At 40.4% G+C, this 288,358-nt stretch overlaps 1 protein-coding gene and 1 long non-coding RNA gene across 20 annotated transcripts; one reads left to right on the plus strand and one right to left on the minus strand.

The window, feature by feature from the left end:
• Positions 1-19,896: 19,896 nt before the first annotated feature.
• SMARCA2 (SWI/SNF related BAF chromatin remodeling complex subunit ATPase 2) lies at positions 19,897-138,873 on the minus strand. 18 transcript variants are annotated; one of them, XM_068926530.1, is made up of 36 exons: positions 138,325-138,464; positions 134,919-135,028; positions 128,118-128,378; positions 120,819-120,942; positions 111,776-112,105; positions 110,770-110,871; positions 108,229-108,478; positions 105,035-105,161; positions 103,625-103,798; positions 103,226-103,399; positions 99,768-99,938; positions 95,843-95,896; positions 94,210-94,340; positions 93,941-94,001; positions 91,743-91,843; positions 91,284-91,431; positions 87,742-87,905; positions 86,143-86,209; positions 85,505-85,615; positions 83,272-83,514; positions 82,885-82,998; positions 80,744-80,851; positions 78,153-78,239; positions 77,185-77,231; positions 74,507-74,539; positions 73,138-73,304; positions 70,541-70,704; positions 68,226-68,453; positions 62,405-62,482; positions 55,886-56,104; positions 36,091-36,308; positions 26,981-27,086; positions 26,083-26,184; positions 23,169-23,301; positions 21,462-21,604; positions 19,897-20,810 (listed from the first exon to the last, which is right to left on the minus strand). In XM_068926530.1, the coding sequence occupies exons 3-36, from the start codon at positions 128,340-128,342 to the stop codon at positions 20,775-20,777; spliced, it is 4,740 nt and encodes a 1,579-aa protein (XP_068782631.1). In that variant the 5' UTR covers positions 128,343-128,378; positions 134,919-135,028; positions 138,325-138,464; the 3' UTR covers positions 19,897-20,774. The 18 variants fall into 18 exon arrangements, with proteins under 18 accessions (XP_068782631.1, XP_068782630.1, XP_068782638.1 ...); XM_068926529.1 differs by lacking the exon at positions 134,919-135,028 and having other exon boundaries at positions 138,325-138,493; XM_068926537.1 differs by lacking the exon at positions 110,770-110,871 and having other exon boundaries at positions 138,325-138,471.
• Positions 137,851-207,193, plus strand: LOC104140720 (uncharacterized). Of its 2 annotated transcripts, XR_011137617.1 has the most exons (5): positions 138,756-138,894; positions 190,820-190,965; positions 191,112-191,223; positions 193,063-202,393; positions 202,472-207,193. It is a non-coding gene; the product is annotated as an uncharacterized lncRNA (long non-coding RNA). The 2 variants fall into 2 exon arrangements; XR_011137618.1 differs by lacking the exons at positions 138,756-138,894; positions 202,472-207,193 and adding an exon at positions 137,851-138,090 and having other exon boundaries at positions 193,063-196,070.
• The last annotated feature ends 81,165 nt before the right edge of the window (positions 207,194-288,358 follow it).

The raw sequence follows: 288,358 nt of genomic DNA on the forward strand, positions 1-288,358 counted from the left end.
AAAGGATAGCAACACTTCAAAATTTGTCTGCAGAAGACATCCTGTAAATCAGACTTTTTAAGTAGATTTCAGTGTGAAACATCTGCACATAGGATGTTAAAAGTTACACCTCACAGCTTACTTACTGCTTTTCCCATTTAATTATGATGGTCAGTGCCAGTGCATGCTATCACTAGCCTGCCAGGAAATACAAAACAGCAAAAGCATTACACGTCATGCAATGAGCAGACTTTTCAGTGAAACGCAAACTCCTAAAAACTGTTCCTCTTTCAACAAAAATAAGGCTGCCAAAAAGCCTAAGGCTTGTTTCTTGCAAAGACAACAGCACTTATCAGTTTGTAGTGTAAAACAGCCAGTAGCCGGTATCCTCATCCAGGGAATACTGTGCCAGAAGAGCTCTTTGGAAAGCATCAGTATTATGTGCATTATATAAGCAGCACGAAGTCAAATCGTAATGTGGATGTGCATCGTTTTCTCTCCACAGTAACAAGCATATTATAACCTCCCTTCAATTCGCACATGCACTACAGATACTGGAAGGACAGAACAGGAGGCTTTCTTATATTCCCACATCTTCATTCGTTTGCTTAGATTTTGTGTTACGTAGAAGTTCTGTGACATTTCCTTTGAAATCAGTGTTTAAATTCTCATTAAGCTTGATGAGAGCAGCACTGGGTCCACCTGCCTTCGTTTGACAAGTAAGTCTCACACCAAACAACAAGAAATGAAGACAGACCCTGTACAACCTTCCCGGTTGCCGGCACGTTCGCACACTGCTGTCAGAGTCTGTGAACATGGTTGGGGACCACGTTAACAGAACGGGTCGTTATCACAGAATAATGGTCCCTGCTTGCTGAGTTAGCGTGAAACAATGTTTATGATGTTTGTTTTCAAAGCATAAGCCATGTGTAATTGTGGTAATGCTGCATTTTGTATAACTTTATCTCTTCACAATCATTTCTGCAGATGTTATCGTTTTTCTGAGGGATGTTAGTACAGTCATCCTTTCTCCTTCTTCCGCTCCAAGCATCAGAAGGGAAAGATGGAGTTTTGTGCGCCTCAGCCAGCAGGGTTGCCTCAGCTAGTGAAGCAGATTGACTTCCTAAAGGCAGTATGGCTGGGTGTTTACCCTGGATATGTGCTAACACATGTGGCGCTTTTGATCAACACGATCACGCTATATAAATGGACTACATTATAGGATTTACTATATTATATCATTGAGTGGGCTGCTGCTAAGGACTCATACACAGCTGTCCCAAGTTTAAACTGGGTTGCTGTGAATTAAAGGGTTTGGTATACCTTGTTTTGGCAGGAAAAGGAGCAATGTGTGTCTCTGAGGATATTATGTCCCCAGTACTGACATCCACAAATCCATGGACCCTAATGGGATGCACCCACGAGTGCTGAGGGAGCTGGCGGATGTTATTGCTAGGCCACTCGCCATCCTCTTGGAAAGGTCCTGGAGATCAGGAGAGGTGCCTGAGGACTGGGAGAAAGCCAATGTCGCTCCAGTCCTCAAAAAGGGTGAGAAGGAGGAGCCAGGAAACTGCAGGCCTCTCAGCCTCACCTCCATCCCGGGAAAGGGGATGGAACAGCTCCTCCTGGAGGTCCTCACTAAGCACGTGGAGGACAAGAAGGTGATCAGGAGTAGTCAGCCTGGATTCACCCAAGGGAAATCGTGCTTGACCAGTCTGATAGCCTTCTCGGATGGAATGAGTGGCTGGGTAGATGAGGGCAGAGCGGGTGGATGTTGTCTGCGTGGACTTCAGCAAGGCTTTGGATGCTGTCTCCCATCACATCCTCCTAGGTAAGCTCAGGAAGTGTGGGCTAGACAAGTGGCCAGTGAGGTGGATGGAGAACTGGCTGGATGGCCGAGCTCAGAGGGTTGTGGTGAATGGCGCAGAGTCAAGTTGGAGGCCTGAGGCTAGTGGTGTCCCCCAGGGGTCAGTCCTGGGTCCAGTCTTGTTCAATATATTCATCAATGACCTTGAGGAAGGGACAGAGTGCACCCTCAGCAAGTTTGCTGAGGATACTAAACTGGGGGGAGTGGCTAACACAGCAGAAGACTGTGCTGCCATTCAGAAGGACCTGGACAGGCTGGAGAGCTGGGCCGAGGGAAACCTCCTGAAGTTCAACAAAGGCAAGTGCAAGGTCCTGCACCTAGGGAGAAATAATCCCATGCAGCAGTACAGGCTGGGGGCTGACCTGCTGGAAAGCAGCTCTGCCGAGAAGGACCTGGGAGTCCTGGTGGACGACAAGTTGACCATGAGGCAGCAGTGTGCCCTGGTGGCCAAGAAGGCCAATGGGATCCTGGGGTGCATTAGGCAGAGTGTTGCCAGCAGGTGGAGGGAGGTGATCCTGCCCCTCTCCTCAGCCCTGGGGAGGCCTCACCTGGAGTACCGTGTCCAGTTCTGGGCTCCCCAGTGCAAGAGAGACATGGCACTCCTGGAGAGAGTCCAGCGGAGGGCTACCAAGATGATTAAGGGACTGGAGCATTTCTCCTAGGAGGAAAGGCTGCGAGAGCTGGGCCTGTTCAGCCTGGAGAAGAGAAGACTGAGGGGGAATCTAATCAATGTGTCCAAGTATCTGAAGGGAGGGTGTCGAGAGGATGAGGCCAGTCTCTTCTCCGTGGTGCCCAGTGACAGGACAAGAGGCAACGGGCACAAACTGAACCACAGGAAGTTCCATCTGAACATGAGGAAACACTTGTTGACCGTGAGGGTGACTGAGCAGTGGCACAGGTTGCCCAGAGAGGCTGTGGAGTTTCCTTCCGGGAAGATATTCAAAACCCGCCTGGACGTGATCCTGGGCAATGTGCTCTAGAGGACCCTGCTTAAGCAGGGGGGGTTGGACTAGATGAACTCCAGAGGTCCCTTCCAACCTAAACCATTCTGTGATTCTGTGATTCTGTGATTGTATATTACTCAGCTGGGTCCAGCAGAGCTATACCCCAAGAATGAACTGAACCTAATGCTTTCAGGTCACACATATTTACACTGGAGCATAAAATAAAATAAATAAAGCTGTGCAAAAAATGATGGCTCCTCCATTTCTTGCATTTTCCTACTCAGGAATGGATTTTTTGTTTTTCCTGAACATAATGTTTTCATTAGACACAAATTGCAAGACTCAGTGCAGACTGGCCGGGCAAAATTATATGCTGTACCTCAAAAAAGAATTCACTGAAAGTAACCTAATGCTGCCTTCTGGACTTAAGATCTATTAACACTAACTAAGAAAGAAGAGATGCATTACACTGCATAAGATGAAAAACCTTTGGATAAACATTATGCCTAAAAAAAAAAAATCACTAAATACATTTTTGTGCCCTTGATGACCAGTGAAACAAAAGATGCCAACAGGGATCTGTCTAAGATGACCATGACTTTGGCAGACTATATCAAATAAATTGCCAGGAAAGAAACTAGTCTAGAAGACAAAATTAGAAATAAAAATACACAGTTGGCACTAGCCTATCTTTTGTTTTATTCAGGCCTTTTCAGCACTCCTTGTATAACAGTATTACAGCCAGAAATTAATCTAATTCTCCTTATCAGGACCCTGCTTAACTACCCTGCACTGCTTCATTGTTCATTATTTATTGCTTTTCTCTCTCCTGCTTATGCTTACAGTGACAGCCGTACAATAAGGCTGGACTGAAGTCCCAGCTATGAAGCAAAACTTCCCAATGGCAGAACAGCTTGATCCTATCCCCCGCCTCATTCGGGTCCCACTGGCAGAGCGCACGTAGCCTCCCTGTGGGCGGACGGGACAGGAGGTCCTCACACAACCCACGCAGGCGAGGTCCTTCCTGGTAGCACCTCGTTTCTTTAGGTTGCAGCATGAGGAGCTCAGTGACTCCTCATTAAATCAGCCTCGATCATAAAAACGGTTGTCTTCTACACTGTATAGCAAGGTCAGGCCCTCAGATGTTTCCTGAAATCCGCTTCTTTCATAGGCGCTATCCCCTGTCTGCCAAATGCCTTTTCTAGCACAGAAAAATCCCCCAAAGACTTCCCGTAAGTGATCCTGTGAATTTTATCTATGCCTGTTTTGAAGATTGCAAGCTAGTCACAGCAGAAACAGTGTTTTATTGGTGTTCTGTTAAGGCCAAACACATTGTTATTGCTGAATAAATAGTAGTAGATAACATGTAATGGCCATACTGTCATCTCAGGATTAGGGTGAAAGAAATAGAGAAGTATGCTGGTTTCTCTGTCCCACTTAGGTTGCCCGGATGTGTCACAGAGATAAATGTATTCTCCAGAATTTGAATTAACCTAGTTTATAAATTGGACCCAAACCACCTACAAAGACAAAATGCATCAAGTTAATGCTTTTCTTTCAGAGTGGCAGGTGCTCTTTGTCATGAAAACCCGAGTGTGGGGAAGAGGAGAGCCAGCTATCAGGAACAAGGAATGTACTTCCACCACTTCACAAAAGTAACATCATGCCAAGAAAATGACTGCGGAGAACACTTTTTTAGATGCCACATTGAGGAAAGGGCTGCTGATTTGGGGGTTCCTCTGTTCTCAGTGGCCTGACCTGGAAAAACAACAGCATGGTTTTCTGCAGTATGCTGCAATCAGCACTTGAGCCTTCAGTGCTGCTCACAGTTAAGCCAGAAAGGCCACAGATACCCAGACATCTGCAGCCAAGTCATAGACCAACTGAGATTTTTTTATAAGCACCCAACCTAGCTGGGCTCTTGCACAGACTAAGCTTTTAAAAAGAAGCTTTTTAAGAAGAAAAAGAAGCACAGAGTGCCTCTCTGCATCGTTAGGTGCCTAAATTACCTTAGATATCTGGCTGTATGCATATTAAACTAAAACCTCAAAAATCCATTCAAAATCAGAGGTTGTGTATGAAAATACTAGTGTTTTCAGATACTTGCTCGTATACATTATTTGATGGTCTAGCATTTGGGGCTCTTTTCACTCAAATATGCTTTGAGACTTTTCTATTCAGAAGAAATAATACTGTTAAGTGTAGTGATAGTACTTTATGAAAACCATACTCGATTTTGCTCATACTTGATTTTTGATAAAGATTAAAAGGACTGAGAGATAGCATGTTTAGTAGAATTTCCTTCCAAGTGAGAGAGTCAGTATCTGGAGACTCTGGGGAGAAGGGTGTATGTGTTGTGTTTGTTTGGCCCATTGAAGTCAATGCTTAAAATTCTCCCTCAGCAGGATTTCACCCATGACAAATAAGAGGAATCCACACAGAGGTACAATATTAATGATAAGTTTAAGGAAAGCTCCCTGTTTATTTGGCCTTTATAATGCTAGAATAGAGATGAGCTGAAGAGCAAAGCATTTGAAATCAATACCAAGGAAGGATTTCATATAGATAACAAGTCCATATGGAACCTGTTGCCAAAAGTTAAAAGTAAAGCCAATAATTTAGGAGGACTATGGAAAGATGGAGTAACTGATCATGACAACATGGCATCCTGTTACAGCGGACAGGTGAAAAAACAATTATTACCCGAAAAATAATTGTCATGAGAATGATGAAAATTATAAAAGGCTTACTCTTTGGGCGGAGTAGTTAGCGAGATCCTTTCCTGCACAGTCTTCTAATACGCTTAATATATGCCTCTGTCAGAAACAGAGACAGGAGCAGGACAGGTCCAACCCGCTCTGGCAGTTTCTGTCTAGTTCTGTAGCTGTAACTCATGTTTTAGCCTTTCTTTGTTAAACAGGGACAATGATGAAAGAAAAAAAAGGAGCAGCTGAAGATGAGGAATCTTTGTCCAGTTCTTAAGTAAAGAACACCTCTAACCCCTGAAAACAGTCAATTCTTTGTGAAAGAGATATCACTTTGTGACAGTCAGTTGCATTACAGTTTCTCTTCAAAAATAAAGTAGATTTATTTTATTGTAGTTGTGGTGGGTGTTTGAAGATGCTGACACTGACAAAGCTACACCTCCTTTATCTTCATATTCTCCTCTTGATGTCTAGGTAACATCCCAATGTCAAATATTTAAAAGAAAATCATCTTCTCCCAATCAGTATATTTACTCCTGCAGAAATGCTAAGGGAGACTCAGCCCTGGGATAAGAAAGAAACACAAAAGGGGGCAGAAATGCCGCACTTTTATCTGCCACAGTAAGCAGCTGTCACCGGTAGTGTATAAATTACCCAACAGACAGGCATTAAAATGCTTGCTAAGTAAACAGTTCTTGAATCTATTATATACAGCAGAAACCTGATTTTTCTCTGGTCATTGTTCTAAGTCTTTCTTTCCCAGCCTTTCTTTCCCATTATAAGTATTACATGAGCCTACACTGGAAGAGTAGCTGAGACTCTGATTCAGGAAACTCATTTCTGTGAAGTTCTAGGTCTATAGTGTTCTTACAAATCAGCTTCCAAAAAAACAGTTCCCAACCAGGGCAACACAGTCCCATACAAGCATCAAGGCGTCTGCAGGAGGCCATGAGTCCAACAGATATTCAGTTTCTGTACTCCTGTTGGTGCTCTGCCTGCTAACCCTGACCCATCAGCTCTCAGTCAGCTCATCACCCATGCCCAGGCAGAGCTCCCCTCTTTCCTTTTGCTCTATTATGAAGCACAACCTCCTCCTTGCCTTCCCAGCCTGTCCTTCCTAAAGAGCCTCCATGGCAGCCTTCTGGTCATTTGAGCTATCCCACATTTCTGTAATCCCAGCAAGACCGTGGAGCTGCAACTGCACGTAGACCTCTCATTCCTCCTGTTTGTTCCCCATGCTTCATCCTTAGCATATAGGCACTTCAGAGGGGTGCCCAGGTCTGCCAATTTCCCAGAAAAGGCATGAGAGCTGTTCCAATGCTGCCTGCCCTGTAGGCACTTCCTTATTTGTGTGCATAATTATGAAGCGGGCCCTGCTCAGCTCTGTTACATTGATTAGGAGGCCTTTCTTGTTCTCATCACCCTGCACCCTTCGCTTGCCCACCTGGGCCACCACTTCCTCACTTGGCTGTGGTCATCATCTCTCCTCAGGGTCGCCCCAGGTTTAAAGCTGTCTTCAGCCTGTTGGCAAAGGCACCCTATTTAGCCAAGTGGATCCTATCTCTCCCAAACGCTCTTTGATCCTCAGAGAGCACCCCATGGTCATAGAAGTCAAATCCCTGTTGTTGAACCAAGCTGTGCAATCAGCTGTTAACACACAGGACCTGTCCACTTCTCTTCAAGGAGAACCCCAGCAGGATCAAGGAGACACAGCCTGGGCCCCCATGCCCTCCACCATCACCAACAGAGTTACATAGTCAGGTTTGATGTGTTCCAGGTCTCCCCTGCTGTCTGCTTGGCATACAACAACCCTTGGATTGTAATCGTCATAGAGGTGGTGCATGGTTGTCCTGAGAACATGTTCTGCCATAAACTCCGTTTTTATATTGAATCTAGCTGTTGTGAACTAGAGGAGCAGATAGATGTGATACATAAATGTGTTACAGATATACGTTAGTTAAAAGAACTAAGGCATGCGTCTGGCCAGGACTCTAGGACAGACGGTCCTAAAAAAAATGAAGAGAAGAAATGCTTGTTTTAACAAATGAGTCAGAAAAACTGAAGAGAACTTTTGGAACAACCAGGAGATATCCAGAGAACAGAGGATTTGGTCAGTGCTTTCCAGTGCATAACAGAAATGGCATTGAAGTCTGGAAGCCTATGTCAGGAGCTGCAGAAACAATCATGAACAGTATATAACTGTCGTCAGGAGGTGCACGCAAAGCACAGGTAACCTGACCAGCCTGACATTCATTGGGAGTAAACCTTAGTTTCAACTATTTCAATTGACAGAAAATACTAATTGATTTAAGGATGAAATTTCTTGAAGGGGTTATCCTTCCTCTAACTTGCTTACCTTTATTGAGGAAAAGAGCTGCCATATCCTTAGAGAAGTCTTACCAGATACAAAATGGAAGAAGCCTGAAACTCAACAGGATGCAGTAAGTTACTGAACGGGTTATACAAAATTCTAGTGGGAATCTAATTCTCTATTAAATGGTATTGAATAGGTAAGGGAAATCTGGGTGAAGTGCCAGGAAGGAAGTATGGCCTGGATACTCCTGCCGTTTCATTCTTTAACTGCTAAAAAGCACTCTTTCAGGCACTGCCAATTCCTCTAGACAGCAATGAAAAAAAATTGCAAGATCTGTGCTACAAAAGAAAATGTCTAAACATAGAGATATGGCGAAAGCAAGAGTGTCTTAGAATTTGCTGTATTAGAGGTATAATTCCCCCTTGCAGGACCAACAAGGGGCCTGTATGCAACAAAGCTTTTCAGTGGGTCACAGTCTGGTAACAACATTTAGCATATGCTCGAAGGACTTAGCACTAAGCCTGCTTGGCCCCATGCTGTGATGGTGACCAAAGATGCCAAATTAAATGAGTTAATTGCAAAGCCACTTCATGGGAAATCAGGAGAAGAGGTCAGAGCAGGAGAGAATATAGACTGAAAGAAGGAATAAAGGAAAAAAAAGGAGGAAAAAAAAGAATATCAGGCTTATAATGCCTGATTAAACAGCTCACAGAACTCTTAATAGAAAGAAAATCAAATCCTCTGAGCAAACTTGGGCAAAAACACGCCATAAAAATTCAGGGCTACTGTGGCTCCAAACAGAGCTGGTGGGTATGGAATTAATTGCATTTCTTAATGAGTTAATATCTACAGCTGCCAACATAAACATTCAAAAAGTCAAATTTATACAGAAAACAACAACAACAATAAGAGCAACAACTATGGACCTCCCAGGAGGACTTTAGTTGGTACTAAGGGGAAAAAACACTGCCACAAAAAACCACTTAATTTCACTGACTTGTTGTACCCAGAAAAGTAAAAGAAAACAGCACATCTATTCCTTTCCAGCCTGGAGGTCACTTAGGCAGGAAGGAGGTCCTTTCAGCCTGAGCAGGCTCTTCCAAAATTTGAATGTTAGCTGCCTTTGTTGTGTCAACTAATTAAGACATGGGCAAAATGAGGCTTTCCTGAAGCAGCAGGATCCAGCCACAGGACTTGACAGACCGTGCCAAGTCATGGGGGGTAAGACGCTGTGACTGCGGGTGACCCGTGCCCACCTGAAGGCTGGTGGCCCGGGGCAGGAACGACCTCAGGGGTTTTACCTTCTTATGTTTGGTAGAGCGCTGAGTAGAAAAAGGAACCTCCCCTTTCTTGGCTGACACTTCTCATAAAGCTCCTATATCATTAAAGAATTCAAAAGTTGTGTAGTTTATGATGATCTTTCTATGATGATCTATGGTGATCTAGTCAACGTCGCTGTGGTCGTTCTTGGTCACCCACCAATTCACCATTTGAAAAGTGCAATTCTAAAGTGGAAGAAACAGTTCAGCTTATGTTACATTGTCCTGGAAAAGAGGAAAGAAATAACATTTTATTTCTTTGGGTTGATGTCAGTAAAGCTTTGAGTTTCTTGGAAATGCAGTTGAGGTTTATACTGTGTGTGAGGAAAAAGTGTGCTCTGGTGAGATGTTACAGTCATTTGAACTTTATTATCTTGGTCAAGAACTAAATATGCTTTCATAGGCTCGCCTTTGCATTATGATCCCTATTGCTGCCTTGCTGCCGAAAGGAAAGGCCGCAAGGAGGAAAATCCTCTCCTTCCCGACCTGAGGACAAGCAGCAGAGGAGCAAGAGTAACCAGGAACAGCCCAAGACTGATGCAAGTTGATACTTCACAAATAAGAGACCCTGAATTTCATTTTTAGCCAGACATTCACCCTGGGGAGTTGTCCAAATCCCCACTGATTAGGTTTTTAATATTTTTGGTTTTTTATCTCCCCCAAAGGTTTATTTCCATTGAAATAGACCCTGCATAATGAAAACAAAGATGCACTTTCTAAAAACTGTCCTTTAAAGAAAATCCACTTTTGTGTACCTGTTTCTGCAGAAAGGCATTAGTTGAACAGCAGACTCTGCCTGCACAGTCCATCTGCTCACAGAGATGTAAAACTGTGGACCCTAGCAATCAGCCTGGTTTTATACACATCTGCCACCCACAAAAGTGTTTGTTTCAAAAAGGCTGTTCTCAGTTGGCTATTAGGACATTGCAATACCTCAAAGTGTGACCAGGCAGTGTGAGTTTGTTCAGAGGATACATGATTGCATCTCACTTCAGTGCTTAATCTGGATAATTTATGGACATTAAACTATTCGGTGCATGTCGCTGGGGTAGAACTCTTCAGAAGTTCAGATTATTCCTTCCAGCATTCGCAGTTCAGTTTAATTTATTAAACTCAGTTGTTTGCCTACTCTTCATGCTTTTAATAACTATCCTAAGCAAACTAGAATGGTGCTGTGACTGAGAGAGAAGCTATGAAAGGTTTTATGCCAGCAAGGCACTTTCAGTAGTGAAAAAGCCTTGAAGGTGCAGACTGAGATGCCTCCAAATGCCAGGTAGGTGCTGTAGAGGTGGTTTCTCCCTTTCACAACATTGACCACCTGGACAGGCTGGGGTTTCCCACAAGCCCAGGTAGCCAGCTACCACCTCCCAGGTCATGACTGTTCGTGTGTTTAAAATCAGGATCACCTCTGTCATAAAACCAAGACATTGAGGGATTGCTTAAGAAAGTATTACAGTAATAGCTCCCACTGATATCCAAGAAAGCTTGAGAGGGTAGCTTTTGTTTGTCTGAATAGTTTTTTTCCTAATATCTGTATTTTGGGATCATCCAAAGATCTCATCAGGTTTGAGATACATCAGTGCTAAGCCCTGTACAAAGATTCTGGGAGAAATGCTTCCTGTTCCTTGGCCTGCGCAAGTCTAGAGAAGAAATAGCATGCAATGGAAAGGGATGAAACATAAGCAAAATGCTCAAGCTGGCAACTGAGCAAACAAGTTTTTTAATTTTTTTTTTTTTGAACTTTTAAAGAAGTGTTTCTAAATCAAAAGGTATGGGTCTTTTCTAGCATCCAGTGATGTCACCTATGTCTCAGTCTGCATTTCCTCACATTCATTCTGTTTATATTTCTAGGAGTTTTGGTATAATTCTGTTGTCCCCCCCCCCCCCCCCCCCCCAAAACAGTGTGTGTATCACAAAATAAGGCAACTCTACAGCTTTATCTCTTTCTCACTGAGAAATGAAACTCTGTTTGGCTGGCCTCAATGTCAGTATACCCAGACTCTTGAGGCTATGGAGCAGCAAAGGATTTCTGGCCACTGAGGAGAACCTAACATTGAGCCAGTACCTTGTTACAACTGCCTTCTGAAGCTTAGCAAGAAAAGCAGATCAATGAATACCACTAGTCAAGACTTCAAGGTCTGTATAAGTGCATAGGAGCCTGAGAAAGGAAATCAAATCACGTGGCATTGAGCAAAAACATAAGCGGGGTCAAGGAAATGATATAAATCTGGTATCCATGGTGAGGCAGGACAATTCAGTAATGGGATTCATTTAGGCAAATAAATAGTACCATCTCTATTTGTGGAAACACATAGTTTCTGTATGATCTTCATATTTTTGAGTAAAAATTCAGGACCTTCTCCTTTCTATTACTTTTCAAAAGGATTTTTTTTTTTTTCCAAAAAGCCTTCTCTTCCTTTGCAGGTTTCTCCTACACAATTGATGTCTTCATTTTCAAACCTTGAGACACCTAGGACTGGTGTTTTTTGGATCCAATAAAACTCATTTGAAGAGCTAGTGCTAGCAAGAAGCCGAAATCAAAATTAAACCCTGAATACAGGGTTTAATTACAGTTACCAGTTAACAGGCAATTATAGTTGCCTTCTAAAACTGTTGTGTGAGAGTCCAAAAACAGTGCAGAGTAAAGACAAAGGTACAGAATGTCATACTTAATATAAGATTTTCTTCCAGTTAGTTTCTTCTTTAGTATAAGGCTGAGGGACAGCTTTGCTGAGCTGTTTTTCCATGATCACTGTGAATTCTTATCTGTAGGTACAGAGGCTTAATAGAAAATTCTGAGTAAGTGAGAGTAAATTCTGAGTATTCTGAGAGAAACAAGCACAAAGGGGTGCTGGGATAACTTTGAACATTAAATTATTTATTCTCTATCAGGGGAACCTATCATTGTGGACTTTATGGGAGAGGAATGTGAATTTCAGAAGAAATCTCAGTAACTGTGACCTTTCTGCTTTCCTACTAAGTGTTAAAAAAACAGTCTGCTCTCCATTCACTTTGCACTTCCAGTAAGATTGTATCAATGCTGGTACTGCCAAAATATTTCCTATCCAGAAGTTGAAATCTGGACTCTGCTCGTGCTACTTCACTAGTGACTTAAAAGTAGGATCAGCCAGGCAGCTGTGAATTAGAAGAAAACATTTAGTAAAAATAAAAAGAAGGTGCTACATAGCTCTGAGGAACAGTAATAAGCTCTGAAACCTGGCAGCTCAATTCCAGCTCAAGTTGGCAGGGACAAAAGTTGAGCTTAAGTTTATTCAGATAAGAACTGTAATCATCTCTCATCGGCTTGATGGTTTACATGACAGATTGACAGCATAACTCCAGTTCCTACTATACAGGTATCCTCAATGCAAACCTGGCAGTGACTTAGATGTCTGGAGCATCTAAAAAGACATCTTTGCATATCCTACAATATTTTGCCACCACTTTTTAACTAACACTAATAAATAGGATTAGGGTTTTCATTTAGCATTATTTTTACCTGCCAGCCTCCCAGCCTCGAGTCCCCCAGGCACAGGCTGGCTCATCTGCTTATTGGTTGTCTGCTGCTTGAGAAGGCAGATTTCCGGGGGCTGTCCTCCCCGCCCTCCCCTGCTGTGACAAAGAAACTCCTTGCTGGAAGGGGGGGGGGACCCGAGGCGAGAGATTTCATCCAGACCTACTAGGGCTTGACAAGGCTCTTTCAGAGCTCTCTGAAGGGATGTCTGCAAAACCTGTCATCAGCCTGAAATTCGTTTCTGTGTTAGAGATTAAGAGATGCTTCAGTACAGATCCTAAAAACCACCTTCTCAGTTATGAAAGTAGGTATTTTTTTAAATTCCCCACTCCTTCCTGGCTTACTGAGATTCAATTTACTTTAAAGGCCCCCCAGGATTTGCCCTTAGGAAAGTCAAATTGACCTAGCTTTCTAAAGTCTTAAAGGAAAAATCTAGTCTTCAGCAAACAGGGATCATTTAATACACAATTGACGGAGTGTTGCTTTTGACAAAATTATTTCCACTGTAAATGTCAACATTGACTACTGAGTGTAAGGCTGTCAGAAGGTAGCTAATACATTTAAGTGGGAGAGAGGGTATTTTCTGGCAAAACTTAACAGAAAAATAGGCCCCACCAGTGCATGCACAAAAAGATAATGCATGTGTGACCTTTCTGAAAATATTTACACCTGCAGGGAATGCAGCCCTCATAAAAGCATATTTTTCATGTGTAGCTCTCTGCACTACTGAGGTTAAAAAACGCACACTGAAATTTTACATCTATCTTTCCAATATTTTTCAGCACTAATTGTCCGAGTCCAGTCAAATAGTGACGTCATATGGTGTACTCCCAAACACTATGCTCTTTGAAGACAAGATAATTTATTCCATACTACTTTAGCCTAAAAAAATTTCAAATAAAGTAGGCCTTACTCAAATCGGGCAGTCATCTGACAGATTCTAACACTTATTATCAAAACATACGGTAAAACTGAGATGAGGTCTATTAGCTGAAAAGGATGACATGAGATTAGGAGTGCATGGTGTGCTGGAGACAGAGTTGCCTGGAATGTACTCAGGGAGGTTGTTCTATTTTTGAGCAGCAAAGTTTAAGCTTGTCTCTTATGAGGAACCTCTCTTTTGAAATGAAATATAATTCGCATTTCTGTATAATACGGTCAGGAGATCTGGGATTTTAAAATGCAGATATTTTCACTAAGCTGTCCCTATCTGGCTTTGTACTGATTCATCCTATGCTTGGACAGAAATAATTCTGGAAGAAATTAAAAAAATTTCCTTGTACAAGTTCATTTAATTTAAAAATAACGAAAGATCATTTTTTGCTCAATGATTTCAAAGGCTGGACGTGCTTCAGGGAGACCATCTAAGGGACCCAAAGGCAGGTGAGGTGGCTGGAGTTGAATGATGCACTCCTATTTAGTGTAGATGATGGAGGATATGCCTTTATGATTGTGTAGGAATAGTCTGTGAGTCAGTTTACCTATTTATGTTACGCTGCATGAGCCAGTAGAATTAATTCAAAGGAGGCTAGCAAGCATGTAGAAAGTAGAACAGTGACAGAGCTGTGCCCAGGAAGAATGCCAAGAGTTGTTACAAAACCACGAGAAGGCTAGCCCTAGCTGCCTGTTACCAGACAGGTGACAGGATTGTTCCCCAAGGCCAGACATCTCTTATCAGAAGGATGTTAAGCTGTTTAAAAGCAGCCAGTCTTGCGGAAGCAAGCAGTACTCAGACTACTGCTGAAGTCAGCAGGGCCTTCGCAGGCTAGGGCTCAGATGGCAGCACTCACCTGCGCTCTGAGAGAAGGAAGGGGCTGACCACCGGCACAGCTGGGCCTCCTGAACTTTTACTTCTGTTTTTAAACCCTGCGTACAGCGCAGGGAAATATGTTCACCTGGAAGAGCTGTTTTGAATTAAATAGCCAGTTACTAGCTCCAAGGACTCTAGGAACAATGCCTCCCAAGTGCTAACTTGCAGTTGGACCCATGATTAATACAGGTGGAAAGGCAGATAGTGCCTGCCCTAAACACAGACAGAGTAACGGAATAACTGCACGTCACCTATTGAGAAAAAATGTGTCACTTGAGATGAGCGCTTCCGAAGAATAAACTAAAGCCTCTCCCATTAACTCATAGCTTGGTGATTGCGTCTCAAATGGTCTGAACCTGGCAATCCTATTCCGGGAACAAGTGAGTTAGTCTGAGTGACATAGAAGAGATAGCAATGGTCCTTTCAGTAAGCTTACCCTCTAAGCAGAAATAATCATCTTGCCATAGAGATGACAAGTTTTTTTTTAACCTGACCATTTCAGGGAAACCACCTCTCTAATGTACCAAGGTCCTGGTATGGATGCTGTTAACACAGTGTTTCTGTATGTTTCAGTCTCCCAAAATGTAGGAAAAAATTTGTCAGATGCAGGATGCAGGGTAAATGACTTGCCTATATTGCCTATAAACACTCGGGATGACCAGGATTTAAACCTTCTTGACTCTCTCTCTACAGCAATATCCATTAGCTCATCCCTCCTACTTCAGCCCTTCCTCATCTGCTACTGGTCCTGAGACACAGCTTTTTAAACTAAGGCAGTGAGAAGGAAGGAGAGGATGAAGAAATGACATTGCAGATTAACAGCCAGTGGTGTAGCAAGGGAAATTAGCCTAACTAAGGCTTCCAAAACATTACTAAAATGCTCTTATATTGGTAAGATTGTTCCTTTACATATAGTTTTAAGGAATTGTGAAGTTTTAAATACCTATTTTAATTACTCCTTCTGAGTGCTTCAGTGCACTGCCAGGAGCACTCACAGTCCTTGGTGCATTTGCAGAATGTCAGACGTGCTCAGCTTCACTGCACTGTTTCTTGACCTTAAGAACTGCTCAAAGATACTTCAAGAATTTCAGTAGCACTGAAGTGTCCCTGGGGTTACACCAGCACACAACAATACTAACAGCTACAAGTTGTCTCACCCTCAGAAAATGAGCAGCCCTGAGCGAATGGTCAGAGAATGTCCTTTTCCTCCCTCCTCCTCTCACCCATTTCATGTGAAAAGGACAAAGGAGATGGGAAGTAATGCTACAAAACGTTCAGCAGAAACTGCTTCAAGTCCACCAGCTGTCAAAGTGCATATAAAATTGATTTCGGTGGGAAGTGATGGAGAGAAGAGCAACAATGCCTAAATCTCCAAAGGGTGAATGTATATAATAAATACTACTCCAGTAAAATGGGTTAAACAGCATCATATAATACAAGTAATACCAGAAAATAACTTCCACTAGCAGCTATCCCTCTGTCAGAGAAAGAAAATGACATTTGGCATTCAGACAGATACAGTGCACTCACATAACAATAGTGGGGTCCCCTCTGTCACCATTTATTTCCATCTCTTGGTGGGAGAATAGCCTATGTAACTTGAATTCTCAGATGGCAGATGATGCGAAACACTGCTTAAGAGTTAACCCCATGAAAAATGGTAAAAGAAATGAAGCAGTATGAGAGTATATCACTACAGCAATGGATTATGCATAAGACTATGACATTGAACGTCAAATACAAGCTCAGAAAGCTGCCCAGGTCTGGAAGCTGTCATGGAAAAGGTCTTTCTTTCAGGTATCATTTCCAAATACAAGTCCTTTGGTCACTTTGGGAGTACAAGACCTTCATGTTAGAGCATTACTTATGATTCAGTCTTTGACAGCAAAGTGGGCAAAAGTGGGATGAAAACACAAGCATTGTGTTCCTTGAGCAGAACTGTTCTTACCATGTCTGTTGGGGTTATGCTAAAAAAGGAATAAGTAATAATAACATACGGATTAAAATAGAAGCTTCTTTAATAGAGGCAGGTTAAAAATACTTTACCTCATAAGAGCGCCAGATCAAGGTGGGGAATTCAGCATGTTCCCCAGAACACAATCATTTTCCTGTGTGACAGTGAAGTCAAGAGTATGATCAAAATTGCCTCATTCACAACTCTCACAGCTACGAAGGAGGGGAAGACAAGGACTAATGTGTGTCTGGAGAAAAGCGTCTGGAGAGCTGGCATGACCTCTTCTGAAAGAAGTGGAGACACACCTGCAATAACCTTCTCTCATCAGGGCAAATGGTGAGCTCTGAGCTGTTGAAGGTAAATAGGGGAGTGGTGGCAGAACTTCCAAACTTCTCTTTTTAACCTGTTACGTATTGCACTGCAGACTAGATGACGTGTTCAATAAAACCTAATGTCTAAGTTTATTTTTTTGGGCACATCATTGGTCATCATCATGGATCACTGGTCACACCAGATTGTTCATTATTAATAAAGCTATTAATGTACTTCTTGGGTATTTGACAGTATTAAGCATGTACCAACAGCCTACTAATTGCACAACACGCTGTGGATTGTTGCTACATTAGTTTTGCCTTTGACTTACACTGTACACAAACTGAGACAGTATTTGCTATGACACACCTTGTCCTGCCTCACTGCCTCAGCAGTCAACGAATTACCAGCTTTATTCATGAGCTATGTGAGTGAAGAGTATACCTCCAAGGCCAGAAGGTGCAGGGGAGGAAGAACAGTCTGAGGCTTTTATTCTAAATGCAGGATGAACGACAATGAAAGCAAAACATATAGTATGAAAATTTATGTGTCCGAAAAAATAGCCAGGATACATTCCACTGAGGATGAGACACATTTAAGAAGAAAGCTATTTACATTAATAAAAGTAAATGGCTATGCATTTTGTCTCTTTCAGAAGGTGAGTAAGGGGAGAAGAATAAATATAATATGCAATGTACAAAAGCTGTAAAACGTTATTCATCCGGCCTACTTACAATGCTGCCTACTACCCAGGAGAAGATGCAACAAGCAAACCTCACCAGATTTCCTTCACTCTACTTACCTCCCACACTGCTCAAGTCACATTGCATCCAATTTTATTACATAGGTTTGCTTGGTACATCAGTTGCTAAAATTCAGGTAGAAAATGGATTAATTTCCCTCGACATGGGTTATAGCATTGTGCTTCTACTACATATCATCCAGAAGGTGTTCCAAGCGCTTTATATGTCTTCATTTTGTATTAGGAAGGGAATATTGTAAATGGGTAAGTATGCTTCCATATTTAACAAAGATTTATATTAACCTTAAAACAAAGTTGCTTCCTCCTTTTTTTTTTGTAAAGAATTTGGAACGTTACATATAAGAATGATTTAACTATGATAGCCTTTCTCATATAGTGATGCATTCAGATTACCAGGGAAAAGTTTGTCTTGAAAAATGCAGTTAAGTTAACACAGAATATTGCAAAGAAAAAAAAAACAAGCTGAGTAGGAACAGAATTCAAATCCTAGACAAAATAAAAGGACCAACTCTAGTGGAAGCAAAGATAGGGCTTAACAATAATAATAATAATAAATCAGTTTTAATCTAATGATAGAATGACTGCATTTTTTTTGAAATTCAGGGGGGAACTGCAGACATTTTGAAGCGATCTAAAGCTGATAATCAGAAACAAAAACTGCAGCTAAGAATTAGAATGTGTTGCTTCATGTTGACCAGCATCTTAATATAGCCTATAGTTACTGACTAAAATAAAGCTATTTTGATTTTAAACAGAAATGTCATGGCTTTTAGTTCAGTTGTTTTTCTCCGGTTGAATACCCATCTGTAAATAATGAGTTCTTGAAAAATAAATCTAACCGGGTCACTAGAAAGTCAGTAGGATCTCTTGGGATGGGCAATGAGACACTGTGCCTTTTATATCTAAGTTACCAGTTAAATTCCAGTCTAGGCCAGCAGTGACTGAAGCTTATTACCAGCTGTTTCTTATCATGTGAAGTGTGTTGGTAGGCTTACGATGGAAAAATCAAGTAAATATGACCTTCTGAAACTCAATCACTGCCGACAGTGCAGAAACCAAAGACAGAATGGTCTCTGCAGACAAAACTATCTCGTATCTGTCAGAGAGGGTACACAGAAGGGAGTGCATATGGGGAGGAACTATTTCTGAGAAAACTTAATTTTTCAGTGCCAGGAAACTCTGGGAAGTCCTCAGTTACCCTCTAGATAATGTACAGAATCCCTTAGGTTCAGAAGTCAGGAAAGCATTAAGTCCAACTAATTACCACCTAAAACTTACTTCTAAACTTGTTTTGCAGTTTCCATAAGGTAAATGACCATAGCTACCTCTCTTGTGGAAGACAAACAGATGTCACAGAAGGCAGATGATTTCCATCTCTTTTCCCATCATTCAAGGCAAACTTACAAGCGAGCAAAATTCTCGTACTTCCACCTGGATGCACTTGCCATACAAGACTATTACATCTCTAGCACAATAAATAAAATGCTTGAACTCACTAAAACTAAGCAAAGGTCAAAGAAATATTTTTCATGCATCAGTCTATGTAGTTCTTAGAAAATACACCATCAGCCTTGCAGAATAAGTTCAAGATTCTTAGAGGAGGGTAAACAATAGTCTCTTTAGTTTTACTTTGTCAACAAACACCTGTTAGATCAACTACCTAATTTAGTCACATCCAGTTCATTATTTCTACATGGGGACACACAGACGCGTGCCAGACAAATTTACAAACCACTCTGCAACTGAGGTAGAAAAAATAAAAGTATTTAGTATACAAGACAGCAGTATAAAGAGATGTGATGTAGGCACATACTAAAAATACATGGTTCAGGTAACTTAGAGATCTTTTGTTTACAACTCAAGTCCTAGCTGTGCCCATTGTATACTCATTTTATGTTCAAAAAGCAAGGATTATGATTTCCACAGGGAGCAGCAATATTAATAGTAGATATTACATAGTTGAAGTCTTTACATGACCACATCTCAATTCTGATATCTCAAGATAATACTTAACTAAGAAAATAAACTGATTTATAGATGGGGCGACTGCCTACATGACTGTCTGCATAACTACTTGTATTCACGCCCACTAAAGCCCATGGACATATACATTTCCTCACAGAAAAAGGAAAAACTACACTTATTTTATTACTTAATCACCTGAATTGTACTTAGGGAATGAATCACACTTTTATTTCAAGGTGTTATTTTTTAATAAAATAGTCTCTGTCTCTGAAGATACTTCTATGGAATTAGAATGATTTCTTATTTTTCCTGTTCAGGACAGACTATGGCAGAGCCATCTACAGGAAGCACTTTTGTCCCTATTGCAAAAAGGATTTCATGGAACTCATAACATAAGGCTGTATAAGCTGAGCTAAATTCTCTCTTTTTTAAGAAAGCACCAACACCACATTCTTCAAAATTACTGGAATTTTATTTGCCTCAGGCTTATGACTTGCAACCAAAGACATTGTGCAAAGAAAGCAAAGATTAAGTACACTTTAGGGAAAAGGTGATAATCCACATTGGTAACATAGAAGATCAGTCTGATGAAAGAAGCCATCCATTACACTATATAGATTGCAATATTCAATAGCATTTTTCAACCCAACTTTTTTTTAATCAAGGAGAAAAAAGTTAAGCAAAGTTTACAGTAGACATAAATTTGATACAATTCAAAAAGCATTGAAGATCTTCAAGCATAAAGTGGAAAAACATATATGGGACAAGATGGGTGAAGGCTAACTACTGTACATTTATAAGCTATTAAACAAAGTTGCATATATGTACCACAGTGTAAAAAAAAAAAAAGAAAAAAAATACAGAACAAATAAAAACTTTGAAAACTGCCTGATGAAAAATAAAATAACCAGTGGCTTTTAATGGCTTCTCCTGGTTATCAATGCTACAAAAGACATTGTTTTTGTCTTTCTGATGCTGCTGAAAAACATCCTATCAAACAATAAAACCAGGCACAATCAAATCATTACCAAGCTAAACCCAGCCCATAGAAATATACTATCAACCCACATTTTCCATCAAAAGCTTTTTTTGTTGTTTTATTTTTAAATCTTTGAGGCCGATTTGGTCACCATATGTTACATTTTTCCTTTTTTACACCATGATATCATATGTTTGTCTGGCACTATCCTAAAGCTAGTTTATAGAGAATGAGAATACAGAAACAACCCAATGTCTGTTTGACAAAATGAATTCACTGGGTGTAAAATAGGAGAAGGAAGAAGAGAAGGGGAAGGGGTCAATTCTGCCAAGAAAATAAACCCTATGGATCACTCATCATCACTTCCGCTTGCTTCCGACTGGTCCTAGGGGTAAGAGACACAAGAAAAGTCAGAAATTCTTTGCCAGCTATTCTACAGAATTTGCTAAAGAAGAAAGAAAGAAAAAGAAAGAAAAAAATGACAATTAAATTGACAAATCAAGATAGCCTTAAGAAATGCACTATTCTATCTAATATTTCTCTTTCATGACATTTCATTCAATTGCTGTAGGCTTCTTTAGAGAAGAAACGGCACAGTCAGGAAATACTAGCTCTTTCTGCCTATTCAAGCACTTTAAAAATGACTGGGAAGAGCTCTGTTTTCATTTGTTGCATTATTAGAAACACCCACACAAAAACAAACAAACAGACAAAAAGAATCAAACTAAGTATTTTTAGTGTGGGGACAAAAGGAAATGAACTATGAGGTTTAAACGTTCAATGAAAGCAGGAACAGCTTCAACAAGTAAGCTCCAAACAAGTATTAGACTTCTTGTCTTTCAGCACTGTGACCAAAGCTCATAAGCACACCCTGACATACTTAACACCACCCCCCGTTCTCTCAAGTTGACCACCACAGATTAAAACATGCTTAACGTTTCCAGGCATAAACAGGTGAGAATTCTGAAAGCAAGTAGGAGAGGGGAGAGTCGCAATCCCTGCAACCACTTCCACAGTCTCAGTCAACAAAACTTACATTTTCATCTTGATCCTCATCACTATCATCATCACTCACAACAGGCTTGGCTTTTGCTCGGCTTTGCCTCTTCTTGCCTTTGCCTTTCTCCCGACTTTTTTCATCCTTCTTATTTAGCTTGATTTTGACTTTTACTGATTTTGCTGCAAAAAGTGTAACAGCATTACACAAATGTAAGATTGTCTTTATTTACTATGCCACCACTTCCCAATAATCGAAAACCATCTATCAACTTTTAAACACTGTCCATGCTCACAGAAATTCAGCCCTAGTGGTAGCCTGAGAAGATAATCTGTCCATTCTATATCTAGACTGTGAAGAATTAAGAACAGATATTCAGATATTAGTATTAAATTGTGCAGGAAAACTTCAGGTTGACCATGTGTATCTTCTTTTCACTCTCAAAATGGATGGTGTCTATAGGTAGTATTTGGTGCTGTGAGTATGCTCAGGGAATTGTGAATGAAGGGATGCACATTTAACAATATTTTTTATTGCTTGCACATAAAAAATGTTTATCCTTTGTAGGAATGGGAAATTTTGTTATTTTAAACTACAGAAGCTCCAGGTGGAGGTGACTGGCAAATTTTGAGCTGATACATTCCTGATGAAAATGTTAAGTACTCGATTCCAGAATATCCACTCATTTCCAGACGAAATGATGAAGTTTCACACTTCGCACAGCTGCCTGTCATACCTTAAGAGTAGCTCAGGACAAAATAGTACAGGTTCTGTAACCAGACAGACTGGGTAGCTGGGGGGTATGGGTAGAATTACTGGGCAGCAGACAGTAGAATGAAGGGATCCCTCCTTTTCCACTCTATCATATTTCCAAGTCTGCAGGAACTTCAGGTTCAGAGTTTATGCTATGCTCCTAACTGAGGAAATGTGAATTGGTCAAGGCAACTGAGAGGCAGTATGGAGATTAGACCCTTTACATGGGCATTCCTGCCTCAATTTTGGCCATCAGTGTATCACAACAACTTGAACACACAGGTAAATCTGTGGAATGGCATATATGCAGCAGATTAAAGTTCAAACTGGAAGTAAAGATTTTCACCAATGGGGATAATACATTAGCAACATATTTCAACAATGGATGAGAGGTTACTTCTTGAAAGGAATGCTCCAGCTTTTCCTGCACCATACTCTGGATGCCAGCTGAATTTTCAGTCCAGCCCAGTCCTATCCCAAAGCAGGTTAGATGGGCTTCTTGAAGAATGGATGTCATTTCCTGCTTCCGAAACAACCTGAGTTTTACTTTGTCCTTGTTTCACAGAGGTACATTTGCTACATCTTCTGGTTCTTAATCAGATGACGATTTTTATATATGTTGCACCATGTTCAAAAGGTTGACCATCCACAGATAAAGACCGTCTCTAGCCTTTCCAGGCACTTTAATTTACAAGTAGTATGAATAGAACAGAAGGGTTTGTGAACACTCATGGCCAGTCAGATCTGCTCCCTCCAAGCATATCTGTGATTTGTTTCTGGCTTAAAAATAGTTAACTATACTGTAAGAGCTACAGCTGAAGTAGAATAGCCAAGAGATTTAAGCTGAACCTAAACAGCCAAACCAGCAAACCTTCTCATAGCAATGGCAAACATAACGTTATAACCGGTCTCAGTGCAGAAACTGGAAAAAAAAAATTACCTTCCTCCCCACCCCTGTATGTACTTCCCTTTCAGTTTTAGCAGGGAACTCACATTCTGACTCTGACTCTTCTTCATCATCATCATCTTCATCATCATTGCTTTCATCCTCGCTTTCTTCTTCTTTGGCAATCTTCTGTCGCGCACTTTTGAATACAGACTGCAGGACAATGGAATCCTCATAGATCTACAGTATGAACACAAGCTTATGTCAGTACTGTTAAGTCAAGCATCATCAAAAATTCACTGCATGAAACTTCATTTTCAATGCAAACCCACAGAGAATGTGGCCTTTTTAAATTACAAGTAACAATGCTTGTTGCATGAATTTTACAAGAAATGTCGACATTCATTTTTCATGCTCTAAATGAAGAAATTTGCCAATAATGAGTCTCAGAAATACTCTTAGAGTCTTTCCTGAAACACAGGTGTTTTTCTTCCATAGTTATTTTTATTACCACAGGAAATATGCTGTCTTTTCATTAGCTCATAACAGCCTTGAAGAACTGCCAAAGCTAAACTCTTCAGCAGTATGCGTCTTAATTTGGATTATAGTCTAACAGGACATGGCTAACCCCTCTGTTAATTATCCTTCATTGTTCTGAAATTCAAAGAAACTACAAAGAAGATAATTTACGCCAAGCAGCTTATCTTTTCCTTCCTCTCAGGTCTAAAAAGACTAAAAATCAGTGCTTACTCTGAACTTAGTGTTTATTCTCTAACATTCTGTAGCTTGCTAAATATCTTTGGTCTATTAGTTTTTATCTTAAACTCAAGCATTTATGGATGAGAGGACTACCTCTGGCTTGCAACGTATTTTTCAGATTCACACGACAGAAATATCTTTGTCTTGCTGAATAACTGGGACTTCATAATTGTCTTAATAAATGACATTATGTATTGCTCAGTAAAACGTGAGAAACAATGCACTAGATAATTCAGCATGTATCTCTGTAGTAAATAAGATTTCACAAATGACCCAAAAGCAGTTTAGAAACCCTACCTAAATTAACAGTAGCTAATAGAAGGCTACAGAGTTAAAGATGCAGTTAGTTTCTAATCATAATCATTTGAACTACCCAAGAGAAAGATCATACTATTCCCTTCGCTGAATTACAGACTTGAATAAACTGACATTGGATATTTCTGAGAACGACAAAGGAGGGATTTTTGGCTACCATTTTTTTTTTTAGCAGTTAAAACTGCTAAAACTGCCCTAACACTTTGTAGGTTCAGTAACAGGATTTTCATAAAACTTTGTTCATACAGGATACGACATACACAGTCTCTCTTTCTTCACTGACTGCCAGGTCCACTTTAGAAAAACAGCCTCTCAATGAAGACTGTTTCCCATTTTGTAAGCATCGCTATATTTTTTGTTATGTTTGACTGCTCTTGACCATGGTAAAACCTGTTTGTTTACACCTATGTTTACACCCACAATGACCCTGACTGGTTTGAAATAGCTTAATTCATGTTGGTACGTTGGAAAGGAAGATATTTCTGCATCATCCTGTCATAAGGGAGAGCAGAAATATCTACTAAATAGTCCTCCCATTCACAATCACTCTTGTCAATTCTACTGTCTCTGCCTAGTAAGACAGCACTACCCCATTAGTAACCAAACTCATTCTGATGAGAATAATTTTACTTTTTTCCATTAACTACTGCTTTTTCCCAGCATCTTTTTATCTCCTCTACCAACTTCTACCAATGTCTTACCTCAGTGATACCTTCTGATATCAGTTTTCCTTCTTATTCTTTTCCATTTGTTTTCATTATATATACAGGGCTATTTTACTGCTGCCACACTAAGCAGTAAACAAGTAACAGGCATTTGGACAACTAGTAAATTTCTGCCCCATACTTCCAATCACCGTTAACTGTTTTGCTAAAATAACTGTACTTGATTAATTTACAATGCTATACTGTTTCCATATAACTAAATGCAGTTAAAATATCAAACATGTACACGTGATAGAAAGTACTTTATTCTTTTTATACATAACAAAAATAATCATGTAAGAGATCAATTATATTTAACAACCTTTCACATTTGATTGTGTGCTTAATTTCATTTTTATTTGTCAATTTCCAACATTCCCGGGTTTAGCCAAGGGTCATCAATAGAGTTTAGGAATTTGGAGAATGCACTGGCATTGGCAGCATGAAACTTTCAGCTTCCTTAAGTCACCCATAACGTCATTTTTTTCTCTTGCTTATGGAACTCTGCGTTCTCTATTTCAATTTGATATTTTGTTTGCACTGTTCAGACCTCATCTATAAAAACAAGCATCCAAAACTCTGTTTTACTGTGTTCAGACACAACTTTCTCAAATCAAGATTTTGTGTTGTTTCCTTTTGCGTCCGCGTTTTCTGTTCCGAACTCGCAGGACTTCACGCATCCCTGTGTTCCTTTGTGCATTCTGAATCTACCTGCGATGACAGATTTTGCCTTCTATATCTTTTGAGAAACATTCAAGATTCATTATTACTGCCCCTCAAAACGGACACAGATCTTCCAACAAGAAAATAAAAAGACTCACCACAGTATTCAGAGATTATGAACTATACACACAAAACTTTACTGCTGGACAAACCTTAAGCCTCTATCTTCCATTAGCAGAGCTGAAGTTTATTACTAAGCATTTCCTCACCATGTGGTCCTAAGCTAGACTGTTACCTCTCTTCCTTCTGCAAAGCACTGTAGTAAGTCCAAACTGACATAGGACGCTATAGCACAGACATTTACCACAGATTCAAATGGTCCTGCAGTAGCTCTAAACTACACAGACCAGAAAAAAATAAACTCAAAACTGCAGAATCAAAAATAAATCCTTCAAAACAAATTCAAAATTCATTCATTTGTTCAAAAACAAATATAACTTTATATACATAATTATAGTAATCAAGTACTAAAAACATTATGTAAGGAAAACACGTTTAACACAAAGTGGTTCAGTCACACCTGTGATCCCTCCAAATTGAATGTCTGAGCATTGTGACACAGCAGCATGACATCTTTCTCCAAGTCACCAAGACTCCGATACTTATGGTTACGAATTCTTTCCTGTTAACATTTGTTGATGAAATGAGAAGCGTGGATGGGCAGAGGTGGGGAAAGAAAAATAGCAGACAGGACACTGAGTTAATATGGCATTTCAATACACTAAAAATGTTCTCTTTAACAATTTTACATAAGTTTCATGACAAGTGTCTGTTTAAAACAAACAAACTCTAAAATCTATTCTCAATATACTTCCGACAGAATACACATCACATTAATAGAGTAAAAATTATGTAATTGTTGCATGAACTGGAAGGGTGGAAACCAACAGAAATTGTGCTCTTCAGGTAAAAGGAGTTCCTAGTTTCTCCTTTCCAGCACAGAAATAGCATGAAGTAAAATGTGAACGAAGGTCAGAGTTATGACATCATCTAAGGTGCAACAAGTTGCCTAATCCTCAGCTGTCCACCTGTACTTGGATCTAGCCTGGTTATTCCAAAATGTGATGCTAGTTTAGGGATGATTATATTCACCTGCCACCATAGATTTCTGCAAGCACTACATTTTTATTAAAGATATGCTTATAGATTTATAGCAAAAAAAAAGAACACTGATATGTCATCTCTAAGGGTGTCATTTATGCCACACTGCTGCAATTTTATCTGGATATTGTAGTGAAATACTGTAATATGCATTAAACATATTCATAATAAGGTGTGTAACAATGTTTAAAATCTAAGCCATAAACACATGTACATTTAATATCTATGTCATTATAATTTTAATTATGACTTAATATTCATCTTTCCATATAACAAAAAGATACGTAGAAATGTCCATTTCCATATAAGGTTCTTACCTTTATCTTTTTGAAGTCCACTGGTTTCCTTATCAATTCATAATACTCTGGTAATTCTTTCCTAGATGGGAGCTGAATGAAGACTTCACTCAGCTGCCGTCCTGAACTGTTGAGAAAAATAAACCCACAATTCAAGGAATCACTACAAATTTCTCCCCCTCAAAATTTATACAATCCAACAACAAAAATTTCACCATTTTTTCTCTTCTTTCAAAGGATCAGAAATGGAATGCTACTTTGAATTAGTCTTACTGATTTGGTACAATCAATTTGCACTTTAATAAACATCCTCTATGCTGTTGTCCTAATACATCACCATCATTTTAGCACCAGGACTGGTATTTGAATTCTGTAGTTCTTTGCCCAAGTGCAGTATTATCCTTTTTGTTATTTTTGAGCAAGTATCTTCCTTATCATTCTAGGTTTATCTTCCTCTTGGTCATTTTATAGCTATTTTTTCTGCTCCTGGTCATAGCAGACTACTCGTTCATACTGGTTCCCAAACAGATGCTGTTTGCAACCAGAATAACTAGGTGTTGAAATAACATCATTAACTTCCATTAATGAACGTTAGGTTTCTGGGAAGATCATTGTAACTGCATGTAGAATATCAGTACAGTAGCTTCTATTTCTTCAATTAGCCAAAATAAAGTAATGGGTGATCTAAAATCCTTTCACACTCTAGGAACATTTCTTACGATTTACAGGCAGAGTCTAACACTTCCAGATTTCCCATTGCCCATCCTTTAGTTAATATTAATTAATAGTTTTTTAAAAAAACTGAAGAGGTTCTTATCTTCCAAATTGAAGAGGTTCTTATCTTTTCATTTGGGGCTTCATGAATAAAAGATTAAGTAAGTTATCTGCAGAGACACATCTGTTGATGGCCCTTACTCATTTAGGCATTTTTTTTGCCATCTATCTCAAAGACAAGATAGCAGAAGAAAGCACTTCGGAGAGGAACTGTAATCTATTGCAAATAGATAGCATTCACAGGCATTTCCCAATCTACAATCCCATCCTTCTTTTTCTCACAACTTACTCCAAATCAGTATGTTTTCAAATCTTTCAAATCACTTCTATCTTTAGATGGTAATTCAAACATACAAAACCGTCACAGGAGTTGGGCAAGGTGAAGGCTGCTTCCAAGTCCTGGACTTTCCACCTGAGCTTCTCTCTTGCAACCACCCTTCAACAGCGATGTTGCAACTGCAGAGATCTCATTGGACACATTGAACTAACGCTAAATCAAAGAATAACCAAGGCAATTGTACCACGGAGGAGGAGGATGATAAAAAGTAGAGAATAGCTCTGTCTTTTATGAATGTCATGAATGCCTTCTCTAACTTAAATCTCTCTTAATGCTTGAGATGGCATCAGAATTTGAGCAGATACTATTTTGCCAATGGACCTGGCGGACCAATGAACAATAAGGAATAAACAGAGTTTCCTCATTTCCTAGGTAGCTGTTGCTCACCTAATCCAAGATTTCTTAATATTCTTAGTTTAGGCCTGTGACGCTTTTGCTCCTTATACACCCCCTTGCATCAGGGAGACGGTCAACATAAACGTTCTAAGCACAGCTTCCTACTCAGTAGTCCAACCAGTATCCCGTGGGGCAAACCTTGCAAGTACATTGTTTTTCCATCCACTGTAAACCTAGAATCCACATGCCTCTGCCTCACCCTAATAACTTGGTCTGACCTGCAGCAGTAGTAGCCACTCCCGTCCCCTGCTTACCAATAACTGTCAGACTGCCTCCTAGATTATGGCAAACGCAGGAACATACTTCTGGCTGTTGCTGCTGCGTAGTGACATAAAAAGGCTGACTGACCATCTCCATTAGAGAAGGAGAGACTGAAGTGTTCTGAACCCAACCTGCTGTCAAGGCCCACACCGCCTGTACCATACATGAGAAAAACAGACACTAGGAAGTAAACTAGCAACTTCCCCAAACAGATCTAACTTACTTGGGAAGCGTCTTGATACTGAAAGAGAGGAAATGATAAAACGGCTAGATAAATTTCATCCCAATTCTTACCATTTTTCTACTACCCAGCAAATAATCATGAAACTGCCAGGCCACTGTGCCTCTCATACCCTTCAGTAACGATTCACACAGGAGAGACCAATTCATTGCTTTCCTAGTTCCCCTGTCAAAGGGGATGTGCTTAAAGGCACAATCTTGTCAATGATCTGTGTGAGAGAAAATGTCACGCCATGTGACAGAACTTCTTTCATCTCAGACTGCCCTCTCAGAGAAGAATAGGAAGTCACAAACAAAAGCAATGCATTAAGATATGCTACACCCTTTATTACATTAGAAGTGTTCCTCCTTTTCTGTAATGTGAAGACTATCTTTTTCGTTAATGAAGAGAAGTGTTGAGCACTCACAGCTGCAAGTGAGGTCAATGAAAGTTGTTTCAGAACACAAAGGATTTTAAGTACCCCAAAAAATCAGATCTCTGCTGCCCAAATGGTATCTATTCTTCATTTGTAAAATGAGAGTAATGCTTATTGAGTTGTTCTGAAAAATTAGCTACATATTTGCAAAACATGCAGACACTTTATACTGAAGAGCACCATAAAGAAGCTCAGGATGAATTTAGCCTTTCATTAAGCGATTAATGCCCATCCTGTGCTTGCTTGTCCCGTGGAAAACCAAAGCACAGCAAAACAAAGCACAGCAGTACACTGTCATGCCTTTATAGACCATACTGTAATGCATGCTCCCTGAGGGAATTACATGAGATTTGCACCTTTTCTCTGCCACATCCCGTTTTCTGAGTGCTTGACTTGGCAAATTTAATGTTCTTTTAATAGAAATCTGTGCAATATACACATATATGATGCAGCTGTAGGCTAATGCTTTATAAAGTGCAAAAAATTACATTCAAAACTCTTTGCGCAGTATGCATTTTGGATTTGCTATGCAGAAGAACTGAGTTATCACTGCTATGTGTGAAACTTCAGCAGCTTTCTTCTAACAGATAGATCTATGTGAGAAAAAAAAGGATTGAGTCCAAAGAGAAACACCAAACGGCTCTGATGCTGATGTGGCCCCAGTTATCCTTTGGAGTCTAACAACAAGAGAACTATCAATAACCTTACTATTTAAGTATAAAACACGCAGTTACTAATTATCTGCTAATTGTAATCAGGTTTTAAACCACATAAGCATATTTGTCCTATTAAAAAAGCCCCTAGTGACAAACAGCTTGTAATCTCACAGTGATATGTATGTGTATGCATATACATATGAATATATATTAAAAAACTATATGGTATATATATACATACCCTTAAATTTTACATTACTAACAATATAACAGAAATAAATTATTTAAAAGCTATATCCTATTTTTAAAGATAGAGTTCTATCCAACTGTGGCTTGTTCACACACTATATTAAATCAAAAATGCCTTGAAAAAACTGCAAGATTTTGCTTGGTATAATTAATTACTGAAAACCATTCAAGGCTGTGAAACAAAAAGCACCAAGGGCATGAAATATGCAACAGACAGAAGACTACAGTGTGATTTTTTTCTCTCCAGATCAATAACTTCTTACTGTTTTACCATTTTTATAGAACCTCCTCTCACAAAAAAATGTTATATTCTGTTCCCTTTGTATATGTGTATCTATAAAGTAAATGAGCATGATCTTTCCCTTAAATAATTCCAACCACTGTGTTGTGGGTAGAGGAGGAGCAAATTAATAATTACTAATATAACTCTGATTCTAATCCTTGTCCTCACTTTTTCTAATTAAAAAATAATAGCCACAACAACTACCACACAAAAAGCATGCGCAGTAAAATCACGGTTGCCTAGCAACTAGCAGGATACATGTTGAAGGGAAGAAGGACCAGAATAAATTAAGAGTTGACTGTGAAAGAACTATGAGTGACAGTTCACTACTACTGTATTAGCTCTATTTTAGTCTTACGTGTGTTCACACACGAATAATTCATACTGTACACGTTAGAACTCATTCAAGATTACCACTGCTTTTAAAGATATTTTTGCTTTGAAGAAAAATATCTGTACTCTCAACAAGAAATTAATCTTGTCTTAACTGCTTACAAGGTACATAAAAGCATATATACCTGTTATATAGTCAGTATTATCTTCAGTGGAAAAAAATATAGAAAAATAAGGCCTAATTTGTATGCTTTTTTTTTTTGATGCCTTGGAACTATGTGGCCAGAAGAAAACTGCCACTGACCTGGCAAAAGTGTTATTGCTGTCAAACACCCTTCTCCTTCAGGTATTTTAAACCAACGGAACAAAAAAGTAAAGACAACTATGAAGATGAAAATCACATTTCTTTGGCAAATTTCACACTTCTTAACAAATACTGAAATTCCTTTTACAGGTGTTGAAGACTTCTGCCTGCTCACTAAAGTCAGAGCGCTCACAACCAAAACCAGTGTGCAAATCACAGGTCCTCTTCAAGTGCAATTCACAATGATGATCTTTAAAAAGGAGAGAGACGCTTAAAAAGCTTGCAAAGTTGTCATAAACTTACTTATGATATCTCTCCCTTGAAGTTAGAGGATTTTGACCACCTCTCCTATCTCATTTCTGCTTTGTTCCAGATTTATTCTCCACTCTAAGCCATCACAGACGAAGCCTAGGCTTTTTTAACTCATATAGAGAAAAAGTAATATAAAAACACCCCTGCCCCACCAAATAAAACTAAAAGCAGTCAATAGCAGTCAGCAGTTAGTAGACAACAGGGGAGAAAAAGGAATATATTTAATGCTTTTGGAGATGGGAGATCTTCATATTTCCCTTAATTGCTTTTAAAACTCTTCACATATTGTCAGACACGTGGCTATAAATGAGGTCCAAATTAAATAACAAATATTGTTACTGAGAAGTTTCTTTGTACTCTACTATTTACTTTTCTGGTTTAAAAGCTGAGTATCTTTTCTACCCGGTATTCTGGACACTTTTACTAACACTGAATATATCACAAGTGGCCTTTCAAAGCACGAGACTTCCTGTTGCGTTTGGCCAATTCCTTCCAGAGAGAGTTTGACAATATAATAACAGGAGATAAATTGTGAATCTTGTTTCTAGAATGTGGCTGCAAACAAACTGTTTCTGTCCCAGGCACCAAACACACCAAAATTCAGTGCATCCTAACACAGATGCAGAAAAAAACAGAACTTTGGCTGTCCTTCTCAAACCCCTTCAAAAGGTACTCTGTCTGCAAATGGGCATGCAGCTTCTCTGCCCCCAGGGATTTCCAAAGTCTGTTATAAGCACTGTGGAGCTACTGTTTAAAGTAGTATTGTTTATAGTAGTATAGTATACTGTTTAAAGTAGTAGCTAAGGGCAGAGTTTCAGATTCTCAAGTTTTTATTTGTTTTGGCTCCATAACCTTTGCTGTTGGCAAATCAATGTAGAAGAAAAATTGCTCTGCATCTCCAGTACTGCTCTTTAGCTGTGGTTGATAGTATGTTTAGTGGTGTGATACTCAAAGCTGAGTAAGATACAGCCACTTGGAGCACACATGCCGTTTAACATATGTAGCAGTGAATGCAGCAAACTTCTTTACTACTTAGTGATTTGCAGCCCTTACCCCACAGTTCTGCAGAAGGCATGACTTTTTGTTTCAAGGTAAATGAAAATAAATACAAAGTTATCATAAAGACATGCCTTGCCCCTCCAAGAACAGCTTAAAGCACATAATTCAACACCGGAATCCAAAGCACAGCAGCCTGCAAGAATACAGTAGTGAGAACTTAACAAGGACCCCAACAGTGCTCACATCAAAGGAGTTCATGTATTCAAAGACAAACATTTAAACACTGCCTTGTATTTTTTTTTCCTTGTTCTTCTTTATTATTCTGTTGTTATTACATGGGAGACTCCCCAGGTATGAGATTCCAAGAAATAGACTTCCAGAGAAGTCCAGTACCAGCATGAACACTTAAGGTTTTCTCTCCGTGAGTGTTCCTAGTTTTGTAGAAAAACGCAAGGAAACCAAGCTGGTGGCTTAATAATTGCTATAAATTGCTCTGCGAGAAGTACTAAACTTCTGATTAGTGGAATGTTTCATTAGAAGCAGTACTTGTTTTGGGATGTCGGATGAGAAGGAAGAGTAATACGAGAGTTGCTATATAACACCACATAATATAGGGAAATCACAGGAGAAATCTTGAATGTGCACTGCAGATATGACAGAAATAAATAGCAATTTGACCTCAACGCTAACTTGAAGTGCCTTAGATAAACTGCGGTTTACAACTAGCTGGATATCTACCTCTGAATTTCCTTCTGTAGAATTTGGAAGAACCATATGCTGCCTTTTACTACACTGAACACTTATCTCAAATGTTGCTAATCTATCTAAGCCTTACTTTTTACTTCAATAATTGTATAACCAAAACTTCAATCCAGCAGTGCTTATTACTTGTATTATTGTAGCCTCCAGATTTCCTAAACACAGGCAATCCAGCTCATTCTGCTGGATACTTTTTAAAGAAGGACATCCAAAAATGTCTACAGAACTCAAATGCAAGAAAACAGTTGACAAGGTACATGGAAACTCCTCCTTTTCAACATTACACAGCATCTCTACACATAACCAGCCAACTTGTACCCATGATTTTTGTGAGTACCATGGAAAAAGGGATTTTTTTAAAAGAAAGATTTCAAACAAAACAGAGAAGTGGTTCTGTAAGTATTTATAAGGAGTTCTTCTCAAATGCAAGGGGAAATATAACAGAAATCTTAAATATTTCCTAGTTCAGTCTTAATAATGTATTCTTTTGATTTTCTTTCTCCTGGTTTGTTAACTGTAATAAAACTTATTAAAGAACTTAGATTTAGTTTTGACAAAATAACTCAGGATAGAGCCAGTAAGACTTTTGGATGGGGATCACCTGCTCACCTTCTGGGACAAAATCAACTCTCTGTGGTCTAGATTAGCCCTCCGGACCTTATCGTCAGGTAGAGATGAAACATTTATTAGCACTGAAAATCTAAGCTGAAGACGAGAACGGTTTCAAGCATTCAAATACTGAATACATGAGAAAACCTTTTTTTCCCCAAATGAAGCTCATGGCCTACTTTTCTTCCAATTAACCTGTCCCTCTGTACTTGCCCCAATTGCCTTCATACACACAGAAGCCCAGAGCTGAACAAATAAAATCCCCCACTAAAACCAAAAGGTTCAGATGCCTAAAACTCACTTAATTCCAAAACTGCAAGTCCTCAGAATGTTCCTCTAATACTAAAGGATCCTTAAACCTCCTTTTTTTTTTTTTTTTAAGATATTAAAGTACTCTGGAGCCTAAATTAGCAATTCTGTGCTCTCTTAACAGGATCCTTCACAGGATCAAGTGATTTGATGCTAGCTCACACAAAATCACAATACAAGAACATGGAACTCCTCTGCCTAATTCATTCCATTCAACAGCTCAATATACACACACATTTTTAGTCCCTAACAAATTAAGGCTTCATATATTTTTATAGGTGGAACCAATGTTATCTTTAAAAAATCTCAGTTCCTGGAATGGTATTCCTTTTCTCTATTTAACAGCACTGTAGTTACACTGTGATAAGGAATTAGATTTGAATTTCCCAGGCCACAAGCAAACGGCAAAAATCTTTTATTTCCCCAGTGACTGCTTTATGACACAGTGGAAGCCACAGGAAGTGTCTTAGGTTACTGTACTTAAAACGGGAAGCAGCAGCCCTGATCAAAAGTGCTTGGCTTCTAGGGAAGGTTCACGGATAAGGACCCAAAACGGAAAGAGATGCTTCCTTGCAGCTCTGATTGGCATACCTGAATTTTAAACACTTCTCTGCTTCCCTGTGAGCTGGAGGTCAGAGAAAGCTGAATATGCTGAGTTTCTAATCAGCTCCTGGCTCGTCATGTTCATTGTTGTGGATCCTGCTCTGACACAATAAACTTTTCAATGTACTCTACAGAGCTCCCACAGATCATAGGATGCTCCACTTCAAATGTTATGTGCTAAAAAAGTAAGACACCACAGCTTTGTCTCCTTCACTGGACGTTGCCCAATTTAAGCATGTGCCAGCACACCCAAAAGAGGAGCTGGAAGAATAAGTGCAACGTGCCATTTGGAGTCATGCAATCTGAAAGCCTGAGAAAACTGTACAAATTCAAGTTCAGACAACAAGTAGGCTACACTGATGCAGGTCACCTAATACAAACACTCCTCAGTTCTCTCTGAATGCATTTGGTATTCATGTAGCTTTTACGTGCTCTTTATATGGCTTATGTAATTCAATGTAGGGTAAGGCAGGGAGATGTACCCCCTGCACTGATTTTTTGTAAATAGAAGCTGGAGTTCAAACAGTACAAATTCCTCACAAAGAAGTCTGATTCAAAGAGGCTGTTAACTAATAGGCCAACATGAGCAGTTTCTCAACTTCTTTTGCATTAAATAAAGATGATTTACAGTTTGAAAACCTGCAAAATAGAAGTCTCCAAACTACATTTTGGATTAAAAGCTATACTTCCTACTTCCTAGCTAAGTGTTGAGCTATCTAACACTTCTTAAGGTTGAAAATTGGGTTTTCACAACAAACAGGCTTTTAACTCACCAGCGAACAACATATTATACTCATTATTACTTACAGTTTTTCTTCTGGGAGGCGAAGAATTCATGGTATGATCCCTACATATTTTGGATGATCTTACAGGTCACAGTGAGAACTTACATTAACAAATTTGAAGCTACTTATTGATATTACTAATACAAGCTGCACCATTAACCTAAAGGAAAAACCTTCTGGAGCTAAATGTTCTAAAATACATCTCTTGAGCAGAACGACTATACTTGTACGGAGGCACTCTATGCCTAGTTTTTAAGTTATACTTCAACAACTTCCTATCAAGTGGTCTTTAAAGGGTCCTCTATATAAAGGGAGACTTACAGGATCAGGTCCTAAATGGAATTATTTTTCAGAAACAAACTTGTCAGCAAATCCTTGTAAAGACTGAGAAAAAAGTGAAGCAGTTAAAAAAAAAAAAAGAGTTGGGGGGGAGAGGAGGGAGAAAAGGAGGAAGAGAGGGGTGGGAGAGAGGGTGGAGGGGGGAGAGAGAAACAGTCTCAGTTCACCTGTCTTTGTAGTTTATCACAGTATCAATAATAGCATTCATCTGTTTTGTCAGTTTGGGTGGGTTGGGTGACAACTTCTCTGCAGGAGGTCTGCCTCTTCTTTTCTTTGCTTTCTCTCCATCTTCTTTCCCAGAATCCTTATCCACATTTCTTCGTCTCTTCCGTTTTTTAAGCCGGACTTCCTCTTCCATTTCTTCCAAATTGCCGTCTTCAATCGCCTGACAACCATGGATTCAAAAAACAGTATTTTTAAACAAAATAAATATTGCAAAGAGAAATAATAAGCTGCATTTAAAAACTACAAAAACATAACCCAACAGGATGTAGATAATTCAACTCCAAATGTTCAGTTTATTTACAAATAAACTTCCAATAAAAAAACTGAGGTGCTGGCAAGCAAAGAGACACTAAACTTTAATTCCTTCTAAGAATCCCACTACCACCTAAACAGATGCATATTCTTTTGAACCTTACATTCTGCACCAAGTCATAATTTCATACACAATGAGGGCCTGTGGTATCATGTCAGATAGTGTACAAAAAACATTAATTTGTTGACCTCAGTGGCAGTTCTTGAGCATGTAGATACAAGCGAAATACAACTTTGATGTGCCCGCTTTCAAATAGGATAGTCTAAACTGTGCTTGGCTTCCAGTAAAAGATCACATACAGTTCTTTCGGAATACAAACACATAGACAATTTATGTAGTAACACAGTAGACTCAGCTTCTCTTCCAAATAGTTGAAGTGACTTACAAACCATCTAAGCATTAAAATCATCTCTAAATCTCTAATTTTCTTTCAGAATAGCAACTAACAAAGAGGCAGAAGCACTGACAATACAGCGTTTTACAGTAAAAAGCACTCATGGGATGAAAAAAAGAAAAAATCCACACACAGTCACAAATAACAAACACTAGTTTCAGTTACCTGCAAACGAGCACTTTTAACTAGACCCAGCAGCACTGTGCAGAGAGATAATAAAATCTCTACAAAAACAAACTAGGAATAAAGGGAACCTGTTCACACACTGACTATCAGATCCATGTGATAAACGAAGAAGCTGAACTCTTCTTGTTTTGGGAAAACCAACAAAAGACAAAAACTAAAATACTGGGTAGTAAAAGAACTGACGTTAAAAAGAAAAAAAAACTATAAATCTTAAAATCAGACTTTCTGATTAATGCTTTCTCAGAATGTAACTGATGTTGATATTTGTCCCTTTTGCCTCTCAATATTGCCTTGAGTACATGCAAATGCTAATCAATCCTTTCTGGTAGCTGAAAGAGCTCTAATCATAAGGCAATTACCTTCATTTCTCCACAGCACCAAACATGGCTAATATTTATGATCATGTGAGTATAACAATCTATATAAAAAGAGCGACTGCAGCCCAGACAGAATTGCGTTCAATTGTGTACAACGTCTCTTGAAAAACATTTTGTGAAAAAACCCAGTGCACAACACAGAACAACCTGGCATGTTAAAAACCAGTGGGATTTCAAAATCTGTTTCCTATGCATTCTCCGATGTGCAGATCCACAGAACAAACATGAACACAGAATCCTGAGGGACAGCCTGAAACTAGGCCTTAATAATCAAAAGACAATTTCCATCATGCTTCCACAGCGTTCAGATAACCACTATGAAGGAGGCTTGAGATCTGATGAGTTAGGAGGAAAAAAGAAGAAAAAAAAATCTACACACAAATTCATTAGTATTCATTTGGCTAAAGCAGGACACCCACCATACACCACTGCAGCTCGCGAAGATTAAGAAAAGGAAATTCTCTGCAAATCTTGGAAGCTAGAAATACTAATAATAAATACAGCATGCAAGGCTGTCAACAGTTAATGTCATTGCTCTCCTTAAGCACTCAGTTGTACATAGAAACACAGAGAACACCAGCTTTTGATGTGTTACACACCTACACATGCCTGTGATGTAGTTCTACTGAATCTTCAAGACGGCAATGAAAAAGGATATTTACCTTATCACTATCAGCAGGCCGGCTATCGGAAATCACAGTTAGTGGGGATAAAATTAACAAGCCAGCAAAGCAGCGAGCTGCTAGTCTCTTCATCAGCTGATCAGGAAAAAAAAGAGAGCTGGGGAAAGGCTATGTGTTCATATACGAGTAATTTTATTTTACTGAAAATTTAATACTGAAAGGATTGTGGATACTCAAATCTGCTGTTTCATTCTACCTACTACAAGGCCCGAAGCCTTCTTCCTTCAGCTGGCTTTAATATTGACAACTACTTATCTTATTTCTCCCCTTATTATTCCAGGCATCCAAATTAGATTTCTTGCTGAGTAGTTACTGATTCCTCTTAGCATTCTAATTAAAATAGCAAAATCAGACAATTGCATATATGATTTTAAAATGAAAATATCCTGTATGCATTTAAAAATGTGTTTATTTCAGAAAAAACATTTTTACTGCTCTGTAGTGAACAGATCGAGTTTTGGTTACTGAAACTGTTAAACTCTCAAACTGACTAAAAAATAAAGAAAAAAATAAAGAAAGATGGTGATTTTGATGGGTTTCCCCTCAGAAAATGGGTATGTACTGAATTAAAACATATTTATATTTTTGTTTTCTTGCCAAATTTTCCTCCTCTCCCCAATAACAGTGCTGTCACCACAGAATATACTAACACCTCATCTGAGAATTCTGTGTACAATTCTTACTTAGGGTATATACTATTTGGGCGAAAAAAAAAGGGATAGGAAGAAAAGGTAAAAGTGTTAAGAATTTTTTAATACTACATTTATGAATGTAGTAAAAATGAACAATAAAATTAAAAAAACCCAGAAAACTAACATATAGTCTTGTACTCCTCAAATTAGTGACGAGTAGATAGCAAATTAGTTTTTAGAGTACTGTATATTAGCAAACGAATATTAGAAGAAATTTATTACTTGGCTAGCAATGCATACATCATTACTATACTTACTTTCAAAGTTTACGTGCATGAACGTAAACTCAATTTTTCTTAAATTAAAACTTTAGTGTTAGTTCTAGAAAACTGTTATGACACAAACAGCAGACAAAACACGTTAATGTGACACCTAATTAACATTATTTCTCAAAGAGCAAATTTATCTTTTGGATATAAGCAGTAATATTTAACATCAAACTTAAAATTTATGCTGCTCCAAAAGATGCCTTAAAACTACTTATCGGAAGAGATGTTAAACCTCTACGCATGCATCTACACACACACACACACACAAATATGTGTGTATATGAACAACAAAATACTTATCAAACTAATTCGTCTGACTGAGCTCTTTGCTAGAAAAATTTACTATAGTAGTCCTTAAGTGCCATACCAAAAAGTTACCAGTAAGATAACTGACACAAATCCCAAATACAAATCTCTTGCTCCTAACAGATGAGCGTTGCGCGAGAGTGCAAGACACAACACAGATATCTCCCATGCTCAACTGCTTCCAGATTAATGAGATGAATAGAAAGGGAGTACAGTATATAAACGAAAATTTAACACCTTCCTTCCAGTAAGAAAACAGGACAAAAGACTACAAGTTTGGAGTCTTTTTTTATTTTGAAAGAAAATTTAAGAGTCCAATTTTGCAATGAAAGGCACAGGATATCTTCAGTTTCCAAAGAAACTTGGGGAAGTGTCAGGACTTAAAACATTAAGTCCAGAACTGACAAAATCCTTCTGCTCTCCAGACCCTTACTGTTGTGTTCTGCTTCATGTCTATGAAACAATTTTTTTGCTAAAGACCTAAGACCATAGAAGCTTCTCAAGACACCAGAATTTTAGGAAGGAGCATATTGACTATGGATTAAAGAAATCAGGCCTCTGTCCTCAAAAAAGATGCCCAAACTAAAACCAAATGAAAGTGGATTTTCCAGAAGGCAAGAAGTTGCTCCTGAGACAGTAGGCCTTCCTACTGCTGCCTGCAATTATATTTTCATCATCATAAAGGAAAATTTCTTAGGCTTTTTGGGGTGGTAGTATTCTTAGTAAAAATTAGTACTGTTACATGAGCACCACAAAAACAAAGTAAAGAAAGATCAACATGGAAACTTTTTTGTTTCCTCTTTTTGAAGAGTAAGGCATTTGAGATGTATTCTTAATTTCTTCTTGAGAGTCTGCAAAAAATGGCCCAATATCATGGCTGAACAACTTTTCAATTGAGAATTATGGAACTAAAGAAGCACTAAGAGCTACAAGCCTGAATTTTGTTTGACGATAATACCTTTTGTAAGCCAGTCCTTATATTAGTCCCTCATTAGATTTCAGATTCATTTGATATGAAACCAGAATCAAGTAATTTGAATTTGGTCATATAGTCAATAATGGAGGTGCTGAGCATAAAAATTAGTTCTGGTGTCCAATGCTGTACTTTAATATTTAGATGACACAACATTGTAAGAACTTTTTTATCCTTTGATCTGAGATCATTGCCATACTATGTGATAAAGCTAAAGTATAATGAAAGTTATTACTATTATGTATAGTTAAAGAAACTGTACACACAAAAATAACAAAAACAGTGGTAGGGAGCCATATGATAAGTCCACTTATCATAATGCTGAAAATCTGTTTGGATTAAATGAGACACTGCACAGAACAAGAGATCTAATCTTCTCTTACTGGAGTATCCCAAAGAGCATTAAAATAGCTTTCCCCATTCCCTTCAGATATCATGCCCAGTGTCTCTCCAATCTGTAAGGTAGAAAACACACAGCCCTTGTAACTAACTTCACCATGTGAATAGATTTGCAAACAGGCTAATTATTCAACTCGGTGCTTCCACGGATGGTATAAAAAATCCAGGTGAACAGAAAAAACAAAATATACCCATACAACAGAAATATGAACCCAACCGCACAGTGTTTCCTGAAGTATGAACTTCTCCTAGGACAAAAAATATCTTATCTAGGCACTACAAGCTCATCTTTTCCAAAAGATCCTCCTGTTTAAAATCCAGTTCCCCTTACAGTTTCTCAACACTGATCTTTGATGTCTGGGGCTGCTTACAACTTCCATATAACTGAATTATTTGCTGGCCCACTACAGCTACTTCCTCTACTCCATAATGGAATAGCTCTTGCTCTGCTAAAACACATACATCAGTATACTACTGATGAAGATTCTAAAGAAGAAAAATGTCAAAATACTGCATGCAAGGACAGTTAGATGACACGAACATAAGACACTCTATCAATAAATACAAGTAAATACAAGGTCAGTATGGTCAAAGTCACTGAATTTCCTTTCCTTGTTGGATAGCATCCCACAACAGATATGCAAGGCTGATTTTCCTGGGACTAAGTAACTTAAACACAATATATATTAAATTCTGTCAAAGACAGAGAATCAGGGAACACATCTAGTTTCTCCTTGCTCTGTTGACCCAGTCTGCTCCAGAAAACAACTGATTAGAGACATTCAGACAAAGAAAATTCCAAATAAATGTTCTTCTCAAACACATAGAACTTCCACAAGATAAGGAAATTGAATCTTTCAGCTAGATATTTAACCATGAGTGTTTCCACTTTCGCTTCACTAAAGTTTGTTTCCTTTTGACAGGTTGGGAGAAGGTACACTGTTTTTTGTTTTGCATTTGAAAACTATTCATAGATGCCTAATTATTAGTATAGAAACTCAAGGTGCCTACTTTTAGTTGTATATTAAGGATAATAATAATTTAAATCATGAGTAACTTTTCCTTCTTTCCATTTTGATTTAAAGGCTGATGCCAAAATTTGTTAGTACAATGCAAGCACATACTTACCATTAAAAAGAATGGCCTCATCCAAAGTAACATATCATATCAAAAAAAAAAGGTATCTATTTCAATTATTTATAAGATCAAAATTTTAATCTTTAGTAACTTGGTTTTGGTTTGGGATAAAAATTTCAGATAAAATACCTATTTAATGTGACAGTTACTAAGTAAAGCATCACCCTGAGCCAGCAACAGTCAATTTAATCTAAGTTATAACAAACTACATTGGCAACACCATAAATTTTCTTTCATTCAAAAGTGAAACCTTGTAAAAAAATTAATAATTAGCCCACCCACCCACTCACCCCAATGATTTTAAATGGAATCAGTCAAACCTCATTTTGCAGCTATGAGCTTTTTAGAAACTTTGGGGACAGACGGACTGAAAGGCACAATTAGAAATGATACTGGAACCCACAGACTATTAAAGGAGTACAAGGAAAGGTAGATCAATAGGGAGGAGAAAATGGGTGAGAAAAAGGAAGAGTTGTACTAGTTTTATCAGGTTGATTGTGAAGATGCTTTGCTTAGCCAACCCAAGCACTGGGAAAAAGCATACTCACTATATTACAGACAACTAACATTGAACTACCAAAAATCAGTGTTATTCTGCAGTTCAACAGCTACTCAGCCACACACTTAAAAGATCTACAGAACTATTTGTAAGGGTCTTCTGCAGGTTTTCAACAGCAAGTGTGATTCACCTCTCCCATTTTAAGTATATTTGTGCTTTATGTCTTGTTAGGAAGTCTTCATTTGAATAAACAGCTTGTTGACCCAATCCAACCTAAGCTGGGAGCAGCAGAAAGAGAAACAAACAGCCAAATCAGAAACTATGAATATCAGCTTCTCACTCTTTATCACTGAACAGTCTTTTTTTACTTTCTGCCTCTTCTTTTTAAAAATCTAGATCACATACGGAACAATTCTCATCACTTGATAAAATACAATGACAGAACTCTCTCACTCAAAATTGGAGGAGATATGCCATGGACTTGTGAAATACTACACGTGAAAGTTGCTAAATGATAAATGTCACATTCTGAAAGGAATGCTATGGCTGTCATTCTGAAATAGATGGCATCCTAGATAATTCATATTGTTCAGAATTTTCTAGTGTGTTGATGACTCAGGGTGTAACCCACATCTGTTAAATAGACTGGCAGTGGGAATATTTGCAGGAATTTCTGAAGCATAATTAGAACAAAAAATTAGTAGACTGAATGAGAAATAACTAATTTAAGATCTACACGGCCAGACTACCATTTATGTAAGCACTGCAGGCAAATTTATCAGAAAATAGAAAGTTGATCATTTATAGACTGTCAGTTGTAAAGGAATAGTTTTCATCTCACTCAAGCTACCTTTTAAGACTGCAACTGAAGTGTTAAAAATTAATTTAATTTTTCTCTTTTAATTTGGAAGAATTAAGTGATGATAAAACAGGAAATAACTATGATCAAGACAACATGCACTTCTTTTGAAAAGATAATATTACAATATAAATTTTTTCTATGCATCCTTATTCTTCTATGTTGCCCAAAGAAAAAAAATCATTTACCTACATGCATGCATGAAGACAGTATTCAGATCATAAACCACTGTTTTCACGCATCAAAATTAGCTCATTAGCCCATCTCTACAAGATTTATAACTAGCGCTCAGAAGTCATGAGAAGCTACACTTTCTCTTTACTTGCACAGATCTGAAGCTCAGGATGGAATATGAAGAATCTCTCAATAAGCACAGAAAACGTTTGTTTTTTCATGACTTCTTATAGCAAAGGTTTGCTGCAGGAGAAATGGATAAGCAGGAGATGCAGGAAATCCTCTGACGTGAATTCAGGTAGGGAGTATCTTACTTCACACTAAGAGAGGTCCTGTTTCGGTGAAATGGCTCTGACTGCAGAGAGGTTTTTCTTGCTGTCTGTTGCAGTCTTTTCATTTGTGAATCATCTACTGCATGTGATTTTTAGCCAGCACAGAAAAACAGTTAAAGGAAGATATACATGTCTCCTGGCTTCAGATTCACAGGTAATCCATCTTGAAGAAAAATCTAACATTTCTGAAATGCCTCACTTTCTTCCATTTATCTTGTTGAGTATCATAGAGATGCATGTTTGTCATATAGAGAGGATTCTGGATGCATTTAGTGCCTGCTCTTTCACTGAGGAAGGTGAAGGGCTTTTTCCCCCCTCTGCTTTTATCAGCATTTTCTCTCTGACATATCCACAATTCTGCTTCAGAAATTCTGCTTCTATTTTAGCAACGTAGAGCAGATTGTACTGACAAAGGTATTGCAGAACAATCAGTAATACAGTCATCCTTTCTTTTTTCTCCATTCTCTCCCAGTGGAGGGAGCATGGACAATTAATCCTTTGAGAAAATTACCTTCAGGGGGGACAGGGGAGGATTACTTTTCTCATTTTTCCTAAATGTCTTTGAAATAAAAGAAATGGAATGTAATCAACAGCATAACTCTTTTGTGTCCCACAGTAGAAGATGTTTTGTTCTTCTTAGTGTCTTATAACTTTGAAGGAAGAAAATAAGTGGTTTCCAGCCAGTTTCTACTGTGGATTTATCTCGTACTTCTCTCCTCCTTTGGAATAGATTACTTCTAAGATATATCTCTTACTGGTGGGACATACTGTTCTGCTGCCCTTCAGAGATGTAATTTTTCTTCTGCTTTTAATATTTTGCTAATAGAGTTGATTAATTAGCTTAGGACTTAAGAAAAGTGTTTAAGATACTTAGTAGCATTTATGGTAACGACCATATCCCTTTCAGGGTTCACAGACAAATGTCTCAAAGCAAGGGGAAACAAATGCATTGAAGTCATGAAGAGACTCAACAATGAAGACTAGATGATTATCAAAAATAGGAACTACCTCTCTTTTGGAGAAAAAGCGTGAAATATTCCCATTTTAATGTTACTGGCCCTGGCACACTGGCAGTGTGTCTAGTATTAGTATTAACATTAGTATTAACATTAGTATTAGTATTAACATCACAGTGTTAGGTACTCAAGAGAGACTTCTCACATTTGATTTTGTTCCTTATGAGTAAACTCTCAAAATTCATTCCTTCAGAATGAGAATTGTAGAATGATTTCTTAAGTTCCTCTTACCAAGTTTACAGGAGCTCGCCTCTCGTCATTCAGAGAGCATTGCCTCCTTTCTGATTTTGAAACTCTACTAATTAATTAAATCAGAAGACAATGGCATAAAGACAGAGCATATACCCTCAAGAGCTCAGTCCCCTGGAAAGAACCTTCAGTCTTAGCTCTTTCCTGGAAACTATTTGCTTGTAATGCAGCCCCCCTGCTCAAGCAGGGTCCTCTAGAGCACATTACCCAGGATCACGTCCAGGCGGGTTTTGAATATCTCCCCGGAAGGAAACTCCACAGCCTCTCTGGGCAACCTGTGCCACTGCTCAGTCACCCTCACGGTCAACAAGTGTTTCCTCATGTTCAGATGGAACTTCCTGTGGTTCAGTTTGTGCCCGTTGCCTCTTGTCCTGTCACTGGGCACCACGGAGAAGAGACTCGCCTCATCCTCTCGACACCCTCCCTTCAGATACTTGGACACATTGATCAGATTCCCCCTCAGTCTTCTCTTCTCCAGGCTGAACAGGCCCAGCTCTCGCAGCCTTTCCTCCTAGGAGAAATGCTCCAGTCCCTTAATCATCTTGGTAGCCCTCCGCTGGACTCTCTCCAGGAGTGCCATGTCTCTCTTGCACTGGGGAGCCCAGAACTGGACACGGTACTCCAGGTGAGGCCTCCCCAGGGCTGAGGAGAGGGGCAGGATCACCTCCCTCCACCTGCTGGCAACACTCTGCCTAATGCACCCCAGGATCCCATTGGCCTTCTTGGCCACCAGGGCACACTGCTGCCTCATGGTCAACTTGTCGTCCACCAGGACTCCCAGGTCCTTCTCGGCAGAGCTGCTTTCCAGCAGGTCAGCCCCCAGCCTGTACTGCTGCATGGGATTATTTCTCCCTAGGTGCAGGACCTTGCACTTGCCTTTGTTGAACTTCAGGAGGTTTCCCTCGGCCCAGCTCTCCAGCCTGTCCAGGTCCTTCTGAATGGCAGCACAGTCTTCTGCTGTGTTAGCCACTCCCCCCAGTTTAGTATCCTCAGCAAACTTGCTGAGGGTGCACTCTGTCCCTTCCTCAAGGTCATTGATGAATATATTGAACAAGACTGGACCCAGGACTGACCCCTGGGGGACACCACTAGCCTCAGGCCTCCAACTTGACTCTGCGCCATTCACCACAACCCTCTGAGCTCGGCCATCCAGCCAGTTCTCCATCCACCTCACTGGCCACTTGTCTAGCCCACACTTCCTGAGCTTACCTAGGAGGATGTGATGGGAGACAGCATCCAAAGCCTTGCTGAAGTCCACGCAGACAACATCCACCCGCTCTGCCCTCATCTACCCAGCCACTCATTCCATCCGAGAAGGCTATCAGACTGGTCAAGCACGATTTCCCTTGGGTGAATCCAGGCTGACTACTCCTGAGCACCTTCTTGTCCTCCACGTGCTTAGTGAGGACCTCCAGGAGGAGCTGTTCCATCCCCTTTCCCGGGATGGAGGTGAGGCTGAGAGGCCTGGAGTTTCCTGGCTCCTCCTTCTCACCCTTTTTGAGGACTGGAGCGACATTGGCTTTCTTCCAGTCCTCAGGCACCTCTCCTGATCTCCAGGACCTTTCCAAGAGGATGGCGAGTGACTTAGCAATAACATCCGCCAGCTCCCTCAGCACTCGTGGGTGCATCCCATTAGGGCCCATGGATTTGTGGATGTCAGGTTTGCCCAAACGATCTCCAACCTGCTCCTCCTCGACCAAGTTAGAGCCTTCCTTTCTCCAGCCTTCCTCTCTTGTCCCCAGGGTCTGGAATTCCTGAGGACTGCCCTTAGCAGGAAAGAGTGAAGCAAAGGCGGCATTCAGGAACTCTGCCTTCTCTGTATCCTTCGTCACCAGGGCACCCGCCCCATTCAGCAGCGGGCCCACGTTTTCCCTAGTCTTCCTTTTGCTATTGATGTATTTGAAGAAGCCCTTCTTGTTCTCCTTGACATCCCTTGCCAGATTGAATTCCAAATGGGCCTTAGCCTTCCTTGTCGCATCCCTGCACACTCTGACAACGTCCCTGTATTCCTCCCAAGTGGCCTGTCCCCTTTTCCGCATTCAGTGGACTTCCTTCTTCTGTTTGAGTTTCGCCAGGAGCTCCTTGCTCATCCACGCAGGTCTCCTGCCCGCTTTGCTGGACTTCTTCCTCAGAGGGATGCACTGATCCTGAGCCTGGAGGAAGTGACGCTTGAATATTAACCAGCTCTCTTGGACCCCTCTTCCTTCTAGGGCCCTACCCCAGGAGATTCCCCTAAGTAGGTCCCTGAAGAGGCCAAAGTCAGCTCTCCTGAAGTCCAGCGTTGCAATCCTACTCATTGCCCTGCTTCCTCCTCACAGGAGCCTGAACTCCACCATCTCATGGTCACTGCAGCCAAGGCTGCCCCCAACCTTCACCTCTCCAACTAGACCTTCTTTGTTTGTTAGTACAAGGTCTAGCATTGCACCTCTCCTCGTTGGCGTCTCCACCACCTGAGTCAAGAAATTATCATCAATCCTCTGCAGGAACCTCTTTGACTGTTTGTGCCTAGCTGTGCTGTCTTGCCAACAGATGTCAGGGTGGTTGAAGTCAGGTGGCCTGTAGTAGACCCCCCACAACCGTGTCACCCATGTTACCCTGCCCTTTAATCCTTACCCATAGGCTCTCAACTTGCTCTTCATCCACCCCGAGGCAGAGCTCCATACATTCTAGTTGCTCCCTCACATAAAGAGCAACTCCACCACTTCCTGGCCTGTCTTTCCTAAAAAGCACATAGCCATCCATGACAGCATCCCAGTCATGTGAACTATCCCACCTTGCCTGTGGAACTGCAATGAGATCATGGCCCTGCGACCGCACACAGATCTCTAACTCTTCCTGTTTATTCCCCATGCTGCGTGCATTGGTATACAGGCATTTCAGAGAGCCAGTCAAGCACGCAGGCTTCCCAGGAGAGGTGCAAGAGGATCCTCCATAGCCATGTTGCATGCTGTCTCCCCTGGCTGTATGCACCCGCTGGAGGCATCCTGACTTGAGCGGTGTTTTACTGACTCTCCTGCCACTATACCACTCCCCTTCCCCCATCTTGCCTAGTTTAAAGCCCTCCTTACCAGGCTGGCCAATCTGTTGGCAAAGACGCGCGTGCCCCGCTTGGTAAGGTGTTTCAGAATGCTACTAAAGTTACATAATGCTACAGAGTCATTAGGCTGTTAAAGAATTTACAGTAGATTTTGATCCTTTAATGTGAATGCTACAGCTTAAGAGGAAAAATCCAAAATGAACGATATCCATCTAGAAGGATTTCTCGGTCTTCTAGGATAAGCAAACAGTATTACATAAGCAAGGCTCACTGAAAAATACAAAGAAATTTCCTGAAAAGGCACAGAGGCTAAGAGGAACTAAAGTTTATCTGCGGAACAGAGGTTACAATATAAACATATATATGAAAAACTAAAGTGAGGCTGTAAGCAGCAACAAAGAACTATGACTCTGAGTCTGAAATCCAGCTGACAATATTTTATTATATTATCACCGACGCAACTGAAATGGATACCCAGTACACTAATCCATAATCTGTAACATTGCAAATTTAACACTTTTAGATTACAGGATGAAATTACAGGATTATGACTACTAGAAAGCTTTTAAACTAATTTCCATGTTTAAAAATAAAAAAAAAATCTATTCCTGCATTAAGGGAACTCATCATTCTATTCATTGAGCAGAGTACTTAAGATGAACCAAGAAGTTTACTGCCTAACACCTTCCACTTATGACATGCCTAAAGATGGGGTCAGTCATTTCTGAGATGTCCAGGCTAAAACTCAACTGCTCTTTCATAGTTACTACGTTAGTATTTCTTTTCTTGTTTACATATTAGGAGAGATAAACTTTGCTTTCATCTAAGTAGTTGTGGGCTTTTATAGAGCCAGCAGTATGGCTGTGTGTAACAAACAATCCATCAGAATGATTACTTTTGTCTGTCATGCCTGCTACACAGAAAATAATGGGTGTGAAGATCCCTACTACCTATTGTGGTCTGCCAACAAGAGATGGCACTTTACACTAGCAGTTTCAGAACTTGCTCCTGACAAGGTAAAAAATTAAGTGATTTTTTTTTCTCCTCCAGAGCAAGTACTTTGGCCAAAATATAGGCTTAGAGAAAAGTACAGGCAACTTCTTATTCATGTTGTAAATGCAAATCAGCCTAAGAAACTTTATAACTACTACTCAAAAGCCTGATAAGTGACGAAATATCCCAGGCTACTGTATAAGACTCATCATTGTTACTATCAGGGCTCCTAGCATCTCAGAAAAAATAAGGATCCAGCGAACACCAAATATCTAAGTGTTTGCTTCCTCTCCTTCAGACACCAAAAGCCTCTAGGGAGAGAACGGTTTAAAAATTTTAATGTAAACTTTCTTTTTTTGTGGATTTTGTGAAATTTTTAGAAGTTGTTCGAACTTCAGTTTGGCAATTGATTTGAATATTTACTTTCCACATGAATAGGTCAGGCATCGTAACTGCAGTGTCTGACTGTTTCATGCAAAATTTTGCATGCAAAATCTACAATAATGTAATAATTAGAGCCTGAAATCCAGAGTTTTAATACAGGATTACCAGGATATATAAACTTGGTATGTCAGATAAATATAGGTATTTCAGTGGAAATGTAGTTTATTTTAGTCTAATGCTCTCAACAATGCAATTAACATTTTTTAAAAATACAAAAGGATGCTTACATGATGCCATTATTTTAATGTTTTCTAAAGAAAAAGAATCCTATGAATGTATGGCAAGATGTTTTATTGATTGATATTTCTCTGAAATAGCTGTTCAGATTTCCTGCCTTCAGGACTTCTACACACAAGAACAATTTCTGCAACAGTTTACTGAGATATTTTTCAAATATGAAAGAAGCGTTTCAAAGCATTTTGGCAGACTCTGGCAGTGATACTCTCAATCCTGCCTCCAGATTCTGAATGACAAAGATAACGAGTGTAAATCAGGTTTGAACTTTTTTCTTTATAAACAAATAAAAAAATTCTCCTGCCAGAAAAGAGAACACAGAGTATAAGCTAGATACATTTAAATTCCCACTCATACATCCAAAGCCAAGAAAAGCTCCTTTCCTCATGGGTTTCAATTTCACCACACTTTAAAAGTCGTGGTTACAGTCTCATTCTTTCTTCTTTTCTTAAATACGTTCTGAACTGAATTTCCTGAAGGGGACATGGAAGATAAACAGATAATACTGTATATGGAACATAAAAATAGCTTGGCTTAAAGTTATAGAGCAGTAATGCTTCCTTCCTCAGCATCCTGTTAGCAAAATCATTATGGGGCGTGGGCACAATATTCTGCACTTCCACATTTCTTAATGGTAAGAAGCAATGCCCTACCTAACTTTCTAATCCTTCAAGAAATGAGCTTTCGCATATATAAAACTGACTGGCATCACCTTGCACAGTAGAAAATGGGGCTAGTGACTGGGACATCCTGATAATCACCAGTCATGAAATGGTCAACATCCTGGTCAGAGTTTTTGACATGTTTTTTAAGTTTTTGAAATGTATTTGCCCCCTAAAGCTTAATAAATTCAATCAGATCTGCAATTCAGTACTACAGAACACATAGTTTAGACCAGAATGCAATTTTCTTCAAATGCCCTGGGCATATACTCACTTATTCAGCTACTAAATAGGTTCAGCAGCACTTCAGGGAACTTTGCAACTGTAACCAGAAAGGGTATAAAGGAATAAGGAAGAGAGAAAGAACAAGCAGGAAAGAATCAGGAGCATGAACTATACATATAAATTTGTACTAAGTTTCACAAATACTGTTTTCTCCTCTTTCACAAAATCTCAGCCTCCTGCATGGACTATACTGAACAAATCTCCATTACAATTAGTTACATACAACAACCACTAGATGAAAAGTGAAATTAAAACAAATATTGAACACAATGCAGATATTCCACAGAGCTACTTTATTATCTAATGAAGACCACTGTAAAACTGAACTGAGTCCACATTCCCAATTTACAAAACAGTGTTTTAAATTATCTTCTTAGCACTGATACTGAAAGTTACAGGCATAAAAGCAAAAATGCCTCAAAACACAAACCCGAAGTAAAAACCACTTGTTAATTTATGTCAAGTTGTAGTGACAAGCTTACTACCTCTGATGCCAGAGCTGCCTCTTAGCAGATTATAAAAGAGAGTATGTAAAATTTAAAAGTTACATATATCAGTTCTAACTGATAAGAAAGCAGTTAAAAATATGCCTAACATTTTCCTAGCAGACAGTTTGATTTACTATATAACGTATTTACTTCAGCTAATAAAGCCAGAAAAAAAGATGAAAAATTTTTTACAGGTATGTTAAATAGTATCAATCAGATATTCTGTGTGTATGTAGACCAGTACTGACTTTTTTTCTCCTAAATTAGATTGACTAATTACAGACTAAATGCTTGAATTTCACTTTCATTTTATAGATCAGTAAAACAAATAGTCCTTAAAAGTTGGATTTTGCCTATCTGTACAAAGTAAATGAGACACTGCCCACTTTTGTGTCAAACATGTTTCACTGGCCATGAATTCAAATAATTTTGAATTCAATCTGCACATCTAAAGAACAGAACTTTATTCATTTCACCTAGTGAGTAACTAAGTTCAGAGAGAGGATGAATCCAGATACAAAATATTTCAACTGTCATGAGAGATTTAGCCTCAGAGTAACTGCTGGGAGGATGAGATAAAGAGCAACAGAACTAGATGACTGTCTTAGTCAAGCAAGAGTGGTCTTGATACCTATGCCTCAGTCAATGAAATTGGAACAAAGATGAGGACAGCATAAGTTTTTTTTTTAAATAGGAAATATGGTTGCCACGCCAACAGTTACAAAACAGCAGGCTGCAGCCACAGCTAGTGATGAAGCCTGCTCTTTTGTAACATTTTTTCCAGGGAGGCTGTTTCTCAGTTACAGGTTGTTCAGGGCAGCTGCACAATCTCACTAGACATTTGCATGCGTCTACCCTTCTGGCTTCTAGAATTATTTTGCATCCTGCTTTCAAAATCAGGCATCCAATAAGAAGGAAGTTGACATACTTTTGTTGGTATACATGCAAGCACGTAGGTCTTGAGGTATCGTCTTTCCTTTGGGCCTTTACCACATAGCCTATACTCATGAACAGGCACTGCTGACGAGCCAGCATTTGGAATTCCATGAAGAGAAAATCGGGGGGGCTTTTTATTTGTTTTTGTTTTTTGAGGCAACAAGAAGAGATAAGGCTTTAATGCACCTTAATTGGACCTTTTGCCTTTGGGATGTCAGCAGGGTCAAAGCCTTGTGGAGAAGGGGAGGTAGAGCTAATCTCCACAGTCTGGCTGCTGATCAGGCAAAACTCCTCAGAAAGGAAGAGATTAAGTCAACCTCCCCAAGACAAATGCAGTCAAACAGACAGCTAAGTATTGGAATTGATACTATCTAACCAGAAAGTCAGAAATGTGAAGTTTCCTTCTGGAAAGCCCTATGAGAAGATAGTTATAAAGCTGAATAGCAGCAAGAGCAAGAGAAAAACTAGAAGTAACCCTTGCTGCTAGCAAACAAATCCAGTTATTTTGTAACACCTCAATAAAGACAGAAGTAACTATAGAAACAAACCTCTGGAAAGTGGCTTGATAAAAATATGGGTAAGGGATGACTTGCGAATTAAAAGTACCATCCTTAATCTGGTAGGTATTGCCTCTTCTGTTTTTTTTCTTTTTTTTGCTGATATAACTAGTTTACTGCATCTGCGTTAACACGAAATGATTAATTTAAAATTTCCATACAAATATGGATGATATTGTTAACTTACAAGTTAACAGTGGCAAAGCCATGGGATATAATTGCTTATACACTACCTATGAAAATTCTTTATGCTTAAAATTCCATTGAAAATGTTGTGCAAAATTATCATCATTTTTCTATAATCCTCCAAGGATGTCATTTCAAAGAAAGAGAAAAACTGCTCAAAGAAAACCCAAAAGTGATTGGGGGGTGGGGAATTTCAAAGAACTCCCCATTTTCTTCATAGAAAAAATAATAGATAGTGAGAGCACTCAGAAAATTCTAACCTGATTTAGATTTTCAGTGTGCATACAAAGCAGAAAACTTTTTATTCTGAATCTGCATAAGCAGTGTCACAGCGCAAATCTAATTCCTCAAAATAAAGAGTTTAAAAAAAATAAGCAGTCACAACACTTGCATTTGTTTCAACACACTCTTAAGTATACAGCTGCCACCTGAAAGCACAGTTTAAAATATACACATATTAAAGTCATAGAAGTGCCTACAATGCACTGTAGAGATACGCGACTTAGCCTTAACTTACCTAATTAGAGACCATGGTTTAACATCTCAATAGCGCAGGAAAAGGAAATCATAGTTTTCTTCAGCAGGAAAGCAAGCAACATTGAAAACCTAGTAGTACATGTTGCATCTTAACTTTAGCAAGGCTTCTGACCTCATCTCCCACAACAGTCTCACAGGCAAAGAGTGAAAACATTGACTAGATAAAATTATTACCAGGTACATGGCAAAGTGGTCAGAAATTATATTCAGAACAGTTACTTAATGGTTCTTTATCTAACGGAAGGTTGTGGAAGCAATGTTCCACGTAGTCCAGTGCTATTCAGTCTTTTTGGTGATCTGGAAGATGGAAGAGAAAGTATGCCTGCTAAAGCTGCACACAACCTGACAGCACAAGACCACCTAAGAACAAGCAAAAAATTCAAAATTTTTTTGTTGAACTGGCACTGTGAACTCAAAAAAACTAGATATTTCTCAGCAAGGACATATGCTGAATCTTCTTATAAGGAAAACAAGATCAAGTGCACAAAACATGGTATCAAACAACTGGATACAGAATAGATCCACAGAAAAGGATTGAGAGCTTATACGGGATCATAAATCATACACTATACAAGTCAGTATCTTTACTGTTAAGAAAATAAAATACTGTATCACGAGACACAAACAAGATAGAAGTTATGTAAAAGAACTCCCCCTCTTTATTCAAATGAGGCTGCATCTGGAATACTGGTGTCTAGCTTTTGACCAAACTTGCATAAAGGCATCAGTCACATAAACAGCAGCTACATAAAAGCAATGAAAATAATTAAGAGATCTAGAAAACACCATCTATGGAAAAAGAGTGAATTAGCAGTGATCATTAACTTTAAGAAGAATTGCCTGAACAGGGAAATGGTAACAGTCTTTCACGATCTAAAGAGATGTTGTGAAAAGAAAGTAAACAGCCTGCTCTACATAACCACATTGACTAGAACAAGTTATAGGCTTAAAATCTAGCAAGGAGATTCAGATAAAATACTATTGAAAACTAAGCACTCAAATTGATTCCTTTGGAGAGTTCTAAATTCTCTGCTAGTGAAGGCCTTTAAGAACAGAATAAGTGAATATCTATCATGAATGACATAGGATTGGCTGATTTGCCTTGTGGTAGGAAGACAGATCAGACGACTTCTTAGGGCTGCCATTTTTTGACAGCAAAGACCTCAACATAAGTTACAGAACCTACCTGAGATGCAGAGTATGCAAGTCCAAGCTAATTTGTTGCAATAGCCAGAGTATTTCAGTATTAAAGATAACTAGTTTAAAATGACCTTGAGTAGATGTACTCTATACTGCAAGCACTTCCACAGTTGGAAAAGGTAAACCTAGAAGGATCTAGGGGCAGTTTTTGTCTCTAGGCCTTTCTTCCCCACTGACCACTTAAAAACCTAAATATCACACTCCTTTAGTCTGCTCAATTTGTTTAGATTTATAGGTGACGCATAATTCTCATCTTACACACAGCAGCTGAATCTGCATCAGCTCTTAGCCTCATCTCTGACAATCTCTCACAAGGTAGCCTTACTATGCTGTAACCATGCTCTTTAGTTACAAAAGAGATGTTAGTTACAAAAGTAGGTAGGTTTTCTACCTGTCTTTAGCAAGGTATACACATAAACGGCATTGTACATTAATGCTAATGCAAGTCTGTGATTATTCTCCCACAGCAGAACACAGTCGGTCAAATAATCTAGACTAGTTTTACATGTGCAGTACTGTATTAATACATTTTGAAAATCATAATGTAGTAAGACATCACTAAATTCCCTGATTTTGAAAAGACTTTGCAATAACCAGTCCTCACTCCCTTAGCACCTCTGCTATTACCACTCTGAGAAGGCACATGCATTAGTATTCATTATATTTCTATTTTTTTAGGCAAAAGAATGACAGCATGAGTAATGAGCGTAACAAAATCACAGATTTGATGTGAATAGGTTTTGAATCTTTACTTTCAGCTCTGGAATTTTCTAATATATTTATCAAAAGTTTTTGATCTCAGCAAAGTAAAGAAATGCTCAGGCACCTGGAAATGAAAAAGCATGAGAAAGGAGATTTATGTAAAAGTTTCTAAACTTTTAAAAGGGTTTTTGTTTGTTTGTCCGTTTTTAGGAATCTGCAGCACAGAAAGTTGTCACATACGCTGATCACTGGTCTGCTCTACTGTAAAAGAACTGTCTGTATATCGTAAAGATAGCATTTATTAAATGTCTAAAAATGTAAATGTGAATTATGTTAAGCACCATGGGAAAAGAACAGCTGCAAAAGAAAGAATCATGGTTCTAATTCATGGTTCTAATAAACCAACTATGACTTAAGTTTCAGCAGCATAGCTTTAAATTTTAACTTCTGACTTGAACACAGCTGTAAAAGCTGAAAAGTAAGAATATGTGGGCCTTGGCTGCTACATGGTGCTTTCCCTGGCACAACTATGCAGTCTTCAATGTGTAAAAAAAACAAACTGTAATAAACAAACAAACAAATAAATATCAACTTAAAAAAAAAAAAAGGAGCACCTACCCGCAGCCACTGTTTTTCTGTGAGAGCATCACTATAGTCTACGTCCCTGCGTTGACGGGACCCTCTTCCAAATATTTTCTCTTCCTCTTCTTCACATGTGAGTCTTTCAACTTCAGCATCATCTTTAATAATCCAGGATGGCAATTCATCCTCCTCCATCAAGCGAGGCTTGCGCTTCGGGTTTCTGGCATCCTCCCTACGACGGTCCATGTCCATGCGCTGCAACGGCAGTTCGGAAAGGACACAACAGTTTTAAGGGCCACTATTAAATAAATCATGGGAATTCCTGGCTATTTAATTATGCCTGACACTTCAAGTCACATCCTTTGGTGGTGTTTCCCTTCCTTCAGCCCAATCCTTGTAAAATGCAACTATGAAAAGGAATATCTACATTTGATAGTTGATGTTCAGTCATGCTCATGTCTCCGCAGTTAACTTTCACTAAAGTTCCTGGGACCACTAGATGGGCAGCACTTAAATAAAACAAATCAGATTATGAGAACACCTGTACCTTTCGATTAAACAACCGTCTTCCTTTTTGTACAATTTTTATGGTCTCTTTGTATTCACGACTGGTATTTGCAGATCATGTTTATTTCTTGACAACAGGCCCATATATTATTATTGTTATGTAACCAAAATTAGAAAAAACAAATCAAGAGACAGAGAAAAACTCACCTACTCAGTGCCAGAGGGCTAACCATCTTAAACACTGATTAGTTACTGATCTTACTGCTATATTATGCATAAATCAAAACACATATAAAAATATCAGATAAGATTAGGTATAGTGTTAAGAATATTAGAAGGATAACACTGTATTAAAACTCCTCTAAGAGATAACGGAAATAGTCGTGTAAGTTAATTTCATATTTGATGAGCAATCACCCCATAAAAAAAGATATGGGCATATTCTCACAAATGACTGTAGACACATCAGTGAGATGCTTTATAGTTCCCCCAGAACCGAAAAGCAGAATGTGAGACATGTGACTACGCTATGCAAGAAATAATGGTAAATGTGTTTTTTTCCTATCCGTCATGAACTCAGGCAACGATGAAGCCTTCTGTTTTTATAGTGGCTTCCTGCATTTTGCCTTTTAAAGAATGTCTCATTCAGACTGGACACATACATGATCTGGTATACTGGCATCTTGGCAACCAGCAAGCTGTATTCAGACAAGGCCCAAATGGGAAATATTTCTCTACCATTTAGTAGAGAGCTTCTATATGGTGTCCATAAATTGAACTCTAAAAGTACTCATTTTTATCCTGATGACCGTGTTTCTAATTCTAAGACAATGACTGGAAGCTAAGGTAGCGTATTTTAATTGCTGTTTTCTGAAAGCAAAGTGCTTAACATGGAAATTAAAGCCACTCCCAGTCAAGCAGAGAGATAAGCAAGACAAACAGGCATTTGGTTTTCCTCAGGATACTATTCAAATCCCTTTTATCTCTGAGAAAGCTCTGGTCCTGTCTTTCCATGTGTTAGCAAAACTTGCAGTTGCAAAACTGTCTTATTTTACTGTAACTAATACAGTAATTACACTTACAGTGTCCTCAATTACGCTTAAATATCAGAAATTAAAATATCCTATGCCACAAATGGTTACATGCAAATGAAAAACAAAACTGCTGGCAAAATCAGGGCATAAAACTTTCAGTTTCAAAAAAAAAAAAGAAAAAAAAGAAAAAAAATCACACGCTATTGCTGAGCTCTGAATAGTTATTTTGATCTTTCTAAAGGACAACTACAATAGTCCTCAAAAAAAAAATCCAATACATTTAGTTTAAAACCATTGCTTTATACAGTGAATTGCTGCTGCACTGCCATTTTGGATTCAAAACCAGAAAATATATTAGCACAGCTAAAGTGCTGGCTCCCATATTGGTGGGAGGCCTGTAATAACACTTCCATGGCATGGTTTTTATATCAGAAATCTTTTCTTTAAGTTAATGTAACTTTAAAAAATAATATTAAAAATAACTCCAAAGTCCTCCTCCTTATTTATTAATTTTAACAGGAAAAGTACCATTCATTGAAGTACACTACTAAGAAATGAGGTAAGACCTGTACAAACCACGTTGAAACAGTCACTTCTCACTCTAGATTTAGTCCACACTTGTTTAGGATGTGAAAAAAATTGGAAGTGCCATTATTTGCAATGAATGTAAAAGAAGGACAACGTGAGATCTGGGGCTATCTAGAGTTTTTACACATTAATTGTTGTCACATATGCACAGACATCGTACCACTGGTGAAAAGGAAAAAGTAGATAAAATACTGGAGGCAGGGGAAACAAAATCATTCGGAACATGCAGTGGAAGAAGATAGTGTTGAACCAGATAGAAATTTTTTGCTATCCCCTTGTTGTTTTAACTCCTAAACTCAAAGCGGTACGTCCCTGTTTTCTGAACTAGCTGCAGCAGGAAAAGTAAAAATTGAAAAAAACCTGTATTTCCTTAAAGTTCTTTCCTCTTTTTGCTGCAGAAATTTCATATCCTGCTAAACTAGAAGAATCTGAAGGAACAAGCCTGTCTATGAGGATGTTATGAAAGGCAGTATCAAAAGCCTTACTAAAGTAGAGATAAAAAACTGCTCTCACCTTATCCACCAATCTAGCCATCTCATTGTAGAAGGTAATCATGTTGGTTAGGCATGATTTCCCCTTTGTAAATCCATGATGAACTTTCTCAGTCACTCTCTTGTCCATCATGTGTCTAGAAATGGTTTCCAGGATTAGCTGCTCCATTACCTTCAGGTGACATGAGGCTGACCAGCCTGTAGTTCCCCAGATTCTCCTTCTTGCCCTCATAAAAGGGAAGAGTGACATTCGCCTCCTTCCACTTCTCAGGAACTTTTTCCGATAGTTGTGACCTTTCACAGATAATGGAGAGTGGCCTCACAATGACATTGGACAGCTCCCTCAGCACTTGTGGGTGCATCCCATTAGGGCCCATGGACTTGCATATGTCTAATTTGTTTAAAAGTTCCCTAACCCAATTCTCCTTCATCAAAGGTAAGTAAGTCTTCTTTGCTCCAGACTTTCTCTCTGCTTTCAGTGGCCTGGGATATATACATACGTACACACATCTATAAAATATCCCCCACAGGGCACTCTGGCAGCCAAAAACTTCTGTCCTTAAGAAGACTGTCTTCATTAATATCAGTATCTTCACTAATATTAGTATCTAATGCTTTGTTTGAGGAAGAAAAATGGTGGAATGTCTATGTCCACATCCACCCATATGCAAAAGCTATGTTTCACTACCAGTACAGCAGTAAAATCAACATCCCAAATGCATACAGCATTCCAATGTATTATCATGCTTCAAATACACAGAAAGTAATTGTCTTAACTTGCTGTGAAACTACATATGACAGTACTTGCCCTAAAAATAGAAATCCTTTCTTGATGCTAATTAGGAAAAATCAGATTCAGAATGGTAGAATAATAGGAAAGACAGGCCTTAACAGTAAGTACAAAAGATCTATCAGGGGTCATGTTGAAATAGTTCCAGGGTAGATATGGGTAAACAAAGCAATACAAAATGTAACAAATGTGAAACTAATTAAAGGGGTGGGCAGGTTGTACTGTGGTCATTTTAACAAAAGTGCCTAGTGAATTCCTGGTGAATGCCTTGGTTATGATTTAGACTTGCTACAATTTTCTGTGCGTATGCCACAGCAATGTATTATGGAGCAGAATGTAGTCATTCAGGACACCTAAGATCAAAACAGCTCATTTTCTGGGCTAACGACTCTGATAACGTCACACTTAAAAGACTATGGTATAAATCCATCCTCAATTCCAATTCAACAAAAATTAGAAAACATTTTTCAACATACATGGTTAGACAGTGAGCAAGGAATGACTACTGCGTATACTATCACTGCTGAGTACAGACCAAGCAGTTCCATGATTGAGACAATTGCCTCAGCAAGAGAGCTAGTTTGGTAACAAAATGTTTATCAAATTCCTTTCTACGAGGACCATTTCACAGACCCCTTAAGAAAGTTTCAATCTTTTAAGCCAGGGTCCCCAAAACAATACCTGTAGAACAACTAAGTATGCAGTGCCAAGATAGGAACTTACTAAGCACGCACCAACTGTGACAGAAAGAACACAATTCCAAGGGTCTGTGAAACAGTATCTTCACTCTTGTCCCTGGTAACAGCACAGAGAAGCATCCTCAGCCACTGCCTCAGGCTCTGCTTGCTTCTCCAAATCATGGTATGGAGCCAGCAAAAGACCACTTGTACACATCCTGCTACTGAACAGTGTTATTCAGCTCTGCACCTGCATCTCAGGATCTATGTGCAAGAATAGTTCTAACCTGAAAAACGACCACACGACAGCTTCTTGAGGAACCAACTCGTTCTCTTGCCTACCGTTTTGTAAATGCTTAGTTTAGATAAGCAAACTATGTGCTTTAGATAAGCAAATGACATGCTTTTATACTTCTAAGACTAGCTAAAACAACATGCCAAAACACCACTTTTTCTTGTATATTGGCTGAATATTTCACTGGTGGTTTGCTGAATTCTGATTACATCTTAACAGAGGGAATGATGCTGCACAGATACCACTGCGCTAAGGTGAAAAATTCTTTTATATTTCTGGTTATCTCTAGACTCAAACTTAAATGCGCAAGACTTGAGACCACAAGCCTTCTGTGCTCTTTAACTGGTTATATAAGACCTAGAATATTGAAAAAAAAAGAAGACAAAGAACCCTGACTACAAAACTTATTTTTCAGACTTTCCTTTGATGCGCTCACCGATACATGAAAAACAAATTCCTTTATCAATAATTAAGATATATTTATTAGGCATTAATATAAATCTTCATTATTTCTACCTAAAATATTTTCACACCCCTGGATTTCACAGCACATTAATTTTGCACCTTCATTTTTTATTGCCTAGCTCCTTACTCTTGCTTAGAAACCTTCAAATAGATTAATAAGAACATAAATTAATCACACACAATGTAAAACTGTCTTTACTCTAGGCCTCTCAACTGTTTTACTGATTGGCTCTTATAACTTTCAAATTTAATCTGAAAAGACAAGGCCTTAGAAATTTACTGAAAATAATCATAAACTAATCAACACGTTCAATCCACAAATTAATTCTTTCCTTGTTGGTCTGAAGGAACAACACTGAAAAGCTGTCTCCAGCAGCAGATCTGCATTCACAGAACTCTGGATACTTCATTTTAACCCTGATTTTTGATACAAAAGCACTCACATTGATCACTCTACATCTTGTACTCTCAGAGCTAGGGAAGATGGATATAGTTGCAGAAGATGCTACAATATGCACAGAAAAAACAGGTAATGGAGATCAGAAGGAGTACTTAGAGCCAAATATCTCCTTTCTGAATTCCAGATCAAATGGTCACCTCCTGGCTTCTGTCATGCAAATCTCCTTATACCTGAAGCATACTGAGGTAAAGATTAAAAAGACAGATATCTGTGAGCACTCATTTTCAGTGCATCCTATCTTTAGCAATAACATGAGGCATATATTGCCTTTACCAATCGTCCAATTTAATTTTTTTCACTTACATAAAAAGAGACCATGCACACTTATGTAAGGGTGATGTTTTGAAAGACAAACTCTTGAGCAGGAGATGGTGTAAGACTAGTGAAAACTAGTGGTCCTACTAGTAATGATTGTCTCTGTGGATACTACCTGATACGCTTTCGTATTCATGCACCCATGAGAGTGTCTGCATTGTTCCATCTTGTAGAACAAAGCAACTTCTGCAGAATGAGAGGGGATAGTGGTGTCACCTCAACAATTATTTAAGTGTTCTCCTGTGACTGTTTAAGTGATTATTATAGGTCCTCCAGCAATCTTCATATTGTACACTTGCTAAAAGGCAAGAGCCATGCCTGTGCTGATGTTTTAGTAATTATTCCATCAATATTGTAATAGCACTAATAAGAAGGGAAATGCTAACGCAAATGAATTGCTCATATTTGAATCACTGTTACTTAGCTCTGCTTCAATAACTGTTCATCAGTTCCAGCAGTAGAGATGCAGATGCAACTGTGCCCCTGACAAAACGATCACAAACCCAACTTAACTGTCAAAGAAAATAGCACTATTTATTTATCTACTATCTTACTAGCTTGTTACGTTCCTGTGGTTGCTCTTGCCAAAAGCATATCACAGAAGTGAGAAGAAATATTTAAAAAAAAAAAAAAGTATGATAGATAATCAGCAAGCCCAACAGTAACTACCATTTTTTTACTAAATTCCTCAAGCCATCTCAGAATCTTCCTCTGGATTGGCACTTGTTCCACTAAGCTGTCTCCAAGACTCTCTGAAGGCTGTCATTTGATGAACCCTCTGTTTAAACATATTGCTCTCCTTTCCTCAGATGAACATTGCAAGTAAAGGAAGCCTATTCCTCCAACACAGTTTTCCAACGTTTGAATCACAAAAGGTTAATGCCTTTGTTAAAAAGAATAAAGATATTTTACTAATGATCATATAGCCCTCACCATGAAGAGATCAAATTCTTCCTCACGTCGAGCAATCATCTGATTCAGAGTCTCATCATCAGGAACTTCATCTTCTTCCTACACATATGGATAAAGGCGTTAGTAAGAAGAAAGCTATATCTAACCTAAAGCAACAGCCTGCCATCAGGTCAAGGTTGCACTGAACATCCTTCTATCAAGATACTTGTGAAACACTCAGACCAGACAAACTTTTAGAGTGTGATTCAGAGCAACGCAAAACAGACTTCATCAAAGAGACAACTGGGACTTACTACCACCTTCAAAAACTGAGAATGAGGAAATGAGCAAACATACAACCAGGAAACGTTGGTTTGTGGTTTTCCTGGGTCACAAGTACAGCCAGTTTTCAGAACATTTTTCAGTTAAAACATATGCATTTCCGTTCTGCTTTTCTATAGTACTTCCCTAGAAATATCATTCTGCATTATGAGGTCTTTCCTGTCAAAGTAAGCAGAATGAAAATAGTCCTCATTAAAAATAAATGAAGAAACAAAACAACAACAAGAAAAGCCATACATTATACTGGAAGAAATGCCTGCTCAAACCCACTCTGTCTAGACCACAATCTGCTCACAAAAAGGGAATGGAAACCTCTGTCTTCAGAGAGAAAGAGTTATTTCATAAGAACAAAAATATTTATTCGAGAAACAAAACAGAACTCTAGAATTGAGTTAAAAAAAATAATGCTGAACAGTTATGATACCCATTTTTAACATGATCAGGCTCCGAAGCATTCAGCTTCCCTCTCCCAATTAGTTTGAAAGCACAGGGTGTTTCAAATCTGACAACAGAACAGGTCAAGTAAAACCACAGACTATTGACTGGTTCCTACATAAAAGTCTAAAAGACTTACTGAATCTATGTTACGTTATACTGCTGACCTAAAGTTCTTCAAGAAGAATCACACCTTCTGTTCGGTGAAACAGGATTGTAGAGTGCTGCATATACTGCCTCAAAACTAACATTCTGTAACCCTTCATTTCCTAAATAATGAAAAGAAGTCTGTATTTATACCTACACAGCCTATTTTCCCTCCATTGGTTAAGATTTTTACACTGCAGAAAAAAGTACAGTTCTTGCTACTGCAATTCCTAGAACGCCTGTGTAACTTACTGTACATACAATTTAAATTTAATTGAAGCATGAAACAAGCTAAGCAGCTGGTAAAATGAGAGTTAGTTCTTCCCACTTTTAGTCAATGCTCCTTCAGCATACAAGAAAAAGAAGTTATACAGTTAAACACACACACAATAAAGAAAAGAGATCTCTTTTGCATCTTTTATGATTAGTGAGAAATGTTACCTCATGGAAGTTTCACAAGCTTCCCATCACCTCAAACAGTGCAACTTCTAACCTACAATAAAAGGGATCCCACAACAGGAACAGTAACAAAAGTGGCTGACCACCTACAGCTAGTCTGAATATTCATGTTGCTGAACAGGTACCCCCGGTAGGAAAGGAATTTGTAAACACCTACAAAAACTGCCTTTACGAATGTTAATTCTATCTTCTCCGTCATACTTTCATATTACTAAAATGTATCTTTCTATCTATAAAAAGACAACCTCTTCACTGTATATAGTACTGCTAAAGAAAAAAAAGGAAAAAGGAGGGGAAAGGAGAAAGAAAAATTAGGAGTGTTCTTACACCCAATTTAGGGAAAATACTAAGAAAGTACAAGTAGATAATGATCTACGTAAAAGTGATAAAAGACTTGATACATTAGTTGAAAGCATGTTTAGCATGGGAATATTCAACCAGTTAGTCACCAAACAATCTATTAGATGTGTTAGTCCACATTTGCAAGGCAAAGTTGATCTGATATTAATAACTGTTAACTGGTGAGATGTACTTTTTTCTTGTCAATGTCTCGTTTCATATAGAACAATCTCCCCAAATTTTGTTTCCAGTGCTGTTGTTAAGGAAGAAGCCACAGCTGACCAGTGCAGGATGTCACAAATTTAATCCCTCTTATCTTCTCAGCAGTTTCAGCGTTTGGGTCAAGTTTTGCATAGTCTTTGTTGACAGAGAAATTTTACTTGAAAGCTGAAGCAAAGACCTATTCTACCATTTTTCAATTCAAAATATATACCTGTTTTACATTATACAATGAAAGTTTCCCATTGAAAACTGCTTTTAACTGACTCAAATTCACCAAAGGACAGTTTAGGGAGTTTTCTTTTAATTCCCCATAATATGCAGGACAGAAGAGTTCTAGTGGTATAATCTTTAGGGATTTTTTTTTAAATGTTTCATGCATCAACTATCTGGAGGAAAGCTGTTTTAAAACTCTCATGTATTCTACGAGTATATGTACACAGGAATATGTGTCTGCACAGGAGAGGAAAAAAGGAGAAGAAAAGGTGGTGGGGAATATATGAAATCTTAAAGTTAAACAAAAACCAAACAACAATCCACAAAACTGGTAAACTTTGATGATGTAAAGTATTTAAAAAATCGCCAGAGGTCCTACAAAAGAATGCTAGTAATCTAAAGTCTTTGTGTTCTGAACTAGCGCAAGACTCTCCACGTGTGTGTGTACTTACTATGATTTTCGTTACTTGGTATGTCTGATGCCTCTTTTACTGCTGTTTAATTTTAACATATTTTTCGCTACAGCCAGAGAAGTGCAGAAATAGAAGCAAAAACACACACAAAGTCACATAAGTATATTGAAAAGACGATACAAAGGATTCCAAATGAAAAAACTCTTCAATAACCTAAGCTATGAAGCTGCAAAAAAGGTATCAGTGCATGATATTTGGTTATTCTGTCTAATGAGGTGGGTATTATGCACTTGAAAATATTATCTTAACTATGGTAAGGCAGGGAACTGTCTTGACCCTCCCACTATTCATTACTTTCAACTATGAAAGTGACTGAAGTATTTGTTTCAATAAAGTATTTTTATAGATAGTATTTTTATTATGACTATATAATAATTTTCACTATGGACTAAACTAACTGCTCTTCATCCTGCTCCTTTCTAAATCCTTGCATGAAAAAAAATACTGAACTGTAACACTTTCTAATGCATATGTCACTGTGTCAATAATAAAGCCAAACAGCTGTAGGTTGCCTGGTCGAAGAAATTCTGAACACATTCAGCAACACAGAACATATTTAAAAGAAGAAAGATTTAATGAAAAATATTCAGAGACACAGAAATGTGTCTAGAAGTTCTGCTCTTAAAATAAAGCATACGCACAGTACACCAGCTCAAATTATTCTCCATTGTATTTTAAACAACAGAAAATACTTTGCTCGCTAGTTGCCGAGATGGTAATGCTTTTCAAACAAATATGATACTTTTCAGATTTATCTTCCTACAAAACTTGCATCCATCATGCAGGATACCAACATTAAGCTAGAGCCAGAAATATCTGGCTATGTTCCTGTGTTATGAGTCTGAGCTTATATGCAGATTATGGATCAGTGTTACTCTCACTGAAAGAATCTTGGAAAAAATTAATTAATAAAAACTGAATTGCAATAATTAGCTTATGCATAGTAAGAAAAAATAAACATTTTAAAAGTTTGAAAGAAAGTTTAGAAAGCTTATTAGAATTACCCAAGATTACACAGTTGTTCTCTATATTTTAAATAACTAAATGCAGTGTCTGTATAAAGTGTCTTTCTAATAAGTCCATGTATTTAAACTAGTCACTTACCCAGACTACCAGCAGACTCATCCTCTATAATTTTAACCTTACCTATTTTTGTGAAAGAACATTCCTAGCTAAGTTCCAATATGAAAATGCAAGTCAGTAAAACATACAATACAAAGTGATCGCAAAAAAAGCTGACTTTTACTATGCTACGTTTGGAGTACTGTCTGGTTAACTCTATAATCCACCCTTCCCTGCTGCCATATCTAATTTTCTGTAATGAGAAATTATTGACCACAATTATTATTTAACTTATTGAGCTGGCATAACCCCAAAAAAGCAATTTATGCACCACCCGATAACGTCTCTTCCCTCATGACGCTGAAGATCTAGTCATCACGAGAAAATGTAAGTATTGCTTGAGACATACATGTAAATGAAATCCTCATTATTTCCAGACAGGTTATGCCTCAATAGATTTCAGAATTAATTCAAACTTGTAAATACGTTCCCTTTCAGGTATTCTCTAAGCACCAGGCAGAGAACAAATAACTTTTTTTATTTTCTGTCAATAAAATGAGGCTACGCATAGCCATTACAAAAGAGAAAAATCTCTAAATATACTCTGAACCATTAAATGTTGTATTGGATGTACTTTTCGTTAGGAGTCGTTACAATACCAACGTTTGCTTTAAAGACTGACGTAGGGTTATGGCAAGAAAACCTTGACTAAATCCATGCGTGCTTCAGGACGGCACCTCAAGCGTACTTAAGCAAAGTACAAAAAGTAGATTGCTCTAATGTCATCTATCAAATGAAGCATGCTAAGTAAGCCTCAACTTCAGCCCTGAGCTTTTGAAGCACTTTCAAGTAAATATTTTCTAGTGCTTTGAAAGCACGACAGAACGTTCTAAATTTTCAAAACAAATTCAAAAGCTGCCTGAGAGAAATTTCTACTGTTTTCCAGCTAATTTACCTACTCAAGTAGATGGTGTTGGCTGGATGTGCACTCCAGTTTCATCTCATCAAAAATGGTATGTATCATCTTGTTTCAGAGTTTACAACGTAAATAAAAGATCATTCCTTATAAAATAGGCAGCTTATAGTATTTTTCCACTTCTGATAAAACAAATACTAAAACAGCAATGCAAAATAATAAGCATCCTCTTTCTTAATGAGGTACTACTTTCTAATGCACAGCAATGGTAAGAGTTTATACAGAAAGTTTAATTACTGCAGAATTAAACTGCCTGATCTTTGAAAATTTACATGGCATGATGAAGGATATCTGTAAAACAGAGCCTTTTACAAAACCCGGTTTTATTTCAGTACACACTATATGTAAAATCTAGAAAATATACTCAAAGAAAAATTAGGCTGTAAATCTCTATATTCTTTCACTATACGGAATATTATTCTAAGTGGGAAACAAAGTCACTAGAGAATGGATTTTTTTTGTCCATCTTTAATATAACTGATACATTTTTCCTCTCTCTCCCTAATGCAGAGTTTATCCAAATGATGAACTTTGTTTACATTAAGAGAATAATCTGCAGAGACAAGTAAAAGAAGGGGCTCACCATTTCAAGCCAGAAGTTCCAGAAAGAACACAGCGAAAAGACATAGACAAATGGTCAGTGATTCTATAAACCCATATCTCATTATAATAAAAAAATACTTAACAGCTGTTTTGAAACCGCTAAATGTTTCTCAAAGAGGAAGTAGCAAGTAGAATTCCACGCTGGATACAGGACTAGAAAGAAATGGTTATTTTGCTGGCTTGCCCTAAGCCCAAAGCACACCAAAGCAAATCTTAACTCTGAACACAGATGCCTAAGAAGAAGCAGGGGAACAGGGTCTTTCATGATTGAACCTGCCATGCCAACATAGATTTAGGAATTGTTTTACAACCTGTGTTTTGGAAAAATCTTTGTCTGAAGAACAAATTGTTGCCAAATTTAGGAAAGGGTAGCACGAGTCTAAGTTAAAATACCTAATTCTACACTAAGATCTGATCATTAACATTACAGTTATTAATATGACCAAAAGAGAGAGAAATGAAATTGTTTGACTGGATGGTAAGAATATGGTAACTTGTCAGATTTCAAAGCAGATGACAATCTTTGAAACTGATGAAAAATAAGAGTAAGCACATCCTAAAACCTCATCTTCCTGATTATTTCTAACCTTACCTCATTTTCTTCTTCATGCTCCAATATGGCCTGTAGGAAAGCCCTCCTTTCGTGGCTTGAAGACTTCTGATCAAACATTCCAGCCTGAATAACTTTTTGGTCCACATTCAGCTTATACTTGGCAGCAGCAAGTATCTTCTCTTCCACACTGTTCACAGTGCACAGTCTCAAGACTCGAACTTCATTCTGCTGACCAATTCGGTGAGCTCTGTCTTGGGCCTGCAAGTCCTGTTACGCAAAGAACACAGAGAATGATTTATAATGCGTGTGCTACATGGCTTACTTACTGGACATTGTAATGCTAAAATTCTCTTTTGGCATAAAAGGGAAGTGTTCAGCCTACAGCCCACCACAATTCATGATGCTCATTCCTGATTGCTCACTTTCGCAGAAGCTCGTCAGATCCGGGTAGGGGGAAAACTGAACGGGAAAAAACATGGACGTGTTCTGCACAGCATAAACACAGTAAGCTAAACACTTCCCAAAGGCATGCGCCGTAAGTGACTGAGAAGGGCTGAAGTATCTGTTTTTACCTTTCTACTCAAAGTTCATGGCCTTCCAAGCCAGAAGGAACCCTGAAGTAAAACAACTCTCTACTCCAAGAAAAAAACACAAGATTAGTAGTAGGATAAGTGTTAGATAAACTTGTGTACCTAACTAAAAATTATTTGATCTACTGCATAGGCTTTGAATTTGAAGATGCTTACACATGACCTCAATTAACATGAAACTGCCTAATTTAAAGTTCATTTTCAGAAGATTCTGAATCATTGAAATTCTTTTTTGATCAGGTGTTTGCCCTTAGAATTACAGATGTAAAAAGCACGCTGCGGGTCAGAAGGAAAGAACTGCTTTTATATATGTAAAATCCTATTTTCTGTGAGGGGAAAAAAAGAAAAAGAACAAACCATGTACTCCTAAAAATCATATGATTCTATTTCAGCACAGTCAGATAATGTTGGGCAGCTAACCTAAAAATGCTATCACAGTTTTGCGCCATAGGCTCTCAAAAAGCCATAGACTCTTTTACTAAAGGGGGAGAAAAACCCTCTTCCCTCCCACAGTTCCCGCAGAACTATATTTTAAGTGGCTGCTGGAGCCTAAAGGTATATGTGTTACTTGCATAACAGCAAAGATGAAGCTACAGAATGAATGTGTTTATATAACCATTTGCAGAAACACAGGAAATGGTAAAGTGAGGAAATGGAAATTTTTATTTCTGGAAATGTTTTAAGTGAAAAAAAAGAAAAATAAGTCTCCCCTTTTAGCATGCATCTCATTAAAATTTACAGATCACTCCCATCTCAAAGAAAGGAAGACAAACTGAATGCTCTTCTAATTTAGCCATCTGCTCAGTGGGCACTCCAGAAAACATTCTGTTACTTTTACCACACGACTTATTGCTATCCAGCTGTTGAAAATGCAATACCTTACATTAAAAAGGTCTGTAAAAGCAACCTAAAGATATCTTAAAATACAAAGAATGAAGAGCCTTCTGAGCTGATTTTAAAACACACAAATATTATTGCTCCAAATTTCTTAAGTCTGATTTTAATCCGGTCATTATGGCACCTATGCGAATGCTGTCTTAAGTTCTACATAAAACGCCTTTTAGTATTACTTCCTTCAGCTTTGCATGTGGCAATTGACTACCATGTGCTTTGCACATATTTCCATGACAATTGAAAACACAACTATAGCCAGGCACTTCCACAGATACATAATCCAGTGGGTTGTTTTTTTTTTTTTTTTAAGCACTAAGTAATAAAAACAGACTGCAGTTACCTATTCTGTCTTTTTTAACAAAATCCCAGCGGTGTGCTATTTTCTTTGCCTGGTGACCATATCCTGTACTCGCTACTATCCACCTACAGTAACGCTGCAAATACAATGAATCACAACAAGACTGCTACACAAGTACTGTCACTGAGTGCTTAAGATAGGCAGTGCTCTGCATAGCCTTTACTAAAATACTGCAATCTACTGAAGACTCAAAATGAGGAGCTATTTAATGGCACCCTAAGGTTAAAGGGTAAGCACAGTTATATTGATGAAGCAGGTCTATAAGGCTATAACTCTGAGGATTCCCTTAGACGCAGGTTAAACATACAGAGAGACACAAAACTGCTTTACTATTTCAAAGAAAAACATTACTAGATTGTAGCAGCTTGCTTTACAAATATCTCTCAACGCAGCACTTTATAATATACCTGGATCTATTCCTTCCACCTCAGCGTATCTCTATCTAAGAAGCAGCCTAAAAGAGCACCATGAATTCATTGCATATTATATGAAGACAAGTAAATAAAGATAACCTGGTGAGGATTCCAATCACTGTCAAAGATTATAACAGTGTCAGCAGCCTGGAGATTTAGGCCTAGACCTCCAGCCCTTGTACTTAGCAAGAAGATAAAGTATTGTGATCCAGGTTCATTAAACTTCTTCAGCAGAGCAGCTCGATCCTCTGATTTTGTTGTACCTGAGAAGAAATTAAAAGAAAGGTATAACAAAGATGTTACCTGAAATAATCTGGACATAATGTCAGTTACTAAAGCTGCATTTGGAAGAGAAATTTCAGCTCACTTTTCTTTGCCACCACAGCCATATTTTCCGCAATACAGAATAAAACATTGACCATAGATGTTTTGGTCAACTATAACACCTGAGAGAAGGGTGTTACTTCCTTTTTTAAGTACATTTGAAATTTCAAAAGTGAACTTTAAAAAGATAAACACATCTGTTATCCAAAATTCTATGACACACAATTTCAACAGAAGTTACTACCACACATACAGCAGAGCTCCAGTTTTGATTAAAGCCTTCGGGCCACCAGAGCCTCTAAATGTTTTTTAATAGTACCTACAGATTTACCAAAATGTAACTCTTGGCCTTAAAAGTCCTAATTAATATGAAAGAATTCTTGAAATGTCTTCTCTTAAAGGCAAAGCTGCACCATGACTGAGGAAGGGAAGGCAAGAAATTGAGGTGCGGCAAAAACTAAAAACTCAGACAATGTTCTAAGTAAAAACAAAGCACAGTGCACTCTGGCACTGGATGAATTTTGGGTACTTTGACAACAGCTTATATGGACCAGTCCAGTTTGATCTGCTGCTTTCCTTAACTTTTCACATTTTTGTCTGTAACTGAAGGCCAACAGAAGTTTGAAATATTTATTCAGGTATCCATATCCACCCTATGCAGAAGATGAAGTTTCTGTATTACACAGCCAAACTGCTGATCCACAAAAACCTAGTCCTCTAAAAAACACAAGGCTTGGGTAGAAAACATGTTACGTGAGAAGAGAGTTAGATAAAAATCTACATATGTTATTAGATTCCAGCATGGAGGGTATGTCTCATCACAAAAGTGGAAAAGAAGAAAGGTTCATAATCTCTTGAATTATTTGCAAAACATTCACAAAAACAAGGAGCTGTATTTACCATATTGTGTATTGCCACTAATATTCCCGAAAAAGAAAGAATTCTTTCTAAAATACATAAGGTATACATAAGGTAATTTAAAACATAAAAAATGTAATTTTATTCAGCTTTCTTAAACAGGAGCAGCAAATCAGCTGGAGGTCAGAGGTGCAAAGAGGGTTTTGTAGCAGGGTACCGTGTGTTTCATTCAGCTCTGACAAAGACGTCCTGTGACACATCAAGACAGCTTACGTGTGTTTCAGTTGCATTACCCCACTTCGCATTTGACATTAATGGTGTCTGATGGTTACGTTCATTAATATTTGTAAAGGACAAGAATATTGTTCAGCATTAATTCCTCTTCCAAATAAAGCATGAAGCAAAGAAATAAGTTAAATGCTCCAACAAGATTCGTCAAATAGATCTCAAGTAAATGGACCCTAAACTCATTTTATTCACGCTGTTCTTTACGTTTTCCTTAAATCATTGCTTTTCTACTCAAAAGATATTCTGGCAAAATGCTGCTCGCCCTGTAGAACATTGTAATGTTTGAGGTAAATGCAGTAAGTAAAAATAATTAATATTTAGCAAGATTAGTATTAAACAGAGACCATTCCCACCAAAGAAGGCTAAGATGGAAACTTCTTTCAAACAGGTTTAATCCTCAGATGGCATGTGGAATTTTAGTTGCATATTTTTGCATTTAGTTCCTTCTCCTTTTTATATTCCTCCGTTGTTTTTCTAAACCATCTTTTCATTCAGAGATAACAGTCCATTTCTACATATTAACTAATGGAGGCTTCTGAGCTTCCTGTGAAAGTTCAAAAAAATCTATAGGCAAAAATCTATAGGCATTACTTCACCTGTTACTGAACTACAGCTATCCTGTGGAGAACAGCAGTGGGACTTTAAACAGGCAAGAATGCATTAATTCTACTGCAATCTAGCAAAAACACTGGCATTAACATTTGTAATCATAAGAGTATTGTCAGGCAACTTAGGTATTAACAAACGATCAGGACCTTGCATTTTAAATCTGGTTTGAAAAAGATATGCCCACAAATACCAAATTTCTAGAATATCTGCATTCCAGGAACAGAACAGACCCGACTGTGTACTAAGACAGTCCCTATACCAAGATTTTACAGGTTAAACAGATTAAAGAAAACAAAAGGCCAGGGAGGCAAAGCAAAAAGCACACCCTAGTCAGCATCTTATCCCGTAGGTACTGAGAAAATTTTAGGAAGTTGCACCTTTAGGGTCTATGGCTATATCTTCATGACTGAAGCCCTAACAAATCTTCATGAGCTCTAATAGCCTTTTCCTTCATAAATTTGTCAAATCATTTTTTGAACCTGTGTGTACTTTTGTATAATCACATAATAGCACTGCTGAAAGCACTAGGAAGAGAACCCTGGTTCTCCTGCCACCCAAACTAATGAAGCACGCTGCTTTCAAACTTATTTTTTATCTTTTGTTCTCATTTAGCTTACCGTCGAGACGCAGGTAAAGGAAATTTCGAAATGCAAAGTAGTCTTCCATAATGGTCATGAGTGATGTCATTTGACAGAAAAGAAGCACACGATGGTTAGTGGCTCGTAGCTTTGGTAGAATACGATCAAGTAGCTCAAACTTCCCTGAAGCCCGATATAGTTCTGCTCTGTTGAAGAGAAAAAACACTGTAAATGCCCCAATGAGCCTGCATTTAGAAGAGTTTTTATTCGTTATTATGTCAGAGTATAAATACAGGGAGATTGACTTACTTAAGGGAAACAAGACTAATAGCACTTTTCTCTCTTTAAAATTGTTTATGTTCATTAAAATAAGAAGATAACAACCCACATGAGTTATTTGTGCATAACTACTTGTTAGAAATAATTATTTTTAATATAGAAACCCTGTGGACTCTGAATCACACAGAATACCTCCCTTTACAAAAATTGGTACTCTTTTTGGCCGTTGGCCATTCTGTGATTCTGCTTCACTATTTATCAAAACAAGCATTATTGCTGAAGTAGATAAGCATTTTATCAGTTAAGCAAAACCAGCAGGTGAATGTCTTTCAAACGATGTTTACTGCAGCAGTAAGTTGTATTCATCAGGTACATGTTAAAATCAATGCCCTTTCCATTCAACAATTATGCATGAAAGTGAATTATTCAAAACTGGGCCAATACACAGAGATAATGGGATAAGTTTGACCGGGGATGTACTCTATAATCACATATACTTAGCAGTCCAGCACTATATGTAGCCAGTCTGATTACACTCTTCTCTCTTCTGTGCTGTGAATAGCAAATCATACTCATAGCACGTAGGTTTAAGCCATAATTGAGAAAAATAATAAGAGTAACAAGGATGACTAAGTCAGCATGATAGTTATATGCTTTAGAAAAATAAGTTTCACATAACTTTTCTCTAATCCCGACTCTACCACAAAAATATAATTTTTCATTAGAAACTGTATACTTGGTCCAAAAGATAGTTGGCCTTCTGATAAGCATACACAAGTGCTCAGGAACTGGCAAAACTGTTTTAGACATAGATGGTCCGGTACACCAGTAAGGAAAAAAAAAAAAAAATAAAAGCATCATTAACATTTCAACAAGAAGGGATTAGGTGGAAGATACATACAGCCCTTCCATCCCTTGTTCAAGCTAGAAAGAATTTATTTCTAGGCAGTTGTACAAAGCAGTGCCAAGAACAAATTTAAGTCTGTTTCTATTTTTACGGTATCTATGTTGCTTTAAAAAAAAGGGGGAAAGGAATACATCAGTTAACCATATTCTTTGTCTGTTCTGGTTAGGGAGACAGAAAGTCATGAAAGCTTCATATAACATTTTTAGTGCTGGTATCTCTTACTTCAGGTGTGTGTCCTGTGCATCCTCTGCTTTCCTATAAAAGCACATAAAGGATAAAGTGATTGGCATTCTCCTCAAGTTTATCACAGACTAAAGCCCACAGTGCTGAGAAATGCTGGGACAAGATGGCATAATATAAGGCTGTAATTTGCCTCTGATCGGCAAGTAATCTAGATACGAGTACTCTTTAGACTTTTAAATGTCCTGCCATTACAGCCTCTCATGCTGAGAACCTCTGATAGTGGGGAGAATGCTCAGGTAGACATCCTGATTCCAACCAGTTTCTACCGAAAATCTGAAAAATCTCCTTTGATAAAAGAAAGGGAGTTTGTCTATGCACATCAAGAGCTAAGAACAGTCTTGACCTTGAACAGACAGAAGGAAGGAGGCAAATATTTTTATAAAGAATTGAGAATGATATACGCACTTCGATTCAGGCTGGAAGAAAATATTCTTTTCTTATTCAGAATCAGAAAATATCAGAACATTCTGCTAACTGAAATACTTTCTGAAACTTCAAAAGCAATGCGTTTCTATGTGAGACTGATCCTTAAAAAATGGACAAGGTAGATGCAGAATAAGGCAGTAAAACGTGGATGTGCATAAGCTAATCATGGAAGACTTCCTCTAAAACACTCATCTCCCTTTAGCCGATGCTATCCTGACAAGGTAGCCCCTTCTATGTTTGTATAAATTGGATGGTGCTGGTGTTTCCGGTAGTAGCAGTGTTCTGTCCTTTTTTCTTGGGATCTAATGTTAACTTTGAAGAAGTGCTTCTCACATAAAATTTTACATTTGTGTCTCGCAATGTGTGCATTTTGGCAAACATCACAACAGCGAGCATTCAATTCTCGCGAGGAAAAAAGAAAAGAAACACCTGCTTCATCCATCTTTTAGAGCCTGAGATTCAGAAGGTGACCTCCTAATTCCCCTTTAACCTAATATAATAGGAATTAGATAAATTAACTAATATAATGAACATATGAGCATCAAACTTTTGTCAATTTTTGGACTGAACAAAAGAGAAGTTGGCACGTGGGAAATCCACCACAACAGAGTCTTGCACAGGAAAAATCACAATAGTATAGCTAGATATAATCAGCTAACACAAACAGCTATGCAGAAGGAGCAAGAAGACTTTGGAAGGCTTTCAAGTTGACTTTTACGTTTTTTCTCATTGGTCTGGATTAGCAAAAGGATGGAAGAGGATAAAAGCACAATTAATTGTACAGAAACTACTATGAGAACTTCAAATCTCATGTTTCAAGCATATGGGAGTTTTCAGAAGGACCTTTACACATACTCTTATAGACTTTTTTAAGGTCTATACCTTAGGAAAAAAGTAGATGTTAAAAGAACCTGTGAACAAATGACAGAGGACTTGTTACCAGGAGATCTTAAAATTCAGTCATTGTTCATGAAGATAACTGACATTACTACATTACTTTGAACTATTAAGAACTGGATATAAATATACATTGACGTTTCTGCTTAAGCATATTAGTCACTGTTGATAACGTTTCATCTTGTTGTAACAAGTTGCTGGAGTAAATAAATACGTATTTGTGCTAAAAGTTACCTCAAAACTATTAAATAAGCAGAAGATTATTAATAGTTTACCAGTAAACAAATAATTTGGTTATGACCGTGTTTATTTAAATTACTCACAAACTAGGGAAATTTACAGGTGAACCGGTATCTTTAACAGAAAGCGTGATACGAAAACATTCCTCCACGTCATGACAACACCATATTAAGGCTTGCTGGAAAACAGTCCTAATTGAGTATTTTCACAAAAGTTCTGAGAACAAAGGAATTTAAAAGGTTCCACTAGAGAACGTTTGCTAGCACTTCATGAATTTGAACAGTAATAAAGGGAAAGAAGGGATGAAGGAAAATTGGAAATGGTAAAGAATGACAGTAAAGAAATACAGAAATGTAAACACCAAGAACCTCTGCAGTGACGGCTGGATAACGTCCTGTAGTTTGGCAAAGGTGTTAAACTTCTCCCTAATCTAGCATAGATTGGTGTACTTTTAGCAATAAATCAGTATTTAAAAATAATAGACCTGTATATGACTTCTATAATTTATCTTTACGTGGTGGGAAAAGACGAAGAAAAAGGCTTTTGCCACAGTAACGGAAAAGCTTTCTCCAGTACCAGAAATACTTCTTTCATGTTCAACTCAATTCCAAGAATTCTGTGAAAGAAAGTATCCTATGTACAAATCACTAGTTTGATGTTGATGAAAATCACTCAGAATCCATCTTCTTACGTTCTCCTAATCATTATCTGCTTTAGCTGAATGCTTTTCTTTAAGATGCAAGACTCCTTCACATCAGTCAGAGAAACAGCTTTCCTGCTCAGAAATTAGCGATGCAACACAGATCCAGCATCATTCAGAAGGAGAATCCAGATGCTCCTCATTAACCCCATGGATAATAACAATATTAAGTTGCTAATTCAGAGGAAATATCTGTTCAAGTAAGAGGCACCCTCTTAGACTGGAGGACTATAGCAATAGCTTTACATTGATCAGGCTCTTTTTAAAGCATAGCATTGCTATGACTGATTACATGTATTTTAGAAATCACTTAAATTTGGTAGCATATATCTTCTAGAAACAGGAGGTGATACAGCAGTTTCAACAGAACAGGAAGAAAAATAAGAAGAGTTACCCATTGATGACACCATTTGAGTAGCCTAGGTGTTCAGCAAAGGACTCCTGTAGAGTTATAAACAATAAATGAATTATTGGAGGCTACACAGTGGCCAACAATCATGCATCCTTTCATCAACTAAATACATGAACGTTGAGGTTTCAGTTCCATTACACACATATCTTTGGAATCTGCCTTATAGCAGTAGTGCTCTGCTTAACTTTTCCTTGTACTGTTATTACTTGAAATTCTTTGTTTACAGGAGTAACTTCTCTCAGCCTGCATTCTACTAGATAAAAATATTGTAGATCCTAATTAATTTATACTAATTGCTGGAAAATCCATTTGCAAGTTACTGAATTTCATGAATTAACATATAACAGAACTAACAAAAACTACAATGATAATAAATCATAGGAGGTACTTGTCCATTTATTCATGAACTGTAGCTACATTTTATACATTTATGATACATTTCTAGACACTTTAATATATTTATAAACTTTGAGTTCTAATGAGAAATGCCACACAGATAGTGTACTTTTGCTAAAAATAAATAAATAAATAAGTAAATAAAAAGTAGATACTCTAAAAGATCAGCAGTCTGCTACTATCCAGCATTTTGAAATAACATCTCTGTTTCATATATTAGGTTTAAGTACAGAGGTTTACAACTACCAACAGGCAGTAGAAAGTTGCTCTGGAATAACCTGAATCTGAAAAGCTTCTCTTTCTAAAGATAGTGCCTCCAAAAGAATAAGCACTTTAAAAATAAACTGCAGATTGACAATAAAAATCTTGTGGCAACTGATTTCCTCCCTAATATAATGGACTGGAATGAGTGCATTTTTCAAATGTATCCTTTCCAGTACAAATGATATGGACAGAGATGTTCCCCCTCAAATACATACACTACAACATTAGTTTTCTATTACGTTAGCCATTTGAAAAAGAAAGATTCTTGCAATTAAAAATGGCAGCCTTACCTCAATGTGCTGAAACATATATGGGTGGTTGCATATCTTTCTCAATTGCATGATAGTGTTCATAAGAGTCTTTGCCCCACCTTTCCCCTATGGGAATAAACAATGCAAATCCAGTGAATTTGTTTTCCTAGTTTTGAAACTTTTGAAAGACATTTTTTAATGAAGGCATAAAAATACTTCTGCGACAAACCTGAACACCAGAAGCTGAAAAATATAGTGCAATTATCTTGCTGTACAATTTCACCTATTGTAAGGATGATCCATAAAGAAAAAGAACATGAAGACCTGCAAGTAATTTGCTAAGTGCAAGGTATCTCATATCTATCTATTGCAATCACACTGGGAGGAAGCGCAACTACTGCCCTGCTTACTGCACATTTATACAGCTTAGTATGAAGCCATACAAATTACATTGGGTCTGAATACCCCTAGCAAGGAATGGTACTTGCCAGATGCCTTTCAACTCTCCACTATCTTCTCCTGCCAGTTAACTGAATGTATGGGTTTCTCTTTCCAGAACAGGTAAAATACAGGGCTCTAGGCAGCTAGAAATGACCACACTCTATGAGTCATCTTCATATCTAACAAAGAATAATCTCAAAGCCTGCCCTACAGTGAATTTGATTTGGAAGCGCAATAGATTTCAGACAATAGTCAATTCAGACATAATAAGCTATGCTATCTTAAAAATAATAAACATTACTAGGTGTTTGACAAGTGTTTGTCAAAGTTAATATGATATGGTGTTACCAAACCTGAATCTAGCAACAGTAATTAGATTGTAACTATACAGCTTAGTCTCTTTCAGGTGCCATTTTGACTTCCTGTAACTTTAGGACACTGTAGTTAGAGTGGCTGCAGTTTTCCAAGCTTACGGTACTGGACTCATTCAGATTTATTTTTAAAATCTCAGCCAATACGATTCAGCAATTTCTAAGAGTAAAACTAGGGAAAAGTACACTACCTGATCATATTACATGCTAGCAATATTTTACTATTCTCTGCAAAGTACTGTCAAATCTTAACTTCTAGAGCAGGCTGCTTACATTTGAAGGGGAGAGTCTACACATCTAAATCTTGCTATTCTTTTCAAAATCCCCTCCAATACACTCCAAAATGCAGTTAGCATTTGCTCAAGAGAGAATTCCTAGAGCTCTGCACCTTACTAAATTCTCACTAGTCCGAGCTGGTTCCAGGCCAGAGTTGTGGAATGACACAACTTTTTTCTAAGACCTGCACAGTTGCAGCCAAAAGTTCTCAGCAACCGCTACCCCCCCCCCCCCGCTGGCACCAGGTAGCATGGATAAGAGAGCCTGATGAAGTAGATACAGAAAATAATAAAGCCTGAAAGAAGGGGGAAAGATGGAAAAAATTTTAGACCTCTAGTGGGAGGAGGGAGGTGTTCTGAAGACAGCAGACAATTAGGTCTGATTAAGTAAAAATCTGCGTGGAGGAACAAGTTAAGAAAAAAAAGGAGAGACGATTCTGACTGGTCAGTGAGAAGAAAGAGAACAGACAGGGAGACAAGCAGAAGACTGAGATGCACAATGAAATCTGGAGGGCAAAAGGAAGCACAGTAAACTACAAAATTACGTTAAAAGCATAACAAAAGAACAGAAATTTATGTTTACAAAGTACTCAAACTACAGAGATGAGTGTGAGAGAATATCTGATGAGAAAAATACTAGCTTTGACCAGAGTCTGAATAATCAATCACAGAAAAAACACTTGACTGCACAAAATAAAGTAGTTAAAAAAGGGTAACATTCTGCATGGGAAATGCCACCCATTGTACCAAATCAATACACAACAGGATGCTGCAAAAACAGTTTGTGATTATGTTGTATCATTCATACAAACATAATGGAGCCATATTTTAAGGGCCTAGCACAAAGACAAGCTGTTACACATCAGCTGTTCTGTCGTGCCTGTGTGTTCTTACTCTCATGGTGAATTCAGGCTACCTCACAGTTATTGCAATGCTAAATGCGTATGCACAAATAAGCTGATGAATGGCAACTTGTTTTCTCTACATTAACTTAATCAAGTACCAATGTCCCACGCTGGTATAATCAACATTTACTTTGGCATACTCTAACATGTGACTAACTGACTTTGAATGTTATTGTTCTTTAATAAAACCTTTTTATTAGCAGATCTTACAAGGATGTATGAAGGCAGGCAAAACACCTCAGCTGGCTGAAACAAGATTTGTACTTAACTCATAACTCTGAAAGACAAGATGAGCAACCTGCATTAGACAGTGCTGCCACATCACAATTACTCAAGTTCCTGAACAGATTAAACTCAGGTAAGAGAAATGTTGCTTTTTCAAGCATTGTTTTTTCTCAGAAATGCATTGTAACTACAGTGAATACAAGTAATACATTTTTTTGGTGAATACACAGTGAATACACAGCACAAATTGCTGTTTTTTTAAAACAAAAGCATATCTGATAGAGGAGATTTCTTTTCCCATGAGAGAGATCTGCAGTAAGAACCTAAATATTAATTTTATAAAACTGAAGTCATACAGTTAACATTTAATCATATCGTATTGTTTCCGAGGTGTTCTAGTCCTCCCTTTTTACCTTCTTGTCTTTCTCAGAACCATCTGTAAGAAGGATTCCCTTGGCTTGCATGTGACGGTACAGGATCTTCTGAAGAGCTGACATATCGCATTTGATGACATATTCCACCTAGTGTAAAAAACAATACATAAACAAACTGTAAAATTTTGCCATGATATAATAATGTTAGTAGACTCTAACTGTAAGTTCTTTCCATCCAACGACAGTAAACAAAAAGCTATGCATCTTTTATCTGTATCCTAACAGCAGCTTTGATTTCTGTGAGCAGCAATACAGCAAGCACAGCAATGGGTAGCTCAAAACATTACCTATGAGATTCACAGTTACTACAAAACATGACTGCAGATTCAGTGCTGTTTTGCAACATACAAATATATTTTTTAAATTTCTTTCTGTAATTTTAACAAAATATTTTCTTTTTATGTTTAATTGAAATGCTTAATATGTCATTAAAAAAAATCTCTGAACGTTTAATAACCTGTGAACTCTTATTATGCTTGCAAAACATTATAAGAACATCAGTCATCACTGTATAGTTTGCACAAAACAAATAAGCATCCTTTACAGAGCCTAATTAGTATTTCACATAAGTTGGGATGGAAAAACGCTGTTTTCTGCATATCAACTAGAAATAAGGGGAATTAATGAAGTGGTGTGTGATCCCCAATGCAGTTCATCTTCTTGCTCAGTTTTGTAAAATTATACTTGTTACTGCAGGTTTTTACTGCACACCATCCTTAAATCCAGTAACACATAGATTTCATACTCCAATTTAATACATCTTTTTCTATTACCCAATTTCCAGATTACAGTAACTAGGTCTTTACTAACTAAAGTAAAATAATAACGTAATAAAGATAGACTAATAGCGAGAAATCTTGCCAGCAGTTACTACAAGAAACTGCCTCATGTTTAATAAACAAACTGAAAAAAAAAAGATCAGGTTATTTTCTACACAGAAAGACAGGAGGATGACCAGAGATAAGAGAAGTGAGCATTAATTTAATGGCTTATCAGGACTTTTCAGGTCAGATTGAACTGATTAACAGGCTTGGGTCAACATGTACATACTCTAGTTTGGACTAATATTTTTTTTCTAAGCAAGATACAGAAATGAATGAAACATGGTCCACTAAATAACAGTGTGTATGCAACTGGTAAATCCTTTTCCTCCAATATCTATTAATATATTTATGAAATAGAGTGTCTCCAGTTGGCAGAAATCTGAATAGCAATAAACATTTCAGCAATTTTTACATATTTAAATATGTTTCATTCCCAAATCAGTGCTGTATAGGAGGGTACCAGGAATTTGACCTTTGAAGAAAACAGAAAGCCACAACAGTAATAAGGTTCACAACATAAAGATGAGAATGACCTTTAATAACTACATCTATCCTTTAGATACTGTCATTGAGCATTTGTACAAAGAGCTCTTTGTTCATTCAGCCAGTGCTAGTCAACTCATAACAAACTCATAACAATTTCATTTTTGGAATGGTTTTAAACTAGTCGACTTAAGCACCAAACAGTTCCCAACCTGCCTTCAGATTTACTTTTTGATTTAGTTGCTGCTGGTTTTTTGGGAAGGGTGAAAGGAAAAGGAGATGTGGGTTTGCAGTAGCAGATGGACTGGGGCATGATGAATTGCCCAGTGATTAAAAGCAGTGATCTTTCAAATCAGAGATGAATTTTAGATTCTGAGATGCAGCCAGTAGTTAAAAAAAATATGGAGAGAATTTCAATAAAACACTTCATATAACTCAAAAATCCTAGAATGTTAACCTAGGACCAAATTCTGTTTGCTTTATAACATCAAGTAGTCCTTTTGGAGTTTCCATGAAACAATTCAGGTGCCAAAGGTTCTACTCAGCACAAGCAGGAGAGGCAAAATCAAATCCTCTATGTATGGCCAACCCAGTTACTTCTCAAAAACAAACACTAAGGAAATAAGCTGCATTTCTTACATAAACCATGGATGACAACAAACAAAATCAAAAGCTGTAGGACTGAAGAGGGAGTCTGAGACTGCAGAAACTTCAGGTCTTCACAGCGTTCCTTACCAGTCAGAAGAAGAAATATCACAATATGCTTACAAAAATAAGTACTAAACCCCTTCCACAACTCCTCTTATTGCAAACCTTTTCTGGCAGCTGAGACTCGACCTCCTTCTTCAATCTTCTCAGCAAGAAGGGTCGAAGCACTTTGTGGAGACGACGGATGATCAGAATAGTCTCTTCCTCATTTAAGTCCACCTACAGAAGTTACAAGACAACTCAGTGCATTATGTAACGTCTAGCCTCTTATAGAAGATAAGTATTTACAGTAATTACTTGTATGTTACAACCAAACCGATTCAGAGCCGAGAAAGAGACAAACTTCATAGACATTATAAAAGGTAGCTTTTAGTTATGTTAATTTCCTAAGCACAAGGGAGAGTTCAAACAGTACTCCTTCAGTGTAAACTCTTTTTTGCTTTTCAGAGTGTTTTTTTTTTTCCTGATGTTTTAAGAAAACTGCCATAGTACCCTTTCTCCAGTCATGGCAAACGGAGCGTTGAACCACTGTTCAAATGTGCTACAGCTCTTGAAAATGGTTGGAAGGAGGAAGTTGAGAAGAGCCCAAAGTTCAGGCAGTTTGTTCTGCAAAGGAGTCCCAGTCAGCAGTATCCGCCTAGGGGCCACATAGTGCGTGTTTAAGACCTGAGTCAGCTTGCAGTGATGGTTCTTCATTCGATGGCCTTCATCTACTATCATGTATTTCCATCGAATCTGTAAGAGGAAGAAAAGTTGGTAAAGTTTGAGCAGGACAGACTTGGATTACTCCCAACACATTTAAAACAGGAACATCTCAAACCCAAAACATCTGTCATTCTCATTTATGACTAAAGTCAAATTAGGCAGTATCCAAGTATCAGTGGCCTCACAAGCAAAAAATAGGAATAAAAATAGGTATGCTGAATCTGCAACTTGACTTGCAACAGCAAACAGCTGATTCCTCCCATTTTTGGAGAGGAGTTCAGGTGACTGGCTCTTCAAGGCCAGAATATATTTTACTGGGGAAGAAAAAGAGCAGAAGTAACTCCAAATAAACCTGTCTGAAACAAGAACATAGATAACAGGCAGCAGCATTTTCTCACAAAATAACTATGGTCTCAAAATGCGGCAACCCTGGATTTTGCTGTGTTTCAGCTAATCTCTACCTTTTATCTCAAGAATGAAGAATTAAGATCAACTCAGGGCATCCTGTTGTATAAAGTTTCCAGGTCTTAATGTGACAGTTTAAACATGGTCAGGGTAGATGCTGAAAGAAAGTTCTCCAAGTTCTCTATCACTTTCTATAGTATGACACAGACAGTTAACATATGTGCCACTGGATGAACTGTATGGGTCACTGCTTGAGTGCAAGTTCCATAGCTTCTTGTTTTCACACACTTGATGTCAGCTGTTTCTGTTTTAAGAGCATATGCTGCCTCACAATCTTCTTTGCAAGAAGGCTGTCAAGCTTACAGGTGTGAAGCTTTCCGCACCTCTTGCTGCTTTATACGTTCTCTCACTGAGACACTCAAGGCTGGCAAAGCGGACCAGATAAACAGCAGATAAGCATGTGTAACCTAATCAAAACAATATTTCCCTCCCTTGGATGTTAGGCAGATATATGAACCCCAGGCAATGTGACTTAAGTATGTAAGTCAATCCACATGCCAAGATCATACCCTTCTATACCCAGTTAACAAATCTGTTGCAGTTATGTGAAACATTTCAGTCATGTGATGGGGTATGCATATGCATCCGCAGCACCATAATAAGGCTATGACACACCGACTATATGACTTGGAAGACCTCAGTTTGTAGTCTTCAAGTACTTTCACAGATGCTAACTAATGCCACTTTCAAGACAGGTTGGATGGCGCACTGCTGTTTGCTCCTACCTTTTAGCTAGGCTGAGCAAAAACTAGAAGGAAAGGAAAACTCTACAGTCTCAAACTGTTCTCAAGCATTCAGAATCATGCCAGTAAAATGTATTCATGCCTTTAAATGTCTTTGTATCACAGAGGGAAAAAAAGAGAAATCTAAATATGTAATCGAATTAAAAGAAGTGAAAATGAAAACAAAGAGACAGTAAGACCACACAGTTTCTCAGAACAGCAAAACACCTGCTTGGTCTGCTCTCTGCTTATATGAAACAGTATGAAATATATATGAAGCACACTACTGGAGAGTTTTCAAATCAGTTTTCAATATCTGAGGCACCACTATTTGCTGCTCAGATTGTGAGTCCTTCAAAACCGGGTCTTGTGTAGTAATGTGGGATACCAAATTCATGACATATGCAACTATTTAGCCACTTGGGAAAAAAACGTAGAGCTGGAGAGGCTCTAATAAAATTGAGCTTCAGGTCAGAAACAGAATGAAAGAAAACTTAGGGTCAGGACTGTAGATAAGGACAAATGTCATCATGCGGTAGGCAAAAAAATTCCATTTTTCCAAAGGCAAAGGGGTTCTAGAGTACTGATAAAATTCCACAGCAAAAGGAGTTAGTTTCCTAGCCGTATTCTGGTGTCTTCAGGGAGAAAAGCAGTGACTGATAAGTCCAATTATAAACAGAGGAATGGGAAAGTACATGAAAGGCCTAACTTTCATAGGAAGACAAAACAATAACACAGAACTACTCTGTAAAACAGAAATATGTATTTGGTGCTCTCATTATTTGATGGTATCTCGAAGGTCTTGCTGCTAAGAGAGGGAGGACATTCATTACCTTAGCAAGAATATGTTTGTCCTTTATTATGTACTCATAAGTAGTTAAAAGAACGTTAAATTTTCCACTTCGAAGCTGAGGAACAAGTGAGCGGCGCATTGCAGGTGTACCCTAAAAGACAGAGAAAAGAATGAAATAAAATAGATACGCATATCTTTACAATCATGAATGTGCAGACACAGAGGAAGCACATGAACCTGCAGTCCTACAGCACCATATCCTACATGTTGATAAACACCAGAGTGATTTCCCCAGCCGGCTTCTGGACTGTAAAGCTCTTTTTATGTGGGAGTGGAAGCATACAGCCCGTAGTTTAGTCTCCTTAGTGATTACTTGGCCCTGTTAGCACTACAGTAGCCAAAGAGCAAAATATGCAGCTATGTACAAAAGGTGAAGCATTTATCATTTGTGCTACTCTAATCAGAAGCTTTGCAATGTGATAATCAACAGCTTTCATTATGTGATAATTAACAGCACTTCATTATCTGAAAGTAATTACAGTTTATTACAGCCATCATCTTAGGATAACTAACTCTCACTCCTTAGGAATTTGTATGTTTACAAGCAAGCCTGTAGACACAGAGAAAAAGTAGGCTCTACTCTCATTCCTTCCACTTATATAAAAAAGCAAATCAAACCTTGTAAGATATTTTCACCACAGAAGGAGCCCACTTGTCAAATTCATATGTCCAGTTGGATAAAGTCCTACAGAGATTGTTAAGAAAAGGTAATATATTTCATTATTTGCTCAGCATAAACACATTAAATTTTACACATACACCATGTTTCCCAGTGGTTGCTGAATTTTCAATGCATTTCCTGTAATAAACAGTACATTAAAAAGAAGCACTTTACATATTGTAACAAAATATCTGGATGTTCCAGAGGGGAAGAAACAGAAAAAAGTGGGAAAAATGTCTTTCACCTCTTATTCAGAGGCCTCTTTATAACCAATTCAGAATAGTGCTTTATATAAACACCCTTCATATTTTGGAGAGCATTAAGGAGAAGAAAGATAACCCTGCAGAGAGGAGACTTGTATGTTACTTTATGCTATCTATCTCCCATAAGCTGAGGTGGCAACTTTTCAGATACAGCCTCAAGAAGTCTACAACTGAATTCACTTGTGTTCTGCTGTAATGATACGCTATTGCCACCCAGTGCCACTGTGCAGCTTTATTTTGCCAGTGTTGCTTCTGCAGTATGATTACAACGACCATCCACTACTTCTAACTCTAGAGCTCATCACTTGTATCCACACTATGAGGCAGAGCTCTGCTATTTATGTTAGCTAGTCAGTAGCTACCGCAGCAGAGCCAGAAGGCAGGGTACCTCAAAAGAAATTATAATAAACGGCCATGAATAAATTATATCCCAATTGTGCCACGCATCTACATGTTCTGCATAATTGATTGATTAATAAAAGACTAGCAAATGAATTATCTAATTAAAAGGTCAGAGAACTTTCACAGAGATGTAAGACACTTACCAATACAAGCAAAATAAACAAGCTACAAGCAAACAAATAAACAAGAGACAAGCAAATAAACAAACCCGCAAAACCCTGCATCAGTTTTACGTTGCCTGACAGCATCTATTTACAATACAACATTTTAAATAACTAAAATCCACATCCTGCCTTTGGAGAAAGAAAAAGGCATTAAAAAAAAGTGCAAAAGAAGTGGCATCTTGGAATATCAAGGAAAATAAAAAGGAAGTAACATGACAAATAATCATGAGCTGGACAGAGCTCTGAGACCAGGGTGCAACTATCACAGATATTTCTACATCAAGGGCTAATTCCACAGTACTTAAAAGGTTATCCAACATTATTAAAGTACAATTACCTAATGTTTGATGGATGCCTTTAAAAGAACTAAAAAATAGATTTTTAATATCACACAAAGTTCAGTGGAGAAAAATGCAGGCATGTAACAGGAAAGAAATATGATTACCCTTTTGGGGTTTATGTGTGGACTAAGTAACAGTAAATACATGATGCAGTTTGACAAAAGAATGGTCATTGAAACTAATGGAATTAAGCACTTTTACTAGTCATCCAGTCACCCTTCCAATGCCAGGCAATCAGCTGGGAAGTAAGGATCAAAGAAAATACACACTCATTGTAATCCCACCGTGTGCCTCTCTTGTCATGAAGTGAAAAACAAATGTGTGCTGCTAATAAGCCAATTTGCAATGCTTAGAATGATAATAATAGAACGAGATTCTTTACTTACGAAAGGGGAACAATAATGAGATAGGGGCCATTGAGTCTTTTGTGCTCCATCAGGTAAGTGATGAGTGCAATAGTCTGTATGGTTTTTCCTAGCCCCATTTCATCAGCTAAAATTCCATTCAAATTGTTATTATAGAGTGAAACCATCCATTCTAGTCCCTGGAGCTGAAAAGAAGAAGAATAATTTCAGTTATTTAAAATACACACAAATAATTAATACCACTATGACAGAAGCAAGCTTCTCATGCCCCTGTCTACTTAGATGCTGGATTTCCTTCAAAAGTACTACATGCATGGGGATCTGTGCATTCCATAACAACCCCCTACTGCTCCTCTGTCAAAAAAAATCAACTCCATCCCCCAAAGAAAACACAACAAAGGAATTTCTAATAACAGCTACACGAAAATCACTACTCCTTTTTAGGGGCAGTAGAGCCCATAATATGAAGTCCGATTTTATACATGGAGAAGGGTTCTTCTGTACTGAACACAAACAAACATATGCACTGATACATAAGGCTGCTTAACACTTGGCATTGCAAGAGTCTGTTCTTCAGTTTAAATAGTGCCAGATTTAAAACTTTCAGAATATATTTCATGCCATTTATGTGCATCAACAAAAACCTGCCAAAAAAAACAAACCTTTCAGGACCCTGCAACACATGTAAGCCTCTCACGTTTGCCTCCACCTTACACCCCCCAATTGTGTAATTGGTACCATGAACATCCGTTTTGTATTTGCAGTCATAACTCCATGTGTCACAGAAGGCATCCTCTGTCCAGTTACAACTTGTGTATAAAATCCCAGAGCTGGAAAGAAGTCAGAGTGCTGTAGCCAAGGAATGTGTACATAGCTGGGCTACATACCCAAAGGAGTACGGCTAGAAAGCACACCTCCTCTGTTGCATTTTAGCACTGAGACTACTCCCTTCTAACACAGCTTTCCACATATGTACTTATTAAATCACACATACAAGTACAATCTAGGACACATTTCTGCTTCTAAGATGCAGGTGCTTGGGGTGTCTCATGCATGGAAGGAGAAATAAATTAAGAGTTCAGCTAAGAAGTAGTGAGGGAAACACTGCATGTCTGAAGTAAGCTTCTGCGGCCTGATGACAGAGTACCCAAAACAATATTGTCAATTCTACTGGATTCATGCACATGCTAGCTGTTTTATACTTAGGTACTAAATTCTCTGAAAAACATTTTTATTGATCTCAGGGCACCAAGAGTTGCAGAACTTGTTCTGCAACTGTATGTCCCACTTACCAATTAGCTGTAGAACTGAGAATAAGAAAACCACCCCTTCTCTGTCATCACACTTACTTCGCTGACAAGTACCAACATGAAGGAAAAGATGGCCTGACCAAACTCAACAGTAACAAACACAGAAGGGCAGAAAAAGAGAAGTGGAGAAGGAAAAGGTAGATAAAACCTACACGACAGGGAAGGAAGTCAAAGGGAAAGTCATAGAACAGTCTCCTACAGAACATTCTTGCAAGAACCAAAGCCAAGCCTCAACACTTCTGTCATAAACCTCCTTACAAAAGTGTGCCCCTTATCTCTGGTGGTAGCGTTCGGTTTTACTGATTCAGTTGCTAGAGACTGCACTAAGGAGCAGAAGGACCTGACCAGTTGGTAATCACTGCAACTGTCTGTATAATTCCACAGACCGAATTACTTTGCTTCTTGGTATACTAGGGAAAATGCATTGCAAAAACAAAGACCTGCATGAATTAAGAATATTTCTAGGTTGCAAAAGTTAATTACAGTTTAGAAAGTAAAGGAATCATCATAACCTTAATTTCCTCTCCACGAGCATGTTAAGCCTACACAGCCATCCAATTACTATTGCATCCAGAGGACATTGACTTTATTTAGTGCATTAGCTAAACCTTCCCAGACAATTGAGCTGAGATTATCTAATAAACAAGGCTGCTAACTGCATCTATTGGATCCCTCTTCTTTTGATGCACAAGCTGGACAACGTACTGATGAAGCAGCAAAAATGAAGAGTTGAGAATGTGACATATTTCTCTGAATGACTGAATCCCATCTTGTCTTAACCTCAGAGCTCCTCATTGGTGCCAGAAAAATTATTTCATCTAATATTCTGGAATTGTTCATTGAATGACACATTAACCTTTTTGTTAAGGGCTCAAAGAAAGACACGTAGAAGTGCTAAGGATCCACAACAGAATTCAAACTGAGTTGGAGTTTTGCTATGAACACATAGGATCACAGGACAATTTGTTTTGGAGTTGACCTCAGGAGGTTTCTAGTCCAAACCTGTGCCCAAAGCAGGGTCAGCCACGACGTCAGACCAGGTTGCTCAGGGCTTTATCCAGCTGGGGCTGGAAAACATCCAAGGATGGAGACAGTCGAACCTCTCAGAGTCCCTGAGGCTGTCCTACTGGGGAAAAAGTTTTTCTCTATAACCAGTCTGATCCCTTTTCCTTAAACTTAAGCCCATTGTCTCTTTTTCTTCCACCATGCATCACTGTGAAGAGCCTGATAAAAATATGGAAGTTCTTTGAAAAAGAGAAGTCAGCTTAACAACTGAATTTTAAGTGATTTGAACAAGCTACTGTAATAGAAAGCAGTGCTGTAAGGGCAGCAGAGGCAGGGGCTGTAAATCATAACACTCTGCATGATCAGGAAACACTCCTCCTCCTTCTAGTTCTCTACAAGTACAAATAGACGTGTATCTTCATGTTATCTTGGTGAAAAAGTATTAATCTCTTTTTTTCATGTGGAAATAGAAATAATTTAGTGGCCTGACTGGAGAAAAGATTCTGAAAAGTTGCAGGTCCCAGCGGCTTCCTAGGAAGCTACAGAATAGCAGAAGTGTTGAAAGCAGGTACCAAGGCATTTTCAGTGATGCATGAACTTCACTTAGGTCAGAACACAGAAGTTCTCAGCTGCTAAATCCACTGCATGTCTTTAAAGAGTACAAGATATCAGCCTTCATATCAAAATGTTTTCTTAATTTCTGAATTTTTTTCTGTCAGTGCACTGAAATAATTCAGAATTTTTAATTCAAAAAATAAAATCCTAAAACTTTAAATATTAGAAGAAGAAATATATTATTAAGAAACCCCCACAGATGAAAACAATAAGCAGAATGGAAATACTAGGTCAGTAAGAAAGACAGCATAAACAAAATGCTGTTGGTATGCAATGAAAAAATTGCTACAGGTATACGTAGAAAGTTGATATTACTATTCAAGTGGTATGAATGGAATGCTATTATCAATAACATTATAGATACATATCATCATTTTTTCCATATAATCCCTGATTTCTAACCTAATAGAGACATTGTATTTCTCAAAAATTTTCCAATTTGTTGTTGGTTTTGACATACCATACTGAAGTGACCAGCAAAATCTAAGTTTTAAATTTTTAACATTTAAATAATTTAGCATGCTTTACTCAATGAAAGGCATATTATGCAGGAGCCTAGCATAATTGTACAAGATAGCTCTTCAACAGGCATTTTTTGCAACTTTTGAAGTTAACTCCAACTAGATTTCTCACCTGATAATGTTTTAGTGTGCCATTAATAAGAAGAGAAGACTGCTTCTCCACCCTTTCTGTGATCGCATGAGCAACGGTGTAGTAGGACTGAGACCCTCTGGCACTATATTGCATACTGTATTCATCATCCACGTCTTGTTTGGCTGTCCTGGAAAGCACACAAAAAACTACAGTAAATTCTCACAAACAAATATATTTTGACCACAGTTCACCGATTTATGTGCAAAGAAAGAGTGGAAAACCCCAGCTGTGGTGTGTGTGCCCAGAGGGTGGAAGCTACTTCGTAAGCAGCATACAGCTAATACCAGACGACCATGTTCCTTCTCCTGCAGAGGTTCATGTCAGAGGAGCTACTACAACTCGTTGAGATCTATTGCTCGTTGAGCAAACTATTTTGGCAGAATGCCATTAGAACAAATGATAATTCCTAACAAAAAGCAGCACCTAAAGAATACTCACTCAATGATTTGCTTAGCATCTTTCTCAGAAACTTCCTCACTGTTAGGATCCAGAAGTATCTTCTCATCTGCTTCTAACCTGCTTGATTCTTCTTCATCATCCTACCAAGACAGAAAAAGAACAGGAGCACCGGAGAGCGTAACATCGTCCTAAATCCTACCTGCAACTAGCATTCACGTATTTATTGGTAGATTTCATTGGTCAATGCTTTATAATAATAGGAATTATAACCAGTAAGTTCAACTGACACTTATCCTGCAACGACACTGCATTGCAACACAAAAAAAGATGATATTTGACATAGATTAACAAACTGGAAGTGACAATATGTCGCAGGAAAACAGAAAGTATTTTTTTTTCCTTTAATGGTTTCATTTTAAAAAACCTTATCCTAACTATCCTGTTCATGGAAAGGATTCCAATACTGTGCATATGTTTATATGATGTTCTAGAAGTGTCTTACTTTAATACAGCTTAAAAAAGTACCATGACCTGCTGGTTTAGCCTTTTCATTTATTAATTTTTTAGAAATAGACTACACCCTTACTTTCTTTTAAATAGTTTAATTCACCTTCTGGCTACAGTTGCAATACATGACAGATGGATGAATTTTGCATTTTATTGAGGGCTCTTCAACAACACCTGAACCATGTGAACCAACAACATAAATTCTCATTAATAAAGCAGAACAAAAGAGTGCTCTGACTTCTGCAGGTGCATTCTTGCCATAATGATTTCCCCAGGTCTAAACAACACAAAGAAGTCTTTATTAAAAATGCAGAAACAAATCTTTTGACATTCCTCCTAGAATATCATAGAATGTGGTCCAAATCTGACAGGTATTATGCCTCATCCCCTACCTCAATATTGAGAGTCTTGTAGGATTATAGTGACAGCGATTAGTCCTACGCTAAGTGTCTGAATTCTGCTTGTAGTTCTACAACTAGCCTATTGACTGAGGATTGTTCTTCTCTACTCCTCAGTCTTCCTCTCCTTTAGAAAGTATGCTGCTGAAAAATGCTCTGCCAGTATTGATTATTCACAGTATCTAATATTATGATCATGTAGGGTGAGAACCTTTATAATTTTTATTAGCTTCTTTTTAGAACTTCTGTAATGAAAGTATTTAAATCACTATAAAATACTGAATCAAATAAACCTAGGCTTAACAGTTTGATCCTAAGGCCCTGACATAATCCTTAACATTTCAATAAACATAATATATAAATAACAACTCTGTTTTTCAGAAGAGCCAATGAAACTCTCACTACATAAACACCTCCTACAGCCTTGAGAGGTTACACCATCCCCAATGTATCCCTAAAATATTGTACTTGTTTAATTTAAAATTCACGCAAAATGAATACATACTGGTTTGTGCCTCTATGCTCAAAGGTAAGCCAAGTTTCAATAAGCCTATTCTTGCCTTTAAGGATATCTAAGATGCAGTGATACAAGGGGAGGGGACAAATGAATGCATCTAAGTAGGTCTTATTGCATTGGCCTGTTTCACATATCTTCCTTGAAATCTCCTGTCTCTGCTGAAGAATTATTAAGAAAAAAAGCCAAACACCCTGAAAGGTCTCAAAAACTGGCACGTGTTTGGCCAAATTCAGGCCTTAGGACATGTTTGCTAACACATGATCCTGATGAATTTCTGGAATTTCTAATGAGAAACACCTGAGTTAGAATTACACTACAATCAGTAAAATTTGTCTTTTCTCATCGTCTCAATGGGCAATGCTTCAATGCTAGGACTAACAAAGTAGTATATTCTGTAGAAAAGTATTAAACAATGGATACAAGAGGCTTCCAAATAATTAAAGATATTAGCCTTCTTCAGCACAAAGCCACTATATGTCCTCTCCTGAGGTATATTTCAACATAGGAGTCTGTTTATGCACTCTGGGTCATGATTATTAATAATCAGAGTAAAACCTTTTCCCTTCCTCACTCAGGTTACCAGTTAGGCATTTACAATATATACAAAAGGGCAGCTGCTCTATGAACTGAATAACATGACCAAAACATTTTTTTTCTTAGTATTATACTTAAAATGATTATAGAGACTTGCTACTGCTTTGCTCTCCTTCCTTACGAAAAAGAGGAAAATGTCACATGGGTTAAGAACTTGTTTTTACCGGATTACCTGTCTGACACAAGGTTGGTTGGTTTGTTTTTTTAAAGAGGACACATACCTCCTCCTCATATTCAGAGCCACTTTCATCTTCACTGTCTGACCTGGGAGCAACTTCATAGCTGTACAGAGAAGATAGAAAGTATATGAATTAAGGATAGAAAAGAAGGAAGAGAGCTAGGTTCAACACACTTCCTACTCTGTTTACCCGTAACAAATTAAAAGGAGAATAGAATAGGTGAAAAAGGAAGAAGAAAAACAGAGAGAAACCCATGAAAAATACCAATGCAAGTTTAAAAAAAGCTGCTTACTTGTAGGCTATCTGCTTACCCAGGGTTCATTTCCAGCCAGGCATCCAGCTGACTTGCTTTTGGTGCTTCTGGTCCAAGAAGAACTTTGCCAGTTTCAGTATGAGTCACTTTGACTGGAAGGTCACTCATTTGACTGCTCTCATCTATGGGCTAACAATTAAAATGAAATGCTACAGTTTAAGAGTATTGAGCTTTTATGTTTGTCACGTGTAATAAAAAGAGCTAACAGCACCTGAAAAATTTACAAAGCTGAACAAGCTGGGAAGTTTCATTATTAGCAACCACAGCTTCCCACATGGCTATCAGCCAACACTGAATCATTGCATTTCTATGTGTAACACACATGTATCACAGTGTTGCAGATAAACACCAGAGCAGCGTGTAACTGTTGGCTTCTCTGAAAGTGGACAGAAAGTATATTATGCTTATTGTCATTTAATACATGTTGTTTATACCAACAGAGATCTGTAACAAAAAGCATACATCAAACTTATGGCCTTTTTCCTTCGCCACAGATGGCGAAATGTGGCTGTAACAATTTAACTAACATTTTAATTAAAGAAACCTTTTTAAAGATTAGCTGTCCCAACTTCTTCATTTAAGCTGGTAACTACCTGCAATAATATGTCCCTTTAGACATTCAGGTACTCTAAAAAAAAAAAATCAGAACAGTATAACTATTTTTCTGTTACTTCTTTGGCCTGTTTAACAATGGATTTTGCACTTAAAAAACCTTCTGACTACTACTACTACTGCTACTATTACTACTACTACTAAAGAACCTTTTCATAATATATATATGAACACAAAAAACTGAAAAAATAATTCTAAACAGTTGTAAAGATGGTTACCTGCTGTGAGAGAATATAAAACTTACTTCCTTTTCATACATGATGAAGCTAAAGCAATATATGTGCATTTTCCAGGCATAACTGTAACTATAGTAAAGGTTTTGCTATACCTCTTTAACTGCATCAGCAAAGGTATCACTTGAAAGTGTAAGCAAGACCAGAAGAAAAACAATAAACACAATTTTTAAGTCTTTCAATAAAAAGAAAACTGAATAGAAAAAGGGCATAACAGGATAGATCGCTATGAGGCAGCATATGCACTTTACGTCTACTGCAAAAAGAAAAAGCTAAGTATTCAAAAACTAACAAAGGACAATTATTCATTTTCAGTGGCTTCTGAGAAAGACACATGTCTTAAGCCATCATTAATAGTATAGTCTACCCTATTTCAGAAAGAAAATTGACATGCAGCGTAAACAATCTATTTTCTAAAAATGAGATGCTAGAATATACTGTGCTTACAAGCACATTTTAGAAAGTAAATTATGAACTACACATGGATCACCAAAAAATATTTTTTTTTTTTTTTACTTTTAAGCATCTACCAAAGCTGAGAGGGATTTCTCAGTATACTCAGTGACAGATGCAATGTACCTTTGTCTTAGTCTTCAGCTCTCTGAAGTGAAACAAGTCAGCTCAGATACTAATCCTGATAGGTTTTCTCCCGGTTATGAACATCAGGTCTTCTTAAGACATTTATGGTTGTGATTTTTTTAAAAAAGCTACAGCTATGGCACACATCACTTATAACAAGCACTAGGGGGGAAAAAAAAAATTTTAAGCAGCTTTAAAAATTCTTACCTCTCCATCAGGACCAAGACCAGATGCCATTCCTTCCGCATTTTCTTCTGCCTTCTACAACAATAAAAAATATCACAGACAGTTTATAAGTATTAAAAGGGCACTTTATTTGATGCAACCATTTTGAAGCATAAACAGGATTTCACTCCATTCCTACACAGTCTGAGACGAATGTAGTTAAAGTTGTGGGAGGCTAAAGGGAGAGAAGTGCACAGAGTTATCACTGCACACACAAAGCACATAGTAGTATTAATGAGGTACATATAACACCTACAGCCACTGTGATAAATCTGTGCCTAGGAAGTGGCTAGCCTACTGAATTTCTGGTCAGACTTGGAGCCTCAGTTCTTATACTCTGTGGTAGTACAAAAAAACCAGCAATTAATTTCAATCTGATTTACTACTAATTTCCTCTAAATTGCTTCAATCTCAGTTTCTGTGGTCTCACCAAGCATCACAGACTGTATATTTGTGCAGGCATTTTTATTTTGGATATGTACACAATTTAGCTTTGGCCTGACAACTATCTAAAAGGGGCACTTCAGGAGTTCTTTGAGCTGTATCTCAATTCCAGACTACAGTTGTTCAAGTTACAAGTTACAAACAAAAAGACCGTTGGGGCTCAGCCAACAGGAAGAGAAACGACTCAAAATGAGCTAGAAATTTTTCTTCCCAAGCACCACTCCTAGTAATAAGCAGTCTCTTTGCCAAATCCTATGCTATTTTAAAATGTCACGACAATATAAGAATAACGGAAATCATCATTTGCCTCTGAATTGCAGCTTCCCTAATGATTATGTTCATGGGCAAGAAAGGCTAGAAACCAGTTTCTGCTCCTGTCACAGCACTGGAATTGCAGTACTTTAGCATGATTTACTTTGGTTACAAATATAAATAGATCAGACTGAAAACAGGAGCAATCTTCTAAATTTCATTAGACAAAACACCTTTCAAGTATAACTAATGTGCATGAACAACTTAGATAATATAGTTTGTTATTTAGGAAGTATTCTGCAACAATAGCAGTACTTCTGAATACTAAGATGATCATTAATATCTGCTTCTGATCAACCCCTGCATCTTTGTCTTTTTCACCCAATAGCCCTTCAAATCCATTTTCAAAGGCATGAACTTCAGGTGATTGTGCAGCAATAGACTTGGGTTAATTTTACATTTTGAAAAAGTTTATCCATATTTCTTTCACAAAAACTTCATTCTTTAGGACACATAGCTAATCATTTTTTTGAGTACCTTTCCACTAGCACGACCAAAAAGGAGAATTCCAGCAAAGCATAACATATTTATGAAGTACAATTTGCCTTAGTATACATAAAATAACCTGATGGGAGAGGTTTATAAACACTATAGTATGCTACACAGATATCATAGATCCTGCTCAATGCAGGAATAGCTGGTGCTCAGTCAACATCATCATCAGTATGAGGTAGAAAGCTGCTTGCTTTAGTATTCCTCAGCAGAAAGTACATCTGCTGATGAAGAAAAGAACTGTGCCAGAACTGGAGAGCTTACACAGAGGGGCAGGATAGCACAGATCTGGCCTCAGCTGAACAGACTACATTGACTGAGGACGGTTTTTGCCTAGAAGACCAACAAGGTAGATCAGGGCCCATCCCCTCTGCAAATGAGAAAGCTCTATAACACAACAGGAGTTTATAAATACAGTCAACATAAAAATGCCTAAAATCAAACACAGCACTACGAACAAATAAGCGTTAAGGCTCAGTGCTCTTCCCTATGCAATGATCAGTTACTGCTGCTGCAAGAGGCTAAACATTTACAACCTATAATTGACAAGGATTTTGGAAAGTAGAAAGGAGGTAAAGGTAAATAATGGCAGATTCCATTACGCTACTGTTTTGCACAATGCAAAGATTTCTTTAATGGATGAGGAAGTACCAGTCTTATGAAAGTAGGAGCCTAGACTGTCTTGATGCTTAGTGAAATGACAAGAAAAACTCTTAAAAGCTGAAAGGTTGCACAGCAAGTTAAATTGGTCTATCAGTTGAAAATGTAATTTGGTGTACTTTTTCCCATTCATGAGTTATGAGTGCAACAAAGATATGGGAGACTAGCTGAACAGGAAGCCTGAGACAGAACTGCAGGCACATGAGGATAATTTAAGAGGGGAAAATCTAACACCAAGATTCCCCAAACTTCATCCAAAAGCAAAAATTTACTCTTCCAAAATTCTGAACAACATAGGGTTCACTTGTTAATTATACAATGTAAGCCTGGTAAAGAAGAGAAGTACTTCTTCATCTTCCACTTTTCCATTGCCCTTCCTGGGAGGAAATCCTATAAACCTTCTTCTCTCACTTCTCTTTAAGAATGAAACAGGTAACTATGTTTGTCAGTAGATTAAACTGAACTTTACAAGGATTACAGAGCATAAAAGAGTAAGTATCCTAAGTAAGTATCCAAAGTGTATGACTAAGAAGAAAGACACAGTGTCCACTTCCTTAAGTGAGTGCTGCAGCCATACAACAACTAATCCATTAAATTATAAAAAACAGCAATAACAACAAAAAAACTACAGAGATCAATATTTGTGTGCACTCTTATCTCCCTAACAAACGAGTAAAAATCACTTGAGCAGAAAAAAAGTAAAAATCAACAAGCTGCAGAGGATTAAGACAAGGTTCAGATTTTTTTCTGCTGATATTCCTTTACGTTTTAGGCTGGGAAGAGTACCTAGCACTAGGTATTAATGGGGCACAGTTTACTTCTTACTTCCGTGACAGAAAGTTACGCATTTATTGACATTTCCAGAAGATGGTTCAGTCCTCATACACTCTTCAGTGACAAAGACATAGGTCCCTATCACAAAGGATTGTCAAGGAGAACAAACATTTTATTATAGAAGTATATCTACTCCACATGCTGTCTCATTAAGGATTGTCTCTACTCTTAATTCAGTACATTAGCATCAGGTCTGTTCTTAATGATAACATAGGTCAAGAACACTGTGCAAGTTATAGGCAGTAGACTGTTTCTGCGTTAAGAACATACTCTCAGCAAAAGGTACAGAAGTCTCAGAGATGGATGAGGGGAAAAGGGAATTTTTTTTGGTCATTCATCTCAAACTTATCATTTTTTTATATGCTGTTAAATTTATTACCACCCCTAGAGTACTGCTTGTAAACAATGTAGACATCATGTTTGCATTTATATCAGTAATATTTCATACCACACAAACCACAGACGGAAATGGATTATAAAAGTCCTCTTATCCATCCTCCTAGACATGCAAGGTACTCAGGGGTCACAAAAATGAAAAATTGCCACTTCATACATAGAAGTCGTTTTTCATAAGGCTCTTTGGTTTCCACAACCAGTCATTCTGACATGGTAAAATAATTTCATACAAACAAAGGTAATTTTCAAAAGTTTCAAATTGAATGGTAAAAATTAACACAACAATCTATGCTATATGCAGAATACCCATATATTAAATATAAACCTATCCAAGTTCTTTATGGACAGCCGTTTCCAGTGGTACCACAAAATGGACTGAACTGAGTTTAGAATCTGGAGGCCCAAGGAAGCCACCCTCTATGTACCAACTGCAAAAAATAGCTGATATGATCTTCTCGATATAACATATTTTGGATCTTTATATTTTATTTCTAATTGACATGTCTAACCCATTTTTGCCTCTGGAAAGTCTATCATTAAATCAAATGTTAACAGTCCACAATTTTCTACTCCTGCCTCCTTCCTGTCCTCTTTGGAATTAACATTAGCAGATTTCTCAGTGATTTCAATGGAAGAAGATGAATTCACCTAGTGTTAAGAATCTGGTAGCGTAGATGACTTGAGGCATTCTGCCATCTGTGTGACAACTGGATATCACTACGTTTACCAAAGATTTGTAGGCCTAAAATTGTCAGCTGTAACTACTTGCCTTCTTTCTTCTCCTCCTCTTCTTCTTCTCTTTGGCTGCCTGTGCCTGTTTATGCTCCCAAACCAGATTAGTCAGGTTAGCCACATATTCATCTGTTTGCTGCAACAGGTAAGCCAGGCGTCTATCTTTCTTTTGGTCAATCAGTTTACGGTACCCTTCTTCATCTTCAGCCTAGCAACAAAAACAAACATCAGTCATGACAGAAATGCTTCAGAAGAAACGCCTGAAACTCCAGTCTCAACAACCATGTCACCTTAGCTGCGATGTTGTGAACTAGGTGGGAAGAAAAATAGACTGGCAAAAAAACAGATGGAAGATCAGTCCCAGGGGGTCATACACTTGTGTTAATGGGTTGTACCTTACCTGGAGGCTGAAAGCTGCAAGTGGGGTACCACAGGGATCTATCCTGGGACCTGTCCTGTTTAACATCTCTATCAGTGACCCAGAAAGAAGGGACAGAGAGTACTCTTGCTAAGTATGCAGATTACACAAAATGAGGCGGGGGACCAGTCAATTTGCTCAAGTATATGACTGCCAAGAAAGACCTGGACAGGCAGGTTGATTGAGCCAATAGGAACATGACAAAATTCAGCAAAGACAAAGACAAACACAGAGACCTGGAAAAGAAGAGTCCCTGGCATACAGGGATACAGGCTGGTGAACACTTCAGTTCAAAAAGTACCTGGGGGCCCATTTAGGCTAAATGTGAGCCAGCAGTGTGCTCAGCAGCTGCCCAACAGTGCTGGGGCCATCAACAAACTGCAGTGAGCTCAGTGGAAGGTCACCCAGACAGTCAGGGGCAGGCCCTGTAAACAAATCCTGAAGGATCTGGGCTTGTTAAGCCTAAAAAAGAGGGAGCTTCGTGGGGACCTAACAACAGTCCCCCAGTAGGTATGTGGAGGTTATTGAGAAAACAGAGCCAGATTCTCCACAGCAGTGCTTTGCAGGACGATGAGAGACATCAGGTGCAAGCTGAAGTAACAGAAGCTCAGTCTCAATATCAGAAGCCTTTTCCCCAGCGAGGCAGCGGAACAGGGGCTGAGGGAAGTTGTGCTGTTTCCATGGTTCTGTGATTTTCAAGACCCAACTGAACAAAGCCTTGAGCAACCTGGTCTGTCCTCATTACTGTTTCTGCTTTGGGCAGGAGGCTAGACCTGAGTTCCCTGCCAGCCTGAGTGCCTCGGGGATCCAGAGATTCTATGATTATAAAGATCTCCGGGAAATTCTACAACAGTTATGAGAGGGAATGCAAATAAATATTTACTTTCAAAAAGACAGCACACTAGAAGATACAATCTCCTGCCTTTCTGGAGACATACCAGAAACGCACTTAGTTGGCAAGAGCTGCTGTAACGTTCAAATCAGCCTGTAAAATTCAGTTTGTAAAATTCAGCTGTAATGCTTAAGACTTCAGAATTACAATGCTCAAAAAGTAAGTTTTTATAACTATTATTATTATTGCTGAACGCAGAATCATTGTACTCTAGCCAAGGTACTTCCCTTTACACATTCTAGCTTGTCCTGATAGTACCTTTTTAAAGCATACCAATTAAGGCTCTTCCATGTGATTGTGATACATACTAGTATTAACGAGCTGTGACAGAATCACCATTTCTGATCCTAGTCAATGAAAGACAATCTGTACAATGAATTCAATGCTGCTGAAAAGTTAGATATGCCAAGAGAATTTTAGACACAGCACAGTTTCCTAGACCAGGCCAAAAGTCTGAGCAGAGATGATGTTTTAAAAACTTCTGGTATATACCTCCAAATTAAAAATATGGCACAACCGGACCGAAATTAAGTAAGTGAAATAACCCCACTAGCATAATATGCACAATGTTTTTGCAGAAGAATATAACTGAGCATTTTGGCCAAGAACAACTGATTGCAAAACCCCAAACTAAAAATGCCTACAAAGTGCTGTATCTATGGCAAGAGCTTAGTCACAGGCCTTGGTTAGGGGGTTTTAGGAGGAAGCATTAGTAACAGTACTCTGCACCATTTCTGGACATGCAAATTCACTTCATTTTTTTTCAGCTGTGGACGTCTTTATCATATATTATATCAAATATTTTGGAGTGACCTAAGCTCATTAGCCTCACAACGCACAAAAATAGTCTTAAAAAAATTAAGATAATCTTTTTTTTGTTTATTCGTGTTTCAAACAGCTCTTTTCTCTAGCAATTGATTGTAATAGCTTGAGCAGATAGAGTGCTGGCAATTCTAACTACAAAAAATCTCTATAATACAGGTTTAGTATATAACCTTGAGAAAGGCCCTAGGGTCTAAACATTTGTTTTTCTCCTATGTGAGCCTTTCATCTACATTTTATATGCATTTCTAAACTTTTAGTTACTTTAAAATCTAGTCACTTCCATATTTTATTTTGCACTTTTTAAAACCAAGCTGTTCAGTCCTTACACATGACAGGAGTAGATCTGGACAAGGACTGAAGTTTTGTGCTCCAGCTGCACCCACCTTGCATTCTTGATTGTTTTTTACTAGCATTGTGCTTCAGAGAAAACATATCAATCATCAGTCAATTCTATTTTGGTGTCAGTAAAATGCTGACTGAGGATCTCTATCTTCCCTGTCACCTATTGTTTGTAGATTCCAGATGTTGAAAGAACAAAAAAAAAAGTGTTAAAAAGAGCTAACCAACCTCTTACCGAAGTTTTTCCAACCATTGCTGCTAACATAGTTGCACATACAAATTCCTCTGTCTACACTTAAAATTCTGAAACTATTTTTACTCCAGAAATGTATGCAGTCCACTGATCAATTCCATAGCACTTATGTACACGGTTGTACATAAAACCATTCTGTCTTAAGAAGGATGCATCTGATATTGTGCAAGTGCAAGGAGGGGAAAAATATGAAGTAATAGCAGCAAGGAGGAGTACGGTCATGTGGCATTAATGGGTAGAGCTGACTGTCATTAATTCCCAAGCTACATGCATTTACTGCTGTTGGTTATGTGCGCTTGCACATGAAATCAGTTTCACGTAAAGCCTACTAAGTAATGCCATTAACAAGCTGATCACATGTAGTCTTAAAAACTATAAAACCTAGAAGTAAAATAGAGTATGTGTATGATGAACAAACATCCTTACACTTCTGTAAAAATGGTAATATATGAAGTTAAAGAGCTTAAGTGATGTTATACAAAAAAGGCCGTGGTAAGTTTTTAAGTTGGTAGATAAAACAACTATCCTCTTATCAGAAAACCTAGAAAAAGAAGCAGCTATGGCTTAAACTGAACACAATCACATTCACTACCAACATAGAAATATACACATCCAAACTGCAGCAATTTCAGATTTATATTTTTTGCGTTACAGAGGCTTTACTCTGCAAAGGAAATAAACAGGCATCTGAGAGCCTACATAAAATATTAAAAGGACATAACATGCAATTTTAACTAAATTAGCGACACCCCTCCCTCCACTCCTTACCATCAGTCTTCTCATTCTTTCTTTCTCAATTCTCTCTGTTTCCTTTTTCTGCTCACGCTCAGTGTTGGCATGCCAAGTTGCCACAGCTTTAGAAAGTTTCTGAATTTTCCCAGCCACTGACCGGTGGTACTCTTTAAAATCTTTAGCATGCTGTAATATGCTGTTCAGGTATTCCTAGAAAAAGAAAACAATTTAGTGCAGACACTTGACAAAGCATAGGATTTGAAATGAGGAACACCCAGGTTCGGATCTTAGAGTGTTCTGACTGCTTATTATGTGATTTGGGGTTTTTTGTACCTTAGAAACTCCAAAGGTGATAAAATATATTGTAGTGAAGACTGGCACAGCAAAACAAGGCACACTTCTGTGACGGGGCAAACAGCTAACATATTAAAATACCTGATGCTTCTGTCTACGCTTTCTCTCCTGTTCTATCTTCTGCTGTTTCTCAAGTTTTTCGGTCATACGGGCTTCCCTCAGAGTCTGGCGCTTGCTTCGTTTGTAGGCTTTGGAGTTCAGTGCTGTCTCCAGTGTTGTGTCACGACGCATGCAAGCTACCACCTCTTGTCTTAGCTACCAGCGAGAAAAAGAACCACTTAAAAAAAAAACTGTAATACATGGAAAAACAAGTTTAATCAGTAATATGATAGAGTACAATGGTAACAGTCCAAAAGACGTCCCAGTTTCCTCTTCCCTTTCCATTGCAGCTCTGAAAATATGTATCCCACAACCTCAGAGCTGCAACAGATAGGTCTGCCTCCCTAAATAAAACTTAAGTCTCTAAAAGATGGCCAATCACTGCAGGTACATCGTGTCTTCTTTCCTCACAAGATACTGCTGAAAATGACCGTTCTGCTGAAATATAAAGCATAGCCAAGATTTTACACCATCCAGGTAAAGAAGAACAACTAATACAACATACTTTTCTAGAGCTGGTGCTGAACATAGCTGACAACCATTTTCACTGTCTGCTGCATAAGAGACAGCAGAGAGTAGGAAATGGTAAAGGCTTGAACAGTACAGCTAGACTCTCTGCAGCGCAGCAGTGGAGCCTGACACTTTTCATCTGACCTTTGACAAAACCTCATTACAAAAGAGTGTCAGGTCAGTGAGAAGGAAGACTTAGACAGCATGGTACAACTGATGCCAAAGACTTCTGTCAGGAACTATTTTGCCTGACCTGCCAAATCACGTCTTCGCTCTTCCAGACTAGATAAGGAAGCCAATTGCAAGGGGCCCATAAGCGTCTGGCACTATATTCCCCTTTCTGAAATTCATACGTTTATGCATATACTCATGATCCAACTTTTATCTTAGATATGATCTTGTTAAGCCTAATTTTCAAAATCTGTGCGTCGCAGCGGAATTTCTGAAAACAGATCACACAGAAATAAGACAAACAACAAGAGCGTACACCTGTTCCAAAACAAGGGGACCCATGACAAATAAAAAGAATGTCCAGAAAGAGATATATTTTGTCCTTTGTGTTGAAAATTGGCTTGCAGCCTGTCCTGCTGTTCTCTTTGTGTCACTGCCATTATCTGTATGAAAGATATAACTCCAGGGTTACACCTTAGACTGGAGGACAAAGCAGGAGGAAGAGAGAACCCTTACATATTTCCAAAAAGTAAACAAAATGAAAACTAAGTTACACAGTAAGTTCTCTAAAATGCTTCTTATCATCAAGTTTGCTCTCATGCAAAAAATTCCTGCTTAGGTTCACTACTGCGGTAAAATTTCTTGCCAATTCATCCCACGACACATCATCATATTTGGCAATAAGAACTTCCCTGAAGCAAAAGGCATTACCTGGCGCTGGAAATTCAGTAACCTAAGTGCCTTCAACTCCACTGTAGCTTTGGTACGCAGATCAGGAGGCAAAGAGCCAGGTAAGTTCTCCAGTTCCTGAATTCTGTGAGCAATTCGAGCCTGAAGCCTAAATAAACACAGCATCAGAAAAGATAGCAGAAGAAATCTGTGAGAGGTTATCAAACTCATACAGTAAAAACAGGCAATTTATCTCAGCTATTTATTTGACTGCTACTACTTTTTCCTTGAATTAACAGGCTTTTGCAGTGATGGAGATGAAATTAGATGTCCTTTGTCATTTACAGAATAAATTGCCAAATAACGAAAACTTTCATCTGCCCCCTCTGAATTTTGGCTAAACTCATGTGTGAAAAGAAGCTGGGAATTTTATTTTATTTTAGAATTCTGGCTTTAAGCTTCTTTGATGAGTATTCTTTTAGGTACAGCGTAGTCAGTCACCAAGCACAAATGGAACTTTCTTACACAGCAAATCCCTTCCCTCTTAACACTGAGAATTCTACCTGCTTATTTTATTGACAAATTAGAAGTTTGTTAAGAAAATGATAGCATTTGCATAGCCATTAAACTGTAAATCAGATCTACTTCACTCTTCTTTTACAGAATCCTTAACTGAATCCATTCAAATTCAAAACAGGAACGCACAAGCAAGAAAAAATATTGTTTTACTTTTCACACTGAAAACTAAGATCATAGAGCTAGAAATTACATGGTTTTTGTAAGCACTTCTAATTTACAAATAAGTACTCTTGTGAACTGCAAATTTTGCTACAGCGTTAAGACAGACTCACATATTTTAAGTTACCCAAAAGCTGCATATCAGTTCAACTGAATCAGTCCCCTCCATTTCCCCCATGCTTTAATCCTAAAAGAGGGAGGAGACTCGTCTCTCCCCGCATGCTAAAAACCTAAACGCACAAGAATGGGAAGATAGCTCTATCTCCCTAAGCTGTCTATGACTCACAAAGTCTCCATTTTTACTTTCACAAAGCACAGAACATCAGATCATGTTAGGAACACGTGTCTGCTGCTGTTCTTCTGTGTTAAGAACTTTGAAACTAGCCTAAAGGCAGACAAAATTTCCGCTGGGCTTCTTGGCGTACAGCGATCATTCTTCCTCCATACTTCCCCAGCCCTTTCCCTCGTACATCACCCATAGAATTATAAAAAAAATAGGAACAGATTTGGCAGTTTTATTTCAGACTTTCTCAGAACTATTAATTATATTTTCTTGAGTAGTAATAGGATTTTTAAAAGAATTTCATGACAGATACCCCATTCCAAGTGAATGCAATAACTACTTAAGGCATTCTAAAACTACAGTCGCCTTCTAATCTTTAAAGACAATGATTACAACTTGTTGGACTATTCCTGTCTTCATGAAAAATACTAATAGCTATTATGTAAATCACAACAGAATCCAAGGAAAAAAGTTTTCTAGATGCCTTTTACAAGCACTTGAAGGATATAATGTATCCCTGCTTAAAAGATACATTTAATTAATCTGTGCAGTTCAGCAGTTTATCTTCACCCATGCAGAAAGTAGCTAGTGCACTTCTAGCTGAAGAGATAGATCTCTGCAAAATAAGTGATATACACCTCCTCCTTATTAACTGGGACCAACTACATAGGTTATGCTTGCTTATTTATTACTTTTATAGCACAGACACCATGCAGTAAACAATGAACCTATACAAAAGGAGACTTCTGAGATAACAAAAAGAAACCACTGACATTCTACAGGACACTGGTAACTGCATTTTTTTTCAATTACTGTTGAGAAGGTGGGAAAAACCTTGCCGCATAACGGAATGACTTAAAATTATACTGTACACTATTAGATTTTGGAGACTTAATAAGATTAAAAAGCAGCACTTTATTTTCAAGAAAGTGTTAAGGAGAGTTTTATAAAAGTAAAATGGTATAAATTTATCACTTGGGTCAGGGTTCAAGAAGCACAGGAAGCTTAACAGTTATCCACATATAAATAATTAAAAATTCTTAAAGCAGTAGAAATTTTAAATATACAAGCTTTCTTCACCTACCATTAGTCACATAGGGATGAACAACAATTAGCATATAATTCCACCCTAAAGCTTAAACATATGCTGCAGAAACCTGCTAGGCAAAACCATGTGATTTTGACAGCAATACTAACTCTCAGTTTACTTTCTCTATGTTAATTTATGCTAAAGCCCTTTTTACAATCAGAGCAAGGCTTTTCAGGGATGTGTCATCAGAATCAAAACTTTTTCAGAGCAAGCTGTACGTTAATTAGGTCCATTACTGCTTGGTCGTATGTAGTGGTCTTTTTAACAGATGGTTAAGAATGCTATACTGTACCTTTACATGCCTATTTGATGAATTGTCAGACAAACTACATAACTTCCTGGTAACAAGGAAGTGTAAGCAAAAAGGAATGTGCAGGCTCTTTCCTCCCGCTAATAGCATGTAGAAACATATTGTAAGTGCAAGTCAAGTTCCTTCTCACCTGCACTTCTCAAAGGCAATTGTGTAATAGCCCTGTTGATGGGAGAGGAAAGGAGCGGTTTTCACTTATAACCTCAGAAAAGTATAAGAAATGTTATGCCCTGTATGTTGTCATGAATATAATTCATCATCTTTTAATTATGACACTTAGGATAAAACTTTTAAAGATCATGCTTCCTGGTAACTTCCAATCTTGGCCTTGACTTCCTCAATGTTCTCTATTCTTTGGTAGTCCAGCCAACCTGTGATCATCACACAAAATTCATTTTTCCTTTGGCTACTAGCTCATCAGCCTTTTGACTTTCACTTTCCTTCTGATTTTCTTTTTGTGTTTTTAATTTTGAAAAGTTTTTGCTCTAAAGGGGTTTCCATGTAGATTAAAAGGATTTTGGTTTCCTAATTTTTACTTTTTGCAGCAATATACTAATCCAGGAAAATCTTTCAATCTGTTTAAAACTTAAGCCTGTTTGCAATGATACTGCCAATATGCTTTGCTAGTTCATAATGTGGGCTGGAAATAAAATATGGTTTACAGCTTGATGTTTTTGCACTTCTTCACACGGTCTCTCTCTGGAAACTACCTAAACTGTGGTTACTGCAATAATATATTTGATTGCAAAGAACATCAGCAGAGAAGTGAAAAAAAACAATGCATAAGCATTTGAACTTTTTTATTTTGCTTTTACCTATATTCACGTTCTTGGAGTATTTCAACAGGATCCAGTCCTTGTGGCTTCTGGATAGGGCTAATACGATTCTGTTTTTGCTGCAGTTGAACAATGGGTGAAGGCTGGCCAGGCGGAGGCTGTGGTACAGAAGGCCCAGGCATAGCAGCAGCAGGCTGGGCAGCAGGGGGGGCAGGAGAAGGCCTCCCACTAGGGGGTGGTGCAGCAAGCTTCTGTGGTGTACTGGAAACACTCATATCCGGAGCTTGGCCTGGATCAGAAAAACAGCACTTATTTCATAACATGAAATATGAAACACAATAAGAAATTCAAGGTGGCTTTTGAAGACAGAACATGAAGCTAAGACAAACATACAAAATTACCAGGAAAAAAAACATATACATACACACACACACAGAGATAGACTTCACTTTCTATTAAAAAACTTCTAAAATAGACATTGCAGGAAGTCGTCCAAAGAAAATAAAAGCATCTGAAACTTTATAACGAATGCCATTTTTTTCCATTCTCACTACCTTTCTATGAAGTCTAGCATTAAAAAAAAAAAAAGTAAAACAGCTCTAGAACTTATTTCACATGAGCACAGGACATAATTTTGCATCTTGTTCATTGTACTCCCACCACTTAAAAGAACACATCTACAATCACAACCTGACAACGAGCATGAGTATCTCTGGTTTTAGAGCTCTGTGAGAACCAGACAGACATACTAAAATTCTACAGTTGTACTTAGAAGTACTTGTCAAATAGAAATAGCCTCTTTTTTGCTCCCAACTCCCAATTAATTGTATTGAAATATTTCAAATACCAGGCTTTTGATTAGTCTTGTGTCTTTCTAATCACTTTGAAAATAAATTATCAGTTAACAAGAATATAGCATCTGCCAGTTAGAGAAGCCAAGGGTCACAATTTTCAGCATGCCACCAAGTCAGTGAGGCATCCATGCATACAGATGTGGAAGAAAACTGACAAGCAGAACAAAAGACACTGCAACAAAAAAGATATCACTTAATTGTCTAAGGAGTCAAAATAGCTCAATATTAGGAAAAACAACTACCAAGTATGCCTGCAATCTCATCAATAACTTTACTTCAAGTCCAACATCCTGGAATCTAGCTCTAAAGATGCCCGGTGTTCAGAAACCACCATTTGTCAATTCATGAATCTGCACTGAACTACAGAAGAAGAACCATAAGCACAAGTTTTGAATTCTGTGTTTAACAATACTGCATTACAGGTTACAAAAAAAGAAAAAGAAATATAGCCCACCAAAAGACCCTATGTAGTCCTAAATTTCCAGAAATCATTCAAATTGTCCTAGAAGACCAACACTATGAAGAAAAACTTCAAAATGAAAGAAAATAAAGATATCAGCAGAGTCTTTTAAAAAAATACACCAAATAAAACCTCCAAAAACATATAGCAGAGACAGATAAATTCTCCTATCAAAAAAGCAATGAAAAAAAGACAAACAATAAGCTGCTTATAGTGGAACACAACAGACATATTATTGGATCTTAATGGATTATTCAAATAAAACCATCCATCTACTAATTCCATACACTTGCCAGCATTTCCTAGTTGCAGCATTTGAGCCAGGAGACACCAGGGCCAGTAAACTCACACATACAATATCTCAAGAGACACTTCTTCCTTCTTCATTATGCTACTCAAATGGTAACCACTGCTGGAGTACTACAAGAAATGCAGCTCTATAACTGATCACATACCAGTATTTTATTTTCTTTTTATGTTGCTGTAAATTGCTGACTAACGACAGAGAATTTTATGACATCAACTATCATAGAACGGTCATTGTTTCAGGACTTACCCACAAGCATTAATACAGCGTAATATCTCTACAGTAGGAGCGGCCTGCACTATTTGCCAGCGGGCAATATTGTATCTATTTTTAAATGGCTCTAAAGAAAAAGAAAACACTTCACACAAAAGGTGTATTATTAGAGATTCCAAATTCCTTTCAATAAAATCCTTCTTTTGTTGTTTTCAAATAACAATATTAGCATGGGCAATCTGATTCAAAAAATTATTATCAAGGAAGGAAAAAAAGTTACACTGCTCATTAGACCTCAAAAACTACACTGTGCTTTCAAAGGCAGGCCAATAAAAACAGTCGCATTCTACCAGGCTATGAACATTTTTTGTTTGCAACAGAGTAAAGAATATAGTGGAAACACAGGCTTGCTGCAATTAAGCATGCTCAGAACATAATTTATTTAATAGACTTTATGGGTGTCCCTCAGCCAGCTTATGTACTTCATTCTGATTGTAGAGAGGTGCTTCATGTTCAGGCTGCTTAACAACTGCAATAATTTCATCTGGTCCAGTCATTCATGGCTGAATAAATGGTAAGCCACTCCTCGATATTTAAGTCCTAGGCAAAGTAAAGGTCACACTACTCCTTCTGTATGCCTTTTCACTTCCCCAGTCTTTTTCCTACCTCTTTTTCCCAGTCCCTACCCACACAGTTTATCCATAACTCTAAGTATGATATAAAATTAGCATTATACTCCCCTCTACCTTCCGTCCAAGTTTTAGGGGTAATGGCAGCTGTATGTCCAGGTATTCCTGGAGCAGGCCCTGGCCCAGTTACAGGACCACTTATTGCATGTAACCCAATACCTGCAATTTGACAGAGGAAAGAAACTTATTAAGATACAAAGCATTTCTAAATATACAAAAATCACTCTCCTTTCCAGCATGCTAGTCTATCTAGGCAAATAATACTTTTGTGCATTAAGTACGGATTTAAGTGGATTCTACTGTCAAAAATAAATGTAATGAGGTATATTAAAATACTATCTTCTAAAAAAGCCCCTCTACTTGGTAGCAAAGCCATGTGCACTGAAACAAAGTGACCAGTGGAGTTATTAAAACCATTATTAAGAAGAAAATAGAATCGCCTTAACCCTCAATTTCTAATGCTAACTCAGTAATGGAAGTGTTCAGAAAATACAATAGGTGCAGAGTGTTTAATATAATGCAGTTTTCTTAAGACCAGAATGTGCTTCCTTACTATACTATAACATCTCTTATCATCAGGAGAAACAGAAGGAAAAGAAAAAATATTCTTACTATGTTATGCACTTGACAGCACACTGTACCTAGTTTGCTTTACTTTCCACAACCTACATAATCAGTCAACTTGCTCCAGATTTCATATCCATTTTTCTGCGACAGCAGACTGAAAATTCACTCCAAGAAAAGCAGTAAAATTGTGAGAGGTAAAGTACGATTAACACTAAAAAAAAAAGTCAGGCATAATCGGGGGGATAGAGTCTATCACAGTAAGATCACTTTTATTTCAATTTCGACACTATCCTATTAATAATATACTTGTTTTATGCATTTGATCAAGCTTAAAAATCAAAGGCTACTGTTTACACAGATGCCAGAATACAGTCTCAAATTATGTCCTCGCACACCACACATTTCTGTAATTTTTTCAAAGGTAGAACTTGAAGAATTACCTGGACAATGACACAGTGCCTAATACCTGGGCAATGACACAGTAAGATTCACTTACCAGACTGTCTGTTGAAGGCATTGGGAGCCTGTTGCTGCTGAATGCCAGGCAGTGTCCTCTTTCCCTGAACAGCAAGCTGCAGGTTTTCTGGTAAAGGCTGACCTCTAGCTAACATTTTGTAGGCTAGAATCTGAGCTCGGAGCTGATGTAGCTGTACAGGGCTGAAAGGGGAAGGACCTCTGTTAGGTTGACTCATAACTTGTGGGTCTCCTGGCATAATGGGTCCTGGCTGACTGGGAGTCATCTGTGGTGGAGTTGGACCTCCTCCAGACATCGGACTGGACACATGCTCTGGGGCTCCTAGTGGAGATGGGTGTGGAGACATATAACCTAGAACAGACAAGAGGATCACAAACTTAACTTCATGGTTAGTCAAATCTAAATTCTGTTAAATTTCTTAACAGAACCTGCAGTATAAAAATGTCTCTCAACTTAGGATAGCTGTAGTATTTTCTGCAAGAATAGTAGCATAATCTAAATTCTCTGGAATATTAAGATAGCCACATGAGCTATTATTTGTGCAGTACTACGATTATACAGTCTAATAATTTCTACAAATAACAACTGCTATCACATTTAGAAGATAAACTAAATCATGAAGTACGGCACCCACAAATACCAGGATGGGGTATTAGGTCACTAGCGTATCGGATAAACACTTCATGCTGAAACACATGCAATGAAGTCTGCCTATTTTAGAGCTTAATATTATGCCTTTATTTTGATGTACACACATCAAGGAACACCCATTCATTCATAGCAGCCCTCTTTGCCAATAATCTCCAACTCACAGAAATGGAAGCAGACACTACTCAATTTGTATTTTTGTACAGTGGCTCTAACTTATGTGGATTAAAGCTCTGAGTCAGACAAAAAACATTCAACATCTTTCATGACCTGAGTGCTCAAGAACATTGAATTTCAACTGTGAGCAAAAAATCATCTTCTGAAGATGCTGCTGAAGACTGTGGCACGCTACAAAGTTCCAGGAGAAAAAGCACAATTCTGAAGTGAGTAGTACTTGTACTCTATTACAACTCTTGCCAAGGCAGAGCTTTTAGGCTTGAATTTTAATTCCACTTAAGATAGATTTGCTGCAGCTTCACAACACACCCATGGAAAGAGATGGTACAGAATTTCAGGTGAGATATCCAAGACTACATAGTGTGTCACAGAAAAAATACAAAAAGTGATCCTTTAGGTAATGTAACTCATATAGCTATTTCAAGGACTTCCACTGTGAGAAAGAGGTAATTTAACTGTGTTGTATTGTAGAGCACTATTAATACTTGTATCAATTTGATAAGCCTAACAAAAGAAAAAATCTTCTAGCTCCTTTCCACGCTCCTTACACGCTCGTAGGTCACAAAACTCAAAAGTTCATGCCAACATCCTGAGTTCTGTAGCACCAGATCTACCCTTCCTCCACTGATCTGACACTCGGAAGTGAAACTACACCAAATCCTTGTATACAGAGTGGCTCACAGAAGCAAGTAATTTTACTGTCTTATTTTCACTGTTCTCATTGGTCTTCCAGTACATGCAATATGGGCAAAATCTAGGAGTAGTTTCAACTTTGTTTTGTGAATACCAGTATTTTTAAGTTCCTAGAATTTACAGAAGAGGAGAGATGAGAGCACTAAAGGACTGGGAGTCCAGTAACGCTGGGGCCTAGGGATAAATACATTCTACAATAAACTAAAGGATGTAAATGTCTGAGATAAAGGAAAAAAAATACAAGATTTCAGTTCTTCTAAAAAAGAAAAATGAAATAGAAGTACACTAGAGAAAAAAAGATTTTAGATGGGGAAAGAGTGGATCGAAATAAGACTGAATTCAGTCTTATAGCTAAAGAACATACAGACAGATGACTCTGATGGGAATAAGATTAAGCAATGTAAGAGAAAAATAGGGTGAATGAGCTGAGGAAATCAAGGGAAAGCAAGTAAGGGACCTTAAAAAATTAGAATTATTGAAGATATTTACTAGGTCAATATAAAAATTGTTTATACATCCACTGGTGATGAAAAAAGCTCTGATAAATAACCATAAGTTTATTTCATTTGTTAATCTCCTCCTACTAACTTGCTTTTGCCTAGGAATTTTTTTCAAATTTATTCATTAAGAAAGGGAAGAAGCTACAAATCCCTCTTGCTGAACACATTGCTTTAAAAGAACAAACACTGTGCCATAACAAAAAGCAAAATATAAAACTGTGTTATGACTCTATACTTTAAAAACCTGAGATTTATTGCAAGGTTTATTCATTATTATTAAATTTCTAAATCTCAGAACTTGCTTTAAATAACAGCTACACTGAATTACACTGTTTTCAAAACTGCCTTTCACAGAAAAGTTTCTTTCCACTTCAACATTACATTTGTCCATGTTGTACAGTTCTGAATCACTGAGAGATTGAAGATTCAGGATCTTGAAACCCATCTGAACTACCAAACTGAAAGTCAGAAAGGTAGGCTGAGATATTGAGCACTTGTTTTTAATATCGACAATTCTAGCTGTAAGTCAATCTTTGACTTAGTTAGTTACTGAGGAGTTTTCAGAAGCAGACTTCTTTTTAAAGTTTCTAGACATTTATTAATTACACTTTCTCTCTCCCTTAAAGTCCTACGCATGAGGATTCTTGGTGATTAGGAAAGTAGGATTTGCAAGAGTAAGGATTAAAACAAAACTCCAGTTAAACATTTGAGAAAAGGACAAAAGGCTTCCAAACTTCTTGTAAAAGCTGTACAATGTGGCATTTACAGAATCTACATTTTGTGATGCTATATGGAAGTTTTCTTTTAAGTTCAAAACTTCTCAGAAGATTTACCAGTGTGACTACAGGCGGTCACAAGTCAGACCTAATAAAGTCTCTATATCATTTTTTTTCCCATACTTACTACACACGCTCTACTAACAGGTGAGGATGCACAAATAGGATCAGAATAAGGACATGCAACGATGGATGAACTAACAAGTTAACTAGTATATGTAAAAACAAAAAACAAACAAAAAAAAAGATACAGGGCTTAAGAATGTTTAAGATACAGACAAGAAGAGCCCGGGCTTCTTTTTCAACTTTGCTATTATAAAGCATTTCAGATCCATTTTTTGTGGCACGCAGGAATCCTCACAATAAATATTCAGAAAATTTTCAGTATTCACAGTGATGAATATTGGTGAATATTGGTTCTAACACTTTCTCAAACACAAGTATTTCTGTAGAGTAGATTGCATAAAAAGTCCCTGCTTGAACTCTTTTTAATTTCAATTTAGTTAGCAGATGCAAAGAGAACATCTCCTTCATTTGTTCCAAAGCTTAAGAAGAGGGGATTTGAAAACAGAGAAAAGCTTTTTTTCCCCTTTTGACATTGGCATTAAACAGAGGAGGACATCTAGGAATTCCACACACTGACAGAGAACACTAGATAAATGCATTCAAGATTTTACCACTTCAAAGAGCGGAACATTCAACAATGTTCAAGTCAGAGGTCTTAATTCCCCCTCAAAATTAAGAAGTCTTAAATGAGCAAGGTATTTGTGGATCATATATGTAAAAATTTCAGTTCCTACTAGCTCTGCTACCGCAGAGAGTAAGTGGAGAATTTTATTCAAAAATGTAAGCAAATCTTTTGGAAGAGGATGAAGATATAGATAGAATTGAAGAAATTTAGTTCAGTAATCCACTTAGGCTGACTATCACTTCAGCCATCAGTTCAGTTAAAGGTAGTTCGGGGAAAAAAAAAAAAAAAAAAGAACGAAGCTGGCGCTCAAAATACCTAGTGAGAAAGCATACAATTTTAGAACAAACAGTGAGAAATATGTTCAGGGTTGACTGGGGCTACAAAAAGATTTTCGTAGGGTAAGCTAAGTGTAAAATTTCCGTATTAGCAATGTGGCCAGTGTTAACAGCAGTTCTTGTGAAACTCTCAACTAAGAGAATGGAGGCTCCATGTGTACGAGTCATTTAAAAGGAGGAGTGCAGAAATAAACTACTGAGAGGTCTTACACTGGCATGCAGACAGATTAGTTGACCTAACAAATTTTTTCTCATCTTTAAAAGGCTGAAAAAAATCAGAAAAGAAACTGCAACTATTTTAAGAACAGTAGCAACAATGACTATTCTTTGTGAAGTAGAAATAAGTTGGTGAATTCTGTAAGTTAACCTGAACTGATGCATCCTCATAATAAAAAGTTCAACAAACACTGCATGGTGACTGGAAATACACACCATTAAGCCCTAGAACCTTAAATACCATCAGTGCTTATGTCTGCACTTACCAACTGTTGAGTAAAGCCACCCAAATTGTTCAAACTGTCTGTATCATTGCTGTGTCACAGTTCGATTTGTTCCAAATTCCAGGAAAACACAGGAAATTGTTTGTTTCAGGTCGTTTACATCTTTCTATGAATTCTCTCCAAAAAAAAAATAACCACAGCCAGATAAGTACTTTGCTTGTCTCTGCGATTTCTCCTCATTCCTCTTAAAAACAAAAGCTAAACGCAGTTAACGTAGTTTTCATTTTCTGGATAACTCTGTTTAGCAGTTTAGCAAATAGCACTAAATTCCATGCATCTAACATCAATATTGGTATTTTCAGCATAGCTCTTTCACAGAAGATGAACACAGTTTCTAATGTAGTCCAAATTAATTTAAATCTAGTAAGATTACTATTTAAACAGTGAAATATGAACTCAAAGCAATGGATTCTCTTTTCTGTTTAACCTGTTAATATTAAAAGAAAGGTAATAAGACTAAACAGGAACATCATCATTATGCATGAGTTCAAGAAAAGAAAATTGGTCACTTGAAACAGTCCGTAACGGTACCCCTTCTTCAATTTGGCCACAAAAGGCGAAAGGAAGAACTGCTGGAGAGACAAATTCCAATTCAGGAGCTTCTCCCTCCCAATAACTTAATGTCAGATGTTTGGAAAACCATTCTGTCACGATATGACTGTATTAAAAATGTGACAATCTGTCTCAACTAGTAAGGGAGAAACCTTCTGCATGACTAGTATTCAGTTGAATACCAATTAATAAAATCTAAATAATAAAGCTGCATAGCTTATTTTAGTAATCATCTTCAGTTAAAAAAAGCAAAAATCTCGGAAAGACAGTAAATATACATTTACCAGCAGAATGACAAAGTTGTTGCAGATTTAGCTTTTACAAATGCTTTTGATCTGCTGATCAAAGTAAGCCCCACTACCTCAAAAAATGTCAGCTTACTGTTTCTCACTGCAGACTGCAAGATTCATTACTCTCAGAGTTCTGTATCAATTTGCGTGGAAATTACTCTTTTCTAGCTAATAAGTTTGCTGGTCCTCATTTCAAAATTGTTCACCACAACTCTGTGTGCAATTTATATAGATTACATCCACAACGGCATGTACAATTGGCCTGTGTGTTTCTAATTACCTACCCAGATTTGTAAGCATACATTTTACATCCACAATGTCCTTGCTACATTTTCTGAAGAGATACATAAATGTATCCACTTAAAAATGCCCTTTGTACTTAGAAACACTCTTTTGCGAGCCCTTTTTCTAAAGAGGGAAAAAAAACCCTACTGAAATGAGTACATTACTAGAACATTCAACATTTAAATGAAACCTGATTTTGTTCTCAATTTTAATTGTAAACTACATGTGGAAGGACTACTGCCTGTGTATTTATCACAACTGCTCTACTCAGAGAACATCAGCATTTCATGAACACTATTCATCTTCCCAGTATCCAAAAATTCAAAACGTTCTGTCCTCCTCTAGCTTACCACTTCTCCTCAGAGTCCTGGATCCTGTTTACAGATACACAGATTTCTTGCAATAAGAGATCATTACAATTACTATAGTCTATATAACATGTTTAAAACAGACCAAAGACCTTCACTTTCTTTGGTCTACACAACAGTTTAGAAAGACATCCAATATTGACTTAAATTTCAAGCGGTAGAAAAGATATCCCAAATCTGCAGACAATCAAGCAGACAATCAAGTTAATCATCTTGATTAAGATGTAGACATCTAATATAGCCTGACAACTTAATACAGTCTGGCAACTTAAACTCCCTTCGGTGTTACTGCTTTGTGTAATAGAGTCTCATATCACTTGCACAAAAACTACGTTCCTACATATACGATGTAACTGGCTCTGTTAAAATCCATGCTGTAGAAATAAACCCACTCTACTGAGCATCCTGACCAGTCTTTGTAATCTACCTGTTTGTTATTTACAGCTAAACCTCAGTGCTACCTGCAAATTCTGTCAGCGCTGATCGTATGTTTTTTTCCAGATTCCTGACAAACATGTTGAACAACACTGAACCAAGAATATAGTTGTGCCTAGAAATGTGAAGAATATAGTTATACCTAAAATATAGTCTACCTAGAAATATCCCCAACCAGATGTTGATCTGTTATTTACGTTTTTTTATAATCTGTCACTTAACTAGCTAAATTGAATCTGTTTAATACAGGTTATATTGGTTTTACTTAGAGTTATTTTTCACCTAAACTGGAGCGTCATACAGAGGTAAGCCAAGTGCCTTTTTGTAAGTCTACCTGGCAGGCAAAGTTGTGTCTATCATTACTACTACTAGCTTTACTGTAGCATAGAGAGGTCTCATTCGTGGGCCAGAATCCACTGTTTTAAGTACTGCACAAACACATAAAACAATAACAGCATGTATTTGCACTCTAAGAAATCAACTAAGCTTATAATCTCCTTAATAAGGGTAGATAATAAACGTTGTTGAACAGTCGTCTTTGACAAGACTGCTTTTTCCATAAAATCATTCCGAATGGCCTAAATTATACACCCAGTCAAATGGAATTAAAAAATATTAGTGTATCAACCTTTCATTTTGCCTAGAATCAGTATTAGGCTGCCTGTCATTTCCTGACCTGTGGCCATTCTGTTTATGCTTTCAAAATAATGGCACAAATTTAGGATTATCCATTCTCTGGGGTTCTGAACTTCCTCAGCTACTTTCAACTGAACTTTGGAATATAACAGCATTAACTAGTGCATACATTTACCTACTTCAATTCAAGGCCTACAGGCAAATGAAAAAAAGTTTCCAGACACCTAGAACTAATAATATACACTTTCTAATTGACTTGTATCTTATTTAAAATTTTACACAACTGCTGTCAGACATCAGAGAATCTACAAGGAGGGGAATATTATACCAAGTCTTGGTTCCCAATAATGTACCGAATGCTAGTAAGATTTTGTCAGAATTAAGAGATTCACAACGCATCTCTCCATGAATGCTCAGAGACCTCATATTGGCATTTGCCTCTCCATATGGGCTTTGATACACTCATTCTCTTTTACTGCATTGCCTATATCCTCAAAACTTACAGGAATGTGATTGTGTTAGATCCCTAATCTGGTAAATCAGATTGAAAGTATCCAATAGGTTGAAAGGCTATTAAGAAAGTAGGCTTTTCATCTTGGAAATCTACATTTAGGGGAAAAGTTACCGGGTCAGCAGATGAGACCTTCCTCAGTATGTAGAGGATGAGCCTTTTCTGCTCACTCTTCTACCTCTTTTGTAAGAGGATAATGAGGAAAAAGAAAAAGGAGGCATAGAGGAAAACAAAACTGAGAAGGTTCCACAATAATATAAAGTAGGATATGTACTTTTTTAACCACTTCTTTAAAAAGGCTGCTTAGATTACAGCTCGAAGATTCTGTTTACCTTGTAACAGCTGCTGACATACACCAAAAAAAGAGCACAGATCTGTAGTTCTTAGCCTGTTGCAGATATTACTAATATTATTTGTTGTGGAGCAAGACAATTTCAAAGCCAGGTTCTCAGCAAATATGGGAAAGAACAAAGCAATTTACAGTTATCTGTATTTGCAGCATTTGCAACTTCTGTTCTTGTATTACCAGCACATTATGTTTAAATTGGACCAGTTTTCATCTTCAGAGTCAATGCTCTGTTCATTCTAAGGAACAAGTTCATTACCAAAAAATCAGCGTCTCTGAATGAAAAGTCAGTTAAAATCTTGCTCTCAGATAAGCATTTATGCATGACAACGGAAATCACTGGGAAAAGTTTTATCTGAGGGAGAATTTGTCCTTTCAAAAGTCAGTTCCGCTTCACTTAACTGATACTGAAAAGTGTAATGAAAAAACAGTACCTTCCAACGTTCAAGATACAGGATAGGGATACAACAGACCAATTAGAGACTACGGTTTAAGTCACAGCCCACTCAGAGACACAGAATTCAATAAAGTCATTTTGCTAGTCTGCATCTGTTTTCTCCTTTCACCATTTCTCTTTTCCAGTCTTATAAATATGTAAATACATCAAACAGGGACCATCTATTAAGAGATTTGTACAGAGAGAGGAAAACTAGAGCCCTAATTTCAGTTGATCTCTTCAGGCATTGCTGTATAGTAACTAATTATACAATATACAAAACCTTACCTACTCAACTGATTAATACTAGCAGGTGTTACCAGTTAAATATCCTACACATTGAGTTGTTTAGAGAATGCTTGTCCTTTTATGTTGCAAGCTAAATGACATAAAGAAGATAGGCAGAACTGTGATGAAATGAGTTTCTGTTTCCTGGGATAACAATTTTTGGCAAGAACTTTGCTCAGCTCCTGGCCACACACGATAGATATTAAAGAAGGCTGCTCCAGGTTTGCTTGGATTCTTCTCTCTTACCATTACTTCAGTATACTTTTAAAATAGGTCATATTCTAATGCATTTACATTTATGATAGCCACATAATATCAGAAAAAAAATATTTTACAGATGTGAACTGATACCTATAACTGCTTATTTGTCTGAGAGAGAGACTTAGATCCAAAAGATTGGCTTTTATCCAGTAGATGACTGACGAAAACTCCAGACACCAACAGGATCAAGTTATTCCCCTCACCCTCTGATATCACAGTTTATCCTTTCCAAATAAGGCAGAAAGGAAATAAGTGTAAAATTGTTCCATGCTATTTGTGATTCTCTGTGGTGCAAAGGGGACCCAAAATCATATTGCATGCATAGTATGTAAAAACCTTGACTATGCTGGTCCATTGGACTCTGAGGTGGGCCCATTCCAGGGTGAGGAGGTCGCATACTCTTCATGGAGCTACAGTGAACATCTTCAACCATTCCTTTTTCATGCAAGCCATCAATGGTCTGTAAAAACAAAATAAATATTTATACAGAGATAGCATATAAAAATCTCAGGGACTTTAACTCAAAATTTAGACACATATACATAAAGAAAAGTATAAATATCTCTCAACACTCTTTCAAAGTAAACATAATGGGAATCTTCACCCCCATAATCAGATATTTTGGAAAGCACAGCACTGTAAGGCTTGTCCCTCCTTTTTTTTTTTTTTTTCCTTATGTGCTTTAAGCGACACCAGGGAGGCAAACTGTCCGAATACAAACACATGAACGGTACTGGCCTCATATTACAAAGCAGTGTAATACACACCAACTCACAAAAGTACAGCTTGTGGCTTTGCTTGAGTTATTTTTAACCCAAACTTTGCCCTTTCAGTCACTGTTCTGCTATAACACTCCAAAAGCTGTTTCTCTTCAAACATAAAGGTTCCATCACAGGAATCTCTTTGTAGGCAAAAAACAGGGAAAGGCACAAGGCACGGGGGGGGGGGGGGGGGGGGGGGGGAGAAGGAGGACTTGGTTCTGGTCAAATACTTGCCACCTACAGTCATTGTCACCTCATTCACTCCTCAAAAAATACAATCCCAGTGGTATTTGGAAGGCAAAATACAGCCAAGTGCCTCCCTAAGAAAGTGAAGAGAAGACAACTTGGGGTCAAAAAAACATGCTGAAGGTATATTCCAGTGCTGAAGGCACTGGAAAAGGCTTCCAATAGAAACTGCAGGAAGCTGGATGCGAAAATAGGTGAAAAGTAACATTAGAATGAAAAACATCAGAATTTTTGGTCTTGAGAAAACCAAAAAGGTCTACCTGAAAGCAAAAATTCCATCAGGTCCCTAAACACAAAAGAGATTCTGCTCATTAACTGCTGACTTAAAGAGTGTTTTCAAGGCTTTGTACGAGGAAGAAAAAGGCTGGCACCACTCTGGGACTTCACTTCTCTCTACTAAAATATGCAACTCTGCCCCTCTTTGTAACACATACATGCATGTATACTAAATATATACTGCTCTTGCAAGCCCTACTGTGAACATAAGACTGCTGTATCTTAATGCAAGAACTCTTTTAAAACAAAGTTAGAGAGTTAGGAAAAATCATTCCAATGAAAAATACAGTCAGTTAATAGATATCATGTAAAAGAAGCTACTTGAAGTTATTAAAAAACGAGACTGCTGCATTTCTTCTGTTTGAATAATCTTTGGTACATGAATCAATTTAAACAGAACTAAACATTGGTCATTCTTCCTATGCACACAGAGGGAATAATAATTCTAAATTTTAATTTACAAATCCTTCATATAAATTTCCCATTTTCCAATGGAATAAGAAATAGAATAAAATAAAGAATAATACAAAAGAAATAAAATATGTGTAAACATTTGTTTCTTTGGTTTTTGAGTGTTTCTAAACTAGTATAATTTTTTCCTCATCAGAAACCCTAGGCTAAAAGGAGAAAAATTATAGAAAAGTAACATGGATTTCTTACTTTTCATCATTTCATTTAGTTTTCATGACAATACAAAAAAATTATGAAAAGAACGTGCATCAGTAAAAAAAAAAAATCTGGTACTGGAGAAGCTATTTTTGATTACAGGAACTTGGGGCATGGAGTGGAGATGTAGAGATAGATAATTAATTTACGTATGGAAAGCAGGTTGACTGTGCAGACCAAGCAAAACCCAATGCCCTTTTCTGAAGCATGAAGATCACTCCTTCTCCCTTCACCCTTACTTTCAGAGGCAATCAACACTGCATGCACAGTTCCCATGCCACTGCCAAGAGCTAGATGCTACAGAAGGAAGAACACCTGTAAAGCAGGACATGTACCTTATTTCATCATGGTACATGTCCAGGACTGAATCTTTAGAGTGTCCAAAGCAGGAAGAGATTGTGCAGAAGACTGAACCTCCTTTCTAGAGCAGAAGACTCAAGATAGTTTACATATTGTGGTGTCACTGCAGGGGTGGGTGTCACTGCACTGATGAATGGCAGCAGCGAAGCCTCTGCAGATGCGGGCAGCTCTGAACAGACTAAGATGCGACACAGCATACAGAATCAGGGCATCAGAAGCATTTGCAACAGAGGAGGGGGCTGACATTAACAAAGAGCACAAGAGAAAAGGAAGAGCAGCAGTGAAGACGAAAGCAAATGCATCAGTGGAGTTGTCCTTTCAAAAAGAGAATTAAAAAAAAAATCAAATGGGAACTGAAGGATAACAATCTGTGATGACAGAGAGAAACTTCAATTGGAGAAATGCTTCTGTGGGAAGAGTTGAACAAAAGAAAAAGGCTTTTTTAAGAGAAATATTTCAAATATACAAAACCTCTAGCCAATTGAAATGTTTCAAGCCTAATGAAAAGGAGCCTAAATATAGCAAAAAAGAGCTTGCTTCTATTTGTTTGCAAAAATTATGCTGTGAGAAACTGAAAGTGCAATTCATTAGAAACAGATTAGAAAAGGTAGAACTGATTAATCTGTTTTTATTGCTAAAGCCATGAAAGATGAAAATGGCATAAATTTTTCGATTTGAGGAAAAAATTAGTTTTAACGATTACAGAACTGCTAACTTAGGCAGAGGGCTTTGCATTTTCCAGTGTATTTTTAACCCAAAAGCACTTCTGCTGTCCATGGAAAATCCCTACTAAATAGAGGAAACAATTCAGTAGAGGACTATAAAAATTGAAAAAAAAAAGATTACTTTTCCTGACCTCTTTGAATCACTATATAGTTATAGAGTTGGATGATAACATTAAATCTACATAACTGGTTAAAAAAATGCATCTCTACAGAAAGGATCTTATACCCAATGCAATTTCTGTAAATCCTTCAATCCTGTATAAATTATTAAAGATATCTTCTTCAAAGACATTGTTGGCATGAGAAATATAACCTGTAACATCAAAACAGCACCACTGTTGTGGGGTTTGACATTATCATAGAACAGAAGAGAAATACAAAGTTGAGAGTATTCAACCTTGAATATACGTTACTATTTTTCGTTGTTCCATGTGAGAATTAGTGTGGAATATGCTATAAACCGTGCTTCTAGAAATCATGAAGGATGTCCTTAACTACAGGCAAGCCCATACTTAAAGAGCTGACATTTTAGGTAGTGCCTGAAGTACAGGGAACATTTTAACTACACTGCTCTTGTTCTTCATTTAGGAACTAAGGTCTTCTCACAAACTACATTAAATCACTATTTGATCTATTTCTAGGTAAACTATCAGATTAAGGTGTCTTTTTTTGTTTTTTTCTGCTTCCTTCCTCTTTAAAAAAAAAAAAAATAAGACCACTGGCCCTGAAATCAGAGACCAAGAGCCGAGCATAAACCTTATTCCTTCTAGATCATGCAACCTCTACACAAACAACAAAAAATTCTTTAGACCACATGGCAGTCTGCTGTCACTTAACTGCACAATATAACTGAGGGCATAACTAATGGACAACGGGACTGACTCTGGTTGCCCTTGCGGTAAGGACAATGCTGTCAACACATAAATCACTAAAACATTTTTTTGGCGAGGCCCTTGCTGATTTTTCAAGTCTGAAAACAATATACATTTATTTTCTTCACTGAAGTAAACAAATACAACACAGGTAATGCAGGAAACATATTTGCTGGATAAAAACATGTTATGTCCAGGACCATAACAGCACCTTAAGATTCTTAAATTGTCTAGTGTGCACAGATCTATTAATGAACAATATTTGAAAGGGGAAACCATTTGCTTTCTGTTTTAATGGAACATTTGCGTGAACAAATTAATACATTAAAAAGTAAAAAAAAATGCCTTTTTATAGGAAAACTATTTTTTCTGTCACTCAATTTTAGCAAAATAATAATACTGCCTGTAACATCATCATAATTTTTCAAGAGCCAGTAATCATTTACAGTATACTCCACTACAAATTCACAAAAGAAGTCACTATGTTTCAGGTTACGAATTAAACAGAAGAGAAAGTAAACTCAGAGCTCACAGTACTCTTTCCATCCCTCAAATAAGAACCATGCAAATTAAACAGATGTACTGGTGTCATAGCTAGAAGGGTTAAAGTCATGTGGCCCAGCTGGTGCATAAGTACATACAGACTGCTGTATAAGTTCAGACTAAAACCATCTATCCTTATGGTATGCCTCTAAAACAGCCCCGTAAAGTGGATGCCCAGGAAGAATAAGATTAGGGCAACCACACAACAATGCTTCCACGTAACAATGCTTCCTTCAACTATCTTTGTGGCTTCCAAGTATTTTCAGCTCAGAAGACTTTCAGGCTGTTATGGTTTGTCCCCTCCCAACAGACTTCTAAGTATGTCTCCTGGAACCGCAGCTGTCTGGCATCCACAGCACAATTCAGTAAAAATTAGAATTGTAGTGATTCTCCTGACAATTTGATTGGTCAGTCTAAAGATTACCTCAGAAAGTAGCAAGAAAGATTGTTAATTTATCGCTTCTGTCACAACTGTAAATGGTGTATAAATCAACAGTAAATTTTTCCATGGACTAGTTTTTTGGTTGTTATCTGAATACAGAGTCTTTAACTTTCACATTGAGTGTTGTTAAGTAAACAGACTATGGGAGTTATGATTTATTAATATAAACTTATCTCAATCGGTTTACTTTTATACTTCTGCATACTTCAGATTATTTTAATTCTATACATATTATATTATTCTCTGTAATCAAGTCAAATATTCAAAATAGAATGAAGGCATTTCTCTGTTTAGTTTGTGAATTTTAACATTAGAAACACATCCCATTGCATATGTATGCAGAAATACACATACTCAACAAATAATAGTGTAACTGGAGCATATTTTTTCCGATCTCCCACTTCTAGCATTTGTTCTTGTTAGAAAAAATATGTACCGTGTTGCATCATGACTTAAAAGTCAAATTGCTTTACATAACACTACGCAGAAAGAAAATAATTATCTGGTCAAACTGTAAACTGCAGCTGGCCAACCACTTTTTGAATTATATGGAATAACACTCAATACAATTTGCAAAATATTTTAAAGGTAAACTTCTACAGCAGTTCTTAAACAGACTGTTCCCCTTGACCCTTCCTCAGCTGTCCCAGTATTTGTCCCAACTATTTGTGGAGTTGCAAAGGAAAAGAGACCAGGAAACTGATCTAAAATAAAGTATTAACCAAGAAAAAATACTCATTTTTTTCACTATATGAGTTCAACATACCCATTTTGTGTCTTCCGTTCTTTCTTTCTCTCTCTCTCCTTCTCTCTCTCCCTATCTCTCTAACACACACACAAACACACACACACACACACACACACACACACACAGAGGAACAAATGAAGTGGCAGCCTGGAGAAGACAGCAAGGGCCTTCAAACTAACACTGCTACTGAAAAGAAATACTTGGGAAATTACAGCCTTAATCCCATTTTTGCAATCACAGGACAGAAAAGGGAAAGTAATTTTACTGTAGCTACTGATCACCTTTGAGTCAGCTATCCAGGCTCTTCCGAGTCATGGTACATTTTTCAAAACTTGTCAATGCCTTGAGTTATTACAATGGGAGAACTTCTACTCAGGTTCACAGAACATCTCAGATGCTCCTAGACTCTCTAGAAGAACTTTGTAGGATGGTATCTTTTTTTTTTTTTCTCCTAATGCTGACATAGCATACATCTGCTAAGGAACACACAAGGTAAAATAGGATATAGCAGTTAAAGATATGGAGTATAAAGATAAAGTATGGAGTATTCAGCTATCCTCCTGCAAATTTCATGCTGCCGCCTTTCTTTTGTGCAGCTATAGAATCTCTCAAAACAGAAACAACTGAGAGAGCTGAGTGATGTAAACCCTGGCTGTCTGTGAATTCTTAGGAATTCACCAGACTACAGGCCACTTGGGCTGTAACTGACTCCATAAACAACGAAATGCCAATTGCAAATGTCTAATCTGGCTAGCAACTAAATCACATACTTCAAGATTCACACGTAAAATTTTAAGTATTGAATGTGCTGACCTCTCAGAGATTACAGTTTCAACAGTTTAGCACAAATGGGGAGCTGGATCATAGTTCCTCATCACTTCAGCTGTCTTTATGCTATCAAAAGTTTTAATGATATTGTTTTTCAGGCAAAAGATGATAGTGTTGTGTCCTCACTGGCTGGACAACAATCACTGTTTTAATGACTTAAAACTAATGCGGACATGAAAGTGGCAACTTGAAGAAGTTGCCAATTCAGAAGAAGAAAAATTAAAATGCTTTTAAAAAATTATTTTAAAGTTCATTTTGGTTATTATTTGAAGTTTTCTACATGTGCTTTCAGCAATACCAAGTAGCACCAACAGTAGTTACCAAGATGTTCTGAACTAATATCTTGGCTCTATAAGTTGTTCTGTAAAGTGAAATTAAAATTATCATAAACTGTAAAGCTTTGCTTCACAATCAAATAAAATGTGAATATTTAATAGAATGGTCTCAAAGAAATATGCTAGACAGGAAAATACTTCCTCAAAGCAAAAGACGCTGACAGTTGTAACTGTAAGCGCACTTGTAACTTTAAGTATATGACAACAGCAACAGAAGTCAGATTACTCAGAAGTTCTAAATTACATAGTGTTAAATTCCCTAATGAGATGGAGCCTATGTAAATTAATTTGGAAACAAACTTTTCCATCAACAAGAAAGATTAAACAAATTTGTAAACATAAGTATTTTAAGATTAATTTTTTAAAAGATCAACTTTCATGTAAAACAAAAAAAATCCAAGAAAATATGCAATGTGGTAGCAAGATGTTTCCAAAAAGACCACAAGAAAGCAAAAAAATTACAAGATCATTCATTCAATTACAAAAAACAGGGGTTGGAATGGTGTTACATTACAAATTTATTCTCTGGCACGGCCTATCCTACTGAAAAGTGTACAGTTGACAAGTGAAAATTTGCAAAACTGCTAACTCCGTAGTTCCAATTAGTCTACCAAAAACAAGCCAGCTGTGTTTACTCTGATATATACATTATCTTTAGTAATTAAGACAGAATTAAGATTGTAGCTGCATTTTTGCAGGTGATACATACGTGAAGTAGAACAGGTCTTATACAGGTTTAAGTGTAGTATAAGTATGCTTTTTATCAATGGAGAGATCTCTTGGGGAGAAAGGTTCACTTGTAAAAAAAAAATAAAATAAAATAAAACTATTACCTTATGCATTTGATGCATGCCTTCCTGTGGATAATCAGTAGGCCCCATTGACGGCATCGGGTGCGGGACACTGGGTGGACCAGGACTTGGCCCCATCATGCTGTGTACTGAGCCAGGAGACGGCCCTGGTCCTGGGCTAGGTCCTAGAATCGGTCCAGGTGAAGGTCCTGGTCCAGGGGAAGGGCCAGGATGAGGCATGGCACCAGGGTCTGTAGGCGTGGACATCTATTTTCTGTCTCCTTTTCAATTAGCCGAATAGCTCTAATAACAAAACAAAATGAAAACAGAATTTCTATGTGACATTAGGGGCACTGAAAAAAAATGCAATGAAGAAAATCTGCTGGTAAGCATTACACACACACATACACATGCGAGCTGTCATCAGCAGAAAAGGCTTAAGTGACCCCTAACATGGCGCATCAGTATGCTTATTCTTTAAAAAATCCTCCAGAAGGATCAAGGAACTTGACAGTTCAGTCAGTTTCTGAACGTTTATATATCATCCACAGAACAAAATAGCTCCTAGGAACATCTACCAGAGAATATGAATTCAGCTGAATTCCAGTCATCAAATTGTATCACAAGGAGTCAAGCATAGCACTACTAAAAGCACAGAAGATCACTAGGCATCTCACTCACATATGCTTGTTCTGAAATCTTTCCCTACATTCATCAGTGAAATGATGACAGTAGTGAAATTCTAATTTATAAAAAGCATAGTAATACAGCAGAACAAATATTAAAAATGATTTTAAGACTTTTTTTACTTTTTTAAATTTAAATATTTAATTTAGGACCTCTCTGGTTATCTCTGTATGCAATCACAGTATCAAATGAAACGGACAACAGAAAAGATAACAGATTGCTTTGGACTGAACACAATTATAATTCACTTGAGGGGTACTGCTGATTTTACAAGCCATAAGAATGTAGCTCAAGAGGCTTATAAAATGTTAGGAGCTCGGAGAATAAATTATTGGCCTTTACTGGCTGGAAAACCAATTCTTACTATTTTTCGTTCCTGTGCTCTTAAAAGAGCAAATTGAGGCAGGCTACAGATCTGAAACATAATTCTTCTCCAACTTTCTAAGAGCTTTTATCAGTGTCTAACATTAGGAACTTTTAGTCTACTAATGTCTGTGTATTGTAACACAGTGACAGACTTCAAAACTGATGGTCAGCTGTTACAAACAAAACCAGTCGTGTTTCTTGGTACTCTCCACTTCCCAGCAGCACCATTTTGATGTGTTTAATCACACAGTGATCTCATTATCTGAGGAGCTAAGGCAGCAGACAAGTAACCTTATTTAAAAAAAAAAAAAAACCTGCTCATTTAGATTCCTGAACTGACTTTCCGTAAAGACATATGAGTCTCAGTGCCAGCACAAGAAAGCAAGCAGGTTCACCACATCCAGCAGTAGCTGACCATTAGATAGGCTTAGCATTTGTTTTTTTTTATTTACTTTGAGAGCAGTTTTATAAGTAAGGCTACCTGCCCATGGTTACTTATCTCATAATAACAAACCCAATACAACGAAAACTAAATCTTTTTTTAAAAGCGTTCTGTTCTGCAGTATTTTAATAGCACATTCTAAGACCTAAGAGATCTCCCTGACCCGTCCTCTCTCCTTACAGAACTTACAGCAAAAGAAAGTGTTCCACTTTCAACATCTGGGTTTATCACTATCCAAAGTCAGCAGTAGTTGCTTTTTGACTCGAGTGCGTAGTGTAAACTCTGTTATGAGAGAGCTGGTATGAATCCAGATTGTAACCCTGCCAATATCCTGGCTAGCAGAAGTCAAATTAAAAAACCGACACTCAAGAAAAACAAAGTACCCTCCCAAGATTCCTACCAAAGCAGAAAGGAGATCTATTTGCAAGATACGAGAGGAAAAAAGTGCACTGGTGCTTACCACTGGCAATTGGGCGATTCAAATTTTACAGAACTTAACGATCCTTTTTCTTCCACAAGCTAAAGAGTATTTACCTATCAGAACCAACAAAGCAGACAAAATGCTGCTACATCAAGACTATTTTTGCTTATTTTTCCCCCAATTACCTACACGTTCGGTCATGATCAAAAACTGTTTAATATTGTTCACTTATAAATTCCCTGTTGTTATGTTTCATTAGCTGCTACTCTCTTCTGATTCACGATAACAAATTAGAACAAGGGCTGTTTAACTCACTTAAAATAAAATGCCCTCACCTAAAATAAACTACCTTGGGATCCTATTTACTTGCAAGGTAAGGCAGGGTGATACCTTTGAAGCTTCTCTGTTCAAAATACAAGACAACAAGAACTTGAGTCACTAATTAGTCCCCTACAATCCCACAACATCACCACAAAAGAAATCATGTTTTAAAATTGTCACAACTGCATACAGCATGCCATGGCTTCTTATAATGGGCATGCAATTTCACTGTATGAAGGACAACAGACATTTCCACAGAGCAAAGAATTTTTATGAGAGATGATTACTATGTCACAAAATATAGGAGTATGCTAAGACTGCACCTTCATAGCTGAATCTCTCTGTATGCCAAAGCCAAATTCAGTCGGTTTAACGAGGTAGAACCTGGCACCAACACCACTACCAAAAAAAATTTATACAGAACTGCTATGCTATCAATTTTTAAGTACAATACCTACTATCAGTGCGCAATACCTCATAATGTCACATTCTACAAAATACTTTTGCCTAAACCTATCTATTAACATGGATATCCAAATCTCCCATTGCATGCACCTTTATTTCAGACTTAACTTGTAGTTCTCAAAAACATTACTAGCCTCTGTTTCCACTCCACTGCTTACAACTTTATTTATATATATAAAAGTTCCTGTAAGTAAATTCTAAAGATTTAAAATTCTTTTTAATGGGTTAGTAAGTGCCCAAGCTGTAAAAAACAATCACTGCCAGAAGGGAATGCTGTACTCCTTACTCCAGATCAAGTTCTTTAATTGCATTTTTGTTAGAAGCAGACAAACTCACCCAATCTCATCTGATAACATTGTGAATCTTCTTAAACAGATTTGTATTCAGAGATTTTTGTATTCAGAGATTTTATTTGTCAAAGAACAGCTTTTATTCAAAAAACAGAAAAAAAGGAATTTGTAAGACCTATAGCCAAAGCAATATTAAATATTGGAAAATATCACCTAAACACCTGCCCACAAGCCCTACCCAAGGACACCCACAGATTTAAAGAGAGAAGGCAGTTTTCTCCGGCAAAAGGATTCCACAAAATGAAAAAACAGTCATTGCCATAAACCAAAACACATTATATATGATCCCTCCCAACTCAGGATCTGTTCACAGAGCAGAACTGCTAAAAAGCTTATGGCTTAGTTTTTATTTGATGACTGAGACTGTACAAAAAGCCTGCAGAAATTAGGTAACCAATTCTCATCAAAATTTAATAAACATTAGATACCTAATTCCTTTAGGCCCTTACAAATGTCTCACTGAAGTCAAGGCAAAAATCTACCAATAGACACCAGATGTAATGGTAGCTAGGCTCTAACCATACATATGGTTTAGGTAAATTCTAGCATCTATATTCAGACAGGCAATGTGTTACCAGTTCCCTGCAGAGGTTAGGTATTCGGAGTGATGATTTACTGAGTGCCTGTTAAGAGCTATGCAAAAAAGTGTAAACACCTATAACATTTTTAAGGATTGTAATGAAATGAGAAAACAAATTTCCATCACGCTGGCCCAAATGGTGATGCTGCTGACCCAGATTTTCAAAAGTATTACATGCTATCTAATTGTTTCTCAAGTGTCCAGTCCTACAATTTCTCACAACTCTCACAGGAGTAGTCACATGACTTCCAAAAAGAGACAACTCTTCTCTAATTGCAAATCCAAAATGCTTCCTAAATTTATGCACATCAACATCACCCGATTTCTTTTGTGAACAGCCTCAAATAGTAGGCCAGATTCTCTTCTCTTAGCTTTCCACACAGAGATGTCTGCTGTATATCATTCTTTCTCTTCTTCTTTTGCCTCCTCAGATGAAGGAAGCTCTTTCTCCCAGACAAAGTATGTACTCAGATCGAACCCTTTTTATTTCTTGAACCCATGCCAGGGAACAAGCAGGGATTGAATCAGTTGTGGTGAATCATGTAGTTCTTCTTGTGGTCCTAGAAAATTTTCTCCCTCTCCCACCTCTTTTGGACACATGAGAGTTCAGAGAGAAAAGAATGTATCACTGTCAAGGTGACTTAGCCAGATACAAACACAAAGGGAGCCTCAAGACCAAGAGCTAAAGAGAAAGACCAAGGATCTGGCCAAAATGCTCAACTATTTCTGGATGAAAGGATTCAGGATTGTGAACATCTACATTACAAAGATTTTGAGTATGCTATGAGGGTGAGGATAATCCTTAAGCACAAGTGTTCTGCACTTTACAAAACTTTCTGAGTGTATATAAAGTGAGATACAGCTATTTCATTGTACAATGGAGTTTCTATTAGCTCAAAGTTTTGGTGCCCACAGCATCCAAGTCTGTTGCACATACTGTGGTATAAAGCTGCTACAAACCCCAGGGTAACAAAGGCATGGATTCCTTCACATGAGGAAAAGTATGCAACATTACTAGATCCAAAACTAAAACAGAAGACGCAAGAAACCACCATCGCTACTCAGGAATTCAAGACCAGCTGGGCACCCCAAAAGATCCAGAGACTGTAGACACCTTTGGCACAGGGTAGTTACACTGAGTCTAGGATGAAGCAGTATCTATTTATAATTCCTGCGGTTGTGTCCCTTCACCATTCAATATAACTTCTACCTTTTCCAGACTGAGTCAACCTAAACTGAGTCTCAACCAGTGTATTTTCAGCCAGATCCTCTGCTTTAGACAACGTAGTAGTCTAAAGCACGTAGCAAGCAAACTGCACTATTTAGATCTGATGAAAAGGCAACGTAGACCCAAGAGTCAGTCATGTGCTATGAGCACAGGGCAAAGCAGATCACCTCCCCATAACTGTACATACACAGGAAAACAGTTAACTACAGCCCACTTCCCCCCACCCAGCTCCAACTGAAGGCATGAGTCACAGATGGTTCTGAAAAGATACATCATGAAAGCATGATACACTGTTACCGGGAACAGGGTAACTGGGGTTTACCTTCCTTACACTACCATAGAAAACACAAAATGACACTGTCAATGAGTCGTGGTTTTTGCTTCATTTGCTAACAGTAATCAGATGTTGAAAGTTTAAGAACTGATCAATACAACAGCTCATTATACTTAAAATAAATAACTTAGAATATTTACACGCAAGTCGGTGATCTGGATATTACAGTCCTACAGGACACTGTGCATTAACATTTATTAGGACTTCACTATTGCTATTTCATCAAACAACGATTTAGTCAATAAACAGGTGCATATGAAACAACTACAGAAAAACAGGAAAGGAGAACAGCCAAATCTTCAACTGATATAAACCAGTGCTACTCAGTTCACACAAAAGTGGAACACACTAATAGCGGAAGATACGCCTTTACATACCCAGGTATGTAACTTCACTGTAACTTCAAGATCACTTCTGGAAGGGAACTTGCAGTTTACATTCAAATCACAGAATGAGAAACACAGCACGTTAATTGCATATCCAGATACTCAGGACAAAGACAACCAACCTCCGGACACTGCCTCATAGGTTTCTCTAGCCTCCTACCAAGAACGGCTACCCTCCCCCACAGCACAGCCAGCAGAACGGGTTGTGTGCTTGCACCAGACATTTCACCGTGGAGTCATGTAACAAAAGCGCACGCTGAGACAGCTTACTTCACGATAGTCCTAGTACGAAAAGACTGGCTAAGAGCTGGGGGCCAGATCTACTCCAGCCAGTTCAAGGGAAGCCATCACAAGTCAGAGTTCACATACGTTAGGCGTAAGCCTTGTCATCAAAGCTCTCACTGAAAAGGCTAAAGCACAAGCATATGATCCCTTCAGATAGCTTTGCCTCAAAAGGTAGCAGCCCTCAGGAAAGCCTAGAGCAGACAGCCGGAGTTAGGATTTTAAGGAAGTGGTTTTCAACCCCACAGCCATATTCATCACAGAAAAGCTGTCAATGCCTAAAATCAAGCCCACGTTTGGATTAGCTCTGTTCAGTGCTACATGTGCAGATTCTACTGTACATTTACGGGACACAAAACTGACTCATGACAGTGCTGACTGGTTACAGATCAAGTTTCCATGCAGTGACCTTTTCTATAGGCATTAATCACAGTTATTGAACATCATCTTCACATTAGAGTCTAACAAACAAAAGCCGTACTTAGAGGTAGGTGGAGGGAAAGAAATTCTTTGTATTACTGACAGGGCTTGTTCTTACTTAGAGGAAGGAGAAGACGAGCAAGAAAGAAGTTTGTTCTTAATACAAGTTACTTGAGAAAAAATATCACCGGAAGATGAGGCGACAGCACGATTTTCAGGACAACAAACTTATTTTTAATGTTATTCCTAAAGGCTCCAGTTCTAACGATCTCATTCTCTGCTCATGGCCTACAGTAAGACACAAGAAATGTTCTCTATCCAATGGAGGCAGAAATAAAAATGTTTACACTCAAGAAGTGATGATTTTAAACATGTCAGAAAAAAACATAACAGTTTTGAGTCTTAGTCCTCTTATCATGCTATATTTGCAAACTACCAAAGCTGTATTTAAAGGAGGGCTTACTTCTTTCCCTTATTCATCTTCAACTTTTTTATCTTGCTAATATAGCATAAGCCTCTGTGTGCTGCCTTTTTCATGACAAGTGATCTTTATGTTCTAACCTTGCATTTATTATTCCACTTTAGCTTCTCACTTCTGTTTGATCCTCAACTGATGGACTGCAAAAGAGGTGGAGCTCAAGGAAGCACTTTGTATACATGGTGATCTTCAACTGCAGCAGGAAAAAAAACCCAAAAATTAAGTATTTTAGTTAATGATTTGTAAAAAATGTTCTAATTCATATAAAAAATGAAAATTCGCCTTCTGAAAAGGATCACTAGATCACAGCAATATTATTAATCATGAACATAATTAATCAAGATCATATCCACAGGATTTGAGGAAGAAGTGCAGACTTCTTTTTTTTCCTATAGTTGCTACTGTGCACATTCTGACCTTAACTTCAAACTCCAGTAAAAATTGAGAAAATATATCTGCAGATATTCATTTCAGTTACACCTTTGTCAAGAATACATTTAATATAAGAATACTAGCTGGAGTACCTTTTCCTGGTCAATTTCAAGCCTCAGGGGCTGGCCAAAGCACTTTTTAAACCTGACAAGAAATGCTCACAGACCACTTTAGAAAGGAACAAAAGAAAAGATCTAAGACTGCTTTGAACACACTCTTGTGGCGCACATGTTCTATGAAGCACCGTAGAAATACTACTCCTAAAGCTGAGACAGAACTCATGAGAGAAATACTGTATTTAATGAAGCCCTCACACCTGTCAAGTTCACGTGCTACACAATACCCCTAACTTTGAATTTATTTCAAAATACTCATCATCCATACAATCTTTTTGCCTCCTATTACTGATGTGTTACATATGGATATAAAAACTTGTCTCTAACCCTATCCTTTCGGTACATCATTTTTTCCTTAGAGTAATAAAGGGACAAAAAAAAACAGAAGTCAAGAAGAGTAATAGAGCAATTAGGTTCCCAAAGAGAAAGTGTGGCTTTATTTGCATAACAATACACTGACTTACACAGAGAAGGCTGCCTCACCTCTGAGCATGCAGCCAGTATACTACTAAAGGAATTAAATTTTGGTACAACGTTCATTTGCCTCGCTCTTAGGGGCCATGGTTAAAATTAAGAAACACTGAAGAAATTAAAAATGCAGAAAAGAATGTAAATGGAATAAAGCACTAAAGGTCACTGGTCCCATGTTATTTTCTAACAAAAAGCAAGCACAACACTTAATATTAACAGGCAATATGGAGAGAGATAGGTGGACAGACAGATCTTCAACCCTTCAGCTGGTTAATTACCTATCTGAAATATTCATCAAAAAACATCCAAAAAGAACAAAGTTCACCAAACGTTTGGCAGGTCTAAACATCAACAGCAAAGTAAACGGGAGATACCACGGCGGATCGATTCAGCACCAACTATGCAGCTACGCTGACAACCACGGTTATTTACTTGACGTATAATAACGTGTATTTCAAAACCCAAAAGAAGGGGGAGGGGGAGTTAAAGAAGAGCAGGAACTTTTTTCCCGTCTGGTGTCGTTTTGTTGTGGCAACAAGGTAAACTCAGGTGGGGGCAGGGGCGCGGGGAGGGTCGGAAACTCCAGCTCCTCTCCGGGCGGGGGCAGGGCCGAGCGCCGCCACCATGTGTTTCGGGGCAGGGGCCAACTTGGGCGCCGCGGCCGGGGAGAGGGCCGCTCCCCGCCGCCGCGCGACCGTTAACGGCCGCTCCCCGCCGCCGCGCGACCGTTAACGGCCGCCCGCCGCCGCCGCCGCCGCCCCGCGCGGCTCTTCCGGCAGCGCCGGGCGAGGCGCGTAGGCCTCACCGCCGCGCCGGCAGCCGCCCGGCGCCTCCCTCCGCCGGCAGAGCCAGCAGGGCCCGCGTCTCCCCCGCCGGCCTTTTCTAGAAAGTTTTTCGCCCCCGCCGACAGGCGGTAAACACCCGCCTGTGGAAACCCCGCCGCGCGCCCTCCCTCCCTCCCCAAATGGCTGCGCAGCTCTCTGCCCGGCCGGGGCCCGCAGCCTCTACCTGGGCGGCGAGGGTACCGCGGCCGGCACCGGGTGAGCCGGCGGCGGCGGCGGGCCGGGGGACGTGCCCGGCGGCGGGGCTAGGCCGCCGGCCCGCTCCGCCTGCCCTCCGTCTCCGTGTCACGCCGATCAGACGCGCCGCTGCCTGTGGCGGCGCTGACTTCCTGATCGCCCGCCGCCGCTCGCACACGCACAGGAAAGGAAGGAGGGAGCCGCCGCCGCCGCTACCGCCGCCTCCCCCGGGCCGGCACACGGATGAGCTCCGCCGGCCTCCTCCTCCTCCGTCCTCCGCCGCCGCCGCCGCCGCCGCCGCCCGGGAACTAACTGCCCCAGCGGCCGCAGCCGGCCCCGCCGCCTCCCGGGGCGGAGAAGTTTTCCCGGTGCCGACCGCCGCCGCCCCCCTCTCCCTCCCGGCGGGGCAGCCCCTCGCCCGCCGCCTGCCTCTACCTGCATACCCGCGTGTCCGCCCGCCCTCGGCCCGACCGACCGAAAAAGAGGAAGAAAAAAAAAAAAAAAGATTTTCCGCGCACACCGGAAATAATTTTTTTTTTTTTTTTGCTTAGAAGGCGATTACAGAATTGCAAGCTGCAATGTTTTGTGCTTCTCTGCCTCGCAGGCTGCTGCAAGGCGGGCATGACTCCTGCACGGAGCGGGGCGGAGGTGGCGCTGGGGGGGGAGCGTCACTATTTTGGGAAGTGAATCGCGACACCTTTGCAGCAGGAATGACTGACTGCACGGCCGAAAACACAGGCTGAACTGAAAGGCAACAGGAGCCGCAGCCTGGTGTGTGTGTGTGTGTCCCGGTCGCCAGGCGGGTGTGTGTGTAGCGTGGGTGACAGGCAGACAGCGATTATCCGGATCACGCATCCGGATTATCCGGGGCGGCGCGGTGGTGGTGCGGTGCCCGTCGCTGCCTTTAAAAAATTTACCTCCACACACACACACACACACGTATAAAGCATCGAAATACGCGGATTAGAAATACACACACACACGGCGCGCTCCTCGCTGCCTCCTCCTCCTCCTCCTGGTCTCTCTCTGGTGGTGCAGCTGACTCACAAGTCAGCGACCACGGATATTCGGATCTTTCTTCCTCTTTTTCTCCCCCCCCCCCCCCAGTGAAGATTTGCATTATGATTATTCCAGAAATACCGGATCAAAACTTTCTTCTCTCCACCCACTGGAGCACATAAATATTTCCGGAGGAGGGATGGACGACGTTGGAGAAGGTGGGCAGAGGCAGAAGGTCGCATAATCACCCCTGGGGCCAGCGGGGATCTTTTTTTTTTTTTTGGGGGGGGGGGAGGGAGGGAAAGAGGGAGAGAAGCTGCGTGCGCGTGGGATCAATAACAATAAAGGACTGCCGAAAACATTGAAACGGCGAAGGCTGGGAGCGCGCAAGCGGCGAGGCGAGGCGAGCGACGGGGCAGGGGAGGGGAAAGGGAGCTGTGAGTTATATTTACCTTTCGCCGGGGCGGAGTGCCGTGCTGGATGTCGCCCCTCTCCCTCTCCGTGAGTCACCCGGAGTACCAAACCGGGGAGAGGGACTAGATTATGAACATGACTTCATTGATGACAGCCATGCCCTCCTCTTCCGAAACACCGCCCCGGCCCCGGCTCCCGCCCCCGCCCCCGCCCCCGCCCCGCGCCGCTCCCATTGGCCAGCCGCCGCGGCAAGCGCCCGCCCCCGGCGCCGGCAGCGCGGCCCGATTGGAGCCGGGCGGCTGTCACTCAGCGGCGGGAGGCGGGGTGGCGGTTGCCCCTGAGGCCCGGACGGGGCGGGCGCAGGCGCTCGACGTTTTTATACTGTAAATCCTCCCTTCTTCCCCCTCCCCCCGTTTTCACCCCAAATCCTTCAGCGGCTCTAACAAAAACCTGCGGGTCGGTTGCGGAGAGCGTGGCCGTCGGCGTGACGCGCAGCTGAGCGTCCCGCGGCAGTTGAGGGCCCGGCCGCCCCGGAACGGCTACGTGCGCCGTGTGCTCCTCGCTCTGTGTTTTGTCGGGCGGGGTGATTTGCCTCTTCTGAACGTAGTGTGAGTAACTGCTCGGCGCTGGACACCTCGTTGGTTGTCTTCCTTCCTTCCTTCCTTCCTTTCTTTTTTTTTTTTTTTTGGCCCAAGAGTAAAATTTCACACCAAGGGAAACCTCAGGATTAAAACAGTTGGTTGCACGCGTGCAAGTGGCCGTGTTTAAAAGGAAGTCGCCCTGCTGAGCCGAGCCACCAGCTGGAGTAAAGACCTGAAGCGATGCTGGGAGCACTAGATGCTCCGTCGTGTGGTCATTAGGTGACAAGCGCTGTTTACATGGCCTCCCCCCCCCCCCCCCCCGCTGTGGTGGTAGATTTAGGATCAATAATCGCCCAGATACAATGCTAGGTATCTAATACTAATTATTACTGTTTATGTAGTTTTTTCCAAGATGCTGTCACTTATCACTATTTTCATCGTGCTAGTTAGATAAAGTGAGTATCAAAACGCTGAAAGAGCAGCGCACAAGAGAGAGTCAGTGTTAACACCGGAGAGTCCTGAGTATGCAATAAATTAGTTTTTGGGGATTTTTTTTTTTTTAAGGCTGTATGTTGAGTTCACCAGTGTTTATAGGAAAAGCGCTTGGGAGCAAAGTCAAAGAACCAGGGAAGCAAATTCTATACAAATAGCCAGTCAAAATAGTTGTAGATAACGATATTTATCTGTGAATAATTTGGAACTGTGGTTATGCAACTGTGTCTTAAACCATGATTTGAAATCCAGTATCTTAGAGATAAGGGAACACGGTAAACGTTCTTGGGGAAGGAGGATGATATCAATGAAAGGGGTGGTTCTCTGTGTACCGTAGCTCTCTCATTTGGTACCGTAACTCTCATTACACTGTGTTTCTCTCCCTTTCCCTTCCCTCCTACCCCCCTGGGAAATCTGCAGGCTTTCTGCCCTTTAGCAAGAGGGAAGCTTACTTACCGGATAGCTCACTTGCTGTTTGGACTCAGCAGAACTCAAACCAAATGGCTGTTCCTTTTGGTAGAAGGGATACGGAGAGAAAGCAAAGAATATAAAATTAATATTTTGGGTGAAACAAAGTATCCATTTCACATCAGAGATAAATGCACTGCTTGGCTACCAAATCTCTGTTGAATTGACATATTGCTAATGTCAAGCTGAAGGCGGCTTCTTGTATCTGATATACCTCTTTTTCTGTCAAGGCAGATATGTTCAAATGACATAGAAATTTTTACTGAAATTGATGGGATCAATAAGGATTCAGTATATGAACCTTGGTGGCAAAAGCTCCATGAATAGCAAATATGCAAAACAGTGAATACTCACAAACTAAAGGGGTAAACTGGCTTTCCATGGGTTGATTTGTCCAGCTTACCACAAGAAAAAAGGTAAGGTCACTGGATTGAATGAATAGTTTGGGTGCTGCCATCAACAGTGGAATTGAACAGAAAATTTTCAAACTGGATCAAATACCACTAAGTGAAAAGGTTCTATTTTGACGAGTTAGAAGTATCACTGTGGAACTACAGTTTGTAAGTGTGAAGAAGGACAGCAGTATAGTTAAAGTCGTTTAGAAACTGATACATCCCTGTTGCATGGACACACTTATACCAAAAGACAGTCATTACTGTGGGGGAGTTGCAGATGTTTAGAGCAGCCTCACCTCCACCCCAAAAGAAATCCCTACTGCAACAGTTCATGGTGTTATTTACCTCTTTGCTACCAACATTCTGAGGGATGTTACTTCCCCTGCAGCAGAAACGGCAGAAAGGAACGTCTTTTAGTGCCTCAGCCAGTTCCTAGCAAAGTCTCGTTGCTTAACTGACCAGTGAAAGTGGGCTTATGCTAAAACACTGCATGAAGATGACTTCATGCTCAGGTTTCTGTAGAAATAACACAAAAAAACCCAAAAAATTGTGTATCCATGGAAGCCATAAATGAGTGAACTTAAGACTTGTCTTAGGAAAATGGGTAGCATTTCTGCTGACTTCCATTTTCAGGGTTACTTGAAAAAGAAAAGAAGAAAAGCATACTTATTTGTTTGAACTTTAATGCAAGCCCTCAAAGATGAAAACGTGCTGAAGGCAAGACAGTTCAGAGATACAGTGAGGCTAAGTTCATTGAGGTCATGATCCGATGGGGAGGTAAGACTGACCTCCATCAGTATGTTTGTAGTAAAGTGGAAGTATCTTGTCATTTACATCGAGATAGTCCATGTATCTTAGTTACCCAGGAAAGAAAAAGCAGACCTTTTTTTTTTTAAGCAGTGAAGAGAAACCCTCACATGGTGGTACTCCACTGAGGAAAACACCAAGATCAGAAACCCTGGAAAGTCTCAGTTTTGCAGGTAAAATCTGCAAAACTCTTCTCATGCCCTATACATTGTGCCTTGGAAGGAGTATACTTTTTGTTTTTCTGAAAGTAAATGTATGCTAGAGTGAAGGTTACTCTTACCTACTCATCTATCTATGGATCTGTAATAAGTAATACTAAAAGTTTGACAGACTCCATTAAAAGGGTGGACCACGACCTGATACGACGGGCAACAATGCGGTTGAGTAGTGTACAGCTAGTTAAAATTTTTCCTCCTCCCATGGAAAATGTAATTGTTTTTATGTAAAAGTTCTATTCTGAAATGACATTCAGGAATGTGCCTGGTACTTCTGCCCGTTTCTTTGGAAGACCTTTCCCTCGATTTTTCTTTTTTTCTAAAGACATACACAGCTGGCTTTCTTCATAGCTTTAAAAAAATACAGCCCCTTCCAAAGGACTTGTTCTGCTTTAGACTCTCAAGGTATGTTTATACGAGTGTGGTGTCCAAAAGATAATGTTCAGCTGAGGTCGTCCCAGTGCTGAATTGTCGTCTTTGTCTGAAGTGCCTTTGTGAACGCGTTCCAAAACAGAGCGGGTGAGTGTATATGTCTGTGGAGCGGAGAGCAAGGAGGAAGGTACAGTGGCTTGCAGTGACATTCGGCTTGCATGCCTATTTGTTTTGCAGTCTGCGAAATTCCAGAGTTGAATTTAATTTCTTGTTTTAAGGAAAAGGGGAAGAAATTGTACTGTTGATCATAGTGCTCTCCTTTTTGTTCTTCAAGCTGCTGTTTTGCTGCCTGACCTGGTGGTCCCATTTTGTGTTTGCTTTTTTTTCCAATAGTACCACTTTGTTCTTGATTTCATTGAATTTTATGTTGGTTTCAGAAACTCTGCAATTTCTCAATATTATTTTCAGTTCTAATCCTCTCTCCTAAGATGTTTGCCAAACCCCACTAGTTTTGTGTCATTAAAAAGAATACTGAATAGAAGCACATCCAGAATGGATTTTTCTAGGACTCTATTTGAAATATTTTCAGTGATTGTGGATTCATTCCTGGGTGTTTTGGTTCTGGCAAACAGTTATCTCTTCCTATGTTTTTAGTACTATCAACCTGTTTCAGGCTGTGGATGTTTCTGGACCCGTAAAACTGTTTGCTGGAAATGGTCAAACAACTTCTGTTCGGCAGAGCAAATCCAGGATTCTGAACTGATACCAGTAGTTCTTAGATAATCCCTTCTGCTATTCTTGTGCTTGATAATGTTCCTGCTGTAAATGCAAACTTACCTGCCTGCTTTTAAACACTGTGCCCTTACTTGGCTCTGAGTGTGAGAAACAAAGCCAAAAGCTCCAGTGATTGGCTTATTCTAGTGTTCGCACTATTGGAGTTGTGCTAATTGTGGGGCAGCGGGGGGAGATTTAGTGAAAGTTACCACTGTAAGATTTTTATCCTATAAACAGCAGAGGTCATGAATGTAGTGGGTTGGGAAGAATAAGTTCTTTATTGTGTGACTGTGGAGATTATGGTAATTCAATTTAATCACAGTGAAAGCTAAGCATAGAGGACCAAGTCCTTTTCGTGTGTTAACACTCGACTCAAGCCAGGCTACCACTCGAATGAAAACTGGGCTAATGACATTTCTATTACAGGTTCTGTTCTGGTTTGCAGTATGAAAGTGGGTAACAAAGGGAATCTGTTCAGGCAATGAATACCTCTGCCTTTGAAAAGGGTGACTTGCACTTGAGTTCTCCATAACTCACAGTTACATACGGCTTGGTTTCCTAATGCAATGAAATCTTACGACTGATTTGTGTATCAAGGGCAGTGGTCACAAAGACCACTCAAAGACCATCACAAAAAAACTGACTGCTCAGGGTAGTAGAATTTGCGATAGCTTGCACTTCTCTTCATGTGTTTTCCCCTCTTCCAATCCAATTTTTGAGAATTCTGTTCCTGCATGGTTTTGCTCACAAATACTTAACTTTTTGCTTTACAGCCTCTCCCTTTGTACAGCTACCCATTTCTTTTTTCATTTACATTATGCTTTCTTCTGCTTTTTTTTTTTTTTTTTTTTTTTTTTTTGCTCGTGAGCACAGTTATGCAATAAGAGTTGTTCCTTCATCACTGCTGTTGATATCAGCATTATGCAGAGTGGAACAAGGTGGAATTGCACTATCTAAAAGGAAGCATTCATTTTAGTAAGCCACTGCTTGCCATTTATGCAAAAGTTGAGGGTCAGCTGTCAATATTCTTTCTACCTTTTTGAGGTGTGGACTAGGTTTTGTCCCAATACCAGTATGCTTAAAGCAACAGAATTAAAATAAGATAGGATTTGGCCTAAACTGAAGAATCTTTAGCTTTGTTATTACTGGGTGGTATGGATTTCTTAGAAAGTTCATTAAGTATCTTCTCAAACTACTTTCAGCAACTACTAACATGACTTGTGCGCTTGCTAAATAGACATTTTATCTCATGCTTACTTCATGGCACCAAAGATGAGACATCTTTGTCCTAGCATTCTGCAAAAAAAGTATACCATGGCAAAAACAACTCTGAATCTCACTATCAGAAAGAGAAAATGCAGAGATCTTTTTTTTTTTCCTTCTGTCTTCACTCCTATCTTCACTTATTATTATGGGATGCTGTCATGTGCTTCATGTATACTCAGGAGTGACACTATGAAGTAGTAAAATCACAAGCAAGCTTCTGGTTACATCAGTATAATTCCAGTCTTTCTTGAGAGTAGGATGTATTTGTATATTTGCACTTTCACAATCCTAGCATCTGTTTTTTTTTGCCTGATGCAATAGAAGGTACCAAACAAAATATAGGCTTTGTCAGATAAGACTATCAGTATATTCTAAGACAACCAAATAAAAAAGCTATTTTATAGCAGGTATCAGAATGTGCTTATTTGAAATTCCCTTCTACCTTAAGGTGGAACTTTTGAGACAAGTCCAGAATTAAGCAGATTTTTCATTAGCTTCCGTATCTCAAAATACATTTTACCAAAGTCAGCCCAGTGGGGTATGATAATAATTAACAATCAAACAGCAAAGGGAGGGGGGGAAAAAAGGGTTCCTTGAACGAAAGTTATGTCAGTAGTTCATTAAGTATTTTTCCAGCATGCAAGGATAGTTTTGTCATTTGTACTATGAATATGGTTTCCTCAGGTGAATGACAGCTACCTGCTCCATCACATAAATTGATCAGAAAGGCAAAAGGCAAATAGCAGACCTGGGACGTGTAAACTTCTCCAGATGCTGTCAAACACCGATATAAATTAGGGCCATACTCTGCTGACGTTCAACTTACAGAATGAGGGCAAGATATAGCCTTAAGGCTGCTCTGTGCATGCTCATTTATGAGCTCATTGTTAACAATTAAGTAAGTAAGAAAGAGTCTAAAGATATTTTTGTTTTAAATTTGTACATGTCCCTCACTATATCAGATGCAAAAAAAAAAGTGAAGTATAGCTGCTTGATCATGAAGGTACGTGATTTAGGGTCTGGAGTCTGTAGTTTCAGATAAAATATATCCTGGGCTCATCAATATGCAGACCTTCCGTAACTTAGTGTTCACACACTGATTAGGGTGGAATAGTATATTTCTGTTTAGCTTTAGCCAATTGAATTTAAAACCAACATGCATCACTCACCGTGAGACCATACTTGGCACACCCCTAAATTCAGCTATGCCAATGGAAGAAGTAAATATTGTCAGCTGTCTCTCCCTGCCATTTACAACAGTCATGGCTAATGGTGGGTGATCTGCCAACAGAACAGTTTGTATGATCTCTCCCTAATACCAGAGATTCAGGTAAGTCAGATCAGTTTTGACTGTTAATGTAAACAGTGTGAGCCAACCCAGCAGATTTTGACACAGTACTGTTGTTGCAGACTGCATTTTCAAGGCAGTATAGAGAACTTAAACCTTCACAGCAAAAATGGTGATGAGTGATGAATCAATGAAGACAACTTTTAATCCTACAAAACAGTTGAATCCAGAAGGGGACATCCATCCATAAACATCTCTTGGATGTTCACATAAGGAATTGTGTTAGTTCAGTTAACCAAAATGTGTGAATTTAAAATGATTTAAGTCAGTGGGCATCTCTATGTTAAACAGATCCATATGCTGCTTTTAGAAACCCTCTGAGTTGCTCAACTTTTATTCATGTTTCCTTATGTTTCAAGGTAGATTCTGCTACCTTAGCTTGTATGAGTTTTGTGTTCATTATTGCATTAACTTTCTGTGCTCTCTCTCTGACAATGAGATAGAACCTGTTCATCTTTCACCATTTTATTCAATGTCTGCTTGTTAAACTCTGTAAACTTAAAAACATTTGAGAATTGCTATTTTAATACGAGATATTTTAATCTCCCTGAGTAACCTGCCTATATGTCATTATGATGTGCTTGAAAGCTTGAAGGTGGGATTGTGATGATAATGCTTACTGACCAGTTTGTCTTGGAAAACAACCGTAAGTTAGATAACTAAGGGCAAATAGCTGAGGGCAAAGAAAGTTCTCAGGTGTAGTTACATATGGCCTTCAAATCTGAGAAAAGCTCATGTTTATTCATTCCATGGACTAAACTGCTGCTTGTGAACTGAAGCCATAAGGACAGTAACTCCTGTCACAGGGCTTCGTGCGTGTCTAGGGATGTGGAAGAGTCTGAGACGGTCTTGCAGTGATGTGGAAGACCCTCTCTTTCTGAACATCAGCTGGGGATCTGAGTTCCTGCTGATGGAGTTAAATAGGTTTCCAGCTGAGAAAGTGTAGGATGGAACTGGATGTATATGGTGAAAGCTTAAAAAAAAGAGTAGACACAAAAGTTACATAGGTAAATAATATTTTTCTGAAGAACATGAAAGGGTACCACTGCCTGACCTGAAGGAGAGAGAGATTGTGTTATAGCCTGTTTCACAAAGTCACTGTGCTCTTCTGTTGGACACGAAATAGAACCTGCTGAAGAAACTTGACATCATCATGGCTGGGATACTCCATTATCCCTTCTGGCAGAAGGCAGAACAGTCTCTGTGTTGAAGTCTTTAACTGCTGCAGCTATTTGCTGCAATGCATGTGAGTGAGAGCCCCTAAGTCTCTTTCCAAGCACTCCTTTGTCCTCAGGTAGAAGGTAATATATCCTCAGGCAGAAGGACATTATCATGTTCAGAATGTTGGCTCCTGGTCCACCTATTTCATTTAGAAGACTACTAAAGCATATATGAGTCCGAAAAACTCTACACCTCATTTTGGGAGACCAGCCACAAATGCAGAAGATATGAATATCTAAATTAATGCTTTTTTCCAGCTCCCCCAAAGTTCTAAATTAATGCTCCCCCCCCCAAAGTTCATAAGTTCATAAGAACTGTATTTTAAAGGAAAAAAGTACTGTTAATAGGGTTACAAAAGCAATTATGATGCTTTGGGGAGATAAGGGAGTAGAACTGAATTCTGGTTTTGAACAACTTGAAAATAACCCACTTCTGATTTAAAAAAAAAAAAAAAAAAGCCTTAGAGGAGCTCAGTTTTGTGTAACAGCCTGGCCTAGAACTATAAGACATCCATGGTTTTCAAATACTTCGGTTAGAAATTGCCAAGAAACAGAATTTTCTGTGTTTGTTTCTTTCACTTCCTCTAGACTGCATAAAGCAGATGCAGTTCATGAAACCTCACTAATTTCTAACAGTTTTCCAGGACTTGCAAATGCCTAGGACTCCTGTCTCAAGTGGCTTTAAGGAGTTTTCCCCCCCCCCCCCCCTATAAAATATACATAGAATGACCTGCTAAGAGCAGTAACAACACCACAATAAAGCTCAGAACCTTAAATGTTCAGCCTCTACATAAGAAAAAAACATCTGGGAAAAAATCAGTTAGCATTCTTTATCTGAGGTAGTTGTTGGGGTCACAAAGATTTTTAAAAGAACTGGAAAGTATTTGGAAATAATTACTGTAAGATATTGAGGCGAAAGATGCCACAGAATCTTAATATACAAGTGTCTGGGGAAAAGTAGGTAACTAGAAACCTCTGGATTCATTTGGTCAGGCTAAAAGATGAAGCTGTGAATGAAAAGACCAATAGTGGATTGTGATTTGATATTGAGAAGGCATTTATCAAGCAGAGATTTAAATCTAGTGGACTTGCTAACTCTACTAAATATAAAGGGATGCCTTTAAATATGTCATCTCTGCTTAGAAGATTTCAAAAGCAGAGTGATTCCACTACAGAAAACTTCATAGGCTAGGTAAATTTAAACTCCTTAATTACAAGGAGTCTACTGGCAGTATCTTAGCAGGTGAGAAGAGGTGGATATCTGATTATTATTTTTGTCAATAATGCCAATAATGTTGTTAATAGTTGTCTATATTTATTGGATTTCATTTTTATCCTCTATTTGGTAATATGTATGGATTTCCCTAGGGATGCCAGGAATGCATTAACCTGCCTCAGTATTGCCATCATCCATTATGATTCACGCTCTCAATAACATTATCATTATAGATTATGGCTGCCTGCCTTTTGCCCCCAGCTGCCACGTGCGTTTTCACTGAACCCAGCCCTGTGAGCAAATCATCAAGCACAGGAAGCTTGAGGTGTGGCTGCTCAAAGAAAGTGCCATCATTTGACAAGCAAACCATGGCCTAAGTATATGCTGAAGTTTCAGTTCAAACATATTATCAGCATTTAATGTTGTATGTTACTGTGGGTAGTATACCAACTGGTAAGCAGCACAGATACATAATTTTGCCAGACTGGAGCCTTTGAAAAAGCAAAGACAACCTGCGTTTTGGTAGTGAACTTCTTACTTGCTAATTATTCTCAATGTATCTAGTCTTAATGGAAGGTCAGAAGACAAATGTTTGAGGGGATAGATGTAAGCAGTCTGCAGTGAAAGAGTGATAAGACAACTCTGCCTACAGTAACGAAAGAAATAAGGTCACATTTAAAAGATAAGTGGTTACCAGTACTAGCCTGTTGTTTAAGAGAGCCCCAACAACAAGGGAACTGAAATATCACCAGTTACAAAAATATATGCTAATATAGCTCTACCTCTGTCGGAAGTAATGGGAAAATAAAGCAAGCTAGTGACAGTGTAATTGGAGATGCTGTTGTAAAGCCTGAGATAGGTATAAAAGACATGAAATTCTCTAGAAATCTCTCCTACCAATAATTCATTTTCCTCCACCACAGTAAATAGTTGGAGCTATTTTGTTTGTACTTAAAGAAGAATGGTGCACTAATGTTAATTAATACATGAGTATTTATGATCATCACCTTCTCCTCCTGCTTGGCAGGGAGTGATAAAGGCTCCTGCAGCACGAAAAACTGATTTGAGGCTGTGCTTACAAGTACATTTCTCTTCCCCCTTCAGCTTGCTCTGCACTCAAATCTGTCCTCCTGTCTACATTCCTCTTACCGTAGCTGGCTGATATCCTGCACAGAACAGGCTGCTGAGAAGGGACAAAGTACACAACAACATCTACTGTAAGAAAGGATTGTGTAGGAGAGCCAGAAGAAGAAAAAGATTTACTACTCTTGTTGCTAATGTCTGTTTCTCCTGCTGCCTTCTGTCTCTCAACCTTTTCCTCAAACGTTATGCAAGTAGGAAGTGAAGACTGACTCTTCAGGTTGCGTAGGTTGCTGAAGCAGCTGATTATTATCTTCTTAGCATAGATAAAGTAGGTACTCTACTGCCATAAGTTGCTGCCTGCTTTGCCTAGGCCAAAAAAGTTGCTTTTGTTCACCTCTGAACAGGCTGAATTTTAGAACCTAGGAATGAGCTAAATTCAGAGCTAATTCAAAAGAAAAGAGAACCTGCAATCATCACTGCTTTTGAAACCAGTTCACCAAGGACCTGCCTAAACTGCCCCTGAGAACCAAGGTGTAACCCAAATCCTCACACAGGATGGATTTGAACTGAAAAGTTAAGCTTAAGTGTACTGGCATCATCTTAAATTCTGAAACCATCCCAAAAGTTAAATATAAATTACCCACTTGAAAATAGATTAGCTGCTGGACTAACTTCGAGCTATTCATGTTGTATGGCAAGTTGGCCTGCGCAGCAGACCCATAAACCTGTATTTGTCACCCCTTAAAGGATTTTGGAAGGAAGGGATCTGCCTATGTGCATGAGTAACGATAGTAGCAGCAAAATATTCAATCATTTGGCAGCTTGGCAGTAAAACTGTTAACACGCTCATGAAAGGACCAACTCAAGGAACAACTCAAATACACTGGAGACAGTGGGTCCCACTGCTGTGTAGTCATCACCCGCAGATGAATAACATTCAGCAGAGGTATGGTACTGTATTACTCTGCCAACTCTAATCAGGCTTCTTTGAGATGAGGCTTTTTCTTCTTTTCTTTTCTTCTTTTTATTTTTATTTTCCTCTTCTTTTTCTCTTTTCTTTTTCCTTTTTCTAATCTACCTTCAAATGTACTTGAAGCCTCTTAGCAGGCTTCTCTGTTCCTAGCCAATATGCATGATCTTTTCAGAGGAGAACTAAGATTTTGTATATTAGAGGGAAAAATACAAGAAAGACAACGAGGATGAGAGGAAGCACTGGAGGACCTAATAGTAAGGGAGAAGCCATACTGGCAACAAGAAAAAGGCAGAATTAGAACTAATCAGTGGGAAGAAACTCTGGCAAAGGAAGGAAAAATTGAGATTCATGGCAGCTAGAGGGAAGAGTGTTTGATTAAGCCAGTTCTTTTGCCTCCCTATAGCTACTACAGTTTTTGCTGGCATCTAATGTAATCCTTTAAAACTAAATTGTTTACATTGTTTCATCTTTTAGGTGTTTTTTGGAACATCCCGCATAAGCGACTTCATAAGGGTGCCCTTATAACCGTAGTTGGTTAGAGTATGACCTCAAGGTATGAAGTAGATTTCACTGAGCTTGTAAACAAGAAACCCTCTCAACATGTTACCGTGGTTCACTTTGTTATTTTCTGTTACAGTTAGAGCAATGGTAGCTAACTTAAGTAACAAATAAGTTAACACTGCAGGGATTCTGAAGAGGTTACAAATAGATTGAGAAGTGAGGAAATCAGCTGTCAGAGATCGAGGTCATTAAGGATGTGCCATTTTTCAGGCATGTTAATTCAAATTACAGCTAGACTGTTTTTCACATTATGCGATAATTTTACTCAAGAGCCATTCTGGCTTTTACTGGGCACTCACGAGTAGAAAATTGGTGGAGAAAAGGACTGTAATGGTAACCATGAACTCTGCAAGGGACCAGTGCAACTCACAGATCAGAGAGTCAAGAATGGCAGTCTGTAAACATGCTGAGTTTGTCTGACCTTCCGGAAAATCAAAGATGGCACTGATTTCAAGAATTACCAAACAAAGATGTTAGTACAAACCGGACCTGAAATGACATGATTGGAACCCTTTCTATTTTGTTTTTGAAAGTACATACATTTAACCTGGGCTTACCCCTCTCTGGAAATTCTTTAATTGTTACTTTAAATAACAGCATGCAAATTTCAGCCCAACGGTGCTAGCACTATATTGCACATAGCTACTATATTTTTCTTTCCCCAAGAAATAGTGCTTCCATTTCGTCTTGTACCTTAGGTTAAAGAAAACAGAATTAATTTGTTCTGGATGCTAAGTGGACGTAGAAAACTATATTTGCACTTCTGTTCCTGGTCCTAACACTGGCTTTCTTGTCTTGTACGCCTAGCTTATGGACCCACTTTTACCACATAGTGGTAAAATTTCTGGCTCAGCAGGTCCACAGAGGTGATTTTTTTTTTTCCACCAGTGTTTCTATATGTTTGCGAGTATATTATGGATAATAATATTCTCATGTTAGAAGTGTAATTTGGCCAAGCACCCAAATTCTTGCAAGGTAGATGATTCTCACTAAAAGCACGAAGAAAGTAAGTAACTTCCCTCAAAGAACTAGTAATCTAGTAGCAGAGATGTGGACAGGACACAGAAGTCAACTCTTTATTCTGTGTTCCAACTCGTGGAAATGTTGAATCCTTGGTATTGTGAATTTCCCCTTGCAGCTCCCACAATTGCATGAATTACTTGATGGGAAGAGAAGAGGTATCCCTTGGGGATACTGTGATACAACCACTTTGAACAAAGGGAAAAAAAAATATAACAGGTATGTTTAAACACCTGTGTTTTTAAATTCTGTTCCCATCTAGTAAAACTGTCTTTAAAAACTAAGCTTTTCAAGAATTAGTAATGAAAATAAACAAGTGACTTATTTTATCCTTGAAACAACTTGCTGAGTAACTTCATAGAAGTGTAATTGTTTGTAGGAGGATGTCCTCTGAGCTCAAATACAACTAGTACTCTATAAACATGTTCAAATCACTGTGCACAGAACGAGTTTGTTTATGCCTGATCCAACTCAGGATGGGCTGTATATAACTGGAATACAAATCTCATGCTGCAACTACAGCATTATACGATAAACATCTTTAAAGGTTTGTTAAGATACTTGGCAATTTCTTTCCAATCCCATGGAAATTCTACTGTCCATCTGATCATAGATTTTTACATTACAAAGTTCCTGTGGTTCTATCTCCAAACCACACTGCAAATCCACTGCAGTGACAGGCTGCGTCCATTTGGCCTTGTAGTTGGACTGCGATTAGAGCGATCTGTGACTAGTTGTCCAGTTCCAGAAAAGCCATTTTTTGTTTTCAGTTGGTACATCTCACTGTCACTCATGATCCACTCTCTTCAAGCTGTCACAACTGCTTGTGGCCGAATCTAAGCCTGAAAAGAAGGGACGAAATAGTGACTGAGTCACTTCTGTTGTGTGCCAGTGAGTTGCTCGTTTGCTGATTGGCCACCTGCTTTTAATCTATATTATATCATACTGGGGAGCTGCTCCAGATGGCCGGAGATTGAGGAATGTGAGCTGTAGTCAAGGATACCTGCAAAGCATTGGGAACTGCAGCAAAGAGACTTTTAAGAGAGACAGAGGAAGGCGTATTACGGGGAAGACAAGGGAAAAATACAGGCACAGAGCCAACTTCTGATCTCAGCGTCACTGATGTCACCATTCAGAATCTGGTCCACAGAGTGCTGAGGAAAGGAGAACAGAAACAGGTCAGAGGAAAAGGTGACAGACAAGCCGAGGTGACAGAGAGGAGATAATTAATCATGTGTCAACTGTAATCTTAATGACTGCTCTGCTTTAACACTTTCAATGCCCCTTATTCAGCCAAGAGCACAAAATTAATAAAACCTTTCCAAGAGGGGATGGGCATGTCTGTCATAGCAACTATAGCAGTGATTTTTACTGACAGCACACTCAACTGCAGGACCATCTAAACAGCAACATACATAGATGTAATGTAGAAGAAAAGATTTAAATCTCCTTACCCCTAAGGTGAAATCCTATAGTAGCGGACGCTGTTATACTTAACTTCTACTTTCTTATCACTCTGTAAGCATTTCCAAGGTGGTTTAACTTGCTTGTACATTAAGCCAGATGAATACCAGTAATGATTTAAAAAATTTCTTTTTGTGAAAATTCAACTATATTTTAGAACCCATTCTTCCTCCGGAAAACCAGCTGTGCTTCCTGAAATATTGTCTTCTGAAAGTGCTCATTTGATGCAACTCTACTGGCAAATCAAAATACAGGAAAATAAATACTATGCTTGTTTGAAGGATTTTCTTAGTTATTTCACTAGACTACTTTTTCTAAAGGTAGTTCTTTATCTTGTGAGGTAAAGAATAAAAAGTATACTTGAGGTACCCCTCATCTACTTCCAAATATTCTATGAGCTAAAAAAAAGTTATTTTTTGTGAATTGTTTGTTCATATTGACTCTATTCCACATTCTTTTATTCTGTGAATATTTGCTGCAGCTAAATTATTCAGGCAGGTTGACCGGCAGTCATGTAACCAAAGCACAGCCAAATTCATGTGTCTGAATACAGGTAAGGCAAATGTCGTTCAATATTAAAACCATACAATAATTATTACCTTTCACTAGAGAAGATACCATGCTCTAAAATAGTTTCTGAAACAAGGCTCTGGAATTTCTTGTCAGCCATTTGAATAGCCGTCCAATTTTCAGAGGTGCTGTGGCTAACAAGTGCCACTGAACTCAGGGAAAGGAAGCATAGTCTCTAATTTCTCTCATGAAGATACTTGAAGGCCGGATCTAGCAACAAGATGTGCTATGTTGTTTTTCTGACCATTGTATTAAACACCTGCTTTAGTTTTTGCAGGAGGTTTTCATAAATATGAATGTAAAGACCTTTTTTTTTCTGGTTTGAAGCTAACAAACTTTCAGGTTCAGAAATAAGTTGCACAAAAAAGCAAAGAAAATTCTTCTTCTAATTTATGATAGTCATAGACATAGCTAAAAAAGGTACTGCACGTTTAGTTCATTAACTTAACCCACTCTCCCAAACAAAGAAAACTATCATCTGAAGTGAACATCTTGCATTTAAACGATGTTCGAAATTCTCATTTCCAGATGTTTCTGTGGTGGCTTGAGTTCTCTTAGCCCTAGAGTACACCAATAATCCAAATTTGCAAGAGGACGCAGTCTTAAGGCCTCCGACTTGAGCACGTGGAGAACGTGGCACACGCAGTATAGTTCTGTTGATTTCAGTGGAACTGCTTGCAGTATGTAATGCTAAATGCATGTTTACAGACTTCCCACTTGGAGCCTAGATGAAGCAGGTGCATCCTGAGAGAATTAACTCAGCTGACTCTTTTAAAAAAACTCATATAAAGATGTAGCACCTAATTCTTTGTGTAAAATACAGACCCCAGTTCCAATCGCACTGAAGGAGGGAATTCTCCCCTTTTAAATTGGAAATAGTTTCACTTGGAGATACATGCCTATTAAGAAAAGGCATTAGGGAAGATAGCAGGGTTGTACGATCCTCTGTAATGGAGGCCAGATCAAGTTATTCAGCAAGTTTTTATGAACCGAGGAAGTATCTAGAATGTTGCAACCCTGTTCTGAATTTGAAGTTGTACATGAAAAAGATGCTTTGCTATTGTATGTTTACAAAGAACTTTAATGCTGTTGTTTTGGAAACAGACTTGTTAGAACTGTGCTTAGCTTTGTTACTAATATATTTGTGTTTCTCTAGTATGTATAAGGTTTGTTTCCCTTTAAAATAAAGAGCTGCAGGTGAGTTGTGCTCTGTGTCTTCCTGGTATAATTTGCCTAAAAGCTCATCCAAGTACAACCGTTAAGGGCAGAAAATTTTCACTAAGCTTGTAGCCTAAACTTCCATGTTGTCCCGTATATGGCCAATCAACTTCATTATCAAGATGGTTTCTCTACTCATCTCGTTTAAAAAAGGTGTCCCTGCACTGAACCTCACTGAAAAAGCGATCTGATCTTCGTCTTACGCTTACTGGAGAGTAAGAGTGAAACTCAGGGTGCGACTATGAAAGTTTCTTCACTTCAAGCTATATTGGCTTTTCTTCATCGTGGATAGACCAAAAAGTCTATTCAGCGCCGAGAGCATCTTCCATTTGGATGGGAGAATGTGTCACGTGATCATCGTATACAGCACACCCTCTCCTTTCCCTCTTAGCTTGTCATCCTCTGTTATGTCACAGTCTTCACAGCTGCTAGCTTGGAGGTGAAGACCATTCTGCACCACTTTACCCAAGCCAAACTCCTCTCTAGCTGGTTCCCAATAAAGAGAGTCACCTTTCAAAGTTGATTGTACAAGTTGACCCATGAATTGCCAGCTTTTGTAGGCTGTTAATAACAAAGAATGCTTAAGAGATACATATTAGTGATATAAGGCCGTAATTTCCAAGTGGTTTTGTTTGTGACAAGTCCATTGAGAGTTCTGCTGTGGTCTCTGATTAACATCCCTTTCATACGCTGCTCTTTTGAGAGGGTTCCCCTGACAGGCAGATTGCTGCTAGGAATTATGAGGATGTATAGGGAGCTCTTAAGAAATGAGATGACACCTTCTGTCATGAATGAGCACAGAGATAATGGTACTATTGACATCACAGATGTGGATTTGCTCTGATCTGTGGCAGATTTATTTATTGCCTGTTATTGAATGTATTCCAATGCAGATAAGCTTGCTGCATCTCACACAGTAAAGAGAAGAGGCCTTGAGATTCCTAACAAAAAAGTTTCTGCTCTATTTTCCACAATGAGGAATGTTATCTGGTGAATGTAAAGAATATACACCAGAAATTCATCAAGGACTCTTTACTCTGACGCTGAAGTTATATTTGACCTGTTAGAAAGAATGGAATTTAGCACCACCTAAACAAATGTTTCCCTGCAAAAGAAACCTAACGTTCTCCAAAGGTCTGAGTGTTGTGTTCATGATATTCTTTCACTCATCTGTCTGTGCAATATTCTCTTCTGTCTCTCAGTTTCTCTGGAAATAAGAATAAAGAAATCAGTATTTCGGATCCATCTTCCTAGCTGATAGATGTGCTCATTGAGTACCCATAATTCAGAACATGATGACAGGTTCTGACAGGAAAGACATGATCCTCCCCACAAGCAAGGATGATTTTTGTGCTAGCTTACTGAGTGCAATCAGACAGCACATGGGAAGTTTCTTGGGAAAATTCCTATGATTTCTTGGCAAAGTTATGGAAGAGCTTATTTTTCCCCATGCTTTCATAAATCAGGCTGATGTAAAAAGCAATCTCTTTATATAGCTGGAATTAAAGCTGAATATTTTTTTAAAATACACTGATACTGTACAATCTGAGGAACTGCACATACATAACATAATGTAGGAACTGATGGCAATTGTCATATGATAATCATAACTGTATAATCATAAAATAATCAATTCTATATGTAATTTATTATTTCCAGTATGATAAATTTGACTGATTGATGGTTCTTTAGTTTAGTCACTCAGCTATTCCCATAGCTTCTTGTAATTGTAACAGTCCTGAGTAATATGCTACAAATATTTGAAAAAAAGTTGAAATTTGGAAGAAGTGCTGCCTATTTTAATCTGCCTCTTTTAACTTCAGCAATTTGAAATAGGCAAATCAGGCAGCCACACTTTAAATGCAAACAGGCTACCACTTAAAGTCAAAGATGCTCATATAAATTTTTGGCACCTTCAGAAACTCTATATATGTACCAAATATTCATAGCCAACCTGTGAACCCTTTTGCATTCCTAGTACCTTCACCTTAAGAAAGCTTTGTTTACAGGCCGAAGTTATTTTCTTCAGACTGTTTCAGAGTTTTGGTGGTATGTGATACTCTGCATATCACTGAAGTGGTGGAAGATGCTGTACTGATAAATTAGGGCTACTGCTCTTTTTCAACAAAGAATTCTTTAATTTAAATAACCATAATGCTTTGCACCTAGTATAGGTAGTTTGATTGTAACAAGTTCACATTTTGTCCAGAACCTGGAATTCTGTTTTCTTCAAAGTTGGATTTGCAGTCATGCACAAAAAATTGTAACATCTTGTGCTGTGTGTTTCTCAAAGATTGAAGAGGCTAATAATTTTTCAACTTCTAGATACAAACTACACCTCTTAACACAACATACATATCTCTATTTATGCTATTTTTATCTGCGCTCAGTCATCTTAGCGTTTTTCCCATAACATTTTCCTAAGCATTTCAAATGAAGGAGAAAACTAAATGTGCCTGAAACAATAATTTTTGATGCATTGTGAAATTTAGCTTCTCTTTCTGATATGCCTGCTATTGCACAGGAAAAAGAAGTTTTTGCAGCGGCATACTTTTTTTCTTTTTTTTTTCAAGGTTCATGATTGGTAATATCACCTGGTATGACTATGGCAGAGAACACTAATTTGCATAACGCTATGACTGAGGGCACTGAGCACCATTTGAATACAAGTTACGATTTCATAGGAATCTATAAAAAAGACAACAAAACCATTTTTTGGTACTGAAGCTGCTACTCCTACAATTTCTACCACCAGAAGTACTCTTCTGTGGTTAGTATCTTTTCTGACAGATTCAAAAACCTCACTTGGTTCGGTAAGTGACAATTAGCTGGCAAGCATAGGTTTGAAAATGTACATGAAAAAGAAACCAAAGAACCTAGGAGTTCTTAGCTTTGGCAGATTGTTATAAAATGAGCCCTTTTGTGTTCCAGTACTATCATTGGTGAATGCTGATGTGCTGCTGAGCACAGATATTTCATATTTTTAATTAAATAACAGCAAAATACATATTGAATCAGGAATCAGTCATTTGTTTTGAAACATCCAAACACTGCTTTTTTGTGCATATGAAGTGTACGACATACTTTTTTCCCATGAACATGTTGATGCCTGTATTTTCTTGGTCACTACATCTTGCTTTAAGAATGTCTATTAAGCTATGTACTCCAAGAAGAGGGAAACAAGAGTTCTTTTTTTTTCCCATCATTTTCCCTTCTCATTAAAAAAGCACAGAACAGAGATTTAATTTAAGATTTCAGGTCACAGCAGCACAAAGATGCTAACAGTAAGTGTCTGAGCACTGCAGTGTCAAGCCTTGCTTCTGTACAGTAAGTGCAGCACAAAGAAGAGAAGCAGTAGTATGTATGAAGTACATTTCTAATATTCCAGAACCGTGAAGGCCAGAGCATCAAAAACCATCTGGTCCTGAAAGAAAGGAAGCAATATTATGCTGTGAATCTAACAGAGCACATGCTATTTTCTGAGAAAGTTGTCAAGTGAATGGCCATGTGCTCAGCAATAGATAATATTTTATTTAAATTAAGCCACCTTTTCAATATTCATAATCGGGATCAACTTTATTAGAGATGAAAACTATTAGTCGTGAAAATATGGGGCCTAACCTTACACAAAGGAATAGTTTTCTTGGCTAAATAGCAGTACTCACCACAGTAAGCGTTACCAGGACCAAATTTTGCTGTCACAGTGATTTTGTGCACAGAAATTGTATGACCAGTGACTAGCTAATGTTTACTAGCTACTGTAGCAGTAGCTATGGAGAATTCTGGAATTCAGTCATATTCTTTGATTCTGAAAATGGTGGCGGGGGAGGGGGAAGGGAGTCCTACCGCCTAAAAAGCAGAAGCATCTACTGGAGGTATTAACAGCCTTTTGGCCGAGTTTAGCAGCAGGGCACCTTGTGGTTGATAGATTCTTCCCTCAGCAGTTCAAAACAATGCAGTTAAAGCAAGTTGCTCATTTCCAGAGAAGCAGCCTAGTGAGGCAAAAATTACTTTTAAAAGATGGGGTATCTTCACCACCACCTACCTAGCTGTTCGGTTTATCAGCACTAACTCTCAGGCTTACTTGTAGGTGCGTGGCTAACAATTTTTTACTTCTCCACTTATGGATGCATCATTTATAGTGTTTCCATAAATGATCCATTCATAAATACTGGGAAGTCTTCCAAATGACCCATTTCACTTCTTCAGCCACCAGAAAGATACTTGGACTTAGAAGTAAAATTTCTTGAGAAGCTCTGAGATAAAATTCAAAGCTGACCAGATCTCAGATGTTCCCATTTTCAGGGGTAGTTTAGGATTCCTCTCCTGTGGAGTTGTTTAAAATGAGCTAGGAAACTGTGTAGATGAAAACATGCAGACTTTCATCTTATTTCCATTGTTTATGACAGATTGGGCAGTGCTTGGAGGAAGACGCGTGTATAAACGAGCTGAAAGGTAAAATACTGGCAGGTCTGCAACTGCCGTAAATTGGGCATGCATCATGCTGAAAAGCCTCCTCAGCAGGGAAAAACAATCCATGGAGATTCTGCTCTCCAAAATGTTGCACAAAATGGCCAAGGCTTTTGAAAGAGGAAGTGATTCAGGTGCTGGGCTTGTTATGCTTTCTCTAAAGATCAGCCTGTACCCAGTGAAACTGAAATAAGATGTGCTAAATTGCACCTTCACTATGGAAAATATGCCCTTCAGATAGGGTTACTTAAAATGTGTTAGCTAAATCTAGCTGAAACCCAGCCATTTCTCCTTGTCTAGAAGCTTCACCGCTCCTGGGTTGATTATTCTGCAACCTTCAGATTTCCAAGAGGTTAGTGTACTTGTAGTATTCAAAAGCAAGTGTTTGCTTCATGCACAGTTCAATGTTTTTCTTTGTGATCTTTCCTATTAAAAAGTACACTCAACGCACAGGGTGTCTCTGATCATGTGACAGAGTATGACTGTGTGCTTGTATTGTATGTTAAACAGGCATATTTTCATTAACTTGTGCAAATGCTCACTCATAATATTAATCTGCTGCAGTGAAGTTTCTCTCATAGATTGGATAAACACAATATTAGCTAGTTCCCCCTCACACACACCTTTAATTTCTATAAAATAAGCAGATATTGCCCTTATTTTGCAGATTGGCAATCAGGACAGAGTAGGTAAAGCTCAGGACATGGAATAGTTTAGGCACTTAGAAACTTCAGGACGTGGAATAATTTAGGCACTTAGAAGCTAAACAAAAGCAGGCAATCCATGAGCATCACAGAACCACAGAGTCGATGATGATGGCAGGCGCCTCTGGCACGGTCCGCTAGAGCAGGTTGCTCAGGGCCTTATACAGTTAGGTTTTGAAAATCTCCAAGGATGGAGATGCCACAGCCTCTCTGGGCAACCAGTACCAGTGTTCAACCAAATGCAAAGGGAGAAAGTTTTTTCTTGTGTTTAAATGGAATTTCCTGTGTTTCAGTTTGTGCCCATTACCTCTTGTCCTGTCACTGGGTACTGCTGAGAAGAGTCTGGCCCCATCTTCTTTACTCCCCTTCCCCATTAGTTGTTTAAACACATGGATAAGATCACCCTGAGCCCTGTCTTTTCCAGGCTGAACAGTTCTAACTCTCTCAGCTGGCAGCCGGGGATGCTCTTGGCCTTCTTTGCTACAAGGTCACTTTGCTGGCTGATGTTCAACCTGGTGCCTACCAGAAGCCAGGCTGCTTTTCCGCTGGTCATCCCCCAGGACATGGGGTTTTTCTTCCCCATGTGCAGGACTTGTCAATTCCCTTTGTTGAATTTCATGAAGTTCCTCTCTGCCTATTTCTCCAGCCTGTCAAGGTCCCTCTGAAGGGCAGCACAACCGTCTGGTCTATCAGCCATTCCTCCCAGTTTTGTATCATCTGCTAACTTACTGAGGATGCCCTTAGTTTCATCAACCAGGTTCTTAATAGTGATGGTAAGCAGCATTGGCCCCAGTATCAACCCCGGGGTACAGCTGTGGTGGCTGACCTCCAGCTGGACTTCATCATGCTGATCACAACCCGCTAAGTCCATCAGTTCAGCCAAGTTGCAACCCACCTCACTGTCTACTTGTCTACTACGTACTTCATCAGGTTATCTATAAGGAAGTTATGGGAGAGAATGCTTGCTAAAGTGAAGACAAACAATATTCACCGATCTCCCCTCATCCACCCAGCCAGCCATCTCGTTGTAGGAGGCTGTCGGGTTGGTTAGGCATGATTTCCCCATTGTAAATCCATGATGACTGCTCCCAGTCACCCTCTTGTCCTTAATACTTTGGACATGGTTTCCAGGATTAGTTGCTCCACCACCTTCCCAGGCTGAGCAGCCTACAGTTCCTCAGATCCTCATTCTTGCCCTTCTTGAAGATAGGAGTGACATTTGCTTTCTTCCAGTCCTCTCGGACCTCTCCCAGTCACCATGACCTTTCAAAGATAATCCAGATTGGCCTTCCAATGACATGGCCACCTCCCTCAGCACTTGTGAGTGCATCCTGTCAGGTCCCATAGACTTGTGTAAATCCAGTTTGCACTTACATCTATCCAAGTACATGGACACCTGAGATTTTGTCGTAATGTACGCTAGGTACCTGTCTGTCCTCAGGCTGCAGCTGTCAGGGCAGGTTTGAGCACTCTGTGACCTGGGTCGTGCCTAAGCCTTTCTGGTGGTTCCTCAAGAAATGACACTGTGCCCACATCTCCAGAGGGATCCAATGCTGTGGCTTTGCTTAAATTGTGTTTGAGTGCATACTATTGTCATTGAATCATCCCAAAAGAGAGCCACTGCAGTCACTTTCATTCTTAAAGGCGGCTAGTGGTCAAAGTAGCATCCATCTTTTTTTGCAACAGCTCTTGCCCAGCAAACAAGAAACCTGGCTTCTTGGTTTTCAGCAATTTCAGGAAGTTCAAAACCGCAGCTTCCAGAGAACAGTTCAAATTCACTCATTTTATTTCCAGGCCAGGGCATATATGTTGTTGAACAGGCCTGACTTGGCAATACTTTTAAGATCTCAGCTAAGCTGGATATGGTTTGCAGGCCTGCAGCAACAAGCTGCCTTTCCAGTGGTGCTCAGATACCATGGCAACTGTCAATGTATAAATAGACAGCTAGCAACCCAAACCCCTGAGCTATCCGGTTGCTACTGATGCTTTGAAATTTTTGATAAACATTAGGGGCTATGCTAACCATTAGGGGTTATGTAAGCGACTACAACTCCAGTGACTTCAAAAGAGGTTCGCACACTGTCACATGTAGTTATTATTTCAGTGTCAGTGAAACAATTCCTATCGAGTAGAAATTACTTAGAGATAAGCTGTTGGAAGAACTTAACTGGACAAGTTAAATCTATTTGTCAGAGGTCTGATAAATGAACTGAAGACAGGAAACACCTAATTTTACAGTTTAATTAAGGTATTGAAGTTGGAAGTTGCTCCATTACTGGTAAATTCCTATAGACAGCATCCATGAACAACAAAAGAACCTATTCAGGAAAGCAGGTCCATACCATATTAGAAAAATACTTTCAAGCAATTTACATTTATGCATTGCAAAAGCAATTTGTTTTGTAGTCACTACATAGAGGGAGAAGAGGCTTCGCTTTGTATGTGCTTTCGCAAAAGCAGTGGAAATGTGACTGTCAAAAGTCACACTGAAAAGATTCATGCATTTACCAGTTGGGCCAGAGTTAGGATTATCTAGCAGTGGGCAGTTATTGATTTAAAGTAGTTCATGTAGATATCCGTTCCCAGGACAGCACTTTATGTGTGTGTTTTGAAACTCTTGTAATGATGGAATTCAAACATGTGCTGAAGTGCTTTTTCCTAGATCGGTTTTATGCCATAATGCCCATACAAAAGAAGAGCATTGAACAGGTGGAAAGAATTCCCGTGTTGTTTGGAGAGCACCCTGAAATGAAGCAGCGACACTGAATCCCTGTAGTCTTTGACTTATGTTCCTTGCTTTTCATTATTTGGTAGTATAAGACAGCCTTTAAACTGCAACCATCGTGATAGAGTACCTGTTAAGAAAGATGAAGACTGCTAATAGCACTTTGTTTCAAATCCGTTGTGCTCTTTGTGAAGAATCAGACAACACAAATGTTTTCTGTGCTTCTTGGCTGTTTCAGTAGATGTTTATGGACAAGGTTAGCATGTTGGCAAGCTTCGTGAGGGTGTAAGGGAGTCCAGCAGAGGAATATGAGTTACCAGGAAAAGCGGTCAATGACCGCTTCAGGGCTTCCAAGCAATATTATGTAGTTTTGATCATTCCTCCACTAGGAAGAAGGTACTTCCTTGTCTATGCAAGGTTAGGATTACTGGAAGAACAGGTTGAAATACACTTGTCCTCATCATTGCTTCAGGTGTAATTGAAGAGTAACTGGCTTCAGGTAGCTGTTACCCCGAGCTGAGATATATCCATGCAGCAAATTAAGCATGGACTTCATTGTGCTTTGAGCCCAGGTTTGCTTAGCAAGTACATTTTACTTGCAAGTTAATGCTAAGGCACTAAATTTGTCCCACCTCCGCAATACTCTCAAAGGAGAACGTGAGAGCGTGCTCCACGCCTTAGTCTGGGTGAGCTGTCTCCTCTACATGTCTAGAAGGTCCAAGCACATTCATACCCTAGAGCAGTTCATAAGCTTTCTGAGTACAGTGTGGGTGCTTGGAGTCTGAGTTATTGCCGGGGCACCAACAGCATTGTTCTTGGAAAGGGCAGGGGTGCTGAGAGCCAGCCCATTTGCACCTGCTGTCTGATTTGCACTTCTCCTTCCAGCGTGGGCAGAGCAGGGGGCTGGCTCGTGAGCCCGCCACTTCCTCTCCTATGCATCTGCTTAACAGCCAAACCTACCTTGGCTGTTGTCTTGTGAAGCAGTTCTTCTTCCTTCCTAGTCATTACTGTATCATGCATTGTAAAATGTCAAGACACTATGAATAATAAGACATGATTTATTTTTTAAGGTAATAATACAAATCTTTTCTGATCATATCCTTTCTATTACACATTTCACAGGGTGACTTGTTACTTTATAGTCCTTGCAGTTCCGAATGTGGCATGTTGGATCAGACATGACTCTGACAGTGTGACAAGTACCTGTGTTGCAATTCCGTGTGTGTCTACACCACCCATAATGTGACATATTGTTATAGATGAACTCCACAATGCTAGATTTTATATCAACACACTCATGCTTGATAATGTGTTGCACTGTTGCTTTGAATGTTATAGCAGTTCATGCAGAGAGTACAGGATTAACTTCATCATATTCACAATGAGGAAGAATATAAACACGTGCAGAATATTATTACCAATAATTATAGAGCTGCATATAGTATATTGTGTTTGTTGTTTGATTAGTTTTTCCCAAAATAGAGATTACAGAACAGATAGCAGAAGAAAACTCAAATTGTCTGAAGATGATAACTGCCTAGGAAGCGCTGCCATCACCAAAAAAGAACTCATGAAACACGAATTTTTGTGGTAAGCAGCAGGATAAATTTTTCCCCCCGTTTGGAGACAGTATGATATGTGCTCTTTCTATTTCCATTCCAGCTTCCTTTTCTTCTCCTTAGATTGGCCCCGGCATCATTCTCTATATTTTCTCTCTATTATTGTGTCCTTGGCCTTATTAATCCATCATTTCATTTTATCTGACTTTTCAAATGTTAGATATGAGCTGTGACATTTGTCTTAGCTCTCACAATAAATGGGTTCTAAAGAATCACTCAGAATGCTTTACTAATGGGTCTGTCTACCCTTTGAAGAGCAACCTGATAGAACTACCTTCTGTCTGATTTAATTATTCCCTTCATTTTCCTCTCCATCTACAGTTGCTACCGAAATATACAAAAGGCACTTTTTTCCTTTATCTGCAGGGGGCAGGGCCTTGGGAAGGATTTCCAAGTAGAGAACACCGTACTCATGCTGCATTGACACAAACACACACATACTCCACTATTCACCCCTGAGAGGATGTGCACTTATACTGGAAATAGACAAAAACTGCTTTCCTTATTTCACTTAAGCAGTGATAAATCTGTGGCACGCCCTGTAAGGCAGCTGAGTTACTACTTTCAGGTACAGAATAACATAAATCTGAATAATTTGTCTTAATATAATATTAAAAGCAGCATTTTAATCACGGACTTATCATAGAGCTGCTGGAATTGATCTTGATTGCTTCCTTCTAGCTCTGAAGATGGGCTTACAACCAGAAAGTACAAGTTCCATAGGCTCTTATTAAGCTGAGGACCATAGAATAAGAGAAAAAGCAACATTATTTCATTACTGAAGTGCACAGATATAATTGTCATTATTTTTGCAGACTGAACCGAGCGTTAGGCTTATATTGATTGCACCCTGCAGTAAAAGCAGAGAAGACGAGCTTAGAATTGGGCTGTAACTTCCTGTTAAGGGGAGACTCAGATTTCTTGGCCATTAATTAACACAAATTTTGTTATAAAGCAAATAAAGACCCAGGTGATAGCAGCAACATCTTTTTGCAAGCTGATTCATACAAATCATTCATACAGGGTTGGGACTGAAATCGATTGCACAATGTGATTTCCTTTGCCAAAGTCTGCTACAGAATCCTACTACTGCTACTGCTACTCTAGACAAAGAGAAAAAGCACAGGTCATTGAAGAAAGTTAAAGTACATAAGAATAGTGTAACCAAGGTATGGTAACAAGTCATTTTGCTAGACATGGGTGTCAGCACAATTACAGTACTCAGTGCATGCCTTAAGTTTACCACAGAGATTGACAGATGGACATGAGCTTGCACCTGAAGAGGGAAGGTGAAATAACCGCCTCAGATATAATCCAAAACATGAATGTGGAGCTGCAGGTCTGAGCCAGAGTCCTTAAGGATAAGATATCCCAAATGAACAATACAGCCATAAATAAACAAACAACATCTTGGACATTCAGAGTAGACAGGAAAATAAAATGTACAATGATGGCATATTCACGGTCTTGCATGTTATGGACCTCCAACTCTACTTCCTTGATTTACACTTTTTTTGTGTAAACAGAAGTATGGAATCTACTGGAAAATAATAAAGATAGTATTAGAATGCGGCTTCTTCTGTGTCAGAGAGAAGGAAGTATTAATCAGACCTACACAATAACAGTAAACAGCTGAGAATGGCCATAAATATAGTTGAGAAGTAGAGCTTTCCATGCAGCACCAGAGGCATATTGAAATGACAAAATGGAGGAATAATTACCAAACTGGTGATGTCCATGGCTTTTCAGAGCACTTTGCATAGCAATGAGTGTTCTCAGGGCCCTGGGTCTATCCTCACTCCTTGCGTCAACTGTGGAAAATCAGTGATGTTCCCAGTAAGGGAGAGTCAGATGGCAGAAATGTTTGGCATAAGCGCTTGTATTTCTTTCGTCACTGGGGACACCATCCACTTTCACAATGCCAGATACAGATTTGATTCATCAAGGGCATTTTAGGAATGAAGGCACTGGTGATTATTTGTTTGCTATGGGAACAACGTACGGATGAAGTCACTTGGTCACCTTACCCAGGTGTTAGAGATGAGAAAACATGTTCGAGGGAGTGTCCCAGGGTACCCACACAGCTCTGGAAGGAGTATGGTAGAGGGAATAACCAATAGCCCAAACTATGATCCTTCTGAATCTGAAATAGAAAGACATGAAAGTTCCCATCATCAAACAAGAGAATTACATTCCTACCCCTTTTTGGATATTTCTGTCACTTTTTCTTCAGGACTGGTTTATACGTATCCTCAGTACAGATGTTTTTGGGGCCCTGACACTACACTAGTCTCCACTGACAGATATCTGAAATGAACTGCTCCTCCTCTGGTTCTCCAGAGCTACAAATCCCCTTTCTTCACAGCATCCAGTGTTGCTGGCTGTGGTCAGCTCCATGGTGTGAAGACACTTCCTGAGTCGACTGTGCTTCAGTGCTGGTGGTTTTTCAGCATGGAGTGTGTTTGGAGAGACCTTTGTTAGCAAAGATATCTGACTCCAGAGAGAGCTTGTGACAAAATAGGAAGCGATGCTGGCAAAATATTCTAAGGAGTGATGGATTCTCTCTTTGTTTAAAATTAACTTACGTTTCTATTTAAGTATATTGTGGCTCTGGCATTGATTTGGATTTACATCATTTCAGTGCATTGTGTTTTCAATATAGCTTTTGCTGTGTTGGGCTCAGAAATAGCAGGATACAAAAATCACATATCTGCATGGGAAATATGTTAATAGAGTCCTTATAGTAATTTCTTTTTCAGATATACTTACGCCATTGAGATGATTTAATCCAAGGCTCAGGCCTAGTGTGTGTCTAGTAGGAGTCGACTTAAATGATTGAGCTCAACTGTAGTCAGCTGCGCAAGGCTCTTTGCAATATTCCTACCTTGATAAAAAATGTGGGGATTAAATTCTGGCTGTTAGACACATGAGTACCACACAGGAAGGACACTAAAAAAGCTCGCAAGCACATTATTATGAATAAGAACTCCTTTCATCTTAATGCTCCTCCCATGCTGGCATAAGAAAATATTGTAACACAGGAAGTCACTAGGAAACGTGAAAAGCTATAGACTAGGCTGGCCCTTGTATTAACAATTAAATTAGGCAACCTAAAGCACACATGAATGCGTGCTTATGTGTATGAGGTGCATGGGTGCATATGTGGCTAAGAGGCAGGAAAGATACCATGGGAGATTCACCTTGCTGACAAGCAAAGACACCAATTGGTTTCCTGGACAGAGCCCTCGTACTGAAAAACTGTGAGTAGAGAGTCTGGATATATTTCTGAGAGACAGTAAAATAGTCATAGAGTGAACAACACAACATTTCTCTTGGTGTTGCAAGTGTCCCTCTTCTGCTAATGTAAAAGTCCTGTTTATTCATTTATTCCTGACAGAGGGAAAATTTCAGAGGAGAACTTCCATTCTACTTTCTTGCAAGTCATTCCAGGTGGATAGTCTTCTAAGTGAAAACAGGAGATTGTTAGGCAGTGTTTTCTTGCTCTTACTCAACCATTGCCCTAATACAATGTATAGGGAGTGTGTGAAAAAGGAGACTGTTGTGTGGTGGTAAACGGGGAGAAAAAGGAGAGAAAAAAGCTGGTTATTTTGTCAACTCCTGTTACTGTTCTCATGGTGTCAGAGTAAAGGGGATATGACTGTAATGTGTGGAGGCACACGTTAACCAGCCTTTACTTTTCTAACTCTGTTTTCTACCCCTTCTTCACTCCTCACAGTACAAATGACTTTAGGGAGTATACAGTGGGATTTTAACACTCAAGATTTACTATTTTTTAACATTTAAGGTTTTAGAAGTAGACTCTCCAGATAAAATAGGAGCATATGTATTAATGCTACATTAATGAAGTTTATTAACATCTGAATAGAAGGCCAGCCCGTACACTTGAAATAAACCAGGAGAGATCCAGGCTGCGAAGCACAGACAGAGGAGGCAGAAGGTGGGGGTAGGGTGGAAAATCTAGAGGATTAACTGCCATAGTAAAATTCTCTTCTTCTCCCCCTATTTGAGGCATTCTACTCATAATATGGTCCATATAAAATCTTAAGGAACACGAATGCGATTCTGAAAGTGAAGAAATAACTTTGGAGTTGTTAACACAAGCTGTAGTTGAAAGCAAAGAAAGGGACAGTGGAGGACATCGTAACACTCGTGTTGATTGAATTATAAACTCCTGAAAGCTTTGCTGCACCTATAAGGAGATGCAGAAGTCAGTATAACAGGGAATGGAGAAACACAATTTTGAGTGATAATTATGCTGAGGTCTGGATTCTCTAAAGCGTTAGTCTCATAATAAGACTCCTCATGACTGCGCTTGAAGAACCTTTCCATTCATAAGACTCTGCTATGCCTCAAAAAGGCAGCAACTGATATTTAAAGCAGCCCCCTTAGGCTGTATCCTGTTTTGCAACCAGTTATCTGCTTTCAGACATGTTCTAATTCAAAGAAACACCATGGAGTCACTTCAGCAGAGCAGAGCGCTCCACTATCTGCCCAACACTTCTGTGGGAAACCTCCCTATGCTGGAACATAGATGATCTTGGAAGGAATGTGAATAAATAAATCTTAAAATGATCAAGGTGGAACAGTTTAAGCTGCCAATCCCCAGCTGAGTTTGTGTGCATGCCTGCTCTCTGGCAGCGCAAAACAAACATGGTTAATTTAAAATCTTCTGCTGGGGGAGGGGGGGGAATTAGTTTATTTTACTGTTTCAGACTATATCATAAAGAAAAAACATCCACATAAGAGTTGTACTGATTAAACTGTTTTTGTAGAAAAATCACAGTCCTAACTGAAACAGGCAAATCAGAACGCAAAGTGTGTATAGGCTAAGGATGACTCATGTATAAAGACAATTTACAAATGGGAGGGCTGATAAGATGAGCTTCTGCAACTGACTATCCCATTTCTGCTCCATGGAGAGCTGAGCTGTGTGTAAAACAGTTCCTGAATCACTAGGGTTTACCGTCCAATATTTTCAGGTAAACTGCTAACTCCTTCACAGTTTTTTATTTCCTAGAAAATTTGAACTGAACTATGGTTGTTTGGGGCCTATATCAGAAGTAGCCCAGGCCTCTGCCTAACAAAGGAAAAGCTCACCACTTTTCCTAATGTACAGCAAACTCCTCTTGGGTCGGAGTTTAAAACCTTGAGATGTCCTGATATTGGGAATAGCTTTGTTGCCTTTTTCTCTATGTTTCAGTGTAACTGTTTGGGTAGGAACCATGGTTTCACCTCTCTGCCATAGTCAGTGTATGTCACATTACTGATTCTTCAAAAGGTGATACTGCAGTCCCCAACAGAACTGATAAAGAGGACAATTAACATACAAATAAACCCCTCGAATCTGACAATCTGGTGCCTGGCAAGATCTTTCCATTATAGAAGGGTCACATGTGAATCCTCTTCAAATTTGCTAGTTCAATAGCTGCTAAAATGACAGAAATAGATCCATTCTGAAACAGGCTTTATCTCTGTCTTTCCTCCAGCTCCAAGCTGTGATTGAGTATGCTAGAGAAGCTGGAGAAATGGAGGTGAAATGGAGTGTCTTTTTAGTGGGTACAGCTGTCTTCAGCTCCAAACAGAAGCAGGCAATGCTATGTGAAAGACTCAGCTGCACTTGGGTTTGATTCAAGTTTTTATTGGTGTGGTCCTGCCTCATTAGGATACTTTTATGTATTTGCAGTAGCAACAAAGAGCAAGAGGTGCATAACCTGTACTATCAGGGTGCAAGTCTAAATGCTGGCTGAGCAGAGCTGTTGGGAAGGGATCGATTTGTCAACAGCTGAAGGACCGAGCTAGGGTATGATCTACAATAAATGAAATTAATCCACTACAACCCACTTCCTGCACAAAGGCAGGCAAAACATCAAGACAGGATGCCCATAGCACGGGAGCACAGGTTGCAGGAGCCCTCAGCCAAGCTACACAGCGCATCCAGGGACTCTGGGCTTGCAGACAAGACAGTCTGGGCAATGAAAGTGGCACACATCCTCTCCAAAGTCTATCAAGCAATGCCGCTACGCTCTCAAAAGATGGGTCATGTAGAGCGGACAGGATAGGAGACTAACCCGTAACTGTCACCAGATGTAACACCTAGATGATGCCGGCCTAAACACCCATCAGGCCCTCGTGCAGTCGATCCAGCAAAGCTCCCATTCCAGCGTTTGGTGCTGGGCAGCTTCTGGTACTCAGAATGAGTGTGCTGTGAATCCTGCTGCTTTTGGCCTCAGAATTGGTATGGTTTACTCTTCCATGCCATCACTGCCTGGGCAAGCTTTCCCTGCCTAACCTCGCTGTGCTCTGCCCATCAGTTTGGGGTATAAAGGAGCTATACTCCAGATTTCTGCTTTCCACACTGTCAGTGTGCTAGTGACATTTTTGTTGGATAACTGAGCTGACAAGGTGAACGCAAGGAAGTGAGGAGAGAGCCATGTCCTGCTCCCGGCCCCATCCCGCTGCTCTGCGCGCTGGGGTAAGCTCTGCCTGGCGTTGCTCGCCATTAATGCCTCTTCTTCTGACAGGCAGGGGAAGAACAGAGTAAATCCCATCCATGGACCCTCATGTGGCTGCATGTCATGACAGCAGCATGATTTGCATGTTTTTTTTGAAGGAGATCCAAAAGCAGCGTACTGTGCTGCCAGGCAAACCTGAGCAGGATCTTTCACCCAGCGATCAGTGTGACAATATGTCCGAATCAGAGGTTTTGTCCAGACAGTCTCTTCCTTTTCGGGTGTGGATTTATTTATGGCTTTTTATAGGCTTCGTGAAGGGAACAGCAGGACAATGTGAAGCTATTTTCCTGCTTAGCAGGCGGAAGTCCCAAAGTAAGGTGCATTTATCCACCTCGATGTAGCCCCTTCTGAGCAAGAGTGGCCCACAAAGACAAAAAGCAAATATGTAACCCTGCGCAGCGCAGCACGATTAAAATGATCTCTACCTTGTCTTGCGTCCCTGGAGGAGCTACACTGTTGTTACAGAGAGGAGAGGATTCAGCCTCCGTGCTGGCTCACTCTTGACCCTCAGCTCAAGAGAAGCTGCAAACTATGATGAATTATTTAGTACAAGGTTTGGGGGTTATTGTGTGTCTGTGTCTGTGCCTGTGTGTGTGGATAACTGCTGTTCAGTGAGACTGGAAAACTAATTTGCAGCTAGGACTGATTGAACTTAGAGCAAAAGCAAGTACATCACTGGCTAAGACACCAGTCTCTCTTTTTCTTTCCTCTCTCCCCACTTTCCTCTCTTCCAAATACTCCCCATACTGCATCTCCGCTCATATTTACTCAAACAGAAACTAAACCACATATTCCCCCCCACCACCCATCTGCAAAAAGAATTTGTTCCATAGCAGTGGGAAACCACAACATTTACTACATCTCTGTCTAAAATGAACCTCAAAGCAAGCATTTCATCCTCTCTCATGTAATCATCACAAGGTAGAAAATGAAATTTCCAAAACCTAAAAGCATGCTGCAGAAAGCTTCAGGGCACCACATGTCAGTTTTTACTTTGATGTACGCTATGTCTAAAAAAAAGGGGAGGGGGGTGGGGGTTAAAGATGCACCGCATCTCTTTCTTGAGATTTCCTCTCTATTAGTTAACTCCTTGGGTGGCAGTGTGAGTTGAGGGAAGGAGGAAAATAATCCCTCTGTGCTGCATGGTGTGAGAAGGGAAGCATTCAGGAGAGACATTGTCAGGACTTCATTTAGCACCGTGGATGGCTCCACATTCCCTCGTGCATCTTAATGAAGTAAGCATGACCTCAAGGATTGCAGTGCAGATGTAATGATTTCCAGAGAGCATTTCCAGCATCAGCCAATAAATGCCAGCTACTCTATTTCATGACGTGATTTAGAAAAGTATAAGGTTTTTGTCAGGCTCGTGAGCTCTGTTGCCTGACCCAGAAGTAAGGAGGTGTCCTGGGGGAGCTGGGATTTATTGCATGTATTTATCTGGGGGCCGGGTGTTTAGTTTCTGAAATGGCTACTGCTGTTTATTTCCTAGGAGAGCAGAGTGGTGCTCCTAATGGTTGAGTGCGGTTGCACATATTAATCTTTCCTGGCCTCTCTCTCTCTGTCCCTCTCTGGTCTGTTTAGTAAGATATTTACACACATACTGAACTATGCTCAAGGAGCAAAGCTGGATGCTTTTCCCCCACTGCTCCACTGTGGCAACTGAATCCTCCCTACCTGCTTTCATCATTTGGTTGCATCTTCAAAATAAGAGCTCCTTTTCTTACACTGTTTTCTAGAGCCAACCCCGTATCTCCCCCTTCCTCCCTGCCACCTCCTATTGCACTTACAGCTACTGTCACATCAGCTGTGCCTGCCATCTGCTTCCAGAATATTACGATGCTGCAATCATAGGACATTTTGAAACTTACTCATACAAATCAAAGCCTTTCAGTTGTTGTCAAGGGTCGATTTAGTGCCTAGGAAATTGCGGGTCTCCCGGGCTTTCAGAGCCAGGCACAGAGAGAGACTGAGTTTTCCTGGCCCAGCTTGGCTGGCCTACCTCTCTCCTGACCTGCAGCATTTCTGCTTTCTCAAGGCTGGCCTCTGCTGAGCCCAGCTGGCTAATTGTGCCAGATTATTTGCAGCTTTAGTGGTGAGCTTGAATCTGGGCTAGGATGAGTCCAAAGTCATTTTTCATTCGTGACCCAATTTATGCCTAGTCTGGGGAGGTATATGGCTTTAGCAGTAACCTCTCCGCTGTCTGGCTCCCTCTACAAACAGAGTGGAGCTCAGCGTATTTTTTATTCTCATTGTTTAGGACAGGGACTGGTTTATGAAGTCTGAGCGGCGCCTGTAATATTGAGCTAGTCCCTGTCAAGGGCCGCCGGGTGCTGCTTTAAAATCTATTAGCAATAACGTGAGTGTCAGCTGTGAGCCAGCTGCATTTTCCCACGTTGAGAGCAGACACCAGGCGCTACCCCTGCACTGCCCAGCTCAGCCCTCCAGCTGAGCAGAGGGGGTTGTCAGAGGCCACATCTGCATCAGTAAGTGGTGTGGACTGCTTCTGCCTCTCTGGAAGAGGTTCTACATGTGAAGCAGCTGGTGCCAAGGACCCTACATACACATCGTCTACATTTCAGGATTTTTTTTTTTTTTGCTTTGGACTTTGCTCTAGTCTAATTCCACAGATTGAACATTGCAGCGGGGCAGGAGTGCATTAAGTGCAGGTCTGGGGTGCATCTTCCAGCTTCTTGGCTTTATCCAAGAGGGACGTGAGCTGTGATCTCCGAGACTGTCGGTGATGCAGAGCAAAGTGGGGGTTTACAGAGAGCTTTTCGCTTCAAAAGGGCACTTCTGATCCAAACTAGAATATTAGTCTGCAACACAGAAAGTCAGTTCTTCTCTTGCCTTTTGTATTTCTCTGTTTGCAGTGAAATCCACTTGTTTGGAGACAATTTAATATCCTTTAAAAAGTTTTTACCCTTTCATAATTTAATGCATGTAGTGCAACAGTGTGCCTTTTAAAACGTCCCTGTTTGATCTTCCGGTTCCCAAAAGCACCTTCAAGCATATCGAAGCCAATTATATAAAAGACCCTAGAAAAAATCATCACTATTTGGGAAAGGCAGCAGCAGCAGCAGAAGAAAAAAAAGACCTTTATCTATCTCTATAAGAACAAAACCGAACCCCAGATGGATTCCATTGTTTTCCCCAAGACCTGTTGAGAGCTGGCGATCCAGCCTGAATGTTACGTGCCCATGGCCTGGCCAAGCCACACACATGTGCTCTGCGCTGCCCTTGGCAGCTAAGCCGTCACAGGCTCGGCGAGCAGCTGGATTTAAGCCACCTCAGGATCCTCGATGCTGCAGACACAAGCCAAAGAGCTGTGGTCAAACACTTGGCAGATGTCAGACCACAGAAACCCAATGAGTGGAAAAGCTTCATTTGGCTGCGTCATTGCTGCTGAGTTGATGTGTGGGGATTAAAAAGTGTAACCTACTGATCTGCAGTGGCAGTACAGCAGCCTGAGGCCCACAAACGAGTTGTGCTTTAATCTGAGAGGGTTTCTTTCTTTTTAATTTGGGAGGAGATTCTCGACGCACACACACAAAGGAGCCAAATGGTGCAAAGAAAAGCAATGTTTCCAAAGGACCCGAGTCAGAACAAACTGCTTCATCGTAATTGTCTGCTTACTCACCGGCTGATGCCACAGTACTGGCTAGTTTCCCCTCACTGGCAAGAAAGCTGATGCAACTATACTTAATTTGAATTTATAATCCCTGACAAGGAGAAGGAGCACATCAGGAAGTAAAGGTTAGACCCAGCTAGGGCATCGGCTTTGAGGAGGCTGCTGGTGGTATCCTGTCACCAAGGGCTGATGGTAACGCTGATAAAAGAGCCAACATGGAAAGGATCAAAGAAGGCAACTGTAATGACAGGGAAATATCAGACACTATGGCGAGGCTACAATATGTTACTAGACAAAAAGACTGACCCTTGGTCCCATGGTGAGTTTGTCATCTTCACTGTCTTATTGTGTGGAACGCCAACAGAGGTATGGAAATGGTGGAGTAGAAGGAAAGTTGGTTTGTGAACCATGGCGAAAAAAAGCCACCAAGTCCTTGTGTCGTACTTCCATGGGGAGGCCGACATGAATATACAGTAGTGAAGCAGGCACTGGTACTTACCAAACACCTGTTTCAGTGTAAGGAAGTGATTTAGATCCCAGACAAGCACGAGGTCCTTTCTGATACTGATTCAAGTCATATCACAAAAGGATTATACTGTTTAAATGAGCAGCAGGTTGGAGATGTACAAGAAGTGCTGCTCCGTCCAAAATGCACCAGAAAAGCTGCAATTTATTAGGCCATGTTGCACCTTTAGGACATTTAGGGCATTAAGACATGTTCAGCTCCTTGCTCCATCATACAGCTCCTGTGTGAACATGATGTGCTTCCAGGCAAGTCCTGGAGCATAATGTAGAGCCGCTTTACCTGCTATGCCTTCACACTCACAAGCAGGGAAAATCATATTATAACTTAGGTGAGTAGCCTCATCATATTCAGCACAGAGCCTGCAAGTCCTCGTCATTGTGGGCCATACAAGGCAGGTGCAACAACAGAGCTTGGAGCTAATGTGGACACGTCCACATTATGTGGAGTCAGAGCGTGTTTGGTCCCTCTGGCTATGTCTACATTAGGGGGCAAGTGCACCCCTCCGGGAACCCCGAAGTCCTGATTCCCTGATTGCCCAGGTCAGGACAATTTATCTCCTTCCTGGCCCTCTCATCTCAGTTTCTTCTTGGTGGAAACCGTGGCCTTGTGGGAGGACGGGGTTCCTCAGGAAATGAAGACGTCACCAGGCCATGCATCTGGGGACTGAGAGGCTTTCGCAGGTCTCACAGCCACATGGACACTGGAAAGGACACTGGAAAGAAAATGGTTTTTGGAAAGCAGAATTCAGAGAGGGGCTAACAGCATTTTCTTCTTCTTGCCTAAATTAGCTGTGCGTAGACCTGTTTTGAATACAGGTGATTTTTGTTAGAAAATGCATTCAGCAGTACAATTTTAAAATGATTGGCTCCTGGCTAGTCAGAGAGTCACACCTTCAAAACGTTAGTTGTATATGCTCAGCTGCGCGCTCCATTACGTGTAAACCAACATAAATTAGGCCAATATTCTGTAAATTCTGTTTGAGCTTCAGCCCTCAGTTATAGCATCTCATACCTACTTCTGAAATGAAGATGTCTGCTGAGGTAGCTATTGCTGTATAATGGAAAACATAATTTCTGATTAAAATACTATAAGCAATTTTTTGTGCACAGACTGCAGTGAAACACAGATTACAGATTTGTGGGTGACATACGGATTACACAAAAATCTGGCTCTGTAACAAGCCATGTAGCCCTTCACTTAAACGTTGTTTGTTCAAACCCAGCCCTTGTATCACACCAAGACTCAAAAGTATCACTGGCTGCTGACTGTTCAGATTAAATGATTCAGCGTTCTTAGGACAGTCCTTAGTGGGCACGCACTTGGATGAATTTATCACACAGCTTGAAAAGTTTTTAGACCTGATTTTAACTATGTGCTTAGAGAAAGCAAGATATCCTAGTGTTGCGTGCTGGTGTTTGGAATGGAGCAGCTTATGAAATCATGAAATAGCCAAGAGTAACTTTCATTTGGAAACCAAGAAAATGTTCTGATTTGAATTTTCTTTATTTTGAAGTCACAGTGACAAATAATATGACTCCAGGATTTTTCAAGGGGCTTCCTATTTGGAAACTCAGATCAAGGTTTACTGTTTGTTCACTTTATGCTGAGGATAAAGAAATTTTTTTTCTGTTATGAAACAATTTCTTTTTTAACCCAAGAGCTGATACCTGCAGCTAGACCTGTGCTTCAACAGGCTCTTCTCACATACAAAAGACTCATAAATTACAGTCTAAACTGCAATTTCATGTACTTTTAGAAACCACTCTAGCAGAAGCATGCCAAGTTATCTAGAGTCATTGAGCTAGTTGGCAGGGCAAAGCCAATCAGTACACTAACACTGCAGGCACGTAACCTGTTTTCCCTTCCTCCATCTGCCACATCAATTCTGGGTTGGGTAGGCATTACACAAAGTAATAGCTACTACCATTTCAGAAATATGTGTCATTCCCCTTCAGTTCGCAGTCATTTATATCCCCTCCTATTGCATCAAGATTTTGATACCACACATGTAGTGCTTTAATGAATCAGAGGGAAAGGGAGCTTAAAATGCATTGGGAGCCATCGCTTTGCCTGGAACACAGCAGACCATGAGAAGAGTGTGGACAGATGGTGCATTAAATGCTTGTCCTCTGCAGACTTGGGCAGTATCACTCACAGAGCAAAACCACAGAGAGGGACCCAGCAGAAGAAAAAAGTGCTCCACAGAACGGCAGAGGTCAGACTCAGAGATTTTCCAGCCTCAGAGGCTGGGGGCAGGAAACCTGGAGGACCTTGCAGGAGGGGGACTCCCAGTTGCAGCCAGGCTCTGCTGGAGCACGCTGTGCTCGCTCCCAGCACGCTGGTGCACCGCCGGGGCCTGGCTCAGCGCCACGTGCCTCCCGAGAGCAGCAGAGCCTCGTTAGTGCCATGCAGCACCTGAGTTGCTAATTGGCCTCTCTGCCTCGGGCATAAGGCGCGAGCACGAAGTGTCTCCACGTCGTCGCTGAAATCAGCGTTTCTCATCCCCGAATGCGATGCTAATCTCCACGCGAGCGTGCCCTGAGGAACATGATGCCTGCGTGCCTTTCTCATGGGAAATTGACCCAAACTAGCTTTGAGTGTTGCTTCCAGCCTCTTCGCCCCACCACTGGCCCGCAAATCCCACCATGCCTAGATAGCGCGCTCTGGATAGAGCTGCTATCAGTAACAGCGAGGGAACTCCAACAACCAAAGTGAAAAACTCCAGAAAAGGGGTAGGAGGCAAGAAGGTAAACAGTATCTGCAGAGGAGGCTTCTCAGCTAAGGACCTTCCCTTTTTAGATGTAAAATCAGGGCATGTAACAAACAAGGATAAGTTGGAAGAAAATTTATCCCCTTGTGTCTTGTTTTGTGGTTTCTCTTAAGCTCAGACTTTTACTATATTGACAGCTCAGACCCCTATTAGAAATATCTACCTTAAGTTTGGAGGATATTTGTTTGAGGGTGGGTTTTTTTTTCATTTTTCTCCCTCTATTTTTGATTTTTTTCCCCCTCTGAGTTTTCCTATACTAATATTTTCTCAGCTTTTGTGTTCTCTTTTCCTCGTTTCTCTTTCCCTCTCCTGTCTCTCTGGGTATCTTTGGCTGTGTCTCTCCGCCAGGTGCACTAGCTTGCCAGATGCTTCAGATGACCAGTGTGCAAGCTTTAGAAAGACCTTAGGCAATTTTCTCCTTTTTTTTTTTTTTTTATTAACCCTCTGGAATACCAGCCGCAGAGCAGGAGAGAGGCTCTCCCTCTTTTCAAGGACACAGTGTCGCCTTACATGGAACGATTTTTCCCTGACTTCTGCAGCTAATGGAACAATTTCCTTCCCTAGTTACTTTGATGTTTTTCTTTCTGTATCTCCCAGTGAGTGAGGCACCTACGTAGGGATTATCGGCAGCCAGGCACTTTATCATACCCTCTCTCAAGAAATGGGTTTGATTTTCATGTTCATTAAGGTTGCTCAACACCTGGCGAAGTGCTGCTTTTAGGACACTCTGGTCTCCCAAGATGGTGTGGAGGGGTTTTGGCGCAAGGGAGAATCAAGACCAATGCTTTCGTTACCTGCTGTTCAAAATTACTCTTGTTACTTTTCTTCGTGAAATTGGTGCTATCAGTGATATAAGAGAGAAGGATGTTCTTGCCACTAAAAACAGTGAACAGTGACCTGGGAGATTTCAAACTTCTTCCAATTTTTCCCCATTCTGTTCTACAAAATGTCCATTAGGTAATACAGCGTGAGCCCAGTTTTGATCTCCAAAATATGACTTCCCTCTTTAAATATATTTGAGAATTCATCTGCTATAGGATTAATTTTTATTTGTACAGCACAGATGGGCCTGCCAGCCTTGTCTTCACATGGAATTAAAGTCCAAATACCTCATCTACAAAAGCTATTTTTTGCAGATGTGCTCATTTATTTCTCCTTGGATGTGTTCACGCACTGGGTGTTCTTACTCTTCAGGAGATGCACTTTTACATGTGTTGAGCTTTGTCTATTTTGGAGTTGGATAAAGCTAAATTACAACCAGGAACTTAGAAAGAGAGAAGATTCTGTATAAACATTTTCTTTGGAACACCATTTTGCTTTAAAATCACTGCCTGCCTTGTTTCGCAGTGGTTTCCCTTGAATAAAAATTGGAGAGGGAAGTTGTATATTCCTTCTTGTAAGACATTAATCCTAATCTGTGCTCAAAAATAAATATTGTATAGAACTTTTAAGAAAAATATACCAAAATCTGAACTTTTACGTTCCTTCCATAGTTTGAGGCAAAAAATTCCCTTTGAATGACTCACACATAAGTCATTTCCACAACATTCACACTTCTTGACCTCATATTTTTGTGATAACTCCATTATAATTTTCTTCAATCATTTTTATCCCTGGTGGAATGACATATGACTCCATTAGATGATCTTCTAAGTTTCTTTTTTGTGTGTGTGTGCCTGCAGAAATCAAAAACAATGACAAGTCTGAGTAGGTTTTCTCTGTATTTTAAAATTTCTCTGCAACAGTATCTGGTACCTCATCTTAAAGGGGACGAGGAGCCTAACTCTGCATATATGTGACATCATTTTTCAGGGTCCCAATTTTCAGTGAGCCTAACTACAGCAGAGCACTACATTACCCAGTGACAAAAATTGTCAGTCATTAACTGCAAAACAGTCAGGTCTGAGTATGCTCCATTTTCGACCTTTTCTGCCTTCATAGAGGGTCTTCCGGAGTTTGCAGAAGAATACTTCAGAAGAGGACTTATGCATTCAGTAAGTCTCATAATAATTGGATGTGATATTTTATTTTATATTGTCCTTGTTTTTAACAAGGTAGAGATCATTACCTTTAGGTTTCAGAATTCAGGAAGTGTATACTTCTTTGGCGTTTCTTCAGGCTGTCAGTAAACTTTGAAAGACATTGTGATTCACTTACTCTTCACCTTCTCATTTTTGTCTCTGAAATTATGAGGATTAGAGACATCATTGCATCATTCTTAGCAAAGACATGAGAGACTTTGAACCAGTCCTGCAGAAATTAGTAAATCCAACAGGAATTTCTGCAATAAGGGTGAGTTTACACATATTTATTTTATAATTAAAAAAAAAAAAGTAAGAGCTCCTTGATTCATTTAAAGTGAGGTATATTACAATGTTCCCATCCTTTCTGCCTTTACTGAAACTTTAATACTTTTGCACTAGGACATAAAAGCCATATTTTATCATCTTCCACCTCTAACTTTTAATTCTTCCCTGCTTCTTTTTATACTGTCATTCTATTGGTTTCCATTTGCAATTTTAGTCTTTTTATTTGTCTTTTATAACTGTCCCTATTACTCCTTTCAAATTGCCTACTCTTTGCTATTTGCCAGTGAGACCACATCATTATTCTGCTTGCTCTCTTTCTGCCATGATCATCCCCTCTTTATTCCAGCATACCCTTCTGTATGTGAAAGCTCAGCCCAAGTGAATTGCTAGCACACAACCAAAATCATGTTAAAAATCCCTCCTTTGCTGCTGCAAAACTTCTAGAGAGTAAGAGTCTTGCTTGCTATTTCATCTTTGGCAACAAGTGTGGGAGCTTTTCCATTGATTAAAAAAGTAGTAGAACTAGCAAAATAAGCCTGAAGTCAAACAATAATGCAACGTGATTGTCATTCTCTGTCCTTTGAGCCTTTATCCTTGCTGGACCTCCTTCTTTCTCTCATATGTGTATGTCAGTAATAAATATGCTATCCAGGGGGGATGCACTGTTAACATCCTAGGATTTCACCCCAATGGCATCATTAATAAAATTCCCACTGACTTCCATGCCCTCAGTTGTTTCTGGAGGACATTGGCCACCTGAAAATATAAATAATCACTATCCTTTCTATTTGCAGTAAACTATCCCTGTGGGCTTCTTTGGGGGAGCAGAAAGGGACAAAAGAGAAATTAATGAATTATTTGTCTATTTCCTTGGTACAGGAAATCTGCTCAGTTATTGTTACCATATTGTTACTTAAGCCCTCTACGGATATACTTTCACTGTAGCCCGTGAGAGCTTGGCCTTTTATGATGGGCTGTGTCCGTTTGGAAGATGCAATCAGAAAACACTGGCTGCCCTAATCAGGGTGGGCTCCTCAAGCACTCAATTCAGTTAACACCCAGACATGCCACTCCTGATGGTTTTCGTTGCCTTTTCTGCTAGCGGTGCAATTGCCTATCGATTGTCAAATATCTCTAGAAGCTGTCTGGATTGCTCTGCCCCCTGCTCTCTGGTCAAAGTTGCACTGATTTTGAGGGATGAGGAGTTTCAGGCTTCAATACCAATGGTCAACACGTTTTCAAGTTGCAGAAGAGGCTGTTACGACCCTCTTGTCTGAGCTTCTGTCTAGCTTCAGCCTGCATGCTGCACTGTGTAGTACCTACATTAAGCTCCATTTAACTGAAGATCCAAGTGTTTTCTTCACCAGAGAGGAATAAAGAGCTTTCTGTGAGAAAGAGGATAGAGGTCTTTCCTCCCTTCTTTATTATAATTTGTTAATTGTGTATAAATCAATAGCTCTTTACAGCTTGCACCCATGAAAGCAAAGAGTAGGCATGTACTCAAAGATATATTCAAAGGTGTATGCAAAGATAGCTTCCTTTTGACATGCACCAAGTTTGGGACTCCTAGTGGGTGTTATCCCTACAAATGTTGTGCCTGGAAAATGTGGTTAGGGCAAGTGTGAGTATTTCTATGACTTTTGTCATTTCAACGTTTTGTGACTTGGAACCTCATATACGTGTTCTTGTCGGCGCTGTGTGCTAGCTGCTGAGAAGGCTTTTGCTTATTTACAGCTTTTCCCATGCCTGTAGGGCATACACTTTACCCATGGTTTCATAGATGTGGAATTAATGGGTTGAGCAATGAAGAAGCGTCCTGCATTTCCTTCTTCGCCTGACTCCCTAGAAAAAAAACGTAAGTTGCAAAATGATCTCATACCACAGAGCATGAAATGCTTTCTGCCTGGGAAGATAATATTGCCAGTTCTCCCTTTCAAAATACTACTTTCCGTAGTAGTAGTATTCTACTAGTAGCTCTTCATACAAGCTAGGTTCCTTCCTCTCTAAAATGCGAGTTTGGTTGTGTGTTATAGGGCATTTCTACACATTTTGGACTATTTCCATCTTTGCTTAGAAATGACATTAGTGTAGCAAAGCTGATTACGGTTGAAACAAAACTTTTCTATTGATTTCGTAACGACGGATGTAATGGGCATTTCCTGGCTCTTAATGAATTACTGCAGAACTTGACAGCTTTTGCACAGGTGGTCATTAACTGCCAAGAAATACCTGACCCAAAGCTTATTATTTATTGGCCGTAAGTATCCAACCAGATAGTTCATTATATCAAGTATGAAATAAAGTAATTCCCCTTTTTATGTGCTGAAAAGTTAGAGGCTGAACTACCTGTTGCCATGGATACAGCCATCTGTTCACAGGCGGCTCTGGGTAGCTCCTGGCAGCCCCGGGGTGAGACACCGACCACAGGAGAGCGGGGTCTCACCCTCCTGCCCCGGGGGGCTATACTCACCTGGGAGCTAGCAACTGCTGGAGAGGAGACATGTCTCCTCCCTGCTTCCAAAGGTTTTGCTCCTGGGGTCGGTGCCCTATGTAAGGCACGCGGTGGTAGGGTGCTGTTGTGTCTTCAGGCCGTGAAAGGGAAAGTAGAAGGAAAGTCCTCCCGCTTCCCAGACGAAACGATTGTGATTCATGCCACACATGGGGTTAAGTTTAGAAAGATTTCAAAACACCTTCCACCGCAAGAAGTACCACCACCACCAAGTTTGGATACGCTCTGGCTTTCTTGTGGAGCAATGGAGGCTGCCTGCGATCAGATAGCGTCACCACAGTTTTTGTCCTTTGTATTTTCTGTTGTTTAAACCAGGCTAGTTTCTCTGGAAGGGATAACTTTCACGGCTTTCGGGTATACTCCCCTTGAGGACGCTCTAGTCACTTGCCCCGATTCAGGACAATCCCCAATTAGGAGAACATACTATTTCAATATTTATGTCTAAAGAGCTTCGAGACCGGTTGGAGAGGCTGGGAATGGTGCTGCCCGCACTGGGATACCCTTGGAGCTTGTCACCTCTCCAGTACCAAAGGCTGGGACAGTGGACGGAGGCCCAGAATCAGACGCAGGCAGGAGTGGAGAGTTTCATACATTTTCTGCATGTATAACAGCTAAGCAGACACTAAAAGCTTTTTTCTGGAGGTGCAAGCAGCCTGCAGCTGAAGCTCACAGCGGATGAGTAAAAGCAGGCACTGCTGCATCACCTTAACATGTGCCCACTGTACAGGATCAGGGTTCTCATTAACAGCCCTATCAACAAATACTCATCAGGCTTAAAAATGATAAACATCTGAAAATGGGTCATATTCCAGTGTAGAGAATTTTCCTAATTAGGCAGGTTTCTGATTGAGTTATATTATATTAAAATTTTCTCAGCTTCTTTCTTCTAAGAAATAAAGTAGTAATACTTGCACACAACTAAAACAAACAAACAAAAAATACTTGCTGTTCTCTTTAAAATATATAAAGCTTCTGACATTTTCTCCAGGTCAGAGACCCCGCATGTAAATATCTGCCAGTCTATTCATATTCTGCCTTTCAAGCAGTGAGGCAAAAGCTAAAATCAATCTCTTCTCTGGGATAATTGCTCAGCAAACAGGATACACATAATCCATTTTCATTATTAATACTTCAGTTAGGATTCAGGTACTATATTTTACTCCTTATAACGAGCATGGTTTTACAATGGATGTCTAGGGATTGCAATACATAACATCACTGACAGCTGCAGAATTTCTGTTATGTGCACCAAAGCTGGATTAAATAGAAGTACATTTCTCTGGGCAGTAACAGGGTGTAGAGAGGTAAATTTGTGATATGTATCTATTTTACTGCATATGCACAAGCCTCATTTTCCCTGTTAATGCTTCCCATGAACATATTTGTTACCACTTTATCTATCAATGAAGCTATGTTCTTGCTGTTATTTGCATCTCAGCTACAGAAGGTCACTGGTCTGCGAGATCTACTGGTGATGGCTTTTGTGTCTCTCCAGATCCCACTGATCTGGCAATATCTTTTCTTATACTTTAATACAATTTGGGATGAAGAGCTTAGGTTATTCATTTCACCCTGTAGATGGTTTACACTATAGTGAAGGCAAATTTTAATTTCTGTAGTAGCAGTAAGTTGTATGATTCACGGAATCAGGATTTTCTTTGATGATAGCTATACCCTGAGAAGAGTAAACTGGAACGTAGAGGTCATTAAAATAAATCCCTCCACCTGCTGCCTAGCGCACACCCGGGTTTTAATGCAATGGTGGAAAATATTTTCCTGTTTCAAACAAAGATTAATTCATAACTGCCCCAATCCTCATGAGGATGCTTTTGCAGGTGATTAGGAACTGTCTTGAGAACTGGTTTTTAAAATGAAATTGTAAAGCTGCAGACCTACCATCAGCCATGAGTCATCCTGCCCACACATTGCGGGATACTGCTGGCTCCAGGTTGAGTCTGGCTTTATAGCACTGCTGTCCATTTAAGCTGGATGAAACAACAACAGTGCGTTTGTGCATGACGACAACTCTGTGAGTGCATGAAAGGGACTTTTGAGGCTTCTGCAGGACAGGTCTTCACCTCACACAAATGTTTATTATTCATGTGGTATTGAATAGCATTCCCAGTCAGCAGGATGCACTCTGAATAGGCATGCCCACTCCCACTTTCCTTATCCTAAGAGTGGTCCTTGAAGAGCAGAAGTGGGTCTAATTTAGTGCATTGGTGGGAGGGCGCACTGCTGAGGCAGTGCTGAATGCAGATCAGTGGAAATAATTGGGCCTCTGAGGATTTCCAAATGGCCATTTTTCACATGCACAAAACTCTAAACTGTAGGTGGAAAAGCAAAGTGAGAGGGACAGACAGAAAACTCTTTGTCAACTGCGTCAGGGGTGGGAGTGGTAGACTTTCTCAAGATGAAGGGATTCATCTTTCCGTCTTCTGTTTCAAGGACAGCTATCATTTCTGGGGGAGGTTTGCTGCCTCTCAGTACCCCAAGGCTCATTCTTGTGCTGCTCCAAATGATCCCATGTGTATCTAGTGGCTACCACCTGAATACAAGAAACCACAAGGATGAGACTTGAGGCTGATGTTTGTGCCTGAGGGAAGATTCTCTCCCATAGCTTGGACGCTGGGTTTTATGTTGTACTACTGTGTTTCTCCACAGCATATGCAGCAAATCTCTGTATTTCCATCTTCATAAATGGATCTCTTCTGTGACAGAAAGTTGCACAAAAATAGAAGTATATTTTGAACTTTATGGACCTCTGTTTCCTTAAGATCTGGTTACGTCTCTGCTCAGGACAAAAAGAAACTGCATGATCACAGGATAATTGTTCCGTAACGGTAGGGAAACCTGTTTCATCTCCCATAACAGGCTAGTCATTCACTAAATGCACTGATCCAGCCACTGTAAAGCAGTGGACTATTCATAGCCAGAAATAGAAAAGGGAAGGAATGCACATCTGAAAGCACATTCCTCCCCCCCACCCTGAAGATACTGAAGAAACAGAAGGAAGGGAAAATCTCTTTCACAGTGAAACTAAGCCACTCATAGCAAAACTTTTGTCAGAAAGAAGCTGTCAGCAGAGCCCAGCATCGGAGCACAGCTTCTGCACTATGCCAGACTTAGCAAAGAAGGCCCGTAGCAAAACTACCACATCAGGGAGACAGTGAATTTAGTATCTCTCACACAAAAAGTTCAATTTGTAAAATATTAGGCTCGACTCCTGTCAGCGGCCACAGCACGGATCCCAGAAAGAAGCACAGAGAGGAAGAAGAGCAGACCCTGTGTGATGAAAGGCAGCTCTTGCAAAGCAGAGAGGGACACAGCCTCTCCTACACCCACATTTGTGGCCACAGGTACCATATCAAAAGGCAGTGTGGTCTTTAATCTAGGAGGAAGACTGTGTAGCTCATGTTCAAGTTTATCCCCAAAAAAAGGCTCTTTTCCTTATCCCTGTATAGTGCTAGCTCTCCCTCTTCTCTTTCTGTCATGATTTTTTTTTTCAGAAATCCATCCGGGACTCAGACAGCAGAAGGAAAACAGCAAGAGGGGATTTCTCTCACCTCCCTCTCCCCAAGATGATTTTACCCCACAACAGTCAATCTAAACAGTGTTCAGTGCAGTGCAAATCGTGCTTTGCATGCAAATGTGAAGGTGGCATTACCACAATGGAAAGAAGTCTGCTGAGATGTGGGGAGAAAAGGAATTTCTGAGCAGACCCTGTGGTTTCAGCACGAGGTTCACTGATGCAGTGGGAGAACGGGAGCGGTATCACTTCTGCTTTTGCCAAACTCTTGCCTTACTGTCCAGTGGGAGAAGTTTTCAGATTCAGGAAGCCAACAGGGAGTTAGTAGCAGAGAAATTTGTCTTCTACACAGTCAATCAGTCCAGACAGGCCTGACACCTTTCAGATGAAAGCAGAAACAACCACGTACTTTCTAGCTAGTATACCATCCCTCCTCAGCTTCAAGAAGCAGCAAGTTGTTCCCTGCCCATATAATGACCGGGGATTCAGGAAAAGAAAGATTAAAGCCCTCTGCCAGCTCCATTAACGTGGCCCTTCGGACACGGGCTGCTGAAAGCACTCAAGAGCTCGTTTCTGTGGATTTTATACTGTGTCCCAAAGTCACATGGGAGTCTGTCCATTGTTGCCGATAATTTCACAGCCTTGTGCGGAGGTGAGGGCATCCAGATGCGCTAATGTATTGCACAGTGCTAATCACCATTTCATAGCTTTTTGCAGTTGACTTTACTCATAGAATTGGTCACCCTGACACCTCTCCCATCCCCATGAGAGCATCAGAGTATGCCATCAAAAGAGTAAGCTTTTGGACTGGCAGCCGTCAGAGCGAAATAACCAGGTGCGGCCTTGCTAAAAGGTTTTTCTCATGTACCTCTGCCTATTTTTGACCCCCCCTCCCATCTTGTCTATCATAGTTTGTTAATAAACTTTTCACTGGTTGCTGAAAACAAGATGATGTGCAGTGCACACACTTGTCCAGCTGTCTTCATGAAACACAAGAATATCAACATGATCTGAGTATTGTTCTCATCCTGGCTGTTCGCATTCTTTATGTGTCCTGAGATAAGCTGCTTCAACACTTCATCCCTTCAGCAACATTCATATCGTCTGTTTACGCTGCAGAGAAGGGACAGGCTGTGTTTGCGCAGTGAGTAGCATGACAGAGCCCCTTCCTTGGCTGGGGTTCCTAGTGGCTGAGAGTTCCGGCTGCAGATAAAGCTTGGATTTTAGCTTTATTATTCTGGACTCGGGCTGGAAGATGCCTGCACTCATTGAGGCCAGGATTCAAAGGTAACAAATTCAAAGGAGACGGATAGTTACTTCTATCCCATCTTACGTAAGCAAAGAAATCAGCAGGCTCTAACCAGGCTGGTTTACAGAGCCTGGAACAGACTCTCACATTGACAGATGCTGATGTTTGTGCTAGCAGAAAAAAAAGTGACAACAAAAGCTGTGGAACAAAGAACAGTAATGCTTCAGGAAGTTTCCTGTTGTAAATAAGGAAATCCCAACTACAGGCAGAAAATTTCCAAAGAGCAGAAGGACCAATTTTAAAGTGCTCAGCATGCCCAGTTGGGGCTAGGTTTTCAATTTAGCTCAGCTTCCATGGAGGCAGCTAAACAAGAGCCAGATTTTTAAAACCACTGAGTATCCAGCTGTTCCCATTGCAATACTTCTGGCCAGATTTTTAAACAGAGTTCAGCACCACCCAGCAGGCTGTGCTTTTTCAAAAGCTTGCCCTAAGTGGCCCTGCACCTGGGGTCATTGTTTCAGTGGCTACCTCTTGGAAGCGGAGGATGCATCTCACTTCTATCTCTTCGCTTCTTTTCTGAGCCCTGGCATGGTCTGGATAGTACAAACTATCAAATACCTTTTGGGCATTTATATAGAGAGGGAATATTGAGAGATGCAAGACATCGGCTGCGGCACAGCAAACTTCACAGTTCTCTCGGTTTTCCATGCTCTCCTGAACTGCGAGAGCCAGCAGTATGTTTTGACCTGCCAATCATGCCGACTTATGTCAAATTATGTCATCTTCCAAATGTCTGGGAAAATTGAGTTTGGAGGTTTCAACCTATTTTCACAGGCAGACAAAGCCAAGAATTTCTTCTTTCTTAAGCCTGCAGCAAAGCTGAAAAATCGAAAGATGCCATAATTTAGGGAAGGCTGTGTGTCAGATAATGTAAAAGGTTATCCGGAAGCCTGCTCTTTCACCAGATCATCACGTTCACAGAAACAGCAGTCTTTCTTTATCAGCACATCCCTGTGGAACGTTTCAAGCTCCTTTGTCGAGGAGAAGCCACCTGTGACTCCCAAAACACAGAAGGCTCCCACACTTTGTCTCCACCTTTCCAGGAGCTTGTAGGAAGAGTTTGATACACAGCCAGTACGAATGGGAAGGCTAATCTCTTCTGCACTAGCTCTGCATGGAGCCAGCATGAGCAGAGAGGTGCAGTTCAAGCTCATTGGTGAGGGATGAAGAGCAGAAATTCTCAGATAGGGTGTGGTCCTCCAGAAGAAAAGAAAATGCGTCGTTGTTCCCTTTTGTTTGTTTGTTTTAAGTGAAGATCCAGGAGGTGTACATAGGGCAGAAAAGAGAGTTTATCGAAACAGCAGCCCACAGAACAGAGAGCCTGAGGCTGTACCCGCTAAAGCATAGTTAGGTGAAGACATGTTTCCCCTTTCAGGAGTGGTGGATTTAAAATGCTTCTTCCTCAGATGAAACTCCCTGAAAGAAGAGAAGATTTGAAATGCGAGTGAATTTCAGTTTCCTTTTAAAAAAGTTGGTATTGTTCATTGCCCTGTTAGAGAGGGATGTGTCTCCCTATTTGAAGCTTCCTCCTCTGTCATTCCTCCCTCTCATTTCCTCGAGCCCCCTTGCTGTGCGACCGTGGGACACACACCCGTTCTGTGAGAACTGAGAGAGAGATTGGCAGTTTGGGAGCTGCTGTTCCTCCTTATGTATGCAAAGAACATAACTGCTAAGTGCATCATCTGTTGTCATTTACACATCCACACACAGCACAGATCAGGATAATCTTCCTACCGGGATGCAGAGCCTTATTTTCTTCTGCTCCGTTTTTGGGGAAGTAAAATATTCGGTCTAGACTTTATTGTGCTAGGTGCTGTACAAATGTCCCAAAAGGTGTCCCCTCCCCCAGATAGTTTAAACTCTAGTTAAAGCTGAAAAGAACAAGGCTAGAAGATAGTATTTCTTTAACTCTTCCATTCACACCCAGGGAGTGCAATCATTAGAAATGACTTGACTAAAATTATGTATGGAAGTTTGCAGCAGGTGTGAGAGCTTAACAATACCAAATGCACATCCAGGACTTAGCATTACAAAACCATTTTGTGGTCACAGATCCAGCCAAGCAAGAACTGTGTTGCTCCCAAATGTTATATAAGCATGAGGCAGCCAAGGAGCACTGACTGAGCATTGCTCTGCAAGATAAAAATAGCAGCTCTGCAATAATAAGAGGACAAGGGTCTAAAAAGAAAAAAAAATTTGAGTGAATGTGAGTGTGATTACCAACCAGTTTCCCTGTTAAATATTTTGATCATCATTGTCACAGCCATTTGGCTTCTCATGATCTTCAGGAGCAGAGTCTAAGCCAAGATACTCTTCTCCTTTCAGCATACGGATGCTGGATACTTACAGATACATCCCCTATCTGAAACTGCAGGCTGCACAGCCACATTAGAGACCTCAGAAATGGATGCTATGCTCCATGATGACTGGAAGGAGCTATAGAATCACAGAATCACAGAATCGTTTAGGTTGGAAGGGACCTCTGGAGATCATCTAGTCCAACCTCCCTGCTCAAGCAGGGTCCTCTAGAGCATATTGCCCAGGATCACATCCAGACGGGTTTTGAAAATCTCCAGGGAAGGAGACTCCACCACCTCTCTGGGCAACCTGTTCCAATGCTCTGTCACCCTCACAGTGAAGAAATTTTTTCTCATGTTCAGATGGAACTTCCTGTGGTTCAGTTTCTGCCCATTGCCTCTTGTCCTGTTGCTGGCCACCACGGAGAAGAGGCTGGCCTCCTCCTCTTGACACTCCCCCTTCAGATACTTATACACATTGATCAGATCGCCAAATATAGTTCCCTTCTCACTCCCCTAAGCAAATCTACAGCTCCCAATGCTACCTGAACTCCATTGCCAGGTTGCATCTCTTACACAAGTTCTTCTGGTGAGCCTTCATGGCCTTCAGCCAGTGTCCAAGGACCCTTTTGAATCTGTAGCAAACCCCACAGATATGTGTTAGGGTTATTTATTTGTGGCCTCTGACCACATTATCTCAACACACATGCTATCTCATGAGCCTCATCTTCTTTCCTGGTGCCTGGCCTACTACATCTCTGTTTAAGATGAGCTTCAGAAAGGAATACTGACCTTCACGTTGTGCTCTTTAAAACAGCACTGTCTCCTCAAAGAGCGCAAGGAGTGCACACACTGCACCTGCTGTCCTTGGCATGCCAGTACCCTCCTGACCTGACTTTTCTGCAGAGCAACGCAGAAAGCTGCCCTGGTGGGCGCTACCTTGCCTACACCTCTGACAGCAGCAGGATTTCAGGAGGCCTTCAGTGCACGTGACGAGTTTTCTGCATATGAGCTTTCAGGTTATGCTTTGCATGTTCATTCAAAGTGCTTCCGTCCCCTAAGTGCTCTGGTTATGCTGTGAAAGGTGGCTCCGAGGCAGAGCTACAGCCACTAGAGGGCATTTGAAGGACACAAGATCAATGGATAGCAGACCGCCTGCCACCAGGCAAAGCCACCCTGTATGTGTGACCTACTGGGCAAAACTATGGCATACAGCAAGCAATTTTATCCCACTAATTTTCTCAATCTGTCTTTCTGCAGTTGCCCCTCAGTGCAATCGATGGTTTGTAGCAGACAACATGTACGTTGTTCCCATGCCATTCCTGGAACTGCTGCTGCAGATGGGCAGCAGCTTAGGTGGAGCAATGCTACTGAATGGATTGCTGATTATCTGTGCTTCCTCTGATTGCACCCTTTAAAATATCTACGGATATAAATATCAGATATAGTTTTGTTCTTATACATTCCTCAGCTGCTTGTAGTCTCCTCCGGCTAGTTTTCCATGCTGTTCAATCTGAAGTCCATGACTTCCTTACCTTTTTCCGTCTATTCTCTCTCCACAGGGAGATGTACTCTCAGAGGGGAATCTGTAGCTAAAGAACACACCTGCACCGTGCATCCCAGACTCATTCAAGACTCTTTTCATTGATGGAAGAATTGAATGTGGCCCTCACGTCCTGGTCAAAGCCCGTGACTCTGGAACTTTCAGGTACCAAATATTTGCAGGGACATCACCACCATCTGACTGTTTACTCTCTAAAATGAACGGCTGACTAAAACCACATTAAACATTTCAGTCAAGCTTAAAGACATCCTCTGATGGTCCTTTTTTCTTCCCACTCTTTTCTTTCAAAGGAGAGAAACATCACAGAAGCAGCAAATGGGAGTATGTTTTCACATGTGGTTACACATTGGGTTTTTGTACCGATGAATCCCCGTGGGAGAAGTTTGAATTAAAGAGTTGCAGGTATGTGTGGCTGGCAGCTGCTCTCTTTGGATAGAAGGGAGAGGGAGGATGAGAGTGACCTTCAATATGCAGAGGGCCAAGAAATATCAGAATGAGGACACCTGGGTTGGCACATGAGTTTTGTCAGGTTTTTTTTAAAGTCTGAGAACGGCCAAGTTCCATCTCACTTATTTCCAGATACAGTTGCCCTACAATATTCTAGTTTCTCAGGAACATCCTGCAAGAGATGAGTATGAGTCTTGTGTGTCTGGCGCCTTTGCTTACCACTTTCAGTAAAAGTGGCGCAAGATACACGGGTCTGTGGTGGTGTGAGCACCTCTCTGCTGGTGGGGGCAATCCAGCTGGACATGCAGCGTATTAATTGTGCACTTGTGCTTCTAGCTACAGTTACTGCACCATCCTTGAGCTTTGAGGACCCCTTCTTGGTTGGAGCAAGCTGAGCTTTCCAGTCAACAGAGGCACTGTCTGCATATATTCATTCTTCAGGTCTCAACAGCCCCTCTGGAGTTAGTGCCAGGAATATTTTCCTGTTACAAGTAGGAACAAGAGATATTTTCTGGGGACATGGTTGTAGAGCTGCAGATAGCACTTGGGGTACATTATTCTGAATCTGTCAGCCAGCTTTTTATGCAACAAATCAGATGTTATAGACATTGAGGTAACTGCCTCCATTCACTGGTCAAGGCCTTGCAGACCACAAACTGTTATATTCTCACCTTAAAAGAAGAGAAAAAAAATTGTATTGAGAATGCATGAGTGGACATTCCACTAGCAGAAAAACAGATTACCTCTCCACCAAGCAGACTCCGATCCCCAGGACTCTGAAAGCAACCTAGAATGACATTTTTTTTTGTTTCTGATAGCTGGGAATTTGAGAGGGCTGAATGACTGAGGAGGGAGCAATGGGTAAAGTTATCTCCCTTTTTTCTTATTCTTTTTTTCTTATATGAGCATCACACAGCAGGCTGCTGAAACAGGCTTCTTCAAAGTCATTATAGCAAATGCAGATTACGTATCTCACACAGCAGGCAGCTACAGTAAATCTTGGCACATCCATCCATTAACGTATTGGTTTCGGAGAAGCCATAGTTGCCAATGTAGATCAATAAGCCATAGATTTTGAGTTTTTTATGTTATAGTATGGGGCACTGCTTAGAAGGAAGGATGAATTAAGCAAACGATTTCCTGGAGTGAACAGTGGGCACTTGAGTCACATGGTTAAAATCCCCTAAGGCTGCTGGTTTCAGGGTAGTTATCTCAGTTTCAGCTATTAAGGTGACACACAGGGGGAGAAGACTAGTGTAATCATAACCCTGTGTGTCACGAGATCTTTGATATTTTCCTTGGATGACCTTGGATACTGCTATCTGAAATAACACGTTGCTTGTGGCAGCAGTTCATGCACGTTAGGTCAGGCTCCTGGAGAGCTCATTTGTGGTGAGCTTCACAAATCAGGTTTCATCAGTTGCTTTACAAGTTGTCAAGGCTGGGCGGGTGTTGGATCCTCAGGTGAGCTGAAATCAGGTTTGGAAGTGCTAAGATACAGCATCTGTGGCTATGTCTGCCTTCTCGGCTTGTACCACATTGAACCTTACTGTTGTGATGTGATTGGGATACAAAGCTGCCATTCCCCAGTGGAGATAACATGAAAAGGTTAATTTGCAACATCAGAGAGGAAAGGGATAGTGATAGAAACTCCCTGCAGCACCCTTTCCAAAAAATCCTGTATTTGAAAGTGTTTGTGTTTGCTTGCTAAATACCTAGTCTCTTATGATTAGATGTATTAATTACCTATTCGTGTTAAAATGCTTTCTAAGCAGCAGTTTCTTTTTTATCTAGGGCTGATGCCACATCATAATCGTCAGCCATCCCCCCACCACCATTCAGCCAGCTGGAAGAAAGGCCAATGCTCTGCTCTTTGTGAAGCCAAGGGCATCTCAGGAAACGTGTCCCAGGGGATGCATCTCAACTTGGTCAGCCTTCCTGTTCACTCCTGTCCTAATCCCACCTCCTACACTTGTATTTGGAGTGGGTAAGCAACTCAGCCTAGGCATTTTATGCCTCTCAGAGTGAGACTAATTACATAACATACCATTTTTGGCTGGACAGTGGAACGAGGTCTCAATAACGCTGTGGCCATGCAGGCTGTTTTTGTTTGCTCTCAATTTTTTTAAGACTGTAATTACAGAGACCTTCCTGGGAAGAGTAAATTGCAGGCAGAATAGTTGACTGAGAGCACGCTTTTCTTGCACCTCATTCATACAAACAAATAATATCTAATAATGTGACTCAAGCCCATTTCTAGTGTAGCTGGCTGAAGTAAGTATTTTTCTGTCGAACACCTTTTGTTGTGCTCTGCAAACACAAGCTGCTAGAATGACCTCAGCACTTCTTTAGCTTTTATTCAAAGTCACTGAGATGTTTATGATTCAGTTTCCTCCCCCGTCTCAGCAATAAATACCCACACAGCAAAGACCAGGAAATCTGCCAATCCAGTAAATGACTCCTTTACATTGTTCTTACTGCACAAAGAAGGTTTTTTTGCTTCATCCCAAAATGCCATCCTGCAGGAGTTACTTTATAATGAACCAGCGATGCCCAGCAGAGTTGGGCAACACATCAGAGGAAAGACAGTGTCGTGTACACTGAAGCAAGGTGAAAAAGAAGAGAAGGCATAATTACTTTTAAATTTTGAATCACTCAGTGATTCTATTGCTTTTCTACAAAGTTTATATTTTCATGGAAGTGACTTTTCAGTCATTCTTCATAGTTGTACTCAGGAGTACCTGAATATCTAAGTAGTCTTTTATTCTTTTCTGCTTTCTAAGTAAGAAACCAAAGTATTTGGCTGCACTTTTTGCTGCTGATGCATTAAAGGATGATCAAGACAGCTGAAGCAAACTGTTTGCAAACAGCCTCTAAACTTCTATATGTCTAGATAGGGCATATTAAACTTTTTTTAACAAAGCAGTCCCTCAGAACATAAGCCTGGGCACACATCATTTGCAAGCTAAAGAAAAGGCTGCTTTCGTAGGGTAGTTTGCACATTATGAATTGTTCAGCTCTGAAGTGTGCTATAAAGCAGAGATGAACATAATCTTTGACTGCCTTTCTATGTCTGCCCAAAGAATAATATTGTTCTAATTTACAAATGTGGCAGAAAGATGGGTTTAAGAATAATCTTGTTCCACCCTTACTATTCTGCCAGTGAGCTCTAAGGTAGATGTGGGCTATCAGTGTTTTTGTTTCCCTGTAAAGATAGATTTTCAACATTTATTTACCATTCAGGAATAAGGATAAAACACCTCCAGAGAATTAATTAAAAAAAAAAAAAAGAATGTCCAGAAAGCAAAAGCTACAATCAGACTGGCTCAGAGATTTCTGCCCTTGAGAATTTGATTCTCTTCCTTATCTCAGGACGTATGCTCAGCCTGTGAGTACAGGCATCCACACATTTTCCTCCTTCAGATAAAGCCGGATTCCACTGTGGCAGAAAGTTACATAAAGAGTTTTTTCCTTGCCCCCAGTGAAAATAGGAGGAGGAGGAAACAACAAGGAAGGTTTCTCTTTTGTTGTAGGTTTCTCTGTGCATATGGCTGCAGACTTGAAAAACAAACTATTTGTTTGAGTACGTGTGGTTTTAAACTTGATGTCAGGGAGGAAAAAAAGTGGTGTGAGTGAGAAAGGGAGAGCAGGCCAGAGCCACTCCTGGTTGGCAGAAGGACACTGAGAGACAAGCAGAGGGGACGGATGATCAAAGAGGGGAGATGTGACCCTCAGAATAACCAAAGAGGGATAGAGTCCAACCATTTCTGCAGAAAATACAACATTGAAAGGAAAGAAGCTGAAATCAGGCGATCCTGAAGCAGTGTGCAGTGTTGGAAGCGTGGACGCAGAAAGAGGGCAGCGGGCAGGAGGTGAAACCTTGGAAGCATGAAAGTCAACGGGCTGCAGCGGGGCAGGAGGACGAGAGGACCTCTGCGCTGCCCCTGTCCAGGCACATGGCGGTGGTGAGGGCTCGACACACGCACGCGTCTTCCCAGAGAAAAGGGCATAGCGCAGCACCGAGGGTGACTGCACTGCAGCTAGCAAAGACAAGCCTTTTGCACAAGACGGAAACCCAACAGACACACACCAAACTGGTTTAGCACCAGCTGAGCTATTATATTTTTAATCCTTGCATTGTACAAACAAACCTAATTTTTATCAGGTTATTGTCCTCCCACTGCTTTCCTCTGCAGCTGATGCTCTGTCAATATCTTTTACCCTAATATATAGGCTACATTATAATGATGCTTCAGTGCCCTAGGTGTCAAAGAGGCAGCAGCAAGAACTTCACTTTGATAACTGTGATGCAGCTGGAGCAGCAGGAATAAAAGCTCTTCAAAAAGAGATGATGTGGCTGCTCCTAATTAAGGTGTTTAGTAGGTTTTATCAAGAAACAGTACAAAATCATGAAGAAACCCCACTGGGCAAAGCGCAAAGCACAAAGCCTGAGGAACATTGGGAAGCCAAGGTGACTCCTTTCTACTACCTTCAAAGTGCCTTGCTGGTTACAGTGTAGTAATAATAGCACTTCACAGACGGATTGTGCTCCTCCGTGATGTCCTGTGTGGGAAGAAGGGAAAATTTAGAGATGCAAGGCTGGTGCCTGGCCCCTGCTTCAGCAGAAGCCTGACCCTGAAGAACTGCTGTGCTGGCCAAGGCCGGAGTAGGGACCATCTCTGCTTTCCTTACGGAGGCTGAAAGGTGAACTATTAGAAGAACAAAAATGGCAGCTTTTAAAGAGCTGGCAACCCAGCTGTTTGAAAATACCCTAATAAAGACAAGATAAGAGCTTGAGCCTATCCCTTTTGTCTCTACATATTGTAAATTCCAGTACCCTGCCGTAACAGAGGATTTAGAAAACTATTTCAGCAGGCCTCATTCAAGAATTATCTGTGGAAGGATTGTCTAAGATGTCTGTCTCACATACTTAGAAAACCTTAAGAGGTCTTTATGGTAGAAACCTTGAGCCATCCAACACTCTGGGACTGCCACTCAATTACGCAGAGGTAGACCTAGAAAAAAACAACAGAAGTGTGTAAGTTTTTGCATTTCTGTGACTGCAAAAGACTAGGGAGTCCAATAACCCTAACAACATGTCAGTTTTAAGAAACTATTCAGTGCTTTCCATGTCTGTTCCTCCTAACCCTGTTCTACAAAAGCGGGAATAAGAGTTTTTTTTCAGGTGGAACCGCCTGCATAAAGGCAATTTTTAACATGTGGGCTGAAGCAATAGTAAAATACGGTATTCTGCATAACTGCAATGCTTCAGAGCATTGTTCATTAGCAGAAATGCCGCCTTGCTTACCTGCCCTGGCCAAATAGCCGACCCATGGTCAAACAGGCAGCGTTGGTGAGGCCTCGCACCGAGGAAAGGCAGATACCCTCCGAGACCTCTCCAGCCAGCGGAGGGCTGGAGCAGCCTGACCTCGGGTGCAGCGCCGCACGCACCGTTACGCGCTCCCCGGCCGGGGCAGCCCAGCCTCGCAGAGCGGGCACCACCACCGCCACCGTCAGCTGGGTGGCCTTAATCGCTTCGCGTGAGTTTTATGGGGACCCTGACGGGCTTTCTGCAGCCATTCGTCAGCGGTCCAGGAACGCCTTTTTTTCAGGAAGCGCGTGGGAGTGTAGGTACATGTTCCCCGAGGACCTTGAAAAGGGGGCATAAATCCTAGGGCAAGAGCTGTGCACCTAACTGCCTGCCCACAGATTTCAGAGCGATGTACACCCGCGTTTGTTCAGACGGTTACACTAACATTCAACATTTCCTTATTGAAACTAGCGTAAATGCCTCCTATTCTAACGCCCCTTTTTACTTAGCCTTTCCTCAGGCAGATTCCCAAAGAGCAAAAAAAGCCTAAGGAAAGACTTCAGGATCTGACTCACGGATTTTATTTTCTTTCATAGCAGCGAGAGACAGTGGTTTTCTTTCTGCTGAAAGAATCTGAAAAACAAAGCGTATCTACAAAAAGTATTTCTTCTGCAGCCGTCATTTCCTGGGCACATTAGGCCTGTTACATTTCTACTGATCAGTTGTTCAGCTTCAGGAAACAAAACAGCTCTCAGCCCCTCTGCTAAAGTTTGCTAGGTTTGCATCATAACCGGTCATATAACCCTAACTGCAGTGTCTTGGATTTTCACTGCATCCTTCTTAAACAGGGAGGGGATGCCAGGTACATAAATCTTGCTGTGCTTAATTTCGCGTGCCAAATTATTTTTACAGAACGTAGCCAGCATTTATCCCCACTGCTGTAGCAGCTTCAGTCTCAGTTACTCGCTTGTTCAAGCCATAACACTGAATGTCACCGTAAGCCATGGGAAGCAATACCCTGTGTAATAACGGAGCAAAATAGCTTAAGATACTAACTATCCCACCGAGCGACGTAGACCTCTCTGAAAAAGGTTGAGCCAATGCGTCACGTTCTGCATGAATCCCTGCAGCAATCATTCCTGTAGCCCCATGAGAAGACCCCAGACTGCTTTTCAAGGGCTCTGCAACTAGAAACAAAACTCACAGTACAACTACCACCAGCTAGCCTGTCGGTTACCCATCCTGCCATCTCCAAGGAGGTCCTTCCCTCTACCTTGGCATCATCTGGTACTTGCAGACCCCCAAAGCAGCACGCCAGGAGCAGGGACCTGTGCCAGATCCGCCTGCGGCCGTGGGCTGCGTGTCCAGCGTTGACTGGTCGGTGCACCAGACGCTTAGCGCGTCCAGCCGGAGCAAGCAAGGACAGGGATGAAGCCCTGGGGAGTTTTAGACCAGCTGCAGGACTGCTGTCAGTCCTGCCCACTGAGAAGGTAAAACCCTCAGCACGGGTGCGGGCTCCATGCAGAACGTGCAGGTCCTCACCGTGCTTTCCTTAACCTTGACAAATGCTTACAGCAGTGTCTTCTCATATAAACTCGTCCTGGAGACCGGCCTTTGACTTCAGTTCCTAAAAACAAAATGGATTGGATAGATCCATACTGAAAGGAATCTTTAAGAAAATGTCTCTTGATCTGTTTTCAGCAACCAGCTGAAAAACTTGTGCGTTGGCTAACATCACAGCGAGCAGAGAGCAGATGTTGGACATGAACGCGCTTTTTCTTAGATACACTAAGACAGAGTAGTAGCCCTGTGCCTCCCCTAGCATCTGTGTTTTATGCCACGCTGTGACACAATGCACTTAAAAGCTTTACTCCTCATCTATCATCAGTTAAAATGTTTGTAATAAGGTGTTTGACCACACATTGAAGATTTGGCCGTTAAAGATGCCCACAAACCTGTTCAAGGCAAAACAAACAAAAATCTGTTTAGGGAAGAGAGAATTATATCAGCTTGCAGGTGCCGCAACTATACGTAATTCTCATCTCAGGAAAATATAATGATCATCATGACAGAATTACTTTTTTAAAGAGAGAACTAAGCTTGGTCAGAACATGCCAGGTTAAGGGAAAAGGACTGAGACAGGTGCTGCAAAGTGCTGCTATTTGCTTCAAGTTATAAAACAACTCGGACTTTCTCTCGTCCTCATTTTCCTCCTTTTCACAGATCAAGGTCAGGACTTCAGTTTCAGTTGCCACTGAAGTTTTTATCCTGTGGAGACAAACTCTAGGAAAGTGGTTGTGCTTGGCAATGACTATTTCATTAGCCATGAATTGAAGCAGCTGGGGAATACTTTGAGAAAGGACATCCCAAGGTTAAAGTGAAGGAAATGATCCTTCCTGGAGCTACTTCACCTGCTGTCAAGCCTTGCATCTTTCCCATGATTAAACTGGTGCACAGAGCAATAGCAGGTCTCCCCGTGACTGCTTCCATCTGTGCAATTATGTTGGGGTCGCTACTCTACAGGCTGCAGCTGTCCTCAAGTTTTCTCTCGCATATTCATTTGTCAAACTGATAGTTTTCCACCTGATGGGTCCCTTGGCAGAGGAAGCTTTGTGAGAGTGATTCTTTGAATACTTGTCCTAAAAGAGCCATTTCTGACACTAGCTGGGAGGAAGACACTGGCTAATAACTCTTCCTCCCCTCTCTTCACCAGTGGTGGAGACTTCCCATACAATGTCCTAGCACTTCCTTCCCAAAGCATCATTTTGCATTTAACTTTATGAGCATCTAAATCAAAGCTCTGGTCTGAGCCACCCTTGAGAAAAAAAGCCTTCTCATAGGAGCCTTGTCTTCTGACTTAGGTGCATGAGATTGCACAGCATGAATGCCCCCTCAGCTATGTACCTGTGCTTCAGCTGGCGCTGGGAGAGCTGCTCCACCATAATTTAAGTTACAGAAGCAGCAGCTGATGGGAATTATACCCCCCGGTCCAGGCTTTAGCGATGGTCACTCAGGTCCTTTTTGAGTTGGGCTCATCTTTCTTTGAAGCGTTGAATCAGTTTATTTACAAATGAAGATGCAGGACGGCCACTGGTCCGTAGTCATGAAAAGAGTATATACTTAGGGGAAAAAAATGGAATAGGCAAAAAAGAAAATCTGTTGTGCTTACCTGAAGGAAATAGCTCATCTTCCAGGCAGGACATTTGGACAATGGTCTGATACACTAACGGTGTAGAGTTGTTGGGAGAGCTTGTCTATGTATGCTGTCTTCTTCAGTTAGTTTAACAATGTAAATGAAAATCCCATCATGAAATCATTCATAGGTCTCTTTATGGGAAACTTTGATATTTCCTTCTTTGTTCTTTTTCTGCTCTAGAAGACTAGCAGCATGTTGACAGCCTTCAGCAATTCATCCCAAAGATCCTACCTCTAATAAATATTATCACTATACCAAGCCCAAATTTTGACGAGAGCCCTCATTGTGCAAGCCGCTCCACATGCACTGGAAAGGTTTGTCCTATCCCCATCCCCAGGAGCCTCTGGCAGATGAACTGGGGGCGTGTGGGCCACGTGTCGGGGTGGAAAGAGGCAGTGACTTTGCTGTTAGCAGCTCCATGGCAGGGACCGAATGTCAGTCATGGCAACCCCGCTCAGGCACCTGAGCATGCCTCGGGCAGCCAGCCTCCTCCTGCCTCTGCAGCTTCATGTCTACTCCCGCCACCATTAGTGGTCTCCAAAATATTCCAGAGCTGTTCCGTATGCAGAGAACAAATAGGACTGGACTCTAGCCTTTAGTTTACAATCTTCCCATCAAATGTGACACAGACAATAAAGTTTGTTTCAAAGTCCTGATGAATATATGCACTTGCTCTCTGTCTTTCTCTTCAAGTTGAGGAGATATGCACGAGGAAGTGTCCCCTCATCTGTTCTTTTTGGTGATAGAATGAATGAAAGTGTGTATGAAAGCATATAATCAGAGAGTTAAAGATCTTGGGAACTCCAAATACCCCAAAAAACAGAATAAGAAATTACAGTGCAAATCTCAATGAGAACAAATCAATTTTTCTCCTCCCTCAGTAAACAGTTGGACTTTTACGTCTGCTATTTTTACAGCCACACACATTTTTTAGATCTAAGTGCTGAAAAGCCAGTTAACATCAGCTAAGATAAGTATTAAATTTTTGTGCCTCGCATTTGAATTGATGACTGAGATGTTTTCATTCTCAGAGAAGTGTTCAACAGGGAAATGTGCCTGCTGGGAATGCAAATAGCCCACACAGTACATTAGACAACCATAAACAAATAGGTTGCACAGATGTAATTAAGAACAGAAGAGACCAACCTCTGTGCAGAACCATGATTTACACTGGAGTTCACCTGCCTTGAAAGCTCAGATCACATTGCGTGTTGCCTGATTACCAGTCTGGTGTTTCAGCACAAAACACATGCTACTGGATTACTAGGTCTGCAAAACAGTGTGAATTACGTAATAGCTCTGGAGTCAAGCTTGTAAAGTGGGATTGGCTTTACCTTTAACTGTTCCAGGGGAGGTTGGGAAGCAGTAGCCCTGTGCAAGGACTGGAGGAGCTTCTGCACAGAGACATACAGGCAGAGGAGCAGGCATACTGTTTATATAGAAAGTGGTATGCAGCTTCATGGCAGCTTGGCTTTTCCGTATACTGCACAAATTGCTAAGGAATATTCTTTACTTTGGTGAATTTGCACTTGTAATATAGAAGTAATGCCAAAAGACAATTTGGGGCATACAAAATAGGTTAGAAAGTTGCATGTAGTATGTGGGAGTCATCCTAAATTTTTAATCATACCTAACCATGCTATTGGTAATGTCAAGAGCTCAATCATTGGTATGGTAGCCAAGTTTGAATAAAATCAGAGTTATACTCAAACTAGATTTCTCACAACTCGGAAAGTTTGCTAAATCCCATTACAGAAGCAGACTCATTCCTTCACCTAATGAGTTCAGTTTCCATTTCAGTCATGTCCTGACTTGAAACTAACATGTTAGTCATATATTCATGCATTTCCTAACTAATAGGAAATTCAGGCAGTGCCAGAAGGTGCTTGAGGAAGCCAAACCTGATTTCAACAGGTTTCAGGAAACCGAGAAAGAATCTAAATGTAAATTTGAAGAATTTTCTGTCTTCCTTGCAATTAATAAATATTCAAAACATATAACAACCAGCAGATGTCTCTGCAGCCACCTGAGTAGCGATGCACATGTGAGGAAAAACAAGGTGATGGAGGGGAGAATTTAATAAGCAGACATTTCTCTTAAAAATGTGCTTCCATAAAGGTCGAACCTGTGTAGAAAATTCTGAAGGAGTGCTCAGAGACGGACAGCACTGCAATAGCATCCCTCACCCGGTGAAGGAAACTGCTTCTTACTGAGTTGTATAAACAGTAAAACAAATGCCTAAAAAGTGTTCGTTAACACATTGGTTAATGTGAAACACCAGGTTTCCGGGTTTGGTGTTTTAGCCCATATTTGTCAGGCTATTTGTGTTATCAAATGTTGCATAAGGCCAAGCTAGTGTTTGCCACCCTGGGCGCTGAGCTGTAACCGTGGAATGAACTCCCGCAAGTGGGCAAGACTGTCACAGACACCCCCAGTCTTGCTACAACGCAAGCCACGTGTCTTCAGTCCTTCCTTTACTCATGTGCACATAGCCACATGTAAAAAAAATAGTATTTACCAGAGCTAAGCAAAACACACAGAATTCCCTCCGCAGGGACAGGCCGAGCGAGAAGAGGAGCCAGATGACAGTCCTGAGTCACACTATTTAATACACTACGGTAAGAGGCTTAAATATTGTGACTGTGACAGCAAGAGAAGAAGCTATCTCATCATAAAACATATCCTTTCTATCGCAGGGAATGGATTTCTGAAACCAGCGAGCTGTTGACTTGCAGGCAACAAGGGGGACCAGGACACAGAAAAAGCAGAAACACCTTGAAGTCATTTTTACTCTTCCCGATTTCTGTATCCCAAGACCAAATGCAACTTGCAGTTGATTTCAATACAGCCCGTTTAGAGACTGCCATAAATGTAGCACCTCTTCCCTCCGCTGATAGGCAGCGTGAGGTTGAAGTCAGAGACCCGGGGAGACTGCTGGGTGTGAGTACGGGGGCCGCATCTCTCCCGGGCCGCGTGAATGCTCCGGGCAGCAGCATAGGCTGGGTTTGCGTGCCGAGAAAACAGCCCCTGCTCTGCCTGATGTCAGGGTGGAAAGACCTGCTGCATCCCTCCGATCTGTGAGATGAGTGCCAGGTATCGCCCTTGCCCTAGGAACTGCTGAGCGTACGGCAGATACACCCACATGTCTCCACATACTGCGTTATGGGAAGAAAATGTGAGCATGTAAATCACTGCTCTTGATTCTGTTCCCAGAATATAGCGTGTGCTCATGGCCACGCATGAGCTGACCCTCTTCTCTTGACCTGCTTTTGATTAGTCAAGCTGAAGAACTCCATATTGTTCGGGTAATGCAATAGGAAAATCCTACCAGCCTTCTGGTTTTTGGCTGAAGTCACATTACAAATGTGATGCTTCTTTTCTTTCCCCTCCCAAATGAGGTCGTGGGTTTGCAGGGGGGAAAAGCCAGATGGTGGCAGATATCTTTATTACATGATGTTTATCTATATAAAAGGTTTTTATTTTGCCCTTTCTTTAATTTCCATGAATTACATTTTATTCCCTCTCTCTCTTTTCACTAAGTAGCAAAAATTTGTATGTACATTTTATAACTATTTTATGAAAAGACTGCAGGTGATACCTGTGATATATGATATATATGACACTGCCATAGGAAAGGTAGCTACTGTTGTTACAGACCTTCATCTAAATTATGAAAATTTTTAATTTAAATGTAGAGCTGAGCATACAAAATACAGTACTAGGCCATCTGCTAGTTTTCCATCTGGGCTCATTTGCAAAATACGTTCTGTTTCCCCCCTACACACTATTTATAAACCTCCTTGGAAAACAAATATGACTAATCTGTGGCTCACTACAGATAGCTATTTGCCTGCAGCTTTTAATAGAAGTGGCTATACGGTTCAGAGTAGTAACAAAATGCATTCATTTTGTTTTACATGCAGGTGTAAAAGCTCACATGGCTCTATTCATAAAAAAGTCTTCATTTCACGCTGCTTTGAACTTACAGAAAGCAAAAGTCCTCAAGATGTCTGAGTTCAAGGGAAGTTTATAAATGTCATGACAAACAGCATTTTGAAGCCTATGGCTAGGAGTTCTTGCAGTGATTTTGAAGTGGCTTGTACTTCTGGCTTGCTCAGTCTGAGAGGCCTGATTTCAGAAGATGAATGCTCAGGTCATGAAAAAGCACCTTGAGCTGGATATCCCAAAATTATTATAATCATCAGTCCTGTGGTTCAAATCCATATCCCCAAGACTGGTAGAAGTATGAGTAATGGTGTGAATACACCTTGAAGCAGCAGTTGTGCAGTGGTCCGTTGTGCTGCGTGAACGGTGCCGATCAAAGCCGAGGGTGTCTCAGCCACCCCTGTCCACACTGATCCACCCATGACTATAAATGTGCTCTCAGATACTGACACAAAGGAGGTGCAGTGAGTGAGGGAACATACATTGTACCAGGCAGAAAATTGAGGCAAAAAGGAAAAATACGTACTTTCAGGCTTGACGGCTTAAGGCAAAAGAATGAATCTAAAAAGCTAGAAGTCTTTAGAGTTAAAAAGCCTTTAGAGAAGCCTGAAAATCTTAATTTTGAAATCCACTCACAGCCCTATCCTGGGAGGCAGGCATGCTCCCAGAGCTTGGTTTTCCAGGTGGATTTGTGTGTTGCTGCCAGCATATTCAGAGCATTGCAATGGGCTGCTGTGATGCTGAAGCCATTTCCATCCTTTTTCCTCTCTCTGCTCAGCAATGCATGGAGGTAAAGGCCTCTTTCCTTGCTGATTACTCTTTAATACCTTCAAGCCAGGCATCATCAAGCACTTTCTCAGTGCTAGCACTAGTACCTGATCTTTGGCCAAACCCTCTTTGAAAAGTTCTGAACGAAACTTGGAAAACATGAAGCATCTCATATCAGGGGTTTCACAGTCTGAAAAGCAACAGCAACAGCAGTATCTTACTCTCCTGTTCCACTTCTCCTTTTTTTTTTCCCCAGTAGACTGACAAATGCCCTCAGATGTCTTTGTTTTGTTTTAAATGTTCACTAAAGGCAAAGGTTGAGTTCTCTTGTCTATCTGAAGTGCAGGATTACAAATACCTACTTTGCAGCAGAGTGCTAGAGTCCTTTTTTGCAAATAAAACTAGGACATTTGTGTCCTAAAAATGCAGAAAAAGATTCTAGAATAAGTTGCTAGGCCCGTGACAGTCTTCCTTCTGTCTGTTTCATCAGATCTCATTGCTCTTTGCCTGTTTGATATTTTGTAAGTTCACTGCAACAGAGGCAGCCTTTTTTTCCCTCTTGTTTTCAGTAGTATCAGCATTGTTTCAAGGCAGAGCTTCTAGGTGCCACTACAACACAATCCTCTCAACCCCAAAAATATGGTCCCTGGCTATTAGCTGTGAACTGGATGATAGTTGGACATATACAATATCCCATATGCAGAATACTCGCTGTAGCCTCCACGAGGGCTGGAAACTATATACAGCAAGGCAATTTTTATTTTATACTATTAACAAAATCATACCCTGAAATACCAGCTCTGTGTTTAATTTCTTCCTCTGAAAGATAAACACATTGCCTTATCTCAGATTATCTGCGTTTACAATGGAATAAAACAGAAAATCAGAACAGATGCAGGAAATACAAAAGAGAGGTAGCATACTGAATTTAAATGCCTATTATGCAAACATTTGCAGATATTTACTGGCAGTTTAATTAACTACTTCCCCCCCCCACCCTCATGCTACCCCAATTTCAGATCTTTCAATACCATATGGCAACTTTAGAGCATATTTTAAAAATATTCCCCCAAAATGTTTTCGTATTTTGGGCTGGGTGGTGGCTCTGAACCAAGGGACACTTTGTGGACTGCGGGACACAAAGGTGCCTTGCTCTACTGGTGAGGCTAAGCATGATGCTGAGATAGACCTAATATTTTGGGATATAGTGTGTCTCCCGTGAAAGGGCTTCAGAGCCATCTGCCCACTGCTGTCCTTTCCCAACCGGAAAGCTTTGGTTCCTGTTGGCCAGGTATGCTGTTGGCAATTGCCCTGGCCTTCTCTCAGCCACCCATTTTGGCTTGCCTGACAGCTGCAGTTAGATCCTACTGCTCCAAAAAGGCTGCTGTCTGGTCTTTTTCCACACGTAGGGGAGAAGGGTAGCTTTTTACTCTTCTTCTGAACCTAAGGTTTGTGATGGCTCCCGTAAAGGGAGCAATAAAGTCACACAAGACAGGGACCAAGTGCAGAAGGTTTTGCTAAGGCAGCGCTAGCCTTGCAGCTAGGGAAAAGGATTTCTGGAGGGTTTTTGCATAACAGTGGTGAGGATAATTTAATAAACACTGGAGTGCTTCATGTCCAGGACTGGCTGGCAGCGGGAAGTGTCCTCCCCCTCAGGCAGTCTGGAAGGGAAGGAATTCAGTATGGGTTGCAGTAGCTCAGGATGACATCGATGAGCACTGCTATGATGTCATTGCTGCATTTTGTCAAAATCCGCTTTGCAGGCGGGCTCATGAGGAGTCCTGTGTTGCTCAGTGGGACTCTGCAAGCCCAGGGAGTTGTACAAATAATTCACTTTCTTTTTCCCGGAGCCTTTCTTCTTAGTTTGCAGGGTGACATTAGAAAAAACAAAAGCCTTTACAGCTAGCAGCTCATTACTGCTGGGACAGCCCAGCTCCCTTTTGTCCTCTCCTCCCTTCCTAAGGCCCCTCTTGAGCCAGCTCCAGCACTTCTCCTTCCCAGGAACCCAAAGGAGGTGTCAGAAATCTCCTTACTTTTTCTTGCCCCATACTTTTTCTGCAGCTGGGAGGCAGGGAAGGGAAAGGCACCTCTCTTGTCTAACAGCTGCCTCGGAGGTGGTATGTGTGATGTACCTCACAGGGGCATAAAATTCACAGAATGCATACATGCTGGCCAGTCTTCAAGAGCCTATGGTTTCAGGCATTAACAAGACTATAGAAGCTAAGGGAAAGGTCATGGTTAGGTAGAAATAACCCGCTTTCAGGATTACAGAATATACACATTTGCCATCAGCTCCATTGGGTTTTCTGGATGCTCCAGGCCTTTGAAAATTATGTTACTCTTACTCAGACACCCGTGGCATCACATACCTGCAAACGAGTTCTTTGGTAAATAGCCTGTTGAAAGGTCTGTCTTCAGGGCTATTGTTATTTTAGCCTCTGTTCTGGTTAATGTCATACAAACGGTTAATCCTTCTAACACGGGTTTTGCAGAATTTATTCTGGAAATTTCTTCATGTCAGAGTCAGGCTCTTACATGTGTTTAAACACTTTATAAAACTGCACTGTTGTTTTTTATTTAAAAGGTCACATTGTAGATTTATGGAATTCTTTTCCCTTTTATCTGACAAGGTTAAAGGAAAACCTTCCATGGTAACACAGAAGCAATCACCCATCCATTAACAAAAAGTCTTAATTTATTTTTCATTGTAGCAGGTTTAATTTCATTTCATTTTTCAATGTGTCTATTTCACATAATTTACTACTTGATACTTTTTTATTTTCAGTCATTTAAGTTGCTTATAAATAAACATTTGTTAATGCCAAGTGAATCAGTAGCCCATTATTTACTTTACACAGCCTGAAAAGCCAGTCTCTCACTTTCTGGAATGTGTGCGTATTCAGCAATCCCTGACTGGAGAATGCTTTTTTTTTTTTTTTTCTCGATTTTGCTATATAGAAGCAGTTCGTATATGGGGATAGTGATTGTGATTTCTGGAAGAACATTATGCAGGTGAGGATCATGCATGTCGATGCTGCTCCATTTGGAATTTAATCTTGAAATAATTTGAACAGTGGTTTAAATACTGACTCTCTGAACCTGTAACAGGTAAGCTGGTGGCATCCAAGCGTAGTGGCAAAGACTACATGCATTTCATGTTATTATCCTTGGAAACTGAAGACAGGAGATATCTGACAAGAATTTTTTTAAAAGCACCACTGAGGTATGCGTCCCTGCAATTAACCACACAGATGACGACCAGCTATGGTGAATGCTGTTCATATAGGTAAGAAACTGTAAGAACAGGCTTGGTCATAGGGCTCATGAGTCTCTACATGAAAATCAAGACCCAAGTCTTGAAGAGGCTCGCTTGTTTTTCTCTTCTAAGTTTCTTTCACATTCATCTTAGCTGATAATATTTCAATATACAAAAGCAAGGGCAGGCTTCAGCACATACATAAAACTGGCAGATATTTTGGCAGCAAATCTGGCAGTTAGGGAGATCCACTGCTGGGGAGCAAAGCAGAGCAAGCTTTAGCTTCAGAGTGCCAGGAAGAGGTCTGTCTCTACCCACTGGCCACATGCTTGATAATTGAAAGGTATCCCTCAATAGCCATTACCACTGGATATCACCTCTTTATCATCATCTGGCAGTACCAAAGTACATACACCACACACCACAGCTTGGGATCGCCATGCAGTTTTCTGTCTCAAGGATCATGAAAGTTATCAAAATTGACTCAATTTTTCTTGGAGAGAGGCAGAGCAAAATTAAGCAGCAGCATCTTCACTCTAATGTGTTTAGAGATGGTCTTTGCTCTTTTAAGAATCAGTGGCTTGTGCACAACAGGCTACAGATGAGATGGGATAATGCACAGACAGGTCAAAGAGCTTGAAGGCAGGTGTCTCTCCAGCTTCTCCTCTTCTAAGCCTCCTTAAAAACAACTGTCTGCGTAGGTGCTAGCTAGTAGGGAGAGCACAAAGAGAGATGATTCCCAAGGAAAAGTGGCTGAGGATTAGGAAGGCAGGAGCATGTTTCCTGTGTTCATCAGCATTCCAGTTCCTCATAGTAGGAATTAAAAGGGTTTTTTTGGCCTTCAGTTTTTGCCTGCAAAGACATAACCCAGAACTACATGTCCTTGGGCAAGAAACTTCTGAAGACTTTGGTTATTTTCTCTACATGACAATATAGCTGCAGACTGTTACCTGCTTTGCTGGTAAGTTTCGTTTAAAAAGTCCTCTTCCTCCGTTGCTCAGTGCCTCTCATAAACTGTTAAAATACTGCAGGCATTGAAAAGCCTTGTGTACCAGACAGACGAGCAAAACCAAGGCAACCACTGTAACCCATCCAAATGAACAATGAAATGCTGTTCCTGGAGCTCAGCACAACGAGTAGACGCTTTCCCATCAAGGACACAAATCTTAACCATGTTCAACTACCCTTGTGTCAGCTCTCAGAAGCAGAGAAGGTAAACAAGTTTGTTTTAATTCCTCAGGATCTTGCGGGTACAAGGCCAAAAATGGCCATGGTTTCAATCAGCACAAGAAAGGAGTCTTGTAGATGTGCTCAGAGAACCCAAATATTATTGTGGTCCTATAAAGTTGTACCCGCATAACTCTATTTAAAACTATGACTAGAGCTTAATAACAATGGAGTTAACATAGTGGTCAGTCAGACCCTGCGTATTCAATAGCAACCAGAAGCACACACATAAAAAATAACTTACATTTCCAAGTCATCAGTACAGTTTTAAGAGATTATGTGGCCTTAAAGAGTCATTTCTCAAGAGGTGAGGGAGACGGAGGCCACACAGCCTAGGTTTGATTTCTTTTTAAAGCAATGTTAATTTGTTTGTTTCACCTGGAAAGAAAGAAGTTCATCGTATATGGGCCATTCCCTGATGCAGATATGTGTTAGCACTTGAAGACAAGCTCATGCAAACATTGCACAAGCATACCCCCCCTGGGAAAGGAGTGTACAGCGCTCCTGCCTTCTTCCACAAAATCCGTGCCATTCCAATAACCAACTAGTTAGAGAAACTAAGCTGGAAAAATCAGAATCTGCACTCTAACATTTATCCTTTGCTCAGTCAGATTTCTTTCTGCTCAGCATAAACAGCTTCGAGCTCCATAGCCTGAGGTAGGTTTTGCTTTCACTAGTGCCTAGAGTAAATCAAGTCATCCTGCCGAAACTGGCTGGAGCTATGCCAGGGAGGGGAAATCAGAGACAGGCCACATTCATCCTAGCGGGCACATCCAGTGTGAGGAAGGGCCAGGGAGGTTTTCCGTATAGCTAGGTGCAGGGATAGGCACTCTGTCTCAGATTATGATGTTTCAATTGCAACAGAAAGGCTACTATCTGTCCTAAATCTGACTGCGCTCACATTTTTTAGCATAGTTTCCTTCTGCTTCCTATTGTCATTGGACAAGAGCTGTGCACCCAAAACCCGAGGTAACTCTAACAGGACATTTAGAGGTGAGATGCGCCCTTTGAATGAGAATGTTTCTGAGGACACAGAAAGCCTTCTGGAAGGAGAAAGCTGCATTGGTGGGAAGGCACTTTCCCATGGTGCAAGCCTCACTAGAGTAAGGACAGGCATTCAGTCATCTCTGCTGTCACTCTTGAACCCACTCTTCATCCCAAGCCCTCAAAGACCTGCGATTCAGAGGTCAAGGCAGAACCAGAAAAAGACATAGAGACTGTCTGAGGAGCAAATACTCTTTCAGATGTATCTTAAGGGTACTTGCAGCTTTGCTGACTTCTTCACAGAGACTCTTCTTTGCCTCGAAGAAACCATCGCTCCCAGCCTGTCATCAGCAGCCAGAGGGGAAGTGTCACCTGAGGGATCCCAAGCAGTGTGACTGGTGTTGGCAGCAGAGAAGACCTGCTCCAGAGCTGTTGCCAAGCCACAGGGTCCACTAGAACAGCTCAGGGTCAAATCATTGCTCACTCTGTGAGGCAAGTACCTGCAAAGCCTTGACAGAAGCAAAGAGAAAGGGATTTGCCTGAAAGATTTGCGGCTCAGTCATTGTTTCTTTTTCAGATGGAGACAGCCCTCTCCTGCCCTCTGATGCAAAACTGTCCATGTGGGAACCAGAGCCAGGACAGCTCCTGTCTTCTTTCAAGTGCACAAGGCTGGCCAGTATGTGGCTGCATGAGAGTGGCAGAAGAGGACAGGACCTTACTGGTCCTTGTCCCCCTCTGCAGAAGGTGCAGAGCTAAGGCACCCTCCCATCCCTCCTGATGCTGCAGCATCGCCCCAACCCTTTTGACAAGTCACCAGGGAGGAAACCAAACAGCAGCATGCCTCCCTGCCCCACCTTGTAAGCTTTCTCTCCAACTGGAAGGATTTGTTCTTGCTTTCCCCTTAAGCGAGAAGATTTTTCTCCCCCCTCTAAGCTCTCATAGCTTCCCTTGTTTATCGTTCTGAAAATTACTCTTCTTCTAGGCAGAACCTGAGTCTATATTCAAGAGCTGCTGTTCATAAGCATACTTGTATTAAAATGTTCTCTACTGCAATGTTCTGATTTATCTATAGATCTTTATTTTTGGATACTGCTGCTTTTTACAGCTTTCTAATTTATATAGCCATTTGTTTTGGCTGTCAAAACATTTTTAATTTTAATTACTGTGTATCATGCTTCTGGGCATGAGACTGTCAGATAAATCTGAATATCTGCATAAACATGTGGGGAACTGCATGTGCTATCACTCAACAACTGCTGGTGGGCAATTAGCAAACTCTTGTCTAGTATCTGTGTTCAGCTGACGCAGAGCAGTGCTGGTAGGGTGAACTGCTGATTACTTCTTAAACCACGTGTAATTATATCCTTGGCTCTTTGTAACATAGGAGACTAATCAGGCTGTACAGCTCCTTAACAAGGTTTGAGTTCACAGCCAGCCTTGACACAGTCACTCAGATCCAAAGTGTTCCTTGGGCAGGCACAACGAACTGCCTATATACATATGTGTGTACACACACATATATATGTATATCAATAAATAGATAATAAATAATATATATTAATATATACATGTGTGTGTGTGTGTGTGTGTGTGTGTGTGTGCATAAAGAGGAAGGGTATCACTTCCTGCACTGTGTGGTCAGTAGACAAGTGACTCTCTGTGAGTTCCCTGGGTGGAAGAAATTATGTCTTGCATTTTCATGAAGGATAAACCTGCTTCCTCACACTGCTGGTGTGCAGTGCCTGGAATACCCCATTCCTCTGCCAGGGAGCAGGAAGGTGCACTGCAGCACCAGCAGGTCGCTGCTGCTGACCCTCTCTGTCAGCTGGTCAGAGCAAGCTTAGGGTTTTGCAGTTGCAATGTTTTGCTGCATGAGAAGGGACTTCCCAGACATCCCTGGACCTCTAGGCCTAAGATGCATTGTTGCAACCTATAAAATGTTTTTTCCTCATCTTTTCCCAGTGCCTCACAATTTTCTGTGTGTAAATAATTAAATAATAATTAGCAATAAGTAAGTAATAATGGGTGCTTCTGCTAGACAGCTCACTGATTAAAAGTCTATACTTTGTGTATTTCACCCACTGCCTAGCTACCCTGCCATTGTCTGCTGTCCCTGTTTCTTGTCTCCTCCGGGGGTTATTATCTGAGACTCGACAGAGGCAGGGCTGTAATCGCACGTGCCTGTGTATGCAGCACCTGGATCGGTGGAGGAGGACAGCTCTGCACTGCTGCACCGCGAATAAAGAAAACTCCCAACCTGCTAAGTACAGATAGGCAAAAATGCAAAGGGCAAACGGGCAGCGGATACACCCACATCAGGGGCCTGTACATCGCCAAGGATCTGGTGCAAAGTTTCTCCGGCTGTACTTTCAGTGAGTCCTGCTGCAAGTTAAATACTAAGTAAAGCAGATCTCTGTTCACACTTCTCTTCCATTTACTCCTCACTTGGCTCACATCACGCTTGTGAGTCTTTTGCTATTTTTGCTCTTAAAATGCATTGTTTCACTTTTTAGTGAGCAGCCTTCTTCGAGGCAAAGCAAGAATTGCACTATATTTTGGTATACCCATCTTTACCTTTCGATTTTCCGCCTCGGGTCCTCAAACAGAATGAACTTTACTGCCATCTGGAGATGTAATATTTTTATTTCTGTTTGTCATTCTACCTTTGAATCTCATTAGAGAGCTTCATTCTAGGGCTTAAGGAACAAAAGAGAAGGCATTTTAGTGTTTTCACTTGCTGCGATGTTGTGCTCCCCTCTGCAGCAATTAGGTACTGAAACAAAAACCGTCTCTGGCATTTCATGAGACTATCTCAGATTGAACCAAACATATTAATCCACCTAAGGTCAGGCCCCTAAACGGTGAATGCGCACTGCTTTCAGTATCAGTGGATGATGTGGCCTATGCACTGCCGTCCCGCTAGAGATTAAGCCCAGGCACGGTGCAAGGGTTATGCCTTGTCCTGCGTCTGAAAGCCATAAGCAGCTGGAGGTGGCGAAGTTCGAGGCAGCGGAAGTGTCTGTGGCAGAGCCCTGCAGAGAGATCGCTTCGCCTTGTTTTCTGCTGCCCCCCTGCCAGCTTTTGCACCAGGCAATGGTGATGTAAATGTTTGCATCAGAGGAAAACATGCACTTGTATGAGCGCCAGGAAATGGTGAGGCAGACCCTTGTTGAGGCTCCCTTGGAACCAATGACAATGTTATTTCAGTCGAAAAGCACAGACTGTCCAAGGAATCAAGTTTAAAACAAATGGAGGGAGGTGTTTTTTCACTCAGGAGGCAGCAGCCCTGTGGCACCCCTTCCCAAAGGACACTGCGGATGCAAAATGTTTGCATCCCGTCAGAGGAAGATGCCACTACTATTGAGAAGCCAGCAACGTGGTTCTCAGCAAACCACGTCAGGCTCAGGAAATGCCCAGTGCAGCAAATAGCTGGAGAATGGGAGAGTCCTGGCAAAGGACTCTCAGAGGAACAGGCTTACATTTTTCTTACACTTTCCTGGACATCTGCTAATGGTAAACGCTAGAGACGGGCTGCTGGGCTCAACATAGCCTCATTTTGAGACAGTATGGCCGTTCTTACGTTGTGCTTTTATCATTAGAAGCCTAATGGGAGGAGGGAGCACGATCAGCGCGGAATAGATGGAGTTTTGAAATTGTGGATTGCTTAAAATGACTATTTTTGTCACTTGACACTTAATTCCCAATGAATGTATAAAATCTCAGGCTCGGAGTAAGAAAGATAGCATTTCTGATGTAATTCCACACAAACTTTTTTCTTACTTGGCATAACGGAGAGCACATTTCATCCAAGCCCAATGGCCTTAACTCAGACCTTTCCTCAATCCTGTTTTTCACCTGCAGTCATTCCTACTAGTAATCTTAAAGTGTTTATATCCTTAATTGGAACATCTGTGAAGTTACATGTTCTTTTTCAAAGAAATCCTGCACTTACACTTTGATGAGGGTACAATACTAAATGCAGTGCAGAGTGAAGGTTATTGTGACAAAAAGTATTGCAAAGTAATTTGGCCAAGGTGAAATGAATTGTGGTCCTGGCTGTTTTCTTAGTTGCTCTAAAGTGCTTAAATCTGAAGAAAGAGAATTCAACAAGAACTTTTTGCTGTTGAAGTGACATCAAGCCCAGGACTTTGGGGTAAATTGAGATGAGCCATTTTATGGCCAGATTGCACTTGCAGAGAAGAGAAAAATACACTGGCAAGTTCTTGGAAACCTATCCCTCCTTCCCCCACTAGGCCCACTCGCTATTTAATGTCCCAACCCTTAGCTGGGATTGTAACACCTGCGGTGCTTCAGATGTTGTGCACTGGCTTGCATAAAGTCATGGATGTTAAGGCACTGGCTACAGAAGGGACATTTTTCAGTCCATTCCCACTGGTTCAGTTTCACTAGCATTTGACCTTAATATTCATTCTGTTCTCCTGCCCTCTCACATGACCCACTTGTGGTCAGGCAACAAAATCCAAGTCAACAGGGATTCAGTGAGACTAACTGTTAGCTTCCAATTACTAGTTGTTCAAGGTTTATCGAGCGTTGTGTCTTTAATTAGGGAACGAAGATGTAAACTGCAGTGTCCTTTACAAAGTCAGTCCTATGGGAATAATTTCAAGAGCCAATTGCTGTTGCGGTGCAGTAATTGGGAACTCAAAGGGATTCACATATGAATAGTAAATTAAGGTGCACAGTAGTAGCAGGAATTTATATGTGGAACGTTAGAGTTCTTAATGACCCCATTAAAGGGAATAAGGTCATTTGTTATTTAAAGGATCATGAGATACTGCATTCTGTAAGGATACGAAGCACGCGCAAGGTTAAGGAATATAAGGGTGAGACAGGAAGTTTTTTTCTGTTGTTCCTCTGGAAGTACTGCCAATAGAGTTAGCATTCCATGAAAGAAAATTTCTTACATTTTTTTAGTGACACAGTATCTTAAAGTCCCAAGTGGTGACTACCTATAAACAAAGCTTGAAGTTAGACAGCATGTAAGTGTTTTACATGCCTCAGTTTCACAGGGCAGAGTTAATAAGTGAGCTGGTGGGATTCGCACTTGGCAGACTAAGTGAATTTAAGCACATAGGATGTTCTAGCTGAAGAACGAGGTAAGGCTGCGCTTTCTAAAATCAGTGGGACAAACTCACTTAGCTTTCTGTTGCAGATGTACCTAACACCGAGAGTTCAATTTTGTGAGTCATGCTGTGATAGCGAATACAACAAGCTTTAATCATCAGTGAAGAAGATGGGTAAATATACCCTACAAACACATTTTCAGGTTACAGCTCACAACATTTTCAAGGGCCTGGTTTGAAAAGAAAAGAGCAAGACCCACACCTGCGTTTCCCCACAGCTCTGCTGAGCACCTACATCACCATTTCTATTCCGGAAACCTCCTTCTTAAAAGTTTTGAAAATAATCAGTATTGAATGCTGAAATAAGGAAGGATCTTCGTTTGTATAGCTTCAACTAGTTTCATGGGATCTCATCATTCCCACATGTTGCTGGTCACTCTTAAGACATAGCTCTGGGTTAACCTCAAAACTCAACTCAAGCCTCCTTCAAAACCAAATCGATAGGGCAGACCACTCTCCCTAGGGTGTGTGTTTACCTCAGCAGCTGAACTGAAGGTTGCTTTCCAAGCGCTCTCAGCCCAGGCAAGACGCAGCTTCAAGAAAAAGCTTACAAGCATGACTTACCTAGGCACAGCTAAGGTACAAACTGAGCTGCTTTCTCTGCATGTGTCTTGGCAGCAGGGAATGAAGGTGATACCTGCTTTTCTCAGCAGTGAAGCTGTTCTAGTAAAGAATACGAGCAACTGGATATTTTGTGACAAGAGCATCGTAAACATGACAGAAAGAAAGAACATCTAGATCTGAGCAGATCTTTGCTGTCAAGTTACCCTGCCAAGAACAATAAGTGCTAGCCAGAGCTCTGGTGCCCAGGAAAAATAGTCCACTGATGCATTTAGAAGTTTGTTTGTGCGTTGCAAGCAGTTTCCATCAATACCGGGGCTTTTAAAGTGCTATAAAATTGCCAGAAAAGAGTGCCTGGAGGTTAAAATCTTTTGCAGACTTCTTGGCAATAGTAGGGTCAGTCCCTCCACAAAGAAAGGCAGAGCATGTGAAATTCACTTTGGGGAGAAATAGGAGCTTTAATCTCCAAAGTTCCCTTCTCAGTTACTCATGTAAGAGGCTGTTCCCATGCTTTCCAAAGGCCGTTTGGGCTGCCTGTCCTCCCTGCGAGCAAGGCCAGCCAGCAGTGACTACCACTGCAGCTGGATGTCTCCATGGAAGACCTGTGGGGTCGGACCTTCAGCTCCCATTCCTCTGAGGAAAGGAGAACACGGGTGCCACAGGTGGGGGGGGTGTCTTGCCTTTGACCATTTATATTCAAGGTTTATTGTACCCTTCCGCTGGATATGACCTACCTACAATTTTTTTCTGAAGACACATGATCAGCTTTCAGTAACAGTTTTGCCTTCCTCAAAATTGTATTTAGCAGAGTCACGTTAAAGAATAGTAATACAACTTCTGCTCTCACACAGCAATGCAAGAAAAAACTGTACAAGTACAGTCCAAAAAACTACAAAAGTCCCATATATTTAGTGTCTGGCCACTGGAGCACTTTCTGATGAACCGTTATTTTGTTTCTGATTTCTACTAGATAGCCTTTGAAAGAAATTCCCTAAAGCAAAGAAATAAGCCTGATTTTGTATCAGTCGGTGTCCTACGTCTGTGCTTCAGTGTCTCCACAATAACTAGCTCCCCTTCTCTCTCCCTTTGCCCAGCGCTGCCTTTAGATTCCCCCTGCACCCCTGGGAGCCACCCTTTGCTCCCCTCTTAGCTAATTGAGATAATTTGGTTCCAGGTTACACACATGACAACAGCAGGCAGGCCAAAGGGATATCTGAAGAACTTCACTTTTACATGCTTTCAGTAGAAAAACTGACTTGAACGCATCTCCTCCAGCCAACTTTCAATTTCCCGAAGGACTTCTATGTACTCAGCTATTTTTGAAAAATCTATCCCTATCAAAATTTATTGAATCCATTCTCAAGCTTTCAGAGTAGTGGTGACAGAAAAAGGGACTATTGAAGCTCCTATTCCTTCAGAGGACAGGCTAATCATGTTCATTCTGCTTCTTATTGAGTAAAATAGCCAGCTTATTAGTCTGTTTCAAAGCACCATATTGTGAAAGTAGTCAATATTTAATAAGTAAATGCAGTAACTAATGTAGAGGAGTACATTTACTGATTCAGATAATGCTTTTTGTCAGTCAGGCACCAATTATTGTCTTAACTGAAGTGTGCCAGTGTTTCTACAACTGCAGTGGAAGGGTTATGGTCACTTACAGTATTTTGGAGACCAAGGTAAAGGAGCCCAACAGGATGGTGTTAACTCCTATGCTACTCAGTGCCATATCCACCTTCTTAAATAGATAATAGCTGAAGTTGGCTGCTAATTTTATAAATTAGCTTATTGATTTGTCTGGCACAAGATGGGCAACTTACATTTGGGTTTGGGTGTCTATGCCAAAGAGTTCATAGTTTTGCTAACAATAGTTATAGTTTGCTAACAAAGAGTTCATAGTTTTGCATAGTCTTTTGCTATAAGACACTTTCCTAATCTCTTCTTCCGAGGAGGAATGCATGGAAGTAAAATAGTTAGCGCCTCATAGGCCTTTGCAGGCCTACCTAGCAAAGAAATGTCTGCAATGGCCGTGCTGGTATGACTCAATTATCAAGGAAAGTATTGTTTGTAACAGAATGTACTATCTATATCATTAGAGCATCCTTTTCTGAAGTGATTAATTCCCTATTGTCATTTCCCATATGCTGCTTGCTCACATAGCTGCAGTTCTTGGAAGGACAAGTCATATCACCTAAGGGTATATCAGCTCTCTCTTTATATATATGTAACTGCCTCACTTGGGCAGAGTTGATAGAGCAGAGGCTGTTGCTCTGCTGCTCTGTGTTCGCTCCTATGGCTACAGTAATACAACTTCCGCCCTGACTTGAACCTAAATTATAATGTGGTTATTCCGCGACAAATGTTTCCAACATGTTTTAGTGATCATCTTTTTAATAAAGTAGCACGATCACACTGAGCACAGCTATAAGCCTTCCACTGTCGTCCTGCAGACAGCAAGGTTACCTGAAGAATGCTTTGAGAGAAGTGAAAAAAAAAAAACAAGTCAGATAAGAGGAGGGCAAGGCTGGTTGTGGACAAGGAGGTCCACTGTGGTAAGGTTAAGAACACAAGCAGGTTGCTCTGGGCTGTGGAAGGGCACACCTGTAGAAGAGGAGAAAGAGAGGTCGCAATGACTTCAGGTCTTCAGCTCTGAGCCTTAATTTCTCTCCTTCACCCTTAGAGAAAGGCTGCACTGGAAAATTATTTTTCTATGCCTGTTCCCTGTCCTTTAAACAGGGTTCAGAGGGGTCCCCTCACAATACCGGCTGCCACGTCCTGGGAGCAACAACTTTAACCATCAGGACAGACACAACTACTAGGAAGCTTTATGCTGAAACGTGAGAATTGTAACTGAATCCAGCCATCATTGCAGGAGAAATAAGGTGCCAAAATGACTATCCTAGAAAGACTAGTTGATATATTCTTGGACACAACATCAGTTTCAGGTTGTATTATCAAGAAAGCAACAGGTCAGAGCAAAATCCAGGTCTCTCTGGGACTATATTCATGAAGCTACATCATGTTTTCTATGCATGTTTGAGATCTGTGTGTCTGAAAAACCTCTGCTGGAACAAAAATAGATGCTATCAGATACAAAAATATGTATCTGGATTACATTTTCAGTCTTATCCATTAATTCCCAAACGTACCTGTTAATTCTCAAAATTTGCTTTGCAAATAGACAGACTAAAAAGTTCTTTATTCATCAGGATTTGCCTCTGCTGATTCTAAAAATTGCTTTATCTGGGCTACAACTGAAAAAGTTCACCTGACCATTCACACAGGCTTTATGCTTTGGTTTTCCTCTCAAAAGGAGTATATTTTCATTACGTTCTAACAAATGGTATCTGAAGAAAATGGAAAGAGAAGGCAAACTACCACCTCTCCTCAAACACACATGCATTTTAAGTGAGGCCTAGAACAATCACATAAAATTAATCAGGCGATAAAACATTTTTCCATCCCTTTCTGCTGCAGCAGTCTGTCAACGGAACTCACAATACGACTGGAATCAGAGCAAATAACAACCGGAGACAGTGCAAAGACAGCAAGCAAATTTTCATACTCTTACCAAGGTTAACCATGGCCACAGTTCTGGGACAGCCTGAAAAAGACCCATCAACACTAAACTAGATTATTCCAGTCTTTAGCTTAGCTGAGACAATTGCAGTATGACCAGGTCTAAGGACTGTTGCACAGCGCAGACATTACCTACATGTCAGTTCCTTCAAATTCCCTTCTACTTATGTTCCTCTTTTCTCAGCCAGGTAGTTATCAAAGACAATAATAATTTTTTTTAAAAAGCAGTAGGGACCAAACATAGGCACAACTTCTTCTGTAAGTAAAATGCAATCTCGTTGTTAATGTACTCCTGAAATCCTTGCAGTCACAGCTGAGAAGTGGTACTACGCACTGACACACTACCAGCTATAGCCTTAATATTCAGTGAAGCTTTGATCATGCAACCACAGACACATTTTCCAGGCACTGTGGTCTGCAAACAAATGTCAACAGGGTCAATAGCCCATTGCTCTGCTTAGGGATTTTGCTGAAACAACAAGAAGTGGAGTAACCGAACATGACTTTCATTCATCTCGAAGCGCATACTATGAGGGTCTCTTTTTTTTTTTCCCCCCACTGTTCCTGCTGGGAACATAGAACACGAGGTGACCTGTCAGAAGTGACCTAAATCAATCTCCCTGACCCGGGAAAGATGCAGAAGACAATTACCCCTCCGTGAAATTTCCATAGCCTTCCCCCAAGGAATAATGGAGATAAGGAACAGCCTGGGTAAATAGCATTTGCCTCTTTTTGGTTTGGACAATACAGAGTTTATTCACTACTCACTGTGTGGGCTGGAATATCACATAGGTGAATTTTATTCACTTCTAGACTTAGCACCTATGCTTCTTCACTCTGGATGTACTAACTGAAGGAGATAGAAACAGTACAGGGAGCCAGAGAGAAAACATTCTCCCACAAAGGATAGAAAAGGGAAAGGAAAAAAGGCACTGACTTATATTTTTCTGTCAGATCTTCAGATACCTCAGAAACATTTTGGAGTTAAAAACCTTGTTAGCTCCTTGAATTTTCTGTGCAATCTGTAATAGGAAAATTGGTTATGTCACCCCAAAACAAAAGCTGGCAAAGTTACAGGTGACAGAAGATGGTGAGAGTCTGCAGGAACAATAATGAAATACCTCTATATTTAAAGATGTCCTACTAGAATGAAGCCTAAGCAGATATCTGTGGCTACACAAAGTGGCCAGATCTTCTAGGCTGTGTGTGTTTTCCGCTCTCCTTGAGTATGCATATAGCAGGAGGGAAATAAGCCAAAAAATTTTGGGAGAAGTTGTTCACAATATTTGTGTAGGCCCTTTTTTATATAAATCTCTTTTTTTACTCAATTTGTTCTTCCTACTTTCCTTGATAATAGGTTGGTAAGCAAGAAGATACAGACAGCAGATAATATGAAGAATTTGAGGAGGTATTTAAGAATGGTAAGTATACCAGCACTATCTTCAATATCATGCTTTTTTAGAGCAGAAAGTATTTTTGGAAATGACATAATGCTGAATCTAATGCACATCGTGCACACCACTCTGTCCTCTTTTATTCATGAAATTATAACGTCTTAGTTTAAGAACTTCACCATCATTTTAGTGGCCATCTTTCCAGTGAAGAAAAGACTTTAAAAAACGATGTCACGCAGCATCAATCAGCTGACTTTTCACTTTAGGCATCTTTAAAATAAGAGCCTAATCATCGTGAATTCCACTGGTGCTTTATTATGACAGAAATTAATTAAGAAGAACATATTTGCCATGAATAGAGAGTGTCATAGACACTTCGCTAGGATTTTCGTTGCAATTCAGCCTGCATTACCTCGATCATTATGGTAAAGTGCATTTTCAGACGCTGTGGTGTCATTACCAGAAGTACTATAGCACTTCCCAAAAGAGTGATATTCAGAAGATACATTTTAAATGGCAGGACTTGGTAGTTAGTGTCCCACGTATTCACATTTATGTCATCTAACAAATATACCGGATTCTTTATTGCACGTAGAACACCAAACCTCACTGGGAAAAAATGTATCTTTATGTTATCTCTGAGTGTTGGGTCAAATACAAAGCTAAAACACATGATCTCATGAACTTTTATGTTCTTTTCCTATGCTTACTTTCACTGTACTTTAATCGCTGAACTTTGCTTTCATTATAGCATTGTTAGAGGGTACGAAATCAGTGGATCCATGCACAGCAAAAAAAAGGATTCATATCTGTCTATTTCTTGAGAGATTATCTCTATGATCTTTTCTCATTAGCTATGCTCAAGAAGTGAGGTGTGCAGTGTGGTAAATCACAGTGTAAAGTACTTTTCTCTTGTTTTTTAGTTCAGCGCTGAAGGACGATATTCTGTATCTCTCCTCTGTACTGCTCATTCACATCCACAATAGCCAGATTCACTAGTCAACCAGCGTCTGCTCAGCACAGGACAAAAGGAGATCAGAGAGAATTACCTTTAATCTGTTTGAAACTTTGAAAAATATACAGAATAGTCCTAGTGACAGCCTTTCTGTGCTGTCACACAACGCATACTCAATAATCAGCAGTACCGCATGGCAGAAAGCCTTTATTAATCCGTGTTTAGAACAAGCCCTTCAACTCTTTCAGGGCTTTGACAGTTCTAAGTTTCTCCAATTATCCAGCACTTTGACTATCTGTAGTCACTCCGTGAGTACATTAAAAATAAAAGTTCTGTAAAACACTTCTGAAAAGCTCCAAAACTTCCTACAAAATTTGCTGCTAGGAGAAAAGGCTCTTGTATACACACTCAAACAATTTTTCAGCAACTGCGGAACCCCAATCTCCTCTCTTTCCGAAACCCTGGCCAGCACCTCTCGCGCCGAGCACGGCCAGTGCAAAGACAAAGCCATTAGGATCCTTCACCACCCCGTGCTCCTGGGAAGGGAACCCGGGGAAAGGATTTATTTCTGTTCACTTAACCTCCCATCCCCAAAATGGAAGCAATCCAGCAAGGTGGGATTTTCATTGATCTTCCTGCTTAATTATATCTGTGTGAGGATTATCATGCGCTCCAATTAGGCACCTCTTCTCTCCTCACTCACAAGGAAACAAGTTTCAATCAGTAAAAATATCAAGTGATTAAAGCACTATCCTTTTCACATTTTTTTGCCCTAGATAATAAAGGGAAAACTGACTTGAGCATTTGGACATTTGTCCAGGAATGCAGTCAGTTTTTATATAATAAAACAATGGGGCTAAAATCTGTTCTCAGTTAAATTATGTAAGTGCAGAGCAGTACTAAGTCCAACAGCAGATCTGATATTTACCAGTTTCAGTACTGGAAAACTCTGTTTTGTCCTTTTACTCACAGATCTGGGGAAGTAATACTATTCCTGCCTTTTCCAAAACATCTCAGTGCAAATTTGAAAAATTACACTTTTCAGAGGCTGGTATTTGTAAGCAACATTAAAATGCTGCAAGTGGTCTATTTATCAAATTGCCATGTGATGAGCTGCAGCGGCAACATTTTCTCCGTTTTACCTACAGTTAACTCCACCTGTAGAATTCATGGATGCAGGGAGTTATTGTGCTGAATAATTTTATGTGAAGCAGATATAGGATTAGGCTTTTTTTTTTATAAGCATGGCTAAATATTTTCAGTTGTATGAGTGATATACTGAGGATATATGGAAGGAGACCCCTGAAACTTTAGCAAGTTTCTCCAGGTTAGTCTTTCATCAATCTCTTCAGACCCATCTATTCAAGGACAACTTCAATAAAGCTTCCTTTCATTGTGAGGTTTGTGCTTGCCCCCCAAGGCCACTTAGGAAAATATTACCCCATATTTCCCATAGCTATTTCATATCCCTGAGAGGTATCAGTAATCTCTACCCAAAGCTGATACACTGTCTCTTCATTATACCTATCTTTGATATTGATTTCTTTTTTACTGCATAGGATTTTATTTTCAGCTCCAGTTTTCATTTCCAGGCTCTCTGAAGAAGCACCTTAACCTATGCCTACAAAACAGCTCTCTTAAAAGTCAATCAGCCAAACTCTGAGATGAAGGATGGGACTCCACCTCAGACACGGAGAAACCTCAGTGAAATCAGATTTCCTTCGACTTGCCCTACCAAAGCTGAGCGCCTGTACTGAAAGTCCTTGCTTTCTAGACATAAGATTGGTTCATTTTATAGAAAATGCTTTTAAATACATCCGAATTAGCTAGCGGAAAAAAAAAAAAAAGGGAAGTTGTATCTTTCAACCGATTGCAGCTTCCTGAACAGCACGGTGGTGATTTCTTGCAGTGGTGCTGGCCAGCACCACCAGACCCAGGTGAAGTCCACAGCTCAGTGCATTTGCTTGCCCACTGCAATAGGCTATCGTTTCAACTGCTCGTGCCACACCGGACCGGAGACCAGTCCCAGGGACTCCTAAAGAAAGCTGCAGCATTTCTGAAGAGGCAGAGAGAGGACTCTTTCTGACTGTACAAACTATTCCCTTTGACTTAACGCTTGATGACTTTTCCTCTATAGGCGAGAAAAAAAAGGCAAGCTTCTTCACACCCAGGTAGCTGCAGCTCAGTGAGCCATGCTAACAAGATTGACAAGTTCCTTCAAAATAGTGTTTACCCTGTGGGGCTCATCACCACACCTGCTGAAACAATTGAGTGTTGTATGGCGGTGTTGAAAAATTTGTGGTACTGTGTCAACATAGTTTTCATGTGGACTGAAAAGCAGAATCCAGCAGGCTGAACTCCTCTTGCCTTGTTGTGATCCTGGCAACTGATCACCTGGCAAGGGGGGAGGGAAAATAACAATCGAATTTAAAATTGGGGGCTAACTTTTTGCTGTTAATCTTATGTACGAGGCTGTATGTTGTTATATTACCTAAGCAGTGGCCTGGGAAAGCACACGCGTGGGTTTTGTTCTCTTTTCCAGATGTGCTCCTGACAAGAGCATGCACCTACCACGTGTCTGCAGCCACATGCATCTTTTCTCCTGCGGGCAGAGGCACCACCCTCACCCTAAGCAAGGACGGGCAGCCAAGTCAAACAGCTGATGGGTCCTTGCTCCTGCTTGTTTGCTCCTCATGTATCCTGCGAGGAGCGAGCCTGAGGAGCTGCTCCTCTCATCCACCCCTACTGAGGGCTGAGGCAGGAGAGCTGCAAAACGTGCTCTTGTTCAGACATATCTCATGGGCCAAGATCCACCCCGGGGCACGGAAATGTACCCGAAGGATTATCCTCTGGCACCTTTTTTTTGGCCACAGTGGCATGCTGCTAGCCCCAGCAGGAGCCTGGTTTCTCTGCCAGTGCAGCAGGAACACCTCCACCAGGGTCTGAGTCTGGCATAAAGTCTACTATTTTTCTGAGTGAATGCTGCCAACAAGCATGGTTATCTAGGGGGTGGAGGGGAGAGGAGCAAATCAAAGAAGGGAAATTATCCCTAAAACCCACATGAACTGCACAATGCCTCTAGGAGGAGCTTGCTTCTTATTTTCCTCCTCTTTTGGCTCATTCCATCTTCACCAAACTGTGACAAGCCCTGGCCTGTTGTTTAGATAGATTTTGTCAGAGTGTAACACTAGCTTTGTAACACCTGTTTGCATTTTCATAGAGACTAACATAGGAAGGAAATGTTATTCCAAATCAGAACACATATGGTCCTATCTCAAATTGCATCCTTCTTGTGGGTAGAGAGGCTTTCAGATGTTTTTCATCTGCTTTCTTTTGCATATTATGGTTCCCCACCTTTCTCATCTACTACTTTCATGATCCCTCTGGGGCCATAAAGGAAAGACTATCCGAAGGACCTCATAACTAATATTTCCCTGTGAGAAGATGGAAGAGAGTTTCGTTACTCAGCTAGGGGGTGCACATATTACTCAAAACAAAGCATCAAGCCTTATCATACATGTATGCCTTGCTTTCCTCCCCTTCAACACATCGTCAATGAAAAGTGCATTATCGTCCTTCAAAACGAAACTTAGCCTTTTTCTATTCAGGATAGAGGTAAAAAACAGGGTGAATTAGTTCAGGTAGAGCAGGTCTGTGGCCAAAATGAAAGTTCCATGGATTTTCAAATGTCCTTTTTTCCAAATACTGAGAAATTTGGTTTTTTTTCCCCCCATTCTTGCATATCTGTGCACTTTCTGGAGTATTACTAGAAAAGCGAGAGCTGCTCATCTGAGACCTCAGAGTATGGTTCCAGACTTAAGAAGTTTTGAGTACATTTGCATAAGCAAGGCAAGCTGGCTTGTCACTAAGTGGTGATTTGATATGCAGCTGACAGGATTACAAAATCATTAACTGGTGGAGAGAAAAAATAAATAAAAGAGAATCAATCTATAACAACTCTAAAGATCGATCAGAATGAAGGTTTCCTGATCACTTTGGTCACTGATAATGTACTAAAGATCTTTCATAAAATACACACACACACACAAACACACACACACACAGAGGAATGGAATAACAGGACTCATCTAAATTGTATCCCAGTCTATGTGGCCATCTGGCAAATCACTTAAATTATGACATTGTCTCACATTATGTGCATTATGTTTTAAATTAGTAAGGCCTGCAAAAATTCAATCTTGAAGCGGAGATCCACTCTGCTTCATCAATTAGACCAGTACAGCAGGTAATAAATTATAGAGGGAATTTATTCCTTCATTATACTGAGAAATCATTTTGAGTGCTAGGAAAGGTCGGGGAGGTCATCTAATGATACATATGAAGTTGAAAACACTTAAAGAAAAGTAAACAAAGTCGATTTTTTTGCCTCAGAAAGCAGATTGGGCAGTGCTCTGTCAGACAGTATACTAATGTCAAATTAGGAGAGCCCCAATATATTCCTAAAGTAGAAAAAAAAGTAGATTACTTTTTAAAGTCAAAAAAAAATAAAAACCCAGAAATACTTTGAGGCGGCAATGGTCTGAAATCAAATCAGCTGGAGCTGAAGCATTTTTATTTGACTTGGAAGTTGGCCAGATTCAAAATGAGGGTTATGTTCACTAATGAATTAGAAGTGAACTATGAGCGATGCATTTTGCTAAGTTACATTGGTGATGATACAAACTGCTCAACTTTTTTGAGTCTTACAGCAAAGTTCCATACTAATGCTGAAAATCCAGATAAAAGAATTTATCTTTGCTGGCAGATCTTTGAGGTAGCATACCATCTTATGAAACAAGATTAGGGATGTAGGAAGGCCATATTCTGATTGTTTCTGACATTCAGACTTCTTAATCAAGTCTACATAAATACAAAGTTAGGAATTTTTCACAGTCAAGCTTGATAATTTCAGCTGGCAGATATTTGCCTATCAGTTTTCACTTACCCCCACATAAAGGTCGTGATCTAAACCACTCCTCCACTACTGCATAAACTATGGTGTTTGTACCTATAGTTTTTAGATAGACCTGCTAACATTCAATATTGAATCTTAGGAAACGTCTTCCACAAGTAGTTTTGTCTGAAGAGATCACCTCAAGCACTGTTCTTGATTTGCTGGGAAGTTATCTACTTTCAGAGTAATGTTTTCTGTGAACAATATTTACTTATTTTACAAATAAATAATAAGCTCCAGACCTTCATAAAACCAGCCCAATTAACATAGTCCCTTGCTTGGGCACATTACAGGCATATCTTTTGATGCAGTGCATAGCGTCATGTTATAAACATGTACTGAAGTTACCGCACTACTGCACTCAATACTAAAATACCTTCTTGTTTAGGTTCTATTTTTAAGCTCAAAAGTTATCTCTTGGGGATAAAACCTCCTCAAAGAGTGGAAGATGAAACCGAACCGTAAGAAATTGCTCTACATCCCAAGGATATTGGAGGAAGACAAGGATGACCAAGATGACTCTCAATCACCCCACCACCTCCTGATGAAGCCTCCACCATGCTGATACACAGAGCACTGTGGAGACTGGGGGGTTTTTATGAAGACTTGGACCCACCACCTAACCTAAGGCTGCTTTGGCCCCTGAGTTTAGGTTGCAGTCCGCTAATAACTGACAGAAGATTAGTACTTCCACAGGGCAAGTTAGTCCAGCTGGGACACGGATCCCCACTGGCAGCCACTGGCCTTTACGTAGTGAGTGCCGAGTGATTTTGTCCCTACTTCAGAGAACATAGGTGCTTAAAAAGCACCTATCAAGTTCTAGGAGCACTCTGGACCAGAAGATAGTTTGTTTGGTGACATAGTCCTTTCCCAAATAATGTAAAGGGTTTCACCTACAAGGAAGTTTAGTTTTTGCTGTGCAGGGGCAGCTGTAGAAGAGACTCAGCAAGGGGGAAAAAATAACTGATGAATCTTCATACTACTGTGAGGGTAAACGGAAGAAAAGAAAGCAGCAAGCTGTGTGGTATAAATCTGTCTGCGTGCTTGCTACTCAGCAAGCCTCTGCTGTAATCATTTAAGAAAAGAACTCTATTACTGGGACAGGCAGGAGTGGCACCCTTCCCTGTAAAATATTGGAGGCCAGAGATAAGAAAGCTGAAAATCGGGGCACAGTGTGCTGGAGGTGGGGAGATGGAGGCTATAATCCACTGGCTGGAGCAGGGAGACATGCTCCAAGCTATTGGGAAGCTGTCATGATGTGTTCTTGCGAGACACCTCTCCATCTCTGCAGTACCATTGCTGAGGTGAGCCTGTAACAACAGCTGCTAGTGAACAACACACTTCTGCCATGGTCGGAGACATTAAGTTGACATAGAGGTGACAGCCCAACCTGTATGGTGCACAGTCTCAGGGGAGAATGGGAGACAGGGCAGGACTGCAGTCCTTGAAGGATTGCAAATGGCATCAGCCTTTGCCTTTCTACCTCTCGACACCTCTGTGGTTTTCCTGGAGGCTTTAGGGCTGCTGCAGGTTTCCAAGGACTTGCACTCTCCCTCTCCTGCTGTTGAGAGGCTTCCTTGCATGATGCATGACATGAAGTAACCTCCAGACCATGAAATCACATTCAACTTCTCCACCTTCCACCCTCGGTGGAAGAGACCATTAGTAGTACTAGCACCAGCCACAGTAAAATATTGATTTGTTCTGCCAGTAGCAACAGTCAGGAGCCCTGGGTCACAGCATCCGTGATCTGAGCATGCAGGAGGTGTCATTCAGCTAGGAAGACAACAAGTTTATACTCCACTAATAAGTTGCTAGGCATATCGCAGCTCATCTGGGAAACTGCTCCAGGGGCTGAGGCCTAAAGATAAGAAATTGGCTTTCTGATGTGATATTGTAGAACACAGCCAGAAGAAATAATTACAGTAATTCACTACCAGCAATGCCTCCAGAAATGATCTTAATGTCTTGTGGGTATATGAAGGTATCTGCTTCCTATATCACTGCCAGAGTAAGACATAACCTCACTGCTGGAATTTGCTAAGCATATATTCATGGTTTCTTGTCCTTTCCTTGGACAGCAACATCTCCTTCCTCAGTCCTTGCTCAGATGAGCCAAACTGCTAGTCATGTTTGACTACTTCCTTGGCAGGCACTTATGAATGCAAGTGGTTTCTGGGAGTCAGCACTCATAATTTATTCCTCCCAGTGGCTTGAGAAATAGTGGTCAAACATCTGATGATTGAATTAAGGGTCAGTGAGGAGGAATGGATTGAAATTAGCAATAAGCTCCTAATGCCAACTACCTATTTTACCTTTTATAATAGTACTAACACATAATAATGCATTCCTTGCGAAAGGAAAAAGAGTTGGGAGCAAGTGACCACAGCTCAGGGCTCCCTGTGAGTGCTGGTCACATGTGCTCCTGGGGGGCATCAAGCAACAGCTTCACAGCTCCCAAGACACAGTTCTCTGCTTCACCCCTGAAAGTCCAGCTAAGCTCCAAGGCTAGACATAACCTGATGCTCCTTTGAAAGTCTGAGTAGCAGTAATCAAGCTTGGCATTTAGACAGTGCTTTTCTCCACGGGGTGTCACAGGCATCAATTGGTCAATTCTTGTGTCTCTCCGAGAAGGAAGAAACTAATGTATGCCCTTCACAGATGGGGAAATTGAGGAAGAGGAGTTAAATTCCTCACTCATGGCTTACAGTGATTCAGGCTCAACAGGGAATGTAGGATTTGGGAGGCTTCACTGCCCACAGCTCTACTCCCATTGCGAGCCCACACCTCTATGGGGACTGCACTACAAACGTCTCCTCCTTTGCATGTGCTTGCTGACAGCTAGATGGCAGCATCATATTCTCAAGTATGCCAATAGATGTGGTCATGCCACTATCAAAATAATTTATAACAGGTTTGAAAGCTTGTTCTTAGAGAGTTGTTATGATATATGGACATGGCAAGGCTTGTTAAAGACTAAGCCACACTAATAACATGCAAAGGTTGCCATTTAGAATGAAAAATCCTATGATTTAAAGGCAATGGACAAATATTGGATCGTCTTATACGTTGTTAATAAATCAGAATACGCAAGGCACAGAATATCTGGTGTAAAATTAAAGCTCTTGTCCAGCTCTCTGGGTAGCGACTGTAAGCTTTCCGTGCTCTGTAAACCCTAATGCCTGTGTGAGAACCTCCTTCCTGTACGTTGGCTGCTCCATGTACCATCCATCAGTCCTGAAATGGCTTGGAGTGATGTTGTGTGGAGAAGGTCCTGTTGCCACTCCTCTTCTGGGTCAGTTTGCTCAGGCATCTTCAGCCAGGTGCAGCTGGGCTCTGCAAGCAGCATACGCACAGCTGGCAAGTATAAAGCAAGTATTTTTTGGCTGATGTCCAAGACTTAATGAGATATTAGACTGAGCCTCTTATAGGGCACCCGAAGAGCCTTTGTTGGCCTGGCAGACTATGGTTGAGGAGAATGCCAGCCGCTGTGGCTCTCTCTAAAAACCTGCAGCGTTGCCAGCCCGCTTTATTCCAGCAGCTCTACCAACACCAGGGACATTGTCAGCTTGACCTAGTAATGCAGGAGTCAGCCTCGCTGTCTCTTCCCGTTAGGAGTTTGAACCTTCTCATGTCAGTATTCTTCTTTTCGAAACCTTGAGCTACCTTGATCCTGTACTACCGTCTGTAACTTTACCTTTCTTACTCTTACCTTTTATTTTCTACAGACATTCGCACAGTGCTTTGTCATGGCCCAGCAGCTTTTGTGGCAGTCTCAGCCGAGGTAGGCAGCCGGGCGGGAGCGCACCTGGCCCTTGGCTCCTTGGGGCACGGGCAGGGGAAGGGTTGCAGCAGCAGGGAGATGCCGCAAGAGGGGAGCCGTGCCCTATGTGGCACTGTCACATGCCCTGGTTTATCCTGTACCTTTTTGGAAAATGTTTAGTCTTAGGCATTAGCCACTCTTAAACATTTTAGGTAAGACTGTGCTCGGATTTATGCCTGGGCAGCCCAACTGAAGTCTGCAATCATGAGAGAGATAAAGAGCAGCAAATTCAACAAAGACCTTTAGCACCTGAGCACCTGAAAAAAGTTTTCCTGCACAGGCTGTTGTCCTCTGCAAACTCAAAGGAAAGAGGAAATAAACGGGGGGATTTGTATCTTAAGAGCACAGGCCATTTCTCAGCACATATATCAAGTCTTAATAACTGTGAGTAGAATTATGAGCAAAATTTACTCACTAGTCATGTGAGTAGATGTTGGCATGCACGTTTATGGGATTATAACTTCTGGTGTTTGACTGTGGGCTAGTGAGAAGCCGATTGTTGGATGTTCCTTCAATTTCTTGATGTGCAGACACATAACCCGTGATCTTGAGTCGTGTCATTTTCTGGTGATCACCTCAAAAAGCTCTTTACATGGGGACCCTGCCTTTCCCAGCTCCTGAATGCCTTCAAGTAGGTGCACCCTTTGCCATTTGGGCAGCTGAGACACATAGGTGATAGTGATGATAGCCCCCAACTGGGGTTTATGGAAGAGCTGTCCCCACCTGATGTGAAAGAACTTGTGTGGAAAGCTACGCCATAAGCCACATTACTATTCCATTTTTGCAAATAAAAGAAGACTGAAAAACAGTAAGTTTAAAATAATGGCAGAAAGTTACCAAAAAAATCAAACAGCAGAAGGCATTATTAAGATATTGTTAAGTGCCTTTAGTTGCTTGCGCTTCTGACTAATCTGTCCCTGCAGCTTCCTTTAAGCCTGGCATATCCTGGAGAGCTTTAGATCTTTATCTTTTCTGCTTTTATTGCTAATGATGGCTACAGGAGCCATCTCTGACAATTGCTTTGGGTAACCTTCCCCCCCACCCCTGCTTTATGTAGAAACACCTCCTCCTCTTCTTCCCGTCTTCTGGTTTACCTCTCCACCAAAGGCCAGCTGTGGGCATGTTACACACTAAAGAAGCAGCTTGGGTCATTTCTTCTCTCCTTTTCATTAAGGTTCTCTTAATTAACATTTCTATTGCTTACCAGAATTAGAGCATTGCTGGCTTTAGGTTTAGACAGTGTTTTCAACTTAACAAGTCTTTTAAGATACAGTAATGCAGCTTTACTGACAATGTATTCAAGAAGTTACTCCCCAGATAATATTCATATGTTTTAGCAAGAGGGAAATCAGTTCATTCTCAGCCTCATAAAAAGTCCAGTCATGATTACTGGATGTAAACGAAAGGCAAAACCAGAAAGTGTGTTACCCTGATTGGATGACAGTCCTCTATTCCCTTTTGAGTTTCAGGTACTTGCAGGAGCTAGTCATACCAGCACTGCCCAATAATTATGCATTTAAATGCTGCACTATTTGTTTTCATCATTTTTAATCAAAATGCAACTACCCACATGATCTGACATGTTCCACTAATGCAGCAGTTTAGCAGCCATTACAGAAGCTGGTGCTTCCCCTAGAATTCCCATTTAACGCCTTCAAACCACAAGATAGGCTAGATGAAGTTTCTAGTTTAAGATTTATTTCACTTAGTTACAAAACACCATGATGCCCTCCAGCCAGCTCATAAATGAGAGAACACACTTCTCTCCTTTCAGCCAAATTAAGCTAGGGAGGCATAAACAAAGCACACATAACGTGAACAACCAACTGACAGAAAAAGTCATGGTACAGGAGGCTCTTTTTATTCTACACCCCTGAGAAGTTTGCACCAGGTCCATTAAGATTTGTCACATACATTATGTTGGTTATGTGCAAAGCTCACAGGTTTGTGTGGGAGAAGAAGCAAAGCAAACTGATCTGGACAACCAGGAAGGGATTTGGTTCCTTTATTTTAGTCTTTGCAATCCTTGCACAACCAAGAAGTGAATGCTGCGTGACAATGCTGAGTGCTATTAGTACCAAGCCCTGCTGTGTAACATGCCTTTGTCTCCCGTGACCTCAAAGCACATCACTGAAGTGGGTACCATTATTTTCACTCCTAATGCAGCACCAGTTACGTTTTGTCTCTGGCAAAGGGAAATAACACCTTGGCACACAATCCTAGCTCTACTGAAAAGCCGTTTTGCTGCTGACCCTGGCAACTGTCCTTCAGGTTTTATTTTGCAGTCACCTATCTGAGCAGCTCTGCTTTCAAAGGCAGGCCTTGTTTTTACAAAATTTAATCTAAATAGCATTTACACCACTGTAAGTCTCTGTCCCCTCTAGTGGCTGGACCTAGTAAAGAGGTGTATGGGTCTGAGCTAATGGAGCTGTTCAGGCAAATATACTGCAGGGCAGAAGATACAAGTTCAAGTCCCAGCTTGCAAAGGATATGGGGGAGTAGTAAAAAACAAAGGCCAGAGCAAATTTTTGCAGCCCCTAGGAGGTGAAATGAAAACCTAGTACTGTTTGTGAAAACTGGAAAGTGTGCGAGCAGAGTAAGTGAAGCAGAGCAGCGTAGTGGTAAGGAGACGGCTTTTACAATATGGCTTTGACTGTGGGGAATTAAACATTTACAATATATGGAATTATGTTCTATTAGAACTGCAGTCAAGACAAATGATGAAGGAGGCAGTGTGAGATTGTCAGTGTCACTTCTGCTATGCTTTTTGACTTTAAAATAGCTATGTCTGCAAGTTTGATAATTTACCAGGGTTATAGCACAGTAAAATTCCCCTTTTTACTAAAAATGAGGAATCTTTCACTTACTGCCTTCAATCTGTAATGACAGCCCAGCTCTTCCACTGGGCCCTTAGTCCCATGTACAGCTGCATCTGAGAGGTGACCAGGCTGTAGCCCTGGAAGAGAGTTACCAGCCCCTTGAAGCCCAAGGGCTGATAACATTTGTGAATGATACATAGGTTGATATGATGGCAAATAACAGTGGAGACTGGGTATACACACACACACACACACACACACACACGCACACATGCACACATAGACACATATATATGTTTATATGTATATATGTTTTTACATGTGTGCGTGTGTGTGTGTGTGTGTGTGCACGCGTACATATTATATTTATGTGTATGTTTGTATATGCAATCTACCTTGCTTAGAAAATTGGAATTATTAGTGCAAAATAAGTTTTGCTGAGACTATTTCATACACTGTCATGGTCACAGGAGGAAGACCTGCAAGTCATGCCAATGAAAATAAGGACTGAAGTGTGGATGGCAGTGTGAGAAGTACAGAGGCTACAAGAGGGGATACAGCTCAACAGGAGGTTAACGTTCAGGGAAGAGGCACAGGAGGTTATTGCAGTTCTTGGATGGGTACAGAAGGCAAGAGGCTAGAAGCAGAAAATATTATTTTCCTTCGGCGTGTGTCACTGGTGAGATGGACACTGAGCCCCTGTACTGGTCTGAAGTTCACCCGCTCGTGCACACACACACACCCCAAAACTTCAGAGAGTGCAGCAAAGAGCCATAAAATGATTTGACAGTGTGGAGGAAATGTCTTACAGTGAGGATTCAAAGACTTCTTCTTAGCTATTTGAAGTCTTTAATCATTTTAAGTTAGGGAGAAAAAACATTGAGAGATGATGTAATGTGTACAAATACTTCCAGGGACATAAAATACTGGGTGCTTAGGAGCCCTTTAATTTAGCAGAAAAGAGCACAAGAAGAACCAGTGGCTGCCACAGGTGTTAAAACGAGCAAGAAGATATAGAGTTTTTTACAATTTTTACCTGCTGTAGCAGACTATCAAAGCAAGTGGTGGGCTCTCCACCCCCAAGGCAGAGTGCCTTCCTAGCACTTCCTAGCACTTCCTTCTTTGCTCTTAGACTTTGTGAAGTTAAAGAAATGCCTTTTCCTCTGTGAAGCATGGATTGCCGTTCATATTCTGATGTTTTTGATGTTTCACAAGCCAACACGTTTATGCTTTGGTCAGATAGGATGCATCTTTTTTTTGCCTTCCCCGACATTTATTCCCACTGGCACGTTGGGTATCTTTAGTACTCAGACCCAAGTCATTCCTGCAGCAGCATAGTAGGTTAAAAACTGGTCTAAATTTATCAAAGCAAAACCTCGCTTGGGATCTTTCCATCTGGCCTTATCCAAGCACCAGTTTGAACATCACCGTCCATATTTGACATTGCAATTCCCCGCTAACTTCCTTTCAAAGAAAACAGTAGGCTCTTTAATATTCACATTATTTTTTCCCCCATTATTGGTATGCTGGCTGCATGATGACTCCTGACACAGCAATAGCAATGCTGGTGGGGATGTCAGAAGAATAGCAAAAGGAGGGTAACGCAGTATCTTTGCCTGAAGGAAATTTTATACAATGGATTGAAAGTTTGAACGGTACGTTATGGCTGTACGGTTATACTTCATGGCACACTGTTTTCTAGAATGTTATGTAACATAGCATTGACCAGAATCATTAAAAATACAGAGAAAGTTATCTGCAGCGTCATTACCTCCATGCAGCCTGGGAATTTAATAAGATGTAGTGCTGATGCACTGCAGACAGGCACATATGAGATCCCTGGCTCACAGGGTCTCTTGCTATTGAGCTCTTTGAGATATGAGGAGCAAAACTGCGGCTCCAGTGCCTTAGGCAGCTTGCACGGCTCCCACATAAGCTGATAGCAGGGGGACTACATTGGCATGGACACTTTGGCTCTCTGACTCCCCAGAAAGGGAAGAGGCAAGTGTTGAGGACAGGTTAAGACTATCATTGCTGCTTGCTCTAATCTGGACCTGTCTCCAGGTCAGCTCCACCCCATGGTGCACAAGCAGACCTCCTGGGAGTCTCCATCAATTCCCACCTCTAAACAAGGTGCACGTTACCACAAACCTGTTAAATAAATGCAGCTTGTAAATGTGCACAACATTCATGCAGCCCACTTGGGAGCAACAAGAATAATAGCTGTGACTAATCCTGATTCTGCCAGAAATGTTGACAGTGCTATTAACAAGTATAGATAATTTCTCTTTAAGCTGTGCAGTGAACTAGAACAGATACACTATTTTTCTTGTATTAAAGCCTAGAGCAAGCCAATTTCCTAAAGAAAAGCACCCACCCACACGGAGGCTGGTGGCAGCATACTCATCTCTGCCCTGCAGAGCCCACCTCGGGTGTGCTCAGTATAGCAAGCTACAGGAGGGCAGCTGGGTCAAGCCATTCCCTTACAACCCCTGAAGGAGGGCTCCGGCTGCCAATGACTTTCCTCTAGCTCCAAGGTATCTCCAGGCTCCATGCTGAGCCCTTGCTGACAGCCATGCTTCCCTCCCAGGGATGGCTGCAGTGGACAGACCCCCCCATTTAACTCCCTCCAGGACTCAGACACGTCCCAGTGACATGCTTGGTCCTGCTAGCTTCCCACACCCTCCTCTGTAGGGATCTGCTCTGCTTGAGACACCGAGTATTATGCTGCCACCCCAATCTGAAATTCTGTGAGGGTGGCAAAATTCACTGCTAAATGTCTTGAGCTAAGTCTACTTTCCAGGTGTGCTCTTCAAATGTACTTTTGTTCCAAATATGGCAGTACCTATCCAACCCGGACAGTCACCTCAAGGGGGACCCAGCTTGCAAATCTCCAACAGCAGCAAGCATGCAGGAGGATGTGGGAATGTCCCAGTTATGTCTTCAAGACCAGCTGTCCACACCCTACCTGGGTGCCCTCAGGGTGACGGCAGCCAGAGCTCTGACTAGGGATCCTTCTTCTCTACCAGAGCACCTGCAGGCAGCAGAAAAGGCTGCAAGGAGCCAGGCAGCAGACGTGGGACAAATGGCAGAGAAAATCATGCCTGGGTGGAGGAGGGCAAACTAGATTTTCACAGAAACCAAGCTATTTGGGAGTAAACAGAACTTTCTTGAGAACAGGAAAGATTTAGGACCTGATAAAAAGAAGTGAAATCATACATAGTAAGGTTTGCCCAGGCTTTGGCTTTACTGGCCAAAGCCATATTACCCTAACAAGCTCGGTCTCACCCTGCCTTCTCCTGCACATAGCTATCTCCTCTTCTAAATCTGTCTGTAGGAACTACTCCATACAAATTGCAGAGTAACTACACGTAGGTACTTACTAGCAATTCCATTTAACCCCATGCAAGCACAAGACCCCTGAAAGCGGGATAATACCAGTCTGCCCCTCAAGATCCGACAGCCCTGCTGTGAAAAGAGTGCAGACTGGGACAGGCTCTTTAGAGACATTTGTCAAAAAGCATAGCCTAAGGTAGGTCTTACTTTTACTCCAACTTTTATTATATTTACACAATACTAAGGCACAGGTGCTTGTTAATCACTTCGAATAGCATGAACTTTTCAAACATTGCACTTGTGTTGATATGCAAAATACAACAGTTTCTTGCAATAAAAGGTCAGTTGAAAATCATTGTCTCTTCCAGGCCTTTATATTTGAGTTATAGGATTATTCTCTTTACTGTAGGAATAATAAGGATTATATTTCACCGAAGGCTGCAGTTTATTATCCATCTCTTTCTTTTATACCCCAGGAGAGGTTATCTCAGGTTTTGCAGATTTCTAAAGCAGAAGGAGAGAACTGTAGTGTCAAACCCAAACGTTGTGGGTGTATAAGGTGCATGAAATGAAATAGGCCAAGGGCAGACCAGGCAGATATGTGAGAAAGGTGATTCTGCAAGCTGGGATGAATCTTGTTAATTCTCACTTGGACTGGATCCCAAAACCCACAAATACACAAGGAAAGCAGATCTGAGTATTTGTGATTGCCTCTGGAGCTTATATTTGTGAAGTATGAGCTATCTCAATTTACCCTGTCACTTCTTCTCTGTATTGGACCTCCCTGAGCTTCTGCTCCTGAAGCAAAGCTAGAACACTTTAGAAACCATGTGTGGCTTGATTTTTTGATGAACACTCTCAAGGCTAAGCCTTCATGAGCCTCTCTTTACCACAGATGGGCTGCTCTTTTGACTGCAGTTAGGGGTTACAAAGAGGGAGAGATGTCAGGCTACCACTGCGCGTCACAGAACAACAGACATATAAAGTCTCTGGAGTAGCGTGGGAATTTTGTGGGGGATTTTGTACATCACAGCTCTAGTTCCTCACGTTTTCGGTCAGTGTTTTACAGCAGATGCAAATGGCAAATGATGCGATCTCTTCAAAATCTCTCACACACATGCACACACACTTGCCAGCTAACACATCTGAGTGTTTTCCTGACAGGCCTTGTATTCTTGCACCAAAACCAGACTTTGACAGGATAATTCTGTTTGGAAAGGACCTGAGGGGGTAGGACATCTACTCCAGCCTCCTGCTCAAAGGACTTCAGTCCTTCCTGGCTTTACTCAAGCACATAGTACACTGATGCAGGTGTTCAAACGACATATCCCAGTAGAAGACGGAGGCAGAGATGAGGCACTGTCAGCTCTGTACTGGAAGCAGATGAAGATGACAGAGAACTTGCCAGCTTACAGGTGACAACACCCAAATGTTCCCTTAGCACCAGATCCATTTGCCAAGAAGAATCTACTGAGAAGTAAATCAAATCTTGGTTTGGTCCAAGGTCCTCATGCGCTGCAGCAGATGAAGTCACTTGTGACCTGTTTGTCCCTTTCTTTTCTTCCTCAGTTTGAAGGCCTATGATTTATGATATATATGTTCCTCCCCAACACAGCTTTGGATCTGAAAAATCTTAAATGACCTTAAAGTTTGATGGGTCGAGCTGGTTTCAGGATTACTCCAAAAAAATGGCACTGGCAGAGAAGCAAAGTAATCTGTAGACTTGCGTCTTTTGAAAGCACATTTTGTGTCTAATAAAAGTTAAATAGCATTTTGTTAATAGACCTCACACAGTGGCTTGTGACTATTCAGTAGCCAGTAGGGTATACTAGGTGGTAAGAAAGCAGTCAGATCTGGATTAACATAATAGACCTAGTGGGTTTGCAGGCATGTCTAGAACATGGTGATATTTGTGTTTATCCTCAGGGCCTTGAACTACTATTGAATATTTTCTAGAAGGCCCAGAAGGGCATTGTCGCTCATGCAGAAAGATTATCTACAAAGATGCATATCCCTAGCAGAGATTCTGGGTGGCTATCCAGACTTCTTGGGCCTATTTCTCTTTTCCTACCTACCAATATGATTTTATTTGCCCCTCTGACTCACCCAAGAGAGACATGGATCACAGTGTCTGCACCTTTCAGCCACGAATCTTGCCACAATAGCATTTTCCAAGAGATAACTGAGCATTCCTGCTTTCAAATCGGCTAGTAAGCAAGAATTACAAAGCCATGTGGAACTGAAAAAGAGAGGGTTAAAAAGCTACAGTTACCGTAAAAGCTCATATTCTTGAAAGGATCTTATTCAAACTGAAATCATTAGGGGACTAAGCTTCTTGGAAGAGAAAGACACTAGTCATTATTTCAGTGAACAGTTTCTAGATAATTTGATGAAACAAAAATACAACAAGAATGATAACCTGCTCAGAGGAAAGCAAGTGAGTTTTCCTTTTGGGTTTGCCCCTGGGTTTGCTCACTCTCTTTGACACTTCTGCTGTCCCTTTGACTCTTGTTGTGTTATTTTTGACCACCTGCACTTGGCAACCTAAAGTCTAAATTTTGCATCATTCTCAGTGAACTGTGTGCAGTACCTTGACATGCCTTAGCTCATATGTAAAAGCCTCTAAGTGTCAAGGAGTGAAAACCTGGCTGTCTGGTGCTGCGCTGAAAATGGCATGGATGTCCAGCCACTTCAAAGAGCCAAGAAGAAACACAGTTGTTTTCCTTCCCTCCTAAACATCCCAACTAAGCTATCCTGTGCCTGCATATCCCCAACCTGACCTAGATATGAGAAAGGAGAAATCCCACAGATATTTTTAAAGCCAACTCTCCAGCATGATTACACAGGTTTGGCTTCTTTAAAATGAGTGGGTGGAGAGCGGGGAAAAGGAATTGAAACTGTTCGGGAGTAAAAACAACCTCGACTGCCACAATGGGGTGCAGGGATATGTGATATACTGTGATTACCGAAGTTTAGAGGCTTCCTCCTCAGACCATGACATATTTCATTCTTTTAGGAAACTGTATTACATTACAGGTGTTATAACTTTTCTTCAGAATCAGACTGGCCAGGGAATTGTAAATCTAAATCATGGCTGCCCTCAGGAAACCTGCCAGCCTGTAAACACAGTGAAATGAGTGAGATGAAAGCATTTGAGTGAGAAAATGAATTTTAGGCATTCCACTGAAGTCTATTTATTTTTTACAGTCTGGCCAAGCATCTAGAAGCAACAGCTGGGAAGCACATACTAACTCCCAGTGACTAATGCTGGAAAGCCTATGTTAAGCTTGAAATCTTTGCATAGGGGTCCAATAGGGAGGAAAAAGCTTATTCCCTCAGTAGCCCTCATATTTTGCTCCATGCTGCAAAGTCACAGTGGGCTACCTTAAATGGCAAACTGTCCCACTTTTGAAAGCTTATCTGATTATGTTGACTAAGTCTGCAATGAGAAATTGATGTTGCAAGGGAACTGAAAGTGTAGATTGGCCAAAGGAGTAACTCTTCCAGGCACTATTTGTCTTGCAGCAAATTTCCCTCCTCTGGCATATTCTTCTGATTTTCAGAGCACTTTCCTTTTTTAGAAGGTCATCTAAGACCTTCTCAGAGAGTTTTGCTCACAGCTTCAGCCTAGCAGGGACAGGCAAACACAAGCCAACAATGTGGGAACAATTGAGAATGTTTTTTCTTGTTCCTCATGCTGAACTGGAGCAAAGACCTTTTAAGATGCAGAATACTGTCCGTCATTAACATGTTTACCTCCACCTCTACGCCATTATTTTTCATTTTTCACACATTCCTGCATGTCATCTGGGCACAATAGATAAAACTGAAACACTGCAAGAACATTTCCTGTCCAGATTGTAATAGATTTATGAGTCTCAGTTTAGCTCATTCTCACAAGATTTCCAGAGCACTTACACAGATTTCACAAAGAGGAAGAGCATCCAAGAAACACCCAGTGCTAATTTTGCCAGTTGTTCCTGGCAGCTTAGTGACCTGAAAAGTCATCTGGACTCCTCTAACATCTTTCAGACAACATTCATAGCTCAGATAGCAGCTTCTTTCACCTCTTTCTATAGTCCATAAAACTCCGTAAGACCCTCCTGGGTACTTTCCAGGTACTATTTCTTTCTATCTATCCCCCTTAAAAAGCTTCCTGTGAAGAAGCCCATGGAGTTTTGCAGATGTGGAGTTACTAAGCAAGTGCAAAAGCAGAGGTCAACGACTTCATCACTGCGATTCCTTTGCTCTCTCCCCAGCTATCAAGCGGTTTCCTTCTTTGCTAACCTGTCATTAAGACTCCTGCTGATTTCTTACACAGTTGCCATCAGCAGAAAGAAACTTTCACTGGCTAATATGAGACTAACAAGTTGTCCTCCAGCCTATTCTCCCTTCCACAGCTGAGAGGAAGAAGCAACTTCCTTGTTGAGCTCTATTGGACTCATTTTGCCATGAAGATGCTCTGGCACTATCAAATCCTGTCTGCTTGCAGATGTTCAGTATCAGAAAGCAGGGATGGGAAGTTTTCCTTTAAGTCTGAGCTACCACCTTTGATTCTGGATGGGAAACTAACTACTGTGCAGAGAACCAGAGCCAGCTTGTCTTATCTGGGAGGAGATGGAAAAGAAATAACATGTGGAAAGAGAGTGGGACATGAGATGGGTCCTCTTCCAGAAAGGGGAAAAGAAAGACTTGCCATGGGCATGAATATGAAGAAGAAACTTGAATTGATCATTGATTACCCTAGAAAACAGACTTCCCAAATACAGGGCTGTGTTTTGATTTCTGGGAAGGTGTTGTCTGGTACTGGTAAACCAAATGGCTAAGGCAGTAGGCACTTATTCTCCCTTTTGGAAAGGCACCCTGGATAGGAAACTATTTCTGGTCCTACAGCAACAGGTTGGACAGCTGACATGTCTGTTGCTATAATGCAGCACTCTGCAGCACCATGGTTTTCAGACAGTTACCAGTGGCTCGCAGCAAGCCACGTGGTCTTTAACTCAGCAGGTCCTGGAAGCAGAAAGGCTCTAAAAGAGAATTTAAAACCAGCAACTACCTCACTTACCAACTCTAAACAGGCAATCGTTGGAGACTTTAGGTGGAAGAGCTCCCCAGAATCATTGTTATTGAAGCCCTGAGGCTGTCCTGAGCGCCTCAGGGAAGAGGCTATGCCAGCACAAAGCAGACACCGAACAAAAGTAAAGTGTTTTCCAGAGGAAAGGGGTAAGAAATGCCCAGAGGTCTTAAGGAGGAAAGGTTTGCTGCTGGACTCTGGGGCTTGTCAGGAAGGGCTAAAGGTGGATAAGGCTGGAAGAAAACGTTGTGGAGGTGGCAGAATTTGCACTAGTGATTCCCACTTCCTCAGCTGCTTGGGTAGGGTGCCAAAACCCCACTGGGGACCTTGCAAGCCTCCCCATACTGTATTTGTTCTGGTCCTGACACTGGTGGAGAAATGAATGCCCTTCCGCACATCTGGGAATTTACTGAGCTTAGGCTATCCAGCTGTTTTGTGAATAATGAACTCCTCGTGTCAGGGGAGATAAAAGGCTCCTCAGCCTTTCCTTACAAGGTCAGCAACTGGCAGCAGGTACAAACAGGGCAAATGTTCAGAGGGCCTTTCAACTGTCTTTCTCTCGGGATAATGAAAGTTTCATCTTTTTTTTAAGGTGGATGTTGGAATTCAGACAGCTATCTTTTTTTTTTTGCCTGAAAAAAATCTCACTCCTTGCTATTTCTGCTGTTGTTATTTCCCTTCAGTATGCTTGTTTTCAGGTATGCAAATAGAAAACATTTACTGCCCAACAAATCTAACTCAGTGTTTGATATGCACTAACGTTAAGGTTTTGACCTTGGAGCAACAATTAATTTTAATTGCAGAATCCAAACTGAATAAATAATGATGTATCTCTCTTAAAGTCATACAGTCTCAGTGGTTTTTAAGACAATTAAATACCTAAAAATTTTATATGTGTATGCACAAAACTGTACATGCACAATTTTCAAGTAGATGATGTATTCTTAAACTGATGACATTAAACTTAACTGCATATCTGGATGTGATCCTGGGTAATATGCTCTAGGTGACCCTGCTTGAGCAGGGAGGTTGGACTAGATGATCTCCAGAGGTCCCTTCCAACCTAAACGATTCTGTGATTCTGTGATTTATAAAATATATATGCAAAATATGTGTATATAAAATAATATTAACTAATATATAATATATAATATATTATATTATGTATATATATAATATATATTTAATATATAATATATTAAAACAAACTACATAAATAAAGAAGCAACAACATGTCCAGCTTTATATAAGTCCGTTCCAGAGTTGCAGTGTTGGAACATGTTGCTGTATTTAAGTACGTCACAGAGCATTAACAACAAATCCATCCACGTAACCCATATGCAGTACTGTGAGAGAGGCTAGTACAATGAGTTCCAAAAAACAATTACAGTTTTGTGATCATATTATAAACTGTTACAAATGAGCAGTTAAAAGTTTTTTGAAGATGTCTTTCAAGACGTTAATGTCTGAAGTGTAATACCTGCTTTTGTAGAAGTCTCTAAGAATATTTCTGATGTTAATGATCTAAAGTAGCTGTTGAACTCTTAAAAAAATCTTGAAATTCTTCTGAATCTAAATAGATAGGTTACAGGTGAAAACTTTAGTTGGATTCTGAATGATATTTAGCGGGTTTCCAGTCAATTCTTTATGTCCCGCCACTGTATACTGAAAATCATACAACGCGGTGTCACACCACAGGAGCTGAAGATGCTATTGCAGTCACACCGCGGCTGGTGCCATGGTCTGGCCTATTATTCAGCCATGCGATGGTAACTGAGGTTGCAGCTTTCACAAACTAGACCCAAATCCTCACTGGAGTTTCAGCACCCACCTCCTATACGTCACTAAGAGGGACTATGTATGTAAATTATTTCCTATCTGAGTCTATTTCCTTCTAGGCAGCACAGCTCAAGAAATACAGATAAATAGTCCCTTGGATACAGTTATGAACTCCACGCACCAAGAGTATACAAAGAGACATGCAAACAGTACAACCCAGTTTCCCACTGTTTTTGAAATGTCTAGGCTTTGTACGGATTTTATGGCTTCATTATACGATGTTCACCAAAGAACTGCAGATAAAATCAATCACAGAACCACAAACAAAATCACAGAATGGTTGAGGTTGGAAGGGACCTCTGGAGATCATCTAGTCCAATCTTCCTGCTTAAGCAGGGTCACCTAAGGCATATCACCCAGGATTGCATCCAGACGGGTTTTGAATATCTCTAGAGGAGACTCCACAACCTCTCTGGGTAACCTGTGCCACTGCTCTGTCACCCTCACGGTCAACAAGTGTTTCCTCATGTTCAGCTGGAACTTCCTGTGGTTCAGTTTGTGCCCGTTGCCTCTTGTCCTGTCGCTGGGCACCACGGAGAAGAGGCTGGCCTCATCCTCTCGACACTCCCCCTTCAGATACTTGGACACACTGATCAGACCGCCTCTCAATCTTCTTTTCTCCGGGCTGAACAGGCCCAGCTCTCACAGCCTTGCTTCAGAGGAGAGATGCTCCAGTCCCCTCGTCATCTTTGTAGCCCTCCACTGGACTCTCTGCAGTCGTGCCATGTCTCTCTTGTCCTGGGGAGCCCAGAACTGGACACGGCACTCCAGGGGAGGCCTCCCCAGGGCTGAGGAGAGGGGCAGGATCACCTCCCTCCACCTGCTGGCAACACTCTGCCTAATGCACCCCGGGATCCCATTGGCCTTCTTGGCCACAAGGGCACATTGTTGCCTCATGGTCAACTTGTCGTCCACCAGGACTCCCAGGTCCTTCTCGGCAGAGCTGTTTTCCAGCAGGTCAACCCCCAGCCTGTACTGCTGCATGGGATTATTCCTGCCTAGGTGCAGGACCCTGTGCTTGCCTTTGTTGAACTTCAGGAGGTTCCTCTCCGCCCACCTCTCCAGCCTGTCCAGGTCCCTCTGAATGGCAGCACAGTCTTCTGCTGTGTCAGCCACTTCCCCCAGTTTAGTATCATCAGCAAACTTGCTGAGGGTGCGCTCTGTCCCTTCCTCCAGGTCATTGATGAATAAGTTAAACAGTACTGGACCCAGTACTGACCCCTGGGGGACATCACTAGCTACAGGCCTCCAACTAGAGTGCACCACACATCACAACCCTCTGAGCTCTGCCATCTAGCCAGTTCTCAATTCACCTCACGGTCCACTCATCCCTCCTGCACTTCCAGAGCTTGCCTGTGAGGATGTTACAGGAAACAGTGTCAAAAGCCTTGCTGAAGTCCAAGCAATCAAAGGAAGTTAATAATATGATCCCTTAGTGTCCATACTGAATATCAATATTTGTAGACAAAGGAGAAGGGAAATTTACTCACAGTTTAAGTTAAATAATTACTTTCTCCCATAACAGTTCTTAAGCTGTTTGAAGCACAAGAGCACAACCATGAAGTCACTGCTCCAAAGACTAAGCGCAATATTTATGCCTGTTCCCTAGGGCAAACACTCTGAATGTAAAGAAGCAAAAAATATGTTTCAAATCAGCTTTCTGCATGGTTCTAGAAAGCTGTCCTTAATTCTCTGTTCCCTGTTAATTTAGAATTGTGTGTCACTAGGGCCTCTCTCACAGATAAAAGGTTTCTTTTCCTGTTCTTTGTTGCATGTCTCTGATTTCTAGATAATTGAAACAAGAGAAGCTGAGTGTACTTGGGAGTGATACTTTCTAAGCTGTTCTTGGCTAGGATCCCTGGGGCAAGGCTGGCCCTTCTCCTGGAGTTTTTAAAACATGTAACAAGCTGTTGGACTGATAAACAAGCTGACTGCAGTCTGAAAACATGAAGAGAAGAGAACAAGTCTATTCCAAATACTCCACTCGTACAGAAAGGATAGCTTTCTTTTTTTTTTAAATTCAGGTAGTTCGATACTTCTGTGCTCCTAAAAAACAGACAGAAAAGTGACAGGATTACTTCACATAAGCTCTAGGGTAAGGAAAATTGCTATCCTCTCCAGTACTTTCAAAAAAGTATGTCCTTTAAACGTGCAATTTATGCATTCACATTTAATTAGCTACCAAGCTGTTCTGATGCAACACAGACTAGTTACTCAGCTCAGAATAAGGTTAATATCTGAACTCCAGCACAAACTTTGCATGCTCAGGCAACAAACTCACCTTTTTTTTCTTTTTTGCTTTCCCAGTGTGCTTAGTGAAAAAAAAAATCGTAACTCTACCTTCCAGCATTTTCTAAAAAATGAATTCTAGACGTATTTATTTCTTTACTAGTTGCATAGTAAACATGCCAGAAGGTGTCAGTCAGGACTGGGCCCAAGTCTGTAGCATGAAACACGTTCTGTTCCCGCATATGATAGTCCGTACTCGTATAACTAACCACACAGTATAATATATCAAGCAATGTTAATAAGCTTGCCTTTGTTTGAGAGAGGAGAATGGTGGGGAGCAGAGACAGTACCTGTTGTTGCTGGTCGTGAGCCAGCAAATCAGAAGCATTCAAATAGTGAGCTTTAAAGGGAGATTTCTAGTCTATTTCATGTGGATCATGTGGAGGTATCAAATACATATATAGAGAGAGATAGAGATATATATAAAACCACATCAGTTCTTCCAGTTTGCATTACAGCAAAGAAAATGAAGGTAGAAACAAGTGAGGACAGCACCAAATTATCCAAACCTTATCAAATCTCGTAAAATGCAAAATTCAGATGCAGGGTGCAAGTATGGGCCATTTATTATTTTGTTCAAACAAACTGATCTGCTCTTTTCTGACGGAGATGTCGTGAATAAGTTTCTTTCCTGTGAACAAGCTGAAAATGGAGATTCAAAAGCAGGGTGTTTGTAAGCATAAAAGTGTGCGCTTTCTCATGGGAGTGTTGTTCTCCTTACCAGACCAGTTCTCTCTCAAATAATAGATCTGATTCCACCCGAGGGACATTTAGAAAAACTTTCCGTTCAACACCTCCTACTCTGCTCCTTGCTTTTCTAGTTACCAGAAATGCCAAAAAGCTGCTGTGGAAATGGTTCAACCTGCCAACCCACAAAGGACAATGAGAAGAATATTTCCCCACCGAACACCTCAATGAGCGTTTTGCAGAGAAAAGCACTGCTCAGCTGAGCCTGCAGGTGCTCCAACCTCTCCGGACATTTTGTCCAAAACCTTCCTCGCCGCCCATCGACGCTGCACGTCTTTTCCCGAGATACCTGAGGCAACGGCACCCCTCGTGCTGCCCGCGCGGCCCGCGACGATCTTTCCCGGAGCCACAAGATGGCAATGCACGCTGCGCTACTTTCTGAACCTCCCAGCAGCTCCCGGCAACTGCCTGACCCAACTGCCCGGAAAGTTCATTGTACGTATTCGCTACAGGTATTTGCTGCTTTATTAATGGCACCTATGCATGCTATCCAGCCTTGGTGTCACAACACCGCCGCTGGCGCTACGATTCAGGAAAGGAAGCTGTGGTCTGGGCTATTTTTCTCCCAAGGCCAGTAAGATACACTGTGTGAGGAGGGCAGAGTTTCAGAGCAGGGTTTTTTTTTTTTTTTTTTTTTTTTACTTTTTTCCATTGTAACATTTCTTAATGAACTTTTGTCAGCAGATATAAGTTCATCGGCAATAGGCTTCCTTGTCCTGCCTCTGCAGACCTCTGAAAAGTAGTCCATGGACTCCTGCCCAGCGTGGCACATCGTAAGTTGAAAATCACTGAAACAGTAAAAAGATGAAGGGACTTAGTGTGAACAGATGCATTCTCCCACATGTAAATTATCTTGTCTTCTTCCACTCCATTAGCAAAGGAGAATGAGGCCCTGATTCTCCTCTCGTTCCTGTTGGTGTAAAGCAGGCTTAATTCCACCAAAGTCACCATCGCTGTCACCAGTATGCACTTGGTGTTGGATCAGATTGAGTTCCCAACTGTCTTGCAAGATGGTCATGAATGGATTTCGAAGACATTGAGGGGCTCAGAAAAAAGTTAGGCACTCTCAGAGTGGAAGTGCAGCCAGTGCTGAATGCCAGGAATAACAAGAAGGGGCCTGAATTTGCTACATTGCAATGACTTTTCTGTTACGTAAAGCCATTAGTTAAAACCCTAACACTGTCACATAAAGAACAAAGCCTGAAAGTTCACACCTTCTGCTGCGACACTTGAGTTACCACTTCTGTCTGAGTGATATGGGGTCTTAGTTCCCCCTTCCAGCCAGAAGAATGTAGTTACAATTAGTATAAATGAATTTAACTTTGCAGCAGACAAATAAAGCTTCCAAATTTTACACACTTGCACTGATTTCTGCTAAGAATCTAATGTTTTCCTTTTGATTAAATGCCCCAGCAAACAGATTTAGCTTCCCTTCCTAGTAACTGGTCATCTTACTAATACTACAATCCTATTTCTGGAAGACAGTATTATACTTTACGTGTATCTGACCGTGCACCATAACGATTTGTGTGGGAAACAATACTGGGAAACTGCTAGTAAAATAATCTTTTATCCAACTCCATTGACCTCCTTCATTACTGAAATATCCCTTTTATGGCTGAATAGAGTCTGACTTAGATTAGATTTGGTTCTTCAAAGCCAAACTCTAAGATTTTTGAACAGAAAAATCAAAGCCCATGTCCCAGTCGACCGCTCGAGAGATGGCCGGAGCACCCACCTGCAGTGTCTGAGTTGCTCCTTCTTACAGGTCTCCTGGGCTTCCAGCTCTAGGCCTGAGCTGTATCACCTTGCTGCTGCTGGCACCATGCTCTAACGTGAAATGGTGACATGCCCTCAGTGAGCCTGGGTTACCATATTTTCCAAGTGCCCCAAAAGCTTTAAATCAAGTTTCTCAGAGAGAACCTTGCTACAGCTTACAGGTGGCTTTGCCTGTTCTCGTCTCTGGGGTGACGAACCTGAACAGATGCAGGTGAATTCACATGCTAACCTGGTAATATTCTGCCTGCATACACCTTCACGCAGCCCCAGCTAGACTGAGTGGGGAGACACGCTGTTTGCTTAGCTCGTGTAGTCCAGGGAGATGATGTAACTACATCAAGTGGAAAACTTCTGCTAAAGTATATAGTGTCTACTTAAACATAGTAGACACTTATGCCTGCTAATGTTGACTGGCTCCAGCATAGCTGCAAAGGCTCTGCAGTGTGTAAAAGGCCACTACTAATTTAGATAAAAGCAAGATAAACATTTATTTTCTAAATGCTGTCCTGTGGTATAGTTACCTCTCAAAAAAGTGGGCGTTTTAGGAAGTATATTCTGTTAAAATAAGAGCAACCCTGATTTATTGGCAATGTTTACCTATGCAAAAACAATACTTACTTGAGAGGAAGCTACGTTAGCTAGAAGGTTTTGAGTTTTTGGTGGTGCTGACCACATGTGAATTTAACCTCCTCCCTCTCATTTGCTTGCTCATATTGCTATGGCAATTAAGCACGCACTTATTTGGAAAAAAAACGTTACGAACATCCTCATGGATACTTAACTGAGCTGGTTTTCATCCCCTTAATGCTGATTTTTCGTTGCCCATTTTTGTCTCCTTCCTTGTCTGCCCCATTTGGCTAGCTGCAATAAAGAAGCCCCGGCACTGAAAGCTCAGGTAGCATGGGGGTCAGGTCACTGCTTGCAGGAAGGTGTTGAGCTGGTGTTAGCAGTCAGCCTTGCACACCCTACCTTTCGGAGTGAGCCTTGCATACCCCAAGGTGCCCAGCCTCCCAAGTGGCCCCTGCCTTACACCCATGGATAAAACCACAGAGGCAACTGCTACATAGCACAGACTGGTAAGTCTCTGTTATCGAAAAGGTTTATTAAGAAAACAGGTGTGTTGTCTGAAACCTGCTAAAATCTTATATCTTATCTTGCAAGAAGTGGTCCTGTCCTTGATATATGTCTTTGAAGCCCACTGGGTAAAGATAACAAGATAAAACAGCTGTCAGGGGCAAGCCAAAAATCTTGATCTAGCCCTATTGTCTGTCCCTGGCAGTGTCCAACAGCAGATGCCCAAGAAAAAGTATAAGAGCAGGGCAAGTGCATAGTATCACCAACCTCTTCCAGTCCCTACCCATTAGACCCCAGGGCCATCCTGATCCCAGGTTATATGTTTGTATTCCAGCCCTGCCTTAGATTTTCTCCCATTAATTTGCTCAACCACTTTCTGAAATCACACAGACTCGTAGAATTCACACATCTTACACCAAATATGTTTGTCTCCAGAAGGAGGGGATTTTTTCAGACCTTTTCTTTTGATACTCAGGAGTACACAGCTGAGGCGAGGAGGTGACATGAGCAGGCATCTGGTGGCGAGCAAAACCAGGATCTGCAGCCCTGCTCTGCAGGATGCACTATTGCCTGGCGGCTACCAGGCTGTGGGGCAGGAATAAAAGGCGATTGCCCTTGGTACCCAGTGTGCCGGCCAGCGGATAGGCAGACTTCTTAGCCCTGGCCTCAGCCCACGTGGTTTGCCCTGCGTCACCCGGCTTGTGCCCTGCACAGAGAGTTCAGCAGATGTTCACGGGCTTGGAGCAAGGGTGCTCGGCATGGCACCGTTCCCACACCGCTGCAGTATGATGTCCCAGCTGTGCCCCGACCTCCCGCACCGCTAGGGACTAGGTTTGGCTTCAATGGAGGTTTATGTACGGTAAAAACTGTATATTTTTTTGCAAAAAGAATTATAGTTTGAGTCTTGCTTTGATGGCAGATTGCAGGTATTTGCGCGTTTTGTAGAGCTGATTTTCAAGGCATTTCTGTTTTAAACATTTCCCTATGCAATAGACTCCAAGAGCATGAAATAGAATTAACACTAATATTAGCTGCACAGTTGCTTTCATTAGGACTGCTTTTGAATGCTGATGTTACCTGACCTGTAAGCAGCTGTTACCAGTAAATGTAAAATAAAACCAGGAAACTAAATTATTTGATACAAAAGAAATAAATCTGCTTTTTTTTCTGCTCTTAGTACACAATTTATTTTTCCTTCTCTCTGAATAGTTCAGCTGTATTATTATTACACAGTAATGGTCACACTTCTCACTTTCCTTTTCTTTTCTTCTTTTCTTGATGGTTCTTGCTTTATTAGCCAGCCACTTTTATTCCTACAACTAAATATTTTTGGGTATTGATGACAGTGACATAGTAAAGAGGCTAAGCTGTGCTGAAATAGATGAGGTCTGTTACACTCATTCTGATTTATCTGGCTCCTTTGCTGATTTGCCAGCCTGAAATCTTTGGCACTGTTTCAGACCATGTCTCTGGCAGAGTCAGGATCTTTTTTTTGTTGTCGTTGTTGAAAATTCTTGCTCCGTTTTTGTTACAGATGATGCGGTTGAAACTTAAAGTGCCACAGAGTAAAATCTGTGTCTTAAATCTAACACTTTTTCCTTTTTTCCCCTGAGGCCACAAAACCGGAAGCAAAGCAACCTGAGGAGGGATGGTGGTTCACTTCAATTTCTCAGCCTGCACAGGCACACTTTATCACCTGTTTGCCTGCAGATGATCCTTTGAATTACTTTTGTTCTTTGGAACATAAGCATCTCGATGCAGCAGTGTTTTGTGGATTATATCCTGTACTGAATCACTGCTATAACTGCAGTGCACGTAGAAGTACCGAGCCATCTTTAACCTTTCTACCCCAGCCAGTCCCAGGCACCCAGCCTGGAGCCATGCGCGCAGACGCAGCTAGGCTACTGCTCATAGCCCTGTTGGCTTAAAGTCTTTGCTACTTCTTTCGATATGAATCCACGCACAAATGCACACTGAGAAGTACAGCTTTTCAAGGACGCTCAACAATCAGTGAAGAAATTTCCTCTTGCCATACGTTGCTCTTCATTTTGCTTTGCAGGAAGCGGATGGGGAAAAATGTGCCTTGCCTCCCAAGCAGATGGAAAAAAAGACTCAGATGCCTCAGTTATAAGCAGCTGGGTGCAAATGGAGCTGCTGTACATTGCCCACTGCATACATAAAAGAACAGATTAGATCTGTGTATCTTGCTAAAGACCTTTCCATCTCCTGATCTGCTGCTCCTGCACAAGTACCATTTGGGCTGGCAGAGTTCCTGCCTCACAAAGCGAAGGGGAACTACAGCCATCTGATCAGTGTCAGCAGGCATATCTTTGCTCCCCCTTGCAAGACGTGGTGGCTGAGGAGAAGCTACAAAGAGGAAAAGCCTTCTTTGACCTCATCTCTGCAAGCTGAGGGGATTGCAATGTCCCATTCCTGCCATTCGGCAGCCTTTGCCAGCTCTCAGCTGTCCTCAGTTAATTCCCTCTGTTTGTAAGGGACATTCTTCATGAGATGTTGTCCCAAGGCGAGTGATTATCCTTTTGTTTTTTCTCTGTGTTTTGTTTTATCACATGTGTATGTCAGTTCACAGAAGAAATACAGGTCCTACAAATCACTGCAGACTCATCAGTACAGATCAAAAAACCTAATCTTGCTAACTAGCAAAGGACCTTCTTTGGCAGCTTTGGATTTACCACACAGTGATGAATTCATTTACAAAGCAACTTCAGCAGGAGAAAAATGAGGGTAGTTTTTAAAACCAACTGCTTTTCCCCACAAGTATTTGGTGTGTGAGCCACTCTAGAGACTAGTCATTTTACCGTGGGCATCCCATAGTCTGGGAGACATCTGCCCAGTGCAGGAGCACTGATTTTTCTACAGTTGGTAGCTGCTGCAGTAGGCAATAAATAATAAAAAATGATGTTCTATCCTAAGGATAATCTGGATAGATTATTATGTGCTTGTATTTTCTCAACAGGAAATGTATTGGTATCTTTTCAACTTAATAATGAAGAAGGATGAATTCAAAACAAACTAGAAGGGAAATTAAAAAATAATACAGTTTAACAGTGTTTAAAGACAGTACACACTACATTGAGAACACTACCTTTTCTTTATTAAGACAGTTTGAGAGTATATCAGAAGGAAGCTATCAATAAGATATTCTCCCTAAGAGAAAAAAACAAGAAATGATACGGAATCTGCTCCTCATACAAAACTTACGATTGTGTTGTTCTGAGAAATGGTTCATGGCATACTGTGCTAATAAATGACTCACCAGAGCTCTGTTTCTGAGCAGGCAAAATATTCTTTTATAAAATGTATTGGACCTGCTAAAATTATTTCTAAACTCACCTTAGAAAAGTACTTAGCACACAAAGAATGCCTCGCAATACAGATGCATTGGACTATTAGAGCAATTAAATCAGTAAGTCTGCAAATAGACCAGGTGGAGCAAGATCAGAGTAATGCCAGACTCCATTCATGTCAACCCAGTAGCTTTTCCAGAAAGGAACTTGGGCTCCTCCTCGACCTCCTTGAGCCATGAGAGCCCAGACATGCTCTTGCTGCCCTGAGAAGTTCACATTATTTCTTGCTAGGCTTTGAGCGGAAAAAACACTCATATCTGCTGGCAGCACTCGGGTGACTGACCTGCCTTTTGAGGGTTATCTGTAACAGGAAAAGGAAGAGGGTGAGAAAAAAAAAAGCAAAACTAAATAACCCTCCCCAACTCCACAATCAAGTTTTTAATCTTTGGCACACGCTGCTCCATGCGAAAGCTATGAGGACAGAAAGTCAATATTCATATTACCTCCCCCCTGCTAAAAAGGAATTGCTTTTGAAAAAAGGATGCATGCATTGACCACAGGCAATAAGCAAGAGATGCATCACATCAAATTAAGTTTTATTAAATCTAGATTGATTGATTGATTTAATTAATTAATTTGATTAATATTTGAATTAATTAATTAATTTGCTCCTATAAAGTGCTAAACAAAACCGTATTCTGAACACCTCAGTGCCTCAGCTTTTATGACATTCAGGAGCTGCTTATTTAACACACGCCAGCTTTGGCACAAAGATTTTGCCTTTGCCTCAGATCTCACCTGCTAGATTTAAAAGCACCAAAGAAATATCCCCCGTCTTGGCCATCTTGCTTGTGTCCATAGCTGGCCCTCAATCCATTTGTCCAACATTTTCCTGGAGTCAGGCCCTGAGGCAACTGGCTGAAAATTTTGATAAAGGAAATCTGCTCATAAGTAATTTTATTTTTAATCTTTTAATGCAAGCAGTATTTATTGCAAGCCTCTCTCATTCCTGGTGGTTTGAACATATCAACTACTAAGTAACAAAAAATAGAAGGCCCGTTTAAAAGATATAATTTCACATTGGGAAAATCATCCTTAAATGCCTAAATAGACAATTGCATTTTCAGGCTCTCTTCAAAAAAAAAAAAAAAAGTTTAATTATTCACCTCAGGGATAGTGAAGATAGTTCATAAAAATATGAAAATATCCTTCTGGACTTTCTGGAGACACTTTAGAGCAATGCTGTTGTTGTGAAGCTCAGGAAATAGAGTTTTCTATGTTTTCATGAAAGCCATATAAACTTTCAGTTCTATTCACTTTCTGATAGGCTACCAGTTTATGCTATGTTCTTTTAGAAATGATAAAACGATATTGACCGTCGGTCATTACCATATTAGGCAACAGTGGCTTCGTTGATCCTGTGGGCTGATTCTGTGTATTTCACCTCATTCTTAAAAATATGTCAGCTATAGACACAAGTAAAGTTTGTTTACCGGGAACAGGTTTCTGCGTGTTTCACTTTAGCTCAATTTTTGTTTTTTCATCTCTACTTTTAATGACTCTTAAAGTCTAAGGACTGAGTCTGCTTAAATGTCATTCTTTTTGTTAATCCCCCAAAAAAGCACAGGTAGACATTTTTCATGGCACCTCCTATTACCATAACCCGGACATTGCCCATGAAACCTCACATACAAGTTAATTTCAATAGAAACCACTTGGGGACAGAATAGTTCTCTTCCGAGACATTCCTAACAGGAACCGTTGTTTGACCCCAACTCAGCAAGTATTTAAGCATACACTTTCCTAGGGTCACTTTCACTCTTGGAGTTAATTGAGATTACAATTTATCCTTCATTAAAGCAGAGCGATTAAGAAAAAATCCTTGAAGCATTCAGGAAGAGAAAAGATTCAAACCTCTTCTGGCATAAACACCTCCTCAGGAAATAAATTGAACAGGTTAATAAGAAAATCCAGGCTAAAAACAGCTCTTCAGTGCAACTGCCGTGTGTGCTTTATGGGGGGAAAAAAAGACAATTGTTCAGGAGCTCAAATAAAATGTCAGGTGCACACCTGCTTCATTTGCTTACTCAGCTTCTAATTTAGACAGTTAGTGTAAAATTGGAGTAAAAGAGTATTGCCTGACAAGAAAGTGGTCTAATAAATTCAAACTAGGAGAATTTGTTTCCCAGAGATGCCATGAGAGTGAAAAGTGACGCTACGCTACTCTGCTTTTTGGTCTACTGTGGCCTACAGCCAACCTTGTCATTCGATAAACCCTCTTCCCTGCAGTGAGAATATAACATTTCAGTGTCAAAGACACAGTGCAATACCATATGATTGCTCTAAACATGCCAAGCCCTGCAGTCAGGGCTCAGCCCCACATAAATTTTCAGCTCCCCGAAGCAGGAGGCAGCAGGTGCAGAGGCCAGAGCCGAGGACGTGTTGGCTGTGGAGGGTGAAGCCACCACGAGCCGAGCGAACACCCTGTTCCAGAGGTGACAGAGGAGCTCGATGGAGCCTAGTTGGAGCAACCTCTCTGGCTGTGAGAAACCCACGTTCAAGCCCTTCCTTGTGTCGGTTTTGTAATTTTTGGGAGGAGTAGGGTTTGGAGTAGCTTCATAGCTGGCTGGCACAGTCAAAAGCACTGGAAGCAGACCACTAGGCGCATGGGGAACCTCAGTACATCCAAGTGTAGGTAGTGAACAAATGTCGGTTAGAAATCTCTAAATGCCGGCTAAGTTTTAGCGTTATTCTGTGGAACTAGTACTATGCCCCTTTTTTAGGAACCCAGTCCTATAAGCTTTGTTCTCAACTTGAAAAATTTCTCCAGCCTAGACTCAAGGCAATCACACCATACTTTATTATTTCTATACAGCCTTTTTCTTCTTCATTATCTTTCAGGGACCACTTGCTCCAAATAGTAGCAATCATTTGTCCCGGTAGCCCCAGTGGTATCATTATCCTACTCGGGACCAAATCCGTTGATTTTGTCTTTGAAGTAAGTGACTGAAGGTAGCTTAACACATTTCCTTTGATTGGAAGGGAACGTTAGAAGTTTATTAATTTCACAGACCATGTCTATTCAAAAACCCAGTGCCACAGGAGTGGAAATCAGTTGTGGGAAAGCCTGCAAAACACATGAAAGATTCAAGATGTCTGAATTTCTCTTCACATCTCTGTCTCTTTGCTGCTCATCACTTTGAGGCTAACATGCTGTCGAGATGACACCTTTGCATGAAGGCTCTGTTATAAAAGCAACCCACGTTCAGCAGCAGGAACAAAACAGATGCACATCGATGGTGGTGATCCAATGCTGTAATTCCAAAGCACTTTGGGAAACGGGCGGCTTGCCCAGGAGGGACAGGTGAGGGCAGCAGGGGTTCAGAAAAAAAGCAAGGGAGAAAAGACAGGGACATGCAGCGAGAAGAAACAGGAGACCAGAAAGAGGGGACTTTAGGCTGAAAGCAGTCTTCACACTTAATTAACAGGATCTGCTAAAGATCCTTTCTCCGTCCCCCAGCCCTTTGGAAATGCAACGCCAGAAGCTCCAGCATCCAGAAAAGATATAAAATAGCAAAATCTGATGTTTTAAAAATTTACCTTTACCAAAAAGGTAGAACAGCTTTCTAAAATCTGCACTGTGTGCGAGGCAAGAGGGAGAGCAGAGTGTCTGTTCAGAGCCCAGATCTTTGTCTGGCACTTGGTGGTACCGTGTGGTATCATAGTACAGTTAGACTTTATTTATAAAAAAGGCTGAAGAGGCTTTGTGATGATGGGTGTTTTTATTCCTTGGTAGAGGCAGCTCTAAATTTCTCTGAGCTAGTCACAACACATAGTTTTTTTCCAAGCTTTCCAGCCAGAATCAGGATGCAATGCAGCCATCTCAAATCGAGACTTTATTTAATAGTTTTGTTTTGATACTTTCTCATAGTTCCCTTGGAAAAATAGGTTTTTCTGTTATTATTCACGCTTCTTTTTTGGTAACACCTTCTCATAAGCATATGAGGAAGATGGTAGCCTCTTATAGTTAATAACAATGGGGGAAGACAAGTGAAACACTGTCAAGCGAGTACAAATTACTTGCAAAAATCCAAAGACTGTAAGGCATTTTTTCTCCTGGATACTACCTTAAGAAAAAAATCCTGAAATGCTGTGCATCAGACACAGTGTCAGACATATCATATCGTTATTGTAGGAGCCATTGTTAGCAAGTTGAAGTCACATATCACTTTTCAGTTTAAAATGGGGGAGTATCAAATGAACAGCCAGAAACAAAACTTGTCAGTTTTGCCCAGAAAGCCATTATTCTACACTCACTAAATAAATCTAGGTGATTAGTTTTCAAAGGGATGGGCTCTCACTGCATAAAAAAATCCAATACTGTCTAGTTCCTTCAACCCCATAAAAATCACTGTACAAACTGAAAGCAAGAGACTGCTATAACACTTCTTTCTGTCATAAGATAATAGCATGTTTTCTAACTTCAAGGACTAGGAATGTGGAGGAACTTTAGCTGTTTCTTTTTCAGGTATGTGACCCATCTTAGTGCAGCTGGCTTTGCAGAAATGTCAGTTTTATTGCTTTTGTGACATCTTGTTGCTTTTATCAAGCAAGATGTTCGTGGCTCTGTAGATCACTTGTGTTCAAACAACAGTTACTATAGCCAGATGGTGGAAAGGTTTACGAGTAGCATTTTGACCAGGACTGTCACGTCTGTTTTTCAGGACAGAACCTGAGCAGATGGTACCTCTTACGTTATCTCATACATACCCTGCTTGGAAAGGGTCTATTTTTAACATTACTCAAAATGACAATTTCATAATTAACAATGTGTAAATCGATTTACTCTGAAAAGGCAGCCCTTCGTGTAGAGCGTATTAGAGATACCAGTAACGGCAACGGTACTACACCACTCCAGCAGCTTGGGGACATTAACTGCTGAAAACACCACTAATGCTGTTGCATAATGAAGGCTCTACATACAGGCACGGAAGCGGAGATATTTACTGGCTCAGCCACATTGTTCTAAGTTGTTTCACACTTACAGAGTTTCACACCTCCATCGCTTGAGAGAGGTTCTGCACAGTTTTTGCATACGGTAAGGAGAAGGTGTGGTGGTGGCTAGGAAGCAGCAAGAGTGGAGGTACAGGAATCTGCTTACCCTTGGCCTATCGGAGTGCTCTCCTCTTTGTCAGCAGGATTTTGCATTTGTAAATGCCAGCTATAGATGTCCTAATTGTCTTTTAATCATGGTCAGGAACAGTGTCATTTCCAGCAGCTGCGACCTGGCTGAAGGCACTGGTACAGCTCTGCTCCTCCATCAGCGGAGAGGTGCAACTTTTGATCCAACAGCAAAGGAACACAACCATACCATCAGAGTAGTCAGAGACCAACCAATACAGTAGTGACAGAGATGTTAATGCTGTCCAGCACCTGCAGAAGACAACTCAAAACAACAAGGATCTGATAAAAGAAATATGCCAGATCTGACTGATAGCAAAAGATCTAAGAGTGGGCAAGGAGCTGCTATTCTTGAATCCGACACAGCAAATAGCTTTACAAGCACTGCAGAGAGTGCTCCACATTCATGTCACATTGCTGAACCTCTAAATTTCTGCCATTTTGAGAGCACCTTTATGTATAGTGAAAAATATTGCTTCTTCAGTGAGACAGTGCAAGAGGCACAGGGAAATGTTTTGTAGCCTTTGTCGTTGTGATATCGAGCCAAATGATCTATTGGTCCCTTCCTACACTAAAAAGTGTTACTCCATAGAGTCCTATTGCGGTCATTTTCTGACAGGTCACAGACAGATAAAATAACCTTCCCAAGGTCTCCTAGACAGCTTAAGGTAGAGCAGGAGCTTCATCATAGCAGGTTCAGAGAAAACAGATGAACAATGGGGTACATCTTCTGGCTAGCTATTCACTGGCAAATGCTTCCAGCCCTTCACCCTTCAGTGAAGACTGCAGCCCAAAGACTGTTGGGATTGGATTGCTGAGATTGCAAGGGAGGCCAGGTGAAATCATGATTGTAAATGCAGTTTAAATCACCATGACAGCCTAGGAAGTACCATTGTGCCTATAGTCACAGTTTTCTGAGTTCACTTTTAAACTATGTTTTTCGCTGTGTTTGTTTATGTGATGTCTGGAACAAGAGGTTTGATAGAAGTATTTGTTTTATTTAGCACCTGCACTGAAATATTAGTAATGCAGCACTGACGTGTTCCACATGTTTCTCTTACCTCAGACTAGTTAAGCAAGAGCATTCACACATTTCCTTAATCCCAGGCATCATAAATCCTTTAGAAGTCCTCTGTTTCATTGTTCTTGTCTTTTCTCAAGGGCTTAGCAAAACACTCCACATGTACAGTTCTTCCCTCTCAGAGCACACATGGCTTACAATAAACCTCATCATTGTCTCGTTCTGGAGGGTTTAATGGTGCTGCAGATAAGAGAGTCCAAATGGGAGCAAGGATACTGATATCATAATCAGTCTCTTGCCCAAGACCTTGTGTTACAGTATTGTTATAGATGGAAGTAGCTTTCTGAATTTTTGGACATTGGAACACAGCTACAGCAGGGAGCAAATACTGTCATAGCAAGAGTTTTTAGTCATCTAACTAGCTTCACACTAATGGAGGACATTTGCTTTTGAAAACTCAAGAATGCTTCTTTAACTAAACAAAAATTCTGGCCAGATTTCATTATTTCTTATTTGAATAGGCGTTCAGTAAGAAAATGTCTTTCTATAGCTATGGAGAGTTCCACCAGCTTGCTCACCATGTCTAGAACATACTTTCAACCGTGCTTAAAGGGTGGAATATGCCACTAGAAAACCACAGCATTGAAACTGGTTAGTTAACAATTTCTTCTTTTCGACCGTTTGCGTCTACATACAAGTAAGTATGCAAAACAAGAACTCCACTGATACGGGGATTATGCCAATGTACTCTCACCGTGCAGACTCCAAAATCAGCCTTCAGAGCATTTCCCTCCATTGTGCACACCTATAGTAGCGTTTAACCTTTATATATCTTCTTGTATAAATATTCACAGACCTTTCTGACTCAAAGACACGTAAGCAGGTCCAGTAAAAAAAGTCTTAGATTTTCATTTTGACAGAAGTTTGCTTGTTTGTGACTCTTACACGTCACAAAAAGGTAGAGGGTACTTATCAGGATGTCTCTAAGGTTATTATTCCTATTCTCCCTTTTGATCTATCCAAACCTTTAACCTGAGAACTTGTAGATAAAGCCTGAGCCCTAATGAAGTCAATGATGTGATGTATTCTAGCCATTTCGTTATGGTCAGGCACTTGACTGGCCCAGGCAGCCACATGGCAGTGCTCAGACTAGTGCAGGCTACTCATGCTAATCATTTTATGGTAAAATGTTAAAAGGTAAACCATATTAGTCAATCCATGCACAATGCAATCCATCCAGAGTAAATCCACTCTCAGAGAAGATTTTTATCAAGGTGTTATAAAAAGGAGAAAACCGAGCTCCCTCTAAGAGCTCAGCACCCTTTTTACTTTTATCATCTTCCTTCTGCCCTAAAAGCTGACCTATTGTTGTTTCAGTCTGCTTGCCGGTAATCCTTGGCTCTTCGCCTGTGTAGTTCTGAAAATTTAAAAGTATAGTTTACTTATTTTGAAGAAATAGGGTTGTTCACTCTTTTGTTGAAGTGGTTTCCTGTGCAGCATCTAAGAATTGCCTTGCTTTTTGCTTAATGCAGGAAATAGAATGAATCATAGGACTGAAAAAAAAGAATAAAGAAAAGTTTTCTAATTAATGAAAAATCATGCTTTAACCAAATCTGAAGAGTAGAAAAAGAGATAGAAATATTTTTCTCTCTTGCAATTTAATTAGCTTGCTATCTGAACTTACAGGTGCCTCTAGTACCTATGAAAACTAGTTACTGACAGGATTAAGTTTTCAGTGAAAGGTTCTTGAAAACATGTGTTAGTGTGAAAAAGATACCCAGAACAACTGCTGCGGTTCTTTTCCACTTTAACTTCTTTCCAGTTCAGCATTCTTCCACAAAATTTGTAGTAGATCACCTTGGTCTGGATGTCTAAAAATACAACTGATAAAATCATCAAAAAACTTTAAAATATAAACAGTCATTTAATCATGTATTTCAAAAGAAAACTTGTAACTATTTTTCCAAGCAAATTGGACAGTAATAGGACCAGAGTAAGCTTTAATTTGTAATACCACAGTTCTAAAACAAAACAAGGAGCCCTAGATAGCTATTGCAGTTAAAAGTATAACTGAAAATAACAATTCATCTAGCTACAGTGAGGAAAGTAATTAGCTAATTTGTCTAACAACGTTAACGAAAGAGTAATTATATGTGCTGAGAGATATATTAGCCAATCAAGAGGACATATTTTTCCATTTTTGAAGATTTTTTTAATAGACTTTCAAGAGCAACTGGTCTTTTTCTGAAAGCTAGATCATAATCTCTTCATTTCTAACTCAAATGTTCCTTTAACATAGACAGATGATGGCTAGAAAGTTACTGTTCCATATCAGACAAGAAGATGTTTTTCATGGGTAATACAGATCCTAATCTCTCCTGGGACTATTTTTGTGCATCACAACTCTAATGAAGTTATTAGATCACACTGGTCAGATTTATGAAAAGTAATGTGTATGTATGAAGAGAAAGCATTGTTTTTTGCCTTTTCTTTACAATTTACTTTACAGTGAGAACCTCCTGTAACACTTCTTCTTGCAGCTGGATTAGAGGGTGGGAAAAGGCTGTAGGGGATGGCAGGGCATCACGGGGCATTGATATGACAGTGCTTTGTGCAGTGACGCACCCACAAGTGGCAGACACCGCACCACTACAGGACTAGGAGAGACCAGGCAGACTCCTTCAAGGTCAACGCATGCCTTTTGTTGTAAGGGCAAGTGAGAATAAATGCTAAAGTATTGGGAGGAAAATCTTTAATAAGAACTTCTCGGTCCTAGTATAAACCCAGCTAAAACCCAGCTTTATGGAATAAGTAATGTGGAAGCTGAGAACACTTATCGTGCAATGAAGACTAGCCTTACCTCTCCCAGGTCTATTTTAAATTCAGAGTCCTAAAATTCCCAAAGTATCTTGTACAGATGCCATTTTGTTAATGGTTTGAAAGGATATATTAATTAAAGACACCTTAGATATCAGAAAGTGCAATTTTACAAGGCTTCTGGGGTTGGCTAATGACCTGTGTCTAGGATGCCCAATCCAAGCAGAGGTGGCTCCAGGCCAAGCATCAGGAAGTGCAGGTATGTCTTGTTTACCTCCTTGTCTTAGGGTCCCCTGACACCTATACTCAACTTAGAATGAGCCTTTTAAGGTTCACAAGGCCAGATAGCCATGGAGCAGGTAGAAGTGCAGAAATGTACTGAGGTACCATTTATTCCAGTGTTTCATAATGAGATGGAAAAAGCTATTGGGTCTGTGAATAGCAGATGCTATAGAAATCACACAACACAATGTTCCAGATTGTTTCACACAATAATTTTTTTGTCCAGCTTTCCACTTCAACCATCCCAGTATACGACCGTTCTCGCTGTGCAAAGGTTTAGACAGTGTCAGTCTATGCCACCTGACGCTTTTCACTACACACTGCCCATACCTTGTATCCATAACTGATGCCAGAAGACTCAGAGCAGCTTGAATAGTTTTTGAGTCTTCCTGTTCCACTTGAGTTTTCTCTCTGGTTCTGTATTTCCACGGCTAGGAAATTTGGCAGATGCAATCACCTAATTAGGATTTAAGTTAACCTGCTTGTTACTTCATTCTCTCTCAGTGAGTGGGTTTGTCTATTAACAGTTGACTTCTGTCATCCCTGTGCTGACACTGCTGGGAAAGCATTTACTTATTCAGAAGTAAAGAACACAAGGCTAGTCTCCTGTCTTTCTTTTTAGGTTGACGTTGACAGTGGAAAGCTGAGAGATAACCCAGCACAGTAATTTACTCAAAGTAGCTCTTCAGATAATGGCACAGAGGTGGAGGGTAGGACACACCTTCCATTTTTCCCCTTTTGTTGTCATATTTTTAAAAATCACCAGCAGTTGCAATGCAGGCTGGGAGATTAAATGGTATTTGTCATAATAAACACAGATGTGGAACGGCTTTTTCACCCTTATGCTGTGCCTGCAGGAACTTGCATAGCATTTTGCAACATCTTCACTGATGGATGTTTTTTTCCCTTCCTTTAAACTTCAAAATAGAGGCAAATATCCATGTGTAGCTCAGGCTGTTAACTATTTCAGAGCTTTGCTGCATGTTGAGGGTATAGAAGAGAGGTAGATCTCTGTTGCGTGGGGGCTTAGGCAAGTCTTGGTTTTGAAGAATCTGAGGAGGTGCATTTGTCGTGTAAATCATGGGCAACTCATGCCAGCTTCTTGGCCCAGGAGCTTGCTGTTCAATTTTGGTGCTTTTATAACCATAATTTCAGTACTCAGGCTACAGCAGCAATGGCAATGTTTAAAGCAGTCTGCCCTGGGCTGATCAACATAGAGAGTATGCATTTTCCAATTGCCAGAGCTTCCAAGAGTTTTTCTGCCACTACCTGTCCAACTGGTCTGGAGTGCTTTTGACCTTTATTGACATTTATAAAGTATACAGAATGAATCTGAGTGTTTACAGATAATTTGTGTTCCACTTAAATGAGCATCTTCTGCTTTTCTCTTTCTCATGTAACACAATCCAGTCATTTCTGTAAGAAACTTCTCTTCTTGAACTGAAACTGTAATTCATGGTTTCAGGATGGGCATTCTGAGCCCCAAAACAATTTGACACACGTTATCATTTTCTCAGGGTGGCAGAAATATACTTATGAAGGCGTAGAGGGAAGGGGAGAACACACTCACGGTAGCTGTGACGTGCAAGAGAAGATCCTGGTGCTTGTGAGCAGTCCACTTCTGCCAGGAAATTTGCTGTCTTGGTTACCACTGTAGTATGTGTTATTTTGCTCATAAAATTATCCATTCCATAAAAAATAAGCTATCTGCTTGATTTCTGGAAGAGTGAATTGCACAGTCTGATAGTCTGATATACACAGTAACATTTCTGCCACTTATATGTCTTCACCTTGCTGCTCCTTAGTTTCACGGGGTGCCATCTTCTGAAATAGGGCAAGAAGGAAGCAAAACCTTTGTCTCCTCACAGCTAGAAGCTCCTAGAGGCACCTGACTTCTGTTACTGAACTATTTTTGAGGACTTAGTCTCTTTCAGCCGCAGTAATTGAAGCATTGTACGCATTTTTGTAGTTTGCCTATCATCTCATTTGTGGAGATTCAGTAACAATAGCACAGAAAAGCCATTAAACCACAGCTCAAAAGAAAAATTATAACCATCATCAAGGGTTAATCACAGGTAAAGAGTATTTTTAACTACAATGCAGTTCTTTCATGACTTTCTAAAAGGTATGAAATAATACTATGTAGATACAAGAGCTATGGGCTATCCAGTGAGACAAGCATGTAAAAGGTTCCAAACAAATAAAAAGAAGTGGGTTTCCACACAGTCTGTAAATATACTGTGAAATTCTTTGTTACAGGGCATTCTGAATGCCAAGAAATTACACAAGTTCAAAAAGCAACTGGAAAAACATACGGAAGAGAAATCCTTCTAGGCGTATTAATACAAAGATACCCATCTCTGAAAAATTTTGACTGAGGAATTTCCTAAACTGTGACTCAATGGAGACTGAAAAATTATTCTGGGGGGATGTTACTGTATGCTTTCTCTGGTCTCTAATTTCTCACTCCCGCCTGCCTCAAAACTTCAGTTTATCACTATCAGATGCTGGGATAGTTGGACATTTCGTTTTCATCAGGGAATGCTATTTTTGTGTGTCTGTCCAGCTGCAAAAGCACAGGAATTAGGAGAGCTAGGAGTCTTTATGCAATGAATTGTCAATGCAAATTTGACATAGTTTGTCACTGCATTCTGACTAAAGCTTTTGCCCTAGTTTAGTAGTGTACAATTTGCCTCTGAGGTGAGACTAAAATACACTTGGGGTTCTTAGATTTTGAGGCCTCGGTAAAATGTCACTCATCAAAGTGATGTTATAAATCACCAGATTTCAAGCTTTGTCACTCAAATGAACACCAGGGACCACTGCAGTCCCTCATGGTAATCCCTGGATCTTTCCCCACTAAAACTGGGCTATCACCACTGTTCCTCAGTTCATTTGCAACATGATCCCCGCGTGCAGCCAGTGGAGATGGACATTTCTGACCACTCATGGAAACGAGGCTGAGGACTTTCTGCTTTACACATTTTCAGTCATTTCCAGGAAGCTCACAGCAACATCCCAGCTGTAGTTACACTAGAAAAGGCTTAGGTGCAGAAATCAGATCCTACCTTTCATTTTCTTTGTTAGACCAGATTGATCTTTTCTGACGCAAATCTCAAACTTTCAGAGCAGGACTCGGTTGCTGCTGCAGCAGAATTACACTTCAGTAAAGCTCTGGCCAGATTTGACAAGAAGTATGTCTGTTTTTATTCTTTGAAAATAGAGTATAGTAATTCTCCTCACTAACAAAGTGGGTTTTCTTTTGTTACGTGCATACTTAAAGTACCATTGATGTTTCCATTTTAAGTAAATATGTAGAAAAATACAACAAGTTTCCTGTTTTCCGAGAATAAAGAATATCTCTGCAACCTGTGGCACTTTTGACACTGTTCTCATCTCCTTGTAATTCTCTCATGGTTTTTTGATGTTTAGCAGTGCACCAGAGACTACATCATGCTGACGGTAATCGTGTCTGTATCACCTTCACAGATGTTGAGGGTGGGCTCAGGGACAAAAGGATGATCGAGGTTAAAAATATGGCTTGATTTTACTTTTTCTGTTTTCCAGTTTTCCCAGCTCACCCTGCTTGAGCTGGTGTTGTATGCTGGAGTGCCTCCTACTGGCAGCTAAAGCACAGGTCATAAACGGTAAAGAAAGGGGCCATTAGTCAAACCGCCTGAAAAACCCTTCCCAGCCAACTCATAACCCGCAGCTCCATTCGCAGCATTTAGCTCCAGCCTCCCACATGGGGGCTGATGCTTGGGATATTATCTGGGGCTGCTTTTTCCCTTCTTTCTCCTTTTGTTCAACCCTGCCAGCAGGTGGGTGGTGTTTAAGGAAGCCCATGACTGTCTTTGCATCAAAGGCTTGCTGGCAGTATTAGCACCTTTCAAGTAACTACTACCATTCCCCGTGTGATTTGCAACACAAACCTTTAAAATGAAATGGGATCAGACTGGAAATGTACTAACACCTCATCATTGAGGTGTAAAAAGTGAAATTTCTTTCATGATTAGAACTACACTGTTAAATGCTAAACAATTAAAAGAACACAAGGAATCACAGAGCTGAGGGTGTCTACACTAGTGTAAAAGATTAGTGCTTCTTTATTAAAAAGGGCTTTTGAATTTTCTCAGATAGTTTTGTTCTAGGTTAATGTTCGCAAAGAAGATGTGTAACAGGCTCTTTTTCCTAAATATTTCACCCTCTCTATCTCGCTACAGCTTTTGTCCTGTGTGCATTACCTTGGGAGTTAAGCAAAGTTAGTTGGTTGTATTTTTTTTTCCTTAGGGAAAAAAAATTTTCCCTTTTTTCCTTATTTCCTACTTGAAGAAAATGGCTTTTTGTTTACTTGGAGTTGTCTCTGGAGGCTTAAAAATATCTACAGCTGAAGTTAAAGTGATGCAGTGGTAAGAGTGAGGGGACTACATTTTACAGAGACTTTCTGAAGGCTGGCTTCATAGGAGGCAGAAATTAGCATGACAGAGATGCATAGAGGAATCCATAGAATCACCTTACAAGAGGGTTACTTGCTTCTTTTTAGGCCAGCCAAAATTGTGAGTTTCTTGCCCGCAGCAGTTATGCAGTTCCTCTTTCAAACGGGTATTCCTCCTAATCTTTGAGCTTTACCACTGTAGCAATGGTACAGGTTATGCATTCACAGCCTGAGGGACTTTAAGTACTCCCTCACCCTCATCTAGAAGAAAATGATACTATCAAACACTGGCAGCTTACAGATCTTTCAATTACAAGTTGTGTATCAGCAATATCTGATATAATGTACATATTCCCTCAGTTATAAATAATTACTTGGGGGAGCCAGATTTTTTCTGGAGTTTTCTACTTGCATTGTGTCCATGCAACCATATGGAAACTGCAAAACTTGAATTCAGGTACCAGGAGTATTGTATGAATATTGTGTCTGGAAATGATTCTTTCTAACTTTCTGTTGTCTGTAAAAGATTTTTTTCTTTGAACCTGATTGTTGCATTGCCATATGGTAAGCCTGACCCATTATGCTTAATCCTTTGCACCAACAATTACGGGAACTCCAACTGAACCAGGAAAATCCATTGCTTGAGCTTAGTGATCAGAGTACTATTTTATAAGATCCCAGTAGTTTTCAGTGTAAGTGAGATGCCTAGGCTGAGAAGATGTATTATAGAGTACAGAGACTTCCTGCTTTTCTGTAATTGAGCAAGCCCAAGTCTAGGAAAAGTTAGTCACTTGGGCTCCTTGCATTCCCTAAAAGATGTAATTATTTATGCAATTTTGGTCTTGAACATCAGACTTCAAGGAGAGCGCCAGGCTGGTCATGCAGTGCTGTGTCAAGAACTGTTTCTCAAATGTGTGCTCCTCACAAGTCCTTTTGGGACCGCTCCCTGTCATTTCCTGTTTGCAGGGACACAGAAACCAGCAGACACATCCAGTGCACAGTTGCCAATGCAACTTCAGTCAGTTGTGCACTCTGCCTGCATGCCAGAGAGGCCACTGCCACCAATACAGCCCAGCAGAAGCGAAGCCAGTTTGTACCCACGAGGCCAGATCTGCTCTTTGTCCTTCTTAACTTTCCAAAAACTCTGAAGAGGGTTTTATTCTGCTTTGTCCTGGAGGCAAGAGCATCAGCTTTTGGAGAATAATAATCTGTTACTTATGGACTTGGCATCTTTGAATGAAAGCAAATGAAGATGTAAGCTGAAATGGCTGCTTAAATCTTTCCAATATACACCCTCTGCTGGAATGTATTCTTTCTTAACTCTCCTCAGTTCTTGGGAGAACACTCCCGAACATCACCTTTTGGGCTGTGCTCCCTCCAAAGGGTGAATTTCTGCTTTTACGTTCTCTTCTTGACTCTAGGCTCAGGGGAGTCACGTTATTTCATTGAAACTCTGCTGTGCAGTATCAACAGTACGAAACAGTTCTGCCTCCAAACGATACACTTGCTGCATCTTCCTTGGATGCCATCTCGCAGGTATGTCACTGGCCCTCCAAGTGTTTATTGACCATACGGTATGCTTGAAGGAGCATTTATAACCTCTTCATACTGTTTCTCTGTTTCTCTTCTTCCGAGCTGGTGCATCTTGTCCTCTCTTATGTAAAAAGCCAGTTGTTCACTCTGGCGTCTAGTGATTGCTTTTGTCTTTACACAAAAAATAAACATTGCATCCACACGCAGCTGGATGCTTTTTATCAGCTTCTTTCATCTTAAACAAACAAACCATGAAGCTGGGAAGCGTCTAGCCTGCTCTCGCTGGCAGAAGAAAGTTACTTATTATCCTTACTAGTTAATTAATTAATTTGAAATTAAATAAGTTGATAAGTAAGTGTACAATTGCAGGAAGAAAGAGACTAGCCCTTTGCCTGCAAAACCTAGCATTAGTGCAATTTACAGAGTTAGTACGGTCATTTTACCCTTGTAAAAAAGCTAGGTTTAAAATCCTATAACATCTTTTGTTATGCACTTGCCTTGGTGAAAGGTGTATTGGCTGTTAGAAAGTATTCATGACACCCATTTCTTCAGATTTCCTGTTTGATCTTCATCCTCTCAGTCCTATATAAAACATTTTTTTCTGTTATAAATTAATCATTCAAAGATAAATGTAGAGATAGCCCCATTAAAGGTGAATGGTAGAGTTCTGTCTAAAATAAAAATTCCACACAGTAAAGTCTGCAGATATTCCTTTTACCTAAGACATGTTTTTCCTTTACCCTGATTAACAAATACTGTCATAGTTTACAAAGATGCATTGCTATACACTGTAAAAGTTACACGTATAAGGCAAATGCATACTTAAAATTTAAAAAGCCTTTGAAAGAATTTGGCATGGTTTTAAATGAAATCCTGCAGAAGTCTAAAAAAAACCAGATACTGTTAAAGGCAGGGAATTACTCATATCAAAGAGCATAACCCAAACTTACTTAAATATGCTATTGTTCAAAACGTGAGAACACATGCCGAGTTACTGTTGCCTCTGCTATTCATAGCAGCTTCAGGCATGTGCACCATGAACTGGCAAACTCCATATCCCAAGAACAGTCACAGGACCTGTCAACTGGAAGGTCTTCAAAGATGCTCCCCAAACTGAGGAGGTATAGTAGGTTTGCTCTGTGAGCACCCTTAGAGCAGTAGACTTTTGGCCAACTTTGTGAAGTTGTAAATATGCTTGGAACTGGTTTAGAGCCAGTGTCCCCACCTCCAACTTTTCCCAGGTGTACCCAGGGTCTCTGTGAGAGAGGCAGCCCTCAGTGGCTTACCTGGAGCATGCAAACATCTAACTATCTTTCTCACTTTTCTTGAATTTGCCTCAACGTGGAGTGACATGGCATGATACTCCATGTTCAGGTCTTTTATTAGTTTGTGGACTTCATCTCAAAGCCCAGACATGCTGAGGTACAGATTGCTATAGATTCTGAGTTGCTGGTTCCCAGGTTGAGATATCTTCAAACTGTGTAACTGTGCAATTATTTTACAGGTATATCCTACTTCTATTGTCTTTCTGCAAAGCCAGCAACGGGTGCTTAAAAATCAGTGTGCTCTGATCAAACTGTCTCTTTCTGTTACTTCTTGCTTTTCGTTGTAGGCTTTTTGCAATAGAAACACACCTTTTGGTCCTCTGCTTATAGGCTGTGCCAGATAATCAAATCTTAGTGTTTGACATTTTCCTGCAGATACTATGGTGATATAAATATACTAACTTTGATATCCATATTCTCAGCACAGCGCTAGCACATACTCTTTTCCTCCCCTGCAGGGCTGTTCATTTTTACAGGCAATTTTAGGTTTTGATTTTTTTTTGCCTTTTTATTTTTCTTGAAAGTTTCCATCCTGTACTTTTGAATCAAGCAGTATTCATCTCTTCTTAATCAAATTAGGCTCAATTTCTTGTTGGTGTATGTCAAAAAGGATACACTTTCTGGGAATATTTAGAGTAGTGCAATGAGATAGAAACCATTTATTTTTACCATGGAGCAGTAAATTCCCATAGAGTGAAATTTGTAATGCCTGAGATAATGATGCCCATGTTGATAGTATTTCAAGAAAAATAAGGAGAGGAACTGGTGCCAGCAAGTGGTAATTTCACAGAATCACAGAATCACAGAGTGGCTGAGGTTGACAGGGACCTCTGGAGATCATCTAGTCCAACCCCCCTGCTCACCTAGGGTCACTTAGAGTACATTGCCCAGGACTGAGTCCAGACGGCTTTTGAACATCCCCAGCGATGGAGACTCCACAACCTCTCTGGGCAGCCTGTCCTGGTTCTTAGTTACCCTCACAGGAAAGTAGTTTTTCCTCATGTTCAGACAGAACTTTCTGTATTTCAGTTAAATTCATGCTCTTTTGGTGAATTTCCTGCCAATATTCCTCCACGGCATGTGGGGGAACACCTAGCATAAAATCTGAGCCTCAGACTCTAAGGATTTTTGTACTAAGCCTTGGTCTTCTGCCTCAGCACTATGACACACTGGCAGCTCCCTTCATACGAACTCCTCCTAGAAGTGCAGGCATCAGGGTGGAGAAAGAGGATGGAAAAGGACAGTAAAACCATGGGCTGCCTTACCTTCTGAAGTTCCTCACAGGGAGCTAGCAAGGTGAAGAAGACAAGACCTCTGAGCCTGGGGATATCTGTTTTTCACTGAGTTAGCTTTCTAGTTATTTTCTTTTACGGTGGCCTGCTCAGGTTAGGGCAGTGCTCTGAGAAGACAATGCTGGCATGGTCCCAGCTGGGACACTGCAGGTGGCTTTTCATGACAGAGGGAGAAACCTTGCTAATACCACGGAAAATCACCTCTGCAGCCCTCCCAGCAGCAGCCAGAGCTCTTTGTAAAGGGCAGTGTCAGAGGAGAGCAGCCCAGGACCCCCCATGACCGCAGGGCTGGAGGGGATGTCCTTCTTTCCAGCAGGGAGGTGGTGTCCAGCCATCTGGTTTCTCTTGTTGGTTGGCAGGATTGGTGGCATGTTCTTAGCTGGCCCATAAAGGAGTATGAGGTCTGGATTTAGATCAGACTGTCATAGAGCTAAAATGCTCTTGGTCTCACCTTGTCCTGGCCTCCCGTATACGCGCAGGCAGAGTCCTTACAGAGCCTGGCAGGAGGGTGTATCCCCAGCTTGGGCTGAATCTGCCACCTCTGCTTGGGATGACAGAGAAATTCACCCCAGTGGTGGTACAACAGAAACTGGAGTAAAAATGTTGAGAACTTGCCTGTACTCAGCACCAAGGGTGGCATGGTTGCTAGAAGCATTAGAGGAGACCTTCTCTCCAGTGGGGTCCAGCTTGGATGTACTGAGAGAGCAGTCTCATCTCCAGCCCCTTGGAGCCAGAGGCTAAGCTGGTGTCATCAGGAGAGGTTTGCAGGTGGGAATATACCCACTGGGAGAAGAGCTGAGGTCACACGTTTCACATAGGCCCTTGTATGGCTATTCCGTGTGGTCACAGCAAGCCAGGGTGCACGTCTGTTGTGACCCAACCCCTGGCACCCTCCGCTCTTTTGGCTGCCGTTACCAACATTAACCCGTCAGCTGGTGCAGGAGCCCTTTAGGTTGTGCTGACGCAGGCGGCTGGTTGCAGCGACAGATCTCCAGATAGCGCGTCCCTGCAAGTGAGCAGGTGCTGCCTAAAGCCAAGGATACATAAAAGGAAAGAAAGTTTATCCCGTCAGAAGCCCTCTCATTAATCATCTTCAAATGCCATACCAATCAGATGTATTTCTCCCCATTAACAAGCTTATACAAGCAGGCTTGTTTGACCACAGTTGGTGGTGAGCATAAGTCGTTAGGAGCCTTTTGCAGAGTGTTTAATTTTTTAACTTTTCTCCTTTCCAAGGGTGTTGAAAGGTCCCATTTGCCTGCAACACTGCCTGCATTGTTCACCCTTCAGAAAGCCCGGTGTCTGTCAGCCTCCAGAGAGACTGTTTTGTTTCTCCCCCCGCGGCCCTGCCCTCTGCCGCATTTTGTGGTCACCTGCAACACAGGACGGCAAACAGTCGTCTAAGCCCCAGTACCTTCCTTTCTTGCCTCCACAAAGTAACTTGTCACAGCTATGAGAAAGGTTTCTATTTAAAAACAAAGAACTGTGACCACAGAGCTGTGACTAATATTGGAATTTAGCAAGAAGTCAGCTCTTGTTTCAAGAGGTTGTGTTGCAAGTTTGGGAACATTTGCTACTAAAGCTCTTGATGAATGACTCCAGGAAGAAGGAGTTAGTTTTTCTTATTTCTTCTTCGCTTTCAGTGTTCGTTTTGCACAGATGATAATGAGGAGTGTCAGGCAAGCATGTAGCAAACTGTTTTCTCTCTCTTGACAGAGCAAAGCTATCTTTATGTCAGTCTGACACTGAGAACTCGTTGGTCTTCAGGAATAAATAGTTTTAGAAAGAAAAACTGGAAAAAAAGAAATTAAGAAGCATAAATCGCTTTGCTCTCTCAAGACTGAATCATCCAGATTATCTCACAGGTGTCCACCTTCCACCCTCCTGCATTCATTTTTTCTGTCCCTCTCCATGTACAGTTTCATGCAAATTGGAATATTTTTGAAAATCAAAGCTGTAAAGGATTCTCTTTTTTTGTTCTTTTGCCATCTTACATTTACGGTAGACACCACCAGCGTAAGAATGAACAATTTGCGGGCACCCTATTCAGACAGACGTGGTTGCCCAGATCCGTACCAGACAGAACAAATGGTTTTCCACCAGTGCTTGGTTCGAACAGGTCTCCTTGGCTCTCCGTGCTGCCTCTGGCAGCTAGGCCATCACCAAAGTCTCCATCTGAGTTTGCCAAGCTGCACAGCAGTGTCTCCCATAGAAGGTGGAGCTCAGTCACATGTCCCTCAGATTTTCTGGGGAAAAGTAGCATTTTCTTATTTTGGAGTTGAATTTGATACTCCTTTCCACCAGTTGAAGGCATTTTTCCAAACTGCAGCCTCTTGTTGTGTCTCTTTGTTGGGGCAACTGGGAAGGCATAAGCCTTGCACCTTACACGATTATTTGAGCTGTGCAATTTTGTCTAATGGTTCGTGCAATGACCATTACACTTTCAGAAGGCAAAAGAGAGGTCCCTCTTTTCTTTTCCAGGCTGCTCTCCTCGCTGTAGGCCACAAGGAGTTTCTTCCCTGTGGGAAGGGCAAGTCCTTTCCTCTGGGCTGTGCCTCTCTGCTAGCTAGAACCTGCAGGTATTGTCACTGAAGGGTGGGAAGATGCCTTGAGTCTTCTCTGTTCTCCTGCGCTTTCGCATACTGTTTCAGCTGCCATGCAGTCTCTCTGTTTTGCTTACAGATGTGCTGATTCCCTGGAAATTGTGTTGAAGGAATCAAGCTACACTGGGAGATCAGCTTTCCTCTGTCTCAAAGCCTGTGTGCTCTAATCTTGTTAATGGTGACAGATGCACCCCTTCAAGGAGGCCTAGCGTCCACACCTCAATTACTAATCATGAAAGAGGATCTTGTACAAGAATTTACCAAATTAACACTTATTTCATCTGGCTTACAATTCCCAGGTCAGATTTTTGGAGTTGTGGTTTCAACATTAACATGAAATCAAAAATACTCAGACTGCAATGAGTCTCAAAATGAACTTAGCAGAAAGTGCAGCTGATTGTTTCACCACTTCCATCATTCATCTTAGTGTTTATTATTGTAGCAGACTGCTCAAAGCACAGTAGTTGCTTTGGATACACAGAAAAAGGCCAAGCCCTAGCTGCACTGAGATAGCCGGTGTCCTGCTACCCCTCCGCTAGAGCGTGGCCAACACCAGCCACTGATGGAGAGAAACTGGTAGTGCAAAGCCAGCCCCAGTATGCATAGGGTGTGCACATCCTTTTTTTAAAGCACACTCATGGGTCCTGTTCATTTTTATCCTAGATAAACTCTGTAAACCCCAGTTCAGCCATCTTAATCCACCATTCCGCTTTTTCTTTCTAAAGAGAGGCAATTTCTTATATTAGAGGACTAGCAGCATATGCTCCAGAGAATGATCTGACTCTCTCTTATCTTTTGCTGTGCTTTGTAGCAGAATCAATGCTAACGACCCTCTGTCTCACTTACAGCATACTAAGATGTCATTAAAATAACCTTAAATTAATAAATAACTTAAATTTTTAATATCTTGATAAATCACCATTAAATCTATCTTGCTTCATACCTTGAATATTTAAAATTACTTAGTAAGCATGACATAATAAAGCTGCAAAGTCACCTCGCCACCAGTTTCACTGTGATAATCCCCTCTGCATTCGTTGGTTTACTGTCATTTATCAGGAGAAAGATGCCACCTAATACTGCAAAGACGAGCAACTGATTATGCAGGGCTTATAAGGGCTAAGGCTGACCCTTACTGACACATAAATAGGCAGGCAAAACTTTGTCTATCGTTGACAAAAAATACCTGTTTCCACAGGAATCCAAACACCAGGGGTTTGAAGATACAATAGAGGAGAATATTTATTTGGACCATCTACTTCCTCAGCAGGCATGTCTAAGTGGAATTGACACTAATAGTGGATACATGTGCAGACTGAGAACCATATTTATCAAGAGATATTGAAGTTGTTGGCTATGCGCCATTGTCTTTTGGCTTGGAAGAGCTCCAAATCAAAGTAAAATTAAATATGTTAGAATGAATTAAATGATTGATGATTTCATAAGAGTCATAGCACGCCCTTGCCCCGTGTTCATCTTCTACTCATTTTACATAGCTGAGCTACCATGGACCTCATTGGCCTTGCACCTGATTAACTGTTATCAAAAGGAGATTGGAAGCGTGTTCAGTACTTAGAAAGTTATGTGTTTGATCCATGGCCTGCTGCAGCCTATAAAAGACTCACTCCCCCTGCCTTCAGTTAGGCTCTGAATAAAGGCCTATACAGTCAAAACAAAGCCCAGCGCTGGCTGGGCTAAAGGACTGTGTGTAACGATGTTATTCAGTCCATGCTTGTTGTGATGCATGTTGTGTGTGACCTTGGTCATTATTTCAGGGCTTACAGCAACATGAGAAGACCGTGGCACTGAGCAGCTCTGTATTTCCACACAGGAGCTTTTATACTGTTCTCATGCAAAAACTTTGAGACACCACAGAAGATTTCTTTCTGTTAGGGTTTTTAAATGATATGGATAAAGTATGATTTTTATTTCAAGCCTGCGGAAACCTGCAAAACCAGTTGCTTGCCATGCTGTATGCATTCTCATTGGAGTGACAGGGTTGAGCCAATGCAGCAACTTTTCGCGGAAGCACTGTGTGTTTTGGAAGCCTATGCGTGAAGGTGCCTGGCCCTGACACATGATCTCTCATGCAGCAGCAGCAGCACACAAGTGAATCTGCAAGGCTGCAGCCACCACAAAAAGGAATGGCACCATGCCAAGCTGCCAGCATCAGTGTGGCATCATGCCACTGGTGTTTGCAGCTGCCAGTAATGAATGGGTATGTTTTAAACTCAGCGACAGAGCTTAAAGCTCATTCATTTCTCTCTTGCACCAAAACATTGCAGCGCAAACTCTTTTTCTATTATTGATGCGATGTTGAAGGATATTGCCACAGCCTTGGCTTACATTTATCTTCGAAGTGCAGGCTTGCTGATGTGATGCCAGCAAATCATCCTGACACTGCAAATGGAAGTTCTGCAGGCTTACATCTGGAAAATGCACCAGCTATGCTACCATGCACATCAAGGAAATATCTCACTGGCCTCCCCCCAGAAGTGCATTTCCCTACCTACGAGCAACTGTCAGTGCCTACCCTAGCTAAAGCTCCGTGTCTTTGACTGCGGTGATTTATACCTCCCCTTCCCAGGAGTATGTAAGTCTGCCTCCCCACAATGTTCCTCTGGTAATACCTGTGTAAGCCCGGATGATAATTTATTTGAGTTACAGAAATAATTCACTTAACACTAATGTGATTTTTCTATCAAGCCATGAAATCTGATTTTTTTCCCTGTCACCGTGTCCAACTGATTGAGTGTGTCTTCTATCTTTGTGATTTACACTGTACCTAAATGTAGCATGAGCAGGTTCGCTCCTCAGAAATAACTAACAGGTGTACAATTATGTGCACTCACATTAGTCCCATCCGGGTGATTTCACACTCCATATCCAAATGCAGCAGTTTATTTTTCTTTTTTGGCAAGAAGTTGAAAACTAACTCAAGGTGGAATGTGCCCTGCTGGAAGTCAAACTGCAAGCATGAAACTTCTCCATGGTCTTAAGACAATGTTTGCCTCACATCATAAAGTACCATAGAAAGTTGTCAGTCAGGTGACTTCATTATCTGTGCATCTCACAAAGCATATTTTTAAGACAGATCATGATTTGTGCCATTATTATGAGGCTATGAGGTGTGAGAATCATGAAGTCTTACTCACACAACTCACATAACATCCTAATTAAGAGCCAATAACTTTGCTAATACTTGTATTTTTTAAAATAGTCCCATACGCCACTTTAAATCTGCAGGTTTCTCGTTGTTGCCAATCTTGTTTATATGCAAACTAGAGTCTTCAGTTTATTTTTACATTTAACAGAAAAAAGCTCCCCCAACTGAATGTAAATAATACATGATTTTTTAAACAGCTCTTTCACAAGGTCCTTCTACTAGCAGTTGTCTACGCAGGGTTATAAGACAGGCTGCCATGCATTTGAGCACTGAATAACAGAGGCAGTTTGGTTTTAGAAGTGAGGGGAGTATGAAGATGTGGCCTGCAGCAACTGAAGCACTAATCATTTTAAAGTCAGGTTTTAATTTTATTTTTGTTGTTTGTCATAGATCTTCTACTACTTTTTTAAAAGTCAGACAGCCAATCTTTACTGCTTGATGCTGAGTTTGGACTTCCTTGGACAGCAGCTACAGTATGTCTTCTTGCTACCTTTGTATGTTCTTCATGCATGTTAACAACATGCATAGCACAATATCACTAAGGTAAAGATTTAATCCTCTGATTTCCAAGTATTTTATCCTAGCATTCAAGAAAATTTTAGCAGGTGGAAAAGCTCCCTGGTTATTAGCCTAATTGTGCAATGTTCGCCCACCAGAGATGTACACCACAACTTCTGAGCATTGAACTGTCCCTGATCTCAGTGCTATGTCATTGATTTCTCCTCTGCCATAAAATTAGACACAAAATCTCAGGACTCTGCTACCACTAGCAGATACTGGTATGAGAAGCAGGAAGCTGATCATAAGGAAAAGATCTACCTGAAACACGTTAACCAATAAAAATAGAAAAGATACCCAGTGGCCGGTGTAACTTCAGAAGCTGTTTGTATAATAATTATTATTATTATTTGTTTATTAAATAAGTTTCCAAGTGACTTTGAAAGAAAGGAGGTGCCAGCGGCACATGCAATAAATTAAGGGAAGTGAAAAAACTATTAGAGATACACATAACAAGGCTTTCAGCTGGTCCACAGTGGGATCAACCAGCATTTACATGCTGACTTCAGTGTGAAATGGACCATGAGAAGGGCAAAGTACAATGAAATGTGCAGGCAGGTGGTTAAAAAAGTTGCAGAGACTGAGGGCAAATCTCTCTCCAAAAGCAAGAATTTATACTTTCCACTTTATAAAGCCTACAGGTCACATACATATTGAATATATAACTTTTGAAATACTTATCAAACTACACATACATGGCACTTCCAGACTCCATTAAGATCAAAGAGTAGCCAAAATACTATCAGAGCTTCAAGAACAAGTAGAAAATGTATGGCTGCCCTCCAGAGGTGCTTCTCTGGTTTTGTTCAGCAATAATTGGCAATAATAGGCACTGCAAGATGGTCAAATACATGCTGCGTCGGTTTGGTATTTTGCACATAGTTCAGAAGGAGCTTTCAGAATAAGAATTTCAGAAGGAGCTTTCAGAATAATTTTTTATCACATGTTCCCTGGAATGAGTTTCTCCCTTTGGGTTATACAAGTCTCCTTTAAATGAAAAAACATCTTCAAAATGCTGAGCTACCTTATTTCCTCTGCGGGAGGGAGAGGTGGGCAGTGGGGCACATGGCTCAGCTCCTGGGATGGGTCAAATGGGAGAGGACCTTTTCAGGCTGATCATGCAAACTGGGTCAGGGAGCCTGCTCCTGAAAGCAAAAGTGGGCAGATAGTTATTACAGAGAAACAACCTATCACTTCTTTTCAGCAGGGAATCTGGAAACCTACTGTGCCCATGCAACTCCTTGATTTCTTCATCCTTCAGGACAGTCAGGGACTGACCTGTACATCAGCAAGTGCAGAGTCCCATTCCCCTTGCCTTGCTCAGCTGTGCCAGCTGCAAAACAGAGCTGAGGGTCGAGTCCTCGACATTTCCCATGTCAAAGCAAGGGAGGGACTGGTTGTGCTGTTGTTAGCCTGTTATTCCCAGCAGTCTTTTCAGATTTCAGGTAGGGCCACGGAGGTTTAAGTGACTGACAGTCACAGAGGGACAAGCGTGGAGCGATGGAAGTCACCACCCAGCCTGAGTACAAACAGTAGTGCAACAGCAAAGTGGAGAAGCTTTATGCAGCTGACTGCCCTGTACTTACATAACAGCAACGAAACCCAGCAAAAAGAAGACACCTGGAGGAAGATTTCTTTCTGATAATAACCACCTCTGAGGAGCTTCCTGTGTTAAACGATTTTCAGTCAACCTGGACAAATGATGCTAACTATGAAATGGTAGTATAGACATTAGCAGAGAGCTGCATTCCACACGTCGATGAAATAATCTCCTTTCAGCCAAGCAGTTCAGAAAGGAGGGAGAAGGTAGGACACTTGTGAATAGGCTACCACAAAGCCTGGACCTGGCTGCCAAGAAAACAAAGATGCAGAGAGAGCTGCTCAGTTTGGACTACAGGTTTAACGAGGTGGGCACTGCACTAGCAAGATGTCCCAAAGGCAACCCAAAAAAGGGAGAGATTAAGAGCATAAGCTCAAAGTCCTCACAAAGCATCTCTAGGGCTACACACAGACTGGCAAGCTCCACCAGCAGCAGGAAAAAGGTGCACAAACTTCGGTGGATGACATCACTTTATAAGAGGTTGCCAATACCAGCAGAGTATATGTGTTGGTAGCAAAGGTGAGAGCAACAAAGATCAATCACAAATGGCTTAAATATAGTTAGCTCTCCCTCAGGCAGAAGGAAGGAATAGGTGGCTTTTTGATCTCTTCTGTCCACACTTCTGTAATACCACCATTATCCTAGGGGATTTTTTTCTCACTAGAGAAACAGAGAATATCACACAAAAAGAATGTGTCATCAGCCTGAAATAATATTAATCATTTATTAAGTTAAATTCAGGCACTGGTAAGCAAGCCCACATCAGAAACACTGATATTTGCTCTGAAACAAGGTTAGAGACAGTATAACGGAAAAGGGAATTTTCTAGGCCCTAGAGTGATGATCTTTAGTCAAGGGGTGTTTGAATGGGATGTGCAAACAGCAAAAAAACAACAAATGAGTGACTGTTGTTATAGTACAGCATAAAGTCACATTATGGCTTGGGAAAGAGATCAGAGTAAGCTCTGGACTTGCATGGTTTCACTGGAAAGCAGGCAAAGTTTTGTAGGTTCAGCTGTGTTTTGCTTTGAATTTATAAATTTTCTCAATTTCCAAATTAAATCTAGGGGTGGGAACTTGTCTAAATTCATTGGGAAACAAAGTACACATAAGTATATTCAAAAGTCATTAAGTCATGGAGTCTCTTTGGCCTCCAAGAGGAGCCTAACAACTGGAAAAGGTAAGATAGCCCTCAACAGGGTACAGAATTGTGCTGAAAACATCCAAATATCACTTTTCTATGGAAAGAGATTATGGTGCTAACCTCAAGTGGAAACCTGGTGTCACAAAGCTGGTTACCTAGGAAAGGAGGTTAGGGGTAAGATACGTCACAGTCTGGGGAGCTATTTCCATATGACAGAGTCGTGGTATAATATATTATGGACCAGCATGTCAGGGAAACCATCACCAAATGTCCACCCCAATAGGTGAGAAAAAAGGAGAAAAAGACTGAAAGTTATGCAAGAAACAGTATGATTTAGCCTCTAATTCAGAGTGTTGCTAAACCCTCTGCTATCATGGCTGGCTTGGTTTCAGGACCCAGCCCAGCTGTGGTTAGAGCTAGCCCAAATCTGTCCCTCCTGCACAGCAGTCTCCAGGGCAGATACATCACGAGTTGGTTTTAGTGAGCAAACTTTGGGCTACACTATGCATTCTCACCAGATTTGGTGCAGGCACTAATACTGTGCTGTGACTGTGTGTGCCAGGTCAAGGCTGGCTGGGTCAGTATTTATTTTGCTACCTGGAACAGAGCCTCCCTGAACAGGAGTGGTTACAGACAGCTTCATTATGGAAGCAAATAGCAGCCCAGCTCGAGGCTGACTGAGTCAGAATAGGGGCCTAAAAGGTGATTTCCTCTGGAACTGTGGTTGAGGATCTCGGAGAGGGAGGCTATATGTTCCCTGGATCTCCCACTCCAACAACTTCTCCTTCCAATTCCACAAAGTTGCAAATCCTGCTTCATTAAGGGGTCACCGAGGTGAAGTAACCACCACAAGTTACTCATGATATTTTGGAGCAGGCTTCAACTTTTCTGTGACTGTTTCCATGGCTGGGGAACCCTTTCAGGTCTGGTGTATTTCTCAAATTCACTCCCTCTAAATTTATTCTGGTATAGCCTTTTGACTCATTCTAAATACAAAAAAGAGATCCAAAAAAAGCATAGGATATTGAGGTGTGTTATTTTTTTAGGCAGAAAACAGTATGAAAAAATGTCCTAGTTTCAGAAGAATAGGAGGCTTATGTGTAAGACAGTCCGTAAAATATCCTGTCACAAGTGAGAAAGCAGATATGTGGATACATCCAAGGACCTGGAATTGAGCTGAGTAGAGCTTGGCAATCAGTACAATCATTCATATTTGAATTCCTCACCTTCTGAATAGATCAGCTTTTGTACTGTATTTTGAACTTTAACCCTTCTTCCACCAGCAGTTTGTTGCCTGGCCTTGCTCAGGAGCAAACAGAAGACAGCCCTAATTTTATTTTTTTTTGGTGTTTTGTGAAGACTGTGCTGTCAACAAGAAGTGCATAAATGCATAGTGTCAAGAAGGAGGGAAGATGAAGGGTGTTCAACGCAACAGAATCACCACTGCTGGTCTGTAAATAGGAGGTCCTTGTTAATGTAAAGAACAAGGAGGACTTAACAAAGATATCATTGTCCCACTCAGCCAGAACAGCATAGCTTTGGCTCCGAGGAAAGGACAGTGTGGGAGCTCACGGTGTACCCCTTGTTTGTACAACCTGAGAGCTGTTCAGGGGGAGAGGACTGATCTGTGGCTGAGATAGAGCAAGAGAGGCTGAGCTCTGTTTTCAGTCATGCTACACCTTCCTCTGCTGCCTCCTGAAAAGCAGCAAGACTTGAGGTGTTGCAGGCAGGAAAGGTGAGTACGTGTCCAAGCCTGCTCTGGGGACCCACCCTCCACTGCACGTGTGAACGTCCACACTTCAACATTCAAAGCTTCCACCTGAGCTTCAGAGCTCAAATGCTTGGAAGAATGACCATGGGCAAGGCCGGTCTCACCTCTGCACATAGTCTGGGAGGTGGCACACGGCCTTATGGGAGACACAAGCCCTGTGTGCAGAGCCTGGCTTCAAGTAGGCCTTCCTCCTGGCCCACTGACCTTTCCTTGGGAGGTTTGTTTCTACCCATATTGATTTTTTTCAAGAGCTTGCAAGAGCCTAAGTTGCATACCTGGGCATGAGATTTCACACACCCAATATGGACACTGTGTGGTACTAGTTAGAGGTAGGAATTTGCAGAGGAAGTCTGTGGGATGCAGGACCCCGTCAATTTGACGTAGCTCACAAGTCCTTCTTTCTTCTTGCACTATGGATGTGACTCTACTTCTTGGTCTGTCTCTTGGTAAAATGAGGCTACAGCTCACCTATAACATGTGGGAGTAATAAGCCTCCGCTAAGTGATGCTTACAAAGTGCTTTGCATTCCTTGAAAGGAACGTGTTGTACAAACACAAAATATTTCAGTCAAACCTTATGTAAAGGTTGCATTTATAAATGGTGTACAAGGAGGTAACAAATGATTAACAGATGTTACAGCCATGTTACAGAGATTAATGTATTCTAGATGGTTATAAACTATCTATTGAGTTGTTAGACTCTGTAAGGATCTAAAGAAGTAGATTACCATGGATTAAAATATCAGTTATGTGTTAAACCCATTTATAAATATATCCTTGGCAAAAAATGTGAATATTACTTTCCATGGGGTTTCATTCATGGGGAAAGAGCCAGCGGTGATTCAAGACTACCATTTAACGGCTACAGACAAGACACAGAGAGGGAAAAGTTTTTTCAAGTTAGTATTACCCTTTCTTTTGAGAAGCTACATTTTGCTGATACCAAAACAATTCATATAATGGAAATTAGACACTTTGAAACACATCTTCTCTTACTCTGAGAGAAGGCTAGGCTCCCCTGTGCCTCTGGACTTGATTTTTTACAGTCTTTTCCCATGCAACTAATAAAATAAGTTTGCTATTTCATTCTCGTTAAAATTGATACAGAGCAAGAATAAAGTAAGTTTAAAAATACAAAAATCCTAAACCTCAAATTATTCAACTCCCCCACAGATCTAGAATTAATAAAACTAATAAATACTGTGGTAGCAAAAGCAGCCTTTGTACCTAGTTATTACTTTATTGCCAGTCTCTGTCAGCAGTGGTACTCCAGTTCAACTATTGTTACTTAAAGACTTCCAAATTTTTACAGTTTTGAAATACTCCCATAAGAATGATTATTCCAGCATGCAGCTTTTTGTTCCCAGATTCTATTTTTCTAGCATTTTCTGTAGTTTTCTAAATTTTAACAAGCATCACTGAGTGTTTATTATCATTCAGTGGCCATTGTATTAAACCACGACAGCAACTCTTCCCTCACCTACTCTGGGGTAAATAAGGAGTAACTCAGTAAGGGTGCTGGTGGTGCCACACACCAACACAGAAAATGTCTATATGTTCTGAGTTTCCTCTAAACAGCCGTTTGAGTCCTCTCTTCTGCCTGGTCCTGTTCATGGGGGTGTTAACGTGTTTCTGTCAATCATCATTACCACCATAATCGTCCCACAGGGATATGCTCAGTCCGTGCTTTAAATCAAATTATCTGCCACCTTGGCTGGTCTTTGGGCTAATGAACTGTGCACTCGGACACCCTTTCCTGCATGCCAACATACACAGCCTCACGGAGCTTCTTCTTTAGCCACCGAGTCTCTGCATGGGGAAAGAAAATAGTGTCTACTGCTTGTGCTTCAGGAACAATATCATAGACATTTGCGACAGGAGTGAATGATCACGGCGAGCGCAGCCTCTGTAGAAAGGGTCACACTAACCAGCAGTTATCCACCCCAAATTATCCAAAAGGTAGTGTGTCATGTACTGCTAAATGACAGCCGCTGGTAACTAATGACTTGTATGCAGCCTGTGGCACCCCGGCTTAGCTAGCTCCATCAGTTCTCTCGTCAACTCAAATTCATGAGCTGTAACTCCTCCCTCTGTCATAAGCTCCGGCGCAGAAGAATAAACGCGGACGAGGGGAGATGCAGGCTGCCCTGGTGAGCAGCGCGGCTGGGGTTTCGGAGGAGAGCTGGTGCCTGGGACCGCAGGCAGCAGGGAGCGATAAGCCGGGAATTCTCCATCTTTTCCAGGTCGACAGCAATTTAGAAGGTGCCTCAATACTTTCTAACTACACCAGACTACATTTTATTAGCAGTCTCAGCTCCTACATGCATGCATTTTCTGCTCCGTGCCTATTATTTACCTCCCGTTACATATGCGTTTTATTTCATGCTTTTATTAATCGAGGTCTTCCCCCCTTCCCTGTCCCATGCTTTGTGCTTCAGAAGTAACAAAAGAAACTGTATCAAATCAATAAATTCCTAGCTGAGAGGCCAGCTCCATCTAAGCCTTTAGACCCACTGGGCATTGGCTTGCTGAGTGTAACCTGAAATCTTAAAACACTTTCTAGACGAACATTAAGGTACAAATGAGGGCTGGTTTGTCTCTCAAGTCAACACTTAAAATGAAAAAGCTGATGATGTTTTCATTGAGGTGGAAAGAGTGACAGACGGCCTCTTGACAGAGGATTACCAGGAGAGAGAAAACAGAGCTAAAGTTCTGTTTTCACTTTCCAACTGCACAATGAAGGAGGGAGGTCGGGGGGTTGGAGGGGAGGTTAGAAGTAGGGAACTGCATTTTTCCTTGTGTTTTTTAGTTGGGCTCAGTTACACATATATCACCATGGCTAAATTAAAAGGCCTGTATTCTGCTGATGGATGGGCAGTAGTTTTTGCAGAGAACCACAGGAACTCTCAGGATAACATTGGCAATACCTGCTCTGAAGAGAAACTGTCAGTATGCACAAGCTGTTAAGCTTCCCTTCCAGTAACAGACTGGGACTCAATCCATGCGAGCTCTTTTCCGTACTCGTCTTTCTGCAGCAAAACCTTTTTTGAAGTTTTTTAGGGCCCAGTCCTCAACCAGGCACTTGCAGCCAGGGGAGCTGAAATTCACAGTAAACTCCCCTGCAGGGGCTGGAAATGGGAAAAAAAGAGATCTCACATGCCTCAAGAAAAAAACAGGGCTGCTTCTGGGGTGCAGCTGAATGCTCTGAGATAGAAACAAGAACTGCACTGAAACCATCTGTGAATAGGTCTTTCCTAGGTGAAGGGAGCAAGCATGAGCAGTGACAGGAAACATTCACACTTATGGCATTGTTAACTGAAAACGAGGGGATAATTTTCAGCTTGGGATGTTCTTTCTAGTAACTATCATACTTCGCATGACGGAAGCCTATTCTTGATCCCATCTCGGCTTTGCTGTTTAATTGGAAGTCAAAATACTGTGCCATCTCACTGCTGCAGCCCTCATCTGTGGCTCAAGCTACTCCTTTCTCCTTCCAAACCTTTGTGTTTCCTTTGACTCTCAGGTAGTAGGCTCTTCTCACCAGCAGAGACCTCCAACCCCAGCTCTTCCAAGAGGAATAACTTTACTGTTTCTGATGATAGTAATGGTCCTGGACTCTGGGCCATTCTGGGGGGTAACGGCAACATGGGGGACAGGGAGAAGCTTCTGCTCTCTCAGTGATCTTCTGGCCTCTTGCCATTTGCCAGACTTTGCCCCATGTACCTTTGGAACTGGGACAATTCTCAGATCAACTGGGTGTCTGCCCACTCAAGATGCCTATTTTCCAAGGGGAAAATGATCATTGTTTGCTGAAAACCAAGCTCCTTTTTAGGGTCCCTCAGGTTAGGCAATTCTCGCCATCTCCTGAAAAAAATAGAAAACAAAAAGACCCACTCGTCATGTCTGACAGACCTTGGCCAGGTTCATCTCTGCAGTCTCCTGGCCAGAGTAAACACTGCAGAAGGAACCAGCACACACATGCTCCAGCAGTACCTTTCCTCTGCCACACACACACATGCAGAAGAAAAAAGAAAAAAAAAAAGAAGAAGAAAAATCACTGTGGACATAAGCAAAGTTAAAGATGATCCAATAAATCACACATGCAGTGAATGTGAATCCAGGTGGAAATGCTTAGCTTGTTATAAAATACATTTTCCTTTTAAGAAAACAAGGTAGAAATAGAGACAGTTTCACAGCAAGTTTGAGCCCAGATTAGGACTCTCAAAACATCACGGAACTGGATGGCAACTGTGCAGTGTTTAGCATCAGGGTATCTTGCATGTGTTGCTGCTCTTCCACTAAGCTGCAGGTAGAAATTAGACCCTTGGGCTAATGTAACAAGAATGTAACGTAACAGAAGGTGATACCAGAATAGGCATCTACCTATAGCAAACTACTGATACAGGAAAAGTAGGTCTAGGAGGCCTGGAGCAGATCTGACCCACTGTGAAACATGGCAGCAGGACAGCTGGTGCTGAACGTGAAGGTGGAAAGAAGCCAGAGGGGGACTGCAAGAGTCAGGGGCGCGCAGGAGGGACAAGTGTGGTGCAAGGGAGGAAGGGGAAATGCTAGGGAACGGGATGCAAAAGCAGAAGTTTTGTTGCCAGGAGGAATGTGAGAGAAAAGGCAAAAAAAAAGGAATCGATGAGACGATGCTATAGAAAGAAAGTTTTCTTCAGGACCGGAAAGGAAGAGATCCAGGCAAGGGAAGAGAGGGTGAAAAGGGAGTGGGTGAAGAAGAGAGAAGATAGACTGGACTGAAAGAATAGGCTGTTATTACGATTTAAAGGGGCTTCGATGGAAGCTCCAAATACATGTTAGAGGAGACATGAAGGATCAGGAGACTTTTCTGTAGGGTTTTTTTTTTTTCACCTCACTTTTTTGTTTGCTAGTTGAAGTAGTTGTTCAGTCTGATCATTTAAATCTCAGCACTGGTTGAATTAACTGGCTTGTCAGTCAGTTTAAAACGCTGCTCGGTGATTACTTTGAGGTTAATTACTGTCAGGGTGTCCAAGTTTTTATTCTTTTTTAATGTAAAATTGCAATCAGTTATTGGCAGAAAAGGAGACAGAAAACAAAGGGATTGATTAAAGTTCAGTAACAGAAAGAGCAAGACAAGTCAAAAAAGCAAGAGCAAGCAATATAGAATGGAAAAAGTAAGGACATTCACATGTATTTGTATGACATTTTTTCTGCTGATGTTTGATATGTTTTATTATATTTTCCTGGCAGAAAATGAGAAGCGCACAGAATAGGGCAGACCAATTTAAGCCGGTGAGGGGAAGGGCTGACTACAAGCGATGGAAAAAGCTTAGACTTGCAGGTGACCCACAGACAGCATTGTTCCAGTTGGAAATTATATCATCTGAGGCTGCTTCAAGTGTCTGAGGCAGGTAAATGCAGCAGGGCAATTTTTTCTCTGGAGCAGCTTGATAGTGACCAGCAGAATTACAGTATAGATGTTTATGCAGTTTTGAGGCATCTTCCCTTTCTGCTAAGGAAAAGCATATGCACTTTGCTGAGTCGAGTCAAGGCTAGGGGAGCCTGTGCCTGGCAGCACCTGCGAGACAAATGCACTTGGCTGCATTGTGAAATACATAACATGCCATTTGCGTGTTCCTTTTATGGGAACCACCCCGGAGGCACAATGGAGATTCTTTCCCCTGTGGACACTGACTGTCTTGGGATGTTTTTCCCAATGCCTGAGCTGTCCAGCACCCTGCCCCTCACCACCGCCACATCTCATCATGGTACCAGACCTGCTGTACGGTAGGGCAAGGGAGCGCCTGACCTGATCTTCCTCTGCCTTTGTCTCAGGGAAACTCTTTCTTCATATCTCTGTTTCACAACACAGGAATTAGATGAGGTGCTCCTTTTGATGGCATTATTCATAAAAGAAAGCATACAAGGTAAATAAAAGGCTCCCTGCGTTTCTCCTCTTCACGTTTCTTGTTAGCATCTTCAGGCCTCAAAATCAGATTAGCCAGCATAGTTGGAGAAAATATATACCAAGGTCTCTGTTTGGTCCATGTTCTTCACTTCCCAGGAGAGTTATTAAATTTAGATCCCAGATCCTGAAGTTACCTTCTATGTTATCTTTCAGAAGGGGGGCAAAGAGGTCAGAGCTACTCTGACCACAACAAGGTATGATTAACTTGGTGAAGGAAACCTACTAGAAGTATAATGCTAAAAGTATTTTGTACCCATGTGGTGATGTCTCTCTAAAAGCCCCAATGGCTAAGGTGAAAATAGATTAGCATGATATCAGAACGTTCTTCGCTTCCAGCAGAACCGGTGTGGAGACGGCGTGTCCCCAAAACAGGGTAGCACTAACACTGTTTGCAGGTGCATGAGGAGAAAGTGCCTGTTACGAGCCTTTTATTTGCATTTGTTATCTTTCCAGGCCCCATTTAGAATGGCAATAGAGAGAAGGCAAATACATAAAGGAAGCTATGTGTTTGCTAGCTACTCAAAGAGGGAGGAGAAGAAACGGAAATTGACATGACATGGAAATGGAAATGATGTGAAATCAAAGTGCACTCTCTGGAAGCTGATAGCAGGCCACAGGGAAGTTCACTTCAGAGGTCTATCACTCTTTCTTTAGCTTTCTCATGCTGCTCTCTTTCTTTTGCATAGATGATGTAACACAGAGTTTTCCTTCACATACTTTGGTAGTCAGAGGAGCGTAAGAACCTGTGTAGGCAGAGCTGATATTTGCATCTTTACCAGGAATGATGGTGCAGCAAGCTCTAAAAACAGAACTTACCTCTTAAGATGTCTCATCTCGAACATCATTTTTATGAGGAAAAACATTTTTTTGCCCACAAGGTAAAACTAGATCTCTTGGCAGCAGGTAGAAAGCAGAAGTTGGGTTGGGATCAGCAGACGTGATCCAGCTTGTTTTTCAATTGGTTGTCTCCATCACTGACTAAGCAAGTATAATGCAATTATACTGAGAAGAAAGCGGCAATAAGACCAGCTGAGATCAGGCTGGGGCTGCATGA

This window comes from Struthio camelus, chromosome Z (assembly GCF_040807025.1).
Source record: "Struthio camelus isolate bStrCam1 chromosome Z, bStrCam1.hap1, whole genome shotgun sequence".
Lineage (NCBI taxonomy): Eukaryota > Metazoa > Chordata > Aves > Struthioniformes > Struthionidae > Struthio > Struthio camelus.

What these genes read in the sequence shown, in the direction of transcription:
- SMARCA2 (XM_068926529.1), bottom strand. Translation starts at nt 128,342, where the DNA reads ATGTCCACGCCTACAGACCCTGGTGCCATGCCTCATCCTGGCCCTTCC. An exon ending in CTCCAAGAACGTGAATATAG is followed by an intron (nt 105,162 to 108,228) that starts GTAAAAGCAAAA and finishes GTGTTTATTTAG; the next exon opens with GCTTCAGGCTCGAATTGCTC. An exon ending in AGTCTCAGCTGCCAGAAAAG is followed by an intron (nt 80,852 to 82,884) that starts GTTTGCAATAAG and finishes TTTTTACACTAG; the next exon opens with GTGGAATATGTCATCAAATG.